General features: G+C 41.7%; 11 protein-coding genes, 2 long non-coding RNA genes and 2 pseudogenes across 16 annotated transcripts; 4 read left to right on the forward strand and 11 right to left on the reverse strand.

Moving 5' to 3' along the window:
* Positions 1–14,898: 14,898 nt before the first annotated feature.
* Positions 14,899–23,403, reverse strand: LOC102686741 (aerolysin-like protein). The gene is made up of 2 exons (XM_006630151.3): positions 23,295–23,403; positions 14,899–15,938 (listed from the first exon to the last, which is right to left on the reverse strand). The coding sequence occupies exon 2, from the start codon at positions 15,930–15,932 to the stop codon at positions 14,988–14,990; it is 945 nt and encodes a 314-aa protein (XP_006630214.2). The 5' UTR covers positions 15,933–15,938; positions 23,295–23,403; the 3' UTR covers positions 14,899–14,987.
* A 15,303-nt stretch (positions 23,404–38,706) lies between these two features.
* Positions 38,707–42,191, reverse strand: LOC138238293 (uncharacterized). The gene is made up of 2 exons (XR_011189354.1): positions 40,749–42,191; positions 38,707–40,604 (listed from the first exon to the last, which is right to left on the reverse strand). It is a non-coding gene; the product is annotated as an uncharacterized lncRNA (long non-coding RNA).
* Positions 42,192–57,602: 15,411 nt separating this feature from the next.
* Positions 57,603–60,991, forward strand: LOC102686126 (immunoglobulin lambda-1 light chain-like). The gene is made up of 3 exons (XM_069188204.1): positions 57,603–57,987; positions 58,400–58,759; positions 60,514–60,991. Exons 1-3 carry the CDS (start codon positions 57,945–57,947, stop codon positions 60,849–60,851), a joined length of 741 nt encoding a protein of 246 aa, XP_069044305.1. The 5' UTR covers positions 57,603–57,944; the 3' UTR covers positions 60,852–60,991.
* Positions 60,992–70,335: 9,344 nt separating this feature from the next.
* Positions 70,336–73,954, reverse strand: LOC102685926 (aerolysin-like protein; annotated as a pseudogene).
* Positions 73,955–78,635: 4,681 nt separating this feature from the next.
* LOC102685725 (aerolysin-like protein) lies at positions 78,636–82,433 on the reverse strand. 2 transcript variants are annotated; one of them, XM_015345994.2, is made up of 3 exons: positions 82,383–82,433; positions 80,151–80,204; positions 78,636–79,675 (listed from the first exon to the last, which is right to left on the reverse strand). In XM_015345994.2, the coding sequence occupies exon 3, from the start codon at positions 79,667–79,669 to the stop codon at positions 78,725–78,727; it is 945 nt and encodes a 314-aa protein (XP_015201480.2). In that variant the 5' UTR covers positions 79,670–79,675; positions 80,151–80,204; positions 82,383–82,433; the 3' UTR covers positions 78,636–78,724. The 2 variants fall into 2 exon arrangements, with proteins under 2 accessions (XP_015201480.2, XP_069044306.1); XM_069188205.1 differs by lacking the exon at positions 82,383–82,433 and adding an exon at positions 80,785–80,899.
* A 7,633-nt stretch (positions 82,434–90,066) lies between these two features.
* On the forward strand, positions 90,067–92,515 carry LOC102685516 (aerolysin-like protein). Its single transcript, XM_069188206.1, has 3 exons — positions 90,067–90,109; positions 90,914–90,964; positions 91,485–92,515. The coding sequence occupies exon 3, from the start codon at positions 91,491–91,493 to the stop codon at positions 92,433–92,435; it is 945 nt and encodes a 314-aa protein (XP_069044307.1). The 5' UTR covers positions 90,067–90,109; positions 90,914–90,964; positions 91,485–91,490; the 3' UTR covers positions 92,436–92,515.
* Positions 92,516–95,726: 3,211 nt separating this feature from the next.
* Positions 95,727–96,410, reverse strand: LOC102685116 (aerolysin-like protein; annotated as a pseudogene).
* A 226-nt stretch (positions 96,411–96,636) lies between these two features.
* On the reverse strand, positions 96,637–104,439 carry LOC138238158 (uncharacterized). Its single transcript, XR_011189296.1, has 3 exons — positions 104,348–104,439; positions 98,684–98,919; positions 96,637–96,689 (listed from the first exon to the last, which is right to left on the reverse strand). It is a non-coding gene; the product is annotated as an uncharacterized lncRNA (long non-coding RNA).
* A 10,349-nt stretch (positions 104,440–114,788) lies between these two features.
* On the forward strand, positions 114,789–139,597 carry LOC107077210 (basement membrane-specific heparan sulfate proteoglycan core protein-like). Of its 2 annotated transcripts, XM_069188476.1 has the most exons (27): positions 114,789–115,049; positions 118,160–118,198; positions 118,768–119,046; positions 120,057–120,332; positions 121,082–121,378; positions 122,491–122,766; positions 123,226–123,519; positions 124,295–124,588; positions 125,120–125,398; positions 126,376–126,657; positions 127,100–127,384; positions 127,781–128,062; positions 128,446–128,739; positions 129,606–129,884; positions 130,466–130,705; positions 131,006–131,284; positions 133,053–133,154; positions 133,843–133,902; positions 135,277–135,324; positions 135,751–135,831; positions 135,937–136,002; positions 136,487–136,549; positions 136,743–136,820; positions 137,230–137,268; positions 137,477–137,542; positions 138,949–139,011; positions 139,203–139,597. In XM_069188476.1, exons 1-27 carry the CDS (start codon positions 115,019–115,021, stop codon positions 139,268–139,270), a joined length of 4,740 nt encoding a protein of 1,579 aa, XP_069044577.1. In that variant the 5' UTR covers positions 114,789–115,018; the 3' UTR covers positions 139,271–139,597. The 2 variants fall into 2 exon arrangements, with proteins under 2 accessions (XP_069044577.1, XP_069044578.1); XM_069188477.1 differs by lacking the exons at positions 133,843–133,902; positions 135,277–135,324; positions 135,751–135,831; ... (5 more) ...; positions 138,949–139,011; positions 139,203–139,597 and adding an exon at positions 133,737–133,835.
* A 2,839-nt stretch (positions 139,598–142,436) lies between these two features.
* Positions 142,437–164,171, reverse strand: pip4p1a (phosphatidylinositol-4,5-bisphosphate 4-phosphatase 1a). Its single transcript, XM_006630140.3, has 7 exons — positions 163,975–164,171; positions 155,522–155,712; positions 152,417–152,523; positions 151,231–151,336; positions 150,526–150,578; positions 148,981–149,071; positions 142,437–148,263 (listed from the first exon to the last, which is right to left on the reverse strand). Exons 1-7 carry the CDS (start codon positions 164,159–164,161, stop codon positions 148,120–148,122), a joined length of 879 nt encoding a protein of 292 aa, XP_006630203.2. The 5' UTR covers positions 164,162–164,171; the 3' UTR covers positions 142,437–148,119.
* Positions 164,172–166,162: 1,991 nt separating this feature from the next.
* Positions 166,163–167,766, reverse strand: LOC102684521 (E3 ubiquitin/ISG15 ligase TRIM25-like). Its single transcript, XM_015345990.2, has one exon. It carries the CDS (start codon positions 167,764–167,766, stop codon positions 166,537–166,539), a length of 1,230 nt encoding a protein of 409 aa, XP_015201476.2. The 3' UTR covers positions 166,163–166,536.
* Positions 167,767–169,124: 1,358 nt separating this feature from the next.
* On the forward strand, positions 169,125–176,690 carry LOC102684321 (protein SPT2 homolog). Of its 2 annotated transcripts, none has more exons than XM_015345988.2 (3): positions 169,125–169,654; positions 170,728–170,973; positions 171,627–176,690. In XM_015345988.2, exons 2-3 carry the CDS (start codon positions 170,787–170,789, stop codon positions 172,427–172,429), a joined length of 990 nt encoding a protein of 329 aa, XP_015201474.2. In that variant the 5' UTR covers positions 169,125–169,654; positions 170,728–170,786; the 3' UTR covers positions 172,430–176,690. The 2 variants fall into 2 exon arrangements, with proteins under 2 accessions (XP_015201474.2, XP_015201475.2); XM_015345989.2 differs by lacking the exon at positions 169,125–169,654 and adding an exon at positions 169,664–169,777.
* Positions 176,691–177,253: 563 nt separating this feature from the next.
* Positions 177,254–235,383, reverse strand: LOC102684123 (Fc receptor-like protein 5). Its single transcript, XM_069188479.1, has 15 exons — positions 235,233–235,383; positions 234,712–234,987; positions 233,682–233,978; positions 232,479–232,754; positions 231,725–232,018; positions 230,651–230,944; positions 184,315–184,593; positions 183,314–183,595; positions 182,600–182,878; positions 181,965–182,246; positions 181,009–181,302; positions 179,868–180,146; positions 178,983–179,243; positions 178,461–178,739; positions 177,254–178,063 (listed from the first exon to the last, which is right to left on the reverse strand). Exons 1-15 carry the CDS (start codon positions 235,288–235,290, stop codon positions 177,909–177,911), a joined length of 3,885 nt encoding a protein of 1,294 aa, XP_069044580.1. The 5' UTR covers positions 235,291–235,383; the 3' UTR covers positions 177,254–177,908.
* LOC138238294 (Fc receptor-like protein 5) lies at positions 199,008–211,380 on the reverse strand. Its single transcript, XM_069188478.1, has 12 exons — positions 211,158–211,380; positions 209,102–209,140; positions 207,774–208,052; positions 206,606–206,884; positions 205,350–205,631; positions 204,623–204,907; positions 203,957–204,238; positions 203,279–203,572; positions 202,134–202,412; positions 201,332–201,571; positions 200,753–201,031; positions 199,008–200,399 (listed from the first exon to the last, which is right to left on the reverse strand). The coding sequence occupies exons 1-12, from the start codon at positions 211,186–211,188 to the stop codon at positions 200,251–200,253; spliced, it is 2,718 nt and encodes a 905-aa protein (XP_069044579.1). The 5' UTR covers positions 211,189–211,380; the 3' UTR covers positions 199,008–200,250.
* Positions 222,280–226,814, reverse strand: LOC138238185 (Fc receptor-like protein 5). The gene is made up of 5 exons (XM_069188234.1): positions 226,718–226,814; positions 225,307–225,585; positions 224,486–224,725; positions 223,907–224,185; positions 222,280–223,608 (listed from the first exon to the last, which is right to left on the reverse strand). The coding sequence occupies exons 1-5, from the start codon at positions 226,812–226,814 to the stop codon at positions 223,460–223,462; spliced, it is 1,044 nt and encodes a 347-aa protein (XP_069044335.1). The 3' UTR covers positions 222,280–223,459.
* Positions 235,384–245,214: the final 9,831 nt, after the last annotated feature.

Consider the following 245,214-nt stretch of genomic DNA (forward strand, 5'->3'; position numbering starts at 1 on the left):
AGACAACCGTTGTGATTAGCCAAATTCATACATTACCAAGTCCTCCCCTATAAGTGCACAATGTATTTTTTAGTATTTATGGTTGTAATGTCATGTAATGTCCATTATATGTATGGTTTAAAGACATAAGGAAGTATCCCTTATATAATAAATAAAGTACTGATGCCTTCTGGCATCTTTGGCTTCAAGTTAACATTCTCATTGTACACTGTATGAGGAATCTGTTTGGATGAAGATGGATTAGTGACAGACTAAACAAACAACTATAATAACAAAATTAGAGTATCCAGTTAAAACAACATGAATCCCTCTCCTGTGTCAAGCAGATGCCTGCACTTTTTCTCACTGTCTACCCAGCTATTTGTTTCCCTGCTCTGTGAGTAGTATCCTCACATTAATGACAAGGACAATAAAACTGTTAGTGTGCCTGTGAAGTCGTCACCAGCCAGTCATTCCCCACTCTACCAACAGAGAACCTGCAGCATTTGTTACAGTACAAATATAAGACCAGGTTGAAATGCAGACACTGGGTAGTGGGGACTTGGGATTCATGTTGCGATCCTAGAGTGTTATGCGGCTAATTTGAAAGTTGCAGTTAACAGCCTTCAGCTCAGTTTCACCCTGCTCTGTTCTAGGTTCATCCAAATCAAAAAGATATCGAGACCTCACTATATTTGAGAGCTGTGATACAGTTGAAGACCATCGGTGCCTTCTCCGTGTGGAGGCAAGGTTAAGGCTTTTTATTTGTTGAAGGCAAATATTCAGGTGGGATTTCAGGAGGGACCATCAGTGTGAAGTTGCTGGCAAAATCAAAAAAGTACAAAAGAAAAGAGAGTGAGATTTTGTTTTTTCCAGGTCACGATTGTGGGGAGAAACAGGACATCTCTGGAAATAAAAAAAAATAAGGCAGCCACACACCAGTGATATCCGATTAACCTCTGAGTTCTAGTGTTTTATCGTTTTGACTGGACATTTATTAAGAAAATAGCCCTGATTACCACAATAAAGACAACAGCACTTTCTTTAACGTCTTGCTTTTTGTCCTGCATACAAACGTGTGTGACCAAGCTGCATGGAAAAGAAGACGATGGAGAAGATGAATTCACCATTCCACTTGGCAGTGAAGAAAGATACAAGACGTGAAGAAGGGGTTAACTGATTCCTTTCTGCATGAGAACTGGACTTCTAAGTAACAGGCTAGAGTTATTGCAGGAAAGGGGGATAACTGATAAGGATTCCAGATGCCAGCTAGGAAATCCCCCAGTGAAGGGAAACTAACACTGAGCATTTGGCCAAAGTCTGTGAACCGTCCAACACCGTGACCTCCCCCTCTTTAGCATAATAATGAGCTACGTCAGAAGCGGCAGAAAAGGGCTTTATAAACTGGAAGATTTGCACTTTGAACAATACTTTGGTTTTGTTGTTCCTTGCATGCAATAAACCCATCTGTTTAGCTTCATCTCGGGATCCAGAACTTCTTTGTCTGTTACAACAGCAGGAATAGGCCGGGAGAAGAGGTCCTTTTACGTTTTATCCATTGATCTCGGACTCTTCTGTTTACTTCAGTGACGAGGTTTAAAACTTCATCAAAAGTCTCCCCTTTCAATGGGTGAACTACAGGGTTATCTCTTCCCACAGCCCAAAACTCCATGCAGGGAAACAAATGGGTGATTGAAAATTGTCCGGAAACGATCCAAAAACAGGTCCATGTTGGAAACTTCAGGGGCTTTTCCAGAGCTCGACTCAACATAAAGTGATGATGAACGCGATTATCTCCTGGAAAATAGGGGTAATCAGCAGGATGCTATTCAAAAACAAGGGAACACTGTACAAGAAACCCTTGACACTTGGAAAAGATGCTGTCAAACTTCTCTGGAGAAAATAGGGATGGTGAGTGGTGCATAGTGGGAGGTTTTGCAACATAGTTTATGAACAATAGTGCATACAATATTAATACCTTGCATTACATTTGCAATAATATCCTATGAAAAGTTGCACTGACTTGAACAACAAAAGAATATCATCACACTCCTCTTTCTGCACTATCAGTTTTTGTACAGGCTGGGCATTACTTTCCTTTACTGTGTGTGTGTGTGTAAATGTGTGTGTGTTTGCACAGTAATATGAAGCTGTGTCTTCAACTGTCAGGCTTTTCATTTCCAGGTACACAACGCTGCTGGATGTGTCTCTGCTGATGACAAACCGGCTCTTGACTGACTCTAAATAATTAATGCTTCCACCTCCTCTGATAATCCTGATCCACTCCAGCCCTTTCCCAGGAAACTGACGGACCCAGTCTGTGTCATATTACTTTAAAGAGTATCCAGATATTTTACAGAAAATTTTCACTGCCTCTCCAGGCTGCTTGACTTGAGGATCTGAGGTGGTCAAAGAAATGCAGCACACATCTGTGTCACGATCGCTACTCCTCCTCTTAAGGGCGCTCCAGCCCTTCCTTGTTCTGCCCCATTACCTGCACCGGTTTCTGATTTCCGTTCCCCCTTAAAGCCAGACACAGACGTCACCCGAGGTTCCTCAATGAATCCCGTTTCGTGAGAGCCCGGGGTCCTGCTGCGCCTGGCTCCGTCATGGTTTTAACCCTTCGTTCCTGATTCCCCCCCGCCGGTCCCGACCCGGCTCCTGGTTTTAATTCCTTTGGTTGGATCGTCTGGCATTGGAAGCCAAAACAGCTTCGATCATGTTGTGATATTTAGAAATATAAATTTGTTTGGTGCGAGTGAAGTTTTATTTAATCTAATCTCTGACCCAGGGAAACATTTTATTTTTTCAAAGAAATGTTTGTTAAAAAAAAGTCACAGCTCCAGCTGGATTCAAACACAGAACATGTGATGTGGGAGTCAGGAACCTAACCCGCAGCGCCACTGGCAAGGTCACATAAGGAGTGTTGAAAAAGCCCTACAAAACATTATCAACAGACATCGTACAGCGTGTACTATTCTTGTGTTGCGGTACATGAATATAATTATATCGTTATTAATTTATTTAGATACGCGATTCCATATTATATTCCCTATTAATCAAATTCTAAAAGTATGCTTGTTGACTCCGGTATCACGTTAGTTAAAGACTTTGATGCTTAAAATGTTTAGGGAGAAATGGAATACTGGTGTGTATGTTTTCTTTAAAGTACCGAGACCAGTCATATACTGTATGTTTATGTTCCAAAATTAATATCGTTTATGGCCTTCACACGCATTACAGTATGCTCCTATTCTTTTTATGCTCAGCTACTAAGATTTCCCTTCAGTGGTAAAATTCCATATATTCAATTCTTAAACGGGCACAGTTAAGACATTGAATATACATATACATGTACATACTGTATACAGTACAGTTTGCATACAGTAATATGTTTATGTTCCTAAATCAATCTCTTTTATGAGCATGTGAAAGGCATGGTGAATCGGAGATTCTCAAAAATTACTGTACTTTGCATGATTGGAAACAAATGTGTGATTGCGAAATGCTGTGGTGTTACTTTTACAAAGACGGTCAATGAAATAAAGAATGTTGACCAGGGCAATACTTTGAGTTTACAGCTTGTTCAAGGTAATTCGTTATTATTATTATTATTATTATTATTATTATTATTATTATTATTATTAGTAGTAGTAGTAGTAATATCTTCGTTAAAGACTTTGATGGCAACAGCTCAAACATGAGAGGTTGAGCTTTATTAGCTCCACCTTGCGGAAATTCCGGATACTATTATTTTATTTGCGGTACTATATGAGAATTTACGGTAACTCGCAGTATTGAATTCTTTTTCAAGTAACTGCAGAAAGGAAAGCATAAGAAGGATTAAAATCAAGAGGAGGCTATTCAGCTCATCTAGACTGTTTGGTAGTCAGTAGTTCATTGATCCAAAAATGTTATCCAGCAATTCCTTGTAAGAAGCCAGGGTTTTGGCTTCAATGTTGTCATGGCTGGGTAGCTTCTTTTATTCTCCCACAATACTTAGCTTGAAGAAATGCTCATTCTGGGGCTTAAAGCTCTTCCCAGTAGTTTCCTCTTGCATCCTCTCGTGCCTCATTCACTATTGACACTCTATTGACAGCTCTGCTGTCAGCTGCGCAGCTTTCTGCACTGTCAGTTTCTGTACAGGCTGGGCGTCAATTTCCTTCACTGTGGCTGTTTTTGCACAGTAATATACAGCTGTGTCTTCATCTTTCAGGCTTTTCATTTCCAAGTACAGAACGTTGCTGGATGTGTCTCTGCTGATGACAAACCGGCTCTTGAGTGACTCTAAGTAATCGATGCTTCCACCTCCCCAGATAATCCCGATCCACTCCATCCTTTTACCAGGAGGCTGACGGACCCACACTGTGCCATAATCCGTTAAAGAGTATCCGGATATTTTACAGGAAATTTTCACTGCCTCTCCAGGCTGCTTAACTTCAGGATCTGAGGAGGTCAAAGTAATGCAGCGCACATCTGTAAAAGAAAGCAAAGATACAGTATGTGGCATAATGGCAGAAGGAGACTCAAACAGTTAATACATTTGTAATTCTGCAAATTAAATGAACAACAGACATAAAAAAGTAAAAACAAAAATTAATGCCTCAACAGAGGTGTTTAGAAAGCATTAATTGTAAAACGTTTCCTTGGTTTCTCCTTTAATTTGACAGGGCTCATTACTAGATTTTCGCTGAATTCATGCACTTACAAGGAAGCAGCACCAGCAGAACAGTACATGTAAGAATCATGTTTACTGCCCAAGTTGGTGAAGTGAAGAGTGAAGAGATGTTGAGGTTAAAGACAGTCTTGCTGTCTGGTGAGTCTTTGTAGAGGTCTCAGTCTGTATATAAAGGTGAAGGGAGGTGTGTGTGTGTGTGTCAGTGGGTGGGGGTGTTTTGCATGTCTTTTTAGAAGCTTAAATAGAAGTTGGAAGTGATTGAGAGAGAAGGAGTGACACCAGTCTATCTGTCCACCAGGAAAGATGTTTATCAGATATTTACGTCTTACTGTGTTTTTATTCCCATATTAGTAATTTAGCAGATACTCATGTCAAAAGTGTTTAGGGAAAGGCCATTAAGAGGCCGGTCCCATCAGAGCCTCTTCAAAAGTCACGGATTTAAGTTTCTGACCCCTGTTTCTGATGTTCATCTGATGACAGGGGGTACAAGGAGGACACAGAGTGAATTAGTGGCAGAGCTTAAACTAACAGGTTGTATATGTTTACCACTCCTTTCATACATCTTTCTGCACAGGTCCACAAAAATTAAATTGTATGGTAATGATCACGGGGCTTTCACTAGGAATAACAACACCCAGAAATGAAGTGCACTGAATGGACTAAAGGTTAAAATTTTGGGCTGACCTCCTGGCCAGAGGATGAGGAGGCTGTGACCCCCATGCAAAGTGAGGAGTGACCAAGGGGCAGTTGGAGGTGGGATGCAGAACGATGTATGTGAGAGAGAAGGGGATTAGAGGAGGAGCAGCCATCTCTGATTGAACTTCCCTGTTGTCATCCTTCCAGAACATCCTTCCAGAGTTTTTCAAATTTTCTTTCAACAAAAGTGGTTTCATTCACCGCATTCTATTTGAAACATGGAAAGCGACAAAAGAAACAGCATATCGTACTGAAAAGTCAAGATTCTCAGTTCAGAAAACAATGGAGGTGTGGATTTTTGGGATTTTCATCAAGTTCTTTATTTCCTATGAGGTGGAGGGGAGAGATTGGTGTTAAGAGTGTACTTTGGCACGTTTTTGACACATAGGTCTAAATCTGTGTGACCTTTGACACACAGGTCTTAAGCTGTTTCAGCCTCCTCCTGATTAAAGATCTCGTTCTCAGTTAAAGTTTCAGTACGTTATGTACCAGACACCTGGAGCTGTTTGGTGAGCAGTTGATATCAAAGGTCTGATAGGGTTTTTCAGGACCCTATGCAGACGGCAAAATCCAGAGGGGAGTGAGACAAAAACTGCACAGAAGACTAGGATAGGGGTTAGAAGAAGAACAGGGAGGCACTTCCAGGGTGCGCTGGTGCTCGGGGGGGGGTGTTCCAGGGTAAACAAGTCCGAAGGGGGTCCGTAGGAAAATACATGAGAGAGCAAAAGTCCAGAGCTGGGCAATCAATCCAAGATGAACAAGACTTGCGTTAAAAGCCAGAGCGGGATCCGGCAAAGGGTCGGGGAAATAGATGGGCTAATGGGGCCAGGTGGTCCCAGCCCCGGACCCAGACGGTCAGGACGCCGTCAAGACCCTCCTGGATTCGCTGGTAGGCAGGCTTCTGGGCATCCATCTTCCAAAGCTGAGCCCAGAATAGTAAGATCGTCTGGCTTTTGTAGCATGGGGGCAGGAACCAGAGGCAGGTGTAGGAAATCAAAAATAAACAAGGAAGGGCTGGAGCGTCTTTAAGAGGAGGGGCTTACAACCGTGAGACCCCCATCTACTGTCTCCTCTAACTGTGTATTTTCATTGTGCATTTTTTGTTGTTGTTCTGTAGAACGATTTGAGAAGCCATTATTATTATTATTAGTAGTATTATTATTATTAATATTATTATTATTATTATTATTATTCAGCCTTTTCATCTCAGTACTGGAAGGAGGCAAGCAGACTCCAACATGCTCAGTAGATGAAACAGTATTGCATTTCATGAACTCACAAGGCAGGTACTTACTGTATGAATATGGCATTTATTGAATAAATAAATCTTTTTTCTTCATTCACACCACTCCTTTTGTTCTCCAATAGTGTTGATACTCATTCTTCCCTGCTTTCCCACCCCTTCTTGACTATCCTGTCTTTTGTTCTCCCACACTTTGTTATTGGCTAGTCTCCCTCTTTCTCCCACACCTGAAGAAGGCTCCAGAGCCTGTTTCTTTTATTATCAGCATGGATTGGGCCTTTACCTGTTCCTTCATACTGTAAGTGTTATTCTCATCTAATTATTCATAATGCATTAACTTTCATAAACTATATATATATGCGTTATACAGTATACAGCATATACAGTATATAGCATCACAGCTCACACTTGTGATATCTCTTTTAATTTTTATAACTACACAGCAAAAAGACTCACACTCGTGATTCTCTATTGGTTTTAGTGAAACCTCCCTGTTTCACTTCTCTATGGGCATCATCATGGCAGTTTAACGACTTCCTTACAATAAGTTCTCAGGGGAAATATGGTTTCTGCACAGGATTTCAGCCACGCTGAACCGGTTTCTCGAATATTCATTTGAACCCTGAAGTTCAATTACTAATTTACCTTATTGACCTTGCTGGATTGCTCTCAGTTCTGAAAACTGAGCACTTCACCTACAAAAATGTGTAAGTAAAATTGCAAAAACTGTAGACAAAGAAAATGGGCAAAATGATTAGCTTATTTAAGAGCTTGACTAGCCAATTTAATGACCAGCTGGATCAAAACCCAGTAGACACTATGATCACCAGGAACAAGACTGGGAAGCCCTGATATTATTACTATTATTCCTGACATGTGAGCTGCTTTCTCTCTTTCTTTCGCTGGACAAGCTGCAATAGCTTAGACAATGCTGCCTCCCTGTGGTAAAAACGTTGGACCTGACACATCACAGGCTGATCGCGATGGGTAGCTAAAGGCAAGCAGGAAGTTAAAAATGAGTTGAAATCCTGTCAAATGGCTAAAAACACTGTACACTTGTTTTGTTTTCATGTACAAGAAGAAGTCTTGCTCTTATTTCTCTTCTGCTTGTTACAAGTTTTATAGAGGCTGAATGAAATACTGTATGTTGGGTTTATTGTATGTCTCGATTGTTCCACAAGTCTACCATACCTTACAGCTGTTAATTGTGCTTTGATGAAGGCAAACTGCTGGGAAGGTTCATAAAAGATGTGCAAGGTTAGGTGTGTCCTCCTTTTTCTAAGAAGATTCTACAATTGAAAAGTATGGGTGTGAGGGTGAAAGGACACATACAGACAGTTATTGGTCCAGTTTTTGCTGTTATATTTTCAGTACAACTGAACACAAATTCTTCAGAGTAACTGTAAAAGATAGGTTGCTCTCCCTGCCCTGTATCTCTGTCCACACAGAGAGCAGCTGTATTATAACAGGAAGGCTGCAGACTTTCTAATGTTTTGTGTAAGTATAAGGAAGTTCTTAAGTGAAATTAAAAAATAAATGTGCAGTAAAGAACCAAAAATCTCTTGGCATATCTATGTAAAAAACAGCTTTTATCCAGTAACATTCACAGCAATTAAGCAACATATTAGTTTAGTGCTGTATCAAGACACAGTCGGTCACTATCACTGATTTGATTATTTGGACTTCATTTCTTCGTAAAGTGATCACAATCAATATCAGTCTCTGCTGTAAAGAGAGTCTCTTACATACTGTCTCCTGTTCTTTGCTACACTGCTTGTGGTTCTACTCACTTCTCACATGGACCAACTCTTGCTGTTGTGTTACTCAGGCGTAATGTTCATATATCACTGGCACATGAACTGTCCTGCAACTGCAGTATGATTTACAAAATTAGTGCTTTGTTATAAGGGTGTCCTGGACCCTTGATATATTTGTCCTGAACTTGCAACAAAAACAATAAAAAGCCACATTTGAGCCACAAACATCTTGCGTTGGGCGCTGTCCCTTTTCAAAAGAAAACATCTTTAAATCAGCCTGCTTGAATAGTTTCTCTGTGGTGCAGCCACATGAACAGAGAGATGAGGCCTCATTTGGGAAAGCACAGCGACACTTAATTCTGTCTTATTAACAAGCATTGCCGCTACATATGTAAATATAAAACATTAATAAGGCAGCATCAGATCTTTGAAGGCCAGGACAGGAGCCCCCACCAGCGTCCCTCACAGCCTCTGGAAGGCCGCCTCACACTCCGCATCCCACATGAAATGGCACCCCATCTCTGTGAGGCGGTGCAGTGGGGCGGCGAGGTCGACGAAGTCCCGGACGGACCTCCGGTAGTAAGATGCCAACCTCAGGAAACTGCGGAGCTCCACCACGGTGCGGGACATCGGCCATTCGCGCACTGCGGCGACCCTCCCTGGGTCCGTGGCCACCCCTTGCCCCAGGAAGGTAACCTCCCGCCTCAGGAGCTCGCATTTCCTAGGGTCGAGCTTCAGCCCGGCCCACCGGATGCAGGCCAACACTAACCGGAGGTTCGCCAGGGCCTGTATGAAATCCCGGGCATGCAGGAGCAGGTCATCCAAGTACACCACACATTTGCTCCGGGGGACCGATGCCAGCGCTCGCTCCATCAACCGCTCAAATGTTGCCGGGGGGCATTACACTGTCCGTAAGGCATGACTGTGAATTGCCAGAGCCCCTGGCCGATGGAGAAGGCTGTCTTCGGGCGAGCCTCGGGGGCGAGCGGAACCTGCCAGTAACCGCAGCGGAGGTCGAGCGAGCTGAACCGGGTCGACCCGGAAATGTAATCCAGGGCATCGTTAATCCGCGGTAGAGGATAGGAGTCCTTCCGGGTGACCTCGTTCAGCTTTTTGTGATCGACACCAAACCTCCACGAGCCGGCAAGATGGCCGGGGCAGACCACGGGCTTGTGGAGGGCTTGATCAACCCTGCCCGAACCATCTACTTGATGTGGCCAGCCACCGGGGTGGGACGCGAATGGGCCGCACATCCCCGGTGTCAATTTCATGCTGCACGAGAGCAGTGCGGGTGCAGTCCTCAACCTTCGCCGTGAACAGATCTCCGTTTTCGGTGAGGAGAGACAGCAACCGCCACTGCTGCCATGTTACTGGTTAATTATTCTGTTCTTCATTACTAATTTTGTTTGCTTTACATTTAGAAGGATGTTTGTCTATAAATACAGTCATATTTTTCTGTCCGTGTATTTTGGCAGTATTTTGGTCATTATTTATGTTTTGCTATATTCATCACTGCAAGAGACAACTTCAAAGGAGCTGTGTGCAATATTACCTCTAGAAGTTATATGGAAATATAATCTCAAATTGCTTATCGTTCAGAGATACTGTACGTGGGAGAATGTGGCAGAAAGAAAACTACCAAAGCAATTCATTTTAAAAATAAGGCCAAGAAGGCTAAATTTAAATTTAAAATAAACTACAACATTAGAGTAATTAACTCTAATGAATACAAATAGAATATATAGAATACAAAATAAAATAGAGTTAGAATGTCCAAATATACATGAGTGCAACATGTTATCCATAGATGAGCAAATGAAGGGCTAGCAGTCCTAGCCTAGGGCAGTGTTATACACCCTGACAGCCGCCGGGAGGAGAGACCCGCGGAAATGTTCCCTTGAACACTGTAAATGGAGCAGTCTGTTACTAAAAGTGCTCTGCTGTCTAATAACAGTCCTATGTAGCAGATGAGAGACATTGTTCATGATGGCGGTGAGCCTGGTGAGAGAGTCTCCTCTCAGCCACCACCTCCAGGGAGTCAAGGCTCAGCCCCAACACAGAGCCAGCCTTCTTGATAAGTTTATTGAGCCTATTTACATCTCTTGTCATGACGCTGCTGCCCCAGCACACAACAACATAGAAGATGCCCACTGCCACCACTGATTCATAAAAAATGTTTAGCGGGGTTCCACATACACCAAAAGACCTGAGCCTCCTAATAGAATCAGCTCTGACCTTTCTTGTACAGGGCGTCAGTGTTACCAGACCACTCCAGCTTATCATCGAGGTATACCCCTAGGTATTAGAAAGGACTGCACCACCTCTATGTCCTCACCCTGGATGGAAACAGGAGTCAGCGGAAACTTATTCCCTCAAAAGTCCATGACCATTTCCTTAGTTTTGCTGACGTTGAGCTGAAGACGGTTAAAATGACACTAAATTGCTAAATTAAGTGTCATAAGCTAAATTGAGCAATAATGTTCCAGTCTCTGGAATGGCAGTAGTTAGGTTTTCAGTTCAATTATAGCACTAACAGAATAACAAAGGCCTTAACCCAGAGGCAACATAACCAGGATTGCATGTCGAATTAACAGCCACAAAGAGGTCACACCTAATATCTTTTAGTGAAAGGAGTTAAAGATTGGTCTTTAGACAAATCTTATTGGAAAATTTAAATGGAGTGGATAATTTAATTCGTAAGTAACATTAACCAATCTGTACAACTGGATCTTGTTTGCAATTAAGAGACAGTGAGAATAATGCATGCTGTCATTCAATTTTATTTTTAGGATCTTTCACCAATAGTAAGAGAAATGAGAAAGACCTGGCTCATCCATCATTCTTATGATGCCTTTTCAAAACTACTGACCTTTTGGTGTAGGTGAGGCCTTTTTAGACACTGCTGGTGTTAAACCCAAGCACACTTCCATTCCCGCAGGTGACTTTAACAATTCCTTTGTATGGAAGATCAACATTCGCATGACCGAGTGTGATGGCAACTTCCATGGTCTTCCCTGCAGGGACTTGGATCTTGAATGACAGCTTCTCCGTTGTCTCTGTTTTGTTCTCCACCCCATAGGTATCTTGAACTCCCACTGTCCAGCTGAACCCAAAGGAAACCTCAGCTAGCTCCGGGATTCCTACCTTCACCTGCATGTTGAATCCCATGTTATTAGTGACGTTAGGTACTGAGAACTAGAAAAGCGGATTGATTTCAATATATGATTGAGAGGGAAGACTAAAATTAGGGTTTTATATTTTGGTTCAGCAGTCAGAATTGAAAAGACTGCAACCTAACGAAGATTATGATGGCATATATCTTTATACATGTATAAATAAAATATACAGTGCCTTGCGAAAGTATTCGGCCCCCTTGAGCTTTTCAACCTTTTGCCACATTTCAGGCTTCAAACATAAAGATATAATTTTTTTATTTTATGTGAAGAATCACCAACAAGTGGGACACAATTGTGAAGTGGAACGAAATCTATTGGATTTTTGAAACTTTTTTAACTAATAAAAAAATGAAAAGTGGGGCGTGCAAAATTATTCGGCCCCTTTACTTTCAGTGCAGCAAACTCACTCCAGAAGTTCAGCGAGGATCTCTGAATGATCCAATGTTGTCCTAAATGACTGATGGTGATAAATAGAATCCACCTGTGTGTAATCAAGTCTCTGTATAAATGCACCTGCTCTGTGATAGTCTCAAGGTTCTGTTGAAAGCGCAGAGAGCATCATGAAGACCAAGGAACACACCAGGCAGGTCTGTAATACTGTTGTGGAGAAGTTTAAAGCCGGATTTGGATACAAAAAGATTTCCCAAGCTTCAAACATCCCAAGGAGCACTGTGCAAGCGATCATCTTGAAATGGAAGGAGTATCAGACCACTGCAAATCTACCAAGACCTGGCCGTCCCTCTAAACTTTCAGCTCAGACAAGGAGAAGACTGATCAGAGATGCAGCCAAGAGGCCCATGATCACTCTGGATGAACTGCAGAGAACTACAGCTGAGGTGGGAGAGTCTGTCCATAGGACAACAATCAGTCTTACACTGCACAAATCTGGCCTTTATGGAAGAGTGGCAAGAAGAAAGCCATTTCTCAAAGATATCCATAAAAAGTCTCGTCTAAAGTTTGCCACAAGCCACCTGGGAGACACCCCAAACATGTGGAAGAAGGTGCTCTGGTCAGATGAAACCAAAATCGAACTTTTTGGCCACAATGCAAAACGATATGTTTGGCGTAAAAGCAACACAGCTCATCACCCTCAACACACCATCCCCACTGTCAAACATGGTGGTGGCAGCATCATGGTTTGGGCCTGCTTTTCTTCAGCAGGGACAGGGAAGATGGTTAAAATTGAGGGGAAGATGGATGCAGCCAAATACAGGACCATTCTGGATGAAAACCTGTTGGAGTCTGCAAAAGACCTGAAACTGGGACGGAGATTTATCTTCCAACAAGACAATGATCCCAAACATACAGCAAAATCTACAAAGGAATGGTTCACAAATAAACGTATCCAGGTGTTTGAATGGCCAAGTCAAAGTCCAGACCTGAATCCAATCGAGAATCTGTGGAAAGAGCTGAAAACTACTGTTCACAAACGCTCTCCATCCAACCTCACTGAGCTCGAGCTGTTTTGCAAGGAAGAATGGGCAAGAATTTCAGTCTCTCGATGTGCAAAACTGATAGAGACATACCCCAAGCGACTTGCAGCTGTAATCGCAGCAAAAGGTGGCTCTACAAAGTATTAACGCAAGGGGGCCGAATAATTTTGCACGCCCCACTTTTCATTTTTTTATTAGTTAAAAAAGTTTCAAAAATCCAATAGATTTCGTTCCACTTCACAATTGTGTCCCACTTGTTGGTGATTCTTCACATAAAATAAAAAAATTATATCTTTATGTTTGAAGCCTGAAATGTGGCAAAAGGTTGAAAAGTTCAAGGGGGCCGAATACTTTCGCAAGGCACTGTATATATTAATCAAAAAGCTTCTTATTGCTCTAAAGGTTGTGCAACCTAGATCCCATGTTAAAGGCACAGGATGTAGGTTGGTACTACACCCTAGACCAGACACCTGTTAATAGAAAGGCACATGCTGTCGCACCCGACATTCCTCCCCTAGAGGGCGCTCCACTACTCCCTTCATTAGTCCCGTGATTGTTACTGTGTTCCCCAGGTGTAGCCTGTTAACGTACCGTTATTTAAAATCTAGCTCCTCTAGTCCTCAGGGGTCAACATTAGGGTAAGAATGTGTTGAGGCCCGCCTAGAACCAGGATACCCTACGTCCGTCTCCTGAGAGCATAGGCCTCATCCCCGACACCTCCCGCTTCCTGAGCCCAGGGTCTGGAGGAACTTGCCCCATCATTCTAGGACCTCCATGTTATCCGAGTGTTCGTGTTTTTCCCTTTCCCGGGGATTTTAACCTTGTCGCATCAGAGGATGGATTAATTGTTTATGGACTCTTGGACTGTGCCATGACCTGCCTTTGGACCTGTTCGGATTTGGATGCCATTCTTTGTCTCCCCCGTTCACTGTCTCACGGACTGTCACTGTTAATTTGTGCACCATTAAACCCGTGTGTTTTCCCATACCACACCTCCTGTTTCCTCCAGCTCTTAGTGCATTGCATAGCGTCTATTACAAGACCCGACACAGACTAGAGACCACATCCATAACACATGCAATTTAAGGATGAATTAACTTTTCTTTGGAGCATAAGCAAGAACTAGAGTATCTGGGCAAGATCAGTTGAAAAACAGAGGATCAGTTAAGAGCTGTGGTAGAACAGCCCAGTCCTTGGCCTTGGAAATGAGCAGGTGGTACAACACAGGACATTTATGCACTTAGGGAACAAAAATGTATTTTAGCACTTGGTCTTTATTTGCAGGAAGAATCCTTCACTTTGGGGACTGAAGTGTTGACATGCTGGTGGAATAGTTTTGGACCTTGCTTCAGTGTGAGCTGGAGTGCAGATGTGTGCAAGTGGTGTGCACACTGTCCCCATGTGGCTGAATAGCACTAATGCCAATGAAAACACCAGGAGGTAAACCATTAACTGCATGAAGATCTGACTGTTCCTTAATATACAGTACATTGGTCAGTCCTCTACCAACAACAAAAGAAAACATCCTGCAAGAGTCAGATGACATTACTGGATAAACAACATGCTCACTCAATGATCTTAATTAGGCAACTTTGTTATTTGAATACCAGATTATAGTTACAGAATGGGATATATCTGTAATTAAGTGTCATGATCAGGAAGGTGCTAGCTTAAAAGTTTTTGTCTGTGGAAAAGTAGTAGTTTGGGTTGGTCTGCTCAACTATAGCTCAAACAAAGACAAAGGTTCCAAGCCCAGAGGCAATACAGAGTCTATTGAAAACATAACAGCCACATACAAGCTAAACTGAATGCCCTGTAGTGGAAGTGTAATCTTGTGCACTCCAGCTGGAGTATTTAAAAGAGGAGAAATGTTAGTACTGGTCCAGTCTGTGAAACTGGATCTTGTTTACAATTAAAGACAGCTGAGAAATGTGTGTTTAACTTGAAAGGTTTTATTTGCAGCATTTTCCTTCCAGCACATGGCTATAACAAGACAATCAGAAAGACCTGGTTCATCCATCATTTTTATGTTCTCTCCTTCACAACTACTTTTGCTTTGGTGTAGGTGAGGCCTTTGTAGACACCGCTGGTGTTAAACTTAAGCACACTCCCATTCCTGCAGGTTACTTTAACAGTGCCCTTGTACGGAAGATCAACATCCGCATGACCAAGTGTAATGGCTACATCCATGGTCTTCTTTGCTGGGACTTGGATCTTGAAAGACAGCTTCTCAGATGCCTCTGTTTTGTTCTCCAATCCATAGGTGTCTTCAGTTCCCACTGTCCAGCTGAATCCAGTGGAAACCTCAGCTAGCTCAGGGATTCCTGCCCTCACTTCCATGTTGAAGGTGAACTGCATGTTGTTAGTGACAGACCACGAGGAGGTCTTGGTTATGGTTTTGGAGGTTTCCAGGGTGTACTCCTGGGCAACAGAGGAGCTGTTGATGTACATGATAGACTTGATCTCTTCCGTTTTCACTTGGGGGATGACTTGGTTCAGAGTGGGGTACTCCATTTTGGTCATGACTGTGGACTCAATGGCATTGATGAAGATGAAGCCCATGCTGTCAATATCAGAGCCTGCCCGTCCCATAACCCCCAGGCAGATCCCAGAAGCCACATCTATGAGGTACTCTTTCTTCAGCCCCCAGTCAGTCATTTTCACAAAGAACTGCCGGTTACGGCTGGTCTTGAACTTGATGGCTCCCAGGCGGGTCCCAGCTCCGTTCCCCCACAGAGAGAGGGAGGCGAAGAACTCGCCGGGTTCGAACTTGAACTCCTGGTAACCTGTACCTGGTTTCCCAAACTCCCGGACCTCCCCATTGGTCAGCCAGATCTTCACAGCCTTCACCTGCCAGCCCCCTACCCACACACCAATCTTCTCCAGCGTGGCACCATCATTGTGGCCATCAAAGGAAAAGGCATTGGCTCCATGCCCACCAATTATATGTGTAGTTGTTGGGTAAGCCATGTAGACCTGGAAAAGAGAAGGAACATTGGTACTGCATGAGGATATTGAGAGCATAGCCAATGCCTGGGATAAACAAGAAAATTTGTGCAGCATTTAATTAGTTGTCAAGCCAACAAAATAATATGGATAACTCTCATTAATGCCATATCAGTTTCAGAGTTGTGCATAAAAAACATTTTTACTGTTTATTTCAACTTTCCAAAACCTTACAAATTAAATCAATTAATACCAGAAAAGGCAATACCTACTAGAAGAGGGATGCAGAGGAATGCAGTATAATGTCTTTAATAATGTTTCAATAAGGCATAAATTAGTATGTTTTAGAATGTGACTGCCTGGAGCAGATGAATAAGAAAATGTGAAATGATGTTGCTTTATTCATTTTTCACCATCATTGGACTTTTGTTTTTGATTACTTTGATTTGACGTGTTCAGAAATAAGAATTCAAAAGAGCCAGGTTACGGTTTGATTATTCTCTATTAGATTTTCATTAATAACTTTTTTTGCTCTATATTTGGAGAGATTGTTTTTTATAAATAAACCAATTTTCTTTCCATGTGTTGTGTTCATTATTTGTTTTGATATATTTTTCAGTGCAAGAGACAATTTCAGATAAACAGTCTGTATACAGTATTGCCTCTAGAAGGTTTATAGAAATATGTGCTGCAGAACAAAAACTACCAAGGTGATCACATGTAATCTAGAGCAGTCGTTCTCAAACTTTTTGGACCAAATACCACCCCTGATCAAACCAAAGCATCCAAGTACCACCTACAAGTCATAGGAACCCCAGAAAATCTCAATAACCAACATGAGCACACGTGCGTGCACACACTCACATACACATATAATAAATATTATAATAAACTTTATTTGATATAGCGTCTTTAAAGGTGGCTTCTCAAAGCACTTTGTAAAATAACAACAGGAGCAACAACAAGTAAAAATAAAAAATAAAAAAGTAAAGGGGTGAGACTTTGTGGTCGAGCAAAGCAGATATGAATTCATTGGTCGAGCCTTGATACAATTCACAACAGAGTCTAACAGATTTTAAATCCTCAGGTATTTTCTTGACAGCCTCGCTGTGGATACTGCAGTGTGTCCATTTCATATCTAGAGCAACCTCTCTTCATGAGGAATGACAACATCCAAAATCAAACTGAACGAACTATTGTGGGTCCTGGCCGTAGGACGAGGAAGCCAGGACCCCCATGCAGGGTAACCAAGAGGTAGCTGCAGAGGTGGAGTTGGGGTGGAGGTGGGATGCAAAAGTCGCATGTGAGGGAGGAAGATACTGCATTTTGTATTTATAGCATTCAGTGAAGGAGGGACAAAGGGAGTGATTGCTAATCACTGATGGCTGGGAATGATTGAGCTTGGTCGTTGTCATCCTTCCCAAACTTTCATTAAATAAACTCAATTTCATGAGGAATGACAATGCCCAAAATCAAAGTGTAAGGAACTATTATGGCGTAAATGTTTGGCTTAACTCGCTTGGCTGAAGGGTGACCTCCTGGCCGTAGGACGAGGAGGCCAGGACCCCCAAAAAGAACCATGTTGTGATATTTAGAAATATAAATTTGTTTGGTGTGAGTGGAGTTGGTAAAATGCCATATAAATATTCAATACTAAAACGGGCACAGTAAAGACATTTAAATCTTTCTACGACCGACTAACGCACCAGGAGTGCCCCTGTCGGTCAACCAATCACGTACCGCGGTATTTTGCGTCAATGCGCGTCACGATGCGCGAGGCCGTAGCCAATTACCTCCGGTACGTGTCTGTGCCGCGCACTTTGAATGGCTGCATCTGCATCAATTGCGACTTAGTAACTCAGAATTCCGACTTAGTAACTTAGAATTCCTCCTTAGTATCTCAGAATGGTGACTTCATATCTCACATTTGCGACTTCGAAATAGCCCACATTTCATTGTCTGTCCTTTTGTTATTGCCACGGATTCGGGTTCTAGGGATTGTGCCCTCGCTGCTCCCACCCTAGTTCGTGCCTCACTGCATTGGCTCGAACCCAGGTCTTGCCAGCTGAGCTAAAGCAGACCTTTTTTAAGTAAAAAAGGACATACAATGGAAATATGTAAAAAGCATAAGTTTCAGCTTTTATAATTGTGAATTCCTCTGGATGTGAAGTGTCTATTTCTGTATCTTATTTCATATTCTGTCTCCGTTTTTGTATTTCTGGTGTTTAAATAAAAACTTTTTTAAAAAGCCCACCGTGCACTATTCCATCTACAGACTCATCTAATTGCAGTGAAAAGCATCTGCTCATCTTAACACGCTCTATCAGCGTACTTTTGACATCATCATCCAAATCAATAATTATACTAATGGCTGTGTCTTTCGAAGGGGGCAGCAGGCCGAGCTGTTTAGTAGCTTTTTATCCACACATAATACGTGTCGGCTCTTTTGCCAATGGTAAACAAAGTTCTTCACAAGTAGTGTGGGACATATCTGCTTCAGCAACCCGCAAGCTTGCAGATTCAGATGTTTTCAGAAGTTTCATAAGTCCGTCTCAGAAGTTAAAAGAAGTTTATATTTCATGCGCATGCAAGCGAAACACAGAGACACTAGGTGTATTTTTTTTCAAATTAACCTAACAGTCCTTAAATATTTTCTGTTATCTATCACACTTTCCTGTGCTCACAAGATTGCCAGTTTTCCCAAACCATGCACATTCTCCTACCTCCTTATTTGCTGAAAACGTTTTTTTTTTAATACAATTGGTCACTTGCATTTGTAGTATACATTTCTATGCTATTCTCTGTTTACAAGGTTGGCATTGTTCAAAATCACTCACAGTCTCCTACCTTCCTATTTTCTGGAGATAACTTTTTTTTAAATACAATTGGTCACTTGCATTTGTAGCATGCATTCCTATATAATGGTATACAGATGCAGCCATTCAAAATGGGTGGGGTATTTCGCGGCATACCCCGGTGGGCGTGTCGCGGTATCACGCGGTGTCACGCAGTATCACGTGGTTAATCGCGTGTCATTTGACGTCGTGCCGGAAACTATCCGGCGTCACCTTGTAAAACCGCCAGGGGGAGCTTAACCTCTCATGTACAGCATTTGAGCTTTTAATTTTGAACTGTGTATTACAGCATGTTAATCATCAGTCATTAAAATGTTGGTATATTTTATGAAAGCAATATTGCTCAGTTGGACAAAAGTACACAACCTACCTTTATCAGAAATATTTATGCATCAAAGCCTTTACCGAAGATATTACTAATAGTATTAATAATGGATGACTTTGGACAAGCTGTATACTCAAAGTATAATTTCTTTAGCACATTTGTACAAGCACTTGGAGTCCAAGCCATACTTTGTCAGGCATTTTGTTTTACTTCAACGGGCATAAAAACTTCCTTGCTTTTAACAGGGTGTTTCATCATTTCTAACTACGAAAATGATTTAAAATGCGACACTTATCATTTAACTAGAGCTCAAAATATCACAAGGATCCTCAAGAGCACAGCAAAGACTGTATTAAAAGATACTTGTATGTATCAACGCTTTCTTTTCCGTATACCAGATTTTATGGAACCACTTCAGAAGGGTGTCAGCCAGTCAGATTCCAGGAATCGGTACTTTAAAGGAAAAATACACACTGGTATTCTATTTCTTCCTAACGATTTTAAGCATCGAATTATTTAACTAGCATGTGAAATAGCGTGTGAAAAAGTGGTAGTTTTAAGCTTTTCTGCTAATATAATATGGAATCGCGTATCTAAAGAATTTAATAACGATATGATTATATTCGTGTACTCCGACAGGGCTGTGTAGGGCTGTTTCGCCTCCCTCTTTATGTGAGTTCCCTTGTAGCCTACTGGTCTACATGCTTGACTACCAACTCATGGGTTGTGTGTTCAAATCCAGCAGGTGCTTTTAACAAACATTTCTTCGAAAATATAGAATAGCGATATTATGGACAATCAATTGACTTTTATATTTCAAAATATCACAACATGATCGATTCTTAGTCATTTTTGATAACAATCAACAAACAAACATTTCTTTGAAAAAATGAGACGTTTCCCTTGGTCAGAGATATAAATATATAATATATAAATAAATTAAATTTAACTAACATGTGAAATAGCGTGTGAAATAGTGGTAGTTTTAAGCTTTTCTGCTAATATAATATGGAATCGCATATCTAAAGAATTTAATAACGAAGAGGATTTCTTTCTATTCGAAATGTGTATTTTAAAAGTTTAAGAAGTAAAAACCTTACAGCGTGCACAGATTTCTAAACTGATCAGGATCGTTATCTTTGTCTTATGCATAATAATGTTCACCGCTCTGTCCAGCAAATTAATAATAAACTTTATTTTATATAGCGTTTAAAACGAATAAGTAATTAGATTGCTCATAAACCTAATCACTTGCTTTTTCTTTTTATTTAGGCTCAGATTTCAACTATAGATCGTATTATTAATAACCATAATAACAACCAACCAACAAAAACAACCATATAAACATAATACCAACCAAAAACATAGATAACGACCACAATACAAAATCAAATATATCAAACCATTATACTCTCGCAAATTCCTCCAATTATCATAATCCCACCCCTTATGCAAAACCAAACCCTCCTCCCGTCCCAGTTTATCCTCTTTATCATAAACAAAATCCACCTCAATTTTCAACATAAAGCATTACTGCTTACTGGGTTTTTGAGGGGGGGAGGTGTCTTTCGCTGGAAATCTCGCCTGCTTCTACTTTACGAGTACAACCCCCTCTCTGCCGGAGTGCTGGCTGTGACGAATTAAACCGGTTTCACAGGTATTTTCAAAGTAGGAAGTACAGTGTTAACTGGTAGCTGGGCTCCTCAATGAAATCGCTTTCACATGCTAATGAGTTGGTTTAACAGTCCGGGAGTGGCAAGCTTCCAATGTCAACTCGACTCGATTGGAAGACAATGAACGTATTTTAGCCCTAAATGAATTAATAGCAAACATGGTTTACATAAAATACATTTTTCCAAGAAAGTTTATAATAATACGATCTATAGTTGAAATCTGAGCCTAAATATAAAGGAAAAGCATTTTCAGAGAGCAATCACGTTGTGTTTATGTAGAAAAAGCGATAAGGTTTATGAGCAATCGAATTACCTATTCGCTTAAAACGCTATATAAAATAAAGTTTATTTAGAGATGAATGATCAGTGTCGCAGTTTAAATAATTTTTGTAGGAGAGCTTGGACAGATTCCAAGTGCAATTTTGCAATTTACGTTGCATTGTCCAATGTGCTGTTGTAATACAGTTTAGAATACAGTTAGTCTAAGCTTTATCAGCTTTATTTATGGGTTGCAATTTAGAAAAAGTCAAAAACCGCACTCAAAATGCAATTTAGAGCTTTCTGGCAAGAGGAGACACCCAAATTATAATGTAACATGCCACTGTTTGTGCATGAATGAAGTTATACTGCAATTTTCCTTAGATACGCGATTAAAAAAAAATAATTTTTTGAATCCCCGGCGGAACACACTCCATAAGAATCAGCTCTTTTATACAGTATATCGCCTTTAAACACATATATTTAAACACTCTTTACGATTTAAATCAAAACGCGATTCAAATCAATAAAAGTGTTTATTTTGTAACGCATAGGTGACTATTCATTGTTATTAAAAAGACTTAAATTCGATCATGTTGTGATATTTAGAAATATAAATTTGTTTGGTGCGAGTGAGGTTTTATTTAATCTCTGACCAAGGGAAACGTTTCATTTTTTCAAAGAAATGTTTGTTAAAAAATAAAGTCATAGTTCCATGGGATTCAATCACAGACCATGTGACATGGGAGTCAGGAAACTAACACACAGCACCACCAGATTTGATAACGCTATAAAAACGCTATAAAATAATGTGACTGGGCACAGAACAAGTTTACAGCACAGTACAATAATAAATGCTGACCATGACTTTAGAAGCATAAATTACCTTACACTCAATTTAAACACAAGCTGTCTTTCTCTATGAACCTCTAAGCTGGTTCATACAGAAAATGTAGAAATGCATTAGCTTGATTATGATTAAAAAACACATATAATTAAACACACGTTTGTGATTTAAATCAGAACACGATTTAAATCAATATAAATGTTTATATTGTAACGCATACTGTCCAGCCTCCATTTCTCTATAAAAATTTACTCTATTGCACACACACACAATAGAAGCAGGAAGCAGAAGCAGGGACCGTTGTCAGAAGGGAAGAAGGTGACTATTCATTGTTATCAAAAATGACTTAGAATCGATCATGTTGTGATATTTTGAAATATAAAAGTCAATTGATTGTCCATAATATCACTATTCTATTTTTTCGAAGAAATGTTTGTTAAAAGAAAAGTCCAGCACCAGCTGGATTTGAACACACAACCTGTGAGTTGTTAGTCAGGCACGTAGACCAGTAGGCTACAGGGGAAGTCGCATAAAGAGGGAGGCGAAACAGCCCTACACAGCCCTGTCGCAGAACACGAATATAATCATATCGTTATTAAATTCTTTAGATACGCGATTCCATATTATATTCCCTATTAATCAAATTCTAAAAGTATGCTTGTTGACTCCGGTATCTCTTTAGTTAAAGACTTCGATGCTTAAAATGTTAAGGGAGAAATGGAATACTGGTGTGTATTTTTTACTTTAAAGTACCAAGACCAGCCATATACAGTACTGTATGTTTATGTTCCAAAATTAATATCGTTTATGACCTTCACACGCGTTACAGTATGCTCCTATTCTTTTTACGCTCAACTACTAAGATTTCCTTTCAGTGGTAAAATTCAATATCTACAACTGGCACAGTAAAGACGTTTACTGTACTGTAAATCTTTCTACGACAGACCAACGGACCACGAGTGCCCCTGTCGGTCAACCAATCACGTACCGCGGTACCCCGCGTCATCTTGCGTCATGATGCGCGACGCCGCAGCCAATTACCTCCGGTACGTGTCTGTACCGCTCACTTTGAATGGCTGCATCTGTAGAATTACACTGTAGCTCTTGTGTTCTCTCAGGTATTGGCGCATGCTGTATCGTAGTACGTATTTGACACAAACTAATTTTATTAAAATAGAAAATATGAAAACCCGTCCCAATATTTCCCTGCACACAAGAAATTTCCAGAAGTGGTACACATACCATAGTTTGAGAATCACTAATCTAGAGCTTTAACATGATTTAGACACATAAGAGGAAATTGGAATGACTGGGTAAAAGCATTTGGAACAAAGTCATGACAATGCATACCTCACAGAGGACCAGCAAAGTGCTACAATACAGCAGCCCACTGATATTATTCTTGTTTTTCAGGGTTTTAGTACTGACCTGTGTTGAGATAACTCTTCACTCAGGTTAGGTGTGGTTCAGCAGAGTCCTTTATTCATGCGCATGGAAAGGAAACAACCATACAGATAGGAGAGCAGCCTCTGAATGATGATGTGAAAGATAATGGGTTTTATACAGCAGGTTTGTGGTAGCATAGCATAAAGTTCCGTATAAGGAATTGTTCTTCTCATACAAATACTGCTTTGTAACTGACCGCTTTCATTTTCATTTCAAGAAATAAAACTTTAATTTGGTCCGAAGAAAGTATATAAACAGAAAGTGCGAAGTACAGCTAAACATTTTGTGGTTATAGCATAAGCATCAGCAGATCAAATGATGTGTCTGCAATTTATTGTTTCTTACTGTCACTAGACAGAAAAGGTATGTTAGCAAGAACAAATAGTTATAATCTTGTACACTTAAAAGGTAAATGCTAAAATTCTTTCTCACAACAAAGTGGAAATTTTAAAAATAAAATGACATTTTCAGGTGCAAGGAGTGTGTTACTTTGGCTGATAACTCAGGCTTTCTAAAGTTTTGTGCAGGTACAAGGAGTTTATGATGTGAAATACTATGCACAGAAAATCAAAAATCTCATGGTATTGCTATGTACAAACTTTTATCCAGCAACATGCATTAGTTTAGTGCTGTATAAAGAGACAGTCACTGTTACTGATTTTGGGGATTTGCATTGATTTCTTCAGAAAGTGATCACAATAAAAATCAGCCTCTGGTATAAAGAGTGTCTCACATACTGTTTCCTGCTCTTTGCTGCTTGTGGTTCTACTTCATCACTCACAAGGAACAGTCCCTGCTGCTATGTTACTCAGAGCTGCTGCTAATATTTCACCAGCACGTGAAATGTCCTGCAGCTTCAGCATGATTTATCAAAGTTATTAGTACTTTGTAATAAGGGTGTCCTGGAACCTTGATATTTTGTCCTGAGTTTGCAACAAAAACTAAAGGTACATGCACGCATTTTATTTAGACATGCAAGAAAATAATTAAATGTGAGATGTCAAAGTATACAGATCCAGCCATTCAAAATGTCCAAAGTAAGCCATTTTAAAACACGGTAGGCGTGGCGCATCATACATACCACGTTATGATATTAGTATCCGGAAACACCTTGTAAAACCGTCAGGTGGAGCTAATAAAGTTTAACATCTCATGTACAGCATTTGAGCTGTCACCAGAAAATGCCTGGTTTTGAATCATGGTCACTTTTGAGAGACAATCTCTTTCCAATTAAGAATTTTAAGTTTTATATTCTTTAGACTTTTAATAATTTTAAACTGTGTATTACAGCATGTTAATCATTAAACATTAAAAAGTCGGTATATTTTATAAAACCAAGATTGTTCCGTTGGACAAAAATACAGAACCTTCCACCTTCATCATAAATATTTAAATTATGCAGAAATATTTTATGCATCAAAGTCTTTATGGAAGATATTACTAATAGTATTAATAATGAATGACCTTGGACAGACTGTAAGCTCAAAGTATTGCCATAGTCCACTTTCTTTGTAACCGTCTGCATCAGTTTAACTATTGTGACACGAAAATACTTTATTTTTTCATTGACAAAAAGTAACACTACACTCTCTTGTTTAAACGGATTGATTTGTTGCTGCACAGGCTGTTAAACCAGAGGAAAAGAGCGCCTATTTCTTCGAAGCATTTCACTGATCCAATCACGTATTCGTTTCCAATCATACAAAGTAAGTTTTCAGAATCTCCGATTCACCATGCCTATAATGGTTTCCTGGAGATTGCTCATAAACTATATGAATTTAAGAACATGAACATTATGTAAACTGTATATGGCTGGTTTAAAAAAAAATACTACCAATAGTCCACTTTCTTCCTAAACATTTTAAGCATCAAAGTCTTTCATTAAAAAGCCAGCAGCCATATCATCCTGCAACTCACAACTGGCAACCCACTGAAGCTAAGCAGGTGTGAACCTGGTCAGTACCTGGTCAGTACCTGGATGGGAGATCTCCTGGGAAAAACTAAGGTTGCTGCTGGAAGAGGTGTTAGTGGGGCCAGCAGGGGGCGCTCGCCCTGTGGCTCATGTGGGTCCTAATGCCCCAGTGCAGTGATGGGGACACTATACTGTAAACAGGCACCATCCTTCGGATGAGGTCCTGACTCTCTGTGGTCATTAAAAATCCCAGGGAGTTTCTCGAAAAGAATAGGGGTGTAATCCTGGTGTCCTGGCCAAATTTCCCATTGGCCCTTACCAATCATGGCCTCCTAATAATCCCCCTCTATGAATTGGCTTCATTACTCTGCTCTCCTCCCCACTGATAGCTGATGTGTGGTGAGCATTCTGGCGCACTATGGCTGCCGTCGTATCATCCAGGTGGATGCTGCACATTAGTGGTGGTGGAGGGGATCCCCATTGCCTGTAAAGCGCTTTGAGTGGAGTGTCCAGAAAAGCGCTATCTAAGTGTAAGCAATTATTATTATTCGGCTACATACTGTGGTTATTTTGGAATAGTTTTAACCAGCTCCTAATGACTATACAGGTTGAAAATCCAAAATTCCAAAATCCGAAAGCCTCCAAAATCCTAAAGTTTTTTTAATCCTGACATGACACGCCACAAGTGGAAAATTCCACAAAGTGCGGGATGGTTCCACAATGTACAGCTGTTGTGTGCCGCTTTAACCTTCACGTAAAACACTATGTATGAGTGTAACATGACTTGCGTAATTGTTGTGTTATACTGTAAATATAATAGTAATAATAATAATTGCTTACACTTAAAAAGCCCACCGTGCACTATTCCATCCCGGTACTATGGAAGCCTCACTGGTAGAAATGGGATTCTATAAAAATTAGTGTAATTAATTTGATTTTTATCAGGGCATTGTACAAGACAAGTCTTCAGGCCTATGGATCCTATGATCCTGTACGATTTACAGTACATGAGAATATAGGGGGGAAGGAAAAGTGCCTGCGGTCATATTTTTCACTGACAGACAAAGTTGTGTTGTGTTAACAAAAATTACAGTATGCTTAACAGCCGCTTGTAAGAGCAAGGCGACTTCCTGCTATTGAAACAATTTTTTTACAGCTTTTAAAGTCACGCAATGTTTGAGTTAGGCAGGGACATTTCATTGTTTAAAATAAATATGAGATTACCAGCAATCAAATGTCCTGTTTTTCCTTACTTTACTTTTTGGGTAAAAAAAACATGAATATTAATAAATGACACATGTCCTACATGTGAACTTGTGTTCTGTGTACTGAATCTTAGTGCACTTTTCCTATGTTTGTAACAAAAACAAAATCTAAATGCAATACAGATTTTGTGCACAGCTAGTTCTTGTACAGGTTTGTCACAGGCTTGTACAGCAGCTTGTACTGCTGGAGGTGTCTCTGGTGATGGAGAGCCAACTCTTGAGGGACTCTTTATAAGCTGTGCCTCCATTATTATATATTATTCCAATCCACTCCAGCCCTTTCCCAGGGGCCTGACGAATCCAGGCTACCGCTGGTAGAAGAGTATCCAGAGGCCTTACAGGACACCTGTACAGAGTCTCCAGGCATTTTCTCTGGAAGATCCGACAAAGTCAGCATGATGCAGCGAGCGTCTGAAAAATCAAGAAAGTTGAAATGTCAGTCAATGGCAGACTGAACGCACTGTTGTAGACAAGCTTTTAAAATACAATTTTTTTTTTCTTGGGGAAATGAAACAGAAAAAGAAAGTGTTTGAATTGTTAGTGAGCCACAGGTTCATTTTGTGGTTTTCTGTTGGTGGCATGTTGGAACAATTGTTAGTATTGATGGCTGGTAGCATCACGGCCCAAGGTTCAATTCACCAGGGTGCTATTTATACTGTATGAATTACATTGCTTTGTTTATAAGGGTGTCCTGGAACCTTCATACTGTGTATTTGTCCTGAGTTTGCAACAAAAACAAGCATACATTTCATTTAGACTGAAGGGGGCTATGCCTGTTAAGAGTTAACAATTAAGTCCTCAATAACTGTTTTATTGTTTTGTACACTCCCAGTTGGCTGAGGTTTATTCAGGGTATCTTGAGAGGAGTTGTAACTCATGTATCCTAAAGGTGTTTAGTAACAGGAAAGAGAACAAGGTTCTTATCTGACTAGGATCTTGGTTGATTGCCCAAGAGTCACCTAATCACTAGCTGTTCTGACCTTGTTTACACCTTATATGGTAAGAAACCTCTACTGGCTAATCATACAGTAAATGCATGTTTTTTTATGAAACTTTTTTTCAGCCTGTTGCTGTCCTTAGGAAAGTGAGTGAGAGACGGAGTTAACCTGTTAACTTCCTCTGTCCTCCTTTCTTTATTGCAACAAAGAAATCTCCAGTTTGATTTATTGAGTTGTGTGTTTTACTGAAAAAGGGCCTAACAAGACTCACAAGAAATGCATTTATCTTGACACACAAGGTAAATTTTACATATAAAATCCTAAAACAGTAAAAAAGTGACTCAAGTTCACATTTGTTCCTAGCTGTCAAAGTTCTAACATCAGAGGCCAGTCTTTCAGTGCTCAGGTTGTTCAGCTCAAAATACAGCACAGTGCTGGAGGTGTCTTTTAAGTGAATCAGTATAAACTGTGTCTCTACCATACCAGATTACACCCATCCACTCCAGCCCTTTCCCTGGAGCCTGGCAAATCCAGTGCATATCGTTTCTGATCCTCGGTTGTCTTCTGGTCTTTTCTGTTCTGTATTCACAACATGTTTGGTCACTTGCATTGTTAAGCGCCTTGGGGCAACCTTGTTGTGAAAGGCGCTATATAAAAATAAATTGAATTGAGTTGATCATGGTGAATCAAGAGAGTGTGTAGGACAGTTTCACAGAGTCTCCAGACTTCTTCACCTGAGGCTCTGATGAGGTCAGTGAAAAGCTGCTAGCATCTGTGAACAGGGCAGACGACATATTGAACTTTGTTACTTTAAAGTATTGCATTTAAAATTAAATCTAAATGCAATACAGATTTTGTGCACAGCTAGTTCTTGTACAGGTTTGTCACAGGCTTGTACAGCAGCTTGTACTGCTGGAGGTGTCTCTGGTGATGGAGAGCCGACTCTTGAGGGACTCTTTATAAGCTGTGCCTCCTTTATTATATATTATTCCAATCCACTCCAGCCCTTTCCCAGGGGCCTGACGAATCCAGGCTACCGCTGGTAGAAGAGTATCCAGAGACCTTAAAGGACACCTGTACAGAGTCTCCAGGCATTTTCTCGGGAAGATCCGACAAAGTCAGCATGATGCAGCGAGCGTCTGAAAAATCAAGAAAGTTGAAATGTCAGTCAATGGCAGACTGAACGCACTGTTGTAGACAAGCTTTTAAAATAAGATTTTTTTTATTTTTCTTGGGGAACTGAAACAGAAAAAGAAAGTGTTTGAATTGTTAGTGAGCCACAGGTTCATTTTGTGGTTTTCTGTTGGTGGCATGTTGGAACAACTGTTAGTATTGATGGCTGGTAGCATCACGGCCCAAGGTTCAATTCATCAGGGTGCTATTTATACTGTATGAATTACATTGCTTTGTTTATAAGGGTGTCCTGGAACCTTCATACTGTATATTTGTCCTGAGTTTGCAACAAAAACAGTAAAATGTATAAGCATACATTTCATTTAGACTGAAGGGAGCTATGCCTGTTAAGAGTTAACAATTAAGTCCTCAATAACTGTTTTACTGTTTTGTACACTCCCAGTTGGCTGAGGTTTATTCAAGGTATCTTGAGAGGAGTTGTAACTCATGTATCCTAAAGGTGTTTAGTAACAGGAAAGAGAACAAGGTTCTTATCTGACTAGGATCTTGGTTGATTGCCCAAGAGTCACCTAATCACTAGCTGTTCTGACCTTGCTTACACCTTATATGGTAAGAAACCTCTACTGGCTAATCATAAATGCATGTTTGTTTATGAAACTTTTTTTCAGCCTGTTGCTGGCCTTAGGAAAGTGAGTGAGATTAACTTCCTCTGTCCTCCTTTCTTTATTGCAACAAAAAAATCTCCAGTTTGATTTTTTGAGTTGTGTTTTACTGAAAAAAGGGCCTAACAAGACTCACAAGAAATGTGAGACATCAAAATACTATTATATTTTGTATAAAAAACTTTGAAAACAGTAGTAATTGACACAGGTCCTACATGTGGTACTTGTGTACTGTGTAGTGAACCAAAGTGTGTATGTGGTACATGTATGTAGTAAACCATAGTGCATTTTTCTTAAGGTTTGCAACAAAAACAATTAAAGGTACAAGCATTTATCTTGACACACAAGGTAAATTTTACATATAAAATCCTAAAACAGTAAAAAAGTGACTCAAGTTCACATTTGTTCCTAGCTGTCAAAGTTCTAACATCAGAGGCCAGTCTTTCAGTGCTCAGGTTGTTCAGCTCAAAATACAGCACAGTGCTGGAGGTGTCTTTTAAGTGAATCAGTGTAAACTGTGTCTCTACCATACCAGATTACACCCATCCACTCCAGCCCTTTCCCTGGAGCCTGGCAAATCCAGTGCATATCGTTTCTGATCCTCGGTTGTCTTCTGGTCTTTTCTGTTCTGTATTCACAACATGTTTGGTCACTTGCATTGTTAAGCGCCTTGGGGCAACCTTGTTGTGAAAGGCGCTATATAAAAATAAATTGAATTGAGTTGATCATGGTGAATCAAGAGAGTGTGCAGGACAGTTTCACAGAGTCTCCAGGCTTCTTCACCTGAGGCTCTGATGAGGTCAGTGAATCACTGTGTACATCTGTAAAAACAGCAGGAGACAAAGTGAGCTTTGCTACTTTAAATTATTACCTTTAAACTTCAATTTTAATACAATCAATGGAGAGCACTAAAATATTAGCATCAATATTGCTACTACTTACATCTTAGGATCTTAATTATTAATTTCTAAGCAGTTATTAGTGCTTCTCCTTGTTTTTTTAAAAAAGATAAAGATATATTTACTGTACATGGCAGTAAGGGAAGCAGAAGGAAATACCTGAACATTTTTGCTGTACAGTTTGTTGATAAATGAACAGTTACCAATACTTAGGCTGCACTCTTTGCCCTACAGATGCAGCCATTCAAAGTGCACAGTACAAACCCATACCGCATGTTACTACTCACGAGCCACCACACTGTACCGCGGTACGTGATTGGCTGGCCAAAATGACCGGCAGGGGCACTCGTGGTGCATTGGTCGGTAGTGGAAAGATTTATTCATTTAATCTCTTTACTGTGCACGTTTTAATCCACTCAGTATTGAATATTTATATGGATTTTTACAACTAAAGGGAAATTTTAGTAGCTGTGCATAAAAAGAAGAGGAGCATAACGCATCTGAAGGTCATAAACGATATTAATTTAGGAACATAAACATATTATGTAAACTGTATATTGCTGGTCTTGGTAGTTTAAAGAAAAAATACACACCAGTGCTCCTTCTGACCATATTGCTGTACAGTTCTATACTTTGTGAAAATTGATCATTTTAACCTTTTCTGCAAATACGCTCGTTATCGGATTAAACAAAAACATACTTTTAGAATTGGATCAATAGGGAATATAATATGGATTCGCGTATCCAAATAAATTAATAACAGTATAACTATATTACTATAGTATATGTATAGTACTATATAGAACATATAGTACTTCCACATGGGATCAAACATGGAAAGATTAAATTGCAATCATTTTTATTTTTTAAATAAATTTTAGAAAAGCGTTGTTTATACAAAAAACTTGCATTTAATACCACTCAATAGTTATATTAATAGAGATAAGCTCTCTATTAAAGCTCAGACCAAAGATCAAACAGCAATATGGTTGAGTGTGAATTGTGGCACTCTAGCAGGCTAGCTGGTGTCTGTGTGGTTAGGGCCAGCTGGCTGTGCCGAAAAATAAAAACCGGTTTAACAACTCTTAAGCAACATCTTAAGCAACTCTTAAGTTTTTGTTAGACCATTAGACATGCAATACACTTCCTTGTGATCATCTTAGAATCTCTGAGGTAAGCACATGCCTTTCGAATATTTCGGATCAAGCGCACTCAAAATGGAAAGGGATCCATACCGCTGTTCTCACAGAGTGTCTTACAGTATATGAGCAATGATTTGTTCTGCTGTAGCAGTCATGTGGTGTTTTCATTTTTGGTCATATTCTTTTAAAAACAATCCTGTAAGTATGTAGTATAAATACATTGATGTTCTGCTATTTGAAAACCACGCTGTTTGTTTTTACATAAATGCATTAATGCCTTCAAGAGGGCATTATATGTGAAACAATTACTGATCATATACAGTATGTAACATTTAGAAGTTTTTGTTTCCACTGGAAAGAAGAAACTGGAGTCGCTTGGTTGCTTGTGTTGGTGCGTGTTCAGTTTATTTGAGGTTTGTGGAAAAGTTTTGATATTGCCCAAAACTTCTCCTTTTCCACTTTTGTTTTGTTAACTAGACCAATGTGAATATAATACCGTAACATTTGTGAGGTTTGTGCAGGAAATGTGGAAACAACGCTCTTACAGGCCACGATTTTTGATTTTTAAGAACTTTCTTTTCTTTTCACAAATAAATACAGAAAACCACAAAATAGAAAGCTTTACAAATATTTAAAACAGTATACTGTATATGAACACATCTCAATAAGGTTAGACAAAGTAACAGTTACATAACAATAATTTATCTTGTTCAGGTGCATTTTTCCTAGTCATTTTCATCACAAAACAGGACAAATCCCATTGTTTATCTTTACATGATAATCTTGAGTATATCACAGACTCTTGAGGTACAGTCCTATGCCCACTATTTTCCACAGATTTTCTGCTTCCTCCCTCCCTTCTCTCCACAGATCTCTGAGGTAATAGTTCTAATAACACGCAGTGCCAGGCTACCAGCTGCTTTGACTGGAACCTCAATGCCTTTGAACACCCCAATGTTCCTCACTCTCCACAGCGCGTCCACAGGGCGTCTTTCCCACTGTTCACCACGGCCCAAAAACACGTCAGAAGGAAGTTTGGCAGGAGAGATGCCGTATATAATGAAAGCAGCAGTCAGGGAAAAGTGGGGTGAAAGGGCTTGCAACCAGTCTTCAAACTGGCCCTAGAAACCCTTAGCAAACTGGCAGGACCACAGGAGATGGGTCAGAGTCTCCTCCTCACTACAGCCCACCCTCAAACAATTAAGTAAACAACTATTTACATTAGATGTCATAGTAACAATTTCCCATAAGCTGAGTGATGTAGTAGTCAGTGAGCGGGCCCTCAGATGATCTCTACATTGGCTACAGTTCCCAGCCTGCACCATGTCTACGCTTCGTCACCTGGTGAGGGCGCTACCATGCGTTTCATTTTTTAAACCCGACGAAGTTTATTGTGAGTTTATTGTGGAGTCTACAGAGGCACAGTCAGCCAAAGGCTCGCCTTTCTTACGGTGGAAATTCGCAAGCTACACCTGCTACTGTATGTATACTGTACACTATTTTAGTTCTCCTCTTTCCTCACTTCCCCGCTCACTATAGCGGATACTCCTAGAGCTCCCAAGTGTCATTTCATTTAATGTGTCACACTTGTTTTCTTAATTTGTTTTTGTTTGGTGTTGTGTTTCACTTACAAATTGTACGGCAGCTTGTAAATAAGCATGCACACTCTTACACACCAATCAGACGTAACTCTCTGAAATCCTCTCTTTGACAAAGGTAAAGAAACGTAAAGCACAACAAAAGAGAAGGTCCTTTGGAAAAGCAGAATTGTAGACTGAAGGAGACTAAAAAATGAATAACTTGTAATTGTATCTCAGCCAATTAAAATGAAAAACAGACATAGAATAAAAACGAAGAAAAATGGCTCAACATTTTTTTAACTGTAAAAAGATCTCTTGGCTTCTCCTTCAATTTAACAGGGCTCATTACTTGATTTTTGCTAAGTTTGCACACTTATAGGGAAGCAACACCAACAGAACAGGACATGTAAGAATCATGTTTACTGCCCAAGCTGGTGAAGGGAGGAGTGAAGAGATGTTGAGGGTAAAGACAGTCTTGCTGTCTGGTGAGTCTTTGTAGAGGTCTCAGTCTGTATATAAAGGTGAAGGGAGGTGTGTGTGTATATCAGTGGGTGGAGGTGTTTTGCATGATGTCTTTTTAGAAGCTTTAATTGAAGTTAGATGATATTGAGACAGGAAGAGTGACAACACCAGTCTGTCTGTCCACCAGGGATGACATTTATTCAACTTTTATTGTACATCTTATTGTAATTGTCTTAGATAACAATAATTTAGCAGAGGGTACTCATGTCCAGAGTGGCTAGAGAGTGGCCTGTCCATCAGGAGGCCAGCCCCATCAGAGCCTCTCCTAAACCCCTGACTGTAGGACCCCTTTTTCTGATGTCCTTCTGATGACAGGGGGCATGAGGAGGACAGAGAGCGAAGTAGTGACAGAGCTCAGACAGTGAATGTCCTTACAACAGGCTGTACACCCTAACTACTGGATCCCCTGTCTTCATACATCCATCTATATGTGCACAAATAATTAAATTGCATGGTATCAGTAACATTGTTTCACATTTCTGTGATTTCATTCTGAATTTATTTGACCAAATACGGTTCATGCATTGCATTTTATTTCACACACTTAAATGTAAATGGATTTTACACATTTGTCAAAAAAAAAGTCAAATCATATCATTACGAAATTCTGTACCTTTAGGTATTGTCTGGACTTTTGTTAGGTTTATAGCAACCCCTGTAAAATGGAGGGTAGTGTGTGATGGTCAAAAGAGTCTGCTTTCCTACAATGATTTGATCTTGATGTGCTGAAAAACTTACTTCAAACCAGACTTAGTTTTTTCACTTTAGTAAAGCAGACCATTACCCAGCTGTCAGCTAACTTTGATGCTCTGCTGTGTTTTTGTACAGCTCTGCTATACAGTCCTCTCACTGTGGGGTTTGGCACAGTAATACACAGCTGAGTCTTCAGGTCTCAGCCCTGTGAGTTGTAGATACACCATGTTCTTGGGATTGTCTCTGGTTATTGTGATCCGGTCTTTCACAGCCTCAGAATATACGGTTTTGCTGGCATCATACCATATAGCTCCCATCCAGTCCAAAGGCTTTCCCTGGGGCTGTCGAATCCAATGCATGCCATAGCTGCCGAAATTAAATTCAGATCCCTTACAGGAGAGACTGAGCGTCTCTCCAGGCTTTTTCACCTCTGGACTGGAAGGAATAGATTCCAGGCCACATTTTACACCTGTTGAGCAAAATAAAAAAGACATCAAATTCATATGAAATCATCTGTATGCAAGCAAACTCAGATGTTCTCAACTAATGAAGGAGTAGTGCGGTTTTAAGGACTCACAAGGCAGACACAGCACGATCAAGAGCCACTTCAGTGCTGCTGTCATCCTGAAGGCTGTGAGCTGAGTTCAGTTCAGTACTAACAGCAGCTCCACATAAATATGGGGTCTCAATTTGCATGTGTGATCCTCCCTGCAGGAGCAGGATGTAATTCTGATTGACCATTCTTCAAGTGCCCTGCCTCTAGTGGAATGGGAAACAAACAAGAAACTGCTCAATACTTTTATTGGTTCCAGTAGATCACAGAAGCACAGTTATCTGACAAGCTTAATGTGGAATGTGCAATCACTATAAATCATGTTTTTACAGTGAACAAACCTGTAGCTCATATCAGCATTTCCCTATACACTTATTATTATTGTATAACTGGGGGAACAAGTATTGTCTTTCTTCTTATGGTACCAATTTCTGTAAATTCAGTATTTAATTTAATCCTGGGAATGTCATGTAGTCAATATTTGAGATTTAAAACTAACATACCTTTATATTCTCCTCTTCTACTCTTCCATAATGTATTAACTCTCATAAAAATATGAAATATAAATTTCAGAAATATATAAATACAAAATATGCTAAATCTGTAGACAATGACAATAGCCCAATTAAATAATTAGTTTAATTAGGAGCTTGATAACTGTGACACAGCGTCAGGGCTCACGCTTGTGATTCTCTATTGCTTTTAATGAACGTTCTGTTTCACGTCTCTATAGGCATCATCATGGCAGTTTAACCACATTCTGACATTAGGGTCTCAGGGGAAATGTTATTTCTGCACAGCTTATCCCAGCTGGATTGTTAATTATTCAATTGAACCCTGAAATTCAACTGCAAATGTATTTTAATGATCTTATTGAGGTCAATTCTGAAACTGAACAGGTCACCTATAGAAATATGCAAATATGAAAGATGAAAAATCTGTAGACAATGATAATGGTGCAATCAAATGATGATGATGATGATTATTATTAATAATAATAATAATAATAATAATAATAATAATTCCTTACACTTATATAGCATTTCTGGACACTCCACCCAAAGTGCTTTACAGGTAATGGGGACTCCCTTCCATGTGAAGCGTCCACCTGGCTGAAACAACAGCAGCCAGAATGCGCCAGTACACTCACAACACATCAGCTCACATCATCAGGGGAGGAGAGCAGAGTGATGAAACCAGTTTTAAAGATGGGGATTATTAGGAGGCCGTGATTGGTAAAGGCCAATGGGAAATTAGGTCAAGGTGCCCCCTACTCTTTTCAAGAAATGCCCCAGGATTTTTAATGACTACAGAGAGACGGTTTTACACCTTATCTGAAGGAAGGCGCCTTTTTACACTATAGTATCCCTGTCATTACACTGGGGCATTAGGACCCACACAAACCACAGGGTAAGTACCCCCTACTGGCCCTGTAATACCTCTTCTAACAGCAGCTTTAGTTTATCACAGGAGATCTGCCATCCAGGTGTTGACCAGGCTCACACCTGCTGAGCTGCAGTGGGGCTGCCAGCTGTGAGTTGCAGGGTGATATGGCTGATGGCAAATAGTTTAATTAAGAGCTTATTTAACCAACGAACAGTCCATTAGGATCAACACCCGGAGGGTACTACAATCTTCGGGAACAGGACTGGGAGGCCCTGATATTATTACCATTATTCTTGACCTGTGAGCTGTATACATGTGTGTTTTCTCTGCCTCTTTATTCCCTGGACAAGTTGCAATCATTTAGGCAATGCTGCCCCCTGTGGTGAAACCTTCGGAACCGACACATCACAGGCTGATCGTGACGGGTAGCTCCAGCAAGAGGGAAGTAAAAAATGTGGTGAATTCCTGTCAACTGGCTAAAAACATAATACTCTGGTTTTGATTTCAAGTACCATAAGGACTGTTGTTTGTAACCAACGAAATAAAACCATCCAGGTGTCCCTGAAGTCAAGGGAACATTGGAACTGACTGCGATGGGTACAGTAGCTCCAGCAAGCGGGACGTGAAACATTTGTGTCAAACGGTTCAAAACACAATACACTGTTTTTGTTTTCAAGTACAGGAAGAATTCTTGTTTGTAAAACAACACTCTTTTTTCTCCTCTGCTTGTTACGTGTTTTAGCGAGAGAAGGGACTGACAGAAAATCAACCGTCTGTATGATCTGTTTCTACCATGCTTTACAGCTGTTAACTTTGCTTTGATGTGGGTAAACTGCTGGGAGGCTTCATAAATGACATGTAGAGTTAGGTGGTTGGATGTCTTCCTTTTTCATATAAAACTCTACAATTAGATAGTGTGGGAGTGAGGTAAAAGGGCACTTTAAAAAAAGTTGTTGATTCCGTTTTCTACTGGTATATTTTCTATACAGCTGAACACAAATCCTACTAAAGCCGTAGGTTTTTTTACTCTTAAGTGAAGGGAGAACAGTAAGTGCTGTACAGTATGCTCAGCCATGACATTGTGGTTTTTGTCAAGACTCAGGCTTCAGTTCTCTCACTGTGGCTCTCGGGCACAATAATACACAGCAGAGTCTTCAGGACTTGGGTTGCTTATCTGTAAATCAGCCAAGCTATTGGAATTGTCCCTGGTGAAGGCAATTTTCCCCTTGACAGCAGCCGCATAGCCAGTGCTGTAGCTGCTAGTAATGTATCCCAACCACTCAAATCCCTTCGCAGGAGACTGTCGGATCCAGTGTATGGTGTATTCACCATAATTGTATCCTGAGGCTTTACAGAATATTTTGAATGATTCTCCTGGCTTTTTTATTTGTGGGCCAGACTGGGTCAACACTACATCAGAGCAAACATCTGAAACCAAACAAAGAACAAGCTGGTGTTAGGATCGCATTCCCCCTGAATACAAATCAGTTAGTTTAAGGAAAATAAATAAATAAATAAATAAATAAGAAATAAATCCAAGTTCAACTGAGAAATGTCTCTGACTTACACTTCAGAGAGAACACTGACAGTAAGAGCAGTGGAAGGATCCTCATTGTCAGCAACTCAGTGGACGAGTTCAGAATTGCGCCGGTGCTGGGAAGATCCAGACTCAGTGTGCCTGAGTGAGCACGTCAGTGCACAGATATTAAACAGGATGAGAGCTCTGTAGTTTGCATACACATACCAAGGAGGAGGTCCTTGCAAATAGAAACGCAGCTTTAGGTCATGTTGAGATGTTCAAAGAAGGCAGATACCAAAGTTTTTTGGCTGTTTTTTATCCTCCAGTGTTGTGTTGCCCAATCTCTTCATTCGGTTAATGAGGAAAAACAATTGCTTTCTGTCAGAACCTGCCTACCATCCCCACAATATTGATACATCAACAATAACAACTTTCAGAAGATATATTAATAGTTAGACAAATCAGGTAAATTAAAGGTACAAATCAGCCTTAAGAAGCCATGAAGTAAAACGATCCAGGTGTGTCATTGATGTCAAGAGGGCATTGGAACTGGAATGGATGGCAGAGAAGGGACTACAGGGCTCTCCAAGAAGTTTCGACGATTTCGGACAAACAGGTACTGAAGACCATGAGCTGCAGCTAAACCAGGATTGGCCAGACCCGTGTCCCTCTAGCAGCCAATAAACGTCAAGTCACTCCACTGTACTGAACATCTTCCTAGAGACCTTCAGCTCTCCCACTGACCTGCTGCTAAAGGACATTTTTATAATATATCATTACTTACACTCTTTTAGTTCTGATCATTTATATTTGAGGTGTGTGAATTTCGATTACCAATTGACACTGCTGCTTCTCTGCCAAGTTGTCTGCTGTGGCGTATGAGGTCTGTAGCATTGATGCTTACTGTACAGTAGGTAACAGATTCTCTGGAGCCAGTTTCCTCTGTTCCCCAGTGAAAGTGACTGAGTACAGTCTGTGTTTCACTTCTCCACTGGCCCCTGTATGGCAGTTTAACAGCTTCCTGAGTCTGTGACCATGAGCAATGTCTCAGGGGTAAAGTGGTTTCCGCAGACTGGAGCTCAGTTGCTCAGGAAGAGATTATTAGTTTATCTCGTCAGACTGGGATACAAGCACTTGATGACATCATACTAGAAGCTTTGCCTAGACAAATGTCAGAGCAGCATTAAGATAAGATAAGATTTCTTTATTGGCCGTATACAATTTCTTGTATTAGGAATTTTTCTTTTCACATACCCCAACTTGCTCTCCATGAGACACACAGGTACACAGACAGGGAGAGAAGCTTGGGGTCAGAGTGCATGGTCAGCCAATTATACAGCACCTGGAGCAGTTGAGGATAAGGGCCTTGCTCAGGGGCCCAACAGAGCAGGATTCCTTTGTCAGCCGTGGGATTTGAACTGACAACTTTCCAGCCACAGGTGCGGGTCCAGATCCTTAGCCACAGTGCCACCACTACGTCCCCTTATCAGCATCAATTAGCCCCTTTATCTAGCATTAGAACTGAGAAGAAATGTCTTCAAAAATTATTAAATGGTTTGCTTGGAAGAGTAAAAGTCTTGATGGAAAAAAACTATCATCACTTACAGTACCATGTTTCGAATAAATAATCCATACATATTTCACCATCCCAGTGGTGTGTGTTCAGCAAAACAAAATGCTGCTTTAATCTATACTGGGAAAAGTCTTAGACAATGCTGCCCCCCTGGTGGTGCAGTCACAGCCCATAAATGTGAGCATTCTCATTGGAACACCGCTGAAACCTGCGGACTTAATTTCAGATTTGATCAAAACACAAACCCTGCTCCACAAGATGGCATGAAACGAGAACAGATTAGATTCGTCCTCAGGTATAATGAGAATGTCACACTGTAAAATCACTGACATCTGAAGCCCTTTTGCTGTGCAGGTGCGGAATACCAAGTTCATTTCCCATCCACAAGATTCTCTCAATATGACTATCAGCAAGCAGAAACAAAAGGCAAAGAGGAAAATTTAGAAACACAGGAGGTAAAACTGCAGTTACAGTATATTAATGTTAGAATGAGGGGCAATCAAAGGTAGAATACCATGCTATATGTTGGTGCTTTAACCATCACTTTGTTTTCACAAGGATATAAGTGTGCTTTCACAATGGTATGTAGCTGTATGAGAAAGATCTCACTGTTCTTTTTCCACGGAAGCAGTGTAAGTGGGAAGAGGTGTGTGAAGAAGTGATTTGCACTGGAGTGCTTACTGTATGTACAGTAACCATGATTCTTCTCAATTCATGGCATGTCACGCTCACTACACCTAGAGGGCGCTTTATTTTCCTCCTGTTCCTAGTTCCCTGTGATTACTCATGTCTTTCTGGTGTGTCTTGCTGTGTAGCCTATTTATTTCCTGCTCCTGCTCTGCCACTCACTCAGCATTGATGTTCAGTTGCCCTGAGACCCGCCTAGCACCAGGTCACTCCTGTCCTTGGCCTGAGGGCATAGGTTTCTATACGGCTTCTCCTGAACAGCTGAGCCCGGGCTAACCCCCGTTTCGCCGCTACGCATAGGGTCTCTGTCGCTCTCCTGCCATTCCAGGGTTCGTCCTTTCGAACATATGTGACACCTACCAGGCCTTCGAAGCTCCTGTAAGAGTTGGGCCTTCAAGCTGGGGAGGTATTTCACTCATAAAAATAGGAAGATCAGAAAGTGCTGTAGGCTCAGCCATGCAGCCATGACACTGTGGTTTGGTGGTTTTTGTCAGGGCTCAGGCTCCAGTTCTCTCACTGTGCATATCGAGCACAGTAATACACAGCAGTGTCTTCAGATGTTGGGTTGCTCATCTGTAAATAAGCCATGCTGTTGGAATTGTCCCTGGTGAATGTCATTTTTCCCTTGACAGCATCTGCATAGCCAGTGCTGTATCTGCTAGTAATGTATCCCAACCACTCAAATCCCTTCACAGGAGACTGTCGGATCCAGTTTATGTTGTAATCAGTATAAGTATATCCTGAGGCTTTACAAGATATTTTGAACGATTCTCCTGGCTTTTTTATTTCTGGGCCTGACTGGGTAAACACCACATCAGAGCGAACATCTAAAACCGAACAAAGAACAAGCTGGTATTAGGATCACATTTCTCCAAAATACAAATCAGTTAGTTTAAGGAAAATAAATAAATAAATAAATAAATAAATAAATAAATAAATCCAAGTTCAACTGAGAAATGTCTCTGACTTACACTTTAGAAAGAACACTGACAGTAAGAGCACTGGAAGGATCCTCATTTTCAGCAACTCAGTGGACGAGTTCAGAATTGCTCCTGTGCTGGGAAGATCCAGACCTAGTGTGCCTGAGTGAGCTCATCACCGCACAGATATAAAACAGGATGAGAGCTCTGTAGTTTGCATACACCTACCGAGGAGGAGGTCCTTGCAAATAGAAAGTCGGCCTTTAGGTCATGTTGCAATGTTCCTAGAAGACAATTAATGAAGATTTCTGGATGGATTTCATCCGATCTTGTCTTGCCCCATTTCTTTATTCAGTCGATGAGGAGAAACAGTTGCTCTGTCTGAGGGCCTGGCTACAGTGCAAATAATATATTATCACACTGTATGTCTTTAATAATATCAATCTTGTGAAGAAATATTTATAATATTACTAATGTGAACAGTTCAGCCCATAGTTAGACAAATGAAGGTACAAATCCATTTTAAGAACCAATGAAATAAAACCATACAGACGGGCTGGTATTGTGTCACTGAAGTCAAGAGAGCATTGGACCTGGAATGGAGGACAAGGTTCTCCAGGATGTTTAGAAGATCTTATTAAAGCCCAGAACAAACAGGTACTGAAGACCATGAGCAGCAACCGGACCAGGATTGTGCAGATTTATGTCCCTGTAGAAACCAATGAACGTCAAGTCACACCACTGCACTGAAGATCTTCCTAGAGATCGTCTGCTCTTTCTCTGTTCTCCACAACCTGCTGTTAAAGGACATTTTTATGATACATCATTATTTAACACTTTGTTTAGATTTGATCATTTATATTCAAGTTGTGCTAATTTTAATTAACTGTTGACACAGTTGCTTCTCTTCCAAGGACTCTGCTGTGGCACATGAGGTCTATAACATTGAGACCTACTGCAGGTTACAGATTTTCTGCAGCAAATTTCCTCTAATCTCCAGTGAAAGTGACTGATGGTCTCTGTTTCACTTCTCCACTGGCCCCTGTATGGCAGTTTAACAGCTACCCGAGCCTGCGACCACAAACTCTCTCTCAGGGGTAAAGTGGTTTCTGCAGAGAGGAGCTCAGATATTCAGGAAGAGATGATTAGTTTACCATGTCAGGCTGGGATACTAGCACAAGATGACATCATACCAGATTCTCTGTCTAGACAAATGTCAGATGGGCTGACTAACATTAGACGTGAGGCTGAGAATAAGTCTTTGGATAGTATCAGATGATTTTCTTGGAAGATCCTTGATAAAAAACACTATTGTTTACGGTTTTGATTGAATCATTCAGTCATATTTAACCATTCCAATGGTGTGTGTTCTCTGAAACAAATTGCTCCTGGGGATACTATTAAAGGCTCTCTCTGTTCTGAACAACAATTTTAAAAGAAGGAACAAGGAATAGGTTTATTCCATGCTGAAAAGAGAAGAGAGAAAATACAATGTTTCGGCTGTGGAGCCTTCTTCAGGTTCTTCGAGTTCTTCACACTCGAAGAAGGCTCCACAGTCGAAACGTTGTGTTTTCTCTCTTCTCTTTTCACCATGGAATAAACCTATTACCTGTTCCTTTGCAGCCTATGCATGATGACGCAGCCCCCCACCTGAACTAATGTTAAAAGAAGTCTTGGACAATGCTGCCCCCTAGTCATGTTCCATTAATGTGACAATTCTTACTGAGACAAGATAAGATCACTTTATCGGCCATATACAATTTCTTGTTTTAGGAATTTGTCTTTTCGCATATCCCAACTTGCTCTCCATGAGACACATAGACAGGGAGAGAAGCTTGGGGTCAGAGCGCAGCGTCATCCATTTATACAGCACCCCTGGAGCAGTTGGGGTTAAGGGCCTTGTTCAGGGACCCAACAAAGTAGTATCCCTCTACCAGCCATGGGATATGAGCAGGAAAAACTTCCAGCCACAGGCACAGATCCTTAGCCACCACACCACCCCAAAGCAAACACCCCAGATGGGACTCGAACCCACAATCCCTGGTTTAGGCCCCTGGGGCTGCAGGTTTCACTTCTGATTTCATCAAAGCACAAATTCTGCTCCAAGAGCAGACACAAAACAAGAATAGTTTGCTTTTGCTTTCAGGTATAATATGAACATCACTTTGATGTTCATCACTAACATCTGAAGCCCTTTTGCTGTGCAGGTGTGGAATAGCCAGTTAATTCCTCATCCGATGGATGCTCTGAATATGACCATGACTAAGCAAAAAACATACAAAGAGAAAACTTTAGAAACACAGGAGCTAAAACTATAGTTATATTAATGCTGCAATGAGGGGCAATCGAAGGTAGAATGTGATGCTGGATGTTTGTGCTTTTACCATCACTGTGCTTTTAACAAAGATCTTACTTTGCTTTTGCTATAATGTCAGTGTGCTTTTAACATGCTACAGTTTGTAACCAGCCTTTTTCCAGAGCAGCAGTGTACTGTAACAGGGGTACTTATGCACAGTAATTATGACTTTTCGCTTGCATCATCATGGCACGGATCGCTGAAGGCAACATCTACTCTGCCAACCCAGCTGGACTGTGTGGATGTCCAGTAAGGAGATTTACATGCCCTTGTCTGAGTCATCAGTATAGCAGTGTTGGCACATGCTGCCTCGCCATGCTGAGCTTTCAGTTTGTGTCACTGGGGAGGTTCTTGTACAGTTCCTGCATGAACGTCTCTCACTGTGACTCTTTGGCGCAGTAGTAGACGGCTGTGTCTTCTGCTTTTAGGCTGTTCATTTGCAGGAAGAAAATGTGTCGGGAAAAGTCTTTGGAGGCTCTGAAACGGCCTTTGATGGCATCAGCGTGATATTCTGTATCACTTCTGCCACCTATGCTGGCCAGCCATTCCAAGGCTTTCCCTGGGGCTGTCTGTCGAACCCACACCATCCAATAGCTGTTGACATCAAACCCAGTGACTTCACATGACAGCTTCAGAGCCTCTCCTGGCCTCTGGACTTCTGAGGCCGTCTGACTGAGCACGATGCTGGAGTCAGCACCTGGGGTTACAGAAGGACAATAAGTAGAAATAAAACCACACAGCAGCCCCTTAATTAATATAAGCATTGGCGAAGCTTGAGGACAATAACGACAGTTCGGAGGAAATGCCCTGCAGCTGATACCCACATGTCCAGAGGGAGCAGTGTGCCCACAGATAAAGAGCGAGACTCGTGAGGAGGAACATCATCCCTGGCAGCTGGCGATCGCTGTAGCCACGCTCGTTCTCAGCGCTGTGGTTTTATTGTGGACGAGGGTGTGAAGTTTTTTGCATCATCTGCCCACGTGTGGCCAAACCCAGTTATTGTCTTCATACAGCACATTTTGCAAAATGCATCAGTAGCAGCTTTTCATAAATCGAGCATCACACTCTTAACACCACGTGTGCAGGCAAGTACTGCATATCAGCAAATTACAAGATTGAGCATATCTGATATTATTTTACAATTTAACATGGCAAAGCTGCATGTCACAGCTGCAGGGCTGACAAAACGTATTTAAATGTAATAATTTAAAAATTTATAATAATTATATACTGTGGTGCAGTGACTAAGGATCTGCATCTGACACTGAAAGGTTGCTGGTTCATATCCTGTGGCCAGCATAGGAATCCTACTCTGTTGGGCCCCTGAGCAAGGCCCTTAACCCCAACTGCTCCAGGGGTGCTGTATAAATGGCTGACCCTGTGCTCTGACCCCAAGCTTCTCTCCCTGTCTGTGTGTCTCATGGAGAGTAAGTTGGGGTTTGTGAAAAGGCGAATTCCTAATACAAGAAATTGTATATGGCCAATAAAGTGATCTTATCTATAATTTATACAGTATATTAGTTTCACAGTTTTGGTGTGGTTAGAATATTGTCAGATATCTCCACTAAGAACTCTGTTTCTTCATCATATAGTCACAAAAAACTAGCTGTCCTTCAAATATCTAATGTTTCATGCAAAGTCAATTACAAACGCAAGAGTCAGTAAAAATATGCTGTTGTGTTGGCAGTAACGGTACTTCTGTTACTGCTGCTGTTTCTGGAGAACACCGCCCTCTGGTGGACACCAGTGAAGCTAAAACACTGATCTGCAATTGTGCAACCCGTGCAAACCCTAGCTGTCAAATGTAAAACGCACAATTTAAACTATTACTAGTCAGCACCTAATCTGGTCACATTTCTTTTGGATGTGGTCTTAAACAGCACAACACCTTCATAGCAATACCAATATATAGTGCTATAATACCATCCACCATGACTATTACACCTGGTGTGCACAGTATGTATTCATAACAATACATCAGATTAGAGGCTATAGTACCATCTCTTGAATGTTGAAAAAGGAGGTTATAGAAGATTATGAATGTGATTGTAGTACTGCCTCTCTCTTGATATGCTGGCTAAAGAATGACTTGGTCCCTTCACTGCTCTGTTGACTGAACACCTGTAATGGCACAGAAGTTAAGATCTTCCTTTGTCGCATTAATGTGATCGTGCATAATGCTGGCAGCTCTTTGTAGTTGACACCAGGTGGCAAACTACAAACTCAGAGTTCAGAACAATACTCCCTGCTACAGACCTCTTTCTCACATGGACCATGGGATATATCTTTAGCGATTCCAATACCTCTTTTCAGTTTTTTCAGGAATTCCCATCCTACATCTTCTCTCATTCGGCACACCAACTTTATAGGAGCCTTCCTTCCAAACAGGTAAACCCTACTTCAGAACTGTCTTACTTAAGACACTGCAAGGTCTTTTCTATTGATTTGGAATATACTTATTCATGTTTGTGATTTATCTGCTTGACCCAGGCTGCTCAGGCTACTAAACAATCCAAAACTATTTTGTGGCAAACAGGTTCCCGGCTAAGTGTGTTTCTGTTCTTTCCTTGCCTGACGTGTGTTAACACTCTTGATCCTGATGGTGCTGTCATTTGTTTTCATTGTGACAAATAACATACAGTATATGGATCTATAATGATCTATAAAGATTTGTCAGCAACACAGTTTCTAAAAATGCTGGCTATTAATACTGTACTGTGCTTATATCCATTTTGTAACTGTTTTATCCAGTACAGGGTCATGGGGGACCAAAAGCCAATGCTGGCACACAATAAGTACAAGGCCTATTACACCCTGGATGGGATGCCTGTCAATCACAGGACAGATAGAGACCGAACACACATCAGGGCCAATTTTCCCAGAAGTCTATTGACCCATCAAGTCAAGTCTTTGGACTGTGGGAGGAAACCCTTGTGAACACGGGGAAAACATACAAACGTCACGAAGATTAATAATTTAATGAATGGGCTAATTTAAAGGACACTGCAAGCTTCTAATACGCTGGGCAAACGTCCCGAGATCGAATTCTTCCGCGACAGGGGTACCTTTAAAGCGGAGACGACGGCATCGAAATTTTTTGGCGCGCCCTCTCTTTAAAGCCCTGGCCAAATACGAAGACAGTACGTACAGTTATAATTCAAACGGAATTAAAAACTACACATCCCAGTTACCATGGTGGTGCTTGTGATCATTGCGTTTAACCAACGAAACAGGGCGAAAAATCAGTCACATGACTTTGGGGCAGAGTTTCGAAAGCTTAACCTATCAGCAACAAAGCGAAATTTACACGATAGGCTACCTCAAACTGTCAGTTACACGACTGTGTATGTCGCTTAAGCCACTCCTATTTGGCATTTTAGTTATGGAGGCGAGAAGACGCCCCCCCCCCCCCCCCTCTGGGTGTCTGATTTGCCGCCATGTTTAACCGTCCGTGTCCGAATCGCAGTAGCTACGCGTATGAAATAAAGTTCATCCCAGCTACAAAACATATATATTTTGTGGTAAGAGGGCGCAAAACATCAGTATTTACTGCTATTAATTACTGTACGATTTATAGTTGAAATCTGAGCCTAGATATAAAGTTAGATATAAAGTTAAAATCTCGACAAAGCAATGTAGGAAATACAGAGAAAAGAAATCCTTTCTGACATCTAAAATCAGTTTCGATCAAGGTCTCTAAAACGAACAAGAAAAAGAGGATTTTCGGAGGGCAATTACTCTGTGTTTATATAGAATAAGTGATTTATGAGCAATCTAATTTCTTGTTCGTTTAAAACAGTGAAATGTCAGCTGCAAAAGATCGCACCAGAAACAGCACTCTCTCTGCCTGTCATAGACGTTCAGGAAAGGCTGAATGAAGTCATGGTGATCAATAATAACAGTTGTAGGACAAGAAACAAAAGATAATGAAAACTTCTTTAGGCTAAAACTCAAGTTCATTCTACAAATTAAGGCAAATGAAAATTCAGGATGTTAAAGTGCTAGAGGTGTAAAAAATACAAAAATGCACATGAGTAAAAAGTTTTAGAAATGGAGCAGGTGTTGCTTTGAAATAAGCAAACAGAAAAAAAGCCATGACTAAAGTGCAGAAGAGGGATGCAGGAACACTTGCTTAGATATACAAAACAAATCACAAAAAGGTGTATGTTACAAAAGAACATGCAAACATGTTCATCATGTACATCAATTTCCCTTCACGATCAATAAAGTCTTATCTATAAACATAGGCTGGGCAAACGATTTTTAATTTTTTTTTAAAAAGAAAACTCAAATAATTGCCCCAGCTGGCACCTGCATTCTGTTAAAAAGGCGTTTAAACATTTTAAAAACATTTTAAAAACAGGTCTTTTTCTGGTAATGCTTTAGAATGCAGGTGCATCCTCTTCACACAACAGTGACCTTCATCAGAGCTGAACCACTTCCTCAGAGAGCAACGCCCTTCCAGATCGCAGCCGAGCAAGAAAGACGTCACCAGCTTGTAATAATGATGATTAAAAAATAAGCGATGGTGTTGCTTATGTATTTACAATGAAACCATTTCCCATGGAGAATGCCAATGAAGCTGTGTCTGTTTCTTCACAAGTCTTAATTTACACTCATCCTTAGAATTCGTTAGCCTTTTAATTACAAAACTTTAATTCACATAAATACCTTGATTTCCAAAAACAGAACTTTTATTTTTTCTCATTTAACACCTCTCACATGTAGATAAAAGAAAACACACAACATTTCCCCAACATGAGGATTTGCTCTTTTCTGTTTATTTTTACTTTTTAAGATAAAGACATACAGGCAGGCTCAGGTAAAAACCGACAGAACTCTGTCAATGGAACCTCTCCAGGACCAACATCTTCTGTTTCATTTGGCCTGTGCTCAGTCTGATTCGGGTTATTAATTAAGAGGAACTGCAGCAGCCTCTGTAGTGTATCTGCTACAGGTCCACGTGCTGGTCGTTTTTATCTGCCACATTTACAATACCGTCATAAATATTATTCGTTTTTTTTAACTTCGCTTTAAGGTTTAGGGTCTTCAAGTGACAAAAATGCATTAATGAAACATCTATAAACTGAAAACATTCGAATTGCTTTTAAAAACGGTATAACTGATCATTAGCTGGTCTTCGTTACTTCTCTTTAATATTCAGACTATTGTATACTGCATATTGAATACAGTAAGGAACGTCCATGTGGAATTTCCTGCCCTTTAGATCTTTTATGTTCACTCAGGAGCGCTAAGTAACGGAAGCGCATAATGCCATCAAGGGAAAAGATATTTAATGTGTTATCTCGTAATTGCAAGATGATCTTGTTGAAGAAAAGCACGGGATAGTACATGAATCTCGTAGCTGATCATCGGCGTGTAAGAACAAACTTTAAAATCGTGCAATGCCGTGCCTACAGAAGAAGCTGTGGAGAGATCAGCTGTAACTGTTTGACAATGTGCAGCACCGCAGAACAGTACAGTACCTAATTTTAACACATTCTTTAGAAGTATGCAAACTCTCAGGCTTCTCTTTAAACAGGGGAGACTGTACTTTGCAATCGATTCCGCTGCTTAAAATTGAAATCCATCTAAAGATAATATAGGTATTGAATGACAATCGCGGCGTTTCGTGATTAACGAATAAATTACACAACAATTCAATTAATGATATATCGTAATTGCAAAATGCTCTTGAGATATTTTTTTTTCGTTGATGGTAGCGATGCGCTTCCATAATGAGTAAATTCCAAGGAACGATTAAATATTTCAAAACTCACTGAAAAGTATTTTTTCCCTTTAAATCAGCATTCTTTCCTCACCAAGATGTCCTTTGTCTAATCACCGTTCTTGAACAGCAGTTTATGTTATAAGAATCAGAGGTTTTATTTTCCATAATGTCCATCAATATAAACATGTCATGTTGCCTGGTTCGGATCCATAAAGTCACTATATTTCAGTAATGTCATAAAATCTACTCTTTCATACATGTTGGCCTTAGTTATGCTGTTAATTTCTGATCTCCCGATCACTGGAAAGCTTTCAACATAAATTCAGGTTTACGCTAAATTTACTACATTGAAAACACTTCAGTTTTCAAGCTGCCAATTATGTGCTACGATATATAGAAACTGAAATAAAGACTAGAAAAAAACGCTGTACATATTGGATTAATCTGTGTTAATAACCATACAATAAATCACCGGTAGTTCCTACAAGTGAACTAGTAATTCTTGATTTGCCATTGATAGTCCCGAAAAATGTTTATTGATGTTTATTAATGATCTACTCAAGTTGTACAGGATTTAAAATGGAATTTGCAATCCTGAAAATAAAGACGATCTTTGTGTTTAAAATCTCATATTTTTACATTTAGGCTATTGCATCAATGTCTGAATTGGAGAAACAAAGACACGGTTTTCTGCAGTATTTTTTAAACTATCTGTTGTTGTCCAACATTGCATTACCAAAAGCAATTAATTATCTGTCAAATACAATTACAGGTCGGTATTGCTTGCGGTGAGGATTAAGCGTAGTGACAGGGAAAACATGGGAAAGGTGGAGGTACGGTAAAATATAAAACAATATTTGAAAGACACACAAAACAGAAAGTGTAAGCATGGGGGTAAAGTCACATTAATAATTCCTCATACCGAGATCATTCGTCAAGAGAAACATTGCAAGAATCTGCACTTCAAGACAGGCTCTCGAGGTACTGCCCTTTCGGACGACGCTCACCGTGAAGAGAAGACATCACTATAAAAAATAAATACTCGGCGATCGATTGAATGTTGCCAGCTGTGCTCGTCTCTCCTGGGACAGGTATTTCCAGCCTGGAAACCGATACTCCGCGGTGAAGGACGGCGAGAACAGGGACGCGGCGCGGCCGGTTCTTTCCTGGAAACAGCGGGTCTCCGGCCCTCGCCCGCAGGGAGGGGGGCAGCCCGTTTCTATTTGTGAGCCTGAGAGGCGTCTCTAAGCCACCGAAAGAGCACAGGATGAGTGTTCCAGCTTGAGGTGATACCGTGAATTATAAAAAAAAAGTTCTGCAATTTACAGATGATCTGAATTAAACGGCTCTAGTGAAAAAAAAAATACAAAGCTGAAAGAGGCAGCTGCAAAAGCTCCTGAAACCCTGACGGGTTTTATCTCGCAGTGAATAAAAGTAAGAAAAAACAACGGTAAAACCCATATCCTGTAGAATCTGGGTCAAGTGTAATATTAAGTACATTTTTAATTAAATAATTTGGTACGTATTGTTTTTTTAATCGCGATGCAAACGCACGTTTGTTTTTAGAAAGCCAGATCTGAACATTGCCGCGTTTCTGAAATTAGATCGCAGCTGCATCCTATCTGTCCCACGGTGGGCACAGTTAGAACATTTAAACCTTTTTCCTTCTTTCAGTGAGCATGTATCATCTAACAATGAATTTACTTTAGATAATAAATTAATAGGAAGAATCAAGAAATAGTCTTAGCATGACACTTCATTAATGCAGGGAAAACTCAGTTGTTAATGCTGAAGTAGCTATTAATAAAGTTATTGAATATGTCACACAATACACTGCACCTAGTAGCCGTTAAATCGTAGTGAATAAATTTTAACAAATAATAGCCATGCAATTAATCCTACAGTAAATAAAGGTCATTTCTCACTAATAACTAATACAGTGATAAACGTCGCTTACTGCAGTTCCAGGTTTTTGACTGTATCAATGTTTTCTTCATATGTTACAAGAAGGTGTTTGTATCTGGATTTGCAGCCGCTATGGTAAAGTGTTAAACACATCCTTAAACACTTTAAATTCTCTTTATCAATGGATCAGCCAGTTGTTTTTACATTTATAAAAGATTAGAGATGAACAAGCTATCTTCTAGGGGTAAGAGGTGATGTTCAGGCTATGGTCTGGATTGGGGTTTTGTTACTAACATTTACAGTAATTAAAATAAAGTATGTTCCATATTAATATATTGCATATTTCCATGTAATACTTTATAATAATGTGTAATAATAATTCAATGTATTATTGGCATGCACACCTTTTAGGCTAAAATATGGTATGATCAGATTTAAGGTTAAATATAATTTAAGTAAAAAAATGAGAGTTTATGTTAACTCAGGCAAGAAGGTTTGGGGGCAAACCCTTTCTCTTAGCAATTTTCCTGTCTGTTCAGGCTTGGCAGTTTTTCCATTTCATCGATGTGAACTATACACCCCTTAAACAAGCCATTATCAACACCATATACAATGTGTTGCATTGTGACAATAGTGTACATGATAACAATTTAAATACAAAAGCTTTAAGCAGTAAAAGAGGGTGAAATATGTTTATTAGACTCTTGCTACATCTTATACTGCACATGGACTCGTGGGTACTGCCTCACTCCCTGACTGACCAGTTTTCTTTATTCTCTCTTGCAGGTGATGTATTATCACCACGCTCCCAGATCCAACACAATATTTCACAGGCTGAGGCTCAGACTCACAATGAAACGCCTTTTCTGAGTTTCTGAGTTTGTATGAATGGGGCTTGATGGGAGAACTCAGTCAGGGAAAGAGTGAGGCTGAAGTTTAACGTGCATTTTATAGAGCCAAAACATTACCGGCATGTGCTTTACGTGATATAAGACATCAAAATGCTTTCTGAACACTGTACCACAAAGTCAAATTTAAAAAGCCACATTTGAGCCAACACCGTATGAACTATTAAAGGTATAGAAATAATGTAAATACATAGAACGTTAACACATTGATTTATTATGTAAACATAAAATATAAAATAAAAATAAAATACCTTCAATGCACATATAGCCAGAAAAATTAATTAATATTGAGGGTGGTTAAGGTTAAAAGAGCTCAATTTAAATCAGGCACACAGAACAACAGTCAGCACTTTTGTTGACTATATATAATGTAAATTAATATTTAGATTATATTTTTATATATCAACCAAGTGGTGGTTGGATTTGCAGCTCATGGAGAGTGAGAGAATTTCTCTACAGTTAAAGTGTTCTTTGCTTTTAGGTACCGTATATGACAACTGTTTGCCACTTTTGATAAATTGTTCAGAACAATTATGAACTGGAAAAGGTTTGATTGGAATTAGAACAATAAGAATGTGATTAAGTGTAAGCACACATCTGTACAGTAACACTGGTGTATGGATTACCATAAACACAATTAAATTCAGCACGTTTGTTCATTTTTCTAAAAGCCTCATTTTGTAATAACAACAATAACTCTGGTCTTTGTAAGGAGAGCCAAGAGAAACAGAGACAGGCTGCCTGCACAGTTCCTCCCGTTATTCGGAATCAATGCGCTAGTATTTTATTTGGGGGTGTGTTTAATATCCTGACCTCGGTTCCCCGATATTCACTCACGCTCAAGATCGTTCAGAAAGCTGAACCTGCTGACAGTCTCTCAGGGGTCATCGTCAGGACACTACGCTTTCAGGAACATCAGGAGACTTACATGATATCTGGAGTACAATTCAGACCTTGTTTTTAATATCATTTTAATTACTGTATTGTTTAATACAATTGAATAACTCCAACAGTAATATTAAGGAAATCAAAGGTATTTAGTAGGAGTGAGGTCTTGTATAATCGATTCAATCTTCTATTAGCATTATAAAAATAAACATTAATTCTGTATTTATTTATAATACCTTACCAAAAGTGAATACAGTTTAATAGCTTAAACAATCATATTAAGGAAAGCAAAGGTACTTCGTAGGAGTGATGCATTGAGCTCTTGAGAAACCAATGAAAACGTTTATCACCCTTATAAAAGTAATGCTTTAAATTAATTCCTTATTTTTAACATGTATTCACGACCCGTTATAAACACTTGTAAAAACATTAAAAGGCTTGAAAGCTGCATTTTAATATGAGTTTTTATTCCGCCTCTAGTGTAAACTCCTTGCTCTGTTAATGTGACTCAAACTCAGTTGCACACAGCTAATGCCCACAAGCTGATCCAGGGCCGATAATATGCAAATCAGCACAAGGCTCTGGCCAATCAGGGTCCAGACCACTAAACCATATGATTGCAGAAAATCATTGCATGTGTTGAAGATTCAGCACAGCCAACAGGAAAAATTATTTCACTAAGGTATGCAAAACAACTCAGCGTTCTTACTAACCGAAAAATATGCACACCGTTTTCATCCCATCCAGTTTAGACGCAAACTGATGAAGCAGGCAACAAAACCAGTCCACCGCGTTCACCAAGCCTGACAAAAACTGTGGAAATACAAACGTAAGCACCAAATACTTTGATCAGACAACACACCGTATCCACACACGTGTACTGCCGGTGATATTTCAATTCAGCACCCACTCGAAATCTGAATTCCTCCTCTATAATAACTCCAAACCAATGAGGTCCAAACCAATACAGTATATACAGTACATGCTCACAGAATGCTACAAAAAAAGATTATCTGTGATTTTTAAATGCGCAAACAAGTCAAATCAATCTGTACTCTACTGTAAGGAAAAAGGCCTCGAGAAACAGTCCCATTTCATCAATGCTTCCAGTCAAGATGGAATGGACACATAGCGTTAGGTTACACAAACGATTATGAGTGAAATTAAAAGGTGCTAAGCAGACTTATCCTTGCGTTCAGAGCATGCCTGGCATTGAAGCCGGACATTCTGCGTACTCGGTACTGTACATCATTTGCAAAGACAAAAAAAACGGACTTCTCCAGTCTTTTCTCTAATGTGGGTTGTAGTAACACGCTTAAGACACTGGGCTTTCACGCGGGGATTTATAAAGCTAGTTCTAGATTTATGCTCTCTTAAATTGGCATATTTGCACGTTTTATTCCAAGAATATATGCAGTACTAGTTCATTTAGGATAAATTAATTCTCATTTTAACGCACATTGGCGCGGCTAGCAACCGACCTGTCCGACACTCTTTGTCTCTGAACCACAGACCATCTGACTCTTACTAAATAAATCAATATATTTTCTTTGTACAGTCAGATTATGTTTTTTTTCACTCATTGTTGTGTAAATGCACTCAGAAAATCCATACAGGTGTATGGGTAAGTTTCTTTCGGTGTAGGAATACAAAACACAACATTAAATGGACTAAATTTGTATTTCGCTTTGTTTTTGAGAATATGAAGTCCATCTAAATGAATCTGTTTATTAAACGCTCTCTAATTGGAACGAAAAGGCATCGATGGGGAAACCCCAGGACAGAAATATACTAACAGAACTCATAAACAAACCAAAACAGGAAGCTTCCACGGCAGGTGGGCGGGACCTTCAGCAAAACAGGAAGCGTGGGCAGGACCTTCCTTCACTTCCTATGTAGAGTTTGCTGTATCTGTGTCTTCCTGTGATTAATATATGGGAGCAAATGAACCTCCCAAATCATGTTTTATTTGGCAAAATTAACTTCAGCACTGCCTACAAGGCTTGAGTTCTTCTGGAAGAATTAACACCATCAAAATGATTGTTGTAATTTCTTTTTAGGTCGGTTGGTTTTTGCTTTGTCAAACGTCAAACCAACTCAAAGTATGGCTTAGCAAGCAACCCCTGACATTTTTACTATCTGGTTTTCTTAGATCCCATTAGGCAATGCTATTGGGTCAAAGGAGTCTTCTGCAGATCTTGACAAGTGCCACACCTGCTACATGGTTTTAAGTCCCATTTGTAAGAACACAGCGGATTATTTCACTCAAGGGGAATGGGAGGTATTAATTCCTAAGGGACAGACAGGTGGAGAAAGAGGAAAAGAGGTAATGAGTTTATATTCACCCCATAGATGGAGAGGAGAAAACCCAGAAAAAAAAAGAAAATTTGGTGATTGCGAATTGCCACTGTGCAATGGTTTCTACAAACAGCTTTTCACAATTTTTGTGAAGTTTTTTTATATATATATTAAGGAAATTTATATACAGTATGAGGGTATACCTTTTTTTCTTGTGAGGAGAATCATTCACTCTCCAAAACAACATTTTTTTTCTTTTCTTTTCTGTTCAAACTTTGACAAATAGATTTTATGGGGTGTCTCACTTCCAGAGGGACACAGAGGTAATTATTTTGTCCTCAGTGGGACTGCCCCCTTGCCCTTGGCCAGGGACAGCTCTGTCATAGTTTATTAAACTAAAATTTCAATTTAAATTATTTTCATTGCTGAACTTTAAACGAAAACCACTTCGGCTTTTACATTGGAACTAAATAGGTGGTGCTTCCGCACGTATTAGACCTGATTTTCAAAACAGGGATTTTTTTTTTCAATTTTTTCTGTGTTTTTCCATTGGAATGTAGAGAGTTTGCAATGACCATTTTCTCCTGAGACCATCCTGTGCTTCTGCTATCCCCTTAAAATGTAATCACAGACAACTCACAGGCAGCAGGGCTGTTAGTTCTTGACATAACATTATGCAAAAGAAGATTTTGCAATTTTGAAACTATTTTGATTCTCTTGATTTGATTACTGCACATTACACATAGCGTTTGAGATTTAACTTTAAGATTACACTTTCTTAAAAACTATATTGAAGTAAAAGCCTGATTTATGCCTTAGAATCCATTTGTGTAGATCAATAAAGACCTTAATCAGGTCTTATCAGGGGGCGCTCACCCTGTGGTCTAGGTTGGTCCTAATTCCAAAGTATAGTGATGGGGAAACTATACTATAAAAAGGCACTGTCTTTCGGATGAGACATAAAACTAAAGTCCTGACTCTCTGTGGTCATTAAAAAGTCCAGGGCATTTCTTGAAAAGAGTAGGGGTGTTATCCCAGTGTCCTGGTCAAATTTCCCATTGGCCCTTACAAATAATGGCCTCCTAATAATCTCCATCTATAAATTGGCTTCATCACTCTGTTCTCCTCCCCACTAATAGCTGTTGTGTGCTGAGTGGACTGGCACACTATGGCTGCCGTAGATGGTGGATGCTGCACATCGGTGGTAGAGGGGAGTCCCCAGTACCTGTAAAGCGCTTTGAGTGGAGTGTCCAGAAAAGCACTATAGAAGTGTAAGCAATTATTATTATTAATCATGAAGCTGAACCTTAGAGCCAGTAACAAAACTTTTGCAAAGCATTTAAAACATGCATGTGTGTTCTGCTCCAGAAACTTCAAGAGCTGAAATCCTATGAAAATTAGAGGTTTGCTGAGGATTATACTCACTTTTATCCTGAATCTAGTCAGTCTCCTCTGTAACAATACCTTTTATGAGACATATTTCAAAATAGTGGTACAGAGGCGTGGCTGTTAGCACTGCAGTCTCAGTGAACTTTGATCCTGGTTTTGATTTCAGACAGCTGTTTTTGTGGAGTCTACATTCTCTCTAAAGAGACACGCTGTGCAGGTTAACTGGTGTGTCTCAATTCTCTCCTGCACAGGTGACTGGATGGCACAGTTACTTCAAATAGATGGACATACTGTATTTAGCTAAAAGTACTAATAGTTAGAATTTTGAATCACTGAGCTACACCAGTACTACCATGAGGGTGTTTATTGATGTGGTACAATGCTCAAACAAGGTGATGTTACAATCAATGAAATGTACTGTATATATAGTATTTCAACAAATTGAGATAAACCCTTAAATTCATCTTCTTTTGATAACCATACAATAATAGAAAAAAACTGTATTTCAAAGCAGTTATTTGACACTGATCTCAAAAATCACAAATTTAAGGTTTCCTTCACCACGCTGCTGTTCCCTGTTTATCTGCAGTTACGTCTCCTGCTCTCTCAGCTGCTTCTATTTCTCTCTCTATAGTGTCTCTTATCTCCTGCTCTCCTCTCATCGGCTGGTCTCTCAGCTGCTCCTTCATCACTCTGCCCTCTTCTCTCTCCATCTCCTCATTTCTCTTCCACTCTGCTCCTCTTCCCCTAGTCTCTCAGCTTCTGCTTCTCTTTCTCTACTGTCTCTGATATCTCCTGGTCTTCTCTCATCTACTGGTCTCTCAGCTGCTCCTTCTCCTCACTGTACAGTGTCTCTTTATCTTCTGGTCTCCTCTCATCTGCTGGTCTCTCAGCTGCTCCTTCTCCCTCTTGCCTCTTGTACAGCTCCTTTTCCCCTCTGTAACCCCTGTGGAAGGTCTCTTCATCACTTTTCTCCGTTCTCTCTCCAGTTCCTATCTTTTCTCCTACTCTGCTCTTTGTTTCCTGGTCTTTCAGCTGTTCCATCTCCTCTTTCTGCAACATTTTCTGCTGCATTTTCACATCCTGTGGTAGATCCACATGTCTCTGTCCTCTTTCCACCCCTCTTCTACCTGTCCAAAATACAGCTGCAGATCATTTGATATGTTCCAACATTACAGTAATTTGTGCCTCCTATATTCTTTCAGCTGTTGGATTAAGATGAGATTTCCATGGCTGTTTTTGTTTAAACCCTTCTTCATGGTGTATTTTAGTATTGTTTTTTTTGTAGATCACTGATTGTCCACAGTGTAGGCAGAACATCTTGGATGACAGCACTAGCTAAGTAGATTTATTACCATTAATTCACAGGCCTTACTGACCCTTTTAGAAGACTATTGTTCATCAGCATAGCACTGGAGACCTACTGTGTATGTCTACGATTTCCATGCAGATCAATAGGGGAAGGGCCATCTTCTGCCTTCATGGAATTCTCCTCCAACAGCTCATTTCAGAAATCTTTCCTCAAAGTAGAAATCTTTCTCCCGGCAAATTTAAACACCTGACCTTACCTCTAAAAATAGCTGGTCAAAAACATGCTCGGAAAAGGAGAAAACAAACCTTCCCATAGCCAATCACAGCCTGCTGATTTACATAAATGTCCCCGATTTCTCTGAGTGACGCACGGATACCTCATAAACAGCCCTTCATAAGCTCCATCGGTCATAACGGCTGTGGGCACTGAGCGTTGTAACACCTTGAGGAAGACGTCCAAGATGCTTACCGTACAAGTCCTGGTTGCTCTGGTCTCTGTGACCCGTAAGTACTATTTTTTAACTAGAAAACTCACATTCCTTTTTTACAAATAGTATACGATTCCAACAAGAGAAACAGTCATTAGAAAATACTTCTTGAAATGGAAAGAAATCAATGGAATATCTTAAACAGGAAAGAATCAAACTGAGGACAATGAACCAAGGCAATACTGAACTCGAGAAATATGTGGATTATGAGTGACAATAAAATGTTTTTGCCATGTTGTCAAATTACAGAAGTCTCAAGCCTGAATTTGAAAAGGGTGTCCTATAGCAGGTGTATCGGAAAAAGACATTTCTGAAAAATCATTGGGATTTTGCACAATTTTGTGAAAACTCCAGCATTTCTAAAGAGAATTAAGAAATGCACACCAGTATTGCAGAGCATAATGTTAAACTGTTTTTATCATCCACAGTTGTCCAAGGAGGAGCAGTTTTCTCCCAGTCTCCCTCAGTCGTCCCTGTGTCTCTTGGAGATTCTGTCACTCTGGAGTGCTCAGTTAAGGGTGATAATGTCAGCAGAATAAATGTGTACTGGATTCGTCAGACCCCTGGGAAACAACCTGAGGGAGTAGTGAAATTTAATTCTGATAATAAGATCTACAGACCCTCTGCGATCCCTGATCGGTTTGTCCCGTCCAGGGATGAGTCCAAGAACAGCTATCTTCTCACAGTGAGCAACATTCAGGAGGGAGACGACTCTGTCTATTTCTGTTTCATGTACTATACTGATGGCGAACAGACATGGGGAGAAGGAACTCGCATCAAAGTTCTCAGTAAGTGTCTTAACTTTCTAAAACAGCAAAAACAAACAGATAACTCTGAATGCCACAGTATATAAATAACATGTATGTTATTCTATAATCATTATGATTAATGCTTAATCTCTATGACATCGATGCATAAAACTATTAAAGAAGCTAAATGATATTGAAATCACCATTATTAAAAATAAAGCACCTCTTAGATACTGTATAACCAGCTGTCTTTGGCGCTCTAGGACATTAACAAAATAAATGCAAATCATTTTGATTGTGCAGCTTCCAAAACTATTCACATTCCTTTACCTGCTGCCACAGAAGAATAATGGTGAATTCTCATGCAGCTTTTTAACAAAAAAATAACAAATAATGTATTTTATTTCATTTTGTGTCTACTTATATTCTGATGTTGAATGTCTCTATTAATCCATCAGTCCGTACACTTTCAGTCTACTTGTCCGGGTGAGAATAATGACGGTTTGCAAATCATAATTATCTTTATTATTTTCGAAAATATTTGATTATGCTTTAAAACATTTTTTGAAAAACACCCAGGTGAAACTACACCCCCCTTTTTTTGAAAATATTTACTGTATTCCCTACAGGAAAATAATTCACTTTAGGATCAGCAGGATTTTGCTTCCTCTCTTCTTCTTCCTGGTCGGTCCAGACATGTGTTAAAGAAGGAGACTGAGTGAACAATCACCAGCAATTTACATCATAGGATAACTGTAGGGTTCAGAAAATTCTTAGAAGAAAGAAAGCTGGCAGAATTACACAAAACACGTAGTGCATTGATGAGCATTGCTGCGCTCTGGGTTCAATTCCTGGGGTGCTGTCTATGTGGAGCTTGTATGTTCTCCTTGGGGTCATGTGGGTGTTCTCCAGGTGCCCCAGTTTCCTACAGTCCAAAGACACACCAGTAGGTTATTTGGCTTCTGGGAAAATCGGCCCCAGTGCGAGTGTGTGCGAGTTGTCTGGCAAAGGACTGGTGTTCTGTCCAGTTTGTATCCTACCTTGCACCCGTTGCTTGCTGTGATACTCCTGGGGTATCCCCAGTAACCCCAATCTCATGATACAACAGTATTTTTTCCAGGTATGCAGCTGAATTGCAATAATTTTGGTAAGGGCATGAAAATGTAGCTACTGTATGCCTGTGCAGGACAAATATTACTCTTATTAACACTTATTAAGTATTAAGTATTAATGTAATTCATTTCAATATTAATTATTTACATTTTAATATGCTCGTTTTCACTCCCCACACATTACATTTTATATTACAGATAAATTGTTTACCTTCACCAATGATTTTTGCCTTTCTAAGAGATGATGTTTAAATTCTTGTTGCGCTCATAGTCACGGGTTGTATCAGCTCAGGTAGTAGTTTAAATGTGAGTAAAGTGTCTTTCATAATGGCACAGAGCAAGACCTATGATAGCAAATGATACTGCATTATCCAACTTAAATTTTAAATATTACCAAAACATTCCAACAGCAAATAAAAAAGTTTAGAATTGTGTTTTAAATTATCCCAAAACCATGAGTGAAGCAGAATTATTTTCTGCAAGATAACTTGACTCTATATAAAGTTGGGTTAATATAAACTGATTAACCCATCTAACAGATATATGGAATAGGCAAGAAAACCCATGTTTCATAATATGTTTGCCTTTCACACACCTGAATTGATGAAACACCACACTATGCAGGCACACAGGTAAAGAGAGGATTTGAAAAGCTCATTTTCCATTTCCTTGCTCCTACAGAAAGCGGCCTCCCCCCTCCTGTCCTCCAGCTCTTCCCTCCGCCCACACAAGAGGTCTCCGCTAATGGCTCAGTGACGGTCACCTGCCTGTTGAGCGGTTTCTACCCCGGCTTCGTCGACGTGAGCTGGAGTGTGGACGGCGCCCCGGTCACCAGCGGCGTGCACAGCGCCCCCGTGTGGCTGGACAGCGCCAATGCCGCCCAGAACACCTACGTCACCAGCAGCTCCCTGAGCCTGCCCGCGGCGGAGTGGCAGACTCACGCGCTCTACTCCTGCATCGCCAAGCACGAGTCCAGCCCCACGCCCGTCATAGCATCCATCACCCCGCAGGGCTGCTGAGCGCCCCCTGGTGGCTCGAGAGGCTTCAGCATGCTGTTATGTGAACGCAAATGTCAAGATGTATGATCTCTGCAATTAAAATGTCTTCTTCTAATGTATCGCTTCAACTCTAGCATGATAAAGACATGAATCCGGTCTGATCTGAGTTTTCTGTTTAATATTTCATAAATTAATATGTTGCTTTACACACACCTTTCCCCATGAAAGGGAAACTCGGAGGGAAACAGTACGGTGTTTGGTTCCATGAGGTGTTTTGGCACAGTTCTTCAATTTTAGTTCCAAGGGCCACTATCAAGAAGATTTTTCAGGCATCAGCAAATTATCTAGAAAAAAGATCATCTAGAAAACAGCTTATTGAACGTGTTGTGTTTTGGTGGTGGTCTGTGGAAGTTTAAAAAATCTACTAGTCTCGTTTGTGGCCTTTGAAGACAGAAATGTATACAAATAAAACACAAGCACTTAGCATACAGTGGGCAACCCCTGGATAAGGACTGGTAATTTAAATAATAGTAACTTATACACCCCCTCCTGTTTCACTAATAAGACACAAATAATGGATGATGGATGATCAGGTACAAATTGTTATCTCCTGTTCTGTAGTTCTAAACACAGTTGTTACCTGTATATTCCCATCTCATTAGGTTTCAGTGAAAAGTTACGCTATCCTGCATTATTTATTGTTCAAGCCCCTGAGGTGTTTCATCACTTTGGTCTGGTCTGCACTCCAGTGGTATCACTAAGACAATAAAGAAGAAACACCCAAAACTGCTCTCTGAGAACAGAGATTTTCTTTGCTGTATTAAAATACTTTCAAGGTATAAAGTATTAGTAGTCTTGTGCACTCCATTCTGTTACATCTAAGCACTTTAGACCAGCGGAATAAAATACCTTGAGCTAAAATACTTCATAAACCTCCACTTTTTTGGTGTTTATCTTTAAGGGTAAGTCAATAACACACATGATGCAGAATACTTACATTACATTCACTCATATGACATAAAGCAATGGATAAGTAAAGGTTTATTCAATGCTGAAAAGAGAAAAAAAGAAACACGATGTTTCGGCCATGGAGCCTTCTTCAGGTGTGAGATCCGAAGAAGGCTCAACAGCTATAATGTTCTGCTTCTTTTCTACTCTTTTCAGGGTGGGATAAATATCGACTTGTTCTTTTGCAGCCTGCACATGCTGACAGAGCTACTAACTTGAACTATAAAGGAATGGATGATGCGTTAAACACGGTTAATTAAGTAACGCAGCCGTTCATTTTCTATAACCATATAGATCTTGTATTCCCATGACTAAAAACTGAAGCTCCTCCTGCCTCCTGTTGTCAATACATCACAATCCAACGCTATTAAGCCTTCATGAACTCAGCCACACACCTGAAACGTGTTGTTATTCAAAGTGGTGCTGTTGTCTTTTATAACCTGATGACATTCTTTTAAATTAATTTGTTTACAAAAAAAGTGTTCTCTAGCTGAGGAACGAGAAGTTGCAGCACTGATGGGGAAACCCCAGGCCAGAAATAAATGGACAGAACTCATAAACAAAGCAAAACAGGAAGCTTCCACGACAGGTGGGCGGGACCTTCAGCATAACAGGAAGTCTGTGCTTCATGTGGGCGGGACCTTCACTCTTCAGTAGTGTTTATTGCTACCAAGTCCTCTTGCAATGAATATTGGGGAGGGAAGAAACCTCCCAAATTATGTTTTAATCATCAGATGAGCCATCTAATCTCTTCAAAAGCCTTGAGTCTTTCCGGGGATATGGCACCTCCTTAGAAATAACACCTTGTATTGTAATTCCTTTTGCATTTCTTATTTTCATAATAAACTGAAAGCAGAACTTCAATTCTTGAAACCTGAAATTCCCAGACCTCCCTAATCCTTACGAACCGTCTGCACTGAATAAACAACTGTCAAATGTTCATCACCAGAAAGACAAATTGCTGGGATTTACAGTATGTGAAGGTTACTGGGTATAATGAGGCATCCAGTCTCACCTTACATCATGAGTCATATTACCTGTTTTTATAAAGCATCAGTGACAGTTGTGCTAAATCTTACGGATCCAGTTCATGGCATCCCTGGAGCCTCTGTGTGTGCTGAACACCTCTGAGTAACTGATCTTCATGGCCCAGGAATACATCAAAACATCAGCTCCTTTATTGCAAGAAGTTTGACTTCTGAAGGATCAGCTTAAATTGTTCATAACACAATGTAATGTTATGAAATTTTAAAATAAATGGCATTTGAAAGGTTCATTGAGAGGAAAAGGACAGAAGATTTTGTATGTATCTCAGATGTGCTTGTGGTTGCATTACCTACAGTGCAACAAACAGATGTCTTCTCTTCACATTTTATATAAGCTTGGTAAAGATTAACAATTTATTTAAAAATTAGTTTTAGTACTATTGATATACTGTATGACCCAGGAGCACATCACTGAAGCATATTAGTTTTTCACTTATACAGTTTTGAATCACACAACATATATAAGTAGCACACCTCCTTGTACTGTAAATCAAGAACTACTTGTTTCCATAAATTTCTAATTGTTATTCTTGAGACAAAACTGACTTTGCATTTGGGTCTTCTCGTCATGACATGGATTTGCAGTTTGAAACGTGCACTTTTTCAGCTTCTGTAACTCTAACCTTATGACAATCATAATCTTCTGTGGATTTATTATCCTTATTTCTTGAATGCTAGACGCTTAATAAGCAGAACCATTAATACAGGATGCAAAAAATGTAGGGGCAAAAAATGAATTTCAAGTGCAAAACTGTTTACTTTATACAATAATACAATCTACAGTAATTTCTTTATAGAATTTCAATCACCCCGTTTCTGCATTCTCCAGATCTTGACCTAAGAAATAATGCCCACAATGTGATATAATCCCACTTTAGTTTGCAAAGGGAATTAATAGCCCTGCTGTTATTTCTCTGCCCCATCCTATATCCAACCCTTCATTTCTTCTTACATTATCCTCTGATCCTTCGCTTTCTTTCTTTCTGTCCCTCATTTCATGTCCTCCTCTCATACATGTACTGTATGTCTTCCAGTTGATATCCTCCTCCCTTTCCATTCCCTGAATTCTCCATGTCCTCTCTGCATCCTGCCCCTGGTGTCTGATCTTCCTTTATTCTCTTCTTGTCACCCCTGAGCTGGATCCAACACAAGGCCTTCACCCTCTCTGACCACTGATGTCTCCCCAGCACCCATTAGTCCAGAATGTAATAAATTCTGATCCTGATATTGACGATTAAATGTATTGTTTTGTATCTTGTTCTGAATAGATTGGATTTAATCTGATATGGTATATTTTGAATAATTTTATTGCTGGATTATTGTAATCACATCACATTTTTTTATCATCCATGTTTTATACACCATCAGCTATTATTGGTAATTTAACTTCTTTAAATCCAACATCCTTTAACAAAAACAAGATATCACATGGATTGGTTTTCCATTGGGAAATCTGGAACACCATGTCTTTTGAGAAAACCCTGTCATAAGAATCTCTTGTTTTGCAAAGAAAAATCTTCAAACTAACTACGTTGCATAAAATATCTGAGAATATGACTAAAAATAATTTTACAAGAAACATGTCTGGAAAAGGGAAAAAAACATTTCAGAAGCCAATCACGGCCTGCTGATTTACATAAATGTCCCCGATTTCTCTGAGTGACGCACGGATACCTCATAATCAGCCCTTCATAAGCTCCATCAGTCATAACGGCTGTGGGCACTGAGCGTTGGAACACCTTGAGGACAACGTCCAAGATGCTTAACGTACAAGTCCTGGTTGCTCTGGTCTCTATAACCCGTAAGTATTATTTTTTTTGTTAATTAGAAAACTCACATTCCTTTTTTTCCCAAACAGTATATGATTCCAACAAGAGAAACAGTCATTAGAAAATACTTCTTGAAACGGAAAGAAATCAATGGAATGTCAAAAGGAAAGAATCGAACAGAGGACAATGAACCAAGGCAATACTGAACTCGAGAAATATGTGGATTATGAGTGACAATAAAATGTTTTTGCCATGTTGTCAAATTACAGAAATCTCAAGCCTGAATTTGAAAAGGGTGTCCTATTGCAGGTGTATCAGAAAAAGACATTTCTGAAAAATCATTGGGATTTTGCACAATTTTGTGAAAACTCCAGCATTTCTAAAGAGAATTAGGAAATGCACACCAGTATTGTAGAGCATAATGTTAAACTGTTTTTATCATCCACAGTTGTCCAAGGAGGAGCAGTTTTCTCCCAGTCTCCCTCAGTCGTCCCTGTGTCTCTTGGAGAATCTGTCACTCTGGAGTGCTCAGTTAAGGGTGATAATGTCAGCAGAATAAGTGTACGCTGGATTCGTCAGACCCCTGGGAGACAACCTGAGGGAGTAGTGAGATTTACTTCTGATAAAAAGATCTACAGACCCTCTGCGATCCCTGATCGGTTTGTGCCGTCCAGGGATGAGTCCAAGAACAGCTATCTTCTCACAGTGAGCAACATTCAGGAGGGAGACGACTCTGTCTATTTCTGTTTCATGTACTATACTGATGGCGAACAGACATGGGGAGAAGGAACTCGCATCAAAGTTCTCAGTAAGTGTAACTTTCTAAAACAGCAAAAACTCAAGTGTGGAAGAAGATTAAATCCATATAAGTCATATGCTTAATATTCTACTGCATATTCACAGTCACTAATGGTTATGCTCTATGACAAAATTATTGTAAAAAAAGCCAAATAATATTTAAAAATTTCAATTATACAGTATACACACTGACATCAATGTGTAGCTTTCAAAACTATTCACATTCCTATACCTGCTGCTACAGAAGAAAAATGCTCTGGTTAATTCCTATGCTGTTTTCTCAACAAAACAAAGTGATTGATGTTGTAAAATATCTCAAGTCTAATTATACTCTAATGTTTAAACTACACAATACTCCAACAATCCATTCACCTTCATTCTGCTTGTCCAGATGAGAATCATGATACTTTGCAATCATGATGGTCATGATGAAAATATTTTAAAACAACTGGGTATCAACTACAAGGGTCACCCAAGAAAATGGTCACCCATGGTCTTGAAAATATTAATCCTACAGGAAAATGGTGGCAGTTTATGAGTGACAGGACTTTACTTTGTAGTTCCTGGTCTGTCTTGATTTGTTAATCAAGTCCACCTGCATTGTAGTATAACTGTAGGTTGTGGAACATTAATAGCAGACTGAGCCCTGGGAGAAATAAACAAAACATAAAGCAAAAGGTAGTGTGGTGTTACAGCGCTGTGGCTCTATTTCATCCCCTACTGAATAAAGCAAGTTAGAAGATGGTCATATAACTAAATAAAACAAAGCCAAATGTATGCATGTGGCAATTATTTTTTTCTGGTTACGGAGCTGCGTAGCAGTGATCCTTTAAACACATGGAAATGTGCATATGACTTGCGGGATAGATATTCCTTTTATTTTAAACATTTTATTATTAATGAAATGAGCTGAAACATTTTAACATACCTGACTTATCTAAACATGCTGAAAACTATAGGATTCATGGGACATACAGTACATACAAATGGCATTATTAGCCATATCTCTAAAAGTTACATGAAGAGCAAAGCACTGTGTTCACAAAATCCAAAGCCAAGTGCATTATTCTCGATGGGAGGAAGAATTCAGTTGGTACTTTTCGTAATGCTTAAGCAATAATAAATCCTTACACTTACAGTATATAGCTCTTTTCTGGACACTCCACTCAAAGCGCTTTACAGGTAATGGGGACTCCCCTCCACCACCACCAGAGTGTGTAGCCCCACCTGGATGATGCGACAGCAGCCAAAGTTCCTCCACTATCTTTGGCATACTCACCAAAATCACCAAACATCAGCTACCAGTGGGGAGGTGAACAGAGTGATGAAGCCAGTTCACAGATGGGGATTATTAGGAGGCCGTGATTGGTAAGGGCCAAAGGGAAATTTGGCTAGGACACTGGGGGAACACTGGGGGAACATCCCTACTCCTACATGCCCTGGGATTTTTAATGACCACAAAGATTCAGGACCTTGGTTGGACAATAAGCATGTTTCCAATTAATTTATTTTCAGCACGTCCCCCTCCCCCAACACACCAAAAAAAAAAAAGCTGCTGGGGATGAATTCAAAACAAAACCTGAACCTTCATTAGTTTAGCTTGTATTTATTTTCAATAGCTCCTTCACAACAAGTGTCCCTTTGGTGTAAGTGAGACCTCTGTCTGTGCCACAGGTTTCAAATCTGAGGCTAAAGATCTGTACCTGTGGCTGGAAGGTTGCCAGTTCGTATCCCACAGCCGGCAGAGGAATCCTACTCTGTTGGGCCCCTGAGCAAGGCCCTTAACCCCAACTGCTCCAGGGGCACCTTATAAATGGCTGACTCTGCACGCTGACCCCAAACTTCTCTCCCTGTCTGTTAATCTCATGGAGAGCAAGCTGGGGTATGCGAAAAGACAAATTCCTAACATAAGAAACTGCATATGGCCAATAAAGTGATCTTATCTTATTTACAGGAGGTTTTCTGGCTGCCTAGTAATGGAGAGTTTTGCTGCAGTTCACCAGAGAACATATGCAGCCTTAAATAAACAGAAGAGAGATTATAGCTTGCAAAATATAATCAATTCAAACAGAGCAAGGGAGAGCAAAATTAAATTATCTTCTCCGACTACAGCTTTGAGGGGCACACAGGTGAGTGGTAAAGTGTAAGCCAAGGTTATACTCCTTGAACTCCACATTCAACCACCAAATTCAACTTGAGTGATAGCGCACCCTGCCAAGCTCATTCAACAAACGTTAGACACCTAAAGTGCTCAGAAATCAAACACTTGAACCATTATCTAGAAAACGGACATAAAATAGGTTTTATTTCTTTGGAATATAACCTTCTAGTCCACAGACCGAGAAGAGCCATTTACTTTCAGTATTTGATCTGAAGTGAGTGTGAAATTAAGTATAGGGTTATTAGACTGCTGACAGAACTGCAGAAATTATAGCGCACTTTAGTAAAAACAGATCACAACTAATCCACAAATGATTCCGCAGACAATCATGCTGTATTAACTATGACTGCTTTTCTCTAGAGTTACAGTAAGGCAGTTAAAATAGGGGAATCACCCCCGTTTGTTTTCTCCAGATCCCCATATGTACTCTAACAAGTCATAGTGATGAGGTTTGACTGAAGAGCTCCACCCATACAAAAAGTATGTCAATACGGCTTCCAAAACTAGACTATCCTGAACCCACAATCCACCATTGTAGTCCCAAAGAAGAGCAAATTCTCAAGCGATCCACCTTCGAACTTTCTTCATGCACGTACAGTAAATAAACCGTTTGTTTTCTCCAGATCCCCATATGTACTCTAACAAGTCATAGAGATGAGGTTTGACTGAAGAGCTCCACCCATACAAAAAGTATGTCAATACGGCTTCCAAAACTAGACTATCCTGAACCCACAATCCACCATTGTAGTCCCAAAGAAGAGCAAATTCTCAAGCGATCCACCTTCGAACTTTCTTCATGCACGTACAGTAAATAAACTGCTACAGTCTTATACTTATTTGCAACTGGGAAAAGAAAATAGTGACATATTCACTAGGGAAAGCCTTATTTCAAAACAACACTGATCTTTCCAGAAGAATGAAATATTCTTACACGTAATTCAGATCTTCTGAACCTGATTTATAAGGCGACGAAGCACAATTCATCATATAGTTAGAAACGCCTGACGCTGTATATTCCTTATTTGCATGTATTCGGCAATTAGATTACAATATAAACTGTACGCTTTAAGTAAAAATGTTGTTCTAAATTACCTGGTATCACCTTTATATAATATCAAAGCAGTTCGTTATTTTACTAATACAAAATGTAAAATAATGTCGAATACACAAAGAGGTAACTTCAAATTCACAACACCGGGAAATAAAAAGGCTGGAGTAAATTAAAGTACATATTACAAAAACTCCTCAAAAAACGGTGATCAAAGTAAAAATTAAGATTTCGATCAGATAGGCAGCTCAGTCCTTGACCACCAGTATATACTCCAATTAGAGTTCAGGCCCAGAAAAGTAATTTACGTAGTCTAGCTTTTTTATTTTACCATACGCAGTGGCCCAAGGCGGAGTAGTTACAAGGAATACTACAGTATGTTACCCTAACCCCATTTTACAAGCACAGCGTATCAATTGGGACTACATCCTTGACTGGACACTAACCTGAAGCCCACTTCCTCACCTTCTGGAGAGTATGTGAACCGAGACTCACCTGCTCCACATCAGATTTGCCAAGCACGAATCCAGACAAACACTCCAGTCAGATGCATTAGTCCACTCGGGTAGTGAATGCTCCCTGGTGGATCCTGAATGCTACAGAGACTTTAAGATTTTACTGCACGTAAGGGCTGAGATCTGTTTCAAATGACTTGAAATGAGCAAAGTTGTATTTACAATCCCTTTGCATTAAAAATATATTTTTCCCCTCTGTAATTTTCTTTGGTTATAGGTCTTTACTGATTTTGAATGACATGAACAGAAAGTGCAGACTCGGACAAATACATTTTATTGAAGTAGGGGAATCGCCTTTCACAATTTGGTCACCTTTCTTTTAAAATGTCTACATTCACAGAAATGTTACATTTACTTTGAAATCACTGGGCTCCTGCTAATCTTTGTTTAAATGCTCACACCAGCTACATCACTGCTGGCAGCTCACGTTCAATGAGTAGTGTTGTGAAACAAATAATTAAATAAAAAAAAAATTAGAAATTGTTTTACCCTGAGCTAGTAATTAATGGGAAAGAAAATAATTGAGTTAACATAGGGTAGCACAACACTAAGCACTTTAATATTGTTCTCATGGAACAGCATGATGGATTAGATATGATTACCTAACTTCAGAATAAGCTTCTAAAAACCAGATCTATGAAGAAACATAAGGATCTTGCAGTACTCAGTTACTAGATAGTGCCCAACTCTGTTTTATAGAAGTCCTTGCCTGGTCCACTTGAGGACCAATTTGGCTTGAGCTGTTCCTGCTGTGGTGAAAGCCTAGAGCCTACAGCAACAGGACTGCCTATTGAAAAAGTAATGACCAGATAGAAGAGCTTTAAATCCTGTTTGCACAGTTGAGAGGATATGTTGGACAGAACCTCCCAGCATGTTTTTTTGGGGGGTTAATTAATCTCTTGGGGAAAACTGGCCCTAAATGTCAGTGTGTGCATCTGCCCTGTAATGGACTGGCATTCCATACAGGGTGTACGCCGCCTTGTGTCAGTTGCTTATCAGGATAGGCTTTGGCTCCTCTCACCAACCCCGAATTGGAAGAAGCAATTAGAAAAGGGATGGATGTTGAACACAGTTAAGAGCAGGCACTGTTGCTCCCTTGCTAAAGTTTTACCAAACCTGAATTTTGGTTATGATTACACAGACATGAATAAAGCCAAAGCATGCATCACCAATCTTTATTTTTCGTTTGTTCATCTAGCTGGCATTCACGAGCAAAGACTCCTTCACAACTACTGTCCCTTTGGTGTAAGCCAGGCCTCTGTAGGTGCCGCTGGTTTCAAACAAATGTACACTTCCATTCCTGCAGACGATTTTCACCATGCCGGAATAAGGAAAATCCGCTTTTGCGTGACCGATGGTGATGGCAGCATCCATGATCTTCCCTGGAGGAACCTGGACCATAAACGACAGCTGCTCCTGTGTCTCCATTTCACTCACCAACTTATACCTGCGTCTGCTTCCTAGGGTCCATCTAAACCGAGGTGAGGTGTCCAAGATCTCCGGGACTTTCCCCATCGACCTGGATGTCAAAGGTGAACTCCATCCGGTTGCAGACAGACCAGGAGGAGGTCTTGGTTATGGTTTTGGAGGTCTCGAGGGCGTACTCCTGGGTGACAGAAGAAGGGTTTTCGTAAATCATGCACCAGATGGCCTCCGTGGTAACCTGGGGTATGGCATCCTCCAGAGTGGGGTACTCCACATTGGTTATGATCGTGGACTCGATGGCATTCATGAAGATGAAGCCCAAGCAGTCAATGTCCACCTCCGCCCGTCCCATAACCCCCAGGCAGATTCCCGAAGCCACATCCATAGGGTACTCCGTTTGCAGCTCCCACTCCGTCATTTTCACGAAGAACTCCCGGTTGCGGCTGGTCTTGAACTTGATGGCTCCCAGGCGGGTCCCGGCTCCGTTCCCCCACAGAGAGAGGGAGGTGAAGATCTCCCCAGGTTCGAACTCGAACTCCTGGTAATCTGAGCCCGGATTTCCAAACTCTCGGACCTCCCCATTGGTCAGCCAGATCCTCACGGCCTTACCTGCCAGCCCCCTACCCACACACCAATCTTCTCCAGCGTGGCACCGTCATTCTGGCCATCAAAGTAGAAGCGATTTCCTCCCTGGCCACCAACCATGCATGCTGTGGTTGAGTAAGCCATGATGTATGTACCTATCCAAGGGGCTGCTCCTCAAGGAGAAACATGAAATAAAGCCAAACAGAGAAATGAAGTTAGTTGACTGTACCATTAAAACAGCATTAAAAGTGGAGACTAAAGGGTGTGTGAAGAGCAAAGCACCTAGTTCTCCTATACCACATTGTACTAGAAGGAAGGAAGACCTAGGCTGCTGCTACCATAACAAGAACTGGTTAGGCTCTGAACTTCTTCTTCCTGATCAACAATTCTTGCAACTATCGCACCATACATTGGAGCTGCAATAGGTGTAGCAGACCATCAATTAAGATTTTAGTGGGTCTTTTAGCATTTAACTGGGGAACTACCTACCCAAAGGACTTCAATTTTCTCAGCAGATTGGGATAACACAAGAACAGCAGTGTGCAATTTCTGCATTTAAGTAAAAATCATTTTTTTTCTTGAGTCAGGGAGGGTGGATGTGTGGTCTCAGAAAGGGGACAGTATTAAACACCCTCTATATGGAATCTTTACACACTGGTCTTCTTGACTGGACCATGGTCAACACCACCTCTATACAAGGGGTTCCACTAATCCTTGTCCTGGGGGGGCTTTCTAGTATAATGCACAGGGGTTCATTCTAGCTAGGATTGAGTGTTGCTAAAAAACACCATGCTTTGTGTAGAAAAACTTTTCCATGCATTTTGTACTCACACACAAAGATGATGGAGATCACGGTACCTCTAAAACTAGTATGGATCTGGAACCAGTTCAAACCATTCCCATTAGGGTCACATATGTAATGGCACTCTTGTAGAAAAAGGAGCATATCGGAGACAATGAGCTCTGAGGTTGTGGTACTCCCTCTGGCCTTCAGTCTGTCATCCCTAATGAACTCAGGTTCATGAAGCTTCGATTTTCGGAGAGATGAACATTAAAACCCATACCCTCTCTGAATTCCTCAAGTTCAGAGGAATTTTCGTTTTGGTGACCAGGCTTCAAAGTTTTCCACTCTCATATCATCGATCACTCCCCATATCCCACAAATTGATTAAAAAAAAAATCACAGTTCAAGTTCCAATTTCTCAGGCCAGTTATTTAAATCTCAGTAACAAAATAAATACAAAATCATGAACTTTCTGAAAGCACTAGTACTCCAACACCTGTGATGAGCTGCGGCCCTTCCTGCTCACTAGTCACTGTGATAACTAAGGTAATGTGATGTACGATAGAATAAGTACAAAGTGCTTAACAATGCAAGTAACCATACATTTTGTGAGTACGGAACAGAAGACAACGGAGGAGAGGAACCAAAAAAAAACTCTGTGGTCAACTGGCTGCCCAACCCCTTTGGACATGCTAACATTATATAATTTTTTAAAAAAGGAAATTAATGCAGACATTTTCAAACGTGATCTCCATGCAGAGTTTCCCAAAAACCATCACAAAAACGAAAGCAATATTTCTCTTGGATTAAAAGAAGTGTATTCAGCTGCTGGTGTACAATGTCATGGGGCTGCTTCACCTTACCGGAAGTTTCGTAGCCTCGTTTCGAATCACAGAACATGGTGCTGCACATATAGTAGCTGGAAATTCCATGTATATTGTGATGTCAATTAGAGGATGTTTTACTTTTATCGCGGTTTGAAATGTACTCGTCAATGCGGATTCTTTCTAACCCCGAAATATGACCATTTTAAATACTTTGAGACAAAGACAATAGAAGTGATGTCAAGTGTTATTACTTGATTAAATCAGTGATCGGCTATTTGCAGTCCCCCCCATCACTCAGAACGAGAAAAGCAGATTGATTACAATAGATGATTGGGAGGGAAGACTGAAATTACGGTTTTATATTTATATTCAGCAGTCAGAACTGAAATGACTGCAACCGAACGAAGATTGTGGTTTTTTTTTCAGAATACAAGACTAACAGAACTACAGGAGAAAAGCAAAGACTTACGTTCAGTTTACTACCGACTGCATTTCGCTTCGGTAAAGACTGTCAAATCGGAGGGACGTGGAGAGAGTACAGCGCTTTCTGGAACCTTCACGAACACGTCGGCGCAGTCAGAGTCTAGATAATGTTATGAGTACAGTCCAATAATGAAGTGTTTCAATACGGCGCAAACCAAAACAAGTGTAGATCCCTGTTCACATCAGTTAGATAATGAAGCGCGTCGATCCGGCGCACGAAACAAAAATACTGTTTTAACAATTCAGAACTGTAGCGCTAAAAAAAAAAAACTCCTGTAAGAGACGCATTCTGTCCACCGGAGGAAAGAGCTATGTTTTCTCCAAACCCATGAACAAGTTCATATCGCTTTTTCAAGCTTACTTGATCATCCATTAGATATATATATTTTTTTTAAATCCTACCTGCACTGGATAATATTTCCATCCTTGAACATTGCCTGGACAGACTCAAGGTGCTGAAAAACTGGAACTTAGTTGCGACTAAAAATAATTCTACTGTATACTTACTTCCTGACGAAAGAACAGCAACTACATATTTCGCTTGAGACCAAATCAGAGACTTAAATGCCGACTAAAATTGAAACCTCGAAAGCCTCATCTGCAAGACAACCTGATTTTGGAGGGTAGGGGGATTTGAAAGGAGGTATTTAAATCGACAGAAGACAACCGCCTGTTAAACTCAATTAGACGCACCTGGTAACGCTTGCTCCGCCTGGCAGTAGCTATAAACTGTACGCTGTAAATTACAAAATAGTGTTGACTGCGCAGTTTGATAATTTCAGATTTAAAACACTCTTGATCAAAGGAAGATTTGAAACTTCAATCGGGCAATATATAAGCTATCCCCCCAGTAAAACTAAAATCCAAGGTATTCTTTAATTCTCTTCTTGCTTCTACCGCCCACAGTTTCAAAGGTGGATTTTTTTTACAAGTCTCCTTCAGGTATTCTTGAGTCTCGTTGCTCTGAAGTGCTAAGTTAAGAGTAATAATACCAGCATAATAGGTGTGTCAAAGGCTAGCTCAAAAGCTCAAAGGCCAAAGTAAGATTTAAAATTTCAGTCAGGCAATAGTAGGATCTCACTCCATGCATCTCAATCAATTGTCATTAAAAACCATCCAATTTGGGTGCAAATCCAAGGTCATTTTTAGTTACAGATGCAGCCATTCAAAATGCACGGTAAAACCCCGTTAGTGAAATGATTTAATCGTTTAATGTCTTTACTGTGCGTGTTTTAATCCGCTTAATATGGAATTTTACAACTAAAGGGAAATTTTATTAGCTGAGCATAAAAAGAAGAGGAGCATAACGCATCTGAAGGTCATAAATGATATTAATTTAGGAACATAAACATATTATGTAAATTGTATATGGCTGGTATTGGTAGTTTAAATAAAAAATACACACCAGTATTCCACTTTCTTCCTAAACATTTGAAGCATCAAAGTCTTTCATTCGGTTACATACTGTGGTTATTTTGGAAACATTTTTACATGCTCCTTCTGACTATATTAAGTATATATACTTCATATAAAGTTATAATGTTTTAACATTTCCTATGAATATTTGAGCTTGTTATCGAAGTAAAGAAACGCATACTCTTTAGAATTTGATTAATAGGGAATATATATAATATAATTATATTCATATAGCTCAAATTATCACAGTAGTACACATTCTTTGTAAATGTCTACATCAGTTTAATTCATTCACTCAAGGTAATGTGTGTGGTGTAATGGCTTAGGTGTGTGCCTTGCATGCTGGAGGTCGGGGGTTTGAACTAAGCTGTTGCCATGCATTTTCTTTTGACAAATAAACATTTCTTTGAAAAACTAAAATAGCAAATATTACGGACACTATATTGACATTTTTGATATTTCTAAATATCACAACATGTTCGAAGCTAAGTGATTTATTAATAACAACGAATAATTTCAAACTGCTACTGTACTGCCACAATAGTATAGCTTGTGGGAAATATATTTATTTTTCCTGCATCAAAGATTAACTCATTTAGACCGCCCTACATTATAAACTACAAGCGTTTCATTTTGTATATTGCTAGAATATCGACAGCAATGTAGTTAAAAGGAACATGTCAAAATGTTTCCAAAATAACCACAAGTGAACAAGTTGAGGGATTTGATATTAATAGAGAAATCATAACGATGACCCCTTGTTGCTAATAATACATACCCAATTGTACTGTAATCCACTTTCTTTGTAAACACATTTTAGTTTTAATTTGACTAATTCACGCATGATGAATTGTGAGAGAGTGATAGATGGAGACAAGATGGAGGTTCTTGTCAAAACTACATTCCCCAGAATGCAGTGGGAAAGAATGTCAGTTACCCCCAGTGACCTGACCAGCTGATGCACTGCTGCACTGCTGCACTAATACATATATACATATTCCAATACATATAACTACTGGAGGATTTTTTTATCCATTTCAGGTAAATGAGGGGAATTAAATCAGTCAGAATCTCGGAGTGCCAATTGCAAACTCATCAAAGCGATTTACAAGTTCTGGGAGGAAGAGCTGACAGAACAAAGCTGCAACAATTTTTTAACGGGCTGTTTTGTGTTCTTCCTAAGATTGTCGAGCGCAGTGGGGGACATTTGACAGATGCTTTTGTTCTGTGTTGCATTGTTAGACTGTGAATCAATAAAAGCATTTGATTTAACATGCGTTTGCGATATTAATAAAAAATAAATGTAAATAGTATGAAAATGTCTTCTCCTCCTTGCCCACTGGGGGTAATGAGGACTCTCCATTATGAACATAAATGTAAAGCCCCAAAATAAACACACAACAATGAATAACATGTTGTACATTGACTTTTTTATTAAGTGATAGGCAAAAAGCAGGGCAATGACTTTCTCTGCAACTTAGTTGAAGAAGTAAGTAGGTGAATCAAAACTTGAAGCCCAGCAGCAACAATAATTGTACAGTGTGTATTCTCCTGTCAAGGTACAAAGTAAAGTACATAATGTGGTTATGTATCGGGAATGTTTGCAAATCTTGCAATAATTGTACAGTATATGCTTTTGGGAACACATTCGTTTTTGAGAGAGAGAGAGAGAGAGAGAGAGAGAGAGAGTAGGAAGAGACAGAAAAAAGTGAACCCTGTTTTTTTTATAGTCAGAAGGCTTTAACTGATATAAAATGTATAGCATAATGCCTTCTCGTGTTATGAAGTCACTTGCACCTGGGATCTTCTTTATTCAAACTAAGGTTTCTAAAAATGCAACCAGGTACTAGATATTGTTTAAATAGAAGCTTTGAGGTGTAGGTTGCAGGCTCTGGTCATTCACTATTTTATTTAATTATTAATACTGGATCACTTAACATTGAATATGAAAAACACAAAATAATTTTCACAAAGTATACATAATATTTAAATTTTATTTTTTACAAAGTCTTTGTTAGAAGAAAAACTTGTGCCCAAGCCCGGTATTGAACTCAGATCACCTACATAGAAGGAACAGCTTAAAAATGTTTCTAAAGTAATCATGTGTGAATGAGTCAAATTAAAAATAAAAAGTTTTTACAAAGAAAGTGGATTACAGTAATACTACCAGCTATATAAATACATATATTTAGATCCTTAAATTAATATTATTAATTTATTTCAACAAGCAATTCCATATTAAATTCCCTATTTAGTGGATTCTATTCTGCAATTTCCCTCACAGGTCCAATAAAGTATCTATCTAAAAAGCATGAGGTTTTATACTGCAATAACGCGCAAGTATTCATAGAAAAGGTTAATCATTTAACTCATTTAACTTTGAACATGTTGTGATATTTAGAAATACCAACAAATTCAATATAGTGTCGATAATATTTACTATTTTAGTTTTTCAAAGAAATGTTTATTTATTAAAAGAAAATTCAAGGTGACAGCTGGATTAGAACCCCCACCTACCTACTGCGTTTGGACCCAGAGTACTTTGCACATTTTGAATGGCTGGATCTGTATATGCTAGATTGACTATCCATTTTCTAAGGAGGTATTTTTTCCTTCAGTTATCCCCGAGTCTCCAGGACAACCTGTCACTCTGAAGCACTCAGTTATGGGTGATAATGTCAGTGAAATTGAATTTGTCTGACAGCTGAAAAGATTCTCCAAGGGTGGGAAATGCACACTTCTCCCATGAGATCTACACATCGTCTGCAGTGTCAGATTGATTTGTCTCATCCAGGATACCTGAGGACCAACTTTCTTCTCACTGTAAATGAGAAGAGCACCAACTGTTTCTGCTTTATCCCACAGACTGCACAGAGACTAGGAGAGGGAAATCAAACACCTTTATTAAAGCAGAGGTAACCCATCTACAGTACATAGCAATAATGGACAGAATTCAAGCATGTGCATCTACATCCATCTAAGTGTTAGCATTATGTATATATAAACATATTTATCCAAAAGCTTATTACTCTAAAGGTTGTGCAACCTAGAATCCATGTTAAAAGCACAGGGTGCAAGGTGGTACTGTACCCTAGCCTGGAAATTAGTTAATAATTAATAGAAAGGAATATGTAATTTAGGCATTAATTAACTTCTAGAACTATAGTACCTGGGCAAAACCAGTTGAAAAACAGAGGACCAGTGAAGAGCTGTGGTAGAACAGCCTAGTCCTTGGAAATGAACTGGTTGCACAACAGGACACTTATGCACTTGGAGAAAAAGTGTAGCACTTGACTTACTTGCAGGAAGAACACCTCCACCCATTAAAGAAACTTCCACTTTAGCAACTATATTGTTGGCCTGCTGGGAAAGTAGCTTTGGACCTAGGTCCATCAGTGCAGTGTCCACAACTGGTGTGCACTCCCCCCTCCTGTGACTGAACAGCACTAATACCAATGAGAACACCAGGGAGGCGAAATGAAGGAATATCAGCTGCCAGAAGCCACCAACCATATATTACTCACTCATCAATAAAACTTCCTGCAAGAGTCATAGATGGAATTGCTGGATAAACATCACGCTCACTCAGTGATCTTAAGTAAGCAACTCCATTATTTGAATGCTAGATTTCTACAGAATGGGACAGATCAATTAAGTGCCATGATGAGGAAGGTGCTAGTTTATGCATTGTAGTCTGTGGAGAAGTAGTTTGGGTCGGTCTGCTCAGCTATAGCTCAACCAAATAGAAGCTCCAGGTAACACAAACAGGACTGTTTGTCACACAACCACCACATACAAGCTAAATGAATGCCTTGTAGTGAATGAATAACCTTGTGCACCTCTGGAGTATATCAAAGAGGCCAATAAGGCATTACTATTCACTTACTGGTCCAGGCTGTGAGACTGGATCTAGTTCACAATTAAAGACAGGTCAGGAATGCATGATTAACCAAAAGTTTTATTTTTGTTTTTCTTTCCAGCACACAGCTTTAACCAGACAATCAGGAAGACTTGGTTCATCCATCATTCTTATGATCCCTGCTTCACAACTACTGACCCTTTGGTGTAGTTAAGGCCTTTGTAGACACCACTGGTATCAAACTCAAGCACACTCCCATTCCTACAGGTGACTTTAACAATTCCCTTGTATGGAAGATCAACATTCGCATGACCGAGTGTGATGGCAACTTCCATGGTCTTCCCTGCAGGGACTTGGATCTTGAATGACAGCTTCTCCGTTGTCTCCGTTTTGTTCTCCACCCCATAGGTATCTTGAACTCCCACTGTCCAGCTGAACCCAGTGGAAACCTCAGCTAGCTCCGGGATTCCTGCCTTCACTTGCATGTTGAAAGTGAACTGCATGTTGTTAGTGACGGACCATGAGGAGGTCTTGGTTATGGTTTTGGAGGTTTCCAGGGTGTATTCCTGGGCAACAGAGGAGCTGTTGGTGTACGTCATGGACTTGATCTCCTCCATGTTCACCTGGGGGACGACTTGGTTCAGAGTGGGGTACTCGATATCGGTCATGACTGTGGACTCGATGGCATTGATGAAGATGAAGCCCATGCCGTCAATGTCTGAGCCCGCCCTCCCGATGACCCCCAGGCAGATCCCAGAAGCCACATCTATGGGGTACTCCGTCTTCAGCCCCCAGTCAGTCATTTTCACAAAGAACTCCCGGTTGCGGCTGGTCTTGAACTTGATGGCTCCCAGGCGGGTCCCAGCTCCGTTCCCCCACAGAGAGAGGGAGGCGAAGAACTCGCCGGGTTCGAACTTGAACTCCTGGTAACCTGTACCTGGTGCACCAAACTGTCGGACCTCCCCATTGGTCAGCCAGATCTTCACAGCCTTCACCTGCCAGCCCCCTACCCACACACCAATCTTCTCCAGCGTGGCACCGTCATTCTGGCCATCAAAGGAAAAGGCATTGCCTCCATGACCACCAATTATATGCACAGTTGTTGGGTAAGCCATGTAGACCTGGAAAGGAGAAGGGACATTGGTACTGCATGAGGATATTGAGAGCATAGCCAAGGCCTGGGATAAACAAGAAAATCTGCCCAGCATTTAGACCTAGGCATCTTTGGAAAGACACTTCATGTTGTTAAGAAACATCTGCCAACTCAAAACCACTGGGGAGCACAAGGCCTTCTGTACAATCCTTGCATCAACTTAAAGGGGCTCCTACAGACATCAAGACTTGGATTGTAATTTAGGACAAGACACCAGTTAACCCCAGCTGGCATTTATTGTGATCAATTTAAGTCTTTTCTTGCAATTTCAAGTCCCCCACTTTGCTGTATGAGATTTTCAGACGCAGTTAGTATTCAGCCCCAACATTTACAGCACTTGTGCTGAACCCAAAATGCTAGTGTGCATCTTCATATCCAAGCTTAACATTATATCCCTCAACTTCATAACCAAGAGAAGCTCCTGTGGCTTCAGCAATACTTACAGAAGGTTTTCTGGCCGCTCAGTGGAGGGATGGTCCTGATGGTGGTGGTTTTGCCTTTGTTTTAAGGAAGAGAAGTTAAGAACAAGTGAGGTGTAGCAGTTTCAACCCTACTAGGGAACATGTGAAGAGGCAAAAGGTCTAAGCTCAGTCTAGGTCCCAATTATCTAGGTATCATTAGTGACCCAAAATGCATTACTGCATAACCAGTAGTTAGGCATTAATGGAGCTTCCAGTAGTGATCCATGGCTTATACATGACCCCAATACAAGGGCAGTCTAGGAACCTAGAACATTTCTAAACAAGCATAACTGCAAAAAGGTTACAGGCACAATCTGGGGTGAACCCCAATTACCCCAGTAGGCAGTGATGCATCCAATATACATATCACAGTGAAAATACAGCTATATGCATATTTATATACACACACACACACTGCCACAATGTATAATCAACATTGAATTGCAACCACAATAATTTTGATGTAGTGTTTATGAATATCTAACAATGCCTCCAATACAGCATGTGTGCAACAACTAGGAGTATGACCACAATCTGCATTAATTAAACTATATTTACAGTATGTAATTTATACAGCTTTGTATAGTGGTTTTGTAGAGGGGGTCTTGCTACCTGCCTGAAATTTTTTTTGCAAAATGATTGTTTGAATGCCTCTAGATTTTCCATTTTTATTTTCTCAAGAAAAGTTGATATCATTTCCTGGACAACCCATGCCCATCACGGCCAGCGCCCTGGGGAAAAATAAATCTGTAGTGAGACATCTGAAATTCTGAGGGGTGGGGGATATTTCAGTTGAAACCGAGCTGTACACTGCAGCTGCCCAAATTAAATCTCATAACTATGCCATTGATTAGTGCTTCATGATAGAAGACAACAACAAGCAATCTGGTATTTAGCAATGGCATTGTTGCCCTTTCAAACTTTGGGTACTCTTCAATTAGGACAGACTTTATTGCTCAATTACTATGATGCAAGCTACATTTAATGCATTGAATAAGCTTTGAGCTTAGTAAACCTTAATGGTTATTTTCTTAGATTATATTCAGAAGGGTTAATCATTTGAGTACTAATATGATCAAGTCTAGTCCTAGCTGTAGTGCCTAAGTCCCACCCAACAGCAACAGAAAAATAAAGGAGCACACAATGGGTTATTTGAAGAATGTGTATGCAAGGCTGGGGGCCAGGAAGTCTGGACACTGAAAATGATGGGTTACTGGTCCAAATGTTAGGACAATTAGGGCTCTGCAAGTTGTGGACAGTAAAAAGTCATATCCTCACATTGTAATATTTTCTTGGTAATATAGAAGTTGTACATTTGAATCAAAGTGCAGTTTTGTGTTAGATATTAGCATGTTCACATAATCAGTTTGTGTTCATCATTACTATATATTCTGCCATCTTACTAGAATTTGCAGCTGAAGTTTAAGACTAGTTGCATTTATGATGATTGGCCATGTTGATTACAATATTGTATACAATCATGATTTGAACTACTAATTTTGTTAATTAGTACAAAGAATTGTGAATCATTGAATATTTCCAGAATAAATTTCTAAAGCAAGTCATTGGATTGATTTACTAGTCTTCGATGTGTAATAGTCCTCAATTGTTACCCGTATAATAGAACTCCAACCATTTCTGTGTAGTTGACATATAACGTTATACGTACAATACACTAGAAAATTCTAGACGTATTGCAGACCACAAATATACGTCCAAGGTATGCGGTTAATAGACGCATATTCTACATCTTTTACCCACTTGGACCCCACGGTTGCGTTTCAGTTAAACATTGCGAATCACTTGGGTTTGTCATGATAAAAGAGCGGCATTTTCTTGGTTTTTTTTAAAAAAAGAGCAAGCTCAATGTATTTTAACGGGGAGCCCCGTTAATTCAGGAAAAAAAAAATCCTGGAGCCCGCGTGGCTGAACCCAGAGCTTTGTCTTGTACGGGATTTCCCGTTCACGACCTTTCGAGTGCGTCAATGCTTCTGCCACAATAATCGTACCACTTTGGGACAAGAGTATTTTGCCCGCTGAAGACAGCGACGCAGTGGAAAGAGGTTCTCTATACGCGTATTGCTTTAGTTATAAAGGCACCACATTCACAAACTAAAAGAGCTTGTATCCATGTTAAAATAGCGGTGCCAGTCCAGCAATACTTGTTCTTAGCGCCATATTAGCTCATAGACACACAAAACCAACACAACTCACCTGTAATTCAACACAACTCCCCGCATAACTATAACGTTGTGAAGATGCCTTATAAAGAGATTAAGGACAGCCCAGCATTTAAACACATTTAGACACACCTGCTGTCGATTGCTCGTAATTCACAAGGTATTTTATTTTGCTGGGGATATGGTATTTAGCTGCGCTAATCTATCAGTTGCAAACCTTAAGTGAACATTTTAGATACACGATCAAAGTCACACCGCATTCATTTTATAGGGCATGAAATCGCGGCAAGAAGCCGTTTTCTTTTTTTTTTAATTAGTAAGACAATTAAGTGGGCTCCACCGTCTTTAACCTTCAGATTCGCAACACTGGTACGACGAAACAAAGAATTCTAAGATTGCACTAAATTGTATTTGGAAAAAACACAGAAAAGTTTAGAAATCAAAGTGAGATTTAAATGTGAAGTTGTATTATCCAAGTATTAAATATTAGCAGTAGTATTCACCAAAATAACAGGAATACAGCATCTCAGTCCATTTAGGTCCCATACATAGGATTGTACTAGGCTTCAAAAACCAATAATTAAATGCAGTGTTTATGTGCAAAAAATACATTATTATTACTAACCAGATAAGTTAACCGTGAACATTTAAAGCCCTCCTTATACAGCACAATGTTTACTGGAGCAATTGAGCAACCATGTTGCTCATCCATAAGTTGTCCAACCCAATAACATCATAAAAACCCAAAAACAACTTAAGTCACACAGAGCAAGAATCATGACTTGATTCATATTAGAGACATATGTCGATTTTAGAGTTATGCAAAGAAACGGTTTAAATGTTTATTCCTGACCATAATAATTAAAGTTTCCAAAAATTCTCAAATTACATCAAGTAATCATCAATAAACGTTTGATACTGTTCAAGTAGGTAGCTGCTCCAACATGCATAGGCTGCAAAGGAACATGAAATGGTTTATTCCATTGTGAAAAAAGAAAAGATACACATTGTTTCGGCTATAGAGTCTTCTTTAGGTGTCGTCTTTTTCTGGTACGTGAAGACACCTGAAGATGGCTCCACAGCCAAATCATTGTGACTCCTTTCTTTTTTTTCAGCATGGAATAAACCTTTGCCAACACTTGACATACCTACTAGAACAGGAAAGCAGAATATTGTCTGGATTATAGTTTCAATAAGGCATGCATCAGCATGTTTTAGTCTGTGACTAAAAATATTCCCTAGAGAAATGAATAACAATGTGAATTCATGCTGTTGCTGTGTTGGTTTTCCATTATCATTGCACTTTTGATTTTGATAACTCTGATTTGATGTGTTCAGAAATAAGAATTGAAAAATTGCCATATTACTAATTATTTTTTCTGGTAGTTCTTCGTTAATAATTTTGTTTGCTGCATATTTAGAAAGATGTTTGTTTATAAATCAATCAATCATATATTTTCTGTCAATTCAATTCAATTTATTTTAATATAGCACCTTTCACAACTAAGTTGCCCCGTGGTGCTTAACAAGGCAAGTGACCATACATATTGTGAATACAGAACAGAAAAACTAGCAGCCATATCACCCTGCTACTCACAACTGGGAGCCCACTGAAGCTAAGTGGGTGTGAGCCTGGTCAGTACCTGGATGGGAGACCTCCTGGGAAAAACTAAGGTTGCTGCTGGAAGAGGTGTTAGTGGGGCCAGCAGGGGGTGCTTACCCTGTGGTCCATATTGGTCCTAATGCCCCAGTATAGTGATGGGGACACTATACTGTAAACAGGCAATGTCCTTCAGATGAGATGTAAAACTGAGGTCCTGACTCTCTGTGGTTATTAAAAATCCCAGGACGTTTCTCGAAAAGAGTAAGGGTGTAACCCCGGTGTTCTGGCCAAATTTCCCATCGGCCTTTACCGATCATGGCCTTCTAATAATCCCCCTCTATGAATTGGCTACATTACTCTGCTCTCCTCCCCACTGAGAGCTCATGTGTGGTGAGTGTTCTGGTGCACTATGGCTGCCATTACATCATCCAGGTGGATGCTGCACATTGGTGGTGGTGGAGGGGAGTCCCCATTACCTGTAAAGTGCTTTGAGTGGAGTGTCCAGAAAAGCACTGTATAAGTGTAAGCAATTATTATTATTAAAAAACCAGAAGACAACGGAGGTGTCATGCCCGACATTCATCCCCTAGAGGGCCCTCTGCTACTCCCGTCTTTAGTCCTGTGATTGTTGCTTTATTCCCCAGGTGTACCCTGTTATGTGTACTGTTATTTAAAGTCTAGCTCCTCCAGTCCTTGGGGCTCATCATTAGGGTAAGGATGTCACGAGGCCCACCTAGCACCAGGATACCCTACGTCCGTCTCCTGAGGGCATAGGCCTCATCCCCGACAACTCCCGCTTCCTGAGCCCGGGGTCTGGAGGAACTTGTCGTGGATCAGGTAGGTAGTTCTCAGAGAATTCTGTGCTTGGCCGAGAACTCTGCAGAATGCAGAGGCAAACAATCCAAAATCGTAATCCAAAGGGCGAGATCAAAAAGGGAAAAGTCAAGTCCAAAAACCAAGAAAGCCAACAAGGAAATAACGCGCACTAGAAAACTCTAAGAGGCTTTTCAATAGTGAGCAGGGTTGGGTGTGTGAGGGAGCTTTAAATACTGAAGGGAGAGGAATGTGGTTGGATAATTGGCTCAGGAGTGCAAATCTGTGGAATCAGGTGCCTGTGGGAATGTTATGGGTTCAGGTAGGAGTGAGAGCGTGAAACAGTGGGTTTGGGAATGTAGCGGGGTTTGCGAGGGCGAGTGCGGGACGTGACAGAACTTGCCCCATCATCCTGTGACCTCCATGTTTTCCGAGTGTTCGTGTTTTCCCCCTTCCCTGGGATTTTAACCTTGTTGCATCCCAGGATGGATTAATTGTTTATGGACTCTTGGACTGTGCCCTGACCTGCCTTTGGACCTGCTCGGATTTGGATGCCATTCCTCGTCTCCCTCGCTCACTGTCTCACGGATGGTCAGTGTTATTTTGTGCACCATTAAACCCCTGTGTGTTCTCCGATACCACGCCTCCTGTTTACTCCAGCTCTTACTGCATTGCATAGGGTCTACAACAAGACCCGACACGGACAACAGACACCGTGCGTAACAGGAGGAGAGGAACCAAAAACTCCTAAGTAAGAAGAAAAAATTAATGAGGGTATTAATCCATCCATCATGTCTTCTGTATGTCAGTACTCCATGCAGATCTCTGTAGACCAGCAAAACCCTCCTAAACAATAACTATAGCCACGATACCCCTCTTGAATTCATGGCAGTGATACATCATCCAACTCAGATGGTGCCCAGCCTGGGAACCATCTGGACATGTGAGGAGGAGAATAGGATAGTTTGGTCTGAACAGATGTATCTACCTGGTGGGCCAACACAGAGACACACAAAGGCATGTTCAGAGGCACCAGCAGCCATAGTTGCAGCAGGCTATTGTCACGCCCTCTACAGTTAGAGGATGCTGGTCTCTGTCTCTGTCTGGGGCTATATATTTTCGGGTCATGCTTTCCTCCTCGCTCAGCATTGAGGTTCAGATGTCCTGAGACCCGCCTAGCACCAGGTCACCCCACATCCGTGGCCTGAGGGCATAGGTTTCTATACGACTCCTGAACTGCTGCGTCCGGGCTAACCCCCGTCCCGCCGCCACGCATAGGGTCTTTTTTCTCTCTCCTGCCATTCCACGGTTCGTCCCTTCCGACGTCCGTGACAGAATGCTGAGCCCTCTCCTGACCTCGCGAGCGACGCCTTTTGTCTTTCCACAGTGTTTTTTCCAGTTCTTCTATTCTAATCGCGGGATGCTACTCCCGACATCCATGCCTATGAGCTGGGCATTCAGCGGTATGCCGTCTCGACATCCGCATACAAATACCTGGCTTTCCAGACTGGAATTTCTCAAGTATATTATTTGAATTCAAATATGATTGAAGTTGGGCCACAACTATTCTCTCAAGAATTTTAGATAGAAATGGGACATTTGAGATGGGCCTGTAGTTGTTAAGAACTTGTGGATCCAAATTTGGCTTCTTAAGGAGTGGTCTAAGAACCGCTACCTTAAATTGATCAGGTACGATGCCTCATGCAAGGGACGTGTTCATCATACTGTACCAATTATAAGCTCTGCCAGCACTTCGAGGGAATCTTTGACTAGCTGAGTGGGGATGGGATCCAGTTAACAGGTGGTTGACTTTGTCTTAATAATTAATTATTTGAGTTCTTGTTCACTAACTAATTGAAGAACACTAAAGGGGTGCGCATATTGTGTCTGTACAAGACTTCTTTGCGGCTTATTTGATTGTGTTTGAAGTCTGATGGTGTTTATCACTACTAAAGTTAGATGGTACTATAGAATCGGTCTTATTTGTAAGATTAGCTTTTGACTTAAATAGGTAGCGAGGGATATTTTTATTGCTTTCTGTAAGTTCAGAGTAGTAAGCTGAATGAGCTCTACATAGGAACAAGTAATAGGTTTATTCCATGCTGAAAAGAGAAGAAAGAAAACAAAGTTTCGGCTGTGGAGCCTTCTTCAGGTGTCTGAAGAACACCTGAACACCTGAAGAAGGCTCCATGGCCGAAACGTTGTTTTCTCAATATGCTCTCAATATCCTCATGCAGTACCAATGTCCCTTTTCCTTTCCAGGTCTACATGGCTTACCCAACAACTGTGCATATAATTTTCAGGTATGGAGGCAATGCTTCCTTTGATGGCCAGAATGATGGAGCCACGCTGGAGAAGATCGGCGTGTGGGTAGGGGGCTTGAAGGTAAATGCTGTGAGGATCTGGCTGACCAATGGGAAGGACCGAGAGTTTGGCACTCCAGTCACTATGATTTGGCATTAAGCAAATTATACAATGCAGTTTTTCACCCTTTAGTATGGACTTCCTTTTAGCTAGATCAGGGTTCCAGCACTTCAAAACCTGAAATCTTCGGGAGTGGTAATAACACTCTATCTATTTAGATAGAGTAAGATCTATTTTTCATTAAATCAGAGTAACAAAACATCTACATAAAAGCATCTAAATAAACATTACAGGGAAGTTGGATTCACATGTAGCCTAGTTTGATTTCATTAGCAAAGGTATGACAACAATTCTAAGTAATTTGAACAATTAATTTCAATTAATTCTGTAATGTTTGTATGGATCCTAGGTTTATATTGTTTGGGGCTTGTAGAGCAACATGTTCATTTCTATTTTGTAAATTTCCCCTTTTGCAGATTTACAGCAAAAGACCAAACAGCACAGCATTACCGAATAATTTCAGATAAGAAATTTATGAAATGAGCCATTTAGTCATTCATCCATGATTTAAAAGTCATTTGAACAATTAAATTCAATTAATGCCATAAAGTTTGTATGGACCCTATATTTCTATTGTTTGGGGCTTGTAGAGCAACATGGTAGGTAGGTTAGGTCCCCTTTTCAGGCCATAAAAGCCCTTGGGGGAATGGAGGGGTAAGGCCTATTGCCCCTGGGAGGATTAACCCCCAGTGCTCACTTGAAAATCAGGCTGAGTGGACCTGGGAGCCATCTGAAAGGAATTAGAGCAAGCTACATCGCTTGTGCCTACCTGGGATCAAACCCGGGGCCTTTAAGTCTGGAGCTCGGCACCCCTACCATCTAAGCTAACACAGCTCCTGACGAGCAACTTATTAATTTCAATTTTGTAAATTTCCCCTTTAGCAGATTTACAACAAAGGACCAAACAGCACGGTGTTGCCGAATAATTTAAGATAAAAAATAATTAAATGAACCATTTACTCATCCACCCATGAGTTTTCTAACCCCTTCTTGGAATTCAGGGTCATGGAGTAGCTGGAGTCTATCCCAGAAATCAACAGGCACAAGGCAGGGCATACCCTGGGTGGGACCCCAGTCCATTGCCGGGTCCACACAGACACAAACACAGACATGCACACACTCACACCAGTGCCAATAAGCCTACCAGGATGGTTTAAGACTGGGGAAAGAGGGCCACCTGGAGGACAATCACACATTCAAGGAGAGAACATGCAAACTCCACACAGAGGGCACTCCAGGTCCAGAACTGCATGCAGAGCCCCAGCACTCCTAATCACTGCACCACCATTTAGTCAATTATGAAGCAAAAATAGAAAAGTAGACGATATGATGTAAAATGAATTGCCTTGCTATTTTTCTTCCTGCCACATTCTCCCATGTACAGTATCTCTGAAACAACTGCAGTTGGAGAAACAAGATTATATTTCCATGTAACTTCTAGAGGTAATAATGTACACAGTTGTTTTGAAGTTGTCTCTTGAAGTGAAAAATTAAGCAATACATAACGAAAGAACAAAAGTCTGCCAAAATACACGGACAGAACCAATATGATTGATTGATTGATTTATAGACAAACATCTCTTTAAATATGAACCAAAAAAATTATTAACAGAGAACTAAAACAATAATTAACCAGTAACATGGCAGTTTTGCTATTCTAATTTCTGAACACATCAAATCAAATTAATCTAATCAGAAGTGCAATGATAATGGAAAACCAACACAGCAACAGCATGAATTCACATTGTTTTTCGCTCATGTAGGGAATATTTGTTGTCACATACTAGAACATACTAATGCCTGCCTTATTGAAACTGTAATAAAGACAATACATCCCTCTTCTAGTAGGTATGTCAAATGTTGGCAAAGGTTTATTCCATTCTGAAAAAAAAGAAAGGAGTCACAATGATTTGGCTGTGGCGCCATCTTCAGGTGTCTTTACGTACCAGAAAAAGACGACACCTAAAGAAGGCTCTGTAGCCGAAACAATGTGTATCTTTTCTTTTTTCAGCATGGAATAAACCTTTTCATGTTCCTTTAAAGCCTATGCATGTTGACGCAGCTACCTACTTGAACTAGATCAAAAGTTCATTATTACTTGATGTAATTTGAGAATTTTTGGAAACTTGAATTATTGTAGTCAGAAATAAACATTTAAACTGTTTTTATACATAACTCTGAAAATGATATATGTCTTTAATATGAGGGCTTCATATGATGTTATTGGGTTGGACAACTTATGGATGAGCAACATGGTTGCTCAATTGCTCCAGTAAATATCATGCTGAATAAACAGGGCTTTAAATGTTCATATTTAATTGTATATTTAATTAAACCTTGTAAGTAATAATAATGTATTTTTTGCACATAAACACTGCATTCAATCATTGGTTTTGGCAGCTTAGTAGAATCCTACGTATAGGACCTACATGGACTGAGATGCTGTGTTCCTGTTATATTGGGTGAATTATACTACTGATATTTAATACTACTTCACAATTAAATCTCACTTTGATTCCGAAGCTTTTCTGTGTTTTTCCGAAGAGCAATTCAGTGCAATCTAAGCTTCTTCTTTCCTCGTAGCAGTGTTGTGAATCTGAAGGTAAATGACGGTGGAGCCAACTTAATTGTCGAATTTAATTTTTTTTTTAAAAAGAAAACCACTTATTGCCGCGATTTAATGCCCTACAAAATGAATGCGGTGTGACTTTGATCGTGTCTCCAAAACGTTCACTTAAGGTTTGCAACTGATAGATTAGCTCAGGTAAATACCATCTCGCCAGCAAACAAATACCTTGTGAGTTACGAACAATCGAAACCAGGTGTGTCTAAGTGTGGTTAAAAACTGGAGTGTCCTTAATCCCTTTATAAGGCAGCTTCACAAGGCTAGAATTATACGGGGGGGTTCCTTTGAGTTATAGGTGAGGTGGTTATTTTATTATTATTTTTTAACTGTATTGTCAGGAAAATATTGCTGGACTGACTCCGCTATTTTAACACGAATACAAACACTTTTGGTTTATGTGCATGTTGTGCCCCAAGCATGTTGCTTGTTTCAGCTAAAGCAATACGCGTATAGAGAACCTCTTTCTGTTGCGCCGCTGTCTTCAGCGGACAAATACGTTTGAGGACCGTGGTGGTACTGTAGGTCCTGTACGATTGCTGTGACTGAAATATTGACGCACTTTTAAACGGTCGTCGTGAACGGCGCTTCTGGTATAAGAAAAAGCTTTGGGTTCAGACACAGGGGCTCCAGGAGTATTCAGAATTAACGGGGCTTCCCGTTAAAATACAACATTTGAGCTCGCTTTTCTTTTTTTTTAGTGTAGGTGTCTCATGACAAATCGGAGTGACTCGCAATGGTTCAATTTTTAACTGAAATGCAACGGTGGAGTAATTGGAGTTCACCCGCGATTGTGCCTGTAACGTTTTGGCAATCGTCACTTGTGGCCACTGTTTGTTTAGAAGTATGTTCCATTGGGCTTCTTACTAGGGTCCAAGACAGCCCTTGTATTGGTGTTGTGTATAAGGCAATGGATCACTACTGGAAGCTCCCTCAATGCTTAATTCCTGGTTATGTACTAATGAAACCCAGGTAATTGGGACCTGGATTGAACTGAGACCTTTTGCTTCTTCACATGTTCCCCAAAAGGGTTGAAACTGCTACACCTCACTCCTGTCCTTTTTGAATTGCTTTGTTCCCAACCTCTGCCTTTTAATTTCAGGCAAAACCACCACCAGGACCATCCCTCCACTGAGCAGCCAGAAAACTTTCTGTAAGTATTGCTGAAGACACAGGAGCTTCTCTTGGCTATCAAGTTGAGGGATAGGATATCCATTTCCCTTCAGGATCAATAGTCTTATCTATCAAGCTCTGATATGAACATGTGTACACCAGCGTTATATGGTTCAATCACAAGTGCTGTAAATGCTGGGACTGAATATGGTTGGAAATGGGTAGCCGAGCCCCGCTAACTCTGTCTGGAAATCTCATGCAGCAACATGGGAGGCTTGAAATTGCAAGGGAGGACCGCAATTGGTCACATGCAGTGCTGGCTGGGGTTAAGTGGTGTCTTCTCATTTATTGGAGAATCCAAGGCTCTGCTTCTGTAGGAGCCCCTTTTAGCAAATGTGGTATGTAGAGATGGCCTAGTGCTGCTCAGTGTTCTTAACAACCTGGAGTATTTTTCCAAAAGATGCCTAGGTCTAAATGCTGGACAGTTTCCTTGCTTATCCCAGGCCTTGGCTATGCTCTTGATATCCTCATGCAGTAACGATGTCCCTTCTCCTTTCCAGGTCTACATGGCTTACCCAACAACTGTGCATATAATTGGTGGGCATGGAGGCAATGCCTTTTCCTTTGATGGCCAGAATGACGGTGCCACACTGGAGAAGATTGGTGTGTGGGTAGGGGGCTGGCAGGTGAAGGCTGTGAGGATCTGGCTGACCAATGGGGAGGTCCGGGAGTTTGGGAAACCAGGTACAGGTTACCAGGAGTTCAAGTTCGAACCCGGCGAGTTCTTCACCTCCCTCTCTCTGTGGGGGAACGGAGCCGGGACCCGCCTGGGAGCCATCAAGTTCAAGACCAGCCGTAACCGGCAGTTCTTTGTGAAAATGACTGACTGGGGGCTGAAGACGGAGTACCCCATGGATGTGGCTTCTGGAATCTGCCTGGGGGTTATGGGACGGGCAGGCTCAGACATTGACAGCATGGGCTTCATCTTCATCAATTCCATCGAGTCCACGGTCATGACCAACATGGAGTACCCCACTTTGAACCAAGTCATCCCCCAGGTGAAAATGGAGGAGATCAAGTCCATGAAGTACACCAACAGCTCCTCTGTTGCCCAGGAATACACCCTGGAAACCTCCAAAACCATAACCAAGACCTCCTCGTGGTCTGTCACTAACAACATGCAGTTCACTTTCAACATGCAAGTGAAGGCAGGAATCCCGGAGCTAGCTGAGGTTTCCACTGGGTTCAGCTGGACAGTGGGAACTGAAGACACCTATAAGCTGGAGAACAAAACGGAGACAACGGAGAAGCTGTCATTCAAGATCCAAGTCCCTGCAGGGAAGACCATGGAGGTTGCCATCACACTCGGTCATGCGAATGTTGATCTTCCATACAAGGGCACTGTTAAAGTCACCTGCAGGAATGGGAGTGTGCTTCGGTTTGACACCAGCGGTGTCTACAAGGGCCTCACCTACACCAAAGGGTCAGTAGTTGTGAAGGAGGGGTCATAAGAATGATTGAGCAATGTTGCAGATTTGTCTTGCCATTGGGCTTGGGTAAAATGCTAAAAATAAAATCGGATGTGAACATGCATAGTTTTCAACGTCTCTTCATTGCAAACAATATCCACTTTTACGGACTGTTTTTTTTTTGTTTTTCATCTTTGTTCCAATTCAAATATTCCAAGAGGGAGAGTTGTCCCAAGACAAAATTCTTTTGTTATAATACTAGTTAGTTTTCATATTAGTTGTGACTTAGCTGGCTGTTGGCTATCCTGGCTGTGCTGCTTCTGGGGTTGATGCGTTTGTCATTCTATCTGAATAGACACTCTAACTACTGCCATTCTGAGAACTAAAACTTTATAGCTTCTTATTGATTGTGACATTTAAGTGGATTTTTTTTCCACCATTTAATAAACCTTTTCTTGTTCCTTTGCAGCCTATGCATGTTGTCACAGCTTCCTACTTGAACTATATCTGAAGTTTGTTACTTGATGTAATTTTAGAGTGTTTGGAAACTTGAATTATTTTACTTAGGAATAAACACAAACTGTTTCTATGCATAACTCTAAACTTGACATGTACTTAATGAGGGCTACATATGATTATATTGGGTTTGATAACATACGGATGAGCAACATGGTGCGTATCAATTGCTCCAGTAAACATTTGGCTGTATAAACAGGGCTTAACATTTCAGAAACCCACTTACAAAACTCAATTACACATCCATGGTACTAATTGTGAAACCTGGCAGTAAGCTATAAACTGCACATACAAGTAACAAAATACTAATTGCAAAATACTAATTGCAAAGTAACAAAATACTAATTTTATAATAATTAGTAAAAATACTAATTATTATAAAAAATAATAATTGCTTACACTTTCTGGACACTCCACTCAAAGCGCTTTACAGGTAATGGGGACTCCCCTCTACCACCACCAATGTGCAGCCCCACCTGGATGATGCAACGGCAGCCATAGTGCGCCAGAATGCTCACCACACATCAGCTATCAGTGGGGAGGAGAGCAGAGTAATGTAGCCAATTTGTATATAGGGATTATTAAGAGGCCATGATTGGTAAGGGCCAATTGGAAATTTGGGCAGGACACCAGGGTTACACCCCTACTCTTTTCGAGAAGCACCCGTTTTTTTTAATGACCACAGAGAGTCAGGACCTCGGTTTTACATCTCATCCGAAGGACGGCACCTGTTTACAGTATAGTGTCCCCATCACTATACTGGGACATTAGGACCCACATGGACCACAGGGTGAGCACCTCCTGCTGGCCCCACTAACACCTCTTCCAGCAGCAACCTTAGTTTTTCCCAGGAGGTCTCCCATCCAGGTACTGACCAGGCTCACACCTGCTTAGCTTCAGGGGTTGCCAGTTGTGAGTTGCAGGGTGATATGACTGCTGGCCATATCATAATGTTGAATACAGTCAGATAATGTTGGATTTAAAACACTGTTGTTGAAGTGTTTGATCTTTAATGTCTTAAAAAGATTTTAAACTTCTCAAGACAATATAGCTGGATCTCATTCTCAATCACTTATCAAAAACAATCTAACTTGGGTCTGAGTCTTCAAGATGATGAAAATAAAAATAAGGTTTAACAGTCAGATAACCTTTCATTTAAAACACTTTTGATCAAAGTAAGATTTAAAATTTCAGTGAGGCAATAGTAGGATCTCACTCCATCCATCTCAATCAATTGTCATAAAAAAAACATTGAATTTGGTGCAAATCCAAGGTAATCTATAGTTATACTGAATACTAGGTTGACTATCCATTTTCTAAGATGGACATTTTTCCCGAGTCTCCTTCTGTTGTCCCTGCATCTCCAGGACAAACTGTCACTCTGAAGTGCTCCATTATGGGTGATAATGTTGGTGAAACAGGTGTAAACTGGGTTTGTCTGACAGCTGGGAAGATTCCCAAGGGTGAGAAAAGTACACTTCTCCCATGAGATCTACACGACTGCAGTATCAGATTGATTTGTGTCATCCAGGCTACCTGAGGACCAGCTTTCTTCTTACTGTCAATGAGGAAAGTGCCAACTATTTCTGTTTTTATCACACCATTTGTAAACAGATATAAGGAGAAGAAAATCAAACATCAGATGGCAGAGGAACCCATCTACATAGCACTAATGGACATAATTCAAGCTTCTGCATCTACAGTATACCCATCTTCTAAATGTTACCATTATCTTATGTATAAACACAACATATTAGTCCAAATGCTTAGTATACTCTATACTTTGGAATACTCTAAATGTTTAGTAACATGGGATCTGGGTTGAAGTCACAGGGTGTAAGTTGGCACTGTACCCTAGACCAGACCCTCCTTAATAGAAAGGCACATGCATATGCAATTTAGACATTAACTTGTCTTTGGAGCATAAGGAAGAACTAGAGTAACCAGGCTAGACCAGTTGAAAAACAGAGGACCAGCAAAGAGCTGTGGGACAACAGCCCAGGTTCTTGACCTTGATAATGGTGGTACAGCAGGAAGAAAGCCTTCACCCATATAAGAATCCTCCACTTTAGCAACTGTATTGTTGTCCTGCTTGCAAAGCAGTTTTGGACCTGGCGTCATCAGTGCAGATGGTGCTCTACTCCCCAGTGGTGTGCACACTCCCCTCATGTGGCTGAATAGCTCTAGTGCCAATGAAAACACCAGGGAGGTGAAGTGAGGAAACCACCAGCTGCCAGAAGACACTGAGCCCACATGTATATTAAGGAACATTGGTCAATCCTCTACCAACAACACTTCCTGCAAGAGTCATACATGAAATTGCTGGATAAACATCACGCTCACTCAATGATCTTAAGTAAGCAACCTTATTATTTGAATGAATGATTGTAACAGAACAGGACAGATCTGTAATCAAGTGCCATGTTCAAGAAAGTGCTAGTTTACGTTTGCCTGCTCAGCTATAGCTCAAACAAAGAGAAGCTACAAACAGGACTGTGTCATAAACATAACCACCACATACAAGCTAAATGAATGCCTTGTAGTGGAAGTGTAACCTTGTGCACTCCTGGAGTATTTCAAAGAGGAAGGCGGTTACTAGGTTATTACCATTCACTTACTGGTCCAGTCTGTGAAACCAAATGTAGATCACAAAGACAGCTGAGAAATGCATGTTTGATTTGAAAGGTTTTATTTTTCTTTCCAGCACGTTGCTATAACCAGACGATCAGAAAGACCTGGTTCAGCTATCATTATGATCCCTGCTTCACAACTACCGACTCTTTGGTGTAGGTGAGGCCTCTGTAGACACCGCTGGTTTCAAACCCAAGCACACTTCCATTCCATGCAAACCTCAGCTAGCTCCGGGATTCCTGCCTTCACTTGCATGTTGAAGGTGAACTGCATTTTGTTGGTGATGGACCACGAGGAGGTCTTTGTTATGGTTTTGGAGGTTTCCAGGGTGTATTCCTGGGCAATAAAGGAGCTGTTGCTGTACTTCATGGACTTGATCTCCTCCATTTTCACCTGGGGGATGACTTGGTTCAGAGTGGGGTACTCGATATCGGTCATGACTGTGGACTCGATGGCATTGATGAAGATGAAGCCCATGCTGTCAATGTCGTAGCCCTACCTCCCACTAACCCCCAGGCAGATCCCTGAACCCACATCTATGGGGTACTGCCCCCAGTCTGTCATTTTCACAAAGATCTCCAGGTTGTGGCTGGTCTTGACCTTGATGGCTCCCTGGCAGGTCCCGGCTCAGTTCCCCCACAGAGAGAGGGAGGTGAAGAACTCGCCGGGTTCGAACTTGAACTCCTGGTAACCTGTACCTCGATTTCCAAACTCTTGGACCTGCCCATTGGTCAGCCAGATCCTCACAGCCTTCACCTGCCAGCCCCCTACCCACACGCCAATCTTCTCCAGTGTGGCACCATCATTCTGGCCATCAAAGGAAAAGGCATTGCCTCCATGTCCTCCAATTAGATACGTAGTTGTTGCCATGTAGACCTGGAAAGGAGAAGGAAAATCAGTACCGCTTCGACAGCGTAGTGAAGGCCTGGGATGAGCAAGAAAAACCTGAACAAATGTTGAATAGTTCACTTTAAACAAAGTCATCTTTCATATTCAGAAGACGGTCATTAAAACAGACTTCTGACCCAAACATGTTCCCTTTCCAGCCACATCAACTTTATAACCACCAGGAGCTCCTCTGGCTTCCGCAATACTTACAGAAGGTATTCTGGCTGCTCATTGGAGGGATGCTCCTGGTGGTGAGTCTGCCTTAAAAAGAGAAAAAGCACAAGATAAAAGAGGAAAGGTCAAGAAAATGTTAAGGGTTGCAAATGGATACAGGCAAGGTACAGAGTTTCAAAGGTTTCTGGAAGCACATGTGAAAAGGCAAGAGGTCTAAACCCAACTAAGGTCCTAATTATCTAGTCACTCCTGAAGGACCTGCATGCGTTACGGTCTCATTACCAGCTAAGCATTGCTGGACCTCAAGCACTGTCAGTGGTAAGCCATGCTTCACAGGAAGCACCTGGAATGGCTCATTGATGAGAAATTCCAAGAACCCCTTAAGGAAAGCCCACTTTGAACAAATTGCAATTGTGAAAATATTGCCATGACCAGGCATGAACTTCATGATGGTTTTTGTGTACAATCACCCTGCATTTTTTTAATGAGCAAAACAAAATTGTTGTAGTCCATCCTATTAAGCTTAGACACCGTTTTTTTTGTGACGGAGTTCTATGTCCAATTTTATCGGGGCAGCTGAATTTCTGGAGCCTGCATGGTTTAGCACTTCCAGCGCATTTTCGTGTACATGAATTCCCTACAGCTACAACATCCATACCGGACTTACCAGTACGGTAGGTCAGATTTATATCTTAATTGCACAAAACAGCACCTTAGTCTCAAAATAAATAAGCATCTCTATGCGTTGAGAGAAAGCAATTGCTACACTACATGCACATAAAGTAATCTTAGCTAAAGTCTAAAAACATTTTCCCGTGCCCCGCTCACCCTGAAAACAAGCCCATAGCAACTCCCAGAAAAGGAGAAAAACAAACCGCAAGCTACCTAAAACATACCTATAGTTCAGACTAATTCCTCGTATAGTTCAAACGTTGTGAAGCTGCTTAATAAAGGATTAGAGCAGCCCATCGTCAGAACAGAGATGCACCTGTTGGAAATGTATTAATCTGTAAACTGTAAACCTTACGTGAGAATTTTGTAGACACGGTTGAAATTCACACTGTATGCATTTTACAAGATATGAAATCTTGGAAATGAGATGCGTTCGGATTTTATTTTAATGAATAAGAAAATTAAATTGTTGCCAAAGTTCGTTAGCATCAGATTCACAACACCACAACCCTCACAACCCTCCCTCATTTACAAGGAATGAACCAGGGAGGTGGCTGCAAAGCTGAAGCTGGGATGGAGGGAGGGGAGCTAGAAAAGATGCATGCAAAAACGTGGGCAGCCAAGGAGTATTTATATGTAGGGGATGGGAAATACTAGATCAGAATATGACCTCTTCTTAAACATCTGTTTAATAACACAATGAATTGCATTTTATGCCAAGCGTAAAGAAACCAGGATGGTAAGATACGTTAATAAACTGAAAAAATGTCTTCTTATTGGCCGCTAGTTTTACACAAGCCCATTCACATTCTTCTATCGACCATAGCTCATTCCACTTTCCCAGTAGAGTTAGGATGCAACGGAGGCAGGAAAAATAAAATGTGTTTAACCATGGGATGTGTTTTTTTTATCTGTTGCTTTATTGGGCTGCCATTTTAATTATTTTTTAACATTATTGGATGAAATGAAAACCTTACCAACAATAATGTTGACACGACCCCTGGTCCGTATCCAGTGCTTAAGATAGCGGGATGCACTCAGTCAAGTGCAGTTAACAGGTTCGGTTCAACTGATACAAAATGTGGAAGAGGGGTTAAGAGTTTCCAGATCTGTACTTTCTCCTGCAATCCAAACACATAATCTTACCCTTATGTTGAACCATGAACCTTAAGCCTGGCTTTCACCAAGTCTGGTCCGAACCAGCAAGAACAATTTACAATGATATAAGATACGGTTTACAGTAATTGAATAACAGTAATTCTGTGCTGGAAAGCATATTAAATAAAAGTCGATCTTGAAAGTCTAACATAATATCAATACCTTTCAACTACCGTTAATGTATCCAATGGCCTCCTTTTATGTGTTGTTCATCTAAATATAAAATCATGAATCATAAAAACAAATCATACCCATTTGCCTGTGTATATTTGCATAACTTGAAACACAGATATTCTCACAAGATCCAGGAACAAATACTCTTGTTAGTGTTGTCTTACACATCTGGGCATCTGCTTTCTTCAGAACATACTTTCGGTGTGTGGCATTGGGCATGTCAAGACCTACTGGGAAGACAATTGTTCTTAAGAGCCATGTCTGATCTTTTAGTATCTTATCCGGGATGTTTTGATGATGTGTATTTGACATTCTGAAATAAAAAAAAAATACAGAACAGAATTAGGCAGATGTACAATAACCTATAATGTGTAATTTAATTTCAGCAACAATGCAAACAAAAAATAAAGAGACAATTTTACCATTGTGAATTCAGATTCACCATGTAGGTTGATGAATATATAAGAACTATATCCAATAAAAAAAATATTATAACTGCTCAAAGAGTCCCACAGTATATGATACAATAGGTGGCTCTGTAGTTTAAGCACAACAGTCCATAGTTTATCCTGTTTTCCATGATGTTCAGCAAACAGAAAGCATATGACTCCTTTGTCACGCCATCTGTAGCCAGAGGGCGCTCCTTCTCTGTCCTGTCCCTAGTTTCCGGTCTGCTGTCCTTCCTGTCCCTCTCTTTCCCTTGGGCTATATATTTCTGGGTCTTGCACTCTGTCCTGGCTCAGCACTGATGTTCGGATGTCCTGAGACTCGCCTAGCACCAGGGCGCCCCACGTCCGCTCCCTGAGGGCATAGGTTTCTATACGGCAGTCCTGAACTTTTTGCACTTATGAGCCCGGGCCTTTTTCCCGTCTCGCCACTACGCATATGGGTCTTTTTCCGCTCTCCTGCTCCCCACGGTTAGTCCCTTTGGACGTCCGTGACATCCTTCTCCTGGATGAGACATTCATATACAGTAGCTGGCTGGACTGGAGCATCTAAGACACAGTACCTCACTCAAGGTTTAACCACAGTGTCTGCAACAGGGGCTCAAACCCACAACCCAGCAGTCACAAGTCAAGAGACTTCACCACTGCCCTGTATTACAATCTGATCAAGTAAAATTCAACAGAATCTTTATATCCATCTAAGAATTTTTTAAAGAATTTAAAAACAAAAAGGAAAAAAAGCAAGTGCCCCATATTACCATTAATTCATTTGACCAAGCATATGGCTTGCTTCTTTTTGTGTAAAAAAATGTTAAAATAAATCATAATTTAATGTGCTTGCTCTTTGAATACATATATTTCTGAACTAAAAGACTGAAATTATTGTGTTAAAAACGCTTTGATTCAAAGCAGAGAAGTAGAATTATTTCATTAACCATTTTATTAGAATTAATATAAAATATTCATCCTTATTAATTTCTAAGACTTGAAACAATTGTCATGGATTAGAAAATCCATGACAATTGTTTTGAGAACATGAATAAAGCAAAAGTGTTGGCTATTAGTTTTTACCAAGGAGTAAAACTACAAAATATTGGTGAAAATTGTATTTAATAATATTCCATAGAGGAGGTAAATAAAATGTGAATTCAAGTTGTTGTTAGATTAGTTCAGAAATAAGTATTCAAAATGTATCGGGTTACTGTGATTATTTTGTATTAGCATCACATTAATACTTCAGTTTGGTTTACTTTTGGTCAGATGTTTATTTATTAATAAAAAAACCCTCCAAATTTGCAAACCATGTATTTGTTTGAATTTTAGATGTATGTTTTCAAACATAAAATATAATTTATGTTTTGCTGCTCCTTTCATAGCAAGAGACAGCTTCAAGACAGTCTATATACAACATTAACTCTAGATAGTTTACAGAATTATATGCTTGTTTCTCAAACCACTTATCTTTCCAAGATATGTGGAAGAAGGAAAATTACCAAGACAATACACTTGACATTATATCTCCAACCAGCAATACCAGTATCAGTAAGCCAACACGTTGTATGACTTACTATCAAGTCAATGTGAATGTATTCTCTTCACTGTTTAAAGAGTAGGCAAAAACCTATGTAAAGTACATGTTTCTGCAGTTTCACATCAAGATTAACCTATGTTTGAAAAGCCGTGTCATTTCTACTTATCAAAAAAAAATATGGCGACAAAGACACTTGCTTAACCCAGGAATGCTCACTGAGATAGTGTTATACTTCATTTAAACAAAACACAAAACACGTGCTCCTCCAGATTATTTATTTCTTCCAAAAAGAGAAGTGTAATGATATTCTCCTGTTGTTAAAGTCAGTACTGCTCAGCATGGGACAATATTATTGCACATGTAATGCAAGATAGTAATATAGTTGGCAATATTATTCACAAATTAACTATTGTGTTTAAACCCAAGAATATTTTGTAGAAACGCAATAATTTTCTCATTTAAATGCAATACTACTGTATCTCTTATAAACACAATAAATATATTTGTTTTTATCTGTGGTGCTAAGCTTCCGTACAAAGAGACGGAATTTTAAAGTTAAAATGGAGATCGGAAGTAGCAACGTTGCACGTCACCTAAGCACCTCCTCCCTACATCACACGTGGACGAAGAGAAATACGTCAGAAAAGCGACAACTTTTTTGGCTGAACGTGCTTGCCCACGAGAGAATTGGTCTACAAAAAGTAAGTTACATTCTGCAAAATTACAATACAAAAATACAAAGATTGAACTGAGCACAGATTTCATTTGTAAACGAAAGCAAACCTGAGTTAAAACCAATCGTACGTTGCCCAGCAAAGCCTAATGGCGGAGGTTTAAAATGTGGTCTACATTGTTTTACAAGCACGTGGTTTTTTTTCTTTTGCATTTGGTTTAGGTATGAGATACTGCCCATCGTGAGATACAAGCAATATTGACCAATAATTGTTTGCTCCACAGAGAAGGATACAAAATGTCATGTGTGAAGAATTTAGGCAAAGACGATGATGAACCGATGGATTTTATGGAGGACAGAGAGGATGAAATGGAATATCAAGACCAAGGGGAAGAAGAAACAATGGATTATCAAGAGCAAGGAAAGGTATGGTTCTGTTCATTGTGTAATATAAACTGAAAATATTTCATCTAAAGTAGTACTGTAATACAGAACTATGTTTGTATGCAGATAATTTCTTTGTTCCTTCCCCAGTGATATGGCAATATAGTAAACGAGGCAGCTATGTTAAACGACAAACAAATATTTACAATAATTCACAAATAATGATCATTACTATGATACACATTTTATTTATTTATTTTACAAACTGTTAGTACCTGGGTCCAACCTTTTGCAGAACCAGGAAACAACTGAATCATGCAAGTGAGACGCAAATACCTTAGCCGTAAATGGGAGAAATGTGTCTCATAAAACTGTAAGGGTACCGCTCTGCATTATCTTTCAGCACACCGCTGGTTCCCAACATTTGAAGCCAAAGAAATGCAAGCAACTGATCAAGTTAAGAAAGCTTCAAAGAGAGGTGTGTAAATATTTGATCCAGTTTTCTAGACAATGCTGCAGAAAAGGACTCCGATATTAGTGCAAGGAGAGACCACAATCTGACACCACAGCAGATGAGAACATCCTAGGAGACTTATAGGTTTATTCCATGCTGGAAAGAGAAGAAAGAAAACACAACGTTTCGGCCTTGGAGCCTTCTTCAGGTGTGTGGAGTACCCTTATACTTTTCTTCAGGTGTGCTCATCCTCCACGGCCGAAACGTTGCGTTTTCTCTCTTCTTTTCAGCATGGAACAAACCTGTTACTTGTTCCTTTGCAGCCTACGCATACTGACGCAGCTCCCCACCTGAACTACTTCAACCTACATCTGCTGCCACCCACTATGCCTACCACAACCATGTAGTACACAGTATATGTAATAGGGATCACCCCATTTGAAATCTGGAGTGTGGAATTCTGCCACCACAGCAGATGGCGTCGTCTTAGAATGCAGCAGTGTTCACATCGTGAACTAACATCAATATCATCTGGAGTGCTGTATATTGATAAGAGCAGTGTTGAAGGTGTTCTGTTTTTTTAAAAAGATCTGAGTGAATTGTTCAGATTGTGTTTATGATGTAAGGTCTGAATTTAATGTTTTTTTCTCTATATTCTTATTGTGTTTGCAGAAAAGGCAGAGGTGTGTAAGGGTCTCCAGACCTCTGGGTAGCTGTGAGCTATGTTCTCCCTGAGGATTCCTCAAATTAAAGAAAATTTAAACCAAAACTTTGCACAGGATTATTTCTTTAAACTTAACCATTACAAATCTTAAAGATTTCCTTTGATCTTTACATCAATAAAGAATAAATATAACTTCTCAGAATTAACAACAATAACAAATAGCAAACAACACATGAAAATGGCTTCACTCAAGTCCAATACTCAAGTTCAACTCTCTTGAAGAAGATGCAGAAAACATCTGAAACTCTTCGCAAAAGCCATAGACATACTGCCACTCTATACCTCTTGTATGTGGCAGCATAAATATAGAATTCAGAGCAACAAAACTAATCCACACAAACTCTCTCAAGAAATCCATAAAAATGCCTTTCACCAATGCACAGACCAGTTTAGATAACTAACATATTAACATATCAAAGCAACCATAACTATTGACTATTGAACTACTGTATAACAAAGACATCATGATTCAAGATTTCTATATTTGCCATATACAACAAGTGTATTGGAATGCTTACTCGTTCAGCTGTACCCAGTAACAGTAGAGACAAAACAAATAGGCAGAAATGACAAACAGACATGGACAATAATACATGTTCCTTATTGAAGCAATTTAATTGATTATCAGATAAAAGGAGGCTAATTATCTCATAGGAAGAAGGGCAGAAAGTAGTAGCAATACTGATGTTTCTGTTGTCAGCAGGAGCTATCTGGAGACTGTAATCGTATACCTTTGGTAAATAATGTATTATAATAACTTTATAACACCATTTGTGAATCTTTTGATATTCGTATCCAATAAGAAAAAAGCCCTAGAAACCAAAAATAAAAATGTGAAGGTTTATCTGCAATTAATAATCAGAGGAGCCAGTGCATTATATTTAAATATTCTGATGTTTCCACTGTTATCCATGGCACATTATTTCTGCTGTTGTCTGCCTGTTTGAAACAGTTTTTTTCTTTATCTTAACATACTGTGTGGGGAGCGATCAGGTTATCTGTGGGGTAATAGTGGGATGCACACCCAATGTTAATGAGGCTAGAAAATGTATTGTAATGCCAAATTTATTTGTAGTTACCCATGCTTCACCAACAAAGTATTAATAAATATTTCTTCTGTTTGTGAATGTGTGTTTCCTTAAATCAACAGTAACAAATAACTCACAACATGTGAAAATGGCCTATTTATATCACTCCATGATTTCAGTCTCTTGAGGAACGTATAAAGTCTACTGAAATATTTTAAAATGGCTCTTCATCTATAGATGTACTGCCACTATATTAATTTGTAATTGGCAACTTAAGTACAGCATTCATAGCAACTATATACCTTACACACAAACCAAGTAAATAGCATTTACCAATACACAGATCACTTCAGCTCTTGCATACTGTGACAGAAAGTGTCAGTAATTAATGTCATGTGTTGCCCATTACTCATCAATAACAAGTGCAACAGACAAGAGAGATTTATTGATTTAATATTAATTACACATTATTACAACAATTAATATGTATTTATGTCTTACCTGAGTATTGTGTCCATTAAAGCCAGATAATCCAGGCTAGAAAAAGATTTTAAATATATAAAAAGTTGCCTGGTGAAGCATATCCCCCAGTATTTGCCTTTGTCTGTTAAAGTATAGATACAGGAACAAGGATGTACGGTAATATATCTGCACAGTCAATCCCAAAATACAGGAAATTTCACCAGTTTCCCTGATGTTATCAACAACATTTGTTTGGCAAATTATGTTTTTTCAGAGCTTACTGCATGCATGCATGTAAGCATTCCATTGCACTTGTGCACATGACAATAAATTGAAATGAACTGAAATCTTCAGTTGAACTAATGTTAAAGCAGCATGCTATCAAAATAAATATAAGGCCAAGCGCAAGTTGGGAGACGTGATGTGAGTTCCAGAACTCTCTTGGCGGCCTAGTCATGTATTAAAGAAGTTCAAGTAGGGAGCTGCATCAGCATGCATAGGCAAAGGCATAACATTTTGCCTGTTAAGCCTTCTTCAGGTGTGTGAAGAAGGCACCACAGCCAAAACTCTATGCCTCTTTTCTTTTCAGCATGAAATAAACTTTTACCTGTTCCTATTCACACATTTCCTTGTTCATATCCAAAGCAGTCCACACTGTGGACACCAAGCATGAACATAGGCAGCCAGGTGTCATGGACTCCTTGTCTACGGAGATAAAAGTATGTCAAGTTAAATAAAAAGCAAGCTCTGTATAGCAACATAGAACCACACGGCTGAATTGTTATTCAGTTATGTTGTAAATTTATCCTTAATTAAATTAAGGTTCTCTAATTGAGCTTTTGTCCTCACCCTCCGCCCAATCTGTTTAGCTGATAATTTGCATTGAATATGAAACTAAAACTAGACAATAGATCTCTTTGACACACACAAGTTTACAACAAATGGCTTCATCTTTATTAAGTAAGTAGGCTTCTTCTTGCTGATATTGGAGATGTTCCCCTTTGAAGCAATGTCATAGAATATCAGATAACAAGACGCTATTTATCTCGCAGAAAGAAGGACAAAAATAGTAGTGAATTATAGAAACACTATAATACTGTCACTGTCCGGCTCTAGAGAACCTCAGTCAAAAGTTCCCCAGAAACCAAATGTAAAAATGTGAAAGTTTATTTGCAAGTACATTAAAGTATCCTACACTATATTTAAACATTCTGATGTTTCCACTCTTATCCATGGTGCACTGTTTTTTTTTGTAGATAGTGGTGTGGATGCATGACCAATGTTAATGAGGCTCTGACTGACACAATTATTAGAGCATGCAGGGAGTTATTAAAGAAGTTAGTCACACTCTCTTTGAGCCAAAAGGAACTTCTGTAACCAATTCCAGGAGATGGGGAATCGCTAAAAAATGAGATATTTTTCATCGCCAGCTTTTCCTAGTGTGTATTTTTGGGAGAAGGGAGTCAAGAGAGGAGTAGGGAATATGATCAAAACCAGCAGGCTGTGACAGGGATGGTGACGAATAAGGTGGTACAGATGCAGCCATTCAAAGTGAGCGGTACAGACATGTACCAGAGGTAATTGGCTGTGGCGTCGCGCATCTTGACGCAAGATGACGCGGGGTACCGCGGTACGTGATTGGTTGACCGACAGGGGCACTCGTGGTCCGTTGGTCTGTCATAGAAAGATTTACAGTAAACGTCTTTACTGTGCCCGTTGTAGTATTGAATATTCATATGGAATTTTACCACTGAAGGGAAATCTTAGTAGCTGAGCATAAAAAGAATAGGAGCATACTGCAACGCATGTGAAGGCCATAAACGATATTAATTTTGGAACATAAACATACAGTACTGTATATGGCTGGTCTTGGTACTTTAAAGTAAAAAATACACACCAGTATTCCATTTCTCCCTAAACATTTTAAGCATCGAAGTCTTTAACTAAAGAGATACCGGAGTCAACAAGCAAACTTTTAGAATTTGATTAATAGGGAATATAATATGGAATCGCGTAAATTTAATAACAATATGATTATATTCGTGTACTGCGACAGGGCTGTGTAGGGCTGTTTCGCCTCTGACTTCATGTGATTTCCCCTTTAGCCTACTGGTCTACGTGCCCGACTACTAACTCATGGGTTGTGTGTTCAAATCCAGCTGGTGTTGGGCTTTTCTTTTAACAAACATTTCTTCGAAAAAATAGAATAGTGATATTATGGACAATCAATTGACTTTTATATTTCAAAATATCACAACATGATCGATTCTAAGTCATTTTTGATAACAATGAATAGTCACCTTCTTCCCTTCTGACAACGATCCCTGCTTCTGCTTCCTGCTTCTATTGTGTGTTTGTGTGCAATAAAGTAATTTTTTATAGAGAAATGGAGGCTGGACAGTATGCGTTACAATATAAACATTTATATTGATTTAAATCGTGTTCTGATTTAAATCGCAAACGCGTGTTTAATTATGTGTGTTTTTTAATCATAATCAGGCTAATGCAACATAAATTGATACAGTATCTTTGTCTTCTAAGTATCTTAATAAACTTTCAGCATAGCTTTCTACCCGTTAAGATTTATATTTCTTGGGATTTTGGGATCAAACGTGGAAGGATTAGATTGTAATCGTTTTTATTTGTCAAATACCTGATTGTATTTCTGAATGTTATGTTACACCTACAGTAGTTCACTGCTTTAAATACATCGAATTAAGAAAGTTATGTGCAGCACTTTAGATCTTTTTTTCTGAACCAGGGAAAATCTGATCATGTTTCTCTATAACAATAATAAAAAACTTTATTTTACATATCACCTTTAAAAGTGGCATCTCAAAGCAATACAGTAGATCGAAAAACAGTTAAAAGGGACCAAAGTAAATACCAGACAAACGCAAAAGCGTTTTTAATAAAATGCTTTTATTCATTCAGCAGAGAGTGAGAGGGACATCCAGCAGAGAGAGACACACACACCGTTTTCCATTGACAAATTTTTTTTTTTTTCAATTCCTCTTGTCTAACAGGAATGTTTTGTTTGTGGACAGACTGTTAGACTAGAGGAAAAGAGCGCCTCCTTCTACGAAGCATTTCGTTGATCCGATCACGAATTCTTTTCCAGTCGCACAAACTAAGGGTTGTAAAGCACGAAGTAAAAAATGAAAAAGTAAAAAAATGTTTTGAATCCCCGGCGGAACCGGGCATCCATATGAATCAAGTAACAGGCTTATTCCATGCTGAAAAAAAGAAACAAGAAACACATTCCATAAGAATTGATTGAGCTCCGCTCTGTACCACGCAATGATCCCCCTGGAGTCTCTGCCCCGGGTTATTTGGGTTTTTAGACAGAGGGTAAAAAACTCTCTCTCTGGCTTGACCTCCCCCTCCATGGGTATTGTCTGTTTTTTTTGTTAACAAGGCTCGCCAGCTAATGTGAATCGAAACCTGTCTTTCTAGCTTTTAAAGTCGTGCGATGTGTAAACCACAATTCAAATAGAGAAAAAAGACCTGACTGACAAGCCGATACATACTCTTAGAGTTTGATTAATAGGGAATATAATACAAAAATATAGTACTAAGAAAGGTACTACCACTTTTAAAGGTGATATGTAAAATAAAGTTTTTTATTATTGTTATAGAGGAACATGATCAGATTTTCCCTGGTTCAGAAAAAAAGATCTAAAGTGCTACACATAACTTTCTTAATTCGATGTATTTAAAGCAGTGAACTACTGTAGGTGTAACATAACATTCAGAAATACAATCGAGAATAGTTTTGTGGTGTTTGTTTAGATGAAACGTTCCTAAAACGTATAACATAACACAATTAAAGACGATTAAAATCTGTAATCTTTCCACTTGTACTGTAAGTCATCGGAAAGTTTCTTCTTTGTGTAAGGATGGTATCAAAAAGCAATCTTAAGTGGTGAGAAAGCTGTGCTCAATGTATTTAAGGGACTTAAAAGTAAAAGGAGATGCTTCATATTGCTTGACTAATTTTAAAAAACTAAGTTATAAATGCAGACGCTCCCTCGGTGCAGCGCCGGGTGTAAATATCAAAATATACATACCCAACACTGATTGTACCCATCTGCCATGCAAATAAAACACCTTGAATTGAATTGAATTGAGGGAGAGAGGGGGGGAGGGGGAGAGAGATAACCAGGACTCAAGGCAAATAAGATACACTCCACAGGCATTCACAACAGCAACATATGAAACGTTTGCACGTATAGTTAAGTTATTACTTGGTTTTCAAAGTGCAATGAAATACAATATTGTTGTTGTTGCTGTTCTTGTTGTTTATATCCTGTAAAGCGTTTTGAGAAGCCACCTTTAAAGGCGATATATACTGTAAAAGCGCTGATTCTTATGGAATGTGTTCCGCCGGGGATTCAAATTTTTTTTTTTTTTTTTTAATCACGTATCTAAGGAAATGTGCCCCTTTTCCATTCAGCGGGTGCCTGAGCCGCTGTGTCCTATCTTCTGACAGTCGCCGTTGTGAATGTCTGTAGAGTGTATCTTATTTTTAGTACTATATTTTTGTATTATATTCCCTATTAATCAAACTCTAAGAGTATGTATCGGCTTGTCCCCTCCTCCCGCCCCTCTCTGTGTACAGTGGAGCCTCCTGTCCAGCCAGCACATGTCCACAGACATTCATAACAGCGACATGTCATAAAACGTTTGCACATAGAGTTAAATTATTAGTTATTTTTCAGGAAGTTAAAAAAAACACTTGAATTACTTATCCAGTCTCTCGAAATAAAGTTATTTTTCAAGCAATGCAACAAACGTCGGGCAATGTGTTTTTTTAAATCCAACATTGACAGCCACATCTTAAATCTTGTCAGTCAGGTCTTTTTTTCTCTATTTGAATTGTGGTTTACACATCGCACTACTTTAAAAGCTAGAAAGACAGGTTTCGATTCACATTAGCTGGCGAGCCTTGTTAACAAAAAAACTAATAATGTAACATGCCACTGTTTGTTCATGAACAAAGTTATACTGAGATTTCCTTAGATACGTGATTAAAAAAAAAAAAAAAAATTTGAATCCCCGGCGGAACACATTCCATAAGAATCAGCGCTTTTACAGTATATATCGCCTTTAAAGGTGGCTTCTCAAAACGCTTTACAGGATATAAACAACAAGAACAGCAACAACAACAATATTGTATTTCATTGCACTTTGAAAACCAAGTAATAACTTAACTATACGTGCAAACGTTTCATATGTTGCTGTTGTGAATGCCTGTGGAGTGTATCTTATTTGCCTTGAGTCCTGGTTATCTCTCTCCCCCTCCCCCCCTCTCTCCCTCAATTCAATTCAATTCAAGGTGTTTTATTTGCATGGCAGATGGGTACAATCAGTGTTGGGTATGTATATTTTGATATTTACACCCGGCGCAGCACCGAGGGAGCGTCTGCATTTATAACTTAGTTTTTTAAAATTAGTCAAGCAATATGAAGCATCTCCTTTTACTTTTAAGTCCCTTAAATACATTGAGCACAGCTTTCTCACCACTTAAGATTGCTTTTTGATACCATCCTTACACAAAGCAGAAACTTTCCGATGACTTACAGTACAAGTGGAAAGATTACAGATTTTAATCGTCTTTAATTGTGTTATGTTATACGTTTTAGGAACGTTTCATCTAAACAAACACCACAAAACTATTCTCGATTGTATTTCTGAATGTTATGTTACACCTACAGTAGTTCACTGCTTTAAATACATCGAATTAAGAAAGTTATGTGTAGCACTTTAGATCTTTTTTTCTGAACCAGGGAAAATCTGATCATGTTCCTCTATAACAATAATAAAAAACTTTATTTTACATATCACCTTTAAAAGTGGTAGTACCTTTCTTAGTACTATATTTTTGTATTATATTCCCTATTAATCAAACTCTAAGAGTATGTATCGGCTTGTCAGTCAGGTCTTTTTTCTCTATTTGAATTGTGGTTTACACATCGCACGACTTTAAAAGCTAGAAAGACAGGTTTCGATTCACATTAGCTGGCGAGCCTTGTTAACAAAAAAAACAGACAATACCCATGGAGGGGGAGGTCAAGCCAGAGAGAGAGTTTTTTACCCTCTGTCTAAAAACCCAAATAACCCGGGGCAGAGACTCCAGGGGGATCATTGCGTGGTACAGAGCGGAGCTCAATCAATTCTTATGGAATGTGTTTCTTGTTTCTTTTTTCAGCATGGAATAAGCCTGTTACTTGATTCATATGGATGCCCGGTTCCGCCGGGGATTCAAAACATTTTTTTACTTTTTCATTTTTTACTTCGTGCTTTACAACCCTTACTTTGTGCGACTGGAAAAGAATTCGTGATCGGATCAACGAAATGCTTCGTAGAAGGAGGCGCTCTTTTCCTCTAGTCTAACAGTCTGTCCACAAACAAAACATTCCTGTTAGACAAGAGGAATTGAAAAAAAAAAAAATTTTGTCAATGGAAAACGGTGTGTGTGTCTCTCTCTGCTGGATGTCCCTCTCACTCTCTGCTGAATGAATAAAAGCATTTTATTAAAAACGCGTTTGCGTTTGTCTGGTATTTACTTTGGTCCCTTTTAACTGTTTTTCGATCTACTGTATTGCTTTGAGATGCCACTTTTAAAGGTGATATGTAAAATAAAGTTTTTTATTATTGTTATAGAGAAACATGATCAGATTTTCCCTGGTTCAGAAAAAAAGATCTAAAGTGCTGCACATAACTTTCTTAATTCGATGTATTTAAAGCAGTGAACTACTGTAGGTGTAACATAACATTCAGAAATACAATCAGGTATTTGACAAATAAAAACGATTACAATCTAATCCTTCCACGTTTGATCCCAAAATCCCAAGAAATATAAATCTTAACGGGTAGAAAGCTATGCTGAAAGTTTATTAAGATACTTAGAAGACAAAGATACTGTATCAATTTATGTTGCATTAGCCTGATTATGATTAAAAAACACATATAATTAAACACGCGTTTGCGATTTAAATCAGAACACGATTTAAATCAATATAAATGTTTATATTGTAACGCATACTGTCCAGCCTCCATTTCTCTATAAAAAATTACTCTATTGCACACACACACACAATAGAAGCAGGAAGCAGAAGCAGGGATCGTTGTCAGAAGGGAAGAAGGTGACTATTCATTGTTATCAAAAATGACTTAGAATCGATCATGTTGTGATATTTTGAAATATAAAAGTCAATTGATTGTCCATAATATCACTATTCTATTTTTTCGAAGAAATGTTTGTTAAAAGAAAAGCCCAGCACTAGCTGGATTTGAACACACAACCCATGAGTTAGTAGTCGGGCACGTAGACCAGTAGGCTAAAGGGGAAGTCACATGAAGAGGGAGGCGAAACAGCCCTACACAGCCCTGTCGCAGAACACTAATATAATCATATCGTTATTAAATTCTTTAGATACGTGATTCCATATTATATTAGCAGAAAAGCTTAAAACTACCACTTTTTCACACGCTATTTCACATGCTAGTTAAATACTTCGATGCTTAAAATCGTTAGGGAGAAATGGATACTGCATGACACCGCGTGATACCGCGACACGCCCACCGGGGTATGCCGCGAAATACCCCACCCATTTTGAATGGCTGCATCTTGTAACAATTATTTTAGCTTTGAGTGGAGGGACTGATAGAAAGGAATTTTAAAGATAGTGTGAATACTTTGAATGATTTCAACATATTTTCACACAGTGGAATGTAACACCTATCACTGCAGCGGGGAGACAGAACTGTACTGAAAATGTGGACCACTCGGAATCCGGGATAATTCCCTGAACAAATAAAAACACAACTCTGTACTTATTGAATGTACTGTACACTACTGAACAACCATGTCTAAAGTGCCTAACAAAAAAAGGGACAGATACGCCCTTTACTTAAAGAGATGACAACAGTGAGTATTTCAGTTTTTAATGAAAGACACCTAAACGCTTACTTGAACTAAGAACGTTCCCCGTCATATGTGTTCTCATATGGCCGTTTGGTGCCAAAGACCATTCTATGGGTGACAGGACCTTCTCTTGCTATGCCCAAGAGCTCTGGAATTCCATCACTAAGGAGATCAGAGACTTACTGAAGCTTATTAGTGCCACGGAGAGAAAGAAAATGTATTGAGTTTATGTGAGATAGTACTGTGTTTAAACGAAATACTTAATTTTCTAACAATATTACCTACTACATTAATATTTTGAATTATGTATGTCATAACATTATCCTGCGCAATTAGCAAGTACCATTTACTTTAACAAAGGAAGAATATTGTCCCACTCGTCTTTCTGGAAATAAAAATGTGTCCTGTTTCGTGAACATTCCTGGATTAAACGCATGTCGTTTTCTCTGTTTCTGTGAAAAGTAGAAATAACATGGTTTCCCAAACCTATGTTATTCTTGATGTGAAACCGCAGAAACATGTACTATACATAGGTGTTTTGCCTACTCTTTAAACATTGAACGGAAGACATTTACGATGACTTGACAGTCAGATTTACATCTACTGTTGACTGTTTATGTTGGTCAATTGTTAAATCTTTAAAGCACAAAAACCTCAAACGCTTTTAGACTATGGTATGCGGATATGCAATACATTTGAATTTGGGATTACAAACCAAAATGTTTGCACAGATATGAATGTAACGAGATAAGGAAAAGCCCAACAAGAAGAAAACATTTTCAGTAGGGCACACAATCCACTATACAGTTTGTACATTACTAGCTTGCTGTTCACTATGACCAACAACAACAGTAACAGTAAGCCAGTTTCTCACATTATGAAAACCCAAAGAGAATGTAACATCTGGAGTGGGTTAAATGTCCTGAATATACGGGTTAAGGAAGTGGCAGTGTGCAGCTGCTTTGGCAAGGCCTGGAGGCTGTGCTCTGCTACAGTATAAAGAAATGTTATAAATCAGCTACTTTAAAATTCCATCACTCCCAGTTCACAAAACTTTAACAACACTGTAAACTGGTTGTTGGCTTTATTACATGGGTAAAGATGTCCTGTCCATAATCACGGCCCTAGAGAGTCATGTGGAGCACAGTAACTCCATGCCGACTTGCTAGGATCCGAAGCGCCTACCACTACCTGTTTTTTCTATATCTGTACTCTAGGTGTCACTATTGAGTCATATTTCAGTAGGACTTCCTGGGGTTGGGCACGCCAGCAATCTGTGAGAACAAGGGCAGTAAATGAAAATTGTCACACAACACTGACAGCTGTAATACCCCCCTTGTAGCCTGATCTTGTCAGGAGCTCAGGAGGGAGAAAGTACTGTTTGTAGACTACTTGGTGGGTGGTGTCACATTTCCGTACAAACCAGAATTTCCATCCAGTGATCCTATATGGTGATCTGGGACACTTTGATGTGGTCTGATAATCAGAACTCCCTATCATTCTGTCTTCATTCCACTGGCTCAGCAGTATCTCTCATACCCCCAGATCTGCACTGCAGTGGGGCAGTTGGGGCAGAAAGGCTGCTGGCTCTTACCCAGGTGGGGCTCTATTTCAGTGGGGCTGTGTTCAATGTGCTTTGGGACATTGCAAAAATGCAATGTTGAGAGGGTCTTTCTGATCTCTGTCCATACTGGTTTTGTTGACACTGCAGTATTTTATAATGCATACAGGTGGACATGCAGACATATTGGTTTGAACTGGAATGGAAGAATGCAGGACACAAGGACAACAGAAAAAAATATTTAAGGAATGTTCTCATTTAATCACTTTAAGAACAAAAAACAGCAGAGCGTTTCTGTGTGTTTCACTCCCTTGCAAGTGAAATAAAAAAACTTCCTTTAACATCACCTGCTTGTCTTTTAAGGGTAATTTTCGCCCAACAGCAAGACATTTTTAGAATTAATTAGATCACAGAAAGGATTATGCATGAGCTAGACTAAAGACTCCAGCTATCTGTGTGTATTCGGGCCATGCAATATGGATGTGTCTTTTGTCAATAGTGCAACACTGAAAATGTTGCCACCCACTAAACTTCATGGCCTTGGTGAAGTTAGGATGTTAAGGAATTAAATCATCATCACCATCACAAACGGTTAATTTGTTTTAAAAGAAACCACTATCTGACACTGCATTTCCTTGCAACATAATAATAAACTATATTCTACATAGTGTCTTTAATAACCCATTCCTACATCACATTACATTAAAACAAGACAAAGGCCAAACAATAGACGTGTTGCAGCTTATATGTGGCACCACACAGCACAGCGGGTGCTATATAAATATAGACTAACAGAACAGAATAAAAAGCCAAATTAAGTCTGCTGGGCCTGTGCTGTAGACTGCGGTCAAAGAAGACGAAGTCTCTAGAGTTTCACATCTTGTAAAAAAAACTTACCTATATTTAGTGCATCGTGTTTCAAATGCTCCAACCTACAGGCAGAAAGAGACCTGCGAAACATACTTGACTTCAGTTAACCTGTTGAGGACAGTGGACGAGGTTGAATATTTCTGGTCAGCAGCAGAAGCCCGCGGCAGTTTTACACACAAACTAAAGAGGCAGTCAAGACAGTGGTAACGATCAGACAAGAAAGTATCAAAAAGACATCAAACGCAGTATGATGGTTCGTTTCTCAAGACTTATTTAACAACAAAAGAGAGACGCCAGAGCAAACTATCGGCTATGCAGCAAATATGACCACCTGCTTTTTGAAGAAAAGATGCATTTCTCAAAAGCCATCATCTCGATTAGTAAGTACAATGATTCCATAATATTATTTCAAAGCCTGTTGACTGACAAAATCTACCAGTTCAACATTCAGAGGAAGACCAGATCAACAAGAGGTACTACCTGCTTAAAGAAATTTGGAATATCATTGCAACAACAATAATACTCCTTCAACATAGTGAGAATAATGAAGAGGAGCAAAGATATTTCTAATTATAGTGCAGTAGAAAATCAAGATTAATCTAACATGACATTGGAGGAACGGAAGGATATTGAATCTAAGCGTATTTGCTTTGCTAGAATAGGTGTGTTGTATTGTAATGCTATATAGCAATGTGTATGTCCTTAACCTCCCCAGAAAACTAAAAAACAAATTGGTTTGAGCTTTCACTGAACAAAGGTAGGTCAGGGAATCACTTCTGAAATGGCTTAAAACTGCACAATATAGTAGATGAAGTCTCAAACTTTTACCGAGAAAAAAGATTTGTGAGACATAAAAGATTACCCATTGAATCTAAAAAAATGGAAATAAATAATCAATGAGCACCCTCATTGTCGAACAGATAATGTCATCACTAAGTCTTGTGTTGTCTGCATAAGGTATTGAAGAAGAAATGCAAGATTATTTTCAGCAATGCATATCAAACTACCGCTAATGTACTTTTGAGCAGTTGTGTGAATATGACAGGAAATTTGTTCTTAAAGTTGTAATCAAACTCTGTGTTGCTTCTAATAGTCTTTAGAAATAGAAGCGACAAACTAATTTTAGAGACTCATGCTAACTCATTTAAACCTTTTAGCATAGACTCTGGTGCATTATAATAAACAGACATTGTAAAGTACATAACATAACATACTTGCTAGCATTCTTTGTCAGAAATAAATGCCAGATACACTTTGTAGATATCACTCAGAAAGATTTTCTTCTATGTTATTAAAAAAACACACTTCAATTATCTGTTTTTCAAAAAAATAAACATACACCTTATACCTAAACCCAACAATAGAATCTGTTTTTTTAAGTCATTTTGGAAAACAGGCAATCATGGAAGACTTAACATTCTGGAACTGTTTATTTATGGTTATGAACAATTAATAAAGTAACTGACTATTGAAGCATTATTATTTTGCTGTATTTGGTTTATTTCATACACCTTTCTCTAGAGATTTAGATTTTTAAAAAAACAGCCTCAAAATTGCATTTTGTTGATTTTCATAAACTCCTTATTACCTTTTCTGACAGGAAAAATCCTGTCATAAACTGTAAAAAGAACAGTAAGCAACACTTTATAATAAGATTACATCTAGAGCACTTAATAAGTAATCTGTGTACTATTTATAGATGATTGATTGTTTAAAAAGGAATTTTAATGTAATTATTAACCACTAACCTGAATGTACTATCAATATGTAACAAATGAGAATTGGTGTTATAAAATATATAGATATATAGACACTGTATACATGCTTTGTGGGAGATGTGATTGAATATCAACACATCGTTTGATAACTAGGATTTTTATTATTTTGTAAAAGACTAGATACATTGAACAGCTAACCTTGAAGTATTCCTACTTTTGCTTTTCTGGGAGGTAATTTATTCTTAAGTGACTATAACTTTTTAGATGTTGTTAATTATCATCTATTGATTTGCTATGCTTGCAGTTTAACTGTTATTTGCCCAGTCTTGGCATAAAGTGTTACCGAATCTTTTTCTGCACATTTTTATCTTGATACATCGTTGGGGAAAGTAACACAACTCTTAAGGTCAACCGAAAACGCTGAATAGCGGGAAAAGGTGGTTGATATCACCGATTTTTCCGATTTTTTTTCTTTGGTCAGAGAAATTCAGCCACAGTATTAAGAAATTAAGGTAATTCCCGGAGAGGTGCTTTCAGAAAGTCAAAGCGCTCGAAAAGTAGAAGTGTTGTTCGCTCAGAGGGAACGCACACGGTTAAATAATCAGTCCGTTTGCTATGAGTCGGTATAAAGCCCGTCATACTGAAAGCAGTGACAGGAGGGGAAAAGTGAAGCAGAGAGTTGTAATTCCTGCTTTACGAAAGTCCAGGTTAATGTTATTGCATTGAAGCCTCACGTAGTGCAAACCGCGACGAAGAAAAAAAAAAAGAAAAACTTTTTTTGGAAGGTCCTGATAAAGAAACGTAAAGCAAGAGCAAGCAAATCTAAAAAAAAAACGCTTTAACTGCAGACTGGATGGACCCGTACTAGAACCAGAATATCTGTCGCAAAAGAAGTTTCTCAAATGAGCGAGGTCATCCGGATTCACACTATCAAACCGGGTGCTCCTGTAGTCGATTTACTTCTTTGAGAAACGCGACTCGTTGCAGCGAGATCTAACGTTGGTCAAGGCTGTACTGCAGTTTCAGTTACAGTATCATTTCCCCAGTGTCAAACCAGCTACTCCGCCAAAGTCCAGAATAACTCCTTAAAGAAGATCTTTACAGGTTTCTATATAATGTATTCTGGATGGTTTTCTATATTGGTTAAATAGATTACATATGTTTCTACATAGATTCTAAAGATTCTGTATAGGTTAAATAGGTTTCTATGTTGGTTATATGGTTTTGTGTATTGGTCAGGCAGAATATGAACGTTTCTAGAGCATTTTAATGTTCAGTTCTATAGTTTCTATATTGGTTATATTGGCCAGTTTAGTAGCTACCCCTGTCCTTCCCTTGTATTTGACTGCTCAATCAGTGATATCAACATACAGTATGTGCAACAATGCTTTGTAAAACAGGCAGGCCAGTACCTTCAGACTGTGTGTGTGAGTGTGAGTGTGTGTGTGCAATTCAGAGGGAAATGTGCAAGACAAATGATTTCAGTGATTTTCTAAAACAAACCTGAAGAAGAAAAATTAATTCCCCTTCTATATCAGAATTTATTTCACAATTTAAATACAATTAATGGTGTTTTTTAATACTGACTCATAGCTTCAAAGGATATTTAACTGCAGTATATATGCTCTAGCTGCAGAACTTGCCTGGAGGAACCTAAAGTATAATCAGTTCTATAGAACCTAAAAGAAAAAAAACAATAAATGTTATTCTCATTCCTCCATACTCTAAGGAAGGCGAGGGAATATTTATTTTTCTTTACTTTTGTCTTTCAGTTCTTGTCAGCTGTACCACTTGGGTTTTGAGTGTCCGAGGTGAGTGAGTGAGGAAAATGAAGACCACACCTTAAAATGTACTTAATTCACCGTCAACCTGATTAACTGGTCATGACTGCTCTACCTGCGATCCAAAACCTCAAGAGGAAATCCGCCTGATGGTCATAGAAACCTGCAGAGTTAGACAAGTTGACAAATATTAAACTGAGTTTTGAAAATATTTTCAAACAACTGGAATTAAAGAAAAATGGCCGACAATATCTACACTTGTGCATGTTGTGCATTAGCTCAATCACTTGGATTTAGAAAAAAATATCGTATTCAGTAACAATACTGTAAATTCTGAATAGTGAACAGAGCTTGAATTCACTAATATATAGTTTATTATTATTACGATGATTATGACAGTTCTATATTTCTCCAATATTCATTGAATAGTCATTCATTCTACTTTGTTGTGCAAGTGGTTAAGGTGAATTTGTTGCCTTTAGACATATAGTCTACAGAAACTTAAATTAACAACTACAGCTATACAGAATAAAGTATGTAAGCGATTTGTGTTTCTTCCTGAATAGATGGTGTGTTTTAATCCATACATCTCATTTCAGCCAATAATAGGGAGCCCAGAGTGAAGTTGAGCCCCCCAGGTGGTGAGATACTTGAAGGGGACACTGTTACCTTGGAATGTGAGGTCAATGGGGGCCCCAAGATCTGGAGTTATTTCTGGTTTAAGAACGAAGAACAGGACGAATCTCATAGATACCAGACTCAATACAGAATCAGTTCAGCCTCACTGTCTGACAGCGGGGAGTACAGATGTTACATTGTGATGACGAGTGACCCTCTAAAACAACATTCCAGCAAACCCTTTACCCTGCAAGTGTTGGGTGAGTAAAACCAAGCTATTATTACTTGTGGTCATCAGAGATTAGTTTCATTAAAATATTAAATATCAAAAGTTCAAGCTCAAGTTCAGGTTTATTGTCATTATACTCATATACAGGTATATGGTATAACAAAATGCTATTTAGCTAGCTCTCAGACAATAAGTAGTACAAAGAAGAGAAAAAAAAACAACAATACAATTGTATAACAAAAGAAAGACAGAGAGAACAGGCAGTGTTCAAAAACAAGAACAGGCAATGTGCAAAACAACAACAGGTAACAGGTTATGTGCAAAAACATGCATCAACAGAATGAAATAAAGGGATAAAAATTATGGGGTGTGAGCTTTTTGACATGTAAGGTAGATTTCAATGCGTGTTTGGATTTTTGGTAAGAAAGAAGGCACTGTGAGGTTCAGATCATAGGTGAGAGGTGAGTGAGAGAGACTGGGAGTTTAATAGTTTGATAGTGCAGGGGTAAAAACTGTCTCTAAGTCTGGTAGTCCGGGCCCGAATGCTCCGGTACCATTTTCCAGATGGTAGCGGATCATACAGTCTGCAGCTGTACGTACAGCTAAGTACATACAGTACATAAAGTATAGCTTTCCTCAAGCACCGTCTGTCATAAATGTCCTGTATAGATGGGAGGTCAACCCCAGTGATGGACTGGGCAGTTTTCACCACCCGCTGTAGGGCTTTGCGGTCAGCAGCACTGCAGTTGCCATACCGCACTGTGATGCAGCCTGTCAGTGTGCTTTCTGTAGTGCATCTGTAAAAGTTAGTGAGGATCTGGGGACATATCTTAGCCTTCTTCAACCATCTTAGGAAGTATAACATGTTCTAAATATATATAAAATTATTTTCAAATTGTTTTATTTCAAAAGGGATTGATGCAGACACTCATCATGAAGCCCAGTGCTAAGAGTTATAAGTGAAAATGCTGGGGGTGCCCCTTGCTCTGTTACAATGGTTGTGTAAATGCTGTTTTTATATTTTGCGTACTTGTAATACAGAGCTCTTCACAAAGCCCTCGCTGTCCATCCAGCCCTGGCAGGCTGTGTGGGAGGGGGAGACCATCTCTCTGCACTGTCAGACTCAGCTGCATGAGAGCAGACAGCACACAGCTGTCCAGTATCACTTCTGGAAAGGACCAGAGACTGTGGGTTCTTCAGGGTCGGCTCACATCTACACTATTGCCGCCCAGCTTGTGGACTCTGGGGAGTATAAGTGTGAGGTGAGAGCGAGAGGAGTGAGGAAGACCAGCGATCCTGCCGAGCTACATGTGACAGGTGAACCGATCCCAGATGTGATGCACATGTGAAACTGACAATGTTCTGGGTTTGATTATTAAAGTCTGACTGAAATTTGCTAACTGTTGATGTGATTGTTTCCCCTTTAAATGATTCATCAATCTTTGTATTACAGTTTCCTAATACTATGCAGACAGTCCTGATAAACACAAGGTGTGATGGCTGTGCATGATTCACTGATGAAAGCAGATGCAGAAATGGAGCATTAATGTGAATTGATCCCAACCAAAAATTACAGCATGTGAAACCATCATTGTATCTGGTTTTAACTGTTGACCAATCAAGGCATTATTCCTATGATTTGTTTTCTCTCATCTATGTATTCACCTCCTTTTCCTGATCATGTTAGAATTTGGTTCCTTCTCAGCAAGGAGTCCCCATCTCAGTTCCATCTATATGAAAATGATTTATTTGATCATTGTTACAGTTTATATCATGCATATAGCAAGGATAAAATAAAAAAAGGATAATAATTATGGGAATAATTATTAGGTCTGCTAACCAAAAGTTTGTTCATCAAATATGTTTCTGGCCATTTTTCACCTGAGTGTTTTAAAAGTGCTCTGCTGTTGCACCCTGTGCTGCAAGATGCAAATAGCTGACTTTTTTCTGTGATTTTGACAATTTCCTAAAACACCAGATTGTACTGTACAGACTATGGGACTTTATTTCTGTGACAATGTCATTTTGTGAGGATGATAACGCTGTACTGAACGCTGTTGTTTCAGGGGGCAGGCCGAGAGTGAGGCTGAGCCTGCAGTCGAGATGGTGGGAGGTTTGTGCTGGAGAGAGAGTGACTCTACACTGTCAGGTTGAGGGAAAGCCTGACGGCTGGAGGTTTTCCTGGTACAGAAACAACGAAAGAGACCCTGTGAGCCAGACAGAGAGAAATGAGCCAACCGGCTCCATTCTCACCTTCTCTCGCGCTGCTGTGTCTCAAACTGGCCAGTACAGGTGCAGGGCAGCGAGAGGACAAGTGGAGTATTACTCAGAGTACAGCGACATCATCCAGATTCACGTTTCCGGTGAGTATTACAGTCAAACCTCTTCTGAATTACATTTGTCAATCCCTTTCTCGTATTATATGCTAAATTGCCTGGGAACTTTAATTTGTCAAAATAAGTTAAACAATAGGAAGAAAATCAGAGAGTCTGACTTCATAATCTCAAACTTGTGGTTCAGAAACATTGCAAACAGTCAAACAGTCAACAGTTATAGACATTTTAACATCAATGCGGGTAAGATGATGTAAGACAGTGGTCTTTTTCTTGTGTTAGAAATTGATGTGAAAAGTTAAGTGTTTTGTTTTTTCAAGCTAAAGCACATTGGTGATGCAGCTGTGGTTCTGTCACATCGTCTCTCTCTTTGTGGTTTGAGCTTCGTGTCTATTACTGGTATCATCTGGCCAGACACGCGCAGCTGAACAATGCACAGATGTTCACAGACTTATCGCCGTTCACCAGTATCAGAAGCAGCACACCCATCTCCCATCTCATACTTATTCTGAATTACACCACAGACGTGCCACCTCTAAAACCGCTAAGCTCAGCCAGCATGCTCGTTTAAAATAGCACGCTTTTCATTTCCTTAAAAACATCGTTCAAAAGTAAGAGCTGGCCACATGGCCTGCGTCTCAGCCATCCTGCCAGTGTGAGTGTTAACACACTGCAGGGAGCACAGTGCTCCGGCTGCACTCATTCTCGTTAAACTGTTGTCAGCAATTCCACCACCCCTTCATTCCACTGTGATGACAGTGAGCTAAAAGAACAAATCTCCCCATCTTGAGGAAGAAGGACGTCATCACTTCATTTACATGTTTCTGGTGACACAGCACCTGTTTCTCAAGAAGGAGTACATCATGGAATGGTTAACACTGGCAATAGCCACATAAAGTCATGCTGGGAGCTGTGGGGTAAGAATATGGAGGAATCTTGCTCTGTACCTGGTGGTGATGTTTCCCTCTTCCTGGAATACCATCTGTTACTGTATGTCATGTCATGAATCCTGTCGTGAATGAACAATGAGAGATCAGCATTTTCTGTCATGACTGAACCAGACATTCGGTACATATGAGTGAAAATATCTTTATTCCAGCTCTGCTGATCATTCCCATGAACACTCTATTTCTGGTCCACAGCCGTGCCAGAGACACGTCTGACCCTGCTGCCCTCCGGGACAGAGCTCTTTACAGGAGACAATGTCACTCTGAGCTGTGATATTTGGCTTCGGTCCTCTGACTGGCTCTACTCCTGGTACAAAGACAGCCCCAAGACCCCGGCCCCTGGCAGTGGGACTCAATACACAATCCAGTCCGCTGCCCTGTCCCACAGAGGGCAGTACTGGTGTCGAGCTGCCCGAGACGACGCCTCCTTTCAACTGAACTACAGCCAGCCAGTGACTCTGCACATAGCAGGTGAGACATCGGACCTTCAGCAGGATTCAGATAAGGATCTGTTCAATCCCCACCTCTGTACGTTTCTTATCTTTTCTGTTTCAGATTTGTATTATGGACATTTTCTTCTTCCAAGAATGTTATTTTGCTTTGTGACATAGCATTCCAAAAAAAGAGATTCACAACACATTCTTAGGACAGTTTTAATTTTTGTTTAAACGAATGACAGTCTGATTTCTCTCGACACATCTTCTGTAGGTGCCTGGGTAGATTTAAGAATAAAACTGTTGGTAGTTTCAGGGCTGTGACTGGAGTTATAGGGATGATGAGGATTAGGGTTAGTGTACAAAAGTGACCAGCCAGAAGTCTCCAGTGACCTACTGATGTGTGTTGTGTGGTTACAGTGGTTCACTGTAGATGTAGAATTTGGAGCACATGAATAATCAGACCAACATAAATGCCTGCCAAATATTTCTACAGTGCGCCCACAGGCTGAGCTCACCCTGCTCATGGGGTGGACAGAGGCTTTCATCAGTGAAAATATTACCCTAAACTGCATGATCCCTGGAAATTACTCTCAATGGAGTTACAAGTGGTACAAGAATGGAGAAGAGCTGCCAGTACTTCAGCCCAACTCCAGCAGTCTGAGTGGTGTGAACTACACTCTGACCTCAGCCACCATGCGGGACAGTGGTCAGTACACGTGCTCTGGCCAGCGCGCCTCTGCTCCCTATTACTCCAACAGGAGCCGGACTGTTTCCCTGAGGGTGTCAGGTGAGTCCTCTTCCATCACAGGTCTGTGTAGTGTCACGGTCATTGTAAATGTTCACATGGATCCAGACAACCCAAGTGCTGCAAAAGTGTGGAAAAGACATGCGGAGGTTTGGCAAAGCACAGAACCTATATCAGAGAAAAGTAAACACATGGAAGATGAACCTGTACTGAGTGCTGACCTTGCTTTCTGTGTGGGTCTACTGTAGTGATGGGAACACTGTTCTCTAAAACAAATGGTGCTGTCCTTCGGAGAAAATATAAAACCATGGTCCTCGCTCACCAAGGTCATTAAAAAACCCAGGATGTTTCTCAAAAAGAGTAGTCCTGGCAAAATAAAGCCCCTGGACTTTACCAACCATGGGCTGCAAATAATCGATTAATTGATCTTGATAGATCTTTATCTGTGTATTGGCTTAATTACTCTGTTTTCCTCCCTAGTGAGAGCTGTTGATTTCTTGTAAAGGTTTTTGAGTGGAGGGTCTGGAAAAGCGGTATATAAGTGTATTTTATTTTTATTATTATTATTAGTAGTAGTAGTAGTTTTTTGCATAAACAGGACTTCAAACAAGTGACATCTGCACCAGTGTCATGAAATACAGACTGTGAAACTGCTTTTTAGTTAAGGGATTCGGCATCATGCACAGACTCCACCAACCAACACATGATCACTCTTTTTGAATGGCCAACATCATTAACATGATCCTTCAGCTTGAAATGAAATAAACGCCTGGAGGCTTGTCAAACTTCTCGTTTTAACACAGATTGTTTCTCTCAGACCTCCTGCCCACCCTGAACCTGACCCAGGATCCGGACAGGAAGATCTTTGAGGAAGACGCAGTGGCTCTGAGGTGTGGGGCACAGGACGGGACCCTGGGCTGGCTGTACTCCTGGTACAAGGACAACCTGAACACCACTGTGCACCGGAGTGACCGCAAGGATGTGGCTGGAGCTAACTACTCCATCACAGCAGTTGACTTGTCTCACAATGGGCTATACTGGTGTGGAGCAGAGAGGGGAGAGAAGCCCATTTATTTAAATTTCAGCCAGCCAGCTGTGCTGGAGGTACATGGTGAGTCTCAATACAGGCTACAGAGATGCAGAGGGGCGGCAGCTACTATCCAGAAACAGCATTTACGATCTTACTGACTGTGGGCTGTTTAGTGAAGAGACGTGTAGTCAATGTTACTGCAGAGTTACTTCAAATGTTACTTTCTCATACAAACAAAACAGGCAAGAAAATCACGGAATGAACAGAATACGTTCTTTTTATTGCCTTTAACTGTGTCTCACAACCTACAGAGAGATTCTTCAATATTAAGTTCTGTCAAAAATAACATCCACACATATGAGGCAACTGGAACTGGAAAATTAAGTATAGATTGTATGTTGAAACTACCGAATATAAGTCAAAACTCCCTGAAAATCTTTATAGAGAGTGGTGTTCCAAAGCCTGGTGTTTATGTTATCTTATAAAGTTGGTTTTATCCTCAGTAAGCTGCAGATCAATCTGTAATGTAATTTTTGAGAATCGCTTTGCTTTGACACACTGCTGATATACTAGTTCATAGTTTATGTTGTGCTCCTTCCTGTATGTTTGCAGAACGGCCCACAGCAGTGATATCCTTGGGACAGGAGTGGTCAGAGGTTCACGCAGGAGAGACTGCAGTACTGAGGTGCTCCGTCCCTGGAAGTTATCCGATGCAGAGGTTTGACTGGTACAAAGATGAACACCCATCTCCAGTTCACCAGTCTGAAGATGAGAATTGGACCATCCCTTCAGCTCTGGAATCAGACACAGGACATTACTCCTGTCAGGGCAGGAGCAGGGAGAATCCATCTTACTCCAAAAAGAGCAGTCCAGTCGAGCTGAAAGTACAGGGTATGGTGTCTCGTTCACTCTTACTTGCAGCTTTTCTATATTGAGTAGAATAACAAATCAGGCCTTTTTCCCTGTTCTGTAATAATAGAAATCAGGTGAAATACAGCACAGCAACAGTGAATATCATCATACAGCAAAACTAGTTTTGCATCTGACAGTGTAACATTGTAAGCTCACACTTACCTTCAGATACCTTCCACAGGAGTCCTATAGAGTTATTTTGTTGAGCCCTGGAAAACACTAAAGAAATTTGAAACATTTCTCAAACCAAACAATATGAGTGTAAAACAATCAAAACCACTGATAAAAGAATCATAATTCTCCTTCAATAATGTCTTCTTTTGGCAAATTTTCAATCAGTTGAAAAATATCTGTTAAAAATGTATATAAATAAGCATCCATTTAAGTCCAGAGCAGGGTTAGGGTTACAAGAAACCTGGAATGTTAAATGCTGTTCTTCTAGCTTCTAGCTGCATGTTCAATGACAGAATTAAGAGTGTATACCATTTAGAGCAGGTTTTCTTTTTATCTTACTCAGTTCTGGGATCCAATTATTGAATGGATGCAATGGTACAATACACAGCACAAGCAGTCAGTAGTATTGAAAAATAAAATATCACATATGAGCAAAGTATCACTTGTCCTAAAGCTGACTTGGGCCCCAAAATCCAGCACTGAACGTCAAAAATGTCTCAGTAGTGTGGGAGTGCTAACCCTAACCCTACATGGGGTTTCAAATGAGCATTTCTGTCAGTGTCCTATCGAGTTTCCTGATAATTTTATTTAAATAACAGAAATGTGATCAAAATAGGGAGTTTATTAAATAAAAGTGGACGTACAGATGAGAAATTAAGAATAACTCCTGAATGTGAATTTACAGTGTAAATGTACTTTATAGTGAAGAAACACACTGCCAACCATCACCTGGGTAAATTGAAGAATTCTTTCTATATTAAAGTCGTTGTTCTCTGTTTCAGTCATCCGTCCCAGAACTGTCCTCTCCCTGCAGCCTCTACACACAGAGGTGTTTGAAGGAGACACAGTCACCCTCTCCTGTGTGGTGGAGGACGGCTCTCCAGGCTGGAGCTTTAACTGGTACAAAGACCATCTGGACAAGCCAGCACACAACAGCCAGAGCTCCAGTTACATCATCAGCCCTGCTAATCTGTCTCACACTGGCCAGTACTGGTGTCAGGCTGTGCGAGGAGAGAAACCTTTTACCCTGGACCCCAGCCTGCCCATCAGGCTCAATGTGTGGGGTGAGTATTATGAAGTATTATGAAGTGGACTATGATTGAGCGAATGAGCACTCATGACAAGAGGATGCCATGACCATTTAGAGCCTGATTCGATATTTCATAGAAAATGGTGTCTATCTATCAGAAGATCAGGGCATGTGTATGGAAGAGAGCTACCAACTGGTCTCCCAACACCATTTCTAGAAATATTTTTATATTTCTGAATGCTTGAATAACACTATGCAAATGGATATTATTCATATTTCGTAGGACAGATTAATACATGTTATTCACCAGTGGCACAGTGAGAATACAGAGATTATTCTCCTCCTTGATTCAGTGTGGTGGCTGGCTTTACCCAATACACGACTGTTTGCCTAAGCCGAATGGAAATTGGTGGTGTCTTGGGTGACGAGAAGCGGCAGCCCAGATTCATCTATCCCTCTCCGGGTGTCTTGCGCAGAGCTGTTCACCCATCCTGCCCTGTCAGCCCAACCGGGGAGCTCAGTCACGGAGGGGGACTCCGTCACTCTGCACTGCGACGCTGTGCTGAATGAGACAGCCCTGCAGGAGAAGCTGCAGTACCGCTACTTCAAGGAAGGGGGAGCCTGGAAATCGGAGAGCTCAGAGAAGACTCTTGCCATCCCAGTGATGCGGCGCAATCACACGGGGCGGTACTGGTGTGAGGTGGAGGCAGTGGGGCGGAGCGTTTGGAAAAGAAGCAATCAGATAGACATGACAGTGAAAGGTGAGCCCATTCATTGTGGACAGGTTATTCCCCGAGTTCAGCCCTGACGCAAAACAAGCCATCAAACACATTCTTATACTGTAGTGCTTTTACAATTTAGTTTGAAAAGCTAGTATATTCGCAAACACATCTCCTTAATTAAATGAAGGTAACAGCAGAATATCTTAGCTTGTGAGGTCACTGTGTTTGAGTGATATTTTACCCCACAAGCCATTAATTTGAGAACAGTGACAAAATGCAATCACTGGTGCCTTGAAGAAAGAAAACTTAGGATAAAAACTACATATACTACTAAAAAGGAAATTGATTTTGTTGTGATCAAATGTGTTTTCCCCCATTTGACATTGCAAGAAGACTTTTAGGGAATATAAATGATGTATCATTCTTCTTGTGCAGAGCTCTTCCACAGAATCAGTCTCAAAGTCCTGCCCCTGGGGCCTGTCTGGGAAGGAGAGACTCTGACTCTGCACTGCACCGTCCAGTTAAACACCCCTGCACACACCCCTGAACTGCAGTACACCTACATTAAGGACGGAAGAGTCCTGAGGTCCAGACCGGAGGACAGACACGCTGTTCCAGCAGTGAGGCTGAAGGACTCTGGGAAATATCTCTGTGGAGTGGAAGCCCAGGGAAAGGGGATTCAGGCCATGAGCAGTGTAGTGGAGGTCAATGTGACAGGTGAGTGACACTGCAGAGGGCATGAGGAAGCCAGTCAAAGACAGATATCCCTATTTATGTTCCTCACTTGCTTGTCTATCGAATTGTGCTTGATGTTTGTGCATTTTGATGACTATTCATATCTCTCTAGAAAAGTGAAACAAACTGCTTTGTGTGCAATTCCTCCACCAGTAGAAGGATATGAGATGGCATATCCCAGCTTGCACTTATATTGCATTAAAAATAATCTATCACATAAAAGAACAAATGTCATGAAAGAGAGAAACAGGATTTACTGTAACTGATGCTGCAGCAGTGAGATTGTTATGAGAGAAACATTTTCTTACACAATGAGGAGTCACGTGGTTCTTCAGCTCTGACAATGTTCCTGGTTGTGTCTGCAGAGCGTCCAAAGCCCAGAGTGACCCAGGAGCCAGCGTGGAAGAAGCTGTACTCTGGAGAGCCAGTGACCCTCAGATGTCTCCTCAGTCAACATTTCCATGGTGTGGAGTATCTCTGGTTCAGAGGGGATCTGAGAAGCCCTGTGGTCAACACAACTGAGCGCAGTGTCATTGGCAACAGCTGTCAGATTTCTTCAGTGGTCCTGTCTGACCGGGGGCAGTACCTGTGTCTGGTCCATAGAGGGCGCCCTACTCAATACTCGCAGCCCAGCGACCCTTTTCTCTTAAATGTCTCTGGTAAGACGGGCTGCAGCTTCAGAAAACACAATAATACATCATAATTCTCACGCTGTGTTTCACTCTGAGAGTGGGTTTCCATTCTGTTTTGTGGTTAAGCAGAAACCTGAAGAGGATCAGAACCCAGAAGTGCTTTTAACTTTCACTGGCAGACGTATAGCTGACTCAAACACCAACTGTCTGCCTCTGGAATAAAAGTGTTTCACTTTTGTTGGATCAGAACATAATTGAGCAGAGTGTGGGAACATGTGACCCACCAGCTTTTTCTTAGTTCTTCTCACCATAAATAGTGAATTCCTAGTGAATAGTGAATAGTGAATTTTATTCATATAATTAATTAAATCATTTTTAATAGAGGAAAAAATATTCAACACACATGAACAAAAAAATAAGTACAGAATTCAAATGATATGAGACATGGCAGCAGCTCCACCTAGGAGCCCAGAGCGTTACTGCAGGAGAACACATTTATTTTTTTAAGAAAGATGCAGCTGTATCATTGTTAATTACAATGGAAGCCAGCTCACGTGATGTCAGGCACTCTGTTGACAAATACCTGCCCTTTGCTCTCGGGAATGCAAAACATTTTAGAACAGGTTTCTGCAAAACAAGGTTTTGACATTTAAGGGCAGGAACTGCAAATTCATTAAGAAGGTCTCCTGTATTTACAGCATCAGTGGAGAGTTAATAACTCCAAATTCCTTTATTTGCCAGAGTAAGACTGTGTGACTATTACTGTACTTTACATAATATAGTTGCTCATGGCTTTTTCTTTCTGTGACCATTTGCAGTTCCTATTGCTCTCCAGGTCAAGATTATTGATTTCACGTTAGATCAGCTGGGCTGTTTCTCTCTGTCTCCCCCAGTGGACCCCCCAAAGGCCACACTGACGCTGCAGCCTGATTGGACAGTACTGTTTCCTGCAGAGTCGCTCACCATGGGCTGCAGGCTGGGAGGAGACTCCAGCAGGAGGCAGTATAGCTGGTACAGAGTAACTGCAGGAGGAACTGAATCAGTACAGTGCCAGTGGGAGAATGGGAAAAACTGTCAGGTTACTTTCAGAGACGAGTCTCACAGCGGACTGTACTGGTGTGAGGCCCAGTCTGGACAAGAACGCAGCAAATCTGTGCACTTCAGAGTGCTGGGTAAGAGATGAAAATAATGCCATAAATACTCTTGATAATAAAAATGTATGAATAATATTCCTTATAATAAACATTTTCAAGGAGTGTGACAAAGTCCTTTGAAGGGGTGATGAAATTGTACTCAATGTCACATGATAAATATTATATTTCTTTATATGCATTACATTTGCAGATGAACTATCTTATTGACACTATCCTGAGGACTGGATGACATCTGTCTCCAAACTGTCCATTAGACTCACTGTCCAGATCTCAAGTGCCACCTTCACTAGTGCTGAAAAACACAGATCTCTGGAGACCACAGACATCAACTCAGCTCCAGACACACAATCTGATAGAGAACATTCCAAATTACTTTAATTGAATTTGTTCCTGCTTCCTTAATGAACATCCCTTGTATTATAATATATGTTGCCCACAATAGCATCAGTGGTCTGTAACAAGTTATCAGAGCCACCATGGGGCAGAAGTACAGTTCAAAACTCAAGCACTGAACTGTAGTTGTATGAAAGTAGAAACAGAACACCAGCTTGACTGCTCGTCCTTCCCCGGCTCACAGCAGAATGTTCTGATATCCTCAGATCAGAGTTTGATCCTGCAGACACCTCCACAGCCCCTGACTGAAGGACAGACGCTGACTCTACAGTGCAGAGAGCGGAAATCACAAGGGAAGAGATATGAGTTTTACAAAGACAACGAAGCCCTGACACCTGACAATGAAAACACAGTGACTATTTCTGCAGTTAAGAAGAGGAATGAAGGGCTCTACAGGTGTCAGAGGTCAAAGGCCAGCTCTCAACCAGTGCTGATCTCTGTCAGAGGTGAGCCGATCCGAAGTACCATCAGGGTAAAAGACAGCATTTGTATAAGTGCATTTTGAGTAATATGTTTCTGTTGTAGAGAACAGCTACACCTTTCATTGAAAGAATAGTTTAAATGCCTTTAATCTAATTCTATCAGGACTTCCCAGTGAGAAAGGTGTGACTGAATACTTTGCCTCAGCACATTTTGTTGAGAATGTTTTCCCCCTGTGGTAGTAAAAGCCAATCCAGCTCATCACTCCAGCAGAGGGCGCTGTGGAGCACTGCTGACCCAGCCTGTGTCCTGTGTCCTGCTCCCAGACCTCTTCTCCCAGGTGACTCTGAGAGCCTCCCCAGGAGCCAGAGTGCAGGAGGGGGAGCCCCTGAACCTCACCTGCGAGGCCGAGCTGACGGGATACTACAGCTCCCCGCTGTCCTACTCCTTCTTCCGGGACGGGCAGCCTGTGGTCGAGGGGAGCAGCTCGGCTCTGTACTCCATGGCCAAAGTGAACTGGACGCTCACTGGGAGCTACAGCTGTGTGGTAGAGGCAGAGCACGGGATTCGGAAGAACAGTGCCGTCACAGCTGTCACGCTGGCAGGTTAGTGTGGGCGTGGAGTCCTTGGTGCAGGGCCTCACAGAGATGCTGAAGCAGACCAGTGTGGGCATGGTGTCCTTGGTGCAGGGCCTCACACAGACGATCAGAGCAGGTCAGTGTGGGTGTGGAGTCCTTGGTGCAGGGCCTCACACAGACGATCAGGGAAACTCAATGTGGGCAAGGAGGCCTTGATTCAGGGCCTTACAGTTGCTAGACTCTCAGGGCAAGTCAGTTTGGGCTTGTTATTAATGCACTGACCTGGGATTAGTTTTTGTCCACTCTCTGTGTGGATCAGCTAAACTCAGAAACGCAGTTTAGACCTGTGTCTTTAAATGCTTGATGATGTCTGATGTCTGATTCTCTGATAGCAGGTATATCAAATTGAATTGTACTTTTGTTTTTTCTTTTTCCACAATTCAGACACCCCTACTGCCATCCAAGCACTTCAGCTGGTGTGTTATATATTGTTATATATTGTAAAGCTGTTGAACTTTCCCAGCTAATTTAATCATTTAATCATAGACAGTACAATACAAGATAGACAAACACTGACTGCCATGCGGCCACGTCAACACTCTTTCCATCTCATGAATCCAATTGCTTGTACTCTCAGATAGTAGGGAATGAAGTTGACAATAATTTGCTCTTGAATGTCACACTATTGCCCTATGCTGGTAGGATGCCCATATCATATCATGTCATTTGCCAAACTGCTTTATACCCTACGGTGTCGCGGGAAGCTGGAGCCTACCTGGCAAAAAACGAACGCAAGGCAGGGTACACCCTGGATGGGGCGCCAGTCCATCGCAGGGCAAGTGCAAGCCAGTCATGGGGACAATTGGGGACATGGGGACAATTTGGAGGCCATGGTAAAGGCCGAGGGGGGAAATTTGGCCCGCACACTGGGGTAACTCCCTACTCTTCTCGAGAAATGCCCAGGGATCTTTAATGACCACTGAGAGTCAGGACCTTGGTTTAACATCTCATCCAAAAGACGGCACCCACTACAATATAGTGTCCCCACCACTATATTGGGGCATTAGGACCCATACAGACCGCAGGGTGGGTAGCCCCCATTGGTCCCACTAACACCACTTCCTACAGCAACCATAGCTTCCCAGGAGGTCTCCCATGCAGATACTGACCAGGCTCGCACTGCTGGGCTTCAGTGGGTAGCCAGTTGAGAACTGAAGGGTGATATGGCTGCTGGCTGCTGGCCCATTTTATGTTTTTTTTTTTTAATTTGCAATTCAAGGCATTGATCTCACACCTGCCCTTTTACAAGTAAATAACTGCAAAAAGGATGAATTAATGGTGAGGGATTTTGTTCTTGGCTTTAGGAGAGACAAAATATCTCTGGAGGTGGTTAGCATTGCAGCCTCTCAGCACTGGGACCCCGAGTTTATTTCCCAGACTGCTATCTGCATGGAGTCTGCATGCTTTCCCCTTGTTCACATGGGTTTCTCCCGAGTGCTCTGCTCTGATTTCCTCCTCCAGTCTAAAGTAGGTTCATTGGCTTCTGTGAAAACTGACCCTAGGTGTGAGTGTGCATCTGCCCTGCAATGGACTGACTTCCTGACCAGGGTGTATCCTGCTTTGTGCCCAATTTTTGCTGGGATGAGCTCTAGTTTCCCTGCAACCCTGTATTGAATAAAGCAGCTAGGGTGGATGGAAAACATCTCCGTCATCCTCAAAGGCAAAGGTTTTACTGGATAAACCTTCCTATAGCTATACACAGACTGCTTTCCCACTAACTTTACTGTGCTCCTAGTTCCTTGGTGGCTGATTGGTGGGTGTGCTGGGGCGGTAGGACTGTTTCTGCTCATCATCTCCATTCTGTTCCTGCTGTGTTGCAAAAGGGACAAAATGTCAGGTGAGTCTACTTACATTATGGGGACAATAGGGCTCTGTGCTCTGAGCGAACTACAGGGGAGATATCACCCCTTTCTGAAATCTAGACCACATAATCGGTGCAGCAGCATTCTCTGCTGGCTAGAATGCCACAGTAGCGCTGTGTGGCTCTGAGCCCACCAGAGGCAATAACTGAATCTTGGCAGGGGCAGTGAGCTTCTTGACATGTAAGGTAGAGGTAGATTTCAATGTGTCTTTGAGTTTTTGGTAAGAGAGAAGGCACTGTGAGGGTTCAGATCGTAAGTGAGATAGGCTGGGAGCTTAATAGTTTGATAATGTGGGGGTAAAAACTGTACAATTCTGTACAATCTGTACAAACCAAAAAACAGTCTATTCTTGCTTTTTAATTGTTGACTCAGGGGTGTACAGCTTTTGACTTAACAACGACCTACAGAGCACTTAGGATTCCCTCCCACATTATGTTTTATACATTACTTGTTTAACTAGTGCAAACTAAAGAAATGCTTTTACTAACGAACCATGTTGAACTCTTTCGTTGTTCAGCTGTAAGGAGTCTTGTCTCTTATTTCTGTATGGAAAACAGCATGCAGCTTTTTCCACAAAGGGTGCAAGGAGTATGGAACAAGCTACTTTTATAGATTCCCGGGAGTCTGAAGTTGGTGTGCTTTTGGATTTTCTGGATTTTGCAGAGAAATTAAGGTGTGAGGATGCCCTCTATGAGAACGTTGACCTGAATGACAAGAGAAAAGGTGAGGATCAGCTCGCTCCCAGAAAATTGATATTTTGACATCAACGGAAAATGAAGAAGAAGAAAGGCTTTGCACTTTCCAATCTGTATTTCTAGTTTATTTTGATCCTTGGGTGGGCTTTAAAATATACAGTATGGGTCCATGTAGGTTTTCCTTTTTTAAGTAAGAGGTGTTGCCTGGGGTTAAAAAAAGACAGCATCTCTAGCTTCCATGAGGGCCTGGACGAATTACACCCCAATAGGAGATATGTCCCTCAAGTACTTTTTGAAGACCATAAAGAGCTCAGAACTAGGGTATTCATTGGTTAGCCTAAGTGGTGTCAGAACGAGGGTGAGAGGTCGTTAGGTTTCACAGCAAACGTGCAATCTGGCTCTACCACTAATAACCAGAGACTCAGCAAACAGCACGGAAAGACAGACACCAGAAAGTTGGCATTTGAGCTGTCTATGCCTCAAACCCCCTGAAATCTGATCTCATCGCTGTACAGAGTTTGCATGTTTTGCAGCTATATCACAATGCAACTCACAACGGACAGCGCACTAAAAGTGCGAGCCTGGTCAGTACCTGGATGGGAGACCTCCTGGGAAAGCTAACGTTGCTGCTGGAAGAGGTATTAGTGGGACCAGCAGGGGGCGCTCTCCCTGCAGTCTGTGTGGGTTCCTAACGTTCCAGTAAAGTGAGGGGCACACTAATCTACAAAAAACTTGCCTACACTCAGATGAGACATTTAACTGAGGTCTTGACTCTCCGAGTTCGTTAAAAATCCCAGGATATTTCTTGAAAAGAGTATGGGTATTCCTCTTGGACTTTATCAATCAGGGCCTTATTTTAATCTATGAACTGGTTTCATCACTCTGTTCTCCTCCCCACTCATAGTTGAACATCTGGCACAGTTTTTATATATTGCAGTTTCAATGAGTTTATACTTGTCTATATGTCAATGCACACGCTATACTTTGGGTGTGGAGCAGTGGCTCTGTGGCTAAGGATCTGTGCCTGTGGCTGGAAGGTTGCTGGCTCAAATCCTGCAGCTGGCAGAGGAGTCCTACTCCATTGGGCCCCTGAGCAAGGCCCTTAACCCCAACTGCTCTGGGGGTGCTGTACAATGGCTGACCCTGTGCTCTGACCCCAAGCTTCTCTCCCTGTCTGTGTGTCTCATGGAGAGCAAATGGTATGTGAAAAGACAAATTCCTAATGCAAGAAATTATACAGGGCTAATAAAGTGATGTTATGTTATATCTCCTCTGATCCATACACTACAGTGTCAATGAATTTATACAGTATTTCTCTAGATTTCGTCTGATCCATACATTACAGTGCCAATGGGTGTAGATTTCTTGAAGTCTCTGATCCATGATTTTACTGCCATTCCAGATCCAGAGGTACAAGAGGTGTGCTATTCCACAGTTTCCTTCAGGAAAAGTAAGGATTTCAACAACATAACTAAACTGCAATTTCAGTAATGGCTTGCCGTCTTTCCAGATCCCAAACTTCCTCACAACAAAGAATGCTGGGATAGTGTGGGCAGGGAAGCAAATGGTCATTAACGTGTTGGAGGGCTGGTAGACTTCAGACTTGATCGCCAGTAACAGATTGGGCCAAGACCCCCCAGAATGAACACCTTTTCTCTTCTGAAAAGTGCCTCGATATCTTCAGCAATTCAAGTCTGGTTACAACAAACGAAACCTCTCAGCAAAAACACCAAAAAGACTTCCTTCCGGACTATTTTGTTTAACAGAAATCTTAGGCCGCACCTCATTTCGTTGAAATAAACAGAATATCTCAACACTGGTAACTCTTGTCTCTGAATTCCAATATATCTTTTTTTCTTGCGATGATCTTTACTAGGAGTACACCCAACAGGAAAGAATGAAGTTACCGATTCAACGGCTGACTCGACGAAGCCGGGAAACAAGAGAGGGATCACAGGTGTTGACCTACATTCTCTCACACGCTGAGACGTTAAGCTTTTCAAGTAGGCTTTGGGAGCATTCCCGTTTCACCCTTAATACCCTTCTTCTCTTTCATCTTCAGATAAACCCCGCATAGACTGCAACGAACTGGCCTCCGCCCTCGTCAACCTCAAGAGCGCAAACCAAGGTGTGCAGACTTTCTGCCTTCACCTACAGTTCCACTTTCCCGCTAGAATCGGTGTAGCTATCTCAATCTCGGTGTTGTTGGCTGCACTGCCTATAACTCCAACGATGGGCCTCCCGTCTGCTATCGTCTGCTATCGTCCGTCAGCGGAGAGACCAATACCTGCCCGCACTTCACTCACTGCCTGCATAACTGCGAGGTTTATGTGGGTTTATTCAGTTTCTGGGCTGGGGATGGCTCTGTAAAGTGTCAGTTATTCTGATCGCCCCTTATGGTTTATTAAACTTGGACACAAATATTTTTCTTTGCATCATGGAAAAGGTCTGAATTATGTAAAATTGTATTATTTTAAATTATTTTCATTTTTTGTACTTAAAACAGCTCTTTCCTTCAACCTCCCCAACAATCGATCAGATTTCCTTTTTGTACTCCCCTCGACACCAAACTACTACGTACTAGGACTACATATTGTCATTTTCCTTTACAGATCAGCCCCAGACGGGATGCACACAGCCTATTTATGCTGTTTCTACAAAGACAAAAGGCAGAGGTAAGGATTGTCTAGCTTGTCTTTTGAGAGACGTTGAATTTTGAGTCTGCGCTCGAAATTCTCCCCGATCACCAGGAGAAGGGGGAAGCAAGATGTTTCAAAGTTTATTTCCCCAGTGCCGGTTATGATCTTGCGATTGACATTGAGCATGCTGAGATTCTCTCGGCTCATTTCCGGACTGTGTGTCTTTCAGTTCAACACCAGGTGTCTGACGGCACCTGGCCCACCTCTGTGAACGAACTGAAAAAGAAATTCCGGGTCACAATCAAGAGTAAGTGGCTCCAGATTTCTTGCACTGTTCTCAAGCAATCATTCCTGTAGTGTGTGAAGACTTAAAGGTTTTTACACCAACCACTCTCACAAGTCAGTAATTGGTCAAAAAGGACTTTTATATCGATAATCTTCATTATCTTTGCTGACTGCCCTCTCATTCTTACACCCAAGACGTTGTGTTTCTTCTCTTTTCAGCATGGATTAAACCCATTACTTGTTCCTTTGCAGCCTACGCATGCTGACGCAGCTACTGTACCCACCTGAACTACTTAATGTAATAAACAGTACTACCACGTACTTTAACTCCATGTAAAAGAGCAGAGGTGGCATTTCTAAAACACCACCATAAACGGGCAGCGTTCCTTTACAGTCCTGCTCCTTATAATTGATCATTTCTCCCATTACAGACAAGGCTCCGAAGACGAACAATGACGCACAACATCAAGGTAAAGACAGACTCGTGTCTCTCCTGCTGTGCACGACGAGGAAACTGCGGGAAGCCTTTGCAAATATCACGAGCTGAAACCCGAGAGAAGCATAACATGAAAATGCCCCGGACCGTGTCCCCTGTTTTTTCCCCCATCAAATTGCGCGATAAAGAGAGTTCCCCCTCTTTCGCGTCACTCATCTCGTTCTTTCACGTGTGCGTTTCAGCTGGGACAGCGGCCAGCAGGAGCGAGCAGCCCTACTCCATTATTGAGCTGAAGGACAGGACCAAAGGTATGGACGGCCGTAATTCGCACGAAGAGTAAGGAATGCTACGCGTGCAGAGGAGAGCTGTAATATCATGCGAGTCTTCGGGTGAACCTCTTTCTCTTTTTATACTGTAACGCATACGGCCACCATTGTGGACTGTTAGAGCCGGCTTACGAGAGCGGTGACGTCACCGCCCTTCCCTGTGAGCCGCCGGGCTGATGGGAGATTTCCCTTTGGCTCAAGTGACGCCGGAGGCCCGGGTTCGAGTCCCCGACGGTGGGGGGCCGACCTGAGGCGGCAGAGGCGAGGGCGCGTACCCATTGTTAACCCCGGAGCGTTACAATACTGTAGCGTTCCACTCCCCCCATCCCCGGAGTTATGGACTGTGCCGTTGACCCATGACCTTGAGTCACAGCTTCCCTTTGCCCCCGTGCCCTACATAAGGGCACCCTTGAGCGCTTGTTCTCTTTGCACCGCCTGGCCAGCTATGGGAACTGCGCTTCTCCCTTTTCCCTGCACCTGCAGTGGCTCTCTCTCTCCTTATGTCTTCCTGGTGAATAGCCCTTTCCTCTGTAACTAAAAGGGCAGTAAACCCCCTGCCTCCTGCCTGTTCTCTATCACCATCAGGGCTCTCTCAAAGGGGGGGCCAAGGGGGAAGCTTTGCCCCCTCAGTCCTGCTTCACACACGCAGCAAAATATCAATACATACATGTTTAAATCTTTTAATAAAGCAACACGCAGAACTCTTGTTTTAACTCCAGATGAAATCTCAAGTTAGCGGGAGACCAGATGCTTTATTCAGAGCCGGAGGCGTGTCCCGCCCTCACTACGTCACAGGCGTCGGTTGCCAGCCAAACGTGATCGCGGCAGATCTGAACAAGCTTGGACAAGGAGTTAGCAATTTAGCAAGTTGGCAAGAGGAACAGCGGCGAGCACAAGCAGGGGACATTTCGAAAATACCACAGCGGGTGCGAGAAAAGAAAGAGGAAGCAGAAGAGGGAGGGTGGAAATGCGGGACTCGAAGGGTCTGTGGGAAGGTTCGTTGTGAAAACCAGGAGCGAAGAAGAAACGGACACGGGTGGTGATCTCGACGACGACAAGGACGCTGGCGTTGAGACACCTGACGGTACCAATAGCATCAGCAACAACAGCGATGAGTAGTTCTGTTCGGTTCCGTTTGTTTTGTTTTGCGCAGGCCGGTTAGGGAGCTATTTCATCACCTCAGTGCTGCTCCCTGCCACCACCACTACACACAAGACCCCCCGGGCTCCCTGCCCACCCCTTGAGACGGCCCTGGTCACCGTCTGGGCTGGGGTCGATTTGCTCCATCACGTAACTATACTCTGTAATTTGAGAGTACTTTTCTTTGTAAAAATGTTTTTTGGGCTGCTTTCAGCATGAAATAATGCCTAAACATGATTGCTTTCCAGCTGAGAATCCAGCACCCAGCAGTCAACAGCCGTACTCCATTGTCAGATTGAAGAAGATCAAAGGTAGGGATGCTTGATGAATAACAGATGACTGAACCACACCTGACTATACAGAAGAGTGCTGTAATGTGGCCTAGGACTTCTTCTTCTGTTCCTGTGCGTTTCCTCACCATAGAAGACACACAATACAAACCTGATTTGAGAACAGGCCTGCTTCCGGTGGAGAGTCTCACCTTTTTGTTCTTGCTCTGCAGAGACAGACTCCATCCGGACTCGCTCCCCTGTGGCGCCGGAGCCGCTGTACGAGGAAATTCCGGATTAACACGCGCAGAAGGCAGCGCCGTCTCGCGGAGGACTGCGCGCCGCAAACGTCTTTTTTCCAGATGAAAAAAATCTTTTCACAGAGACCCTACCCCGTCCTCTTTTTCTCACTCGTTCTCTACAATATTTATTGATTTGCAAAAGCAACGGTTTTTTTTGCACATTCTCTTTTTACTTTGTCTAGAGTACGAAATTATATTTCCATCGTATCCTATCTCTTATGCAGAATAAATAATACGACCGTATTAAAGAACTTTGTAATAATTATGTACACCTGTTGGTATTTCACGGACTATTATGAGCCCAGATTAAATGTTTGCAACAATAACACACCTTTATTTTTAAGTTTCTTTGACACTGTATTAAAATACTATAATATAGAATTGTACACACTTTATCACTTGACTTGGTTTAAAACGTCATGGAATGATTAAGTAACACAACGATAAAGAATCAACACATACTCTAACAAAGTCACCGGTCTCATCTGTTTTTTTTTCCCCTTAAATCTAAAATCTCACAATCCTTAGATATGTGGGTAGAGACCTTAATAGTCAGTCCAAACGGTTGCAATGGGAAATCTTTTTTCCTTCTGCTGAATTAGCACACGGATTAATCCGTTTTAATCTGGTCGCCCCACTTCGAAAAAGGGAGTCAATGAGAATTTGCGCAACCCCTACATCCCGTTCTGACACAAACACTTCCGGCTTCTCCTCGGTGAAGACTCGCGGGCTGTGGTCAGCTTTCTCTTGCCTCGTCATTCTTTATAACCAGGTCTTACCCCATCCACAAAACAGAGGAAAACAGCTGGTTTTTGTTTCAGCCTGCGTAATCAGTAAATGGGCTACTTGTTTTCAACGGGTCTGGGAACAAGACCCTACATAATCGTCGTAACGGGTGAAATGTTGGGGTGAAATGAGCTGTACAGGAGGTAGCTGTGTGAATCCGTGGGTTTGTAATAAACTGAAGTGGACAGTCGGGGGTGGTTGATAGACAAGTGGATGTCTAGAAACGGAAGAGTGGTGGAAGATATGTTAACCGTATATTTGAGGGACGGGTGGAAGTTGGTGAAATGGTGCAGGAAGAACTCAAGCTGATCGTTGGAGCATGTGGCGGCACCGACGCAGTCATCAATATATCGTTTGTAGAGGTCAGGGACATAGCCAGTGTAGGAAGCGAAGAAGCGTTCTTCTACCCAGCCGACAAAAATGTTGGCATAGCTGGGTCCCATTCGACATTCGACTTGACATTTTTTTTTACTCAAGACGGTCACTTCATTAAAGTTACGGGCACCCATACATCGCCTCAGAATCTGGTTAGAACCCTTGCAGTGCTGCAGCAAATTAAATAAATTAGACCAATGAGGTCGCTGAAAAGATGGACTGGTCTCCCATCCCGGGTGTAAACATCCTTGTGCCCTTTGCTCTTCAGGACAGGCTCCGGCTCACCGGCGGCCCTAAATTGGAAGAAACGGTTAGAAAATGGATGGATGGAAGGCTAGCAAGAATGGGAGCAGAAATAAAAAAAGGACACCAGGCCCCTCCAGGAGATGAGCTACAGACTCCTCTTAAAGCCTTCCAAGTCTGTATTCACCACATATGTCTTCGCACTGTATGACGTACCACTAAACTGCACTGTCCAGCTTCAGGGAGGGTCTCCAATTGAATGGAGACATTTGCAAAATATATCTAAACATATTTTCCATTGTTTCCTTTTCACCAGTCTCCATTTTTGGTGCAATATCACTTTTGCAGTTTCTCCCTATATTTTGCACTTATGTTACAGGATTACATTAATATGCTAGCACACTTTACATTTCATAAGGAAAAATACAAAAAACATACCACCCCTTGGGTGCAGCACTCCTAATTCTTCACTTCAGAAGCCAGTGGGAGATGATTTTAGATCAATAAGCTATTAAGCCTCATTTTGGCCTACCTGCACATTGTATTAAAAAAACAATGAAGTTAACAATTACAAATTAGTCCACAGAGACTACAAAGACTACAAAGGCAAAGACTACAAATGCACATCTCGTAGAAAGTCTCTTCTGCATGGCTGCAACTGGAGATACTATTATCCTACAGCCATCCTACCAGCAGAAGGCAGTGCTGTGCAACAGACCGAGCCCCTGACAGACTATGAACCTCAGCCCTGCTCACCTGTGTGCTACTTACACCCAGCTGTCAGGCTGGCCCAGTCTGAATCTGCAGTCTCCGTAGGACACAAGATCAAGCTTTGACCACTTGATTCTCGGGCGTCGGGGCTGGTTTAACAAAATCTCCCTGGGTTTGCGAAAGAACTTGTTCGTGCATGAGGTAAATTTTACAAATGACAATAGGCCATTCATCCCATCTCACTTACCTGTTTGGTAGTAATCTCACCCAGCACTGTCCTGACAGAAGCAAGGGTATCGGCTGCAACAACATGGCTGGCTAGCTTGCTCTGTACTCCCATGATCTTTTGCATAAAGACACGCGTCCTCTTCTCACTGTCCTCTTCTCACCTTAAATGTTCTTCCACTAAGAGGGCCTATCTAGCTCATCTGGTTGCTAGTCGTGAAGTGATCTGCAGGTCACATCCAGCGGTTTCTTGAAATAAGCCAGACTGTTGGCTCCAACACCATGGCAGCTAGCCTCGAACCTGCTTGCCAAAAAACAATTTGCGTGTCCCAGCAGCTCAGACTAGATCCAACTTTCATAATTCTTCTTTACACTTCTATAGCGCTTTTCTGGACACTCCACTCAAAGAGGTTCACAGGTCATGGGGATCCCCTCCACCACCACCAGTGTGCAGCCCCACCTGGATGATGCTCCAGTACTCTCGCCACACACCAGCTCTCAGTGGGGAGGAGAGCAGAGTGATGGAGCCAGTTCAGAGATGGGGATTATTAGGAAGCCATGATTGGTAAAGGCCAATGGGAAATTCAGGTAGGAACATCCCAACTCTTTTTGAGAAACGCCCTGGGATTTTTAATGACCGCAAAAATTCAGGACCTCGGTTTTACTCTCATCTGAAGGACGGCACCTTTTCACAGTATAGTGTCCCCCTCACTAGACTGGGGCATTATAGGCTGTACAGTGTATACAGACCCAGGGTGAGCACCCACTACTGACCCCTGTAACCCCTCTTCTTTAAGCTTTAAAAGACCAAACAGCACAGCAATCTCACAGTTCGGGTTTGCCTTTATTTCAGGTATTTACAGCTTATGATTACCTACTCAAGTCAGTTATTAATGTCCAGTTTTCACAACGGGGGGGTTAAACATAGAAGATCATCCGTTAGTCAATGTCCCAACCAGTTCATTAACATTTAAAAAAAAATAACAAAAATAAAGGAAACAAATCTCTGTAAAGGTAGTGCAACAATTAAAGAACAAAGGAAAATAAATACATGTATTTACAAATCACATCTTAACTTATATGTACAAAAGAAATTGTTAGTTCCCAACGAAGAGATTCCACTTAACCAATTTAAAGGATTAATTGGCATGTTTCATTATTTTCTGATTCTCGAATATAAGCTCTATATATACTGAATATATAGATGTAAAAAGCATTGGTGTTCCATTCTTAACCCAGCAACGTCCACAGAAAATCGAATGGCAGCACATTTTGCGTTTCCTCAAGATTCCAAGACTCCCCCCATTCCTGCCCACCCCCCTACTCCCTTTCCCAATTCGGAATTCACAGCCCAGGGAGGGAGCCCTGCGGTTTTGGAAAAAAGGAGCTCGATTCCCATAGGAGTGGGAGCAGCCAGTATTCTCCCATCCTGGTCTTTCCCCCGTTTCGTGCCTACATCCTGTTCACCAAAACAACGGGTGAGCTCAGTGCCCCGCCTGCTCATTTTAAACTGGCAGGTCCCGGACTGGACACGGGGGTGACGAATTGACGCTTCTATGCTCCTATCGATCCCAGCGATCCTGCATCATTCAGACCAGGAGGGTTACCTGGCAGTACCCGTTTAATCCACCGATAACTTAAAGAGCTGGTCGAGGTTTTATTTTAAAATTAAGCCCAAAACGCACTGAATCTCCTAGTCGAGGGCCTGGACATGGACGGTGCACACCGATACAGATGGGGGTGTCGAGAGCTGATGTGCACCAGCTATTGTATCGGTGGGATTGTCTTCACTGGTGCCGAGACAAGCATTCTCAAATTCCCCTACACCAGTGGTTCCTGGTCCCGGAGACCCACACAAACTGCAGCTTTTCATTCCAACACACCTTCATTAGAGTACTGAAGCCTCAACTACGCCCACAAGTTTGCTTCATTGGAATATTGGCATTTTGATTTCTAGCCTCCCGTTTTGGGATTTCGTTTCACTTACGGAACCCAACGGCTCCAACGTGTTTAAGATCTGGGATCAAACAGTTCATTGATGAATATCATTCATGTCAGGTTAATGAAGGGGTCCGATTGTGTAACCAAGGGCTCGGCTGGAACCCAAAACCAGCAGAGGTGTGTGTCTGTGTGTGTGTCTAAGACCAGCATCAGCAACCAAAGCACCTGGATTCCAGGCCATTAATTAACGCGGACGACAATTCAGGATTTGCTTGGAATGACCCAGAAAGACCTGGAATCCAGGTCCGCCCTTGAAATCCTGGAAGAGCGTCTTGGAATCTTAATTTCAGGAGAGGCGCAAGTCCGGCCCCCTTCACATACCATGTGAAGAAGGCGCTTGCCTCTCCAGCACTGATGACTCACAGATACACGGGCTCGGTCACCCCGCCTCGGAAAGGTCAATGCAGTGTCGTGAATGACATTTCCAAGCACCTGTGCCCACCGGGGATTAACACACTGCCCCCTTTTAAGAGTGCATTATTCAGAAGCGGCCGTCGCAATTTTTTGGGTAACGGCAGCTCATTGATTTCAAGGGAAAAAAAAAAGTCACCACCCTGCTTGCAAACTGCCAAACATACACACATTCTGGATAAAAAAAATAATCATTTTGCCCGTGTTGTTTTCAGAACCGCAAATGCATGATTTGTATAGGAAAGGGGGGGTCCAATTCTGGTTCCACAGGGCTGGTGTGCGTCTTAAAGGTCTGCATCCCAACTCGGCTCTTGACGACCAACATCAGCTCAGATTCGGTCAGAGCCAACCAATTTCCCAACCGGGCCCAGCTAATTAGCAGTTGGTGCTTTGACTGAACTTGGAAAACTTGCCGACACGGGGCCCCCGTTTAGGACCAGAGACTGGACCACCCTGGTTTAGACATGAAAAAAAATCTCCTTCATTCTTTCACCAGAGCCTGATGTCTGTGTTTACCGATTTACAAGGGGGGGGCAAGGAAACACAATGTATAGATCAGAAGGAAAAACAAATCTCAAAAAATATAGATTCTTCAGCACTCATGTCAAAATATACAGTACATTAGTGGCTCTGTTATACCCACCATAAAGAAATAGCAGCCAAAAAACAATAATGATAAAGAAAATAAAAACCTTCTAAGGCGAGTACATATAGACCACCTGTTTGTCTGGACGGTAATAGTGAATGCCTATGGGCCACACAGAGACCCAGATTAGCTCATCAGACTAGCTCATAGTATTGTGCAATTATGATCACTTACACGTTGTTTCCAAGCAGTTAAAGTCAGGTTTCACGATAATCTTGGAATGGTTTAAGTGTGTGCAAAGTCAGTTCATGAATACTACCCCTAACGTAAACTAGACTAGTGGTGGGCTATATGTGTCTTTATTAACCGGTTAATAAACAACCTGTTACTGGTTCATGCCAATGGACGTTTACCAATAAAAAGTTACTTTGTGATTTTGTCATTTTTGTTAATTCTGTATTAGGTGGTAGGGCTCTGGTCGGGCCCTCTACATGTTTCGGGGTAGCCTGTCTCTGTCCTAGACCCTTACCAGCCCTTTTAAGCCATCACCTAAGTTGTAAGGGAGACCGTTTCAGCCGTGGAGATTCCAAGGGGCGCCCCCTATAGGATCCAGGGAGGAAGAGAGGCCCACAAGTCCTTCTGCACGACACATGCTGGCAAAAAGTTAAAGGTCATCATTTCTGACTCCTAAAGAAGTAGATGAAACACAATGGTATACCAAGCAGAGTTTAACTACGGCTTCACGGAAAAGAAATATTAAAGGGTAAAGGGGGTAACGACCACTGAACTAAGGTGGCTATAATTTCACCTAAAGGAATGTATTTAAAAGAAATCTGAGCACTGGATTATTTTTCTGTGTGTGTGTGTGGGTGTGTGGGGCTGAAAAGGTTATGAAGATTGATGTATGATGTTCAAACCAACAAATCATTTTCAGAGCAGCCAGAAACCTAGCTTAATATCATGGTTTCTGCACAGTTTCTGCAGACTAGAGGGCACAAAAAAACCCTCCCTCTTTCCCTTGGATGAGACACCGATCTATCGCATGGGGTCACATCCCCCAGCACTTATACAGCTGGGTGGTCTGAAGTAACTGGGATACAGTACCTCTAGGTACATCAGCAGTGTATGCAGCACAGAGTGGAACCTACTGCACTAATATGTCCAAAGGCTTACCCGCTGTGCTACGCCACCCCCAAACATCCTGGTAGTTACTTTAAAACAAACACCCCATACATTTGTGTTATGTGTAAGCTGAAAGAATTACTTGCTTTTAATCATAGGTTTTCTCATGTTAAGAGATTCCTAAACTGTTCGCGTTGAGTTAAGGCGTGAGAGAACAGGAACGATAATCGCTGCCGCCTACTGGCCTCGATTCCCTTGTCATCCCTGACCAGCAAAATGCCCGTTTCCAAAAGACTCCATGCTACTACAGGTCACCTGTGGTCGGACTACAGCTCGGTCCAATCCTGATAGAATAGATCGCAAACAGAGAAGTTCCTCAGCAGTTCACTTCCTTTTCTCCCGTCTAGTTTCGGCTGCAGTGGTAAACCACGGAAATTGGGCGTCAGCTCCACTAAAAGCAAACAAACTTCATCTTGCCGGATATCTGCAGGGAATAAAATATCCTGGTGCAGCCACACATACAGTGAGCAAACGTCACCTCTCACACCCCAGTGGAGAGCGACCAAAGCCATCCTACTTTTAAAACGGATCTTTAAACAGAAGGTTCCACTTCTGTTCATCAAGCGTTAAGGCACTCAAAGTTAGGATTCACTACCCTTCTGCTCAGAAGCCCTTGACTGGCCAAGACTGAACAAGAACCCAGATTAGTATCCACACAGGATAAAAAAATAAGTCTTCTGCTATGCAACAAACAGCTATGCTTGTCCAAAAGCGTTCTACAAAGAGAAATTTAGGAAATCACAAAAACAGCTGTTCCACTCCTGCCTATGTAGGGTGATGACTAAAATGAGGAAGGATCAGATCTGAAAAAGCTCAACTTTGATTCGCAAACTATAATGTCAAAAAATCTGGCCCGTCGGTTCCCAAGAATTTAGGAAGAAGAATGCGAGCTCTGATCACTTGAGCTAGGACCAACTAATGATGGTAATGTAATTTTTTAATCGAAATTAAAAAATGATCTTTGAGGATCTTCTGAGGACTAGGGTTTTGGGGAGTAAAATTAGCAGGGAGGGGTGTTTTTAGTATGGAAAGATGGCTATCAGGGGCAGGCAATATCTCCTAGCTATTAAACACAGATAAAAACTGGGTCCCTAACTTGCAGAACTCATGTGTTTATATGTATATGCATTATCCAGAACACACTGGGGAATCTTACTCTTTTAAAGCATAACTCATCTCCCATTTGATTCCTCTTTCACTTTCGTCTGAATTTTTCTGACTTTCCTTGACGGGAACGTTAGGTGCTTTCAGATTTCGGAGGGACATGTTAAACTCTCAGCAAAGCATAATGGGGAAAAACTAGGATTATCACCAATCCTGCTGTAGCTCAAGAGAGAGCTCAACACAAAGACTTAATGATGGAAGACTCAACTAATACCAAGGTGACACAATAGCAGAAACAAACCTATGTAGCTGGACACATTCATTGGTAAAAAAAATATCAGAAACACAGCCATTTCCCCAACCAGTCTAACCACTGCATTTTCCCAGCAGCCTGGCGATGTGTGGGAGTCTTAAGGAATATGATGTATTTCCATCATCGCTTTCCCAACCAGAACAATATCTAGTTCCCAAGTCCTTTTGAAAAGAAGAATTAGACAGATCCATATATCCAGCAATTCAATCACACACACCACTGGTCTCAGCGCAACCTCCGCAGAAAGCAATCTTTGGAAGAACGTGGATGGGGAGTGGGTTGCCAATATTTCAAGGCCTTGTGGGATACACCCTCACGTAGTGATCGTTCAGCAACTCGACTCTGCAGTCGGATCCTCAAATTCTGACCAGTGAGTTTATAATTGGAGACTGATAACTGAAAACTAACACTCTGTGTACCAGTCGGAGACCCGTGCCAAAGCCTTCAATATCAACTATCTTGCTGTGGAGAAACAAAGAAGAAGCCCCTCAACCTGACACCTGCAAGGATTTCTTCTACCTTGAATCAAGAACAAAACTTTTAAAATCAAAATGTAAAACTTTTAAAATCCCAGCATTCCCTCTTCGCAGAACGAACAGACAACATCTCAGCGATGCTTTAAAGCCAGATTCCTCAGAATTTAAGGTAGGTCAGCTTATAAAAACCGTTCAGGGTGACTTGAGAACTTCTAGGAGGGGAAGAAAATGGCAGGGGGTGTTTAATTAAAGAGATTAACGGCCTCTAATTGGCACGGTCATTACCTCCGCCAAGAAAGCTCAGTGTCAACAAGTGGCAACTGACCCCCCTTTCCAACTCCCATTCACCTCCATCTTTAAAAAAAAACACAAAACAGGCTCATCTCTCATCTTTCCCGCCCCTCCTCACAGGAACCCCTCCGCCACTGTTTTGTTTTATGTGAAGTTCTGGACGGGCTGGCTGACCCTCATACAGGCCCAGTAACAGGCCCGGCCCATGCAGATGAGCGCCAGCAGGATAACCACGACCCAGGAGGCGTAGATGCCTCCGTACCGCTGCGCGTGCTTCCACGTACCAGCCTGTGGGAAAAGCAAGAAAAAAAAAATCAAATAGACAAAAAAAAAAATTGTTCGCTGAAAACCAGGCCCACCAGACACCTCGCCAAAAGGACAGATAGCTCTAAACGTGTCTGTGAACATTTTAATTCACATGAACAGGGTCACTAATCTTCTCTGGACCCATGAAGATTGCAACCACCAACATTTTCTTACAAGACTCACAGACCAAAATGAGGAGTTGTCAATTTTGGGGTCAGCAGTGGGATTTTAGGGAAGATGCATTTAGGTCTGAAAACAGGGGGAAGGAGCATAAGGAACAAATAATCCTGCTGTTGGACCCAGCAATCTGGAATCTTGAGTAGAAGCACCATGGAGTCCTGGGTCGTTTGATTACTGAGGGGGCAGGTTGTTTTCATTCTGCCTGTTATTCTGCCTAATCCATTACAACCGAACATAAAACTGGGATATGCACCTCCCTCTCTAGTTTCCCCCATAGTTTCCTGGGGGAACCAATTCAATCTCACTGTCATTTATGAACAGATTCATGAACTGGGGTTTCGGAACTGACACTGGCACCAAAACCACAGATTCCGGCATTAGAAGATATCTGGATGCAAAACATGCCACATAGCGGCAGAGAGCAACAACCCTTTGCGCTCTGGGACAACAGGGCTACTCTTTTAACCCTCCCAGCTAAACCCCATACTGAGAGAACTAAGAGAAGGAGGGCCAACTCACCGCAAGACCCCCAGCAACCATGGCAAAGAGAAGACCCATCAGGAAGCACCACAGACATCTCTTTCGTGGGTACCTCCTCCCGATGGAAGACCTGGAGGAAAACAGGAGCCAGAGAGCAAACCTCAGTTCCAGCTACAGAATCTTGCCTGCCTACAACATCTCAACCACCCAACCCAAAGTCAGCTTCCTTCTTTCATGCAGCTACTCAACTTCTCCAGCTCAGACGGCGGGGTCAAGACAAGTATTTCTACTGTGCATTACTGCCGGCGAAATACATTTTTTCCTCATCTCTAGTATGACGTGACAGGCCACTCTAGTTCTCCTAACTACCTCCAAAGACCTGAAGGTGCACCACTGAAGCAAGGGATGCACACAGTGGAATTCAAACCAAACCGGGCACCTGTACACCAGATACATGCCGACTACCCACAACCTAGTTCTGGCACTTCTTGGCCAGCAGATGCTAAGTAGTGGCACAACCCTCTCATGTCCCACCTGCAGACAACAAAACCATACTGTGCATTTCAGCAGAGGTTTTGCCCAGAATATCTCTGGAAGAGAATTTAATGTGAGCAATCACACAACACTACTCCCCACCCCCTGCAGGCAGTTAATTGCAAGAGGCCTCCTTCAACAGCCTCCTCACTTTCATGTCCCCAGGTGTGATTAAAGTATGCAGAAGATGGAACCTCTCTTAGTTCTGTGTACAGCTCCAGCCGAACTGGTGTCGGTGTGAGAGAAGACGGACAGCTGACTGAATGTCCTTCTGATTTATGCCAGCAGCTGTGTCACCCTGCATACAACTCACAACTTGCAACCCACTGAAACTAAGCAGGTGTGAGTGGGGACACTATGATGTAAATAGGCGCTGTCCTTCGGTTGAGATGTAAAACCGATGTCTTGACTCTCTTTGGTCATTAAAAACCCCAGGGTGTTTCTCGACAAGGGTAGGGCTGTTAACCCTGGTGTCCTGGCCAAATTATCCACTGGCCTTTACCACTCATGGCCTCCTAATAATCCCCATCTCTGAACTGACTTCATCAATCTGTTCTCTTCCCCACTAATAGATGGTGCGTGGTGAGCACACTGGCGCACTCTGGCTGCCGTTGCATCATCCAGGTGGGGCTACAGATTGGTGATGGTGGAGGAGGGGAGTCCCCATTACCTGTAAAGTGCTTTAAGTGGAATGTCCAGAAAAGCACTATATAAATGTAAGGAATTATTATTATAGAACATGGCTCTGACTGTCTCCAAAAATTCAGTTAATACACCTCAACGATGCCTGACCAGATGTAAGATCTTTAAGGCCTGACAGTCTAGGAACTACTGACTGCTTCTGCACCAGTAAACTCCTGCTTCAAAACAAAACCTGCTATTTTTGCAGATTATATTTGAGATTCCTGCTGATCTCTAATTAAAACTCATCAAGAGGCAAACAAAATAAATCTGTGCTTTCATTTCCAAGTTGGTCTCCACTGCTGACCCATGGCACATATCTCAAGTTGGTACATCCCCTGAATCGATTAATGGGACAAGACTGCTTACACTTTTCTGCAGTGAGGGCATCGTGCTAATGTTCTGTCTGTAAATTCTGTCCACTGCAAAAGAGAGGAGAGACGGCGTTAAGGTCGCCTGAGGAACAGTGATCAGACACGCTTTTCTGCAGACAAGTCTAAACTGAAGAGAAATAAGCAGCGCCGGAGGAAAAAACAAACATGGGTGGCCAGGGTCTGACAGGAAGCAGAAAATATCAGTGGGAAGATGAAGGAGAACAAGTCAGCAGCCTATATTTTTGGAAAAAGGTTGCGTCACAGGACATGCAGGACAAAAACTACTTTGCCTAAAATAAAATAAAGTAAAAAAAATAAATGACCCAAACTGTTTGTTTTTTTTTGCTTACAGAGCCTTATCTTACAGTAATATCTATTATGGAATTTGCTTCTAACCATCCCAGTTTTGGGGGGTTGAGCAGTAAAACCACCAACAAGCACTCAGCTTGTACCCCATATTGAGTGTGACAACTCTCGGGGCGGGGGGGGGGGGGGGGGTTGGACCGAATGGGGACTGAACTCTTGGTTGGGAAGACAGCCAGTCAAACTTAACATGTGCATCCTTGACAGGTGATAGCAAGTACCTGGAATATCTGGGGAGAGGCACTGGGAAACATCACAGACAGGCACCGAGGACCACAGCTGGAGGACATGCCCTCCCCACAAGCTCTGTGGGAGGAGAGTGAAACGGGAAACCTACCAGGAAGGTGTTTTTGCAGTGTCCACAAGTGACGCGAGCTCCTACAGGCTGAGGCTCGGGGCTGGCTGGACCAGGATGGACGGGCCCCAAGTTTATGATCCTTTTACTGCCAGACGAAAGCGAAAGAGTTGAAACCATTTTGACACCAGAGTCATGGAGATAACTAACCTGCAACAAAACCACTTGCAAACCGCTAAGAAGGCAGCGGCATTCCTCTTCTGTGGAAGATCAGATCAGATCACTTTATCAGCCACATACGATTTCTTGCATTAGCAATTTGTCCTTTCGCAGACCCCAGCTTGCTCTCCATGAGACACACAGACAGGGAGAGAGAAGCTGAGGGTCAGAGCGCAGGGTCTGCCATTGTACAGCACCCCTGGAGCAGCTGGGGTTAAGGGCCTTGCTCAGGGGCCCAACGGAATAGGATTCCTCTGCCGGCCGCGGGATACGAACCGGCAACCTTCCAGCCACAGGCGCAGATCCTGAGCCACAGAGCCCAATTACTCCTCCCATTACTTACTCATCGTGTGAGTAATGACATTAATTACAGTGGAAGCTGGATCAACTGCTCATACATTCTGCTGTTCTTGAATGGGATCAGTGGGCTACTTTGCAAATCGTCTGATGGCTTTCCAACACTCTCCCAAAACCATAAAACCGAAATAGCACACAACCGAAAGCTCCACACATCGCTGGCAGACAGCCAGATGGATACCAACAAACGCAGGGGGAGGATGCGACGTAAATCTACAGGCCCGCAGCGGCGCTCCTCAAAGACCCATATTTAGCCAGATGTCCTCTCGGCCACTCCCACTTCCTCCCACTCCCATTCCCATTCCTCAGATGGCAATTCGATGGACAACCACTTCTTTCTCTCCCCCCTTATCCTTTACCACCTGTACTAGACACACCCGGTGGGGAGAGCAACATGCAACACGCACTGCGCACTCTTTTAGTGAACCGCAGCCGGCACGGGGGCTGGGAAAAATGAGTTCCTCAGTTCCGAGGCGGCCGGAGCACACAGGTGCTTACGTAGAGTCCAGGCCGAAACTTCCCGGAGAAGGGAGAAGTGGTTCCGGTACTGGCACAGTTTAGATCAATCGCTAGGGCTCCACATTTGTGGATTATATTAAAAAAAAGAGAGGGGGGTTAATGGCTCTTTCCAAAAGCTGGCCCTGGGACTCACCAGTACGGCCGAGGGCAGGCTATCCTCTGCGACGTCACCTTGCAGATCAGCAGGCAGTTACAGGGACAGCGGACGTACTTTTTCCCGGCGGGAGCGTTCTTGATGGGCTGGAAACCAACAAACAATTAGGACACAAGGGGGTTCCCCATCCACCGGACGCCTGCAGGGTTTTGAGCTTTCTTTAAAGCACCGGTACCTGAGTGCTCAACTCATCCGCTTCAGCCAATAATCGAGCTGACGCAGCTTTGTGGTTTTGATCCAAACCAGACTGCAGACATATATACATGCCAACTCACCAGGACAAGGATTGGGGAATCCCTGAATTAGGGTCACTCATATTTACTCCTGACAACCATTTCACTTCTTATATATCTAGATTGGCCGGGGGGGGGGGCTGTCTCTATGACTACAGTGTTTAACAGCAGTCGGACGATGCCCTATTAATGAGTATAGAGGAATCGCACTGTGCTTTCTGACAGTTCGTGTCCTGCTCCGAGTAAGCAGGTCAGTAAACAGATAGAGAGACCCACAGAGGAAATAAAAAACAATCAAGCTTTCATACACTGAAGCACTGAAAATTAGATCAAATCCTACACGGATGAAATTAAAATGTAAATTGTTTTCTCGGTTTTCAGGTTTATTGGGTTTGAACCTCCCTCACCAATTTGACCAGAACCGTGTAAATGGCTTCAGACATGCCACACAGTGAAAGAATAGTCCCGAACCACTGTCCCATGCAAGTATTGGGTTGCAGAAACGTTCATCTGCTATGAGACTGAAAGCTCGTTAGCTAGAGCATTCAACCCCTTCTTTGATGTATAGCTTCAATGCAAGAAACCTTTCGATCTCCACTCCCCCCCCCCAAACCAAACCTTTGACCACGCTGGTTGAATCCACGTCAGTCTCGCGGCACCCCACTGCTCTGAGCTGACTCGCACCGACATCAATTAGAGCCTCCCTGTGTCCTGGGGGAAACGTGCTTCAGGGCGTACGGCAGGAGTCCAGCACAACACCACCAGAGACCACCGCACGTCAGCGGATCAGAGAGTCATGTTACGTTGCAGGGGAGGAAAGAAAGATGTCTCCGACTCGGGGTGTTTTTCTCCAGTAAGAATAGCTGTTCAGGACCGGACTTTGTGCTTTGTGTCTGTTACGACCCCAAGTGTCTAGGGGTAAAGGGGTGTAACGTTTAGCATAATTTTCGGAAGCAGGTGGACTCTGGGGAGGGACTAGGAAGCGCGATATTAAGGTTCTGTGCAAAAGTGATGATTTTAAGTTGAATAGGTTACTGGTACGTAATAGGACACAATAACACACAGGGTAAGGGAAATGAAGTGGTGCCAAAGAAAAGAAAATAACAAACAAAATGGAGCTGGCTAAGAAAGTGAGGGAAAGCTGACCTGACTACAAAAGAAAACCCGAACACACGGTCTTCGGCGTCTTCAACACCCTAGCTAACCTCCACTGACTACCCAAAACCATACAAGACAAACGGCACTCACCCATACTAAACTAGTCTGACTAATACAAGAATCAACTGTGCGTGCAAAATGTACCCAACAACCTGAACTAACTCTATACACAAAAGTTCACACAAAAACATGAGTGAACTAGGAATACAAACAAGAGTAGACAAGTAACAGGGTACAAATGAACACAGAGGTTGATGATACAATACGTTTGGGCAAGGTAATGGCAAAATAAGGATAACCCAAATAAACGAAAGTACAAAGAGACGAACAGAAACCAACAAAAAAACAAAGTCGTAGCTATACGAAAACATACACACACACAGAAAGCAAAACAACAAACCAACAAAGCCGAGGCAAAAACGAAGTGAAAACCAAAGCCGAGCGGGACCGAAGTCAAACGAAAGGCCCCTTCCTCCTGAAAGCCTCCATGTTTTATACTGAATAATATGAGTTGTGATTGATCGAGAAGCTAACTGAAGATGATGCCATACGGAAACAGTGGTGTAATGATGGACCAACGGGGAAGAGAGAACAATCAAAGTCACAAGTGTGGACTGTAACAACAAACACGCACAGACCACACACTGGGACGTAACAGTGTCAGCTGGCATTCACTGAAATAATCGTCTGCTGAAAATGGATGGTCTTGTGTTTTTACATGGGGCGCGCCCGATACACATTGTTACTGTTACTGGGCCTGTTTGAGGGTCAGCCAGCCCGTCCAGAACAAAGCAGTAGCAGAGGAGGGGCGGGAAAGATGAGAGATGAGCCCGTTACGGGATTTTTGGGGGGCAAGGTGTCTGGTGATTTTTTTTCTTGCTTTTCCCACAGGCTGGTACGTGGAAGCACGCGCAGCGGTACGGAGGCATCTACGCCTCCTGGGTCGTGGTTATCCTGCTGGCGCTCATCTGCATGGGCCGGGCCTGTTACTGGGCCTGTATGAGGGTCAGCCAGCCCGTCCAGAACTTCACATAAAACAAAACAGTGGCGGAGGGGTTCCTGTGAGGAGGGGCGGGAAAGATGAGAGATGAGCCTGTTTTGTGTTTTGGGAAAGTTGGAAAGGGGGGTCAGTTGCCACTTGTTGACCCTGAGCTTTCTTGGTAATGACCGTGCCAATTAGAGGCTGTTAATCTCTTTAATTAAACACCCCCCTGCCATTTTCTCCCCCCCCTAGAAGTTCTCAATTCACCCTGAACGGTTTTTAAGCCGACCTACCTTAAATTCTGAGGAATCTGGCTTTAAAGTATTTTATAGGAAAGACAGGTGTCGTTTTTTCTACATTTTCGGTGAGAACAGCTGTTCAGGACCGGACTCTGTGCTTTGTGTTCACTGAAATGATCGTCTGTTGAAAATGGATGGTCTTGTGTTTTTAGATGGGGCACACCCGATACACATTTACATATTTTACCGTTAGAGCTGGGGACACAGAGGCGTCTCCCAGGAAAAGAGGCCATATTATTCACAGTGGATACGAGCCGAGACTTCCCTGTGGTGGTGGTGGAAGAGGGCAGGGCAGGGCAGGGCAGGGGTCTTGCAAGGGTGAAAAGGGGGTGAGCCCTCCGACAAGACCCCTTATGATTTGTATGTTAAGGTGGCGGGATGGGAGGGGGGAGTGTGGGGTTCAGATACTCACCGTTGCCTCGTTGCACACCCCACACTTGACCACATGCTGGTGCATCTTGCCCTCCACGTTGATGAGCGACTGGCACACCCGGCAGTTGATCATGGGGGCGCTGCCGCTCTCCGGGGAGGTCATGGGGGAGTAGGGCGGGGGGTCCTCGCCGGGCAGCACCGAAGGCTGGGAGCTGGGGAACCCCGGGAAGCCTGCGGAAAGAGCACCGAGGAGGCGGGGCTACGTCAGAGGCACACAGTTGTTGCTGATCCTTGGAGAAGAACCTTTTCCTTCTAAGTAGCAGCTACATCACCCTGCAGCTCCCAGCTGGCAGCCCCACTGGAGCTCAGCAGGTGTGAGCCTGGTCAGTACCTGGATGGGAGACTCCTGGGAAAGCTCAGGTTGCTACTGGAAGAGGTGTCAGTGGGGCCAGTAGGGGGCGCTCACCCCGCGGTCTGTGTGGGTCCTAATGCCCCAGTATACTGACAGGGACACTAGACTGTAGAAAAGGCGCCGTCCTTCGGAAGAGACATAAAACCGAGGTCCTGACTGCCTGCCATCATTAAAAATCCCAGGGCATTTCTCGAAAAGAGTAGAGGTGTTACCCAGGTGTCCTGGCCAAATTTCCCCCTGGCCTTTACCAACCATGGCCTCCTAATAATCCCCATCTATGAACTGGCTTCATCACTCTGCTCTCCTCCCCACCGATAGCTGGTGTATGGAGAGTGTACTGCACAATTTGGCTGCAGTCGCTTCATTCCAGATGGTGGTGGAGGGGAGTCCTCATTACTGGTAAAAAGCAATGAGTGAAGTATCCAAAAAAAGCACTACATAAGCGGAAGGAATCAAATCTTTCAAGCGCATGAGGAATCTTATTTTACAAGAAGGCTGTACAGAGGTGCAACATCAATGCCATGAGATTTCAAGATCACTTTATTGGCCATATGCAATTTTTTTGTATTAGGAATTTTTCCTTTCATGTACCCCATGAGACACACAGACAGGGAGAGAAGCTTGGAGTCAGAGCGCAGGCTCAGCCATTTATACGGCATCCCTGCAGCAGTTGGGGTTAAGGGCCTTGCTCAGGGGCCCAATGGAGTAGGATTCCTCTGCTGGCCGCAAGATACGAACCGGCAACGTTTCAGCCACAGGCGCAGATCCTCAGCCACTGAGCCACCACTCTGCCCCAGTTGCAGGTTAGAGAGGAGACCAACAAGAAAATTTCCAGCTAACGGCAAGAACTGCAACAGAGAGGGTCTGTAAATCTTAAGCCCACTATTCATGATGCCAAGCAGAGGTAACCTCTAGCTTAGCAAATCTCCTAGATAAAAGTTTAATAATAAAATTTAAATGGTGCTACATAAAATCATCTTCTTAAAGCACTTTACAGGAAAAAAATAAAATAAAACCATCAAGACAGGTGATGAAATTAATACAAAGAAACACAAAAGATTAGAAAAGCAGAAGAAGGTGCAAGGAGCAGACACAGACATGAAAGCCTTTCCGCAGGAGAAGGTAATGAGTTTGGATTTGAAGCTGCTCGGGGAAGGTGACTCTCCGATATCCTCGGGGACAGGATTCCAGAGCTTTGAGGCATAGAAGGAGAAGGACTCGTCTCCTACAGAATGTAAACTAGCTTGGGAAACAGACAGGAGACCCCAGTCAGAGGAGAGAAGGTTGCGAGGTGGGGAGTAGGAAGACTGTAACCCATGCAGAGCCTTACAAGTGATCATGAGATCAGGGGTTCTCAATGCTGGTGCTCTTTCCAGCCTCGTTTACCCAATTCCCCAAATAAAGCCTTAACTGAAGACAAGTATATCGACTGCAATATTAGCAAGTGTCCCCCCCCTCCACACTAAAGTTTTTAAAGTTTTGCAATTTTATGCAAGAAAGGCAATCGTTAAAAGCCGACCTCCAACATGTTAAAGAGCTGAAAACCATCAACCTGACCGACTAAGCCTGTTATTGAGTCAATGAAGGGTTCAGCTTTGTGACGGAGCAGAGCTGGAACAAAACCCAGAAATGTGTGTGGGGATCCAGGACCAGGAACCCCTAAAATCAGATTGAAGAAGGGCACAATTTCAATTCAAGTCAAGCTTTATTGTCCCATGGGGGAAATTTGTTTTATGGCACAGTCAAACACAACACAATGACAAAGACATCAACAAAAGGGAAGAGAATACAGTAGTATTACAGGAGATGAAAAACAAGAGAGAAGAGACAAGGTAGATACTTTGCATTGTTTAAGAGTGTACTTGCAGTGGGAATAAAAGATTTCCTGAGTCTGTTGGTTTTACACCTGGGGGGCACAGAGGTGTCTCCCAGAAGGGAGAAGTGTGAATTCGCAAAGGAGGGGGTGAGACACACATATTCCCTGATGCTTTTGGCTTTCTTAGTCACCCTCTGTTTGTAACAGATGCTTAAGTTGATTTGATTATTCAGCCGGCAGAGGAATCCTACTCCGTTGGGCTCCTGAGCAAGGCCCTTAACCCCAACTGCTCCAGGGGTGCTGTACAATGGCAGACCCTGCGCTCTGACCCCAGGCTCTCTCCCTATCTGTGTGTCTCATGGAGAGCAAGCTGGGATATGCGAAAAGATAATTCCTAATGCCAGAAATTGTAAAGGGTTAATAAAGTAATGTGATTATTATTAATTCTTGTTCCCTTGCACCTGAGCTCCTAAGTATCTAATTAAATGACTCCAATGCTTAACTGGAGATATTGAAGCCTGTCCTTGTTCTTGAGAAGCTGGGCATTTAAAGAGGCCAGTAAATTCGAGTGTCAAATTACCCTTGGGAGACAGAATGGGCTCCCCTGTCTTAGGCCTGCACAGGGCTTTTGTGCCCCCTGAGGTCAAACCATGCCAACCGCGTTGATCTTTAAAAAAGGAATCATACAGAAACATTGAGGGGAGGAATCAAGTACAAATCAAGGAATTGTAAAGACTCAAGTCATTAACCTTTAATTAAGCTTCCTTAAACCACAGCTCTTCAAAACTGTCTGCATGTTGTGGAGTGTTTATGAAGCTTGTATGAATAAACCCTTGTGACACTCATCACAAGGCTACCCCCCTCCCCTCCCCCTCCATTGCAAGAGAGCTAAACAAGAAAGGGAGATATTTGCCATTCAAAGGTCGTTTTTCCACACCTTCTCTTACTTTTTTTACCCTTCCTCTCACAGCAAGAACTCCTTTGCTACTGCAGTTCCCCAGTTCCCTGCTTTATTAAAAATAATTAGCGAATAAAGCTTGGTTTTTCCCTTCCCTGAAAGGAGGCATTTCAGGAATGCTCTGGGGTTGCTAGGCAGCGCAGATTTACCTTATTAAACACGGTAGACTTTTTTGTTTTTGCGCGTTTGCGTCCTGAGGAGTTTCACAGGTCATGCAAGTCTCTCCTCCCCATGCGCTATGCAGGAGCAGGTCCATTCTGCTCATTCTGTCCCCTCTCGGAGGCCATTATCTGCTTGGCCGCTACCTCCTGCTGTCCAGCAGACCGAAAAGCACCAGCTGACCACATGCACCATCTGCAGCCCAGTCCCTGGCATTGCCCTGCAACACAAGATCGACTGCCAAGGCCCGGGAGGCTAGCTGGAATGTCAAACTCGGCTGGTCCCTGCTGGGTCGTGAACGCGGGGGGATCTCTTTGTTTAAGCGAGCCAGCTTCTGCGACATGTCTGGGCGGCCCTGCTGCAGACTCCCGCTCCTCTTTGCGAAAGGAAGGGCCTCCCGCTCTCGAGATCACAGGCTGTGGCAAGGGCTCTAACACCCGCTAATTCCAATTTAAAGGGGATTTACTTTCACCTCTCTTTCTTAACAGGTTTGGGAGAACTTACAATTCCCCCTCCCTCCCTCGGTAACAACCCCCTCAAAAAAAAAAAGTCTGATGCTTAAAAACAAGTCAGCATCTTCAAAACGCTACGATTTACGGACTTCAGATGACAAACAGGCTGCGTCTGACGAATCGGGCAGTAAAACAGTACAGCTCCTTTTCCCCTCTTAGTGGGGGTTGGGAGCAGACTGTGCGTCGAAGCCCTCCAGTAAGCATTTTTCTGCCATCACGATCCTTCAAGTTGCGAAACGCTAGGCCAAAAGGCAAACCGTGGGCTTTTGGAGCTACAAACAAAAACTTTGACATGGGAGAAGTCAGCTGTTTGTTATTCGGCAGAAGTGCTGACAGATAAAAACCGAAACGAAAAGGAAACCCCCTTTCAAGAGAACCAGCAGCGACTCTCGGTCCTGGTGCTGGAGGAATCCCAGTTTCCGAGGGGTTTTGTTTCAGCTGGACCCTCAATCACCAATGTTAACTTCTGCTGGTAACCAGTCTGCTTTTTGCGATAATAATTCCCCCGTTACAGCACATTATTTCCAGGAATGTCGGAACACAGAGGTTAGCTCTCTGGTCAGTTTGCAAATGATGAGTTTGCTCCTTTTTTTTCTGGATAAATAGATCTAGACAGGTGAACATCTGATGATGGACAAACAGGTGAGAGAGACAAGATCTTGGGATGGGACGGGTGTGTGGTACTGGAGCATCATCCAGGTGGGGCTGCACACTGATGGTGGTGGGGGGGAATACCCATTACCTGTAAGGCGCTTTGAGTGGACTGTCTAGAAAAGTGCTATATAAGTGTAAGAAATTATTACTACTACTACTACTATGTAGGACAAGAAAAAAATAACTACTGTACCGGGGTATTGTTGAAATAAAGGCCTGAGTCCAGAAACCAGGAAGCAGATCAGTTACTGGGACCAGTTAGCAGTGGTGATGAAGGGCCCAATTGGAACAAAACCCAAGGGACACAGAACCTCCAGAACCAGAATCAAAAGTCACAATTCCACCCACTGAGTGCAGACCGTAATCCTCACCGTGACCAACGCTTGGAAATCGCTTATTAAAGGCGTTACAAACTCTAACACTGGAAAATTGTTATACAGTTTTGTTCAGGCAGTTAAGATGTCAGGATTTACGCTTGATCCTGCCCTGGGGGCGGTCTAAGTACAATTTACACACCAGACCGTCAGCACTGGGAGAAAGAGAAAGCTCTCATTGTGTCGCTCATTTCCTGACTGGCATCACAGTACAGTACGAGCCATCTGTAAGTTTTTTTTTTAAGCCTTGAGTGCACAACTAACACATTGCCACAGCATTGAACTTGTGCTGGAATACATCCCATCAAGAAAAACCCGGAAGGCGATCCTGATCATGAAAAGAAGTCAATGTCCCTTTGTAATGCGTCAGAGCTACAGGACCTGCCTGCAACATTAACGTTCCGGCTAGCAGGTTGTGCACAGGATCAGCGGAAGATTTGTTCCGGATAAGAACTCGGCGGGAAGGAGGACATGCAGGTGTGTTTGTGTGAGGTCTTAGGGATGTACAAATTCCACAGGACACAGGTTCCCAGGAAAAGGACTGGACCGCCCTTCTGTCTAGAGCCCAGAAAGAGAAATCCAGGGAGCAGCAGAAAAACTTCTTGGTTCGGGTGAACGCTATACATCACGTGGGCCGCTGGCAGACCGGCCGGAGACCGGCGAGGATTCGGGTTCCGAAACGGGGCCGATTCACAACACGGCAACCACGTTCACAGCCGATCAAACCTGAACGTTAGAATCCAACCCCAAAAAAAAGGAAGGCAATCCCGAAACAAGACGAATAACATCTGGCCGACTACACAATTAAAACGAAAAGGACGGCCAAAGCAGACGACCTGGGCTTTGCTGCGGCTCGATGTTTTCAGTTCTAGAACAACAAGAGCATTCTAGAATGACAGCAGCTCCTACAGCCTATTCCTGATCATCAGGTTCCCCGGATACAGCATCTTCACAGCTCCCGATTCATAAGATACTCTGGAGCAACGCACCAGACTGCCCCCTAGAACTTAACATCCCCTGCATGACAAAACACACTATTTCCTGGCACGAGTTCCTAAAAATAGCTTCCGGAGGCTTCCTTGTGCTTTCACGCTAACTTCTGAATTCTTCGCAAAGTTTGTTCGCCCTGGAACCGGCCATCTTCCTCCGAGAGGAAGTGAAATCCGGCCCCTTCGATCACGACTCATGGCCATCCATCCCTGCAGTAAGACTGCCTGCCACTCACAACTTCTTCACCGAGAGATTCCACTCTTGAAAAACAAAACGATCATTAAGAGCACAACCGGGACCTTTAGAAACCAAACCATCCATTTTCTAACCACTTCATCCCATTCAGGGGCGTGGGGGAGCCAGAGTCTATCCTATCATCCAGGTGGGGCTGCACACTGGTGGTGGTGGAGGGGATCCCCATTACCTGTGAAGCGCTTTGAGTGGAGTGTCCAGAAAAGCGCTATATAAGTGTAAGCAATTATTATTAATTATTATCCCAGCAAGCAATGGGCAGAAGGCAGGATACACCCCAGACAGGATGCCACAGACACTTGCACCAGTTTTCCCAGAAGCCAATTAACCTCCCAGCACGTCTGTGGGAGGTAACTGGAGCATCTAGAGGAAACTCACAAAAACTCAGGGGGGAACATGCAAACTCCACACAAACAGGTCTGGAATTGAACCCAGGGCCCCAGCACTGTGAGGCAGTCATATTAATCACTGAACCACCTTGCCTCCCACCTTTATAAATATTATTAATTTGAAATAAAAAGTGACCCATTTCTAACAGCTGAGAAGTTTAAAGGGAACAGCAGCAGCTTCTCATCCAGGATTTGAACCCATAACCTTTCAGCTACAAGTCCAACATCCCACCCAGTACTCTACAGCACTAAGCCATCACTGTCCCAACCACTACCCTCATATAAAAAAAGATGAGCCAATTATTTTTCCTTTAGCATTTTTAAAGACGTTTTACCATTTAAATTAAATTAATAGTAAAGTTGAAACGTTTTCTCTTGCAATTGATAAACACTTCAGAAAGTTTTACCTGCCTTTCCCTAAATAAAAGAATATGAATAATTCTATTATCCCTGCATTACCAGTCATCTTTCCAGAAAGGCTCACTTGTGAATACATGTTTGCTGGAATAATAATAATAATAATAATAATAATAATAATAATAATAATAATAATTTTTGCCAAACACTTAACATGAAAGATTTTGTACAGATAGTCAGGACTAAATGAATACATAACACAATTGCACAAGCTACTAAGGAGATCGAGAGGAGTAGCTTCCTTCATTATACGCTGGGAGAAAACCACGCAATTACGCACAGACAAGGAAACGCTAAAATTAACTCTCGTGTGAGTGCAAACACGCTTTCAAGAGGCTGTTGTGTGGGGCAAACAAACACTAAACTACATTTCCCACAAGCCCTTGCAAACACTCTCCCGAGCTGTCGGCGAGGCGGGCAAAAGAGCTTAGCTCCGCCTTTGCCAAAACGTGGTTGGCTGCTGTGTGGTGGAACCGGCAGAAAGAGCCACGGGGTGGCTCGAAACGCCCGTCAATCAAATCAGGTGCTCGGCTGCAATTGCAAAAGCAGCGTAAACATTGCGGAGCATCATCAATTCATTGACCAAAAAAAAGAAACACAAACAATGAAAACATCTTCTAATAGAGGGAGGCGCCGGCAGCTATTAAAATGAAATGATCTAGCAAAAGACCAAGTTATAAATGCAATCCTTTCATTCTGTGACCGCGAATTCGAAGAGCAGCGCCCTTTCCGTAGCCTTCTTTCTTAAAGCAGTCAAACCAAGTAAGCCCCTCTTCAGCCCCCGTTTCGCAAAAGGGGGAGAGTCCTGTTTTCACGCCCTGAAACTTGTCCAGTTTTCACGAACCCGCGCGAAAACCCACACAGCTCGTCTCCTGAAACACCAGCTGCCCGGAGCGCATATAGCAGGTCAGCAGTTTCAGGTGGACATGGCTGCTGCGTTCACTCCGCATTAAAACACGCGTGAGACAATCGATATTTCTCCACTCCGTCGAATCAGCCCCAACTAAAAGAGTGACAGACATTCACAATATACCCAGCGTGCGAACGGGGTACGCGTGTGTAGGGAAGGAGGAGGAGGACGAGTTTCACAAGAGACGTCCGAGTGCTATCGACTACGCACAGAAACGCAGAAATCCGTATTTTTGGAGGAAAATGACGATCACTTGTTGGGGGTGGTTGAAACGCACAGTGAAATGCATTGTCGGCCTCTAAACAGTACCGGAAAAGCTGAAGAGAATTACAGGCTAGGAGATTCCCAGATTCATACCATTAACAATGCATCGCTTGGACGGAGGACACTTATTCACGCACGGCCTTTAAAGAAATAAATCCCTCCTTTATCGCCTCACAAAGTGGCCATCAGTGCAGAGGTTAGCGAGCCATTATGCTAATGTAACTGGACGCCTATAAGATACGCAAGCATGTTTTTCCTTCGGTCTTATTTCCTTCATTTTGCCACAGCGGGGGAGTGTTTATACTGGAGCCCCACCGGCGGTCACCCACTATGCTACAGGGCAGGCAAGGAAGGCAGGCAGGCTTCGGCGCATCGCTCGTACTCACTCTGCGGCTTGTTCGGGAGGCCATACGGCGGGGCGGAGGGCAGTCCGCCTCCGGGGAGGCCCCCGCCGGCGCTGAGACCTCCATCGCTCAGATCGGAGAGGAGCGGGGAGCGCTCGCCGTCCGCCATACCGGGTGAGAATAGGCAGGGAAGGGAGCCTGAGCTACTGCGCTGCGCACCCGGCGTCATATGACGAGGCCCGCGCTCGCCCTCGCCATGTGACACCTCCCTCTTCCAGCGCACACTCGCACTTCCGTAGTGCGACGGCGTTTGTCTGCGCTCGTACGCCTGGCCCGTGGCCGTGAGCGGACGCAACCTTCCTGCCAACTAACCCCACATCACTGAGATCACATCAGCAGCCCTGATGATCCCAGAGAGTCGTAACGCTGTAGGTTTAGAATGTATCGCCTGACATCGCCTATTTCAACAGCGGAGTCAGCCATATCACCTTACAACTCCCGACTGACAACGTGAATGGGAGACCTGCTGGGAAAAACTAAGGTTGCTGATGGAAGAGGTGTTAGTGGGGCTAGCAGGGGGCGCTCACCCTGCGGTCTGTGTGGGTCCTAATGCCCCAGTATGGCTTACTATAGTATAGTAATGGAGACACTACATTGTAAAAAGGCGCCGTAGTCCTTCGGATGAGACGTAAAACCGAGGTCCTGACCCTCGGTGTTTTCTCGAAAAGAGCAGGGGTGTTACGCTGGTGTCCTGGCCAAATTTCACAATGGCCCTTACCAATCCTGGCTCCCTAATAATCCCTTTCTATGAATTGACTTTAGTGATTTTACTCCCCACTGTTAGCTGATGTGTGGTGAGCGTTCTGGCGCACTATGCCTGCTGTCGCATCATCCAGGTGGGGCTGCACACCGGTGGTGGTGGTGGTGGAGACGACCAGGTGCATTCTCAAGGATCCCAGTCACAAACTGTTTTCCTCCCTACCGTCCGGTAAATGGTACCGAACATTCGGTCCAAGTCCAACAGACTACGGAACAGCTTCTACCTCCAGGCAGTAAGACTGCTAAATAGCCAACCTGCAGCTCCTTCAGCAAATCACTATGGCTACATGGACACAGTTTTCACTGTACTGTGCACACTGCACTACTTGGACATAATATATTGCATACACCATGGACACAGAGCAGCTCTATTCATATCGAGTTTTGGCTGAGTTTATTTTATTCATAGTCTATTACATTATGTATTAGTATCTAACCTTATTTTGTCACTTCAATTTTGTGATATTTACCCCCCGTGAGCTCACAGAAAAGACATTTCATTGCCAGCAGCTACTGCTGCATGCTGTATTGTTGTGCATTTGATAAATTGATCGATTAATTTAGGGGAGTCCCCATTACCTGTAAAGCGCTTTGAGTGGAGTATCCAGAACAGCGCTATGTAAGTGTAACAATTATTGTCCGTTTCAGGGCTCTTGCCTTCCTCTTTAATCATAATCAACCCTACTGGGACCGGTTTTAACTTTTACTTTACCATTCCCGTTTGTCGTTCATGTGATCATGGGTTCGTCTTGTGTTAAGTGCATTGTTGGGTCTTTTTTAACCAGACCGCAAGGCAAATTTACGATCTGGGATGAAAGTACAAAGAAAAACTAAGAATTACAGCCTAAACGATGGGACAGCAATAGAAGTGATTATAAAAGCAAGGGCAGATGCCGGATTTTCATTTTGGAAATTGCAATGGACAGGGTCCGGACGCGCTAAAACGTTACCAGCCAGCCTTTTTGGATGGGTAACTGATCCACTGCGTCTCCTACAGCCGCTTACTGGAACAGATCAGGGTGGCAGCGTTAATTACCCAGCCAGATAAAGTGATCCACAGCCCCTTGTGTAAAGAGGTGCCTGTTGTCCACGCTTCCACTGCTGTGCTGTGGTCTGTGAATGGAGTGGCTACACTTATCTGCAGAGAAGCACTAAGCAACTAGGAGATGCGTTTACAAAGTTGAACATCCGTTGGTCCCTGTACGCAGGTTGACGGACCAATAATTTGACTTACGCGAATACACAGTTTGCGGTATTTTCGCAATTGTTTCTGGAAGTAAGAACGGGAGGAAAATAAACTCCAGTTTACTTGAATGTTTGGTAATATTTAAGAACGGAAGGCGGAGCTGGGTTGGTTTAAAAGGACGCAGAAGAGGAGGCTGCGAACAGACTTCCTAGGCAGATCCGCGAAAAGGATGAAGCAAGAATATTTTATTCAGTTTTAAAAAACTTATTCACATACAAAAATAGACAGTTTCGATCAAGACAGGACAGATGTTCTATGAAACCCGGAGATGCGGCTGTTCAAGAAGACAACCTACTTTTATTCAATAACCTTCCGATGCACAGAACGGTTTCCCGACCTCCTCACCATACGACAGACCCACACAAAAAAAAGACGACATTACACTAATACTGGTTTCCCCTCCCCCCACACCGGTCAGCCTGTACAGACGCTAGCCTGTAAATCCTGTCATTTAAAAAAAAAAAGTGAAATCGCAGGCCTCCCAGCTCAGAGAAGCGGGGAAGAGGTTGAGGTTGCAGAGCTTAGAAAAGAGGAAGCGATCAGCTGGCATCTTTCTTCTTCAACGCCGCCGACGTCGGTTTAACCCGATAGGACAAGGACTGTCGTGGAGGGAAGAGAGAGTTTAAGGTGCTGGAGGAGCTGGAGAGGCGCAGGTGGTCCCCGGGTGCACACGCGTTAGCCAGAGAAGGCGCCGCCTCTCCGATCAGCGCAGTCAAGGACTTCTGCAGTTTTGTCCAGGAAGCCCGGAAGGCGGAAGTGGAGCTTTCCACATCGGACGGGATCTTCAAGCACCTGAGGTCGATCGATTTCGGAAGGGCGAATTCGGGCCCCTCGGCGGCGGCCAGTTTGGCCTCCACCGCCCGGAGCTTCTGAAAGAACAGGAACGGGTCAGCCAGCAGCAGCGTCTCCTGCATCTGACGCCGCGTATCCTTCAGCAGCGCCTGTCGGAGCGAGAGCTTGGCCACTCTCCCCCGGAACTCGTCCTCCACCCGCCGCTGTTCGTCCTCGACCACCTCCATCACCTTGGACTTGTAGGTCTTGGCCTCTTTCACGATCCCGTCCAGAAGGCTCGCCGTTTGCCGCGCCATTTTTCCGTTGGAGGCCTTCACGGCGCTCTCCGCCTCCTTTCCCCTCTGCAGGAGCGTCTGGCAGACGGTCAGCTTCCCGTCCACCTCCTTCAGCCGCAGGTCCAGGGTCGTGCCCAGCTCCGCCCGTGCCTTCCGGAAGTTTTTCACCTCGTGCTTCTTGTGCGCGCCCTCGATGGCGCACACGACGCAGACGCAGGTCTTGTCGGTCAGGCAGAAGTACTCGACCGGCTTGGCGTGCAGCGAGCACCTCCTACCGCCCAGGTCGGGGGCGGGGTCCACCAAGACGTGGCCCCGGAACGCCGGCTTGAAGTGGGGCCTGAGGTGGTCGGAGCACATAGCGATCTCGCACTTCAGGCACACCTTCGCCGCCGCCTTGGGGCTGTCCAAGCACACGTCGCAGGTGGCTTTCGTCGGGGAGGTGCCGTCGCTCGCTTTAAACCCCTCCACGATGTTGGCCAGCTTGAAGTTCTTCTGCAGAGCCGAGCTCCCAACGTGCTCGCCCCGGCACTCCGGGCAGGTGTGGGGCCAGCCGGCCTCATCCTCCCTCCGGATGACCTCGGCGATACACGCCAGGCAGAAACTGTGACCGCAGGGCAGCGAGCTGGGCTCGCAATAAAACTGCAGGCAGATCGCGCATCTCAACTCGTCCACAAAGGGCTTCTCCGATTTAGAAAGGGCCATGTGTTTTGTTTGCAAGCACGATTCCTTTAAAGAATAGAGGAAGAACGAAGCCCCCAGCCTCACTGAAATATTAAACAGACGCGGAGAGAGGCCATATTTATTTACGACCTCATTAGCGCATTCTCTCATTCACAAAACCTGTTCTCATTTAAACAACACGCTTGTAATTAACGCTTAAATGTCTAATCGGCTGTGGTCCGTGAGCGATGAACGATGGAGGAAGGACATCGACTCATCCTAATTAGTAATGCCTTCGAGGCAAAGTCTCGGGGTTTTCTTTCGTTTTCGACCAAGCCTGAATCCTCACTTATCTCATTCTTTAAAAAATAAAATCTAGATAATGATTTTTTCCTTGTATTTTCCTCAGAGGTGATGATACAGGCAACCAATTCGGGGTATAATGCTTTTCTGTGTGTGGTTACTTATTGGCACGGGGAGACGAATTATAATTATCCGATTAGTCAAACAATTAAGGCAATTAAGTAACAGAGCTGGGGGAAGGCAGACGATAGTCGTAAAATATCACACGTGTGACCCTTGGCCTCCACCCGGGAAATTTGGATGTGTGGCCTAGGAATTTTTATGTAGCACGCAGCGTGTGTTTACGACGCTATTACGCTTATGTTTCGGGGTTACTGCGTTACGGCAGTTACTGTAGGTGCCTCAGCGCGTTTTTGCCATTCTCTGTTAGTCCTAAGAACTGCACAATAAAGAACGGATGTCTGCGAAACGTGTCCGACTCAGTCTCTGGATTTCCGCGATGTTACAATAATGTCCCGAAACAAATGAGGCTGTTAAAGTGACAACACACATTTGGAGAGCTATATGACTATTCGGTATCAATCGATCTCTTCGATCCAAACGATAATGGAAGAAATCTGGGAATAGATGCATGATATGTGTGATTCTTCTGTTACTGAACTGACATCTTAACTCGCTTAGTCGTTCTTTCAAATGTAAATATAGTATTTATCTAAAAATCTACAGTAATGCGAAGCTCTCGGTGGACAATCGTAAAGTACAGATATAACAAAATGCTCTGCTTGTAATCTGGAGGTCCGGGAGAATTTTGCACAGGCATAACCTCTCCCTAGTGAATTTCCTGACAGATGACAGCGTGCTGCTGAGCTGTTTTCGATTAAATACCTGCAAAACTTTCTGGCTTTTCCACGATCACGATTCACTGCTTCTAAATAGATCACAAGTAATTTTATTTTCAATATATAATTCATATGCTTGTTTTTTTTAATCTTATCCTTAACTCGGCAATACTGTACATTTTGACTTCGCTGGTTCACACGTTATAACCCGGGTTTTCCATGGGCCGTGGTTTTACAGTAATGGTACAGTACTGTTCGTGATAGCAGGTGCTGAAAGAACAGCTCCCGGTCGGGAAATGGCGTTGTGTACAATTCTAACGAGATATTTTCAGCGGAAAGTTTTATCGACCACATTTCTTCAGCTCTGCCTCTGCAATTAGGAGAAAAGGAAGATGTGAGGGAAGCCAATTCAGATACCTCATTAGCAGAGCGAATTGGTGCGTCTGAGGGGGGCTTTTTCGCAGAGAAACGCGTCAGTCGGCGGTACCCTTCACTGCCTTACGCAGCGTAACGGGTGATAATATGCAGCAACATTAATTTCTGTACTCTTGCAGTACGAGGTTGCGTCGCTAGATGATGCGCTCAGCGCGGTTTCCTAGTCCGTTCACTCCAGATACACCTGTGGAGTTGACGGAGGATTATTCTGTGCAATGGCAGCCTTCGTCAGCACCGTTAATGGCTCTGACGCTGCGAACAGTGTGCTTGGCAAACGGGCTTGAACAGCACGCTGAACCGCTGCCCGTGTCCTCTGACTGCGGCTTCTGAAAAGAGTGATGATTAATAGAAAGGTAGGGATTTACGGGATTATTTCGCTCTGTGCGGCCTACCCATACCAGGAAAGCCCCGAGCTCAAATTTCTGCCGGACCCCGCAGGGAGGTTTGGTCTGTGGCGTTCAGGATCATCTAAACTGGTGCGAGTTTTAATGCACCTTTGCATGTTTTTATGTGTAGTTTTTTTTTTTCATTTTGTGAACAAATACCTTAAACGTGCACGGCGGGTTCTGACTATGGATGCCTTCAATAATTTATGCTTTCTCTTTTTGGAGTAAATTGGGTTGGATTATTTTGTGGGATTTTTATTTTGTATTTGATCTGTTTCTGTTGTACAATTTATGTAAAGTGCCATAAGAATGCACTATATTGAAAGGTGTTATAGAGTATAAGTATTCCGTTGATGGATAATAATGTGGGTTTTTCGGAATTACCGTGATGTGGTGGTCACCAGTAAGATAGCTGAGCATTGTTCCTGAAGCATTTAAAAACATGAATCTTATCACCACACACTGTAGCCTGGTTAGGTTTTTTAAAATAATTGTTCAAATGTTCCATCCATTCTATAGCATCATTATCCAGTACAGGAGTAGCTGGATCCTGGCGGGCAAGAGACACAAGGCAGGGTACACCCTGGGTGGGAGCAGGGCACACACAGACACACACTGACACCAGGGCCACTCTTCCCAGAAGCCAATAAACCTACCGGCAGTGTATTTTGGGCCTGTGGTAGGAAGCTGGAGAACCCGAAGGAAACCCTTATGAACACAGGGAGAACACACAAACTCCACACAGAGATCACCTCAGGAATTGAACTTGGGGCCCCAGCAATGCTACCCATTGTACCACCCTGGGTCTAGTGTTGAAAAACAGCATTTCAACATCATGCCTTAAAATTCTTCATCCTTCCTGCGGTCCCTTATATATATATATCTGTGGAGTAGGGTTCATAAGTGTCAGGCATGACTGACGTGGAATCAAGTGATTGAACTGGGACCCTCCAAGTCTGTGAAGCAGTTTTGGATGAAAAGCCATATAAATGCAAGGAATCCGCACGATTATTAATGAAAGCCTTTTCTTCTCTATCCAGGAAAGGGAGCTGGAGATGTATGACCCCCTCTGATATAGGGGGACCATTCTGTGCTAGAGATGTTGGCGGTGAAGGAGGAGCCCAGCTCGTCACACCCTCACTGGGAGATGGACCAGTGTGAAGAGGAGGCTTCGGGGAATGACGGCGCCTGTTTCGGAGACCGGTTGAAAGTCCACGGGAAAGAGGAGCCGAAAGAGGAGGAGGGCATCCCGGAATATGTCCCCGAGGAAGGAAGTGCAGCAGCACGTAAGCTTTCGCTTTGCTGTAACAGCTGGTCTTCCTGTTGTAGCTGGAGACAAGGCGGTATTTAATTATCACTGTCAGGAGGAAGGCTGGCAAGGAGAGGAGGCTGCGCACTGAATCTTGTGGGGTTCACTTTAAATTCTGTAATTTAGGGATCTGATGATCATACCCATCCATCTATAGTTCGTGTAAACTGTACGTTTGAAGCCTAGGGTATGAAAAATCTCCATTTAGTTTCAACATGTCTTCTATGCACAAAACGGCATGTACTTTTCCACCTCTAATATTTTGAGCTTCAAATATAAATGAATATTATTCGTTGGATCGCTTCAGCACTTGAGATATGAAGTCTTTGTCATTTTGTTGCTGGTTACACATGGAAACAGCATTTGCGGGGTTGGGGGTTGTTGGGAGTTGGTTGGGGACTTTAGCTTTAACTGGAAAAAGATGAAGATTTATGGATGTCCCAGCTAGATTTCAGCGATAGCACAAGAATCAGAACTGAAGAATTTTAATAACTCTTACACTTAATAAATATCAATCAGCCCTCCCAGCTGGCTATTCTAATCCATGCTTAGGCATTTCTTGCAGGGTGGTAGCAATGGCCAGATTTCAAAGACCATCGTAACCGTTTCATTTCCTTTCCCCCATCGTAGATGCAGAAGGGCGAGCCGCCTCCTCTCTTCCCTCTGCAGAGACGTACGCCAGCAAACAGGGAGGATCCCCTAAGCGAGTCGGCGATCGCCCAGCCGTGGTGCCGCCACCCCTATCTTCCGCCAGCCGACCCCACCTCCCCTTTCCCCTCGTGAGGCTCACCCGGATCGACGACTCCTGGCCGCGGGATGCGATCCGCGCGGGCTACGTCCTGGGGGACGGCTACAAGGTCGCCCGCGCAACGGGATCGGAGCGGGCCGTCCCCCGCAGCGGGGAAGCGGTCCCGCAGGGTGTGCAGCCTGAAGGTGCGCCGGCGGATCCACACGGGCGGGAGCCGCCTCCGGCGGATCGCGCACTCGGAGCGCCCCCAGAGAGGAGCGGCCCCACCGCCGCCCGGAGTGCAGGAAGGGCCTCCTCTACCAGGCCGAGCTCCGGGCGAACGGGCGGACCCACACGGGGGCGACGCCCTACGGCTGCGGGCAGTGTGGGCAGAGGTTCCGGCTCTGCGGGAGCCTCGGGAAGCACCGGCATGTCCACGCCGAGGAGAAGCCATACGGCCGCCGGCGGCGCGGGAAGGGGCTCGGCCAGCCGCAGAGCCTCGCGGCCCACCGGCGCTGCCCCCAGTGCGGGAAGAGCTTCAGCCAGCAGGACCACCGGCGCGTCCATCGGGGGGGGCGGCCCTTCCCCCGCCCCGCCTGCGGCAGGAGCTTCGCGCCCGCCGTCACGCTCAAGAGCCAATGTAAGAGGGAGAGGCCCTTCAAGTGCCCGGGGTGCGAAAAGAGCTTCGGCCAGCCGGGGACCCTGAAACGGCACCAGCAAATCCACGAGCGGGAGGTGATGCCGAAGGGGCAGGTGTAGGGTTTCACGAGACCCTCGTGCGCTCGTTCACGAGGGTCTCATTGCGACGACCAGGGTTTATTTGTGGTCAGGGTTGACCTAACCTTCGAGCACTTTCGGAAAGTCCAGCAAACAATACCCAAGGACTCTGAATTAAATCTATTGTAGGATCTTCCTGTGCTTTACTATGTAAAAGAGTCACATGCGGTAAAGCATAGTGAATTAACAGCTAGGTCATAAAGCACAGAAATGTATGTATGGTAAAGTGCAATGCAAACCATGGGAATCATGGTAAATCCAAGGAAACATGGTAAAACCCCAAGAAATGACCCTGAATGTTTACAGTGCTTGATACCAAGTCGACGTTTCACAGGGATCCTTAATAAGCCTCAAGCTCAGATAATGCTGTGGATCAGGGGTCGGCAAACTACGGCCCGCGGGACAAATCCGGCCCGCTGAACTTTTCTGAGTGGCCCGCAGCTCACTACTGTTTAAATCTCAAGGGTTACTTTTTGCATCAGATGTTGAAAATCTTCCACCAGTGGTCTCTACTTGTTAGCTCTGCTGCTCTCTCTCAGCACTAACGGTCAATTGCAGAACAACACCTATTGGACGATGCATTTTACTTTGAGCCTATCAGACGTCAGCTTTAGCCTAGGTTGCATATGCCTGTGCTACAACTGATTCTTACCGTAAATTCATTTGGATTTTTGTTGCCTACTGTGATTGGCTCAGTCACGCAAATGACGTCTAATGTATGCGACCTTGTTTGAAAGCAGGTAAAGATTTCAAATGGTTCTAAAAGTTATAACCGACAAGAGGCTAACTGTAAGTTATTCCTGCCGTGTTGGAAAAAAAAAATTGATGCAGTGGGTCGAAAATTCAATGACCAACAGTCAGAAGAGTACTTTTCTGTCCCTTGGAAAGAAAAGGCAATGTCTCTTATCTCTCAGGATACAATCGCCGTGATGAAAGATTACACCATAAAAAGGGCATTGCGAGAAAAAACATCAGGCTAGGTTTTTCGGAATACACAGGAGTTGAATGCAAGAAAAAAATTAGAGCAGTTGAAAAAGTCGCTTCAGGGGCAGCAAAAGCTGTCCAAGAGAAAATCCGAAGAAAGTGTTGCGGCTACCCGAGCTCGTTACCGAGTATCGCAGCTTCTAGCAGCAGCTGTCAGACCCTTCACGGACGGTGGGTTTATTAAGCCATGTATGCAAGAGGTCACAGGTCACAGAGGAGATGTGCCCAGAGAAACGCCACCTATTGCAGTCAGTGAGTTTATCGGCTAGATAGAGGATTTCACTCGGATGACCCAGCAAGGTTAGTACAGTACATTTTTTTTTTGTGGCCCTGGCTCTAAAAAGTTTGCCGACCCCTGCTGCAGATTGTAGCAGCAGATGAGATGATGTTTACCAGTGCTCCCCTAATCTGTGGATCAGCATAGAAAAAGACAAGGAAGGCCAAATTATGAAAAAAAAATTTTTTTTTAAGACATAAAAATAAGAATAATAATTGCTTACACTTATATAGTGCTTTTCTGGACACTCCACTCAAAGCGCTTTACAGGTAATGGGGATCCCCTCCACCACCACCAATGTGCAGCACCCACCTGGATGATGCAATGGCAGCCATAGTGCGCCAGAACGCTCACCACACATCAGCTATTAGTGGGGAGGAGAGCAGAGTAATGAAGCCAATTCATAGATGGGGATTATTAGGAGGCCATGATGGGTAAGGGCCAATGGGAAATTTGGCCAGGACACCGGGATTACACCCCTACTCTTTTCGAGAAATGCCCTGGGATGTTTTTTAATGACCACAGAGAGTCAGGACCTCGATTTTCCGTCTCATCCGAAGGACGGCGCCTGTTTTTACGCTATAGTGTCCCCGTCACCATACTGGGGCATTAGGACCCACATGGACTGCAGGGTGAGCGCCCCCTGCTGGCCCCACTAACACCTCTTCCAGCAGCAACCTTAGTTTTTCCCAGGAGTCTCCCATCCAGGTACTGACCAGGCTCACACCTGCTGAGCTTCAGTGGGTTGCCACAAAAAGGCACTAGGTGGCAGCGGTTTGCATTGTTGCCTTGCAGCACTAGAGTCACCGGGTTTAATTCTGGACCTGGGGTGCTATCTTTGTGGATCTTGTATGTTCAAGCCATGTTTGTGTGGGTTTCCTCTGGGTGCTCCAGTTGCCTCCCACAGACATTTTGGTAGCTTGGGGATCTTGTACAATTTTCCCCTGGTGTGAGTCCATCTGTGTCTGGTTTGTGTCCGTGTCTGCTCTGTGATGGACGGGTGTGCTGTCCAGGGTGTACCCTGCTTTCCAGCTCCAGCTCCCCTGAATTGTAGTTCTCAGTTAGAAAATGGATGGATGGACTTGTCACTGTCCCAGTAAATAACATAACATCACTTTATTAGCCCTGTACAGTTTCTTGCATTAGGAATTCATCTTTTCACATACCCCAGCTTGCTCTCCATGAGACACACAGATAGGGAGAGAGCCTGGGGTCAGAGCACAAGATCAGCCATTGTACAGCACCCCTAGAGTAGTTGGGGTTAAGGGCCTTGCTCAGGGGCCCAATGGAGTAGGATTCCTCTGCCAGCTGTGGGATTTGAACTGGCAACCTTCCAGCCACAGGTGCAGATCCTTTGCCACAGAACCACTGCTCTGCCGAATTGGCATGTGGACAGTGGGGGTGTGTGCAAAGAGCCTGGAGGCTTGTTTTGGGGAGTCTGGAAAAATCCTCCCAGATGTGCTGTTGAGTCCGATGCCTTCAGGAATGGGCTGGAGGAGACCATCCAATAAAGAAGACACTAGCAACCCAATGAGCAAATATAGACCCTTTAAGAAAATGCATTATCTTGTTGCGAGTGAAGGCAGTTACAAACCGTGAGCTTGGGGACTGTAAATGTGTATTCATTTTGATAACATGGGGTTGTGCCAATGTTTAGATTTTAAAAGTGTAATTGTGTTAAGTGTATACATTTTTATGCTGTATCTGTTCAGTGATATTATGGGCATCACAATATACATAATGTGTAAACATAACACATAATCTTGCTTTATCTGACTGTGCTGGTTTAATATTATAAGTACATGTAATATTTTTAATCGTTTTTTTTTTCACCGCCAGTAAATCATACCTAGACTGCATTATCGACAGACATTTCCACTGATAACCATAATTGTTTAAATGATAGACTACTGAAGGTTATTTTCAGTCAAGGACTTAGTTGCTTAATTGAATCAGTGAGTCAAGACTGGCATATCTTAGTCACTGGTCCAAGGCACCAATGCAACTCTAAAAACTGGGACTGTGCCGGGCCAGTTGAAGATCACTGCCTTATAATCTTGCTTAGATCAATTTTTGCCAAGCACAAGGAAGGCTGATCGTTGCTGTACATCTAGGGAAAGGTCAAAATCATTCTTGTGGAGAAGGACCCAGTCCTTGCTAAAATGGTAAATAAATTCACGGTCCACTGTGGCATACATGTCCACTGCGCAGTAAGCAGAGAATTTCCATATCTGAGCCAAAGAGGGTTATTGGCCCCGAGCTTATACTGGTGTCCATGATCTTAAACCCAGACTAGAGTGCATGTGACCCCCCCCCTCCCCCCTCCTTGGACAGGACACTGGTCAATTACAGGAATTACTCCCCCATCAAAGCTGGTGCCCCACATATACAGCAGCTAGGTGGACTGGAGCAACAGGCACAGTACCTCACTCGGGGTACATCAGCAGTGTCCTTAGTTGGGCTTTGAAATGATGTGTAGCACTTGATTATAAAACCGTTACCAATTATGAGAGATCCGTCTCAGCTAAAGCAATAGAGAGAATTAAAAAAACAAACTTGGTAAAGTGGGTGCCCAGTGCAGAGATCACCAGCTCAGATTTGGGTTATGCAGTAACCCGACAGTGACCAGAGTTCCCCAGGAGGGGGCGCAGTTGTCAGACGCCACAATGGCTTGACAGCGGTCAAGGCGGGGTGGTTGCTAAGTTCTCAAGTGGGAGCTGAGTAAGAGGAAGATGTCTTGGTGGGATTATAGCAGTGAGCCCAGCTGACTAGCAAGTGTCGATTCCAAGCAGAACTTATAAAAATAATATAAAACACCAAAATATATCAGAGGGGGAAAAAAGTCAGATTTGTCTTTTTTCAGTTCAGTTCAGTTCTTGTCCTTTGCAGTTGTCCTTTTTTTCCAATAAAATTCTGTATTTAAACCTTGCTTTGAAAATCTCTCAGTTTGAAGGGTTCCTTATACAGACAGGCCTTATGCAGAATTTATTTAATCTCTTACATTATGGGGAAAAGCAGCTTTTCTAGGAATTTGTCACATTTGCAAGAGACAGGAAAATGAAGACCTTTCCATTGTCGCTTTTTAGAGTTTGCTTTGCCTAAAAGGTCTGTATTTTCCTTTTTCAACTGTTGTTGTTTGTTTTTACTTTTCAGGTTTTTAAGTTTTCTGGCTGAACACAGCTGTTAGACCTTTACCTTTGTCCTTTTCAGAGAGGTCAAAACCCAGATTGCGTTGTACTGGACTTAAAGATGAGCACTGGCTCATAGATACCGACAATGGTGAATCATGCATGGAAAAAATATATAGGTCTGAATAGTATTGGGAAAAATGACCTTTTCTTGATTCCATCAAGGAATTTGTTGGATAGGTTTAATCTTGGTGTAAACATCTGTTACCTTTGTCCAGATTTATTTAGCAATTCCCACATCACCCTATCACCACAGGGTGCCGATGCAGCCCCAACTAAGGACAAAACAGTCTGAACAACAAAATACAGTAAGCTGAATATAAAATAATGTTTTATTGAAATTACAGATTCTTCTGGATTTTTCCCTTATCTGTACCATAGTTAGGTGAGACAGAACAATCTCATATCTTACAGTACTCTTTTCAGATTTAAAGCAAGGTTTCCTTATCTATGTTTATAATACTAATACTTAAATATATATAGCATCTTAAAAAGTAGCATCTCAAAGTGCTTTTCAGTACTAAAACAGAAAAAAACAGTTCCAACGAAAAAGGAGACAAAACATTGTAAGGATCTATACACAAATGTAAGAAATCTCCTAGGAAGGGACTGGAGGGGGATACAGTGAATTTTCTGTCCAATGTGTCCTGGAAAAATTAATGATATCCAGAGAGAATTCCAAAATAATATGTTTCTATAAACACACAGACTGAAGACACTGCTGTGTACAATGTCCGCAGTGATGGAAAGCTAAGACTGAGAGACAGTGATGACCAACAAAACAAGAGGGCTTTTCACAGTCCTGTTCTCAGAAGGCACTGAAGGCAATCAAGTCTCCCTGGTACTCTGTCTCTATCAGTATGTGTGTTGAAGATCTGACCTCACTGGCCAGGAATTAAAATTAATTAATTAATTAATTGATGGTGAATTACTACTGGAACAGATGTGCAAACAAAAAGTCACCAGGCGGTCATGGACTTGAGGCTTTGGACAGGCTGCAGGGATCCGGTCTCACCCGAGGTCTGTGCTCTGCAGTGGAGCATCAGAACGGCACAGAGGGAGATCAGGCACAGTGATCCTCCGCCTGCTAACCTGGCCACTGCCCACCAAGACACTGCAAGTAAACAGATGATAATAATAAATAATGACCCTGCACCACGGACTCCATGCCCACATTGACGTGATCTGATCGTCTGTGTGAGTCCCTGCACCATGGATTTCATGCCCACATTGGCCAGCTCTGATCATCTATGTGAGTCCTTATAACATAGACTCCAGGCCCACGCTAAACTTATCTGATTGTCTGTGTGAGGCCCTTCACCAAGGAATCTACAGACCACATTGACTTGCTCTCATCATCTGTGTGACTTCCTGCATCAATTACATCATGCCCACATTGACTTTCTCTGATTATCCGTGTGAGTCCCTACATCAATGATTCCATGCCCACATTGACCTGCTCTGATCGTCTGTGTGAGGCTCTGCACCAAGGACACCATGCCCACACTGACCTGCCAGCGTGACAGCTGTGACGGTGCTGTTCTTCCGAATCCCGTGCTCTGCCTCTACTGCACAGCTGTAGCTCCCAGTGAGCGTCCGGTTCACTTTGGCCATGGAGTACAGAGCTGAGCTGCTCCCCTCGACCACAGGCTGCCTGTCCCGGAAGAAGGAGTAGGACAGCGGGGAGCTGTAGTATCCCGTCAGCTCGGCCTCGCAGGTGAGGTTCAGGGGCTCCCCCTCCTGCACTCTGGCTCCTGGGGAGGCTCTCAGAGTCACCTGGGAGAAGAGGTCTGGGAGCAGGACACAGGACACAGGCTGGGTCAGCAGTGCTCCACAGCGCCCTCTGCTGGAGTGATGAGCTGGATTGGCTTTTACTACCACAGGGGGAAAACATTCTCGACAAAATGTGCTGAGATAAAGTTGTGTCATGTCATTTGCCAAACTGCTTTTTACCATACGGTGTTGCGGGAAGCCTGAGCCTACCCAACAAACAACGAACGCAAGGCAGAAGTGCCAGTCCATCGCAGGCTCACCTCTGATGGAGATCAGCACTGGCTGAGACTTGTCCCCCGATCCCCCTGTGTAGGTCACCCTACACCTGTAGAGCCCCTTATCCCTCTTCTTCACTGGACCAATGGTCGTTATGTTTCCTGTGTGTTTCAGGTTTTCATTGTCTTTGTAAAACATATACCCCACGATCTGTTGTGAGCTTTCATTCCGCACTCTGCACTGTAGAGTCAGCGTCTGTCCTTCAGTCAGGGGCTGTGGAGGTGTCTGCAGGACCAATCTCCGATCTGAGGATATCAGAACATTCTGCTGTGAGCCTGTGGCAGCACTTGGAGTCGAGCTGGTGTTCTGTTTCAATCTTCATACAACTACAGTTCAGTGCTTGGGTTTTGTAGCTCTGATTGCTTGATGCAGACCATTGACGCTTAAAATTAAAAATTATTGAAGGAACACATGAAATTGAAGTAATTTGGAGTGTTCTCTATCAGATTGTGTGTCTGGAGCTGAGTTGATATTGTCTGTGGTCTCCAGAGATCTGTGTTTTTCAGCACTAGTGAAGGTGGCACTTGAGATCTGGACAGTGAGTCTACTGGACAGTTTGGAGACAGATGTCATCCAGTCCTCAGGATAGCGTCAATAGGATAGTTCATCTGCAAATCTAATGCATATAAAGAAATCTAATATTTATCATGAAAAATTGAGTATGATTTCCTCACCCCTTCAAAGAATTTTGTCACACTCCTTGTGTTTGTTATAAGGAATATTATTTATACGCACTCGAGGAAGGCTCCCCAGCTGGAAAGTTGTGTTTCTTTTCTTCTCTTTTCAGCGTGGAATTAACCTTGACTTGTTCCTATTATTATTACATGTTTATTATCAAGAGTATTTATGGCATTATTTTCGTCTCTTACCCAGCACTCTGAAGTGCACAGATTTGCTGCGTTCTTGTCCAGACTGGGCCTCACACCAGTACAGTCCGCTGTGAGACTCGTCTCTGAAAGTAACCTGACAGTTTTTCCCATTCTCCCACTGGCACTGTACTGATTCAGTTCCTCCTGCAGTTACTCTGTACCAGCTATACTGCCTCCTGCTGGAGTCTCCTCCCAGCCTGCAGCCCATGGTGAGCGACTCTGCAGGAAACAGTACTGTCCAATCAGGATGCAGCCTCAGTGTGGCCTTGGGGGGGTCCACTGGGGGAGACAGAGAGAAACAGCCCAGCCAATCAAACGTGAAATCAAGAAACTTGTTCTGGAGAATAAAAGGAACTGCAAAAGGTTACACAAAGAAAAAGCCACGAGCAACTATATTATATAAAGTAATAGTCACAGTGAGTCATTTGAAGTCATTAACACTCCACTGATGCTGTAAATGCATTTACAGTTCCTAATCTTAAATATCACCTTGTATTGCAGAAACCTCCTCTTAAATGTTTTGCATTCCTGAGAGTGAAGGACTGCCATTTGTCAACAGAGTGCCTGATATCACATGAATTGGTCTCCATCGTAATTAACCATAATACAACAGCAGCTTTATTTAAAAAAAAATAAATCTGTTCTCTTGCAGTAACATGCCAGGCGTCTAGATGAAGCTGTTGCAATGTTTCATTTTATTTGAATATTTTTTCCTCTATTAAAAATATACATATAATTAAGGGAAAAAAAAGATTATTTAAATTTATTAATTCATTAATTTCAATCATCCTTGGTCATTGTAGTAGATTTACTGTGTCTCAGTGAGAAGTTTCACTGTTAATGGTGAGCAGAACTAGGAATGAGCTGGTGAGTCACATGTTCCCACACTCTGCTCAGTTATGTTCTGATCCAACAAAAGTGAAACATTGTTTTCCAGAGGCAGACAGTTGGTGTTTGAGTCAGCTATACGTCTGCCAGTGAAAGTTAAAAGCACTTCTGTGTTCTGATCCTCTTCAAGTTTCTGCTTAACCACAAAACAGAATGGAAACCCGCTCTCAGAGTAAAACATAGCGTGAGAATGATCATACATTATTGTGTATTATTGTGTTATTGTGTTTTCTGAAGCTGCAGCCCGTCTTACCAGAGACATTTAAGAGAAAAGGGTCGCTGGGCTGCGAGTATTGAGTAGGGCGCCCTCTATGGACCAGACACAGATACTGCCCCTGGTCAGACAGGACCACTGAAGAGATCTGAAGGCTGTTGCCATTGACACTGTGCTCAGTTGTGTTGAACACAGGGCTTCTCAGATCCCCTCTGAACCAGAGATACTCCACACTGTGGAAATGTTGACTGAGGAGACATCTGAGGGTCACTGGCTCTCCATAGTACAGCTTCTCCCACGCTGGCTCCTGGGTCACTCTGGGCTTTGGACGCTCTGCAGACACGACCAGGAACATTGTCAGAGCTGAAGAACCATGTGACTCCTCATTGTGTAAGAAAATGTTTCTCTAATAATGATGTTACTGCTGCTGCATCAGTTACAGTAAATCCTGTTTCTCTCTTTCATGACATTTGTTCTTTTATGTGATAGATTATTTTTAATGCAATATAGGTGCAAACTAGATTATTGTATCTCATATTCTTCTACTGATGGATGAATTGCACACCAGCATTTTATTTTACTTTTCTAGGGAGATTTGAAGAGATAACAGTGTTTGCTTTTGTATGTAAAAAAACTTTGAAAAATGGCAACAAAATGCACAAATGTCATCAAGCTCAATGTGATAGACAAGCAAACAAGAAAAGTGAGACCTAAGTAGGGATGAAGTAGTTCAAGTAGGTAGCCATGTCAGCATGCATAGGCTGCAAAGGAACAAGTAAAGGCTTATTCCATGCTGTAAAGACAAATAAAGAAACACAACATTTCAGCTGTGGAGACTTCTTCAGGTGTCAAGACTTGAAGAAACGTTGTGTTTCTTTTCTTCTCTTTACAGCATGGAATAAACCCTTTACTTGTTCCTTTGCAGCCTAAGTAGGGATATCTGCCTATATCTGTGTAATGACTAGCTTCCTCATGCCCTCTGCAGTGTGACTCACCTGTCACATTGACCTCCACTACACTGCTCATGGCCTGAATCCCCTTTCCCTGGGCTTCCACTCCACAGAGATATTTCCCAGAGTCCTTCAGCCTCACTGCTGGAACAGCGTGTCTGTCCTCTGGTCTGGACCTCAGGACTCCTCCGTCCTTAATGTAGGTGTACTGCAGTTCAGGGGTGTGTGCAGGGGTGTTTAACTGGACGGTGCAGTGCAGAGTCAGAGTCTCTCCTTCCCAGACAGGCCCCAGGGGCAGGACTGTGAGACTGATTCTGTGGAAGAGCTCTGCCGAAGAAGAATCAGATGTCATTTATAGTCATTTGTGCGACAGAAAAAGGACAAAAACTAGTATCTTACATACTACTGTAGTAAGCATTCATATGCTTAATGATGCTCCCATGTTCTTTTCTTTTTTTTTTGCTTGTTTAATGCATTCTTTTTAGCTTTTAGCATCGGTTTTTCTTTCTTCAAGAAACCAGTGCTCGCAAGTTAAAACATAATGACTTCAATCATAATGACTTGTTTTTCAATCTAAGAACAAGTTCTGCAGCTGGTACAATTTAATTTAGGATATATCATTGCAAATTTGCGTCAGGGCTGATGTCGGGGAACAACCAGGCCAACACAAATGGCTTCACCTCTCACTGTGATTCCAGTCTCATTGCTTCTTTTTCTGATCCCAGTCCCCACTGCCTCCACCTCACACCAGTACTGCCCCGTGTGATTGCGCAGGATCACCGGGATGGTAAGAGTCTTCTCTGAGCTCTCAGATTTCCAGTCCCCTCCTTCCTTCACGTAGGAGAAGTGCAGCCTTTCGTGGGCTTTGTCACTCAGCGCAGTGTGGCAGTGCAGAGCGACAGAGTCGCCCTCCGTGACTAAGCTTCCTGGTTGGACTGACAGGGCAGGATCAGTGAGTTCTGTGAAAGACGCACATAGAGGGATTGGGAAATCTTGACAGTCATTTCTGTGTCACCCCCAACACCAGCAATTTCTGTTCTGACTAGGCCAACAGTTGTGTATCTGGTAGAATAATCCTTATTATCAATGGAGTGTCTGGTGCACTAAAATGCTTTGGGCTCATCTGTGCTACACAATGCAAAGCAAAGTCATTGTGTCAAATTGAATGGTGGTATTCAGGCTTTCAGCACTATATACTGTAAATGCTTCTGGAAGTGATTTTGGGAGACCAGTTGTTTGCACACACCAGTTGGTAGCAATCCAACACAACTGCAGAAGATGAAGTGCCCTGCATTAAAAAATGCTTCAAGTGAAAAAAGTGCTCTGCGATCAATCTCCAAACCTACTTTTGTATCTTAGACTACTGCGACCAGAATTATCTGTGTAATACTCACCCAACACGATGAGACTGATGGGTTGGCTGGGGTTCAGGTAAAAGGGTTTCTGTCCTCGTGCAGCCTGACACCAGTACTGGCCAGTGTGAGACAGATTAGCAGGACTGACGATGTAACTGGAGCTCTGGCTCTTGTGCTCTGGCTTGTCTAGAATGTCTTTGTACCAGTAAAAGCTCCAGCCTGGAGAGCTGTCCTCCACCACACAGGAGAGGGTGACTGTGTCTCCTTCAAACACCTCTGTGTGCAGACGCTGCAGGGAGAGGACAGTTCTGGGACGGGTGACTGAAACAGAGAAAAATGACTTTAAAATTGAAAGAATTCTTCAATTTACCCTATATGTCCTATTAATTAGCAAGGTGTCTTTCTTCACTTCACACTGTATTCATAGTGTCAATTCATGTGGTTCAATTCTATCGGTTTCTTAATTTTCTCTTTAGAACATCCTTTTATCCTTTAATTCACCAAATTGGCTGCCTAATTTAAATTTCTCATAAATGAAAGGGATTAACCTTTTAATACTCCTTGGTGTCACAAATCTCCAGAGGTGATTTCCACCTGGTATGACGTCCCCTCGGACATTTTGTAATATCTTTGTAAAAATAGACAGTAGAGGCCTGTTTCAGAGCTTCAAATGATGCTACCAAACACACAGCTAGACAGATCACTTACAGGAATCAACAACATAACTGCAAGAGACCCCTGTGGAATTCGACAGTTATTAATTTGCACTCTGAGTTTTCAGCTTTTTGTTTGCTGTCATATACAATACGTTTGTTTTGCTTTAGCATGATATTCACCATTTTGATTTGTTCTGCTGTGGTGTTGCCGTTATTTTACTGCTCTGCGCTCTATTTCAACCTTTTTCTATCATTATCTGCAACAGCACCTATTTCTTATGAGATGTATCTCATTGTTCCGACATTAAAGTGCAAGGAAAGGCTAGATTTGATCCCGTTTTCCATATAGAAAAGCTGCAAGTAAGAGTGAACGAGACACCATACCCTGTACTTTCAGTTTGACTGGACTGCTCTTTTTGGAGTAAGATGGATTCTCCCTGCTCCTGCCCTGACAGGAGTAATGTCCTGTGTGTGATTCCAGAGCTGAAAGGATGGTCCAATTCTTATCTTCAGACTGGTGAACTGGAGATGTGTGTTCATCTTTGTACCACCCAAAGCTCTGCATCGGATAACTTCCAGGGATGGAGCACCTCAGTACTGCAGTCTCTCCTGCGTGCACCTCTGACCACTCCTGTCCCAAGGATATCACTGCTCGGGGCCGTTCTGCAGATATACAGGAAGGAGCACAACATAAACTATGAACTAGTATATCAGCAGTGTGTCAAAGCAAAGCGATTCTCAAAAATTACATTAGTGCTTGATCTGCAGCTTACTGAGGATAACCCAGACACCAGCTCTATAAGATAATACCAGCACCAGGCTCTGAAACACCACTCTGTGTTAGGCTTTTCAGGGGAAATGACTCATCTACATTTACATTTCCAGTTCCAGCTGGCCCATATCTGTATATGTTATGGTTGACAGAACATAATATTAAAGGAAATCCCTAAAGGATGTGACACAGTCAATGAAAAATAGATATTTTGTTGCTGTTTCTGTCTGTGATTCTGTTGCCTGTACGGTGTTAGGAATTAGTAGTAAGGATCCTATGCAGAAAACCAGGGCGATCTCCAGAGGCGTAGTCGATAGAACAGTCCGAGGTCTGAAAGCCGATGGTAGACAAGCTGGTGCAAAAGTACAAACCAGAAGTGAAGCCATAAACCGAGAGGAAGCCGAGAGTCTAAACCAGATCGGGAATCAAAGTTCCAAAGCCAAAAACCAGGAGACGTAATTGAAAAAAGAGCCAGGATCAGGAAGCCAAAAACCATGTAGTAAGTAATTGCGAGAATCAAGGTAGCTCTAGCCAGGAAGAGCCCTAATACTGAGCACAGTGGAGAGTGTGAAGCAGCATTAAATAGACAGGGGTAAATGGGCTAATTGGAATATAAAATTCAAATTTTTGGAATAAAAACCTGCAACCACATCAGAGCGTGATCACAGTATTCTAATATTTATTTTTTTTACTAAAGCCCCATCTCTGATCCCCACAGGGAAACGGCTGTGATTCTCAATTATTTAAATGCTTGGTTTTACTCACCCAACACTTGCAGGGTAAAGGGTTTGCTGGAATGTTGTTCTACAGGGTCACTTGCCATCACAATGTAACAGCTGTAGTCCCCACTGTCAGATATTGAGACTGAACTGATTCTGTACTGACTCTGGTTTATATGAGATTCGTCCTGTTTACTGTCCTTAAACCAGAAATAACTCCAGATCTTGGAGTCGCCATCGACCTTACATTCCAAGGTCACCATGTCCCCTTCAAATATACCACCATCTGGGGGGTACGACATCACTATAGGCTCCCTGTTAATGGCTGAAATGAGATGTATGGATTAAAACTCACCTCTGAATCACACCATTAATATAGTCATACATTGACTCATTTGGACAGAATCATTTTGGAACTTTGTTCTTTGTACACTAACTGCAGTGGTTACTTTAAGTTTCGTTTCTCTTATGTCTAAAAGTAAACATTCACCATGAGCACAACAAAGCAATATTAATGACTATCCAATAAATGTAGAAAATATTGGAGAAATATAGAACTGCTGTGTAAATAATACAAATATGTTAATTTAAATAATAACTGATTAAAAAATAAAGATGAGAGAATTAGAGCATTAGTGCCAAGTCAGTATTTAGATAAGTATTGTTACTGAAACTGATATGATGACATCTAAACGTATCATTTTATTTTGCTAATGCACAGCATTCACAAGTACAGATACTGTTGACCTATTTTCTTCTTACATTCCAGTTGTATGAAAAATGTTTTGAAATTTTTTTTTACACTAGATGACACGTAAAACTATTCTGCCAAAGGGTCTACAAGAACCAGAGGGGTTTCCTTGAAGTTAAAGTTTCAGGTAAACTCTGGTAAATGTGTATTTCAATATGTAAATCTGGTCCACTGGTCCATATATTTAGGGTGCTGTCCTTTTCCTGAAAAATTACTTGCTCACTCACCTCCAATACATGAAACCAAGGAAGTATTTTACCTCTAAATCTCAACATGTATACAGGGATATATTGAATCAGTTCAGGCAGAAACAGGAATCATTCACATTACTATCATCATTTATTGTTCTGTAGTTGTTCATTTACATTTTTGTACTAATGTCTAAAAGGAATGCATTCTCTAAAAATATTAACGGTGTGCAAAATATACAGGAACAAATAGGGACTGTTTAATAAATCTAAAAAAATGTTGTAGAAATAGTAAATAACCACGTAAATAAAGTTGATCAAAATATGTTAGTGATAGTGGAGCAAAGCATTATGTTCTATTCAGTATTTACAGTCTTAGTTAATGCACAGCATTCAAAAGTACAGATACATGCTCTGTCAGCTTTTTTCTTCTTAATAACCAGGGGTGCTGGCCACATGTTCTTGAAAGAATTCCTTGCTCACTTACCTCCCACATCCAAAAGCCAAGAGGTGCAGTCGACCAGAACTGGAAAACAAATGTAATCAAAATAAATATTAAAAGTACTCCCTTGCCTTGGTCAGAGTACAGTGATATAGCAGTTATTCCTCTCTTGGGTTCATGCAGGCATGTTCAGACGCTCAAGTAATTTCTGCACTTAAACATCCTTCGAGAGCACCAGGCATTATTAAAACGACTATTGGAAGGAGAATTAAATTTTCTGCTTTGGGTTTGCAGAAACCCCCCAAAATATTTTTGTCTTCCTGTCCACGCTGGAATCTTATTTGTGGAATCTATTTGGAAGTTTGTAAAAGGACTTACAAAATTGTGGAATGTGATGATGAGCAGTGTAGTTCATATTGTACCAGAGAGATTAAATACATTCAATTATTTACAAATGATTAAACAATTTTTTGTTTACTCAGCTTATTTAATATCAGTGTTTCTTCTTTCCTGCAGAACAAAATAGAAAACTATATTATAGTTTTATATATATAGTCTATATCTATATAGACTATATATATCTACTGTATATATCCTATAGAGAAACCCATATACCAAACCCAGAATCTATATAACCAACATAAAAAACTATACAACGTACATAAAACATATTGAATCTATATGGAAAACTACATAATCAATATAATAAAAAAAACACAGAACCTAAACAGAAATCTAATTAAACCAATATAAAAAACAATTGACCCTATATGGAAACCCATATAAAACAATATAAAAATCTATAGGATCTATAGAACTACAGTATATCAAAAGGTTATGAACTGATTCTATTTTTTGTTAGTTCATTGCCATAGTAATCTTCATTTTCTCCTGCATTGGAAACTAGAGATATCTTTGGACCTTGATACCTATTATTCCAATAATATTTTGTATTTATTCAACAGCAAAAATCACTTGTATATTTCTCTACCACTGAATGCTAGACTGGGCCTTCTTCCTTTAAAATATTATTCCTTTATCTTGGTACTTACTAATCAACATGACGGCCTTAGAGAAATGCATCTTTTCTTCAAAGAACAGGTGGTCATATCTGCTGGGTAGAAGATATTTTGCTCTGGGTCTTCCTAAGTTATGAAATAAATCTTGAAAAACTATCCATCCTACAGCCTTGAATTTCTTTTTAATGTTTTTTCTCTGATCCTTTCTGCTGTCTTGACTCACTTGTTTGTTGCTGTCTTTTGCTTCTGACTAGAAATATTCCCCAGGTCTACTGTCCTGAGCAGGTTAACCCAAGTCACGTACATCTGGCAGGTCTCTTTGTGCGTTACGTGAAACACAACGCACTAAATATAGATGCATTTTTTACAAGATGTGAAGCCTCTGTCGTCTTAGACCACAGCCTGCAGTAGAGGCCCAGCAGAGTTGAATTCTAACAATTATTGTGCACTGGGGTTAAGAGCTTCATGATTATTGATTACCAAGATATTTCATTTAGAGGTATGTGGAGATAATCAGAGGTCTGGGCAATTGCAATACTAAATCTTTAGCATAAGGGCTTCAAAGTCATGTGTAAATTCTTTGTTACATCTAAGATATAAAGAGAACATTGACACATTCTCAATTAACTGCTATTTAAAACATTAATGTGCCAGGTACAATAGTTTGTGCATTGGCATAATCTCGAAAAAGTAAATATTAGAAATAATAGTTCAGTAATAATTACAGATCAGTGGAGAAGATCATATTCAGATAAAAATTACTAAGTCTGAAACAGATTTCTGAAGTATGCCGTCATGTTAAAAAATATTTGCACTCTCTTCATTAATTATTCAGAATAATTTGATTTGTAAAAATCATTAAATATTTACATTATCTATGGAGAGTGGACAATAACACTGAATGCGAGTTAACAGGTATCTGTACTAAAAATATTGAGCTTATGGTATTTAGCTGCTTTTTTAAAATCCCTTTAAGTTTCTTAAAATAGTGTTAACACTTAGAGCAGAAATAGATGACAGTGATTCAGTAATACCTCGTTGTACAAAATGAGTCTCTATAAAAAAAGTTTAGCTTATGACTTAGCTTCAATTGAAATAATTAATACTAGTATTTCCAAAGATAGTCTAGCTTTATGATCTTATATACAGCTAAACTATCTTCTGAAATACCAGTACTAATTATTATATTTAAAACATGATTATAAAAATTTTTAAAATACCATTTTTAATGAGTGAGATTTATTTCACAGACTTGGACAATAATCCTAATTTGAAACTAGTATTAAATACAATATAAAAAGAGTAAAGAGAAAGACAAATAATACTGAGTAAGACATGGTGATCATAATGCTTTACGTACTCCTTGAGCTGAAATGCTCTGAAATGCACATACCATCTTCAAAACAAAGACACAAAGGTACAAAGAACATATCAAAATACATGTACCTTGAAATACGTTCTGTAAAACTAAGAATCATGTTAGAGATGCCTTTGTCTTTGCATTATTTTATGTTCATATGATCTTGTGTCAAAAAATAGTCCTAGCTCCCCAATGTGATCTGTCTAACCAAAGCATTGTGTATATATTTATCTCCCCACTATATATATTTATATATATATCTCCACTTGTATATATATTTTTGTTAATGTCAAGTGCTCTCACACTCATCAACAATATGTGTATGTCAGTTATCTAATTTGGTTACCCAAAGTGTTGTCACGTCCTCTACTCACCACATTCTCACACTGAAACGCACCCGTACTAATTACACACCCTGAGCACTTCCGCCAAACGACACCACCCCTGCAAATCGGCCAACCACGACACTTCTTCAATCAACGCACCTTCTTCCTAGCACAGTACTTAAGCCCTTTTGAACCCTCTGCTCTTCGCCTGGTTTTGGTTGTTTGTTTGTTCACCTCCCTCGCCTTCGATTCTGTTTTCCTTCTGGCTCTTTGTTACAAACCACAAAACTCAACCTCGACTACGTCTATTGTCTCGCCCTTCGGATTTGGAAGCCTACTCGTTTATCTCCTCCTTTTGACTCTCAGATCTGCCTTCTTGACTACGACTTCAGCCTTGCCCTTCTCTGGTTTGGAAACCTTCTCTCCTGCCTTTTCCTACGATCCTCGGAACCCGACTCGGACTTCACCTCTCGTCTAGCTCCTTAGTTACCGCATAGGGTCCATCCTCCCATCTCCTCAGCGGGTCATTCCTGACGAGTGTATTCCACCAGTGTATTTTTTCTAATGTGTAGAAAGCCACAGGTGATGCAGCAGACATAAACATATAGAGATGTTCTTTCTCTTTAATTTTCATCATTACGCATCTATCCCATCATACTTACAACTCCAGTCTATATTTGTTTCATCCCTCCCCTTTTCTCCATCCTCTGTAGGAATGCAAAGAGTCACAGAGCAATCCAATGAAGGTTTTAGATCAGGTTAATGGTGTTGAAAACAGAATTTTCCGGAGAACACGGAAGGAGACACACAAAGCGTATTTCTCACAGTAGGTTGAATTACAACAGCGTGACAGATGGTTTTGTAGTCTGAGTCCAGCTCTGGTCAACCTATATTATTACCATTGAGGGAATTGCTCTTAATTCAGGTATAAGTCTTTTATATCTTAAACACTTGTGTCTCAAAACTTTCCACTCCAGCAGTTGTGAAAGTATGTAGTTCCACTTTTGTATGTATATGTTGAACTGGCATGTCTGTTGTAATCTCAAGGCATGACTGCCATATGTTCCTGGCAATGTTACAAAAACAATGAGGAACAATGAAGAACGTGCTTAACTGCTTCTTCACGTGCACAGCTAATCCCTTTTATGGACAAGTTTTACAGACTTTTACGGACTTTACAGTATAAACAGTACAGGGCTATAAAGGAACAAGTGAAGGTTTATTCCATGTTGAAAGGAAAAGAAAAGAGACACAACGTTCTGACTGTGAAGCTTTTTTTAGGTGTGAGGGAGCGAGGAAAACAGTTGATAAAGCATTGGAGAATAAAAGACAGGAGTGGAGAGGAGGCTCTTGTCAGAATGCAAACAGAGAGATCAGTATGATCATGGCCATTAGAAATGAAATGGGAAACTATGGGCTTGGAGAGATCTTTGATCCTCTCAGCCCTGACGTGTTCCCTGAAGCAGTCTCCCAGTCTCCTTCCCATCTCACCAATGTACTATAGATGGCTGGGCATTTCCTGCAAGAGATGCAGTAAATGAGGTTACTGGAGGTACAAAATGTCATCTTAGTGATTGTCCAGAGGGGCCCATGAATGTGCCTGGTTTTGGATATAGATTTACAGGTGATGCAGTGAGTTCTGTTGCTGGGGAAAGTGCCTGGTGTGGATGATTGTTGATGGTGGTCAAGGGAACTGTGAACAAGAAGGTTATGCGGATTAGGGGGTCAGAGATATGAGATGATGGGGCAGTTAGAAAAAAGGATGACTGGTGAAAGGATGAAGAAAGGATGACCAGATGACTATCTCTTCTCAGTAAAGGCCTCAGTTTTGTACCAGTCTCCAAGACGTAGGACATCTCCAAAACCCATGTTGACCTTGATGCTTTTACCACAGGATCTGCCTCAGAGCACATTTTGCTGATGACACCTTTTCACTGGCAGCTGATAATCGCTGCGTATTGTTCTTTCTAGTGAATATGCTGAGTAAGACATATAAAAATCTGATGTTTCAGATTTGATATCCAAGAGGTTAAGTAGTGTGTAGCAGAGTCACCTTGGGGTTCTGATCGCCCCACACCCCACAGTCAATGTTTATTTAAGATAAATTGATTTTTAACGGCACTGCAAAAGTTCTTTCAAAAGCGTAACAAAAGTGTTCTTTCAGGACTCTATGCAGACGACACGACCTGGGGTAGACTGAGGAAAACACGGGGAAAAAGCATGCAGGTTCGGGAATGAAAACAGGGGGCCTGTCCATGGTGAGCTGGTGTTCGGGGGAGGTGTGGCCGAGGCAAACAATCCAGAAATAAGTCCAAGGGGGAAATCCGAGGGGAGGCAAAAGTCCAAAGCCGGGCGGTCCATCCAACACAAACGAGATTAAAAACAGGAACCGGGTCGGGACCGGCACGGGAACGGGAACAGGAACAGGAACTAAAAACTTGACGGGACCAGGCGCTTCCAGGTCCCAGACTCGCCTGGTATGGGAACCAATGCAGAGACCGGAATAGAGTGAGCACCTGGCTTTTAAGGGGAACTGAAAAGGGGGCTGGAACAAGGAGCAGGTGGGGGAGATGAGTAAAAAACAAGGAAGAGTTGGAGCATCCTTAAGAGGAGGGGTTTACGAACATGACATTAACACAATGCAAGTGACCACCAATATCGTCTAAGTCAAACCAGATGGTCTGGTTTCACTGTAATAAAACATTTTTCTAATAAACCTTGATAACAAATAACCACACAGCACAACATGTAAATGCAATACGTTTTCACCAGCAAAATCAAAATTCAGCTCGACAGGTCTTACATCAAATGAAACAAGACAATTGAAGCATCACAAAGCTGTTTCCCAATCCAAAGTACAGCAAAGCAATCAATTTCTACAGGCAATTTATGTCTTGATGCAGTTCAGAACAATTCTGAAGTCCATTGATAATTGATCGATACCTCAGCAAAACACAATTGGAAAAGCAAAATTTTGCCAAAATATGTAAAATCCCAAGACCTTACTTTGTAAACCGCAAAGGTACAATGAAAAAATAACCCATACAGAGAAGTCTGTACTCATCTCTTGCTCAGGGTTGTCTGAAATGCTAGTGGGTTTTGGGGCTATTTTCAAACTGGGCACCTCTGAAAAAGCTGACCTGATTGGTTCAAATACCTGTCATTCATTATGTTTTCGACCATTCAGATGACTATGGGGAAGTACATAAATCTATAAGCCGATTCAGAACAATATTTTGCAATTGTCTTTGTCTATTAGGTAATGATCAATCAGATTCATATCATTGTCTTCACTGCTAATGAACCTGCCCTTAGTGGACAAGAGTTTCCACAAGAAATTAAGAAAATAGGGGTTAAAGATGAGGTACAAGTTACCCTGATTAGACTAAATGGGAGGATTCATCCACAGGAAACAAAGAAATAGCCCAGAATTAGCAAACAGAAATGTTTTGCTGAGGATCAACGATTAGCATATGGATGGACTCTGTGCAGGTAGGGTATCACAAAAAACTTAAGCAACAGGGAAATCTAAGGTTGTGGTCAAAGACTAGCAAAAGGTTCAAGAAGCCAAAAAAACTAGGAGAAACTTCACAAAAGGAGTCCAAGACAAATTCCAAAAATCATAGTCAAAAGGGTAGCCAAAAGTCCAAAGGCCAGGAAGGATTCCAGAGAAGGTATCACAGTAATAGGTCTGTAGCTCACAAGGTCTAAACAAACACTGAGCACTGAATGAACAGAGAGCAGGGTTTAAATAGGCTGGAGAGAGTGGTTGAAGCACTTGCTCTTGGTTTGGGTGTCCTCTGGTGGAGGGATGTTGGAACTGCAACAAGAAAATGGACATGAACTTGTATTTCAGGGTATAAAATATTCTGTGATTTGTAACCTTTTGTAGCAGAAGAAACTGCTAAATAAGCCCTTACATGAACACATCAAAGCTTTACATTTGCTTAGCTATTACAAGCCTTTTACCTTTTCTCAACACGTAAAGCAATGACATAAAAGGAATTTGAGGAAACTTCCCATTATGTACAAGAATGCAAACATCGTGTATGGTATGTACTGCAATACATACCTGTACAGTTCACACTGCATCTACATACATACACTTGCCAACATGGACAATAATAGCAATATCAGTACAGTACTCTATCTGACATGTTGTACATTAATAATACCCATTATATCAATTTGTCAGACATTCTATGCCTCTCAATGTTCATTTTAAAGCAGACTTAGCTTCATATCCTGGTCATGAAAATCAATGCCATAAGTGTAGGCTGAAATACAGTGGGGATACTTATACCTGAGATCTTCTGCATACATAATATTCACAATATGCACATAAATAACTCCACCACTTCAGATCCTTTTTATTGGAGCCCCTGGAGGTCTTCATGTAAAGCAGCCCAGAGTCTTCCTGTTCTATTAGTGCTGCTGTCTGAGGAGAGACACTGGCTCTACTGTTGGTATCTGTTCATTCAGCAGTGACAGTAGACCTTCTGCAGCCATGATGGTCTTGAAATATATCTGTTTCGTTTTACTGCCATGTAACTACAGGCATACATCTGAACATAGTTTTGTTCACTTTGGGTAGTGTGACACTGTAATACAATTAACTGCAATGTAATGAGATTATCAGTTCTTTCATATTCACTTATTTATTCTGTTTCCCAGTTTTCCTTTCTGTTTGCTTAAACACGCCTTTCATCTGGTTTCTTACAATTGTCTTGATATTCAAGAAATATTGGATGGGCTGCAATTAAAGTTAGGAACTAATCAAACACAATTCTTCCATAAAGACTGTTGATCCCTCTCCAGACCAAGAAAAGAATCTTTCATGTGCAAACCCATTGTTTCCTGTTTGTCTTCCTCTGTTAGCATGTTTCTGTTGGAGATGTTGTGTGTTTAAATATGAATGGAGCCAGCAGGTGCCTCCTCTTGAGGAAATGTATGCAAAGCAAAGAGCCCAGAGTGTTTATCTCTCCGCAGCAAGGTTGATGTTGGCCAGGGTGTCAGTGCTGTCTCACTCCCTGCTCCATCTCCTCTTTCGTCGAGTTCAAGATCTGGGCATTTCCCCTCCTGTTTATGTTCATGTCCAGTGTGAAATGTAAATTCTTTCATTTTAATGATTGTTTTCAGTCACAATATCAATATCTAGATATCTTTTCTTGCAGACTTCTAAGTTGCATTTTTATTCTTGTTGCAGGGGTTCATTGCGATGTGGTGTTGACACAGCCTGAATCAGAAGTGAAGAGGCCAGGAGAATCTTTTAAAATCTCCTGTAGTGCCTCGGGATTCACTTTCACCAGTTATGCCATCTCTTGGGCTAGACAGCCCCCTGGAAAAGGACTAGAAAGGCTGGGGTATATTAACAGCGATATGACTGTCTACTATGCAGATTCAGTGAAAGGAAGAATTACTCTCAGCAGAGACAACTCTAGAACCACAGTGGAGATACAGATGAGCAGCCTGAAGACTGAAGACATGGCTGTGTATTACTGCGCTCGAGGCCCACAGTGAGAAAAATTAATCCCATGCCTTAACAAAAACTCACAAACCACAACAGAATTCTAATTCATGCACTTATTGCAATTTCACCCTTACAAAATCTCACAATCACAAATACGTACGTTATGTATGCCTGACTGTGTTTCTCTGTGTAGGGTTGCCACACCCTAAGATTAGAATTTCAGAATTCTAATAACAGCCAAATGTTCACAAGAAAAGTCTTAAAATACTACCCTCTGCAGCTCTTACTGATGTGGGTCGCAGGGAGGGTTTGGAGTGAGGGGACCATCATACTGAAAGTGACAGTCCCAGTGTATTTCTGCTGCAGAAATCCATCCCTAACCCTCTGGGTCAGTGCCTTTACAAATTTCAGCCTCAATCTCCTACAGGCTCCTAGATGTCCTGTAACAGCTAAAGGGGATGGTAAGGGACAATGGTGGCTCTGTGGCTAAGGAGCTGTGCCCTGTGGCTGGAAGATTGCTGGTTCAAATCCCACAGCTGGCGGTGATATTCTACTGCATTGGGCCCTTGAGCAAGGCTCTCAACCCCAGTTGCTCCAGGGGTGCTGTATAAATGGCTGACCCTTTGCTCTGATACCAGAAGCTTTTCTCTCCCTGCCTGTGTGTGTCATGGAGAGCAAGCTGGGGTATGTGAATAGACACATTTCTAATGCAAGAAATTGTATATGGCTAATAAAGCAATCTTATATTAAGTAGGCAAGATCTGGGGTCTAAGGCAAGTGGGGGTCTCTTTCTAGTCTGGCTACCTCTCACACTTTAACCTGGGTTTAAAGTAATAAAGTCATTACTCCTGACTGAGAGGGCAAGAATCCCTGGATAGGGCCATTAGGTTGGGGCTCAACAAATTCCAGCTAATATTTCTCTTCTGACACCATTCCAGGGCCAGCAGGGAAAACAGTTCCTGTAAGTTCAGACCTGCAGATTTCTCACTGGCCACTGATCCTTTCAGACAATGAAATGAGAAAGACATTTGAGATATGTGAGAAACTGAAAAAAAAACATCGTCCCCACTTGTCCTTCCCCAAACACAAAACAATTTCTCCACCTGCAGTGCGTTTCTGCCTGTAGGTGGTGCTGTAGCATCAGGGAACAAACATCTCAATGAAAAATGCTTTTAACTCAGTTCATTATTGTTAATACTGCGCTATAGTACAGGGCCAACAGTAATTTAAAATGTACACAGCACTTAAACAATTCCATTGTTATAGCTATCCACTCCCTTTACTTTGCCTTATTTGTAAAGGCGATACAGGCTTTATCAAAGACACCTGTGCCTTAGTATGGTGACAGGTGACAAGGGTGACACGATTCCATACCTGGAACTGCCAACCATTGTCACACAACAATAATCGTGTTGGGATTATAGCAATAATATTCCAATGTCCAATTTAAATGAAAAATCCTGCTGTGCCATGCCACTGTGCCACCCTAAAAATGTTTCATAATAATAAATCCATAATCTGTTTTTGAGAATTAGCATAGATGGTCACAGGTAAGTCAGGAACTGGAGCATTCCTCTTAATCCTGTACCTATATTCCAGCTGATATGTGGCATAAAATTTCACACAGCTGAAGACACACTAAAGACTTAAGCAATTGATTCTGACAATATATTCAATTATAGCTAACAATGTTTTCAGACTATTTAGTGCAGTAAGGAAGCAGTATCTTCTTCTTCATAAAAGTGGGTGCAGGTCAAGAGTTGTTCCAGATCCTAGAGAAAGGGGGTCACAGTCCACAGGGAGTGGCTGGCCCCCTCGAGAAGGGAATGTGCTTCATAGAGCCCAGTGCAGGAAGGGGAACTAGGGACAGGAGAGGGCTGGTCAGTCTGCATCTGGAGCCAGGCAGGACAGGGCACAAGACTTCAGGGCAGTCCACCAGGCGGGCTGAAGCAGAGTCCAATGGGTGGGAGAACAGGACTGGAGAACAGGACATGGGCCAGGAGACCAGGACACAGGGCTGGAGACCAGGATACAGGGCTGGAGATTAGGACACAGGGCTGGAGTGAAGGAATAGGAAGACATGTTGTTGAAGATCAGTACACAGGGCTGGAGATCAGGACATGGGGCTTGAGTGCAGGACACAGGGCTGGAGATCAGGACACGGGGCTGGAGATCGGGACATAGGGCTTGAGTGCAGAACACAGGGCTGGAGATAAGGAGATGGGACTGGAGATCAGGACACAGGGCTGGAGATAAGGACATAGGGCTTGAGTGCAGGACACATGACTGGAGATCAGGAGATGGGACTGGAGATCAGGACACAGGGCATGAGATCAGGACCTGGGGCTTGAGTACAGGACACAGGGCTGGAGATCAGGAGATGGGACTGGAGATCAGGACACAGGGCTGGAAAACAGGACATGGGTCTTGAATGCAGGACACTGGCCTGGAGTGAAGGACATGGGGCTGGAGTGAAAAATTGGGAGGACACAGCCCTGGAGATCAGGACACGGGGCTGAAGATCAGGATATGGAGCTGGAGTACAGGACTGGTAGGCCCACCAGAGCTGACAGCGGGCAGCCGCTGCTCCAAACCTATAGCCAAAGAGCCGCCCAGCTGTGGAAAGTCAGAGGCTGGAGGACGGAGTCTGGAGGGTCAGGGCAGTACTGGAGATCAGGACACAGGCAAGCCACAGGAAAAGTCCAGGCAGGCAGGGAAACAGGAACAGACAGAAAACAAGGGACATATGCAGTAGGCAGACTGGGAATGGGAGGAAGGAAGGGAGAGCTCTGCTGGCAGGGGGTCCATCAGTATCCGGCAGTGCAGTGCAGGGCAGGGATGGAAAAACAGTGCCAGCTCGCGAAGGAGGAGCCGAACAGGAATGAAATAATCCGCAGCACCCAATGACAACAGACTTCTCATAGCATTCAGGTGCTGTCAGTATCTTGTGTCCTGAGGATCCAGTGTGGAGCAGGCAGGAGGGACACAGGACTTGTGGATCTCAGCCAGTACAGCCACACACACCCTGCATCTTCACCACACGGCAGTCAAGACAGATACTACATGAATGAATTAGCTGAAAATTAAATTGCCTCCAGCGTCCCGTGTCAGTGAATTTAAAGGCTGTGCAGCTCTGCTCCACCCCTGCAGGAGGCTCCTATGCAAACTCACAGCCCCTTATTAATGATACAGCTGAGAGACTGAACAGCAGCCAGTCAGCTTCTCTTCTGTACCTTTCAGTCTGAACAGTCAACAATGAAGCTCTTAACAGCGCTGATTGTAGCAACTCTGTGTTTCACAGGTGATCATTCTTACTACTTTATTAACAGCTTTGAAACAAATGATGCAACTTCAAAAAAAAGGTCACAAAGTTTTTTTTATTTTTCTTCACAGGTGTTCAGTCCCAGGTCTTGACTGAGTCTGAACCTGCAGTTGTGCAGCCTGGAGGATCTCACAGACTGACCTGTACAGCCTCAGGATTCACATTCAGCAGCTATGCTATGGGCTGGGTCAGACAGGCTCCTGGGAAGGGGCTGGAGTGGGTGGCTACTATTAGCAGTGACAGCAGCTACATATACTATGGCTCTCCATTCCGGGGAAGATTCACCATCTCCAGAGACAATTCCAAGAATCAGCTGTACTTACAGATGAGCAGCTTGAAGACTGAAGACACTGCAGTGTATTACTGCGCTAAAGACCCACAGTGAGAGAAGTGAAGCCTGAGCCCTGACAAAAACCCTCAAGAGAAAAACAGTTACTGATGACAAGCTGCTGTAACAAGATGTGAAATGAAATTCAGTAGCACAGTATTGCAAAGCACACAGTGCAAGAAGAATACCACATGATAATTACCCAGCATCAGCAAATATGTGAGAGGCATTAAACATGCCTCAGATTGATTCTCTTGCTCATTTTCTTGTATTTTAATGCCACTCAGTGAGGAATTTAAAAAGAAAATTTAAATCAAATCACAACCAGCACAGAAATGTCACAGCTGCTCATAGAGGTTTTTGATAATTGGTTTGAATTTTTAATTTTTAAGACAGATATGAACTTGCTTTGGATAGAAACGTAGCGATGCAGTTTGAATTAATTAAGACACTGTGGAAGGGCGTTCACAAAAGAACAGGGTTAGAAACATCTGCGCCTTACTTTCCTCAAGTGTGACAGGGAGAGAAGTGAAACTTGAACTCTGACAGCAGAAAGCACTTTCTGTTGTGAGCTGTCTCTGATGTGACATCTGTCTCCCACCAGTGAATAGCATCAGGAACACAAATAATTCATATGTGAAACCTTCACTAGGAGGTAATATTTCTAGAAGAAATTTAAAAAAGGGGTTTTAGCCATAAAGTACAATAACACAAGAGAGGAGCATTGAGGCTTAACAATTAGTAAACAATACAGCTTTTAATTATTTAAGATTTAAGGGTTTAAGAAAAAAATATGTATCCATTCTGATGCATATTTGTGCAAATCCCTTAAAAGATAGATCCCAACAGTGGTCAATCATGAACTGAAACTAGTTTTAGATCTGAATAGTATTGGGAAAAATGACCTTTTCTGGATTCTAATAAGGAATTTGCTGGATAGGTTTAATCTTGGTGTAGAAATCTGCTACCTTTGTCCAGAATTATTTCGTTAATCCCACCATACCATCCTATGAGATGGTACAACTCACAACTAAGAAAAGAAAAAACAGCCTGAACAACAAAATTCAGAAAACAATACTTTTACAATGATTCGAAAATAATGTTTCATTGAAATGAGAGATTTTTTCAGAGTTTTCCCTTATCTGTACCATAGTTAGGTGAGATAGATCAGCCTCATATCTTACAGTAGTCTTTTCAGATTTAAAGAAAGGCTTCCTTAACTGGATGAATACTACTACTAATGAACAAGTAATAGGTTTATTCAGGTTGACACCTGAAGAAGGCTTCACAGCCTAAACCTTGTGTTTTCTCTCTTCTCTGTTCAGCATGGAATAAACCTATTAGTTGTTCCTTTACAGACTACGCATGATTTCGCAGCTACACACCTGAACAACTATTACTAATACTTGTACCATATAAAAATATGTTATATAGCACCTTGAAAAGCATATTTCACAATTCTTTTCAGTAGCAAAAACAAACAAAAAGAACATTTCCAACAAAAAAGAAGTAAAAACATTTGTAATAACTTATACAAAGATCTGGGGTTGCCGGCCAGTAGTTAAAATGCACCAACTGATGCTGAGACAAGCAATCGTTAGCTGATCACATGCTTGACGCTTGTCAGCAGGTTGGTTGGTTGGTCTGGACAGGCTGCAGGGATCCGGTCTCACCCGAGGTCTGTGCTCTGCAGTGGAGCATCAGAACGGCACAGAGGGAGATCAGGCACAGTGATCCTCCACCTGCTAACCTGGCCACTGTCCACCAAGACACTGCAAGTAAACAGAGAGATAATAATAAAAAATGATAATAATAACTATCAGGGATCAAGAAAAGGCTGATTCCCTGCTGAAAACTAGATTGGAGAAATACAATATTTTGATGTTTTGGATGGTAAGCCTTCTTATGGTCTGAAAGCTCAAGAGCTGAATCATTTTCTGTTTCTAAACATCCACGTTGACCTGCCCTGATCGCCTGTGTGAGTCCCTGCATTAAGGATTCCACACCCACACTGACCTGCTCTGATCGTCTGTGTGAGGCCCTGCACCAAGGACACCATGCCCACACTGGTCTGCTTCAGCGTCTCTGTAAGGCCCTGCACCAAGGACTCCACGCCCACACTGACCTGCCAGCGTGACAGCTGTGACGGCACTGTTCTTCCGAATCCCGTGCTCTGCCTCTACCGCACAGCTGTAGCTCCCAGTGAGCGTCCAGTTCACTTTGGCCATGGAGTACAGAGCTGAGCTGCTCCCCTCGACCACAGGCTGCCCGTCCCGGAAGAAGGAGTAGGACAGCGGGGAGCTGTAGTATCCCGTCAGCTCGGCCTCGCAGGTGAGGTTCAGGGGCTCCCCCTCCTGCACTCTGGCTCCTGGGGAAGCTCTCAGAGTCACCTGGGAGAAGAGGTCTGGGAACAGGACACAGGACACAGGCTGGGTCAGCAGTGCTCCATAGCGCCCTCTGCTGGAGTGATGAGCTGGATTGGCTTTTACTACCACAGGGGGAAAACATTCTCAACAAAATGTGCTGAGGCAAAGTATTCAGTCACACCTTTCTCACTGGGAAGTCCTGATGGAATTAGATTAAAGGCATTTAAACTATTCTTTCAATGAAAGGTGTAGCTGTTCTCTACAACAGAAACATATTACTCAAAATGCACTTATACAAATGCTGTCTTTTTCCCCGATGGTACTTCGGATCGGCTCACCTCTGACAGAGATCAGCACTGGTTGAGAGCTGGCCTTTGACCTCTGACACCTGTAGAGCCCTTCATTCCTCTTCTTAACTGCAGACATAGTCACTGTGTTTCCATTGTCAGGTGTCAGGGCTTCGTTGCCTTTGTAAAACTCATATCTCTTCCCTTGTGATTTCCGCTCTCTGCACTGTAGAGTCAGTGTCTGTCCTTCAGTCAGGGGCTGTGGAGGTGTCTGCAGGATCAAACTCTGATCTGAGGATATCAGAACATTCTCCTGTGAGCCGGGGAAGGACGCGCAGTCGAGCTGGTGTTCTGTTTCTACTTTCATACAACTACAGTTCAGTGCTTGAGTTTTGAACTGTACTTCTGCCCCATGGTGGCTCTGATAACTTGTTACAGACCACTGATGCTATCGTGGGCAACATATATTATAATACAAGGGATGTTCATTAAGGAAGCAGGAACAAATTAAATTAAAGTAATTTGGAATGTTCTCTATCAGATTGTGTGTCTGGAGCTGAGTTGATGTCTGTGGTCTCCAGAGATCTGTGTTTTTTGGCACTTGAGATCTGGACAGTGAGTCTACTGGACAGTTTGGAGACAGATGTCATCCAGTCCTCAGGATAGTGTCAATAAGATAAGTGTCAAATGTAATGCATATAAAGAAATATAATATTTATCATGTGACATTGAGTACAATTTCATCACCCCTTCAAAGGACTTTGTCACACTCCTTGAAAATGTTTATTATAAGGAATATTATTCATACATTTTTATTATCAAGAGTATTTAAGGCATTATTTTCATCTCCTACCCAGCACACTGAAGTGCACAGATTTGCTGCGTTCTTGTCCAGACTGGGCCTCACACCAGTACAGTCCGCTGTGAGACTCGTCTCTGAAAGTAACCTGACAGTTTGTCCCATTCTCCCACTGGCACTGTACTGATTCAGTTCCTCCTGCAGTTACTCTGTACCAGCTATACTGCCTCCTGCTGGAGTCTCCTCCCAGCCTGCAGCCCATGGTGAGCGACTCTGCAGGAAACAGTACTGTCCAATCAGGTTGCAGCGTCAGTGTGGCCTTGGGGGGGTCCACTGGGGGAGACAGAGAGAAACAGCCCAGCTGATCAAACGTGAAATCAATAATCTTGACCTGGAGTGCAATAGGAACTGCAAATGGTCACAGAAAGAAAAAGCCATGAGCAACTATATTATGTAAAGTACAGTAACAATCACACAGTCTTACTCTGGCAAATAAAGGAATTTGGAGTTATTAACTGTCCACTGATGCTGTAAATACAGGAGACCTTCTTAATGAATTTGCAGTTCCTGCCCTTAAATGTCAAAACCTTGTTTTGCAGAAACCTGTTCTAAAATGTTTTGCATTCCCGAGAGCAAAGGGCAGGTATTTAATAACAGAGTGCTTGACATCATGTGAGCTGGCTTCCATTGTAATTAACAATGATACAACTGCACCTTTCTTAAAAAAATAAATGTGTTCTCCTGCAGTAACGCTCTGGGCTCCTAGGTGGAGCTGCTGTCATGTCTCATATCATTTGAATCCTGTACTTATTTTTTTGTTCATGTGTGTTGAATATTTTTTCCTCTATTAAAAATGATTTAAATAATGATATGAATTAAATTCACTATTCACTATTCACTAGGAATTCACTATTTATGGTGAGAAGAACTAGGAAAAAGCTGGTGGGTCACATGTTCCCACACTCTGCTCAATTATGTTCTGATCCAACAAAAGTGAAACACTTTTATTCCAGAGGCAGACAGTTGGTGTTTGAGTCAGTAGGAAGTCTGCCAGTGAAAGTTAAAAGCACTTCTGGGTTCTGATCCTCTTCAGGTTTCTGCTTAACCACAAAACAGAATGGAAACCCGCTCTCAGAGTGAAACACAGCGTGAGAATTATCATGTATTATTGTGTTTTCTGAAGCTGCAGCCCGTCTTACCAGAGACATTTAAGAGAAAAGGGTCGCTGGGCTGCGAGTATTGAGGAGGGCGCCCTCTACGGACCAGACACAGGTACTGCCCCCGGTCAGACAGGACCACTGAAGAGATCTGACAGCTGTTGCCATTGACACTGCGCTCAGTTGTGTTGAACACAGGGCTTCTCAGATCCCCTCTGAACCAGAGATACTCCACACTGTGTAAGTGTTGACTGAGGAGACATCTGAGGGTCACTGGCTCTCCAGAGTACAGCTTCTCCCACGCTGGCTCCTGGGTCACTCTGGGCTTTGGACGCTCTGCAGACACAACCAGGAACATTGTCAGAGCTGAAGAACCACGTGACTCCTCATTGTGTAAGAAAATGTTTTCTCTCATAACAATCTCACTGCTGCAGCATCAGTTACAGTAAATCCTGTTTCTCTCTTTCATGACATTTGTTCTTTTATGTGATAGATTATTTTTAATGCAATATAGGTGCAAGCTGGGATATGATATCTCATATCCTTCTACTGGTGGAGGAATTGCACACAAAGCAGTTTGTTTCACTTTTCTAGAGAGATATGAATAGTCATCAAAATGCACAAACATCAAGCACAATTCGATAGACAAGCAAGTGAGGAACATAAATAGGGATATCTGTCTTTGACTGGCTTCCTCATGCCCTCTGCAGTGTGACTCACCTGTCACATTGACCTCCACTACACTGCTCATGGCCTGAATCCCCTTTCCCTGGGCTTCCACTCCACAGAGATATTTCCCAGAGTCCTTCAGCCTCACTGCTGGAACAGCGTGTCTGTCCTCTGGTCTGGACCTCAGGACTCCTCCGTCCTTAATGTAGGTGTACTGCAGTTCAGGGGTGTGTGCAGGGGTGTTTAACTGGACAGTGCAGTGCAGAGTCAGAGTCTCTCCTTCCCAGACAGGCCCCAGGGGCAGGACTGTGAGGCTGATTCTGTGGAAGAGCTCTGCACAAGAAGAATGATACATCATTTATATTCCCTAAAAGTCTTCTTGCAATGTCAAATGGGGGAAAACACATTTGATCACAACAAAATCAATTTCCTTTTTAGTAGTATATGTAGTTTTTATCCTAAGTTTTCTTTCTTCAAGGCACCAGTGATTGCATTTTGTCACTGTTCTCAAATTAATGGCTTGTGGGGTAAAATATCACTCAAACACAGTGACCTCACAAGCTAAGATATTCTGCTGTTACCTTCATTTAATTAAGGAGATGTACTAGCTTTTCAAACTAAATTGTAAAAGCACTACAGTATAAGAATGTGTTTGATGGCTTGTTTTGCGTCAGGGCTGAACTCGGGGAATAACCTGTGCACAATGAATGGGCTCACCTTTCACTGTCATGCCTATCTGATTGCTTCTTTTCCAAACGCTCCGCCCCACTGCCTCCACCTCACACCAGTACCGCCCCGTGTGATTGCGCCGCATCACTGGGATGGTAAGAGTCTTCTCTGAGCTCTCCGATTTCCAGGCTCCCCCTTCCTTGAAGTAGCGGTACTGCAGCTTCTCCTGCAGGGCTGTCTCATTCAGCACAGCGTCGCAGTGCAGAGTGACGGAGTCCCCCTCCGTGACTGAGCTCCCCGGTTGGGCTGACAGGGCAGGATGGGTGAACAGCTCTGCGCAAGACACCCGGAGAGGGATAGATGAATCTGGGCTGCCGCTTCTCGTCACCCAAGACACCACCAATTTCCATTCGGCTTAGGCAAACAGTCGTGTATTGGGTAGAGCCAGCCACTACACTGAATCAAGGAGGAGAATAATCTCTGTATTCTCACTGTGTCACTGGTGAATAACATGTATTCATCTGTCCTACGAAATGTGAATAATATCCATTTGCATAGTGTTATTCAAGCATTCAGAAACATAAAAATACTTCTAGAAATGGTGCTGGGAGACCAGTTGGTAGCTCTCTTCCATATTCATGCCCTGATCGTCTGATAGATAGACACCATTTTCTATGAAATATCAAATCAGGCTCTAAATGGTCATGACATCCTCTTGTCATGAGTGCTCATTCGCTCAATCATAGTCCACTTCATAATACTTCATAATACTCACCCCACACATTGAGCCTGATGGGCAGGCTGGGGTCCAGGGTAAAAGGTTTCTCTCCTCGCACAGCCTGACACCAGTACTGGCCACTGTGAGACAGATTAGCAGGGATGATGATGTAACTGGAGCTCTGGCTGTTGTGTGCTGGCTTGTCCAGATGGTCTTTGTACCAGTTAAAGCTCCAGCCTGGAGAGCCGTCCTCCACCACACAGGAGAGGGTGACTGTATCTCCTTCAAACACCTCTGTGTGTAGAGGCTGCAGGGAGAGGAAAGTTCTGGGATGGGTGACTGAAACAGAGAACAACGACTTTAATATAGAACGAATTCTTCAATTTACCCAGGTGATGGTTGGCAGTGTGTTTCTTCACTATAAAGTACATTTATACTGTAAATTCACATTCAGGAGTTATTCTTAATTTCTCATCTGTACGTCCACTTTTATTTAATAAACTCCCTATTTTGATCACATTTCTGTTATTTAAATAAAATTATCAGGAACCTCGATAGGACACTGACAGAAATGCTCATTTGAAACCCCATGTAGGGTTAGGGTTAGCACTCCCACACTACTGAGACATTTTTGACGTTCAGTGCTGGATTTTGGGGCCCAAGTCAGCTTTAGGACAAGTGGTACTTTGCTCATATGTGATATTTTATTTTTCAATACTACTGGCTGCTTGTGCTGTGTATTGCACCACTGCATCCATTCAATAATTGGATCCCAGAACTGAGTAAGATAAAAAGAAAACCTGCTCTAAATGGTATACACTCTTAATTCTGTCATTGAACATGCATCTAGAAGCTAGAAGAACAGCATTTAACATTCCAGGTTTGTAACCCTAACCCTGCTCTGGGCTTAAATGGATGCTTATTTATATACATTTTTAACAGATATTTTTCAACTGATTGAAAATTTGCCAAAAGAAGACATTATTGAAGGAGAATTATGATTCTTTTATCAGTGGTTTTGATTGTTTTACACTCACATTGTTTGGTTTGAGAAATGTTTCAAATTTCTTTAGTGTTTTCCAGGGCTCAACAAAATAACTCTACGGGACTCCTGTGGAAGGTATCTGAAGGTAAGTGTGAGCTCACAATGTTACACTGTCAGATGCAAAACTAGTGTTGCTGTATGATGATATTCACTGTTGCTGTGCTGTATTTCACCTGATTTCTATTATTACAGAACAGGGAAAAATGCCTGATTTGTTATTCTACTCAATATAGAAAAGCTGCAAGTAAGAGTGAACGAGACACCATACCCTGTACTTTCAGCTCGACTGGACTGCTCTTTTTGGAGTAAGATGGATTCTCCCTGCTCCTGCCCTGACAGGAGTAATGTCCTGTGTGTGATTCCAGAGCTGAAAGGATGGTCCAATTCTCATCTTCAGACTGGTGAACTGGAGATGGGTGTTCATCTTTGTACCATTCAAAGCTCTGCATCGGATAACTTCCAGGGATGGAGCACCTTAGTACTGCAGTCTCTCCTGCGTACACCTCTGACCACTCCTGTCCCAAGGATACCACTGCTCGGGGCTGTTCTGCAGATATACAGGAAAGGAGCACAACATAAACTATGAACTAGTATATCAGCAGTGTGTCAAAGCAAAGCGATTCTCAAAAATTACATTAGTGCTTGATCTGCAGCTTACTGAGGATAACCCAGACACCAGCTCTATGAGATAATACCAGCACCAGGCTCTGAAACACCACTCTGTGTTAGGCTTTTCAGGGGAAATGACTCATCTACACTTACATTTCCAGTTCCAGCTGGCCCATATCTGTATATGTTATGGTTGACAGAACATAATATTAAAAGAAATCTAAAGGATTTTAGGATTTCCTAAAGGATGTGACACAGTCAATGAAAAATAGATATTTTGTTGCTGTTTTTGTCTGTGATTCTGTTGCCTGTACGGTGTTAGGAATTAGTAGTAAGGATCCTATGCAGAAAACCAGGGCGATTTCCAGAGGCGTAGTCGATAGAACAGTCCGAGGTCTGAAAGCCGATGGTAGACAAGCTGGTGCAAAAGTACAAACCAGAAGTGAAGTCATAAACCGAGAGGAAGCCGAGAGTCTAAACCAGATCGGGAATCAAAGTTCCAAAGCCAAAAACCAGGAGACGTAATTGAAAAAAGAGCCAGGATCAGGAAGCCAAAAACCATGTAGTAAGTAATTGCGAGAATCAAGGTAGCTCTAGCCAGGAAGAGCCCTAATCCTGAGCACAGTGGAGAGTGTGAAGCAGCATTAAATAGACAGGGGTAAATGGGCTAATTGGAATATAAAATTCAAATTTTTGGAATAAAAACCTGCAACCACATCAGAGCGTGATCACAGTATTCTAATTTTTTTTTTACTAAAGCCCCATCTCTGATCCCCACAGGGAAACGGCTGTGATTCTCAATTATTTTAATGCTTGGTTTTACTCACCCAACACTTGCAGGGTAAAGGGTTTGCTGGAATGTTGTTCTACAGGGTCACTTGTCATCACAATGTAACAGCTGTAGTCCCCACTGTCAGATATTGAGACTGAACTGATTCTGTACTGACTCTGGTTTATATGAGATTCGTCCTGTTTACTGTCCTTAAACCAGAAATAACTCCAGATCTTGGAGTCGCCATCGACCTTACACTCCAAGGTCACCTTGTCCCCTTCAAATATACCACCATCTGGGGGGTACGACATCACTATAGGGTCCCTGTTAATGGCTGAAATGAGATGTATGGATTAAAACTCACCTCTGAATCACACCATTAATATAGTCATATATTGACTCATTTGGACAGAATCATTTTGGAACTTTGTTCTTTGTACACTAACTGCAATGGTTACTTTAAGTTTCTGTTCTCTTATGTCTAAAAGTAAACATTCACCATGAGCACAACAAAGCAATATTAATGACTATCCAATAAATGTAGAAAATATTGGAGAAATATAGAACTGCTGTGTAAATAATACAAATATGTAAAATTAAATAATAACTGATTAAAAAATAAAGATGAGAGAATTAGAGCATTAGTGCCAAGTCAGTATTTAGATAAGTATTGTTACTGAAACTGATATGATGACATCTAAACGTATCATTTTGTTTTGCTAATGCACAGCATTCACAAGTACAGATACTGTTGACCTATTTTCTTCTTACATTCCAGTTGTATGAAAAATGTTTTGAGAATTCTGGCTTCATTTTTTTTACACTAGATGACACGTAAAACTATTCTGCCAAAGGTTCTACAAGAACCAGAGGGGTTTCCTTGAAGTTAAAGTTTCAGATAAACTCTGGTAAATGTGTATTTCAATATGTAAATCTGGTCCACTGGTCCATATACTGTATTTAGGGTGCTGTCATTTTCCTGAAAAAGTACTTGCTCACTCACCTCCAATACATGAAACCAAGGAAGTATTTTACCTCTAAATCTCAACATGTATACAGGGATATATTGAATCAGTTCAGGCAGAAACAGGAATCATTCACATTACTATCATCATTTATTGTTCTGTAGTTGTTCATTTACATTTTTGTACTAATGTCTAAAAGGAATGCATTCTCTAAAAATATTAACGGCGTGCAAAATATACAGGAACAAATAGGGACTGTTTAATAAATCTAAAAAAATGTTGTAGAAATAGTAAATAACCACGTAAATAAAGTTGATCAAGCATTCAAAAGTACAGATACATGCTCTGTCAGCTTTTTTCTTCTTAATAACCAGGGGTGCTGGCCACATGTTCTTGAAAGAATTCCTTGCTCACTTACCTCCCACACCCAAAAGCCAAGAGGTGCAGTCGACCAGAACTGGAAAACAAATGTAATCAAAATAAATATTATAAGTACTCCCTTGCCTTGGTCAGAGTACAGTGAAATAGCAGTTATTCCTCTCTTAGGTTCATGCAGGCATGTTCAGACACTCAAGTAATTTCTGCACTTAAACATCCTTCGAGAGCACGAGGCATTATTAAAACGACTATTGAAAGGAGAATTAAATTTTCTGCTTTGGGTTTGCAGAAACCCCCCAAAATATTTTTGTCTTCCTGTCCACGCTGGAATCTTATTCGTGGAATCTATTTGGAAGTTTGTAAAAGGACTTACAAAATTGTGGAATGTGATGATGAGCAGTGTAGTTCATATTGTACCAGAGAGATTAAATACATTCAATTATTTACAAATGATTAAACAATTTCTTGTTTACTCAGCTTATTTAATATCAGTGTTTCTTCTTTCCTGCAGAACAAAATAGAAAACTATATTATAGTTTTATATATATTTAGTCTGTATAGATATAGACTATATATATAGGAACAAGTAATAGGTTTATTCCATGCTGAAAAAAAGAAGAAAGAGAACACAACGTTTCGGCCGTGGAGCCTTCTTCAGGTGAAGAAGAACACCTGAAGAAGGCTCCACGGCCGAAACGTTGTGTTCTCTTTCTTCTTTTTTTCAGCATGGAATAAACCTATTACTTGTTCCTTTGCAGCCTACGCATGCTGACGCAGCTACCCACCTGGACTATATATATCTACTGTATATATCCTATACAGAAACCCATATACCAAACCCAGAATCTATATAAAAACTATACATCATACATAAAACATATTGAATCTATATGGAAAACTACATAATCAATATAATAAATAAAACTACAGAACCTAAACAGAAATCTAATTAAACCAATATAAAAAACAATTGACCCTATATGGAAACCCATATAAAACAATATAAAAATCTATAGGATCTATAGAACTACAGTATATCAAAAGGTTCTGGCAATAGGTGCCATGAAAGGTCATGAACAGAAAAACATGTTTTAAGCCTTGCGATTTGACAGGAAAGAAACAAAGAAAGGTGAAATTTCGATGGAACTTGAAGTAGAGAGCAAATGTTGACAAAAACCTATTTTCAATTCTGAGGCTACTTTTTCAAAGCCTGAATCACGTAGAATGATCTGTGAAATAAAATGAATATGCCAAATTACTGTGTCGATAGTTTGTTGTCTTGTTAATTCCCGATAATAATATGCAAACAGAAACAGAAGTGACATTTTCTTTGATTGTCTGGCTTTCTAAATGACTTAAAACAAACAAAATAATATTTTATAATTTAGGTGTAAGTAATAAGGTGCATGTTTATTTTTTTTAGCGTATTATTTTTGTACGTCTAATAAATGCTTTCTGAGCACTTTCGACATATAAATTAGATTTTTATTGCAGACAAATATTATGGACAAGTATGATATGGTAATCAAAGCTAATTACAAATAATGGAGAAAATGATCAATTATGAATCAACCTTGAAATGATTAAATGAATTATTTTTAAGTTATTGAATTTAAAGATCTGGAAATTATAACATTATTATATTACTAATTACTAATAATTAATCAGATTTTGAGAACCAAGGGGGTGAAGGCTTTAAGAATCACTTCTGTGTAGCATCACAGTGCTGCCCAGCCATTCTAGCACAGCAAAAGGTTTTCTAACTATGAATAAATGTTAATTTACTTATTAATGGTAATATATTTATTAATGCGTATACACTAAGAATTATACTAAAATATATTACATGTTTCTTGATTCAGTATGCTGCTTTCCAGCTGTATTCACTGATTCTATTGTTTGTTAGTTCATTGCCATAGTAATCTTCATTTTCTCCTGCATTGGAAACTAGAGATATCTTTGGACCTTGATACCTATTATTCCAATAATATTTTGTATTTATTCAACAGCAAAAATCACTTGTATATTTCTCTACCACTGAATGCTGGACTGGGCTTTCTTCCTTTAAAATATTATTCCTTAATCTTGGTACTTACTAATCAACATGACGGCCTTAGAGAAATGCATCTTTTCTTCAAAGAACAGGTGGTCATATCTGCTGGGTAGAAGATATTTTGCTCTGGGTCTTCCTAAGTTATGAAATAAATCTTGAAAAACTATCCATCCTACAGCCTTGAATTTCTTTTTAATGTTTTTTCTCTGATCCTTTCTGCTGTCTTGACTCACTTGTTTGTTGCTGTCTTTTGCTTCTGACTAGAAATATTCCCCAGGTCCAACTGTCCTGAGCAGGTTAACCCAAGTCACGTATATCTGGCAGGTCTCTTTTTGTGTTACGTGAAACATGACGCACTAAATATAGGTGCGTTTTTTACAAGATGTGAAGCCTCTGTCGTCTTAGACCACAGCCTGCAGTAGAGGCCCAGAAGAGTTGAATTCTAACAATTATTGTGCAGTGGGGTTAAGAGCTTCATGATTATTGATTACCAAGATATTTAATTTAGAGGTATGTGGAGATAATCAGAGGTCTGGGCAATTGCAATACTAAATCTTTAGCATAAGGGCTTCAAAGTCATGTTTAAATTCTTTGTTACATCTAAGATATAAAGAGAACATTGACACATTCTCAATTAACTGCTATTTAAAACATTAATGTGCCAGGTACAATAGTTTGTGCATTGGCATAATCTTGAAAAAGTAAATATTAGAAATAATAGTTCAATAATAATTACAGATCAGTGGAGAAGATCATATTCAGATAAAAATTACTAAGTCTGAAACAGATTTCTGAAGTATGCCGTCATGTTAAAAAATATTTGCACTCTCTTCATTAATTATTCAGAATAATTTGATTTGTAAAAATCATTAAATATTTACATTATCTACGGATAGTGGACAATAACACTGAATGCGAGTTAACAGGTATCTGTACTAAAAATATTAAGCTTATGGTATTTAGCTGCTTTTTTAAAATCCCTTTAAGCTTCTTAAAATAGTGTTAACACTTAGAGCAGAAATAGATGATAGTGATTCAGTAATACCTCCATGTACTGTACAAAATGAGTCTCTATAAAAAATGTTTAGCTTATGACTTAGCTTTAATTGATATAATTAATACTAGTATTTCCAAAGATATTCTAGCTTTATGATCTTATATACAGCTAAACTATCTTCTGAAATACAAGTACTAATTATTATAATTAAAACATGATTATAAAAGTTTTTAAAATACCATTTTTAATGAGTGAGATTTCTTTCACAGACTTGGACAATAATCCTAATTTGAAACTAGTATTAAATACAATATAAAAAGAGTAAAGAGAAAGACAAATAATACTGAGTAAAACATGGTGATCATAATGCTTTACGTACTCCTTGAGCTGAAATGCTCTGAAAGGCACATACCATCTTCAAAACAAAGACACAAAGGTACATATCAAAATACATGTACCTTGAAATACGTTCTGTAAAACAAAGAATCATGTTAGAGCTGCCTTTGTCTTTGCATTATTTTATGTTCATATGATCTTGTGTTGTCCCAAAATAGTCCTAGCTCCCCAATGTGATCTGTCTAACCAAAGCATTGTGTATATATTTATCTCCCCACTATATATATTTATATATATATCTCCACTTGTATATATATTTTTGTTAATGTCAAGTGCTCTCACACTCATCAACAATATGTGTATGTCAGTTATCTAATTTGGTTACCCAAAGTGTTGTCACGTCCTCTACTCACCACATTCTCACACTGAAACGCACCCGTACTAATTACACACCCTGAGCACTTCCGCCAAACGACACCACCCCTGCAAATCGGCCAACCAAGACACTTCTTCAATCAACGCACCTTCTTCCTAGCACAGTACTTAAGCCCTTTTGAACCCTCTGCTCTTCGCCTGGTTTTGGTTGTTTGTTTGTTCACCTCCCTCGCCTTCGATTCTGTTTTCCTTCTGGCTCTTTGTTACAAACCACAAAACTCAACCTCGACTACGTCTATTGTCTCGCCCTCCGGATTTGGAAGCCTACTCGTTTATCTCCTCCTTTTGACTCTCGGATCTGCCTTCTTGACTACGACTTCAGCCTTGCCCTTCTCTGGTTTGGAAACCTTCTCTCCTGCCTTTTCCTACGATCCTCGGAACCCGACTCGGACTTCACCTCTTGTCTAGCTCCTTAGTTACCGCATAGGGTCCATCCTCCCATCTCCTCAGCGGGTCATTCCTGACGAGTGTATTCCACCAGTGTATTTTTTCTAATGTGTAGAAAGCCACAGGTGATGCAGCAGACATAAACATATAGAGATGTTCTTTCTCTTTAATTTTCATCATTACGCATCTATCCCATCATACTTACAACTCCAGTCTATATTTGTTTCATCCCTCCCCTTTTCTCCATCCTCTGTAGGAATGCAAAGAGTCACAGAGCAATCCAATGAAGGTTTTAGATCAGGTTAATGGTGTTGAAAACAGAATTTTCCGGAGAACACGGAAGGAGACACACAAAGCGTATTTCTCACAGTAGGTTGAATTACAACAGCGTGACAGATGGTTTTGTAGTCTGAGTCCAGCTCTAGTCAACCTATATTATTACCATTGAGGGAATTGCTCTTAATTCAGGTATAAGTCTTTTATATCTTAAACACTTGTGTCTCAAAACTTTCCACTCCAGCAGTTGTGAAAGTAAGTAGTTCCACTTTTGTATGTATATGTTGAACTGGCATGTCTGTTGTAATCTCAAGGCATGACTGCCATATGTTCCTGGCAGTGTTACAAAAACAATGAGGAACAATGAAGAACGTGCTTAACTGCTTCTTCACGTGCACAGCTAATCCCTTTTATGGACAAGTTTTACAGACTTTTACGGACTTTACAGTATAAACAGTACAGGGCTATAAAGGAACAAGTGAAGGTTTATTCCATGTTGAAAGGAAAAGAAAAGAGACACAACGTTTTGACTGTGGAGCTTTTTTTAGGTGTGAGGGAGCGAGGAAAACAGTTGATAAAGCATGGGAGAATAAAAGACAGGAGTGGAGAGGAGGCTCTAGCAGGAGAGACGCAGAGTGGGCACTCAGGTGGTGTGAAGTCCAGAGAGGGGAAGAGAGAGGTGAAGTCAAAACCCACAGATGAATAGAGAGAGGATAAGAAGGAATTAAGTGTGTTCTTGAGAGAAGGGGGAAGGTGTGATCATAGTTTCAGGATAATTTTGGTTTTGGATGTCCTTTTGAAAGAGGAGTTCCAAAACCCCTCTGTCAGAATGCAAACAGAGAGATCAGTATGATCATGGCCATTAGAAATGAAATGGGAAACTATGGGCTTGGAGAGATCTTTGATCCTCTCAGCCCTGACGTGTTCCCTGAAGCAGTCTCCCAGTCTCCTTCCCATCTCACCAATGTACTATAGATGGCTGGGCATTTCCTGCAAGAGATGCAGTAAATGAGGTTACTGGAGGTACAAAATGTCATCTTAGTGATTGTCCAGAGGGGCCCTTGAATGTGCCTGGTTTTGGATATAGATTTACAGGTGATGCAGTGAGTTCTGTTGCTGGGGAAAGTGCCTGGTGTGGATGATTGTTGATGGTGGTCAAGGGAACTGTGAACAAGAAGATTATGCGGATTAGGGGGTCAGAGATATGAGATGATGGGGCAGTTAGAAAAAAGGATGACTGGTGAAAGGATGAAGAAAGGATGACCAGATGACTATCTCTTCTCAGTAAAGGCCTCAGTTTTGTACCAGTCTCCAAGACGTAGGACATCTCCAAAACCCATGTTGACCTTGATGCTTTTACCACAGGATCTGCCTCAGAGCACATTTTGCTGATGACACCTTTTCACTGGCAGCTGATAATCGCTGCGTATTGTTCTTTCTAGTGAATATGCTGAGTAAGACATATAAAAATCTGATGTTTCAGATTTGATATCCAAGAGGTTAAATAGTGTGTAGCAGAGTCACCTTGGGGTTCTGATCGCCCCACACCCCACAGTCAATGTTTATTTAAGATAAATTGATTTTTAACGGCACTGCAAAAGTTCTTTCAAAAGCGTAACAAAAGCGTTCTTTCAGGACTCTATGCAGACGACACGATCCAGGGTAGACTGAGGAAAACACGGGGAAAAAGCATGCGGGAGTTCGGGAATGAAAACAGGGGGCCTGTCCATGGTGAGCTGGTGTTCGGGGGAGGTGTGGCTGAGGCAAACAATCCAGAAATAAGTCCAAGGGGGAAATTCGAGGGGAGGCAAAAGTCCAAAGCTGGGCGGTCCATCCAAGACAAACGAGATTAAAAACAGGAACCGGGTCGGGACCGGCACGGGAACGGGAACAGGAACAGGAACTAAAAACTTGGCGGGACCAGGCGCTTCCAGGTCCCAGACTCGCCTGGTATGGGAACCAATGCAGAGACCGGAATAGAGTGAGCACCTGGCTTTTAAGGGGAACTGAAAAGGGGGCTGGAACAAGGAGCAGGTGGGGGAGATGAGTAAAAAACAAGGAAGAGTTGGAGCGTCCTTAAGAGGAGGGGTTTACGAACATGACATTAACACAATGCAAGTGACCACCAATATCGTCTAAGTCAAACCAGATGGTCTGGTTTCACTGTAATAAAACATTTTTCTAATAAACCTTAATAACAAATAACCACACAGCACAACATGTAAATGCAATACGTTTTCACCAGCAAAATCAAAATTCAGCTCGACAGGTCTTACATCAAATGGAACAAGACAATTGAAGCATCACAAAGCTGTTTCCCAATCAAAAGTACAGCAAAGCAATCAATTTCTACAGGCAATTTATGTCTTGATGCAGTTCAGAACCATTCTGAAGTCCATTGATAATTGATCGATACCTCAGCAAAACACAATTGGAAAAGCAAAATTTCGCCAAAATATGTAAAATCCCAAGACCTTACTTTGTAAACCGCAAAGGTACAATGAAAAAATAACCCATACAGAGAAGTCTGTACTCATCCCTTGCTCAGGGTTGTCTGAAATGCTAGTGGGTTTTGGGGCTATTTTCAAACTGGGCACCTCTGAAAAAGCTGACCTGATTGGTTCAAATACCTGTCATTCATTATGTTTTCGACCATTCAGATGACTATGGGGAAGTACATAAATCTATAAGCTGATTCAAAACAATTTTTTGCAATTGTCTTTATCTATTAGGTAATGATCAATCAGATTCATATCATTGTCTTCACTGCTAATGAAACTGCCCTTAGTGGACAAGAGTTTCCACAAGAAATTAGGAAAATAGGGGTTAAAGATGAGGTACAAGTTACCCTGATTAGACTAAATGGGAGGATTCAGCCACAGGAAACAAAGAAATAGCCCAGAATTAGCAAACAGAAATGTTTCGCTGAGGATCAACGATTAGCATATGGATGGACTCTGTGCAGGTAGTGTATCACAAAACACTTAAGCAACAGGGAAGTCTAAGGTTGTGGTCAAAGACTAGCAAAAGGTTCAAGAAGCCAAAAAAACTAGGAGAAACTTCACAAAAGGAGTCCAAGACAAATTCCAAAAATCATTGGGTAGCCAAAAGTCCAAAGGCCAGGAAGGATTCCAGAGAAGGTATCACAGTAATAGGTCTGTGGCTCACTGGGTCTAAACAAACACTGAGCACTGAATGAACAGAGAGCAGGGCTTAAATAGGCTGGAGAGAGTGGTTGAAGCACTTCTCTTGGTTTGGGTGTCCTCTGCTGGAGGGATGTTGGAACTGCAACAAGAAAATGGACATGAACTTGTACTTCAGGGTATAAAATATTCTGTGATTTGTAACCTTTTGTAGCAGAAGAAACTGCTAAATAAGCCCTTACATGAACACATCAAAGCTTTACATTTGCTTAGCTGTTACAAGCCTTTTACCTTTTCTCAACACGTAAAGCAATGACATAAAAGGAATTTGAGGAAACTTCCCATTATGTACAAGAATGCAAACATTGTGTATGGTATGTACTGCAATACATACCTGTACAGTTCACACTGCATCTACAGACATACATACACTTGCCAACATGGACAATAATAGCAATATCAGTACAGTACTCTATCTGACATGTTGTACATTAATAATACCCATTATATCAATTTGTCAGACATTCTATGCCTCTCAATGTTCATTTTAAAGCAGACTTAGCTTCATATCCTGGTCATGAAAATCAATGCCATAAGTGTAGGCTGAAATACAGTGGGGATACTTATACCTGAGATCTTCTGCATACATAATATTCACAATATGCACATAAATAACTCCACCACTTCAGATCCTTTTTATTGGAGCCCCTGGAGGTCTTCATGTAAAGCAGCCCAGAGTCTTCCTGTTCTATTAGTGCTGCTGTCTGAGGAGAGACACTGGGGAGGGACTCAGGCTCTACTGTTGGTATCTGTTCATTCAGCAGTGACAGTAGACCCTCTGCAGCCATGATGGTCTTGAAATATATCTGTTTCGTTTTACTGCCATGTAACTACAGGCATACATCTGAACATAGTTTTGTTCACTTTGGGTAGTGTGACACTGTAATACAAATAACTGCAATGTAATGAGATTATCAGTTCTTTCATATTCACTTATTTATTCTGTTTCCCAGATTTCCTTTCTGTTTGCTTAAACACGCCTTTCATCTGGTTTCTTACCAATTGTCTTGATATTCAAGAAATATTGGATGGGCTGCAATTAAAGTTAGGAACTAATCAAACACAATTCTTCCATAAAGACTGTTGATCCCTCTCCAGACCAAGAAAAGAATCTTTCATGTGCAAACCCATTGTTTCCTGTTTGTCTTCCTCTGTTAGCATGTTTCTGTTGCAGATGTTTTGTGTTTAAATATGAATGGAGCCAGCAGGTGCCTCCTCTTGAGGAAATGTATGCAAAGCAAAGAGCCCAGAGTGTTTATCTCTCCGCAGCGAGGTTGATGTTGGCCAGGGTGTCAGTGCTGTCTCACTCCCTGCTCCATCTCCTCTTTCGTCGAGTTCAAGATCTGGGCATTTCCCCTCCTGTTTATGTTCATGTCCAGTGTGAAATGTAAATTCTTTCATTTTAATGATTGTTTTCAGTCACAATATCAATATCTAGATATCTTTTCTTGCAGACTTCTAAGTTGCATTTTTATTCTTGTTGCAGGGGTTCATTGCGATGTGGTGTTGACACAGCCTGAATCAGAAGTGAAGAGGCCAGGAGAATCTTTTAAAATCTCCTGTAGTGCCTCGGGATTCACTTTCACCAGTTATGCCATCTCTTGGGCTAGACAGCCCTCTGGAAAAGGACTAGAATGGCTGGGGTATATTAACAGCGATATGACTGTCTACTATGCAGATTCAGTGAAAGGAAGAATTACTCTCAGCAGAGACAACTCTAGAACCACAGTGGAGATACAGATGAGCAGCCTGAAGACTGAAGACATGGCTGTGTATTACTGCGCTCGAGGCCCACAGTGAGAAAAATTAATCCCATGCCTTAACAAAAACTCACAAACTACAACAGAATTCTAATTCATGCACTTATTGCAATTTCACCCTTGCAAAATCTCACAATCACAAATACGTATGTTATGTATGCCTGACTGTGTTTCTCTGTGTAGGGTTGTATCACCCTAAGATTAGAATTTCAGAATTCTAATAACAGCCAAATGTTCACAAGAAAAGTCTTAAAATACTACCCTCTGCAGCTCTTACTGATGTGGGTCGCAGGGAGGGTTTGGAGTGAGGGGACCATCATACTGAAAGTGACAGTCGCAGTGTATTTCTGCTGCAGAAATCCATCCCTAACCCTCTGGGTCAGTGCCTTTACAAATCTCAGCCTCAATCTCCTACAGGCTCCTAGATGTCCTGTAACAGCTGAAGGGGATGGTAAGGGGCAATGGTGGCTCTGTGGCTAAGGAGCTGTACCCTGTGGCTGGAAGATTGCTGGTTCAAATCCCACAGCTGGCAGTGGTATTCTACTGCATTGGGCCCTTGAGCAAGGCTCTCAACCCCAGTTGCTCCAGGGGTGCTGTATAAATGGCTGACCCTTTGCTCTGATACCAGAAGCTTTTCTCTCCCTGCCTGTGTGTGTCATGGGGAGCAAGCTGGGGTATGTGAATAGACACATTTCTAATGCAAGAAATTGTATATGGCTGATAAAGCAATCTTATATTAAGTAGGCAAGATCTGGGGTCTAAGGCAAGTGAGGGTCTCTTTCTAGTCTGGCTACCTCTCACACTTTAACCTGGTTTTAAAGTAATAAAGTCGTTACTGCTGACTGAGAGGGCAAGAATCCCTGGATAGGGCCATTAGGTTGGGGCTCAACAAATTCCAGCTAATATTTCTCTTCTGACACCATTCCAGGGCCAGCAGGGAAAACAGTTCCTGTAAGTTCAGACCTGCAGATTTCTCACTGGCCACTGATCATTTCAGACAATGAAATGAGAAAGACATTTGAGATATGTGTGAAACTGAAAAAAAAAACATTGTCCCCACTTGTCCTTCCCCAAACAGAAAACAATTTCTCCACCTGCAGTGCGTTTCTGCCTGTAGGTGGTGCTGTAGCATCAGGGAACAGACGTCTCAATGAAAAATGCTTTTAACTCAGTTAATTATTGTTAATACTGCGCTATAGTACAGGGCCAACAGTAATTTAAAACGTACACAGCACTTAAACAATTCCATTGTTATAGTTATCCACTCCCTTTACTTTGCCTTATTTGGAAAGGCGATACAGGCTTTATCAAAGATACCTGTGCCTTAGTATGGTCACAGGTGACAAGGGTGACAGGATTCCATACCTGGAACTGAAAACCATTGTCACACAACAATAATCATTTGGTTTATAGCAATAATATTCCAATGTCCAATTTAAATGAAAAATCCTGCTGTGCCATGCCACTGTGCCACCCTAAAAATGTTTCATAATAATAAATTCATAATCTGTTTTTGAGAATTAGCATAGATGGTCATAGGTAAGTCAGGAACTGGAGCATTCCTCTTAATCCTGTCACTATATTCTAGCTGCTATGTGGCATAAAATTTCACACAGCTGAAGACACACTAAAGACTTAAGCAATTGATTCTGACAACATATTCAATTATAGCTAACAATGTTTTCAGACTATTTAGTGCAGTCAGGAAGCAGTATCTTCTTCTTCATAAAAGTGGGTGCAGGTCAAGAGTTGTTCCAGATCCTAGAGAAAGGGGGTCACAGTCCACAGGGAGTGGCTGGCCGACTCGAGAAGGGAATGTGCTTCACAGAGCCCAGTGCAGGAAGGGGAACTAGGGACAGGACAGGGCTGGTCAGTCTGCATCTGGAGCCAGGCAGGACAGGGCACAAGACTTCAGGGCAGTCCACCAGGCAGGCTGAAGCAGAGTCCAATGGGTGGGAGAACAGGACTGGAGAACAGGACATGGGCCAGGAGACCAGGACACAGGGCTGGAGATTAGGACACAGGGCTGGAGTGAAGGAATAGGAAGACATGTTGTTGAAGATCAGTACACAGGGCTGGAGATCAGGACATAGGGCTTGAGTGCAGGACACAGGGCTGGAGATCAGGACACGGGGCTGGAGATCGGGACACAGGGCATGAGATCAGGACATGGGGCTTGAGTACAGGACACAGGGCTGGAGATCAGGAGATGGGACTGGAGATCAGGACACAGGGCTGGAAATCAGGACATGGGGCTTGAGTACAGGACACAGGGCTGGAGTGAAGGACACGGGGCTGAAGATCAGGATATGGGGCTGGAGTACAGGACTGGTAGGACCACCAGAGCTGACAGCGGCCAGCCGCTGCACCAAACCCACAGCCAAAGAGCCGCCCAGCTGTGGAAAGTCAGAGGTTGGAGGACAGAGGTCAGGGCAGGACTGGAGTTCAGGACACAGGCAAGCCACAGGAAAAGTCCAGGCAGGCAGGGAAACAGGAACGGACGGAAAACAAGGGACATATACAGTAGGCAGACTGGGAATGGGAGAGCTCTGCTGGCCCATTTCAGGGACTGAAAAGCAATGCCAGCTCGCGAAGGAGGAGCTGAACAGAAATGAAATAATCCGCAGCACCCGATGACAACAGACTTCTCATAGCATTCAGGTGCTGTCAGTATCTTGTGTCCTCAGGATCCAGTGTGGAGCAGGCAGGAGGGACACAGGACTTGTGGATCTCAGCCAGTACAGCCACACAAACCCTGCATCTTCTCCACATGGCAGCCAAGACAGATACTACATGAATGAATTAGCTGAAAATTAAATTGCTCTGCTCCACCCCTGCAGGAGGCTCCTATGCAAACTCACAGCCCCTTATTAATGATACAGCTGAGAGACTGAACGGCAGCCAGTCAGCTTCTCTTCTGTACCTTTCAGTCTGAACAGTCAACAATGAAGCTCTTAACAGCGCTGATTGTAGCAACTCTGTGTTTCACAGGTGATCATTCTTACTACTTTATTAACAGCTTTGAAACAAATGATGCAACTTCAAAAAAAGGTCACAAAGTTTTTTTTATTTTTCTTCACAGGTGTTCAGTCCCAGGTCTTGACTGAATCTGAACCTGCAGTTGTGCAGCCTGGAGGATCTCACAGACTGACCTGTACAGCCTAAGGATTCACATTCAGCAGCTATGCTATGGGCTGGGTCAGACAGGCTCCTGGGAAGGGGCTGGAGTGGGTGGCTACTATTAGCAGTGGCAGCAGCTACATATACTATGGCTCTCCATTCCAGGGAAGATTCACCATCTCCAGAGACAATTCCAAGAATCAGCTGTACTTACAGATGAGCACCCTGAAGACTGAAGACACTGCTGTGTATTACTGCGCTAAAGACCCACAGTGAGAGAAGTGAAGCCTGAGCCCTGACAAAAACCCTCAAGAGAAAAACAGTTACTGATGACAAGCTGCTGTAACAAGATGTGAAATGAAATTCAGTAGCACAGTATTGCAAAGCACACAGTGCAAGAAGAATACCACATGATAATTACCCAGCATCAGCAAATATGTGAGAGACATTAAACATGCCTCAGATTGATTCTCTTGCTCATTTTCTTGTATTTTAATGCCACTCAGTGAGGAATTTAAAAAGAAAATTTAAATCAAATCACAACCAGCACAGAAATGTCACAGCTGCTCATAGAGGTTTTTGATAATTGGTTTGAATTTTTAATTTTTAAGACATATGAACTTGCTTTGGATTGAAACGTAGCGATGCAGTTTGAATTAATTAAGACACTGTGGAAGGGCGTTCACAAAAGAACAGGGTTAGAAACATCTGCGCCTTACTTTCCTCAAGTGTGACAGGGAGAGAAGTGAAACTTGAACTCTGACAGCAGAAAGCACTTTCTGTTGTGAGCTGTCTCTGATGTGACATCTGTCTCCCACCAGTGAACAGCATCAGGAACACAAATAATATCATTATGTGAAACCTTCACTAGGAGGTAATATTTCTAGAAGAAATGTAAAAAAGGGGTTTTAGCCATAAAGTACAATAACACAAGAGAGGAGCATTGAGGCTTAACAATTAGTAAACAATACAGCTTTTAATTATTTAAGATTTAAGGGTTTAAGAAAAAAATATGTATCCATTCTGATGCATATTTGTGCAAATCCCTTAAAAGATAGATCCCAACAGTGGTCAATCATGAACTGAAACTAGTTTTAGATCTGAATAGTATTGGGAAAAATGACCTTTTCTGGATTCTAATAAGGAATTTGCTGGATAGGTTTAATCTTGGTGTAGAAATCTGTTACCTTTGTCCAGAATTGTTTCGTAAATCCCACCATACCATCCTATGAGATGGTACAACTCACAACTAAGAAAAGAAAAAACAGCCTGAACAACAAAATTCAGAAAACAATACTTTTACAATGATTCGAAAATAATGTTTCATTGAAATGAGAGATTTTTTCAGAGTTTTCCCTTATCTGTACCATAGTTAGGTGAGACAGATCAGCCTCATATCTTACAGTAGTCTTTTCAGATTTAAAGAAAGGCTTCCTTAACTGGGTGAATGCTACTACTAATGAACAAGTAATAGGTTTATTCAGGTTGACACCTGAAGAAGGCTTCACAGCCTAAACCTTGTGTTTTCTCTCTTCTCTATTCAGCATGGAATAAACCTATTAGTTGTTCCTTTACAGACTACGCATGATTTCGCAGCTACACACCTGAACAACTATTACTAATACTTGTACCATATAAAAATATGTTATATAGCACCTTGAAAAGCATATTTCACAATTCTTTTCAGTAGCAAAAACAAACAAAAAGAACATTTCCAACACAAACATTTGTAATAACTTATACAAAGATCTGGGATTGCTGGCCAGTAGTTAAAATGCACCAACTGATGCTGAGACAAGCAATCGTTAGCTGATCACATGCTTGACGCTTGTCAGCAGGTTGGTTGGTTGGTCTGGACAGGCTGCAGGGATCCGGTCTCACCCGAGGTCTGTGCTCTGCAGTGGAGCATCAGAACGGCACAGAGGGAGATCAGGCACAGTGATCCTCCGCCTGCTAACCTGGCCACTGTCCACCAAGACACTGCAAGCAAGCAGAGAGATAATAATAAAAAATGATAATAATAACTATCTGGGATCAAGAAAAGGCTGATTCCCTGCTGAAAACTAGATTGGAGAAATGCAATATTTTGATGTTTTGGATGGTAAGCCTTCTTATGGTCTGAAAGCTCAAGAGCTGAATCATTTTCTGTTTCTAAACATCCACGTTGACCTGCTCTGATCGTCTGTGTTAGGCCCTGCACCAAGGACACCATGCCCACACTGGTCTGCTTCAGCGTCTCTGTGAGGCCCTGCACCAAGGACTCCACGCCCACACTGACCTGCCAGCGTGACAGCTGTGACGGCGCTGTTCTTCCGAATCCTGTGCTCTGCCTCTACCACACAGCTGTAGCTCCCAGTGAGCGTCCAGTTCACTTTGGCCATGGAGTACAGAGCTGAGCTGCTCCCCTCGACCACAGGCTGCCCGTCCCGGAAGAAGGAGTAGGACAGCGGGGAGCTGTAGTATCCCGTCAGCTCGGCCTCGCAGGTGAGGTTCACGGGCTCCCCCTCCTGCACTCTGGCTCCTGGGGAGGCTCTCAGAGTCACCTGGGAGAAGAGGTCTGGGAGCAGGACACAGGACACAGGCTGGGTCAGCAATGCTCCACAGCACCCTCTGCTGGAGTGATGAGCTGGATTGGCTTTTACTACCACAGGGGGAAAACATTCTCAACAAAATGTGCTGAGGCAAAGTATTCAGTCACACCTTTCTCACTGGGAAGTCCTGATAGAATTAGATTAAAGGCATTTAAACTATTCTTTCAATGAAAGGTGTAGCTGTTCTCTACAACAGAAACATATTACTCAAAATGCACTTATACAAATGCTGTCTTTTTCCCCGATGGTACTTCGGATCGGCTCACCTCTGACAGAGATCAGCACTGGTTGAGAGCTGGCCTTTGACCTCTGACACCTGTAGAGCCCTTCATTCCTCTTCTTAACTGCAGAAATAGTCACTGTGTTTCCATTGTCAGGTGTCAGGGCTTCGTTGTCTTTGTAAAACTCATATCTCTTCCCTTGTGATTTCCGCTCTCTGCACTGTAGAGTCAGCGTCTGTCCTTCAGTCAGGGGCTGTGGAGGTGTCTGCAGGATCAAACTCTGATCTGAGGATATCAGAACATTCTCCTGTGAGCCGTGGAAGGACGCGCAGTCGAGCTGGTGTTCTGTTTCTACTTTCATACAACTACAGTTCAGTGCTTGAGTTTTGAACTGTACTTCTGCCCCATTGTGGCTCTGATAACTTGTTACAGACCACTGATGCTATCGTGGATAACATATATTATTATACAAGGGATGTTCATTAAGGAAGCAGGAACAAATTAAATTAAAGTAATTTGGAATGTTCTCTATCAGATTGTGTGTCTGGAGCTGAGTTGATGTCTGTGGTCTCCAGAGATCTGTGTTTTTCAGCACTAGTGAAGGTGGCACTTGAGATCTGGACAGTGAGTCTACTGGACAGTTTGGAGACAGATGTCATCTAGTCCTCAGGATAGTGTCAATAAGATAGTTCATCTGCAAATGTAATGCATATAAAGAAATATAATATTTATGATGTGACATTGAGTACAATTTCATCACCCCTTCAAAGGACTTTGTCACACTCCTTGAAAATGTTTATTATAAGGAATATTATTCATACATTTTTATTATCAAGAGTATTTAAGGCATTATTTTCATCTCTTACCCAGCACACTGAAGTGCACAGATTTGCTGCGTTCTTGTCCAGACTGGGCCTCACACCAGTACAGTCCGCTGTGAGACTCGTCTCTGAAAGTAACCTGACAGTTTGTCCCATTCTCCCACTGGCACTGTACTGATTCAGTTCCTCCTGCAGTTACTCTGTACCAGCTATACTGCCTCCTGCTGGAGTCTCCTCCCAGCCTGCAGCCCATGGTGAGCGACTCTGCAGGAAACAGTACTGTCCAATCAGGCTGCAGCGTCAGTGTGGCCTTGGGGGGGTCCACTGGGGGAGAAAGAGAGAAACAGCCCAGCCAATCAAACGTTAAATCAAGAAACTTGACCTGGAGAACAATAAGGCACATTATAGACGTGCAAAGAAGAAGCCATTAGCAACTATATTATTAGGCAATATAATCACGTAGCCAAGTTTGGCAATAAATGAGTCTTGGGTTATTAACTCTCCACCAATCCTGTAAATACAGGACAACATATTCATGAATTTGTGGTTCCTAATCTTAAATATACCACCTAGTATTGCAGAAACCTCCTCTTAAATGCAGGTATAAATCAACTAACAATGATACAACTGCATCTTTAATTAAAAAAATAAATACATATGTTCTCTTGCAGTAACTCTCTGGGCTTCTAGGTGGAGCTGTTGCCATATCTCACTTCATTTGAAATCAGTACTTATTTTTGTGTTCACTCATGATGAATATTTTTTCCTCTGTTAAAAATGGTTTAATAAATGAAATAAAATGATGACTTAATAAAATAATAAACTATCTCAAGTCATTGTAGTAGATTTACTGTGTATCAGTGAACAGTTGCACTATTAATGGTGAGCTGAACTAATGAAAAGCTGGTGGTTCACATGTTAGATGGATAGATAAGACTTTATTGATCCTGAAGGGAAATTGATGTGCATTGATGAGCATATTCCCACGCTCTACTCAGTTATGGTCTGGATTCCCACTCAAACAAAATTGAAATGCTGGTTTGCAGAGGCAGACAGTATTTAAGTCAGCAGAAGTCTGAAAGTTAAAGCATTTCTGTGTTCTGATGCTTTTCAAGTTTCTGCTCAACCACAAAACAGAATGGAAAACCAGCCTCTCAGAGTGAAAAACGTCAGTAGAAGAATTTCCTTAATTACAAAGATGCCTTATTGTGTTTTCTGAAGCTGCAGCCCATCTTACCAGAGACATTTAAGAGAAAAGGGTCGCTGGGCTGCGAGTATTGAGGAGGGCGCCCTCTATGGACCAGACACAAGTACTGCCCCCGGTCAGACAGGACCACTGAAGAGATCTGAAGGCTGTTGCCATTGACACTGCACTCAGTTGTGTTGAACACAGGGCTTTGCAGATCCCCTCTGAACCAGAGATACTCCACACCGTGGAAATGTTCACTGAGGAGACATCTGAGGGTCACTGGCTCTCCAGAGTACAGCGTCTCCCACGCTGGCTCCTGGGTCACTCTGGGCTTTGGAAGCTCTGCAGACACGACCAGGAACATTGTCTTAGCTGAAGAACCATGTGACTCCTCATTGTGTAAGAAAATGTTTCTCTCATAACAATCTCACTGCTGCAGCATCAGTTACAGTAAATCCTGTTTCTCTCTTTCATGACTTTCTTTCTTGTATTATACGTGCCAGCAGGGTTATTATGTCTCATACTCTTCTATTGATGGAGGAATTGTACACATTGCATTTTGTTTCAGTTTTCTATAAAGATTTGAAGAGACATTAGTGTTTGCAAGTTTATGCATAAAATAAGAATTTTAAAATGGCATAAAAATGCACAAAAATCAACAAGCACAATTAAATAGACAAGCAAACAAGAAAAGTGAGACCCATTAAGCATATCTGTCTTTGACTGGCTTCCTCATGCCCTCTGCAGTGTGACTCACCTGTCACATTGACCTCCACTACACTGCTCATGGCCTGAATCCCCTTTCCCTGGGCTTCAACTCCACAGAGATATTTCCCAGAGTCCTTCAGCCTCACTGCTGGAACAGCGTGTCTGTCCTCCGGTCTGGACCTCAGGACTCTTCCGTCCTTAATGTAGGTGTACTGCAGTTCAGGGGTGTGTTCAGGGGTGTTTAACTGGACGGTGCAGTGCAGAGTCAGAGTCTCTCCTTCCCAGACAGGCCCCAGGGGCAGGACTGTGAGACTGATTCTGTGGAAGAGCTCTGCCCAAGAAGAATCAGATGTCATTTATAGTCATTTGTGCGACAGAAAAAGGACAAAAACTAGTATCTTACATACTATTGTAGTAAGCATTCATATGCTTAATGATGCTCCCATGTTGTTTTCTTTTTTTTTTTGCTTGTTTAATGCATTCTTTTTAGCTTTTAGCATCGGTTTTTCTTTCTTCAAGAAACCAGTGCTCGCAAGTTAAAACATAATGACTTCAATCATAATGACTTTTTTTTCAATCTAAGAACAAGTTCTGCTGCTGCTACAATTTAATTTAGGATATATCATTGCGAATATACTTATCTACTAGCTCTGTTGCTTTGTTGGAGGGCTGATGAATTGTAAAACTGTCTGTTTTATTATTTCATTTGCGTCAGGGCTGATGTCGGGGAACAACCAGACCAACACAAATGGCTTCACCTCTCACTGTGATTCCAGTCTCATTGCTTCTTTTTCTGATCCCAGTCCCCACTGCCTCCACCTCACACCAGTACTGCCCTGTGTGATTGCGCCAGATCACCGGGATGGTAAGAGTCTTCTCTGAGCTCTCAGATTTCCAGTCCCCTCCTTCCTTCACGTAGGAGAAGTGCAGCCTTTCGTGGGCTTTGTCACTCAGCGCAGTGTGGCAGTGCAGAGCGACAGAGTCGCCCTCCGTGACTAAGCTTCCTGGTTGGACTGACAGGGCAGGATCAGTGAGTTCTGTGAAAGACGCACATAGAGGGATAGGGAAATCTTGACAGTCATTTCTGTGTCACCCCCGACACAAGCAATTTCTATTCTGACTAGGCCAACAGTTGTGTATCTGGTAGAATAATCCTTATTATCAATGGGGTGTCTGGTGCACTAAAATGCTATGGGCTCATCTGTGCTACACAATGCAAAGCAAAGTCATTGTGTCAAATTGAATGGTGGTATTCAGGCTTTCAGCACTATATAAATGCTTTTGGAAGTGGTGTTGGGAGACCAGTTGGTAACAATCCAACACAACTGCAGAAGACGGAGTGCCCTGCATTAAAAATTGTTTCAAGTGAAAAAGTGCTGTGAGATTAATCTGCAGGCCAACTATTGAACCATAGACTACTGCCACCAGTATTATCAGGGTAATACTCACCCCACACATTGAGCCTGATGGGCAGGCTGGGGTCCAGGGTAAAAGGTTTCTGTCCTCGTGCAGCCTGACACCAGTACTGGCCACTGTGAGACAGATTAGCAGGGCTGACGATGTAACTGGAGCTCTGGCTCTTGTGTGCTGGCTTGTCCAGATGGTCTTTGTACCAGTTAAAGCTCCAGCCTGGAGAGCCGTCCTCCACCACACAGGAGAGGGTGACTGTGTCTCCTTCAAACACCTCTGTGTGTAGAGGCTGCAGGGAGAGGACAGTTCTAGGACGGGTGACTGAAACAGAGAAAAACGACTTTAAAATAGACAGAATCCTCAATTTACCCAGGTGATGGTTGGCAGTGTGTTTCTTCACTATAAAGTACATTTACATTGTAAATTCATATTCAGGGTTTTTTCTTAATATCTCATCAGTACATCCACTAAACTATCTCCCTATTTTGATCACATTTCTGTTCAATAAAAATAATTATTAAAAAACTCGATAGGACAGAAATGCTCATTTGAAATCCTAAGTAGGGTTAGGGTTAGCACTCCCACAGCATTCAACATTCCAGGTTTCTTGTAACCTTAACCCTGCTCTGGGCTGAAATGGATGCTTATTTATATACATTTTATAACAGAATTTTCCAATTGATTGAAAATGTGCCTAAAGAAGACATTATTGAAGGAGATGAATTTCCAAGAGATTTTATCAGTGGTTTTGATTGTTTTACACTCATATTTTTTGGTTTGAGAAACGTTTCAAATCTCTTTAGTGTTTTCCAGGGCTCAACACAATAACTCAACAGGACTCCTGTGGAAGGTAATTGTACACTGTCACATACAAATTATTAATAGTTCAGGTGGGTAGCTGTGTCAGCATGCGTAGGCTGCAAAGGAACAAGTATAGGTTTATTTCAGGCTGAAAAGAGAAGAAAGAAAACACAATGTTTTGACTGTGGAGCCTTCTTCAGGTGTGAGGGAAGCACTAAAGAGATTTGAAACATTTCTCAAACCACAAAATATGAGTGTAAAACAATCAAAACCACTGATAAAAGCTCTTGGAAATTCACCTCCTTCAACAATGTCTTCTTTACAAAACATTCGTTTTGCTTTATTATGATATTCACTGTTGCTGTGCTGTATTTCACCCGATTTCTTATATTATAGAACAGGGAAAATGCCTGATTTGTTATTCTACTCAATATAGAAAAGCTGCAAGTAAGAGTGAACGAGACACCATACCCTGTACATTCAGCTTTACTGGACTGCTCTTTTTGGAGTAAGATGGATTCTCCCTGCTCCTGCCCTGACAGGAGTAATGTCCTGTGTGTGATTCCAGAGCTGAAAGGATGGTCCAATTCTCATCTTCAGAATGGTGAACTGGAGATGGGTGTTCATCTTTGTACCAGACAAAGCTCTGCATCGGATAACTTCCAGGGACGGAGCACCTCAGTACTGCAGTCTCTCCTGCGTACACCTCTGACCACTCCTGTCCCAAGGATATCACTGCTGTGGGCCGTTCTGCAAACATACAGGAAGGAGCACAACATAAACTATGAACTAGTATATCAGCAGCGTGTCAAAGCAAAGCGATTCTCAAAAATTACATTACAGCTTGATCTGCAGCTTACTGAGGATAAAACCAACTTTATAAGATAACATAAACACCAGGCTTTGGAACACCACTCTCAATAAAAAAATTTCAGGGAGTTTTGACTTATATTCAGTAGTTTCAACATACAATCTATTCTTAATTTTCCAGTTCCAGTTGCCTCATATGTGTGGATGTTATTTTTGACAGAACTTAATTTTGAAGAATCTCTCTGTAGGTTGTGAGACACAGTTAAAGGCAATGAAAATGAAAAATTCTGTTCATTCTGTGATTTATTTGCTGTTTTGTCTGTATGACAAAGTAACATTTGAAGTAACTCTGCAGTAAGATTGTCTACACATCTCTTCACTAAACAGCCCACAGTCAGTAAGATCGTAAATGCTGTTTCTGGATAGTAGCTGCCGCCCCTCTGCGTCTCTGTAGCTTGTATTGAGACTCACCGTGTACCTCCAGCACAGCTGGCTGGCTGAAATTTAAATAAATGGGCTTCTCTCCCCTCTCTGCTCCACACCAGTATAGCCCCTTGTGAGACAAGTCAACTGCTGTGATGGAGTAGCTTGCTCCAGCCACATCCTTGCGGTCACTCCGGTGCACAGTGGTGTTCAGGTTGTCCTTGTACCAGGAGTACAGCCAGCCCAGTGTCCCGTCCTGTGCCCCACACCTCAGAGCCACTGCGTCTTCCTCAAAGATCTTCCTGTCCGGATCCTGGGTCAGGCTCAGGGTGGGCAGCAGGTCTGAGAGAAACAATCTGTGTTACAATTAGAAGTTTGACAAGCCTCCAGGCGTTTATTTCATTTCAAGCTGAAGGATCATGTTAATGATGTTGGCCATTCATAAAGAGTGATCATGTGTTGGTTGGTGGAGTCTGTGCATGATGCCGAATCCCTTAACTAAAAAGCAGTTTCACAATCTGTATTTCATGATACTGGTGCAGATGTCACTGGTTTGAAGCCCTTTTTATGCAAAATGATAATAATAATAATAATAAAATACACGTATAAACTGTTTTTCCAGACCCTCCACTCAAAAACCGTTACAAGAAATTAACAGCTCTCACTAGGGAGGAGAACAGAGTAATGAAGCCAATACACAGAAGAAGAACTATGAGGAACTAGAAGATCAATTCATAGATTTTTTGGAGGCCATGATTGGTAAATTTCAGCGGCTTTATTTGGCCAAGACTACTCTTTTTGAGAAACATCCTGGGATTTTTCAATGACCCTGGTGAGTGACGACCATGGTTTATGTTTTCTCCTAAGGGCAGCACCATTTTCTTAGAGAACAGTGTTCCCATCACGACACTAGACCTTAGGACCCACACAGAAAGCAAGGTCGGCACTCAGTATTGGTCCATCTTCCATGTGTTTACTTTCTCTGATATACTGTAGTTTTTGTGCTTTGCCAAACCTCCGCATGTCTTTTCCACACTTTTGCAGCACTTGGGTTGTCTGGATCCATGTGAACATTTACAATGAACATGACACTACACAGACCTGTGATGGAAGAGGACTCACCTGACACCCTCACGGAAACAGTCCGGCTCCTGTTGGAGTAATAGGGAGCAGAGGCGCGCTGGCCGGAGCACGTGTACTGACCACTGTCCTGCACGGTGGCTGAGGTCAGAGTGTAGTTCACACCACTCAGACTGCTGGAGTTGGGCTGAAGTACTGGCAGCTCTTCTCCATTCTTGTACCACTTGTAACTCCATTGAGAGTAATTTCCAGGGATCATGCAGTTTAGGGTAATATTTTCACTGATGAAAGCCTCTGTCCACCCCATGAGCAGGGTGAGCTCAGCCTGTGGGTGCACTGTAGAAATATTTGGCAGGCATTTATGTTGGTCTGATTATTCATGTGCTCCAAATTCTACATCTACAGTGAACCACTGTAACCACACAACACACATCAATAGGTCACTGGAGACTTCTGGCTGGTCACTTTTGTACACTAACCCTAATCCTCATCATCCCTATAACTCCAGTCACAGCCCTGAAACTACCAACAGTTTTATTCTTAAATCTACCCAGGCACCTTCAGAAGATGTGTCGAGAGAAATCAAACTGTCATTCGTTTAAAAAAAATTAAAACTGTCTTGAGAAGATTGTGTTGTGAATCTCTTTTTTTTAATACTATGTCACTAAGCAAAATAACATTCTTGGGAGAAGAAAATGTCCGTTATATAAATCTGAAACAGAAAAGATAAGAAACGTACAGAGGTAAGGATTGAACAGATCCTTATCTGAATCCCTCTGAAGGTCCGATGTCTCACCTGCTATGTGCAGAGTCACTGGCTGGCTGTAGCTCAGTTGAAAGGAGGCATCTTCTCGGGCAGCTCGACACCAGTACTGCCCTCTGTGGGACAGGGCAGCGGACTGGATTGTGTACTGAGCCCCACTGCCAGGGGCCGGGGTCTTGGGGCTGTCTTTGTACCAGGAGTAGAGCCAGTCAGAGGACCGAAGCCCAATATCACAGCTCAGAGTGACATAGTCTCCTGTAAAGAGCTCTGTCCCGGAGGGCAGCAGGGTCAGACGTGTCTCTGGCACGGCTGTTGACACAGAAATAGAGTGTTCATGGGAATGATCAGCAGTGCTGGGAAAAAGGTATTTTCACTCATATATACTGTACATATGGTTCAGTCTTGATAGAAAATGCTGATCTCTCATTGTTCATTCACGACAGGATTCATGACGTGACATGACATACAGTAACAGATGATATTCCAGGAAGAGGAAAACATCACCACCAGGTACAGAGCAAGATTCCTCCATATTCTTACCCCACAGCTCCCAGCATGACTTTATGCAGCTATAGGATATTATTGTCAGTGTTAGCCATTAGATTCCATTATGTATTCTTCTTGAGAAACAGGAGCTTTGTCACATGAACCCTAAATAAACCTGGAAATGAAATTATGATTTACTCAATCCTCATGACAGGGAGAAAAAACTGTTCCTTCATTATTCTGGTCATCACAGTGGAATGAAGGGCTGGCGGAATTGCAGAGGATAGTTTGACACAAGTTTTTGCAGCCTGAACACTGCACTCCTTGCAGTCTTTTAACACTCACACTGACAGGAAGTCTGAGACACCTTGGTTTTTACTTCAATTCTGAATCAGGAACTAAAGAACCAAAACAACAGCAGTTTTAAAGTAAACGGTTTGAAGCCACTTATGTGGTATAATAAAAAAAAATAAGAATGTGAAAAGCAAGCGTGTTGTGTCTCAGGCTGCTGAAAGGAGATAGGCTTCAAAAATCTGTGATCTGATGATCTGTGGACATCCATATCAGAGCACCACTGCATCATCAATGCATTTCAGTTTGAAAATAAAAAAACATCAAAAGTTAAGAAATGCAACAGTGATATGTTACAATGAGAAAATGTAACAGTTTTTCCTGATCCTGAGTTTTCATCCACAGTTTGGAGATCATGCAGTTTGAGTTATCTCTCAATAATAAAGTTGTAACACTCACTGGAAACTTGAATCTGGATGATGTCGCTGTACTCTGAGTAATACTCCACTTGTCCTCTCGCTGCCCTGCACCTGTACTGGCCAGTTTGAGACACAGCAGCTGGAGAGAAGGTGAGAATGGAGCCAGTTGGCTCATTTCTCTCTGTCTGGCTCACAGGGTCTCTTTCGTTGTTTCTGTACCAGGAAAACCTCCAGCCATCAGGCTTTCCCTCAACCTGACAGTGTAGAGTCACTCTCTCTCCAGCACAAACCTCCCTCCATTTCGACTGCAGGCTCAGCTCCGCTCTCGGCCTGCCCCCTGAAACAACAGCGTTCAGTACAGCGTTATCATCCTCACAAAATGACCTTGTCACAGAAATAAAGTCCCATAGTCTGTACAATCCAATTTGTCAAAATCACAGAAAAAAGTCAGCTATTTGCATCTTGCAGCACAGAGTGCAACAGCATAGCACTTTTAAAACACTCAGGTGAAAAATGGCCAGAAACATACTTGATGAAAAAAAACTTTTGGCCAGCAGACTGCTTATTCTATAATTATTATCGTTTGAGTCTTTCTTTTTATTTTATCCCTGCTTTATGCACAATATATAGCAAGGACATAATAAATCCTGGCTATATATGGAACTGAGATGAGAACTCCTTGCTGCAATGAAACCAAATTCTAATATGATCAGGACAAGGAGGTAAATACATAGAAGAGAGAAAATAATTCATTGGTTCTCAAGACAATAATGCCTTGATTGGTTAACAGTCATAACCAGATACAATGATGGTTTCACATGCTGTAATTTTTGTTTGGGATCAATTCACATTAATGCTACATTTCTGCATCTGCTTTCATCAGTGAATCATGACCATGTGTTTATCAGGACTGTCGGCATAGTATTAGGAAACTCTGTAATACAAAGATTGGTGAATCATTTAAAGGGGAAAACAATCACATCTACAGTTATAAATTTCCATCAGACAATAATAATCAAACCCAGAACATTGTCAGTTTCACATGTGCATCACATCTGGGATCGGTTCACCTGTCACATGCAGCTCGGCAGGATCGCTGGTCTTCCTCACTCCTCTCGCTCTCACCTCACACTTATACTCCCCAGAGTCCACGAGCTGGGCGGCAATAGTGTAGATGTGAGCCGACCCTGAAGAGCCCACAGTCTCTGGTCCTTTCCAGAAGTGATACTGGACAATTGTGTGCTGTCTGCTCTCATGCAGCTGAGTCTGACAGTGCAGAGAGATGGTCTCTCCCTCCCACACAGCCTGCCAGGGCTGGACGGACAGCGAGGGCTTTGTGAAGAGCTCTGTAGGACAAGCACACAAAATATAAAAACAGCATTTACACAACCATTGTAACAGAGCAAGGGGCACTCCCAGCATTTTCACTTATAGCTCTTAGCACTGTGCACTGGGCTTCATGATGGGTGTCTGCATCAATCCCTTTTGAAATGAAACAATTGACAATTTACAAGCATGTTATTCTGATATTTAATATTTTAATGAAACTAATCTTTGATCACCACAAGTCATAATAGTTGATTTTACTCACCCAACACTTGCAGGGTAAAGGGTTTGCTGGAATGTTGTTTAAGAGGGTCACTCGTCATCACAATGTAACATCTGTAGTCCCCGCTGTCAGACAGTGAGGCTGAACTGATTCTGTATTGAGTCTGGTATCTATGAGATTCGTCCTGTTCTTCGTCCTTAAACCAGAAATAACTCCAGATCTTGGGGCCCCCACTGACCTCACATTTCAAGGTAACAGTGTCCCCTTCAAGTATCTCACCACCTGGGGGGCTCAACTTCACTCTGGGCTCCCTATTATTGGCTGAAATGACATGCAGTAATTAAATGCATTTCTAAATCACTCTAAACTGTATGTAAGCAGAAAATTATAAAATGTATCCTTTCTCTGTGCACAGTAGATAGTTATTTTCCTGTTATGTAAATAAATATTCAGACACAGTGTGTCTCTCACTCCACTGTGTACATCCAGACACACAGCTCTCAACAGTGGAATAGGACACAAACTATTGTCAGTGCAATTCACATTAAAATTAAATCATTTACCCAGACATTTCGTTTCTACTGCTGTAGGGTGATCTGAAAAACATCAGAGCTGTGGACAATTTAAAACTGAAGATAACTGGGAAACAATTGTAAAATCAGTCTTTATTCATTTATTAACTAGAAAGTACATTTCTGGCTCTAATGTTGTATTAGATCACTGCCATAAATCTGGCACTCAATTTAGAAATTTAGAACACACAATAAATAACGGAATTTATTTCAGAATAAAGTATTTCTTGTTGATAATATAGATTTTTTTTTAAATCTGCCTGAGTTGAAACCCTTGTTAAAGCCTTAGGACACTTTCTAAATAGGAGTTTGTGTTCAGGTGACCAGCAGAGTAATCCCGAACCTGAAGCAACAAATCGTAAAAAAAAAATCTTGTTTTTTATTCTGTTGTTTTTTTCATGTATTTTTTATGTACCATGCATGACTGTGTGAACAAAGCCCGATCCATTCATTCAGGATCTCAACCTTCCCAGCCTTAAAAACTGTTCTTCCCCCTGTGCTAAATCCAGAAAACTGGATTTAAGAACAGCTTCTACTCTACTGCAGTTCGCATCATAAACAGCTAGCTGTGCAGCGCCTCAGAATTCAACACACCTCTGCACGCTGCACTTTTACTTTCTACCACATATTTATTGTTCTGTTTGTTTATCGGCTGCATTTACAGTACTGTCACTGTATATTATTACTATTCTGTAATGAACAGGGCACGTTGTGAGGAGTGATCTGTTGTACTATGTTGTATGCTGTACTGTGCATGTCCAGAGACAATAGGACATAATAAGAATCCCATTGTACGTATACATATGACAAATAAACTCCTCGATCTATTCTGTCATGTTCACAAGTACTGTACAGTATCTATGAGACTGAAAGGAGGAGAAATGGGAGTCATCATGATTGTGAACTTTAATACACTTTCATACCCAGTCACTCACCTTTAACACACAGAAACCAAATGGCAATGCACAGCAGAACTGAAATACAATTAAAGGAAAGATCATTCTTTACCTGCTTTCAAACAATTCAAAAACTGAAATTTTCCTTCGCTTTAAATCTACTTAATGGTACAGTATATGAAAATATTATAATCCTCTGGGTTAAGTATTTATAAACGTATGTACTGTGATGGTCATTATTTTTGTGTTAAATGAAAATTGTGTACTGATATATTTTATGAAAGTACCTATCACATTCTAAAAATAAAAATATAATTTATTTAGCACCTGTGGGAACTTATGGATTTATTATGCAATAGCATAAATACCATAATGCATTATATTGTCATACTTCAGTCATTTATGTTTACAGTCATACTTCAGTCATTCAGTCATGTTTTCTGTGTACTTTTATTTTTGTCTGGGAAACCTAATTAGAACATAAATTTGTAAGTTACAATTGATACATCATTAGCTGATAAACATAATCAAGAATCAGTAAGAATTAGTAGTACAGTTCAAGACATGTCAGATACCCAGATTGTTTCAGAAGATCATCTTCAAATACGAATTATTTTGAAAAATCCAATCAGATTTATGAAGTAAACTGCCATGTTAAAATTATTGACATTCACTCTGTTTTTTATATTTTCCAAGTTACGTAAAAAAATCTTGAAATTCACATTTAGACATTATCTTCAGATAGTGGACATCAATGACAATAAACATCAGTTATGGGTATCTGTAAATGTAATACAAATGTTAAACTTTTTTTGTTTGATTTTGTTCTGAATTTCTTAAAATAGTTTGAATTTAATAGTAAGAGATTATGGAGAGGCTTACATGACTACAAAATGTGTAGATATATATTTTTTTAGATCTACATTAAATATATAAAGAGCTTATGACCTAACACATAAAACGTACATGACAATCTTTCAAAATATAAGCATTCTATTATTAGAATTGAAATATGTTTGCAAACATTTCTCTATGCCATTTTTAATAAGCAGGATTGTTCACAGGCTTGTACACATACCATATACTAGTTTGAAACCAAAAACAACAACAGATATTTCACAAGTAACAGCCTAATTTTGTCTTTTTGAATAAGGTCTATAAAAATGTTTTACTTACTCATTTTGTTGAGATGATCCGAAAAATGTATACTTGTCTTCAACACACAGACGCAAAGGTATAAAGAACATATCAGAACATCTGCAGCTGAAAATAAAGTTCAGTGAAACCAGCCATCATACAACAGGTCCAATTGTCTTAACATGATTTCTTTTACGTGCGTGTGAACTTGTATTGTCCAGATATAGCCCCAGATCGCCGATTTGATCCGACTAACCAAAGCGACCTCCACTTGTGTTTTTTTTAAGATGTTCTTTATACTCTTAAAATAAATGTATAGTATGTCACTGGCCTAGTTTTGGTTAACCGAAGTGTATTCTGCTGGTGTCTTTTTTAAAAGCAACAGAACATGCAGAAGACATATAGAGATGTTTTTTTCCCCTATATCTGGGCTGTCATAAAAGTATCTACTAAAGCATACAGTATAATCCAGCTCCTTCCCAAAAGATGCCAGAGTGTCAGGCCCAACAACTGAAAGAGATCTAGATGCATATTAATAGATTATGGCGTGCAATGGGAGTGACAAAATGCTCATATAAGCTTGGAATGGGTGGCCTATAACAGCTTTACTACTGTCAGATCGCTAGGCTAACAAGTCACCCTTTACTCAAAGAGTGTGGCTCATTTAGACATATCGAGCTTGAAGACTGAAGAAAGAGCAGCATATTTTTTAACTCAGAGGACACCCACTGCGGCCCAGTCGGACAGGAAGAACAAAAGGCTGTTGGGCTGTTTGCAGCTGTACAGGAAAGAGGCTAAACAAGGGCAAACTTGTAACTGACATGAATAAACCTCAAGTTCAAGTTTATTGTCATGATACTCAGACACAGGTATATGGTATAACAAAATGCTATTTAGCTAGCACTCAGATGGTAAGTAGTACAAAAAAGACAGAGACAACACGCAATGTGCAAAACAACAACAGGCAATGTGCAGCACAACAAAAGGCAATGTGCAACACAACAACAGATAATGTGCAAAACAACAACAGGAAGCAGGTAATGAGCAAAAGAAATAGGTAAAGTGCAAAACAAATCAGTTGTACAAAATCATACATCAACCATAATTTCTTTGATCTCTAAATCCCACAAAACTGGTCCTCATGCTTGTAAGGATTCTGTTCATATTAGCTAAAAATTGCATGATTGCATTATGACTAAACCCCAGTCGAAAGTAAATTTGACAAATTCTGCAGTGCTGGACATTGACACAATCATTAAACTGAAAGGTCCAGCCAGGTTCACAGTAGTTTCTACATGCTTTCAGTGCACAACATAACAGGTTGTACATACACTGACGTGAGCATTGCTATCTCATAATTACGAGATACTTTTCGAGATAAAGGGGCGATTTTTTTCCCTTGGTGGCAGTAATGTGCTTCCGTCGTTTTGGTCTTCCTGAAATGAAAAAAAAAGACTGTTCTCCAGGGTTGCAGACAGATGCTTTGACCTGCAGGTGGCGCTGCAGAACCCGGCAGAATTGTACAGCGCTGGCAGGAAAAATCGCTCATCTCTAAATACAAAAGGTTGAAATAAAAAGGCAGCAATAATAACAGGTTAAAACACCTAGATGCTGTTTTACCAGTTATTACAGGAAATGTATATCATTTCTACACAATTAGTGCAGAGAAGGATAATGCAAACTCCCACGTCCTCAATGCCCAGTATAAAACAGATCTTACTCAGCTTCAGCCAGGAAGAGGGTGAAGCAAATTTGCCTGAAGTTTTCCCAATTGTCACAACTAAACATTACATGTTGCCCAGAAAGCACTAAGACTACTGCGACTCAGCCCATCCCTGACCCACCTGTTTGTTTTATTGGAAGCCCTGAAGACCAGCATGCAAATCAACCCCCTGCTTTCCTGCTACAGTATAATACAGCTGCAGTCTGTGAGCAAATACACTGCAGAGGGAGAGCAGCTTTACTGTTAGTACCTGTTAATTCAGCGCCTGCTAACTCAATTGTAAATGAACATGATTTTTATGAAAGCCATTTCTTTGGTTCTACTACCTTGCAAGTCTGAGGAAAAAATGAAATCAATATAAAAGCAAAATAGCACTGCAACATTTAGAGATTCTTTACTTGATTCCATCTGACTTTCTGTTGATATTTGGATAAAGCTTTAGAAAAGACTGAGTTCTGCTCAATATTTTGCTCAACATGTCACGCCGAGTTAAATTCTGCCCGTTTAACTTTCCAGATGTTCAATGCATCACGCTGACCTCATCAGATCCCCAAGTGAAGAAGCCTGGAGACTCTGTGCCGGTGTCCTGTAAGATCTCTGGATACTCCATCACCAGCGATCACACACACTGGGTTCGTCAGCCTTCTGGAAGTAAAATGGAATGGATCGGGCTGATCTGGGCTAACAGTCTCACAGTTTACAAAGAATCCCTTAAGAGTCGGTTCTCCATCACCAGAGACACCTCCAGCAACACCGTGTTTTTACAGGGGAACAGACTGAGGACTGAGGACACAGCTGTGTATTACTGTGCGAGAGAGCGACCACACACTGACGTGAGGCAGCGACAAGCCTGTGCTAAAAACACTGGTGCAGGGAGTATAGAGCAGCTCATGGAGAATTTCTAGACAAAGTGAGGTGGGCTGTACAGCTGTACAGTATGCACAAGCAGCTTGTTTCCCTGCATGTCTCAGAAACAGTAAATTTGCCCATTCTGAATCCCCAATTTGTGATAATCATTATTCATATTCTACCTTGAAAAGGTTTTATTCTGTCTTAAAAAATTTCATGATCAGCAAAGCATTTTATCAGCCATTTTTTTTATTGGACTCTTGTGATCCTTGAGCTACTTCTGTGAAAGATCCCAGCCTTAGACTGCAAGCTCAGGAAATCCTTCTCATATGACAACTCAACTCAAACTTAGAATTACAGGCTGTAATTCTAAGGTCAAGGAGGACACAGTTTTAAAGATTTTTGAAAACGTATCAAAACTAAAGATGTCTTTAAAAAGGTAAATAAAATAATGTTTTCTACAAAACATACCTTCTTATGATGGCTGCTCCTAAGTTACCCCACAACTTTTCCCTTTCTTCCTCAAACTTACCATTCCAACAAAGGAAACACTCCCCATGTGAAAATTTACACTGTGCAAATAATTAAGCAATAAAATTAAGTGTCCAGCGATGCATCATATCTACCAGGTGAGCTCAATTTTTGAATGTAGTGCTCAGGCTTTGTTTTTGGCAGCCCGAGAGTCACTATAGTCCTGTCTTTTGATAGTCAGGCACACTACTTTCGATTCAAACACAGCATGCAGAGTGTAAGTACAGTACATGAGTAATATAGGCCTTGTTAGTGAAACGTGTATTTTCTGAACTAATTGCAACCACGTTTAAAAGGTAATTAAGTTCCAGAGCCAGTAGTATATAAAGAGACCTTGATGGCCTTGAATGCATCTTTTCAATTAAAAAACTATTTAAAATCCAAACAATAGGTCATGTTGTGTCATTTGCCAAACCGCTTTGTACCATACGGTGTCGTGGGACGCCGGAGTCTACCCGGCAAGCAGCGAGCGCAAGGCAGGGTACGCCCTGGACGGGGTGCCAGTCCATCGCAGGGCGAGTGCAAGCCAATCATACATGGGGACAATTTGGAGGCCATGCTAAAGGTTGAGGGGGACAATTTGGCCCGCACACTGGGATAACTCCCTACTCTTCTCGAGAAATGCCCAGGGATGTTTAATAACCACTAAGAGTCAGGACCTCGGTTTAACATCTCATTCAAAAGATGGTGCCCATTACCAGGGCATTAGGACCCACACAGAATGCAGGGTGGGTGCCCCCCACTGGTCCCACTAACACCACTTCCAGCAGCAACCATAGCTTGCTGTCCCTACAGTATGTCCAACCGGAAGTAATTCCACACTGCAGTGTAACATGGTTATACTGTAGAAGACATGGAGGATCTGACAACTCAGACATCCACCATTAACAGACTTCAAACAATTGAACAGTGATAGCAAATCTCTCCGAAATCATTTTAAGGACAGACTCCATCTCTGGATTCTCTCTGATTCTCTACATTTTTATAACTCTGAGCCTTCAGTGCTGAGACTGAACTCATTCCCGATCCAGCTTTCTCCCCACCATCCTGATCTCTGGCCCTGACCCCTCTGCCTCTGTGCTTTTTATTGGAGTCCCTGGGGGTCTTCATGCAAATCAGCCCATAGCCTTCCTGTTCTAATACTGCTGCTGTCTGTGAGGAGAGACACTGGGGAGGGAGAGTGGCTGTACTGCTGGTATCTGCTTGTTCATTACCTGCAAACATCTCACCAAAAATGACTTTCATTTATATCATTTTTCTGACATTCATACCAAGTAAGTATATACTGTATTATTATTCAATCTTTCCATTAAGATTAGAATCAGAATTACTATTTCAAATTCCTTCATTCTGTGGACTTTTCTTGCCAATTTTAACTATTTTATTGTGGTTTGCGTTACAGATGTTTTCTGTATTTCCCTGACCTCATCGGAGCCTCAGATCAAGAAGCCTGGAGACTCTGTGCAGGTGTCCTGTAAGATCTCAGGATACTCCATCACCAGCTATGGCACACACTGGGTCCGTCAGGCTCCTGGGAAAGGGCTGGAGTGGATTGGGGTTATCTGGAGTGGTGGGAGCACTGACTACTCACAGTCATTCAAGAGCCGGTTTACCATCACCAGAGACACCTCCAGCAGCACAGTGTTTTTACAGGGGAACAGCCTGAGCACTGAGGACACAGCTGTGTATTACTGTGCGAGAGACACACAGCATAGGGAAGCAGTGACAAGGCTGTACAAAAACTAGCTGTGTACAAAATCTTAAAGCTACTGGGAATCTTTGCAAATCCAATTTTGCGAACACAAAGGCGCAAAAGTGCTATTTTTCCTTATGTGTTTAAAAAGTCTTAATTTAATCTGTTACTTCTGGATATGTCTAAGAAAATCATGTAAGGAGTTCAGGTGCTTCATCCATTTTACATTTAAACATTTGAAGAAAGGGAGCTGTTAGAGAGGGTATAGTGGTGGCTCTGTGGCTAAGGCTCTGTACATATGACTGGAAGGTTGCTGGTTCAACTCCTGCAGCTGGCAGAGGAATCTTACTCTGTGGGGCTCCTGAGCAAAGCCCTTAACTGCTCCAGGGGTGTTGTACAACATCTGACCCCAGGCTCTCTCCTTGCTTGTGTCTCACAGAGAGCAAGCTGGGGTATGTGAAAAGATGAATTCCTAATGCAAGAAATTGTGCAGGGTTAGTAAAGCAACATTATCAAAATAAAGCAAGAGAGAAGTGGCTTGAAAGAAATGAAAGCAAGTGGTATTGTCTTTAAATCCCTGCATGAAACCTCCTTAATGACACAAAACTCTTTTCACCATTTCAAACATTTTTTGTATATGTTTTTTTATATTTGTACCATTCCTATATTGTAACTTGGTTTGAAGTTACAGGACTTGATGACTTTATCAATTCTTTCATTTTGATTTCATAAGCTATGATTTCATTTTCTATCTTTCCAATTGCCCAGTCTGAGAGGTTGGGGGTTCAAGGGGTCTGCTGACAAGAGAGCCAGTGCTGGCTATGGGCTGTATAGAGCCAATACATCATCAGTATGACAGGCTGTGTTCTGGTGTTCTGTTACTTCTGTATTCTTGACTGTCCTCTAACCAGAGAGTGTCCAGCAGACTGTACTCTGGCCCATTCAGCTCCTCATTGGTTTCAGCTTTGCTCACCAGTCTCTTCAGGCAGGTCAGTCCAATTTTAATTTTTGGTCCAATCTGAACCATATCTGAAATCCTGTCACCCTTGATCAAGTTCCTAATCTCAGAATCTCCTGTGGCAGATTTGAACAACAAACATTATTTGACTTCTCCACAACGAGCTCAACTAAATCTTTCATGCACAAGCCTGCTGTCTTCTGTTTGTTGTTTTCAGTTATTACATGTTTCTACTGAAGACCTGTTGTCATTAAATATAAGATCTGAGGCTGCAGGTGCCTCCTGTTCAGGAAGTGTATGCAAAACAAAGAGTTGAAAAGGGTTTATCTCCCTGCTGTGGGCTCACAGTGATCAGGGTGTCAGTGCTGTCCTTTACCTGTCTCACTCCATCTCTTTCCTCATCATTTGTCACCCTTCAAGGTGCTCAGGATGTGGACATTTCCCCTCTTGTTTATGTTCATGTCAGGCGTTAAATGTAAGTTTTGCTCCATGATATTACCGTTTGCTTTGGGTCACAATATCTAGATATCTTTTCTTGCGGGAAGTTTTATTTTTATTCTTCGCAGGGATCCATTGTGATGTGTTGACACAGCCGGAGTCAGAAGTGAAGAGGCCAGGAGAATCTTTTAAAATCTCCTGCAGTGCCTCGGGATTTACTTTCACCAGTTATACCATGTTTTGGAATCGACAGCCCCCTGGAAAAGGACTGGAATGGCTGGGGTATATTAACAACGATATGACTGCCTACTATACTCACAGTGAGAGAAGTGAATCCCAAGCCTTAACACAAACCCACAAACCACAACCAAATTCTTTTTCATCTCCGTATTCCACTTCAAATTTCACACTTGCCAAATCTCACAATTGCAAATATGGAGGGCATATTCCCATTCAGGGAAAAGTGCTTTGAACTCAGTTCATTATTGTTAATACTGTGCTATAATACAGGGCCAACAGTAATTTAAAACTTACACGGCACTTGTAGAATTCCATTCTTATAGCAATTCACTCCCTGTTCTTTGTCATATTTCTGAAGACCACATATTGAAGACTTGAGGAAAAAGCTGAGGTGAAAGAGTGAGACAGACAGAAGATGACAGAACTGACACCCTGGCCATCATCAGCCTCACTGCGGAGAGATAAACACTCTGGCCTCTTTGCTTTGCATACATTTCCTCAGGAGGCACCTGCTGGCGCCCCAAACAGAAAACAATTTCTCCACCTGCAGTGCGTTTCTGCCTGTAGGTGGTGCTGTAGCATCAGGGAACAGACGTCTCAATGAAAAATGCTTTGAACTCAGTTCATTATTGTTAATACTGCGCTATAGTACAGGGCCAACAGTAATTTAAAACTTACACGGCACCTGAACAATTCCATTGTTATAGTTATCCACTCCCTTTACTTTGCCTTATTTGTAAAGGCGATACAGGCTTTATCAAAGACACCTGTGCCTTAGTATGGTCACAGGTGACAAGGGTGACACGATTCCATACCTGGAACTGAAAACTATTGTCACACAACAATAATCGTGTTGGGATTATAGCAATAATATTCCAATGTCCAATTTAAATGAAAAATCCTGCTGTGCCATGCCACTGTGCCACCCCAAAAATGTTTCATAATAATAAATCCATAATCTGTTTTTGAGAATTAGCATAGATGGTC

This window comes from Lepisosteus oculatus, chromosome 4 (assembly GCF_040954835.1).
Source record: "Lepisosteus oculatus isolate fLepOcu1 chromosome 4, fLepOcu1.hap2, whole genome shotgun sequence".
Taxonomy (NCBI): Eukaryota; Metazoa; Chordata; class Actinopteri; order Semionotiformes; family Lepisosteidae; genus Lepisosteus; species Lepisosteus oculatus.

Bases quoted from the DNA above. Each gene is read 5' to 3' on its own strand.
- LOC102686741 (XM_006630151.3), bottom strand. From the start codon at position 15,932: ATGGCTTACCCAACAACTACACATATAATTGGTGGGCATGGAGCCAAT.
- LOC102686126 (XM_069188204.1), top strand. From the start codon at position 57,945: ATGCTTACCGTACAAGTCCTGGTTGCTCTGGTCTCTGTGACCC. The intron at 57,988-58,399 runs GTAAGTACTATT...TATCATCCACAG, and splicing joins TGCTCTGGTCTCTGTGACCC to TTGTCCAAGGAGGAGCAGTT. The intron at 58,760-60,513 runs GTAAGTGTCTTA...TTGCTCCTACAG, and splicing joins AACTCGCATCAAAGTTCTCA to AAAGCGGCCTCCCCCCTCCT.
- LOC102685725 (XM_015345994.2), bottom strand. From the start codon at position 79,669: ATGGCTTACCCAACAACTGTGCATATAATTGGTGGTCATGGAGGCAAT.
- LOC102685516 (XM_069188206.1), top strand. From the start codon at position 91,491: ATGGCTTACCCAACAACTGTGCATATAATTGGTGGGCATGGAGGCAAT.
- LOC107077210 (XM_069188476.1), top strand. From the start codon at position 115,019: ATGCATTTCTCAAAAGCCATCATCTCGATTA. The intron at 118,199-118,767 runs GTGAGTGAGTGA...ATCTCATTTCAG, and splicing joins TTGGGTTTTGAGTGTCCGAG to CCAATAATAGGGAGCCCAGA. The intron at 131,285-133,052 runs GTTAGTGTGGGC...CTGTGCTCCTAG, and splicing joins CACAGCTGTCACGCTGGCAG to TTCCTTGGTGGCTGATTGGT.
- pip4p1a (XM_006630140.3), bottom strand. From the start codon at position 164,161: ATGACGCCGGGTGCGCAGCGCAGTAGCTCAGGCTCCCTTCCCTGCCTA. The intron at 155,713-163,974 runs GTGAGTACGAGC...CTCTTTCCGCAG, and splicing joins CCTCCCGAACAAGCCGCAGA to GCTTCCCGGGGTTCCCCAGC. The intron at 152,524-155,521 runs GTGAGTATCTGA...GTTGGTTTCCAG, and splicing joins GGGTGTGCAACGAGGCAACG to CCCATCAAGAACGCTCCCGC.
- LOC102684521 (XM_015345990.2), bottom strand. From the start codon at position 167,766: ATGGCCCTTTCTAAATCGGAGAAGCCCTTTGTGGACGAGTTGAGATGC.
- LOC102684321 (XM_015345988.2), top strand. From the start codon at position 170,787: ATGTTGGCGGTGAAGGAGGAGCCCAGCTCGTCACACCCTCACTGGGAG. The intron at 170,974-171,626 runs GTAAGCTTTCGC...CCCCCATCGTAG, and splicing joins GGAAGGAAGTGCAGCAGCAC to ATGCAGAAGGGCGAGCCGCC.
- LOC138238294 (XM_069188478.1), bottom strand. From the start codon at position 211,188: ATGCATTTCTCTAAGGCCGTCATGTTGATTA. The intron at 208,053-209,101 runs GTAAGTGAGCAA...ATCTCATTTCAG, and splicing joins TTGGCTTTTGGGTGTGGGAG to CCATTAACAGGGACCCTATA. The intron at 204,908-205,349 runs GTGAGTATTATG...TGTCTTGCGCAG, and splicing joins CATCAGGCTCAATGTGTGGG to AGCTGTTCACCCATCCTGCC.
- LOC138238185 (XM_069188234.1), bottom strand. From the start codon at position 226,814: ATGTTCCTGGTCGTGTCTGCAGAGCTTCCAAAGCCCAGAGTGACCCAG. The intron at 224,726-225,306 runs GTAAGAGATGAA...TGATATCCTCAG, and splicing joins TGTGCACTTCAGTGTGCTGG to ATCAGAGTTTGATCCTGCAG. The intron at 224,186-224,485 runs GTGAGCCGATCC...TCCTGCTCCCAG, and splicing joins AGTGCTGATCTCTGTCAGAG to ACCTCTTCTCCCAGGTGACT.
- LOC102684123 (XM_069188479.1), bottom strand. From the start codon at position 235,290: ATGACGAGTGACCCTCTTAAACAACATTCCAGCAAACCCTTTACCCTG. The intron at 232,755-233,681 runs GTGAGTGTTACA...CTGTGTCAACAG, and splicing joins CATCCAGATTCAAGTTTCCA to CCGTGCCAGAGACACGTCTG. The intron at 184,594-230,650 runs GTGAGTCTCAAT...GTATATCTGCAG, and splicing joins AGCTGTGCTGGAGGTACACG to AACGGCCCCGAGCAGTGATA.